This window comes from Staurois parvus, unplaced genomic scaffold, assembly GCF_062004578.1.
Source record: "Staurois parvus isolate SC_StPar_1 unplaced genomic scaffold, SC_StPar_1.0 ptg000009l, whole genome shotgun sequence".
NCBI lineage: Eukaryota > Metazoa > Chordata > Amphibia > Anura > Ranidae > Staurois > Staurois parvus.
In genome coordinates, this window is record NW_028317805.1 from 10,785,159 (window position 1) to 11,073,516 (window position 288,358).

Sequence of the window (288,358 nt, forward strand, 5' to 3'; positions counted from 1 at the left end):
ACTATTATTATTATTACATCGAGTTTATATAGCGCCAAAGGGTTTGCTCAGCGCTGTACAATAGGGGGGGGGGACAATACAAGGCACAGTACAACAATAACAAACAACATACGAGGGGTAAGAGGGCCCTACTCTTTCGAGCTTACAATCTAGGAAAGAGGGTGTAATGGTACAGTAGGAAGTGACTGAGGGGAATGAGGGGTGGGAGGAAAGAGGGAGAATGGCCGTTAGGTGAGGGTGGGGTAGGCTTCCCTGATGAGTTTTGAGGGAGCGCCTGAATGTGAGGAGGGAAGGCGACAGTCTGATGGATTGGGGCAGTGAGTTCTAGACGATGGGGGAGGACCTGGAGAAGTCTTGCAGTCGTGCATGGGAGGAGGAGACCAGGGAGCAGGATAGAAGGAGGTCCTGTGAGGAGCGAAGGGTACGGGTAGGGCGGTACTTGGGGATCAGGTTGGTGAGGTAGACAGGGGCAGTGTTGTGAACGACTTTGTAGGTCAGAGTTACAAGTTTAAATTTGATGCGTTGGGCAATCGGGAGCCAGTGGAGGGAGAGGCAGAGGGGGGTGGCAGAGGTGGAGTGGGTGGTGAGGTGGATGAGTCTAGCCGCTGATTTCAGGATGGTCTGGAGCGGGGAGAGCCTGCACTTGGGTAGGCCGGTGAGAAGAGAATTGCAGTAGTCAAGGCGTGAGATGATGAGGGAGTGTACTAGAAGTTTGGTGGTGTCAGGGGTGAGGAAGGTACGTATCTTGGCAATGTTGCCAAGAATCTATTCTGCAACTGGTTAAAGCAGATTGAGCTATTCACATCAGTTTCTGCCCAGCAAAGCTAAAAGTTCATCGTTTCTATCACAGTAATACAGGCACATACTAGAGTTGGATTGTGGGGGGAAACCAGAGCACCAAGAGAAAACACAAAGGGAGAATCTACAAATTTTCATACAAATAAGATAGTTAACGCATTTCAACCAGTAAGGCTTAAAACTGGCCAAGGATGGGTAGAATTTTGAACAAAAATTCTTAGGAAAAGAATGTTCTAAGAAAGTTTGTTCAATTTTCTAATCATTAGTGCGTCAAATTGACCTTCGTTATTGACTGCAGTGACAAGAGTATTCGAAGGAGCAAAACAAACAAATTTTTTCTCAAACAAACAAATTTCAAACAGTGTATGTGGTTTTCATTTGGTAAAGTCCGTTCATTCCAAAATCAAATCTTAATAGAATAAAACATCTTTCAAACGACATTCGAATGTTCAGAGAACATTCTGAGAATTTTCATACACATTTTCGTAGGACTTTTCCTAAGGATTTGTGTTCAAAATTCTCTCCATCTATGGCCAGCTTTAGTCATAGCTGTCTATTACATGTTTCAAACCACCAATAAATACCTTAAACATTTTGTTCCCTGGGGTGGGAATTGTAGATCATCAGGTGTGTCACATCATAAACAAGAAAATACTTAAACAACATACAACTACTGGTGAGTCTAATTATTCATTAACCCCTTGCCTACTGGGCATTTTTACACCCTTCCTGCCCAGGCCAATTTTCAGCTTTCAGCGCTGTTGTACTTTGAATGACAATTGCGCGGTCGTGCAACACTATTCCAAAACAAAATTTGTATAATTTTTTGAGACGGAGCTTTCTTTTGGTGGTATTTAATCACCACTGGGTTTTTTTTTTTGCTAAACAAGCTAAAAAAGACTGATAATTTTGAAAGAAAATTTTTTTTTCTTAGTTTCTGTTATAAAATTTTGTAAATAAGTAATTTTTCTTCTTCACAGATGTGCGCTAATGCAGTGATGGGCACTGATAGGCTGCACTGATGAGGAGGCACTAATATGTGGCACTGATGGGCATTGACAGGCATCACTGGTGGGCATTGACAGGCATCAGTGGTGGGCATTGACAGGCATCACTGGTGGGCACTGAAAGGCAGCAATCATATATGGCACTGATAGGCAGCACTGACTGGCATTGATACGCGGCACTGATTGGGAACACTGGGCACTGATAGGCAGCTCTGGGCACCGATATGTGGCATTGGTGGGCACTGACAGGTGGCAGTTGTGGACACTGACAGGTGGCACTGATGGGGCTACACTGATCAGCAGGGCACTGATGATCAGTGTACATGTCCTCTCTGAGGAATGCCGCTTAACGTCTCTCCTCTCCTCAAGCACTATCAGCGCGAGGAAAGGACTGCCTATAACCGGCATTTCCTATTTACATGTCATCAGCTGTGATTGGACACGCCATTGGCTCTTTACTGCGATCGGTGATCCTCTGTGTCCCACGGACACAGAGCACCACCAATCACCGCGCTGCGTGTCTCCGGGGACACACATGCGCAGCTAGAATGGGAGGACATCATATGACGTCCTCCCAGAATGAGCGAATGGCCGCCCATCTATCATTTCCTTATATGGCAGGTGGGAGGTGGTTAAACAGGTATCCAACAGACAGTTGATTACAAAAATGCATTAATTAACAAAGAAAACTCCAACTTCCAATTTCATGCTGTCAGCAATGCCACCACATGGAAGAGAAATGTCACAGGGCCTGAGAAAGAAAATAATTTCTTTCCACAAGAAAGTTGAAGGCTACAATAAGATCAGCAAAGCTTTACTTATCAGTCAGAATACTGTAGCAAAAGTGATACAAACATTTTACATAGAAGGAACTAAACCATCTCACAGAGATATTTGGGCCGTCCATGGAAGGTAACCCCTCGTCAGGAGTGTCTTCTGATAAGGGTTGAAGAAAATCACTGTGTAAGTGTTCACTGCATTTAGCTAAAGAAGTAGAAAGCCAAACTGGGGTGATTGTTTCCTGTGACACAATACAGCATACACTGCAGAGGAATGGCATGTATGGGAGTTGTCCACGAAGGAAACCTATCCTAAAGCCCATGCAAAAAAAAGCCCACCTAGAATTTGCCAGGACCCATGCTGAAAAAAAGACTACTGGGACTCTGTACCCTGGAGTGATGAGACCAAGATAACTGTTTTTGGAACTGATGGCTTCAAAACTGTATGGTGTCGCAAAGGTGAGGAGTACAAATAAAAATGTATGGTGCCTACAGTGAAACATGTGTCCTGTGGAACTGCATGAGTGCTGCTGGTGTTGGGGAGCTGCATTTCATTGATGGTATCATGAATTCACAGATGTACTTCTCTATATTGAAAGAGAAGATGCTCCCATCACTCCGTGCCCTTGGTCGTCATGCACTTTTCCAACATGACAATGATCCAAAACACACATCTAAGGCCACTGTTGCATTTCTGAAGAAGAACAGAGTGAAAGTGATTCAGTGGCCAAGTATGTCTCCTGATCTGAACCCAATCGAACCCCTATGGGGAATTCGGAAGAGACAAGTTAAGCATCACTCTCCATCCAGCATCCAGGCTCTAAAAGAGGTCGTTCTTGAAGATTGGAAAAAAAATAATGTTCCAATATGTTGCTAACTTGTTCATTCAATGCCTAGAAGACTTGAAGACCTTAGAAATCATGGAGGTCGTACAAAATACTAGATTTAGTAGCTTTTGTTGTGGGCTGTATTCATTTTTGCATCAACTAATCTGAGTAAAACTGAAGATTTTGTAATCTAAGTTATATTATTAACCTTACTTTCATGTAATGAGCTAAACAAATGTTCTATAAAACTCAGTTTTGTCAAAATTTTAGAAATTGTTCTTGTGTTCATTGAGATGTTGATTAAAATCTTACTTTTCAAAAGGGGTGTACTCATTTATGGGGAGCACTGTATATTACAGTTAAGCACAAATGGACCTACATTATAACAAAAAATATGATTGAAATAAATTCATTATGATGAATATTCTGCAACATATAAACAAAAATATATTGAGAAAATAATTTAAACCCATCATTATTTCAAGACAAGACTGGCATCCCAGTGGTTATTTAGACCCAGTGGTATCCTTGAGCATAATTTAAAAATCAACCATATCTCGCATTCAAGAGGTCTCAGATGCAAATCATTGCCGCTCTCTGTCAGAAAAACAGGCGGTAGTTTGCACTGGAGGCTCCTTGAGTGTGAGGTATGGTGGATTTTTAAATTGAAGTTTGCTGACAGGAGCCTTTGCTGTGCACCGGTGTTCCATTACAAGTTAATTGGGTGGAGGAGGATGAGCAAGTTCACCGCATAAGTACATAAGATAGTTGTTGGAAAATAAAAGATACTCAGAGAATAAAAAAATAATATATTTGAGCATATTAGTCCTCAGATGTAGTGCCTGCATTAATATACTGCAAAATATGATTTTTTTTATTTTTTTTTTTAGAAATACTTTAAACACAGGACCCTTGTTAGCCAGTAAGCAAGCTGTACAAGTATTGAAGCTAAAGTTGGAAAAGCCTTGCCCACAGGAGCTTATAGTGTATCAAATTTAGGATAGGTGACCTAGGAAGAACAGGATACTTCCAGGCTATGGCAACCAAACGGTTTCCAATTAAGCCAAAATCAAACCTCTCCCAAGAAGCAAATGTGTTTTAGTAAGAATTACTGCTTCATGGCCTCACTGGCTTGGAAACCAGTACAAACCCTAAATTTTACATATGCAAGTGAATAACTCAAGAGCAATCAAATTACTATCACAAAGGGAGAGCCTGAAGTCCAGCGGTTTTTGCTGGGCACTGTCTTTAGGTCCCATAACACTCTGAGAGCCCTGTGTTATGAGTGCACACTGTACTACATGTTGATTTGTAATGGTAAAAACACAAATAAAACATACTTTTTAAACCTTATGAAGTGGCACACCTAGAGAATATTTCACCCAAGGCAGATCATTTTGTAACATCCTAGTGAAAAGAATAATTTTCAATATTAATCAGGAAAGAATGATACTAATACTGTCAGAAAAGAAAGGAAGACAGTGATGTTTAAAAGTTGAATATTTATTTTGTACCAGGAACAGGGAAGAAATAAATTGCTTTTCCCCAGAGGTCACCAACCAACAAGAAGCATGCTTTTTTCCAGTGACCAATAGTACTCGGAGCATTTTTCCCAGTGACTGCCAATGTTAGGGTCAGAATTTCCCTTACATTGTTATCGGTGAGAACAAAAGTCCTCACATATGTGGTCAGTGGAAGCAGCAGTCTTTACATTGGTGGTTAGAGAGAGCAATATTCCACACATTGGTGGTCAGTAGAAACAAACACTCCTTACATTGGTGTACAGTGGGACGGATCAATGTGCCTCATCTTGGTGGTCAATGGGACCAGAAATCCTTACATACGTGGTCAATAGAAGCAACGCTCCTTACATTGGCAGTCAGTAGGACCAACACTCTTTACAGTGGTAAGAAGGAAGAAAGAACACATTTATTTACTTTGTAAACAGAAACCATTGACAGGAGGAACATACAAAGGTGGGAACACTCTCAACTGTCAGGTGGATTGGACTGTCCAAGACATATAAAAAGCCAAAGGCTTACTATGCCTACCAGACTTCACTTATAGCTACAATATCACTGTAGGTTAGACACTTTAGGTTGAATATATTTTTGTTATAGTAGACAAAAATGTCACAGTCATAAAGTGGTGAGTATCAGAGTCTGCTGACATAGTAATGTAAGAGAATAAATTTTACAAACTGCAGAAAAATTGTAGAAAACTTTTACACAAGTAGTCAGGGAAGTAGTTGCCTGAAAATATCACAGCAATGCTTCAAGAGCTACAATGACAAGACCAAAACTGCGAAAACATTAAGAATAAAAATATGAAAAAAGAGATAAAAAGAAAGGAAAAAAAAAAGAGAGGAGGAAAGCAGAAAAAGAAGGGAGAGGGGAAGTAGAGAAGGGGTAAAAAGTTGTGATGGCTCTGGATACAGTGCATAAAGCTCTCAAGAGAGTCAACATGGCAAAAAAATTGTGTTTCCCAAAGCTGCAAGGGGTAGCAAAATCACATGGGAGAGGGTCAATGAGTAGTACGTATATTATCGGAGGCCACGAAGGACTTTAGTTTATCAGAAGTGGAATAATGTTCCTAAATCAACCATAAGCTGCGGAACGTCTCCTATGTATCATTTTCCTGAACCACTTGTTCTCCCATCCCCATAATGTCATTGACAATCTGAACCCATTGAATGATGGAGGGGGAAGAAGAGGATTTCCATAAAGAGGCAATCAATTGTTGCGCCTCTGATAAAAAGAAAGGCAACAAACCTGCTTTTTGAGATTTATAGGAACCTGGTAAGATGGACAAAAGCTATGTCAGATGTAGGGGAAAAAGACTCATCAATTATATATGGAGAACATTTTATGCTAAAATGGGTAAAGGTTAAACACTTTAAAGTGAAACAGTGGTGTATTCTTAATAGCTATGGAGTTTTGACAAAATTGTACTTGTAAATTTATTGCAAAAGTGTAGATTTCTGGTTTGCCAGGATCTGTGGCCTGGCTTTATGTACACAAAGGCTTTGTCACCCTTGTCTGTTCTGAGAGAAGGCTTTGTGAAGTACACAAAGCATTCTCACATCCCATCACTATACCTGTTTGTATATAAATGGATCTGGGTTTGTAAATATATCCCTTCACAGAATTCTGCTGCCAAGTGAGTACATAGGTAAATCATCATTGCCTTCATTTGACCCCCAAAATAATTCATTAATGCATCTTTATGCACACACATAGATCATAATGGGCCCTTATACAACTTTGGTTTATTGGTAATACTCATCGCATGAGACTTCATGGAACGGTCTGCATTTTGGTCAGTTTTTATATTGTGGGAATTCCCCTTAATCCTTACATGACCACATGAAAGGGTTTTTTGTTTTTTTTAATAAATCACATCATACGTTATCATGATACACTGTGTTTCCATTAGCAGGCCAGGAGGCTGCCAAGTTGCTACTGGGTAAGGAAGCAAGGGGAGCTGAGTAACCAACTAGAACTAAATTTTAGTTCCTCTGTTATAAATTGTAAGCATGAATTGCTCCACAATCCCTGCAACTACAGAGGTCACTGAATTTGGTTTGTTTGCTTTTTTGTTGTTGTGAAATCTTTATTTTCAGTTTCAATATCCACCAAAAGCAGAAAAGGGAAAGAGATAAGCTAATGTGACAGAGATGGTAAAGGGTGCAAGCTCAGACCTGTAAGCACCCCATGCAACGGTATACAAATTACAAACCCGGGACAGATACAATAGATATATCCAAAAAAGCCCACATCAGTAGCAAATAGCATAGGTAGAGTACTACGCCTATTAGTAAGCCCCGAAAGGGTGCACAGGAGGGCCTACAACTATCCTGAGCCCCCAGAGAGGCCATGCGCCCCAAACCCACTGTAGAATAGCATGGTAACAGAATAAAAATAATTGTTAACCAGAAAATAAAATAAAAGATAAATTAATAGCTATGAAAACCAAGGTTTGTGGGCACAATTCTCCCTGCTTGAAAGCCAGGAAAGGAGTTTGAAGAGCAAAAAAGTAATTTTGTTATGCCACATCAACCAGCCCCTGCCCACCAGATTACTAAAAATAAAGTGCTGTTAACTCAGCGTTTGACATATAAAATCAGAATATCATTGCATCAACTGTTTGTATAAGCCAGAGGTTAAAAATTAAATCCACAAAGCCCAAATGTTGTGATATTTCTGGTAATTATCAGAACATTGATGTGGCCACTCTTCTGAATGTTGGATTTCCTGTACCTTCAGCTGCCACTCTTTAACAGTAGGGACCACTGTTGACTTCCAGTAAATGGATATAAGGCTTTTACCAGCATTCAGAAGATGTGGCACCACTGGAGTTTTGTTTTAACGCTCATTTACTGAATTTGTAAATACTTAAGTGTCCATAGGCTGGACAAACTGTAGGTTCAACTTAAATAATTTTGATTACTTCTCTCTTTGTGTTAGTTTAATAATTATTGTTTTATTGTATTCCTGGAGGTTAACCTGCTCAGTTCTCAGAAGCAACTAAAATGTCTGACTAAAAACTGGGCAGGATAAAGTGTATCTAAGGATATGCGTGTGTACATTTGTAACTGCTGTGATTAGGGGCATATAGACTGAACTAAATAAATGGTTTCATGGTGTTTTATTGGTTGCTTCATTAAAGCTGGAGTTTTATGGGAAGATTCTTTACTGCTTATTCACTTGTTCTATATGGCTGTATCAGAGGTATCATAATCTCTCCCATAAAAGTACTTTCTCTAATTGTGTGTTTTTCTATCATAAGTGGCAATTGTAGTACTTACAAACTATGAAATACAGACCTTCCATGGAAACTTCCTTTGCTCACACGTACTTCTGTTTCATAGAGAATGCATACAAGAGAACACACAAATGTCAGGATCATTTATGTGATGTTGTTTAATCAGGTATTACTAAGGATACACTAACTGTTCAGCAACATAGCAGAAAACACGCTGAGAATGTGTTTAAGCACAAAGGGCTGCATTTATCAATGTCCCTTTAGCAAGTGGGGCCCCCCATTGCTGCTAATTTGTCTATACAAGTGGAGGTAAAGGTTTCTCTTGTATAGTAGTGTAAATAAACCTTGTTTACAACTTTTTTTTCCTTTCTTAAGCTTTCATGATTTAAATGAAGTCAGTCTTTATTTGGCTTGCTATTTGATTGGTATAATAGCAACAAACTGAACATAAAGGTTGAGTAAAAATTAGCATTGTAACAGATATATAGTAAAGCTACCTACAGACATTCAACAGCAGCCAGTTAGTTGACTTTCCTGGCTGGGGCAGTAGAAGTGTGCTATGGTTGGGTAGGCCTCAGGGCCGGATTTACATTTTAGGAGCCTAAAGGCGGAGAGTTCTGAAGCGCCCCCCCCCCCCAAAAAAAAGAAAAACAAATGGACAGAAAGACCGACTTGATAAAAGAGTTTTACAAGAAAAAATGATGCACGCCTAAAACTGGTCTATACAATGGCACTAGACTGACTAGGATAAATAACCGGTAGAATGACACCGTGAAGCCATATGAGATAAAAAAAAAAATGAAAAAGATGACCATAAAGAATGCAGCTGTACAATATTCATACAAAGATTGCTGCTTCAACATGAACTATTAATCAAGTGTCTCAGTAACAGAATGCAATGATAATGGAATAAAAATGGCCTCTACTAAAGTCCTTTACACAGCAGAATAAAGTCCATCCACTGTGGCTGCCTTTTTTCTGGATATGAAGCTTGTTCCAGGATAAAGCATGCAAAAGATAAAAGGAAAAGTTCCTCTGAGTGTAGATTTAAAATGACAAGTTTATTGCAGACAAATTCAAGCACCTTCCAGGAACATGGAATGTGAGGGGCACATCATAGTCTGTCAAGGGGTTAACCGCCACGGTGAGGAGGTCCTCTCACAGCCACTGTTGGTAACAGACCCTCTGTCAGCGTTCCAGACTGGCCAGCAAAACTGGAACGCAGTGGTTAACCCTTTGACAGACTATGATGTGCCCATTGCATTCCATGTTCCTGTCAGGTGCTTGAATTTGTCTGCAATAAACTTGTCATTTTAAATCTACACTTAGAGGAGCTTTTCCTTTTCTATATTTTTATATACATATTTTTATATGTGTAAAGGGGAACACTGCAGACTGTGATGTAAAGGGGAACTCTGATGTAAGGGGTCTCTGGTCACCAGAGCCCCCACTTACACAAGGAGGTGTTCTCCTTTACATCAGAATGTGCAGGGTTCCCCCTTACAGTGCAAGGAGGATTTGTGTGGACCCTGATGTAAAGGGGAACGCTGATGTAAGGGGGACACTGTGGACCGTGATGTAAAGGACTACTTTGATGTAAGGTAGTTTCTGGTCATCAAAGCCCCCCCCCCCCTTACATCATAGTCCATAGCTTTCTCCTTTACATCAGTGTCTGCAGTGTTCTCTCTTACATCAGAGTTCCCCTTTACATCAGGGTCTGCAGTGTTCTCTCTTACATCAGAGTTCCCCTTTACATCAGGGTCTGCAGTGTTCTCTCTTACATCAGAGTTCCCCATTACATCACGGTCTGCAGTGTTCTCTCTTACATCAGAGTTCCCCTTTACATCAGGGTCTGCAGTGTTCTCCCTTACATCAGAGTTCCCCTTACATCAGAGTCTGCAGTGTTCTCTCTTACATCAGAGTTCCCCTTTACATCAGAGTCTGCAGTGTTCTCTCTTACATCAGAGTTCCCCTTTACATCACAGTCTGCAGTGTTCCCTCTTACATCAGAGTTCCCCATTACATCATTGTCTGCATTGTTCCCTCTTACATCAGAGTTCCCTTTTACATCAGGGTCTGCAGTGTTCCCTCTTACATCAGAGTTCCCCTTTACATCAGTGTGCGCAGTGTTCCCTCTTACATCAGAGTTCCCCTTTACATCAGTGTGCGCATTGTTCCCTCTTACATCAGAGTTCCCCTTTACATCAGTGTGCGCATTGTTCCCTCTTACATCAGAGTTCCCCTTTACATCAGTGTCTGCATTGTTCCCTCTTACATCAGAGTTCCCCTTTACATCAGTGTCTGCATTGTTCCCTCTTACATCAGAGTTCCCCTTTACATCAGGGTCTGCACTGTTCCCTTTTACATCAAAGTTCCCCTTTACATCAAGGTCTGCAGTGTTCCCTCTTACATCAGAGTTCCCCTTTACATCAGCGTCTGCAGTGTTCTCTCTTACATCAGAGTTCCCCTTTACATCAGGGTCTGCAGTGTTCCCTCTTACATCAGAGTTCCGCTTTATCAGTGTCTGCATTGTTCCCTCTTACTTCAGAGTTCCCCTTTACATCAGCGTCTGCAGTGTTCTCTCTTACATCAGAGTTCCCCTTTACATCAGGGTCTGCAGTGTTCTCTCTTACATCAGAGTTCCCCTTTACATCAGCGTCTGCAGTGTTCCCTCTTACATCAGAGTTCCCCTTCACATCAGCGTCTGCAGTGTTCTCTCTTACATCAGAGTTCCCCTTTACATCAGGGTCTGCATTTTTCCCTCTTACATCAGAGTTCCCCTTTACATCAGTGTCTGCAGTGTTCCCTCTTACATCAGAGTTCCCCTTTACATCAGTGTCTGCATTGTTCCCTCTTACATCAGAGTTCCCCTTTACATCAGCGTCTGCAGTGTTCTCTCTTACATCAGAGTTCCCCCTTTACATCAGTGTCTGCAGTGTTCCCTCTTACATCAGCGTCTGCAGTGTTCTCTCTTACATCAGAGTTCCCCTTTACATCAGGGTCTGCAGTGTTCCCTCTTACATCAGAGTTCCCCTTTACATCAGTGTCTGCATTGTTCCCTCTTACATCAGAGTTCCCCTTTACATCAGCGTCTGCAGTGTTCTCTCTTACATCAGAGTTCCCCCTTTACATCAGTGTCTGCAGTGTTCCCTCTTACATCAGAGTTCCCCTTTACATCAGTGTCTGCATTGTTCCCTCTTACATCAGAGTTCCCCCTTTACATCAGTGTCTGCAGTGTTCCCTCTTACATCAGCGTCTGCAGTGTTCTCTCTTACATCAGAGTTCCCCTTTACATCAGGGTCTGCAGTGTTCCCTCTTACATCAGCGTCTGCAGTGTTCTCTCTTACATCAGAGTTCCCCCTTTACATCAGTGTCTGCAGTGTTCCCTCTTACATCAGCGTCTGCAGTGTTCTCTCTTACATCAGAGTTCCCCTTTACATCAGGGTCTGCAGTGTTCTCTCTTACATCAGAGTTCCCCTTTACATCAGTGTCTGCATTGTTCCCTCTTACATCAGAGTTCCCCCTTTACATCAGTGTCTGCATTGTTCCCTCTTACTTCAGAGTTCCCCTTTACATCAGCGTCTGCAGTGTTCTCTCTTACATCAGAGTTCCCCTTTACATCAGGGTCTGCAGTGTTCTCTCTTACATCAGAGTTCCCCTTTACATCAGCGTCTGCAGTGTTCCCTCTTACATCAGAGTTCCCCTTCACATCAGCGTCTGCAGTGTTCTCTCTTACATCAGAGTTCCCCTTTACATCAGGGTCTGCATTTTTCCCTCTTACATCAGAGTTCCCCTTTACATCAGTGTCTGCAGTGTTCCCTCTTACATCAGAGTTCCCCTTTACATCAGTGTCTGCAGTGTTCCCTCTTACATCAGCGTCTGCAGTGTTCTCTCTTACATCAGAGTTCCCCTTTACATCAGGGTCTGCAGTGTTCTCTCTTACATCAGAGTTCCCCCTTTACTTCAGCGTCTGCAGTGTTCCCTCTTACATCAGAGTTCCCCTTTATATCAGTGTCTGCAGTGTTCTCTCTTACATCAGAGTTCCCCTTTACATCAGTGTGTGCAGTGTTCCCTCTTACGTCAGAGTTCCCCTTTACATCAGTGTCTGCAGTGTTCCCTCTTACATCAGAGTTCCCCTTTACATCAGTGTCTGCAGTGTTCCCTCTTACATCAGAGTTCCCCTTTACATCAGTGTCTGCAGTGTTCCCTCTTACATCAGAGTTCCCTTTTATCAGTGTCTGCATTGTTCCCTCTTACATCAGAGTTCCCCTTTACATCAGTGTCTGCAGTGTTCTCTCTTACATCAGAGTTCCCCTTTACATCAGGGTCTGCAGTGTTCTCTCTTACATCAGAGTTCCCCTTTACATCAGCGTCTGCAGTGTTCCCTCTTACATCAGAGTTCCCCTTCACATCAGCATCTGCAGTGTTCTCTCTTACATCAGAGTTCCCCTTTACATCAGTGTCTGCAGTGTTCCCTCTTACATCAGAGTTCCCCTTTACATCAGTGTCTGCAGTGTTCTCTCTTACATCAGAGTTCCCCTTTACATCAGGGTCTGCATTTTTCCCTCTTACATCAGAGTTCCCCTTTACATCAGTGTCTGCAGTGTTCCCTCTTACATCAGAGTTCCCCTTTACATCAGTGTCTGCAGTGTTCTCTCTTACATCAGAGTTCCCCCTTTACATCAGCGTCTGCAGTGTTCTCTCTTACATCAGAGTTCCCCCTTTACATCAGTGTCTGCAGTGTTCCCTCTTACATCAGAGTTCCCCTTTACATCAGTGTCTGCATTGTTCCCTCTTACATCAGAGTTCCCCCTTTACATCAGTGTCTGCAGTGTTCCCTCTTACATCAGGGTCTGCAGTGTTCTCTCTTACATCAGAGTTCCCCTTTACATCAGCGTCTGCAGTGTTCTCTCTTACATCAGAGTTCCCCTTTACATCAGCGTCTGCAGTGTTCTCTCTTACATCAGAGTTCCCCTTTACATCAGGGTCTGCAATGTTCTCTCTTACATCAGAGTTCCCCTTTACATCAGTGTCTGCATTGTTCCCTCTTACATCAGAGTTCCCCCTTTACATCAAGGTCTGCACTGTTCTCTCTTACATCAGAGTTCCCCCTTTACTTCAGCGTCTGCAGTGTTCCCTCTTACATCAGAGTTCCCCTTTACATCAGTGTCTGCAGTGTTCTCTCTTACATCAGAGTTCTCCTTTACATCAGTGTGTGCAGTGTTCCCTCTTACATCAGAGTTCCCCTTTACATCAGGGTCTGCAGTGTTCCCTCTTACATCAGAGTTCCCCTTTACATCAGTGTCTGCAGTGTTCTCTCTTACATCAGAGTTCCCCTTTACATCAGTGTCTGCAGTGTTCTCTCTTACATCAGAGTTCCCCTTTACATCAGGGTCTGCATTTTTCCCTCTTACATCAGAGTTCCCCTTTACATCAGTGTCTGCAGTGTTCCCTCTTACATCAGAGTTCCCCCTTTACATCAAGGTCTGCAGTGTTCTCTCTTACATCAGAGTTCCCCCTTTACTTCAGCGTCTGCAGTGTTCCCTCTTACATCAGAGTTCCCCTTTACATCAGGGTCTGCAGTGTTCCCTCTTACATCAGAGTTCCCCTTTACATCAGTGTCTGCAGTGTTCTCCCTTACATCAGAGTTCTCCTTTACATCAGTGTGTGCAGTGTTCCCTCTTACATCAGAGTTCCCCTTTACATCAGGGTCTGCAGTGTTCCCTCTTACATCAGAGTTCCCCTTTACATCAGTGTCTGCAGAGGTTCCCTTGCACTGTGGGGCACTGATGTGAAAGGGTCGTAACATTCATGGGTAACACCCAGGGCATTGCATTGGGGCTCGCACACTTTGCTGTGTATCTCTTTTATTGAATGTACCTTTTCTGAGGATTCTTTGCTACTTGATGACAGGAGGATGGACGGAGGATGCCTCACTCAGTGTACTGCCTGTGTGTTCACTTCACACTGACAGCTGCCTCTGCCCGCTGCATTGTTGATGTAATGTCTGCCATATGCCACCTTCCAACCTGCCGCTGGTTCCCTCTCAGTCTGAGCCCCCCCTTCCCTCAGCACTTCACTGAAAGCGGCAGACAGTGAATTAGTGGCTGTAAGTGATATCACTCCCCCAGCAGGGAACGTGAACCAGATCTATCATTTTTTTTATTAGCAAATGCAGCACCAGAAGCTTGTGTAAATCTGCCCGTGAGCTGATTTAGAAAAAAAAGTTCTTCCATGTCACAGGTCCTGGGACTTTGTGAATGAACTGAAAGGGCCATTGAGACCACTGAGCCACCAGAAGCTCGGTGCCTGCAGTTTATCTCTCTCTCTTTCCTCCAGATGAGCGCCCCTCTAGGAAGCGCGCCTGTAGGCACATGCCTATAGTGCCTATTGGGAAATCTGGCCTTGGTAGCCCTACAGACATATGAACATTACCTGATGTGAAAATTCAACAAACTTGATTTTTTTTGGAGAAATAAGCCACTGATCCTCTTGGGATTTTTGGTGAGATATTTGTGCTAGAGTTCGATATCTGCTGTAGTCACTGGGGGTGGGAGCGCCCACTCTCCCTTGGAATTTTTATTTATTAAATATTATGTGAATTCAACAGGAGGATTAAATATAAAGATAACGACAAAGGGACACAAAAAACTCCCAAGTGGATAGAATTCTGCAGATATGGCTATGGCTATCACAACAATGGCGTGCCAGAGGCAGACAGCCTACCAGGCTGCAGCAATAATTAAGATATCACTTTTAGGCGTACCAATGCTCCATTAGCCACAGTAACTTTCCTGAAAAATATTCTTTCTGTGGAGAAGCAGCATAACTCTTCAGCTCTTCAATCAGCAAGGGGTGTGAGCATTGGTGGTTGCAGAGATGCAGAGGGGCATGCCAGACTACTGTAGAAAGACCACTGCAGCCTCAATCTTTATAGAACTTTCAATGTTTCTATTTCGTTTTAACAGCGTTCCCGGCAAGATGCATTGGCCAAATGATTAGACCGAGGGTATTCTAAATTAACTTTACTAAACAGGTACAGAGCGGGATTGACAATGCAAACAGGGTCATAATGGCAAAAGGGAGTACAACATACATACAGTGCAAAACTGTGTTAAATTATAGAGACAGAGCCTCATAAGAACATTGTAATCAATGTTTTTTTGACAGGGACATTTTTTGGCTGGAAAAAAAACCCCAGGACTAGTGGGTTTCTAGAGGAGATTTTTAGCTGTAAAAACTCTCTAATGCCGAAAACCGTTGTAAAATGCCACAAACCGGCGTTTTTGGACTTTTAATGACTAAAAAAAACGCTAAAAAACCCTAACGTGGAAAAACGCCGGTAAACGCTAATGCAAAACCACTAAAAAAAAAGCTGAAAACCTCACGTTTTTAAAGTGACTTTACACAGCTAACGTTACCAGCGTTATCAAAACACCCCGTGTGCATGGAGCCTTAGGCTACGTTCACACTAGCGTTGTGTGCAGGCGGCAGAGAGGCGTTTGGGAAGCGTTTTTACCGCTTCCCAAATGCCTCTGCCAATTCTGCACATTACAGCACATGGTGCTGTTCTAACGGTAGCGTTTGCGTCACGTTGCGTTGTGGCAAAACGGACGCCTCTGGTCGAGTCAGGAGGCGTTGAAGCCTCCTATTCTCGTCTATGGTGCCGCTCCGCAAACGCCCGGCTGGCGTTTGAGGTGCGGTTGCGACGTGGTTGCGGGGCGTTTGCGGAGCGGTAACACCACTCAAACTGCATTATAGGCATTTGTGGGGCGTTATTAACGCTTGGCAAATGCCTAGCAACCGCCGCTAAACCGCACATGCGACGTTTGCGGAGCGTTTGCCGAGCGTTAAAAAACGCTCCGCAAATGCCGGACCAACGCTTGCAAAACGCTATAGGGGCGTTTGGCAAGCGTTGGTAAAACAGCCAAGTGTGATCGAGCCCTTAAAATACTACATCTGCTTTGTTCCATTAGGAACTAAATAATTAAAAGAAATCGTAATTATTCTTCATTATGTAACCCTCGTGCTTTTGTCCCAAAACAGGCATACTAGATCCTGCTTTTTATTACCATAAAGTCATCATTTACCAATTGAATTAACAGTTTCCATTTACACAGAAATTAAATATAACTTATTTTTGAAATGTAAATGTATCGATATTGTAGTTAAGATATGCAAAGCCTAAGCATTGGTTGTTAGATTAGATCTGGGGAATACCTCCTTGAAGTACTGTATGTACAGGAATTAAGCTTCAAGATTCTCATCTTAACTTTGTTCAGGGAAACAATCCAAGCTAAAGAACCAGGACTTAAATATTAAAGTCAGAGAGATGAAACATTTATACCCAAAGCCTGTGCATGTTCCTTTCAGCAGAAAAAAGGCTTCATGAATCTAATAAAGGAAATTAAAATTTGCTGAGTGAAAGTGTAATTCTGGACAATCATGCTGGGGAAAAAACCAACACATGTCAGGGTTTAGTAATGTTTATGTGACCAGAAGTTAAGGAGGTCTTGTAATAAATAGTTTCAATAGCTTTTGATGGAATCGTAATGATGGGTTGTGAGCTGCATTCATTATTCATGGCTGCAGCGCAGACTCAGCTAAGGGGCAGATCCTGGCATTCCCTGTTACCAATGCAACAAGTCAGTGGCCTAGTCACTGAAGACCTGTAAACACTGCGATGCCTTCCCAGGAGAGGATTCCCATCTTCCTCAATAACTATATGGATCTCGATCTCACCGACTCCAAACAAAGGATAAGCACAGCCAAGACTTTTGTTACTCAGGTGCACCTCCCGGTGTATTATTCCATCAAGAAAGAGGCCTGCTACTTTGGTAAGTAATACCCGACAACTTGAGCTGTCTAGATGAATTCCGTGTTGCATTACCTACCAACAGCCTGCAACAATAATTCTAAGCTGTACCTGATTGCCATGGATGGTCCCAGCAGGCTTTAAAGAATTGTTCCCTGCACATTATTGCCTCTTGTTTTCAAACTATGCAAAAATTTCACTTCTTAGTTGATGTTCATTATATAACATTTAAAAATGCTTTATTTCAGGTGGGAGTAAAGTCCACTTTGTAAGTTGTACCTACAGGTAAGCCCATAATGAGACTTGCCTATAGGTATAATGAATATCTCCTAAACTTGAACCGTTTAGGAGATTTTCATACAGCATGCAGCCAGTGATGTCACCGGGGCATGCGCTCTCAAGGGACGACACAGCATGCCGGACGTTCAGAGCTGTGTGCTGCAGCCAACACGCACAAGAGTGACGTCATCACGGCTTCATACTGACGGAGCCCGTGAACCCGGAAGGAAGACCGGGTGACGATGGCGGGGAGCCGTGACAGTGTGGCACTGGAGTGTTCCGTGTACAGTCAAGTCTGTCGTAATGCACTAGTATGTGGTCCATACTAGTACTTTATGACCTACACCTGCAGGGGGCCCATTATTTTTTTATTTTTTTCAGGCGGTTTACTACCTCTTTAATTTTCATTTTAAGTGTATGTAAAGGTAAAATATTTTTTTTCGTTTTGGATGTGAGAAAATGCTTATATTACAATCAAGCGTTTTGTTTTTTTTAGCTGTCTTTGGGGTTAAGTAAAAAAAAAAAAGGCAAATAGACTATTTGGAAAAGATTTACTAACACCGGAGCACTCCAAATCTGTTGCAGATGTGCACGGTAGCCAATCAGCTTCTAACTCCAGCTTGTTCAATTAAGCTTTGACAATAAAACCTGGAAGATGATTAGTTTCTATGCAGAGTTGCATTAGATTTTTCCCTCTCCAGTCTTAATCCCCCACTTTGCTTTGTAAAGGAAGTTGCACTTTGTGGTGGAATTTCCCCCAAGCTTAGTGATTAAATGAAAGCTCCGCTGACTTCCATCATTCAATCATGTGCAAACAAAAATGCAATTTTTTTTTTTTGCACATGACTGAGTATTCTTTGCAAAGTGAAATATCACCACATTCACTAAGTTCTGGGGAAAATTGCCTTGCACAGCGTAACTTCCCTTGTAAAGTGAACAGCTTTATCTCTTTGTCTCCACTGGATAGATTCAGCCCTCTATATCTGTCCTGGTGATCATTATCTCAAGAAATCCAAAATTTAACAGTTGTCACAGGAAAAGGAAGTGAGAGGAATTCTATCTATGGTGACATCTGCTCTGGTGACAAGGATTCTGCCTCCCTTTGAAAGGATTTCCTCCTAAATCCTGTTGTGCCTTGAGGCCAGGGAGTAAAGGGAAATTTTGCTGAAGAGACTCAGCAAAATCATTGATAGGGGACTTAAAGTGATTCTAAAGGCAAGCTTTTTATTTTTTGAAAATAACAAACATGTTGTACTTACCTGTTCTGTGCATTAATTTTGCACAGAGCAGCTCTGATCCTCCTTTTCTCGGGCCCCCCGCTGTTGCTCCTGGCCCCTCCCCCTCACATGTGCCCCCATTGCAAGCCACGTGCTATGGGGGCACTTGTGTGTGCTTGCTCCCGGGCTGCTTTGTGAAGCATGACTCAGCTTCACACCCCCCACCCCCTGCTCCCTCTGCAGTGACTGCAATTGACAACAGTAGGAGCCAATGGCTTCCGCTACTGTGTCTCAGCCAATGAGGAGAGAGAGAACGGAGAGAGCCTCTGCTCTCATTCATATCGCTGGATCAAGCCCAGGTAAGTATAAGAGGGGGGGGCTTGGGCCTCCTCCAGCCCCATAACAGAAGGTCCATAACTCCATATGGGGCTGGGGGAAGAGTCTGGAGGAGCCTGTGCATTGCACCTATGACGTGCTGATCTTGGTTGCAATACTATGCAGGCTTCAATTCAAACATTCAATAAATGCACATTTATATTTTAACCACTTCCCGCTGGCCATATACATATATGCCACCTCTCAATGGGTGTGCTTTAACGCCGAGCGTCCGCATGTATGCTTTACTGTGCTCCCTAAGCGCTCCCAGCACAGAAACGGCTCCAGTACTGGAAAGCTTCTGATGCATATTTGTGATCGGGAGCTTTCCGAGTGTGTAACTGCCAATCACAGCAGTCACATGATCGGAATGCCCACCACTGCCTCCCGGCATTTAGATCCTATTAACCACTTCCCGTCTGGCCCATGTACATAAACAGCCAGACGGGAGCAGTGCCAAAAACGGCCCCCGCATTCACTCTCTTTGCGCGCTCCCTGGGAGCGAGCAGCACCATGACCTGGTGCCCACTGTGTCCGGAGGACACCGATCGCTGCACGAGACCTGTGTGAGGTCCCAATTCATGTGATCACTGATTGGCCAATCAGTGATCACATTAATAGTAGTAAACAAGATGTCACTTCCTGACATCATTGCTTACTACTTGTAAATGATCACAGAGATCACATGGTACAGGGCTATTCACAACAGCCTTGTACCATGTGACAAGCTGTGACCAATCACAGCTCACACAGTATTTCTCAATGGCTGCATAGAGAAGGAGAAATTATTGATTTTACAGCCTTTATGGGTATAAAAGCAATCAGTGTAAAAAAAAGAAAAAAAAATCTTCATCCCCCCAAGTAGTACAGTGTCACTATGGTACAAACATAAATAATATAAAAAATAAAATAAAAATGTAAAAAAAAATTTGAAAAATTATAATTGGTGGATATGAACTAATTTTATTTTTGTTTTTTTTACTAAAAAGATAGCTGAATAAGTTTTGGCCAAGATTTTTGAAGAAAGACTATGTATTTGCAAAATTTTTTTTAAATGTTTGGCCTTTTTCATTTATATAGCAAAAAAATAAAAATCCCAGTGGTGAATAAATACCACCAAAATAAAGTTTTATCTTTCTAAAAAAAAATGCCAAAAAATTCACATGGGTACAGTGTTGCATGACCGCGCAATTGTCATTCAAAGTGTGATAGCACTGAAAGCCGAAAATTGGCCTGGACAGGAAGGGGGTGAAAGTGTCTGAACTTGAAGTGGTTAAAGGGCTAGAAGGCGGCAGGAAGGAGTTAATAATGTGGATTCATTGATTGAATTATTGCAAAAGTTGAAATGTGACTTTAAACTTCTGAATTAAAAGAGACTTTATAACAGCTTCTATCAATGTTGGGGAGATTTTTCACTATTCCTTTCTTGGTAATAACACAAACAACATAACAGAAGGAAAATCTCCAAAGGGAGCATAAAAGTAAACAAGGTTGTAGGGTCCCCCAATAAGAGGTGTTTTCATTGGTGGTGTGTTTCTGTCCGAGAGATCTCTGATCACTGCCTATTCCTGCTATAGTACTTTCAAGTTGCATAAAGCGAAGGACATTTTTACCAATGCAGTCACAGATCAGAAAAAAAACAAAAAGTCTAACCCTTTTCCATCCAAAGCTAAAAAAATGGAGTTTGGAAAGCAGCTCAAAGCTGGGTAAAACCTTTCATAATGCTGATGCTCTTCACGTTAGCAATTACAACTGATTTGAAACAATGCCCATGTGTATGAGACCTGAATGTTTCCATTATTCTTGCGGTTTAAGGACTATGCCACACTGGTGGCTTTGTAGCAGCCAACTAATGGTCTGTGTTGCTGAAAACCAAGTGATTTGTAATGGTACTGTGCGCTTTACAGATGTTGGATGCGGTCACCCATTAACCCCCACCTGACCAGCTGTCACAGCTGATCCTCAGATCTATTGCATCCCTAGCTTTAATTGTCTCTGTATGGCTTCCCCTAGAATAGTGAGGTCACGAGTAACCTACTTACATTAGAATGCTTTTATACAGTGTGGGAACTGGATAAGTAGAAAAATATTTGACACAAGAATTAAATTAAAACTAATACAAGCAGAAGAGTTCGACTGTATGATTCATAGAATTTTCGGAAACATCTCAAGGTGAAAGACATCCCCTGAGCAAAATGTCTTTGTCACTGTGAACATCTAATGAAAAATCAAAAGGAAAAAAAAAGATTGTAGGTGATTGGGTCATATTGCCAGCGGCATACATCTCAGGTGCAGATGAAGGTGAGGAAACTTTATAACTAGGCTGAAGATTGCCATATAACTAGATTTCTGAGCCAAGCATGAATATCAGTAGAAAGTTTTATCTCATTCTTCTATCAACTCTCCATTATAAATTTCCTCTTCGTTATAGATTTGGGGTTTTTTGTTTTTTCTTTGTTTTTGTTTTACCTCTAAGATTTTTGTCAACATGCTGAAACTTTTTCTACAAACAAGGTCCAAAAAGCTGGATAAGGGTTCATGTACACTGCAGCTCCTAAACTGACGCTCAGGAGCTGTTCAGCGTTTTTTTTTTAGCAGCCCCTGAACTCTCCCTAATGTTTTCCATGTGCACAGTCGTTTACAGGCACTTGAGTTTACAGTTGTTTACAGGCACTTGAGTTTACAGTTGTTTACAGGCAGTTGAGTTTACGTTTTTTTGAATGCACCAAACTTGCGATCAGAAGTAGATTTTACCAGCGTTTCAAACACCAAATGCTTGCAAACGCATGTAAATGCTTGTGAACGTGGTTAACTGCGTTTGTAACCGTTTGCGTTTAGAAGCGTTTTTTAACTGTTCCATATCCAGATGCTGTCCAGAGCCTTTTTTCATCATCAGAAATGCATACAAAGCATTTTCCATGTATTCAAATGGACCCGGTACACCAGCGCAGTTAGTTCCAGGTTTTGCGTGAAGGAAAAAATGGTATAATGTGCTGCATTATGCTCATGATGGGATCCATAGTGAATACAACCAGAAAAGACAGGTCATCTCAACACATACGGCTCTCTCTGCTTCTGCTCTCTCTATTCCTCTCAAAATGTCTGAAATATTTAATTTTTTACTATTTTGCAGTGCATTCTGGGCATTTGGGAAGTCTCCTGAGGTTAAAAACGCTTCTAAACAAATCACACATAAACGCGGTATGCAAACTCGGCTAAACTGACATCTTTTAACCTACATTTTCCAGCAGTCCATTGTTCAGAAGAGTTTTCCAAATGCCCTGTGTACATGAGCCCTAAAAGGAAATGGATTGTTCCATTTGAAAAAACACAAAACTTTTAAGGAGAAGTAGGGCCAAACCTCATTTGGTCCTTCTTCTCGTGTGGGTCACAGGAGTATACTTGGTTCTGCACTCCTGTGACCCATTTTCAGCCAACAGTGGGCTAAAACCTGTGAAGAGGACTGGGGTGCAAGTAAGGGGGGCTGTGAAGGAGATTTGGGTGCAAGTAATTAAAGGGATTTTAAAGGGGACTGGGCTGACTGGAATACAAGGAAAGGGGCTGTGAAGGGGACTGGGATGCAAATAAAGGGGGCTGTAAAGGGGACTGGGGTGCAAGAAAGGTGGGCTGTAAAAGTGACTGGGATGCAAGTAAGGGAGGGGGGCTGTAAACGGGAATAGGGTGCCGGAAAGGGAAGCTGTCAAGGGGACCTGGGTGCAAGTAAGGGGGTTCTGTGAAGGGGATTGGGATACAAGGGGGGGGGGACTGGGGTGCAAGGAAGGGGGCTGTGAGGGGGGCTGAGATTCTAGTAAGGGAGGGCTGTGAAGGAGACTGGAGTGCAAAGAAGGGCGGCTGTGATGTGAAGGGGTGACAGAGGACACTGATGTGAAGGGGAGGGGGACTGTGATGTGAGGAGGGGCTGAGAACACTGATGTAAAAGAGGGAGGTCTATGATGTAAGGCGGGGGACTGTGATGTGAAGGGGGGACAGAGGATATTGAAGTAAAGGAGGGGCTGTGATGTAAAGGGGGGTGCTGTGATGTAAATAAGGTACTGTAGTCTAAAGGAGGGCTGTGTTTTAAAGGGGGGTGCTGTGATGTAAGGGGGGCACATTCATTTAAAGGGGGGTGCTGTGATGTAAATAGGTGGTTCTGCAATGTAAAAGGGGGTGCTGTGGAGTAAAGGGGGACTATGATGTGAAGACTGCTATGATGTAAAGGGGGGAACTGAAGACATTGATGTAAAGGGGAAACTGTAATGTAAAGGGGTTGGGGCTGTGATATGAAGGATCTGAGTCATAGCACAAACATGAGACTCGGACCTCTGCTGGATGAAAATTGTAATTACCGGACCTCCGTGAATTTTAATTCAATACCCCTGCCATACAAAATGAATGGATGTAAATCACACAGGAACACACAGTCCTGTGTGATTCCTAATGTGAACTTAACCCTTGTGACTACAAAAGCAGTTATGTGCACCTCATGGGAGGGTGTGCATGAAGACAGGAAGTGATTGAAAGATGCTTACAAACAAGAGCGTACGTCTGAATAATTCCTTTGCAGCAACAGTCCTTCAATATTGCCACCAATATTTTAGTTTAAGACAGAATAACTTATTGGCAAATGTTCTAACGTGTACACTTGTAAAATAGAGGCATACCTAAATCTTGTGATAGGGCAACCCTAAGGTCATAGTCGGTCTATCTCCAGGGTTAAGTGTTACAACTGCAGGAACCAGATTTTAAAAATCGCTAATTAAGAAGATAAAGCATTATGAAGTGGATTATGAAAGATTTGTTTTTCAAACTAGGTGTCCATATCAGATTAAATGTTAGTCATTTTATCTAATAGAAAGCTAATGAGCCTTTCATTAATCATTATGGCATCAGGTTTATTTTTCATCATCCGAAAAAGGTAAATGGAAGTTTTACCACCGCTTAGCAATCGCTCATCTCAGCACGGAGTGAGATTTAGCCTGGTTGGATGTTTTCTATTTTTAATTTAAATCTCTTTCCAGATACAACCTGTTAAAGCTGAATAGTTGCTTCAAATACAAATCCAGCCAGGTAGGCTAAAAAGGGCTAGAGTGGTATGTCGTATGCCTGCTATACATGGCTCAAATTTTAGCAAATCCCTACTGAATCTGCACATTTTGGGTGGCCCAGTCAGCACCATTGAACTCAACGAAACTTTGAATGAAAAATTGAAGGAGCCAGGAGGAAAATTGTCACCCTAACAGCGACTGCATCCAGTCAGATGCAGTCACTGTTCAGGTATTCAGCATCATATACACAATAGCTGGTGTGGGAAATTCCTGCATCCAAACTGCTTAGCATGGGTGTGGAAACCTCTATGTATAGGTCTAGCTTTACTGTGTATTCTTTTTATAAAATTTCTTCAGCCCCAGCAGAAACCTCCTATTCGTGGAAGGTGGCTGCAGCTAAAGACTGCTGCACTCTGTGTGACACACCCTATGTTGTCTCATAGCTAGATTCATTCATTAAGTGATTCATTTTGTTTCATCATATTCATTATTTTAGAATGATTCGTTTTCAGAATTCGTTTCGTATATTCGTTATTTTCAAATCGATTTGAAATCCACATTTTTGAAAACGTCTATGTTCCTTCTATTTTAATTTATTCAATTCAATTCTATTCTATTTTTTTAATTTCTATTCTATTATTTTATTTTATATTCTATTCTTATATTTTCTATTCTGTTTTACTCAATTTTATTTTGTTTTATTCTAATCTTTTCTATTCTATTTTATTCTATTCCTTTATTTTTTATTCTATTCTTTTATTCAGTTCTATTTTATTCTGTTTTATTCTATTCTCCATTCTGTTATTTTCTATCCTATCCTTTTTATAGGATAGAATGGAGAAGAATAGAAATTCTATTTTTTTCTATAAAGCAGCCTAAGTAGGCATCATGATCTTATTTCTGTTTTATATGTTACTCTATTTATTGCAGTATGTTTCCATTTCAAATTCAAATAATTTGTTTCATTATCATTTATTTTGGATTCGTTGAAATTTGTTACTATTGTGATTTGAAAAATTTCCGAATGACGGAAATTTTGTCCGAATTTCGATTAGTAACGAAACGAATCACACGTCTACTCATACTTACAGTGCTGTAATCGGCAACATTTGTGCTTACTTGTGTGCAGATTTGTATAGGTTTTGAGGAGACTGCACGTGGGCCTTAACCATTTAAAAGATTCAACATCTTGTCACATAATCAGGCATTTCAAACCAAGTATATTTTTGAATTGAGCAGAATATTCCAACCCAGCGGACTTTCCTTGGTCTTCTGATATTATCTGCTGTGTGCTGTGACAAAGAGAACCTGTCATGTGACAATGCCCAAATCATTCAGATTGTGTTTTAATCTCTTTCCATTGTAAAATTTTCCTAAACTTCAAGCCTGTAAGGATACCATACACAATAGATAACTGATTGTAATCATTTTCGTCTGTAAAGATTATGCATGTGCTGCAAACTGTCTAAAAAAGCTCATTTTGTGACCCCAAAATTACACAAATACAGATGAACTAAATTCATGTTCATGCTCTTATCTGTCTTTCTTCATGGTGAGAGCAGATAACATCCATACAGCCTTCAGAGCCACGCTCCAACATGATGAAAGATACTTGCTGTTTATGTGATCGTTCAATGATTGGATCGTTTCCCAACAACCGGCCTTCATCCAGCATATTTGAATGTCTTGTCCGGATCTGGTAATGATTTTTGTTTCCAGAAAAGCACAGTTGTCTTGACTTTCCATGTGAAGTGTCATGATACCCAAAACCTGGTATTGTTTGGTGCAAATGTTGGGTTCTAATCAGGGGCGGACTGACAACTCATGGGGCCCTCGGGCAATAAGGGATCATGGGGCCCCTGTGTGCTCGCCCCCACACCCAAAAATGCCTATGAAAAAGCCAATGAAAGGTACCAGGGGCATCTCATGGGGCCCCCTACTGACCCCGGGCCCTCGGGCAGTGTCTGAGTGCTCAAATGGTCAGTCCACCCCTGGTTTTAATGTTTTAAAAGAGGAAGAACAAATGCCTATATTGGCTACAAGAGTCAATCCATTTCCATTTATTATTTTTTGTGTGGGTTAAAAAAACAAAAGTTGCTGCTTTGCTGCTATGAAGAACAAAAACCTTCTTTCCAGTTTTTAGACACGTACCCAGTATTTGTAAATAAGCTCTTTCAAGTAAAATTCCTAAATATTAAAGAAGAGGGGCACTTTCTTTACATGCAGGGAAATTGGTGAAGATGACACTTTTCACCTTTTTTCTTTCTTCTCGACTCTGAGCTCTTCTGAGTGCAGCCATTCTGCCAGTTCAAATTTCTTGGCCATCTGGCACAAGCATTTGTCAACATGTTAAAATCCAGAAATTAAATCATTCCTCCTGCATCCTGCTAGGAGGACCAATTCACAGTACCCAAAACGAGCAAAGAACATGCCCATATCAAGGAATGCCAAGGAACATCTATCCTCCTGCTTACATCAAGATTTCCTGCTGTCCAACTGTTTAGCGATCACATTCTGTTGTTTCCAAGAATTTTTTTTTATTATAAAATTTCATGTTAGGACTAAAGTCTCCTGAACAGTCATCAAACAGACATATGGGGCAACATAGCTGGTAATCTTTGTTGTTCAGCACAGGGGCGGACTGACAACTCATGGGGCCCCTGGGCAATAGGGGATCATGGGGCCCCTATGTCCTTTCCCAAACTCAAAAAAATCTATGAAAAAGGTACCAGGGGCATCTCATGGGGCCCCTACTGACCCCGGGCCCTCGGGCAGTGCCCGAGTTTCCAAATGGTCAGTGCGCACCTGGTTCAGCACAAGGTATTGGTGGGTGCAGCGTGGTGCAGCAGAAATGAACACACAACTGCAGCTAACAGAACTTGAATTTAAGTCATAGCCCAAGCAAGAGGACACCCGATTGGGAAAACTCACAGTGTAGAACAGTAATGCAGAGCAGAGCAGTTCCAGTGTGTCGACAGCGTCTGTCACTAAGGGTGGAATATGGCCTGGCTGGTCTGTGCCCAATTGGGAGGATTCCTGTTCAGTTCCCGGTCAAACATTCCAACCTAACGAAAGTTCGACTGCAAACTTCAAACTTAATGCAAGTCTATGGGACTCGTACTGGTAAATTCAAAAGTGCCCATTTTGAAGGCTTATATGCAACTTATTGGCCATAAAAGGGATATGTGGACTCGGGTACTACCCTGAGGGACATGAATCAGTGAAAAAAAAAAATCAAAAAGTATAGTTTATAAAGGGGCAGTCATATTTCATTGCTTAAAATAAAGAAAAAAAAAAGAAAAGTTCCCTTAAATATCATGTCTGGGGGGTCCCCTTAAACTTACCTGCAAAGTTGCACATCTGTACAACATATAGAACCTCCTGCAGCAGGACTGTCATTTAAAACAAAAACACAGTGTGGGCCACCTCCCCCAATGCATACCAGAACCTTTAGGTCTGTTAGGAGGGACCCCATAGCAGGTTGGGATCAAGCACAAGCGTAGTCAAGGAACAAGCCAAAGGTCGGTAACCAACGGTTGCAGACTATGATCAAATGGAAGCGTAGTCGAGGAACAAGCCAAGGTTGGTAGTAACTAGTAGTGAAGATACAGATAGCAGCAGGAGAGACAAGAGGCATAATTTGGCAAACATGAAGTGCGAAGGCATAGCTTAAAGCGGAGGTCCAGTCAAAATAAAAAAAGAAAAGGTCAGCCATTAGAAAAACTGTAGCTACTGACTTTTAACAAACAAACACTCATCTGTCCCTCGATACCATGGTGTCCTCACACCAGCTGGGTTCACTGGCCATCCTGTGTCCCCTGCGCCGGCACCTTCAGTATGGGCATCTGGCTGTGACAGCTTGTGGTTGCACAGTCGGATGCCCACTGCACATACGCAAGAAGCGATGCACTTTGTGAATGGCCCCATAGTCTTCTGGGACCTGTCAAGTGTCCCAGAAGACTACAGGGAGGAAGGAAGGGAGGCTTCCGATCGCCTAGGCAATTGCAGCAGAAGTGGGAGCGAGTACCTGTCAAATTCGGGTACCCCCCCTCCCTGCTCCCCAAAGGTGCCAGTCCTTAATGGGGAGCGGGGGATTAAGCTTTAAAGTGGAATTTCCCCTTCTGGGTGGAGCTCCACTTTAAATAGGAAGTTCATGGGAGGAGCAAGGAGTTCAAGATTCACCAGAAACAAAGCACAAGGCAGAATTGTCCAAAGGATCAGAGAGGATGCTGTCCAGCATCTTGGGTGGCTCAGCAAGAAATGCTACTGGAAGACACAGCAGAGGTTGTGGGTTCAGCTCCCGGTCCTGACAATTGTGTTGCCCAAATTACTTTGAAAAACATCCCCCTAGTGTTTGAAGTGACAGCCATTCTTGAGTAAGAGCAGATTATTCATGTAGCATTTACTGTCTGGAATCCATCTGCCATTTGCTCAAGCATGCAGGCAGGAGGGTGTGCTTAGCTGAGAAAGCCCCTCCTTCCTTCCTGAAGACTCCTGCAGTGTATGCCATCATTTTGACTTAGGCCAGAATCCAAAAAGAAACTAAAGAATTGCAAAAAATAGTTTAAAATGAGTAAATATAATATACCTTTCTATCTATTTACTAATGCCAGAAGCACAAGAATTAAAAACAAGAAAAAGATTACTGGACAAAAATTGTATGGCCAAACTAGCAGATTTATGGGCACAGTGAGAGACCACACTATCATATACAAATATCACAGTTTATTGACATAAAATAGTCACAAAAAGATTTATAAAACAAACAATACATACATAACCTCCAAACACAACAAGGGGGAATAAAAAATGAGTACATCGCCTATCCCTTGCATGTGACACATATCACCTATAGCATGAATACTGATTCCAAAAGTAGGGCAGGAGGTCAGAAAATGGTCAACGCGTTTCGCCTATACATATGGCTTCCTCAGGACCATAACTTCTGTATAAGGGAAAGCAGTACTACTATATATATAGAATGTAGAAAAAACAGACAATATAGTCACAAACAATTATACAGTAGCATTTGTATATGATAGTGATGTCTCTCACTGCGCCCATAAAATCCGCTAATTTAGCTGTACAATTTTTGTCCAGCAACCTTTTTCTTGAATTTTTTAAGATGTGGCACTGGGAAGCTTTACGGTATTTTCTAAGGATTAAATACAGTTAATGTTGATTGGGAGAGCTTAGCTCCGTTTTAATGAGGGTCCTAACCTCCTGCAGCTACAGATACATGTAAGGCTCCATGTACACTGCAGCAGATAAACTCACGTTTAGGAGCTTTTCTGCTATTTTTTTTTTTCAGCAGCCCCTGAACTCACCCTAATGTTTTCCTGTGTCCATGTACACTATGTTGTTTACAATCGTTTACATGCAGTTGAGTTTACAGTTGTTTTTTTTGAACGCACCAAACTTGTGTTCAGGAGTAGATTTTATCAGCGTTTCAAATGTTTGTAAACGCAGCTAACCGCGTTTATAAGCATTTGCATTTGGAATTTTTTTTTTAGCTCTTCCATTTCCAGATGCTGCCCAGAGCCTTTTTTTCATCATGAAAAATGCATGCAAAGCATTTTCCTGGTACTCAAATGGACCTGGTACACCATACTTTGAGGTTTCACAGGAAAGAAAATATGTTAGACACTGCTGCAATAATCTCTGCACAGAAATGAGCTGGAACACATCCAAACACCACAAAAAAAAAAAAGACAGCTAATCTCAACAAAAACTGCTCTCTCTGATTCTGCTCTCTCTATTTCTCTCAAAGTGTCTGAAATAGTTAATTTGTTACTGCATTCTGGGCATTTTGGAAGGTCTCCTAAGGTTATCTTTAAAAAACGCTTCTAAACGCAAATACTCATAAACGCTGTATGCAAACGCGGCTAAACAGATGTTTTTTAACCTACGTTTTCCAGCAGTCCGTTTCCATCGTTCAGAAATGTCCCGTGTACATGGAGCCTAAAGCTACGAGAGGCAGTGCTCCAACACATGAAATGTATGTCATGCTCACAGAACTATTATCTCTGCTATTGCTGTGTCAGGCATACATGACTGATAGTTAAGCATGGATGTTGTAATCATAGGGAAAGTTTATTTGCTAATTCCAAAACCATGAAGTTAACCCGGAAAATGATGAAAAACAGCTGATCAAACCATTCTTGTTGTCTTTTCCACATCTCCCCCACATCACTATTTCAGCACATGCATAATAGATGAGGAGACACAATAGCTGTAAACATGTATAACCACGGGGCCTTCTGACGTTACAAGATAAGCGTCTCTTTGTTTTTTAGTTGCCACCATGGAAACTGTTCTATGTGAAACTGAACCAGAGGTACATGCCAAGAAGAAATAACTGTACAAGAAAAGTTAAGGAGGTTCTTAAGATTGTGATGACTAGACATATCAAATTGGTGGTTTTTGGGCTGAATGTGACATGTATTTATTCCTTGCAGCCGTCAGTCTTTTAAAGCAGAACTTCGAGCCAATTTTTCTTTTTTGCTAGGCTTACCATGCAGTGGGGCTGTGCCTGCACTGCATGGGTTAACTGCTTGTTTTCTCTAGGAGTGAACACAGAACCTATAGTCACCCAATCCTTTGATCCTCCACAAAACAGCGCTCAACCACATCCATCAGCAGGGGCGGACTGACCATTCGAGTACTCGGGCACTGCCTGAGGGCCCATGGTCAGTAGGGGGCCCCATGAAATGCCACTGGTATCTTTTTTTTTTTATAGGCTTTTTTGAGTGTGGGCAAGGACACAGGGGCCCCATGATCCCCTATTGCCCGGGGGCCCCATAAGTTGTCAGTCCGCCCCTGTCCAGCAGTGGATTGTTCCTAAAGGTTTTCACATCCATATTGATGTCAGGAACAGTCCACTGCTGGATGTGCTTGAGCTCTGGACCAAATGCGGGCAGAAGCCGGAGGAACTGGTCTTGCAGTGGGAGGATCGGAGGATTAGGTGAGTATATCTCAGCTCTCTGAACCCCTAGACCAAAACGAGCTGATAACCTATGAAGTATGGGCACAGCCCCACTTCATGGTAAACAAAAACAATTGCCTGGACTTCTGCTTTAAATTTAATTTAACCTCTTAGCGCTGGCCACAGGCAAATGTGCAGCCTCCCCGCGTCTGGGTCTTGACGCTGAGTGGCTGCAAATTTGCGTGCAATTAAGAAAAATATATGTGCTGAGAGCTCCCAGCACACGTATCTGGTACTCATGGAAAGGTCCTCTTGCGATCGAGACCTTTCCCGATCATGTGACGGCGAATCACGGCGGTCACATGACCCTAAAACCCCGCCCGCCTCCTGGCTTCTGAAACCCTTAAAGGGCCGGGAAGTGGTGGTGCCAAGGGGTTAAGGAAATGAAGCCACAGATTATTTTAGAGAAAAGTGACTGTACACTGTTTTTAATGCAATTATGCAGTTGAGCAGTTTATAAAGATGTATAGAGAATAAATCTGTGGATTTGGATTTTACAGGCATCCAGACTATTAATTAATAAAAATACAAAATTTTATTGTAACATATAATACTTCTGTTAAAAATGACACAAACAAATGTTAAAATGATCATAAATTGATCATAGCAACAGCTTGGGTATAGTATTCTCATATTCCGACACTCTGGTGAAAGTTTGTAAAAAAAACAAATAGTAAAACATTTTTATAAAATGTACAAAAAAAGTAAAAAAATGGAATTAGAAAAAATATTATTTTTTTAAAATACTGTCACCAGTCAGTGTCACTGATCACCACCACATCAGCCATATGCTGACGATGTACTGCACTGGTGACAGTATGTAAAAAAACAATTGTTTTATCATTTTCAAAAAAATTGTGACAAAAACGTGCCATGCCTCTTACTAAAAGCCTCAGACCATCTGCTTTCCAAAAAGGGGTGATTTTAGAGTGCCTCAAGAAATGAGAGAGACCGTCAGTACATCAGCATTAAATATACTGTATATACCATAGTTTGTAAATGCAAAGACATGTAGCAGAACATATTTTGGCCTAAATTTATAACAAAATTATATTTCAGTGGATGTTTTATGACAGAAAGTAGAAAATATTGTTTTTTTTTTCAAAAATGTCAGTCTTTTTTTTTATATATATCACAAAAAATAAAAAACCCAGTGATGCTCAAATGCCACCAAAAGAATGCTCTATTTGTGTGAATAAAATGATAAATATTAAATTTGTGTACAGTATTGCATGACCGCGCAATTGCCAGTTAACCGCTACTCGACCACCCTATACCAGAAGTACTGTTACAGGGCAGCAGCGATGTGCAATATATATATATACAGTATATATATATACACAGTGTATGCGTGATTTGCAATCCTGGGTAGAGAGCGCGGGCTCCCTACCTGCGCCGCTATTGGCTCCTTGGCATGTCAATCACCGGGTCCCGGATGCCAATTCTCATCGACGGAGCTGACAGGGGAGAGGTCTGTGTGTAAACAACACAGATCTCATCCCTGTCAGCACAGCAGAGCAATACAAAGTAGCATGTTTGCATAGTAAACACACACAGAACACTATGTAAAACACTCCCAGCATACAGTTAACCCTTTGATTGCTCCACATGTTAACCCCTTGCTGTCCAGTGTCATTAGTACAGTGACAGTGATTTTTATTAGCACTAAACACTGTATTAGTGTCACTGGGGATGTCAGTGGCAGTTAGTCAGTTCCCCCCCCAGTGTCAGAATGCCCACCGCAGTCCAGCAATAAGTTGCTGATCGCCGCCATTACTAGTAAAAAAAAAAAAATTCCAGTATATACCGCCATTTGTAGATGCTATAAATTTCACGTAAACCAATTAATTTACATGTATTGGGTTTTTTTTTTTAGCAAAGACATGTAGCAGAATACATTTTGGCCTACATTTATGAAGACATTTTTTACTGGATATGTTTTTAAACAAAAAGTAAAAAATTTTTTTTTTTTCAAAATTGTCAGTCTTTTCTTGGTTTATAGCGCAAAAAATAAAAAATGTGGAGGTGATCAAATACCACCAAAAGAAAGCTCTATTTATAGGGAAAAAAATTACATAAATGTCATTTATGTACAGCATTGCATGACCGTGCAATTGTCAGTTAAAGTAATGCAGTGCCGTATCACAAAAAATGGCCTGGTCAGGAAGGGGGGTAAATCCTCTGGAGGGCAAGTGGTAAAAGTAGCAGAGTGCTGAATAAGAAAAAAAATGCCCTGGTCATTAAGGGGGTAAAACCTTCTGGAGCTCAAATGGATAAATAGCACCAGAGGGGCTTTAAAAAGACCTCATCACCAATTAAAAATGGAAGGTAAAAGCACAAAAATCTAATTTTTAAAATTCTTCCTTGCAGCACTTTTCTTTTCCATACACAAATTTTTATTGACATGCAATGTGCCTATGAACTTGCTAGCAAACTGAACTTCAGAAGAGTATTTTCCCTAGCAGAGCCCCTTTTCCTGCACATCATAGCCCTCTCCTATTCTGGAAGAGTCCAATTATTGTAACTGTAATGTGTATCTTCATTTTCTAAAGCGCTGCACAAACTGTTGGTGCTATCTAAATCCTGTAAAATAATAATAACTGTCTGTGCTGATCCAGCCCCCTGACTCTCCCTACGTAAACGTTATGTAGCTTCGCTAGAGGTGAAAAGGGAAATACTATAGAGTGTCACTTGAATGACAGCTCTGAGTCTGGGGTTTCTAATATCACATTTAGAGGGTACCCAGGGCCAGTCTCTGGGCTTTTGGGAGCTTTTACAGATAATTACCTTCATAAAATAAGTTCATTCTACATATACACTCACCGGCCACTTTATTAGGTACACCTGTTTAATTGCTTGGTAACACAAATCGCTAATCAGCCAATAACATGACAGTAACTAAATGCATTTAGGCATGTAGATGTGGTGACGACAACTGGCTGAAGTTCAAACCGTGCATCAGAATGGGTAAAAAAGGGGATTTAAGTGACTTTGAATGTGGTATGCTTGTTGGTGCCTGTCCACGTGTGTCCCGCTGTCCCTGATCGCTCCCCCCTCCCTTCCCCCTCGCCACATCCTCTCATTCTGCACACAGCCTTGAAGCAGGATGAGGAGAGGGGCCGCCGGGAGGTCTCTGCGCGCCCCCGGTGAGCGCAGCGCGGGCACAGTCTCCCACGCTCTGCGTCCACCAGTGACAAAGGTTGCACTCACGAGAGCGCTGCCCGAGTCAGGGCGCTGGGCCAGCCATTGCCGGGGCAACCCGGAAGCGTCCTGCATGGCTTCAAAAAAACAGCGCAGGATCAGGCCGGTCTCTCTCTTCCTCCTGTGCCGCTGCTGGAGCCACAAGCCGCTGGGAGGCCTGGGTGGGGGCAGCCATCCCCGTTGAGCACTCTGCAGGAGACCCCCCAAAGGTCAAGACTATTATCCGCTGCCACTCTGCAATACCCCAGGGTTGGGAGTCCCCGCTGCCCTCTGCTAAATACCCCAGGGTGGGAGTATCCGCTGCCATCCCCCTCATACTCTGGGGCCCAGTTTACCCGCTGTTCTGTGTGCTAGACTGCTTTGCTGTGGGCCCCATGATACCCTACCTAATACTCTAGGGCCCGGGTTATCCGCTCTGCTGTGTGCTGAGGAGGTTCACCCCCTCCCTTTTGTTCCTGTCGCCTGCTGTGAGCCAGGACCTACCTGCCAGAGCCGTGAGTGTCCGCAAGTCACCTACCTCCTTGGAAGCCACCTGCTGCTGAGCGCCCGCAAGCCACCTACCTCCCTGGAAGCTGCCTGCTGCTGAGCGTCCGTAACTCGCCTACCTCCCTGGAAGCCGCCTGCTGCTGAGCGTCCGCAAGTCGCCTACCTCCCTGGAAGCCGCCTGCTGCTGAGCATCCGCAAGTCGCCTACCTCCCTGGAAGCCGCCTGCTGCTGAGCGTCCACAAGTCCGCTACCCCCCCTGGAAGCCGCCTGCTGCTGAGCATCTATGAGACGCCTATCTTGAGTGTCCCTAGAAGCCATGAACTGCCCCTATTGTGCGCTCAGACCACCCTTGTCATGAACTGTTCCTATTGTGCGCTCAGACCACCCTTGTCGTGAACTGTCCCTATTGTGCGCTCAGACCACCCTTGTCCTGAACTGCCCCTATTGTGCGCTCAGACCACCCTTGTCATGAACTGTCCCTATTGTGCGCTCAGACCACCCTTGTCATGAACTGTCCCTATTGTGCGCTCAGACCACCCTTGTCATGAACTGCCCTATTGTGCGTTCAGACCACCCTTGTCGTGAAATGTCCCTATTGTGCGCTCAGACCACCCTTGTCCTGAACTGCTCCTATTGTGTGCTCAGACCACCCTTGTCATGAACTGTCCCTATTGTGCGTTCAGACCACCCTTGTTGTGAACTGTCCCTATTGTGCGCTCAGACCACCCTTGTCATGAACTGCCCCTATTGTGTGCTCAGACCACCCGTGTCATGAGCTGCCCCTATTGCGCACTCAGACTACCCTTATTTGAACCGCCCCATTGCATGCCCAGAGTATAGCTACCTGGACTGCCCCCCGAGTGCTTGAGCCACCGCTACCCGTTGAATCCCCGTGAGCCTGATGTCCCTAGAAAGCTCGGTGGGAGCTGTGCTGAGGGCAGACCCCCTAGTCAAGGTCCCGTTGAATCCCCATGAGCCTGATGTCCCTAGAAAGCTGGGTGGGAGTTGTGCTGAGGTCAGACCCCTAGTCAAGGTCCCGCTGAGTCCCCGTGAACCTGATGTCCCTAGAAAGCTGTGTGGGAGCTGTGCTGAGGTCAGACCCCATAGTCAATGTCCCGTTGAATCCCCGTGAGCCCACTTACCGTGAGTGTCCCTACAAACCGCATGTTGCGGAGTGCCAAGAGCTGCCCCGATTGAGTGCCTTCCATAGTTCAATAAAGCTTTGTGTGTTGACCATCTTCTTTGTGTGTTCTGTCCTGCCTACGCTTCCGTCATAGTGCCAAAAAAGCTGGTCTGAGTATTTCAAAACCTGCTGGTTTACTGGGATTTTCACGCACAACCATCTTTAGGGTTTACAGAGAATGGTCCAAAAAAGAGGAACTATCCAGTGAGTGGCAGTTGTGTGAAGGAAAATGCCTTGTTGATATCAGAGGCCAGAGGAGAATGGGCGGACTGATTACTACAACTAGAGATGAGCCAAGTATTCAAAAATTCGATTCGGCTGATTCGGCGAATTCGAGGAATAAATTTGATTCGAGTCGAATATATTCGCTGCAAATTTAACTTATAAAAAGGGTGTTTCTAGGCTTCAGAGAGCCTTTATATTAGTGCAGAACACTGTACCTTTAATTTAAATGCCCTTGGAGTCTGCTGGGGAAGAGAAATAATACTGTCAGTCAGTATGACATGCAGATGAGTGCCGTCGATCTTAGAATCACCGCACACTTCACTCATTTGGGCAGTCACGGGGCCAAAACCAGAGTGTGGAGCCACAGTGTGGCGGTGGAGGCAGCAGCAATGGGAGGCCATACAGCACCCTATGACAAAATGGAACTTACCAGCAGTGTGAGGAGACCTGAAAGTGGCACATGGCAGAGTGTGGCGATGGAGACAGCAGCAATGGGAGGCCGTACAGGGACCCATGACACACTCTGGACCTGGCAGCAGCATGAGGAGGCGGTACAGGGGCCCATGACAGATTACGGGCCTGGCAGCAGCAATGGGAGGCCCGTAATCTGCCAGCACCCTATGACAAAATGGAACCCACCAGCAGTGTGAGGAGACCTGAAAGTGGCACATGGCAGAGTGTGGCGATGGAGACAGCAGCAATGGGAGGCCGTACAGGGACCCATGACACACTCTGGACCTGGCAGCAGCATGAGGAGGCGGTACAGGGGCCCATGACAGATTACGGGCCTGGCAGCAGCAATGGGAGGCCCGTAATCTGCCAGCACCCTATGACAAAATGGAACCCACCAGCAGTGTGAGGAGACCTGAAAGTGGCACATGGCAGAGTGTGGCGATGGAGACAGCAGCAATGGGAGGCCGTACAGGGACCCATGACAGATTACGGGCCTGGCAGCAGCATGAGGAGGCGGTACAGGGGCCCATGGCAGATTACGGGCCTGGCAGCAGCAATGGGAGGCCCGTAATCTGCCAGCACCCTATGACAAAATGGAACCCACCAGCAGTGTGAGGAGACCTGAAAGTGGCACATGGCAGAGTGTGGCGATGGAGACAGCAGCAATGGGAGGCCGTACAGGGACCCATGACAGATTACGGGCCTGGCAGCAGCATGAGGAGGCGGTACAGGGGCCCATGGCAGATTACGGGCCTGGCAGCAGCAATGGGAGGCCCGTAATCTGCCAGCACCCTATGACAAAATGGAACCCACCAGCAGTGTGAGGAGACCTGAAAGTGGCACATGGCAGAGTGTGGCGATGGAGACAGCAGCAATGGGAGGCCGTACAGGGACCCATGACAGATTACGGGCCTGGCAGCAGCATGAGGAGGCGGTACAGGGGCCCATGGCAGATTACGGGCCTGGCAGCAGCAATGGGAGGCCCGTAATCTGCCAGCACCCTATGACAAAATGGAACCCACCAGCAGTGTGAGGAGACCTGAAAGTGGCACATGGCAGAGTGTGGCGATGGAGACAGCAGCAATGGGAGGCCGTACAGGGACCCATGACAGATTACGGGCCTGGCAGCAGCATGAGGAGGCGGTACAGGGGCCCATGACAGATTACGGGCCTGGCAGCAGCAATGGGAGGCCCGTAATCTGCCAGCACCCTATGACAAAATGGAACCCACCAGCAGTGTGAGGAGACCTGAAAGTGGCACATGGCAGAGTGTGGCGATGGAGACAGCAGCAATAGGAGGCCGTACAGGGACCCATGAGACACTCTGGACCTGGCAGCAGCATGAGGAGGCGGTACGGGGGCCCATGGCAGATTACGGACCTGGCAGCAGCAATGGGAGGCCCGTAATCTGCCAGCACCCTATGACAAAATGGAACCCACCAGCAGTGTGAGGAGACCTGAAAGTGGCACATGGCAGAGTGTGGCGATGGAGACAGCAGCAATGGGAGGCCGTACAGGGACCCATGACACACTCTGGACCTGGCAGCAGCATGAGGAGGCGGTACAGGGGCCCATGACAGATTACGGGCCTGGCAGCAGCAATGGGAGGCCCGTAATCTGCCAGCACCCTATGACAAAATGGAACCCACCAGCAGTGTGAGGAGACCTGAAAGTGGCACATGGCAGAGTGTGGCGATGGAGACAGCAGCAATGGGAGGCCGTACAGGGACCCATGACAGATTACGGGCCTGGCAGCAGCATGAGGAGGCGGTACAGGGGCCCATGGCAGATTACGGGCCTGGCAGCAGCAATGGGAGGCCCGTAATCTGCCAGCACCCTATGACAAAATGGAACCCACCAGCAGTGTGAGGAGACCTGAAAGTGGCACATGGCAGAGTGTGGCGATGGAGACAGCAGCAATGGGAGGCCGTACAGGGACCCATGACAGATTACGGGCCTGGCAGCAGCATGAGGAGGCGGTACAGGGGCCCATGACAGATTACGGGCCTGGCAGCAGCAATGGGAGGCCCGTAATCTGCCAGCACCCTATGACAAAATGGAACCCACCAGCAGTGTGAGGAGACCTGAAAGTGGCACATGGCAGAGTGTGGCGATGGAGACAGCAGCAATAGGAGGCCGTACAGGGACCCATGAGACACTCTGGACCTGGCAGCAGCATGAGGAGGCGGTACGGGGGCCCATGGCAGATTACGGACCTGGCAGCAGCAATGGGAGGCCCGTAATCTGCCAGCACCCTATGACAAAATGGAACCCACCAGCAGTGTGAGGAGACCTGAAAGTGGCACATGGCAGAGTGTGGCGATGGAGACAGCAGCAATGGGAGGCCGTACAGGGACCCATGACACACTCTGGACCTGGCAGCAGCATGAGGAGGCAGTACAGGGGCCCATGACAGATTAAGGGCCTGGCAGCAGCAATGGGAGGCCCGTAATCTGCCAGCACCCTATGACAAAATGGAACCCACCAGCAGTGTGAGGAGACCTGAAAGTGGCACATGGCAGAGTGTGGCGATGGAGACAGCAGCAATAGGAGGCCGTACAGGGACCCATGAGACACTCTGGACCTGGCAGCAGCATGAGGAGGCGGTACGGGGGCCCATGGCAGATTACGGACCTGGCAGCAGCAATGGGAGGCCCGTAATCTGCCAGCACCCTATGACAAAATGGAACCCACCAGCAGTGTGAGGAGACCTGAAAGTGGCACATGGCAGAGTGTGGCGATGGAGACAGCAGCAATGGGAGGCCGTACAGGGACCCATGAGACACTCTGGACCTGGCAGCAGCATGAGGAGGCGGTACAGGGGCCCATGGCAGATTACGGGCCTGGCAGCAGCAATGGGAGGCCCGTAATCTGCCAGCACCCTATGACAAAATGGAACCCACCAGCAGTGTGAGGAGACCTGAAAGTGGCACATGGCAGAGTGTGGCGATGGAGACAGCAGCAATGGGAGGCCGTACAGGGACCCATGAGACACTCTGGACCTGGCAGCAGCATGAGGAGGCGGTACGGGGGCCCATGGCAGATTACGGGCCTGGCAGCAGCAATGGGAGGCCCGTAATCTGCCAGCACCCTATGACAAAATGGAACCCACCAGCAGTGTGAGGAGACCTGAAAGTGGCACATGGCAGAGTGTGGCGATGGAGACAGCAGCAATGGGAGGCCGTACAGGGACCCATGAGACACTCTGGACCTGGCAGCAGCATGAGGAGGCGGTACAGGGGCCCATGGCAGATTACGGGCCTGGCAGCAGCAATGGGAGGCCCGTAATCTGCCAGCACCCTATGACAAAATGGAACCCACCAGCAGTGTGAGGAGACCTGAAAGTGGCACATGGCAGAGTGTGGCGATGGAGACAGCAGCAATGGGAGGCCGTACAGGGACCCATGACAGATTACGGGCCTGGCAGCAGCATGAGGAGGCGGTACGGGGGCCCATGGCAGATTACGGGCCTGGCAGCAGCAATGGGAGGCCCGTAATCTGCCAGCACCCTATGACAAAATGGAACCCACCAGCAGTGTGAGGAGACCTGAAAGTGGCACATGGCAGAGTGTGGCGATGGAGACAGCAGCAATGGGAGGCCGTACAGGGACCCATGACAGATTACGGGCCTGGCAGCAGCATGAGGAGGCGGTACAGGGGCCCATGGCAGATTACGGGCCTGGCAGCAGCAATGGGAGGCCCGTAATCTGCCAGCACCCTATGACAAAATGGAACCCACCAGCAGTGTGAGGAGACCTGAAAGTGGCACATGGCAGAGTGTGGCGATGGAGACAGCAGCAATGGGAGGCCGTACAGGGACCCATGAGACACTCTGGACCTGGCAGCAGCATGAGGAGGCGGTACAGGGGCCCATGACAGATTACGGGCCTGGCAGCAGCAATGGGAGGCCCGTAATCTGCCAGCACCCTATGACAAAATGGAACCCACCAGCAGTGTGAGGAGACCTGAAAGTGGCACATGGCACAGTGTGGCGATGGAGACAGCAGCAATAGGAGGCCGTACAGGGACCCATGAGACACTCTGGACCTGGCAGCAGCATGAGGAGGCGGTACGGGGGCCCATGGCAGATTACGGACCTGGCAGCAGCAATGGGAGGCCCGTAATCTGCCAGCACCCTATGACAAAATGGAACCCACCAGCAGTGTGAGGAGACCTGAAAGTGGCACATGGCAGAGTGTGGCGATGGAGACAGCAGCAATGGGAGGCCGTACAGGGACCCATGAGACACTCTGGACCTGGCAGCAGCATGAGGAGGCGGTACAGGGGCCCATGGCAGATTACGGGCCTGGCAGCAGCAATGGGAGGCCCGTAATCTGCCAGCACCCTATGACAAAATGGAACCCACCAGCAGTGTGAGGAGACCTGAAAGTGGCACATGGCAGAGTGTGGCGATGGAGACAGCAGCAATGGGAGGCCGTACAGGGACCCATGAGACACTCTGGACCTGGCAGCAGCATGAGGAGGCGGTACGGGGGCCCATGGCAGATTACGGGCCTGGCAGCAGCAATGGGAGGCCCGTAATCTGCCAGCACCCTATGACAAAATGGAACCCACCAGCAGTGTGAGGAGACCTGAAAGTGGCACATGGCAGAGTGTGGCGATGGAGACAGCAGCAATGGGAGTCCGTACAGGGACCCATGAGACACTCTGGACCTGGCAGCAGCATGAGGAGGCGGTACAGGGGCCCATGGCAGATTACGGGCCTGGCAGCAGCAATGGGAGGCCCGTAATCTGCCAGCACCCTATGACAAGATGGAACCCACCAGCAGTGTGAGGAGACCTGAAAGTGGCACATGGCAGAGTGTGGCGATGGAGACAGCAGCAATGGGAGGCCGTACAGGGACCCATGACAGATTACGGGCCTGGCAGCAGCATGAGGAGGCGGTACGGGGGCCCATGGCAGATTACGGGCCTGGCAGCAGCAATGGGAGGCCCGTAATCTGCCAGCACCCTATGACAAAATGGAACCCACCAGCAGTGTGAGGAGACCTGAAAGTGGCACATGGCAGAGTGTGGCGATGGAGACAGCAGCAATGGGAGGCCGTACAGGGACCCATGAGACACTGTGGACCTGGCAGCAGCATGAGGAGGCGGTACAGGGGCCCATGGCAGATTACGGGCCTGGCAGCAGCAATGGGAGGCCCGTAATCTGCCAGCACCCTATGACAAAATGGAACCCACCAGCAGTGTGAGGAGACCTGAAAGTGGCACATGGCACAGTGTTGCGATGGAGACAGCAGCAATGGGAGGCCGTACAGGGACCCATGAGACACTCTGGACCTGGCAGCAGCATGAGGAGGCGGTACGGGGGCCCATGGCAGATTACGGGCCTGGCAGCAGCAATGGGAGGCCCGTAATCTGCCAGCACCCTATGACAAAATGGAACCCACCAGCAGTGTGAGGAGACCTGAAAGTGGCACATGGCACAGTGTGGCGATGGAGACAGCAGCAATAGGAGGCCGTACAGGGACCCATGAGACACTCTGGACCTGGCAGCAGCATGAGGAGGCGGTACGGGGGCCCATGGCAGATTACGGGCCTGGCAGCAGCAATGGGAGACCCGTAATCTGCCAGCACCCTATGACAAAATGGAACCCACCAGCAGTGTGAGGAGACCTGAAAGTGGCACATGGCACAGTGTGGCGATGGAGACAGCAGCAATAGGAGGCCGTACAGGGACCCATGAGACACTCTGGAACTGGCAGCAGCATGAGGAGGCGGTACAGGGGCCCATGGCAGATTACGGGCCTGGCAGCAGCAATGGGAAGCCCGTAATCGGCCAGCACCCTATGACAAAATGGAACCCACCAGCAGTGTGAGGAGACCTGAAAGTGGCACATAGCAGAGTGTGGCGATGGAGACAGCAGCAATGGGAGGCCGTACAGGGACCCATGACAGATTACGGGCCTGGCAGCAGCATGAGTAGGCGGTACAGGGGCCCATGGCAGATTACGGGCCTGGCAGCAGCAATGGGAGGCCCGTAATCTGCCAGCACCCTATGACAAAATGGAACCCACCAGCAGTGTGAGGAGACCTGAAAGTGGCACATGGCAGAGTGTGGCGATGGAGACAGCAGCAATGGGAGGCCGTACAGGGACCCATGAGACACTCTGGACCTGGCAGCAGCATGAGGAGGCGGTACGGGGGCCCATGGCAGATTACGGGCCTGGCAGCAGCAATGGGAGGCCCGTAATCTGCCAGCACCCTATGACAAAATAGAACCCACCAGCAGTGTGAGGAGACCTGAAAGTGGCACATGGCAGAGTGTGGCGATGGAGACAGCAGCAATGGGAGGCCGTACAGGGACCCATGAGACACTCTGGACCTGGCAGCAGCATGAGGAGGCGGTACGGGGGCCCATGGCAGATTACGGGCCTGGCAGCAGCAATGGGAGGCCCGTAATCTGCCAGCACCCTATGACAAAATGGAACCCACCAGCAGTGTGAGGAGACCTGAAAGTGGCACATGGCAGAGTGTGGCGATGGAGACAGCAGCAATGGGAGGCCGTACAGGGACCCATGAGACACTGTGGACCTGGCAGCAGCATGAGGAGGCGGTACGGGGGCCCATGGCAGATTACGGGCCTGGCAGCAGCAATGGGAGGCCCGTAATCTGCCAGCACCCTATGACAAAATGGAACCCACCAGCAGTGTGAGGAGACCTGAAAGTGGCACATGGCAGAGTGTGGCGATGGAGACAGCAGCAATGGGAGGCCGTACAGGGACCCATGAGACACTCTGGACCTGGCAGCAGCATGAGGAGGTGGTACGGGGGCCCATGGCAGATTACGGGCCTGGCAGCAGCAATGGGAGGCCCGTAATCTGCCAGCACCCTATGACAAAATGGAACCCACCAGCAGTGTGAGGAGACCTGAAAGTGGCACATGGCAGAGTGTGGCGATGGAGACAGCAGCAATGGGAGGCCGTACAGGGACCCATGAGACACTCTGGACCTGGCAGCAGCATGAGGAGGCGGTACGGGGGCCCATGGCAGATTACGGGCCTGGCAGCAGCAATGGGAGGCCCGTAATCTGCCAGCACCCTATGACAAAATGGAACCCACCAGCAGTGTGAGGAGACCTGAAAGTGGCACATGGCAGAGTGTGGCGATGGAGACAGCAGCAATGGGAGGCCGTACAGGGACCCATGAGACACTCTGGACCTGGCAGCAGCATGAGGAGGCGGTACGGGGGCCCATGGCAGATTACGGGCCTGGCAGCAGCAATGGGAGGCCCGTAATCTGCCAGCACCCTATGACAAGATGGAACCCACCAGCAGTGTGAGGAGACCTGAAAGTGGCACATGGCAGAGTGTGGCGATGGAGACAGCAGCAATGGGAGGCCGTACAGGGACCCATGACAGATTACGGGCCTGGCAGCAGCATGAGGAGGTGGTACGGGGGCCCATGGCAGATTACGGGCCTGGCAGCAGCAATGGGAGGCCCGTAATCTGCCAGCACCCTATGACAAAATGGAACCCACCAGCAGTGTGAGGAGACCTGAAAGTGGCACATGGCAGAGTGTGGCGATGGAGACAGCAGCAATGGGAGGCCGTACAGGGACCCATGAGACACTGTGGACCTGGCAGCAGCATGAGGAGGCGGTACGGGGGCCCATGGCAGATTACGGGCCTGGCAGCAGCAATGGGAGGCCCGTAATCTGCCAGCACCCTATGACAAAATGGAACCCACCAGCAGTGTGAGGAGACCTGAAAGTGGCACATGGCACAGTGTTGCGATGGAGACAGCAGCAATGGGAGGCCGTACAGGGACCCATGAGACACTCTGGACCTGGCAGCAGCATGAGGAGGCGGTACGGGGGCCCATGGCAGATTACGGGCCTGGCAGCAGCAATGGGAGGCCCGTAATCTGCCAGCACCCTATGACAAAATGGAACCCACCAGCAGTGTGAGGAGACCTGAAAGTGGCACATGGCACAGTGTGGCAATGGAGACAGCAGAAATAGGAGGCCGTACAGGGACCCATGAGACACTCTGGACCTGGCAGCAGCATGAGGAGGCGGTACGGGAGCCCATGGCAGATTACGGGCCTGGCAGCAGCAATGGGAGGCCCGTAATCTGCCAGCACCCTATGACAAAATGGAACCCACCAGCAGTGTGAGGAGACCTGAAAGTGGCACATGGCACAGTGTGGCGATGGAGACAGCAGCAATGGGAGGCCGTACAGGGACCCATGAGACACTCTGGAACTGGCAGTAGCATGAGGAGGCGGTACAGGGGCCCATGGCAGATTACGGGCCTGGCAGCAGCAATGGGAAGCCCGTAATCGGCCAGCACCCTATGACAAAATGGAACCCACCAGCAGTGTGAGGAGACCTGAAAGTGGCACATGGCAGAGTGTGGCGATGGAGACAGCAGCAATGGGAGGCCGTACAGGGACCCATGACAGATTACGGGCCTGGCAGCAGCATGAGGAGGCGGTACAGGGGCCCATGGCAGATTACGGGCCTGGCAGCAGCAATGGGAGGCCCGTAATCTGCCAGCACCCTATGACAAAATGGAACCCACCAGCAGTGTGAGGAGACCTGAAAGTGGCACATGGCAGAGTGTGGCGATGGAGACAGCAGCAATGGGAGGCCGTACAGGGACCCATGAGACACTCTGGACCTGGCAGCAGCATGAGGAGGCGGTACGGGGGCCCATGGCAGATTACGGGCCTGGCAGCAGCAATGGGAGGCCCGTAATCTGCCAGCACCCTATGACAAAATGGAACCCACCAGCAGTGTGAGGAGACCTGAAAGTGGCACATGGCAGAGTGTGGCGATGGAGACAGCAGCAATGGGAGGCCGTACAGGGACCCATGAGACACTCTGGACCTGGCAGCAGCATGAGGAGGCGGTACGGGGGCCCATGGCAGATTACGGGCCTGGCAGCAGCAATGGGAGGCCCGTAATCTGCCAGCACCCTATGACAAAATGGAACCCACCAGCAGTGTGAGGAGACCTGAAAGTGGCACATGGCAGAGTGTGGCGATGGAGACAGCAGCAATGGGAGGCCGTACAGGGACCCATGAGACACTCTGGACCTGGCAGCAGCATGAGGAGGCGGTACGGGGGCCCATGGCAGATTACGGGCCTGGCAGCAGCAATGGGAGGCCCGTAATCTGCCAGCACCCTATGACAAAATGGAACCCACCAGCAGTGTGAGGAGACCTGAAAGTGGCACATGGCAGAGTGTGGCGATGGAGACAGCAGCAATGGGAGGCCGTACAGGGACCCATGACAGATTACGGGCCTGGCAGCAGCATGAGGAGGCGGTACGGGGGCCCATGGCAGATTACGGGCCTGGCAGCAGCAATGGGAGGCCCGTAATCTGCCAGCACCCTATGACAAAATGGAACCCACCAGCAGTGTGAGGAGACCTGAAAGTGGCACATAGCAGAGTGTGGCGATGGAGACAGCAGCAATGGGAGGCCGTACAGGGACCCATGAGACACTCTGGACCTGGCAGCAGCATGAGGAGGCGGTACGGGGGCCCATGGCAGATTACGGGCCTGGCAGCAGCAATGGGAGGACCGTAATCTGCCAGCACCCTATGACAAAATGGAACCCACCAGCAGTGTGAGGAGACCTGAAAGTGGCACATGGCAGAGTGTGGCGATGGAGACAGCAGCAATGGGAGGCCGTACAGGGACCCATGAGACACTCTGGACCTGGCAGCAGCATGAGGAGGCGGTACAGGGGCCCATGGCAGATTACGGGCCTGGCAGCAGCAATGGGAGGCCCGTAATCTGCCAGCACCCTATGACAAAATGGAACCCACCAGCAGTGTGAGGAGACCTGAAAGTGGCACATGGCAGAGTGTGGCGATGGAGACAGCAGCAATGGGAGGCCGTACAGGGACCCATGAGACACTGTGGACCTGGCAGCAGCATGAGGAGGCGGTACGGGGGCCCATGGCAGATTACGGGCCTGGCAGCAGCAATGGGAGGCCCGTAATCTGCCAGCACCCTATGACAAAATGGAACCCACCAGCAGTGTGAGGAGACCTGAAAGTGGCACATGGCACAGTGTTGCGATGGAGACAGCAGCAATGGGAGGCCGTACAGGGACCCATGAGACACTCTGGACCTGGCAGCAGCATGAGGAGGCGGTACGGGGGCCCATGGCAGATTACGGGCCTGGCAGCAGCAATGGGAGGCCCGTAATCTGCCAGCACCCTATGACAAAATGGAACCCACCAGCAGTGTGAGGAGACCTGAAAGTGGCACATGGCACAGTGTGGCGATGGAGACAGCAGCAATAGGAGGCCGTACAGGGACCCATGAGACACTCTGGACCTGGCAGCAGCATGAGGAGGCGGTACGGGAGCCCATGGCAGATTACGGGCCTGGCAGCAGCAATGGGAGGCCCGTAATCTGCCAGCACCCTATGACAAAATGGAACCCACCAGCAGTGTGAGGAGACCTGAAAGTGGCACATGGCAGAGTGTGGCGATGGAGACAGCAGCAATGGGAGGCCGTACAGGGACCCATGAGACACTCTGGAACTGGCAGTAGCATGAGGAGGCGGTACAGGGGCCCATGGCAGATTACGGGCCTGGCAGCAGCAATGGGAAGCCCGTAATCGGCCAGCACCCTATGACAAAATGGAACCCACCAGCAGTGTGAGGAGACCTGAAAGTGGCACATGGCAGAGTGTGGCGATGGAGACAGCAGCAATGGGAGGCGGTACAGGGACCCATGACAGATTACGGGCCTGGCAGCAGCATGAGGAGGCGGTACAGGGGCCCATGGCAGATTACGGGCCTGGCAGCAGCAATGGGAGGCCCGTAATCTGCCAGCACCCTATGACAAAATGGAACCCACCAGCAGTGTGAGGAGACCTGAAAGTGGCACATGGCAGAGTGTGGCGATGGAGACAGCAGCAATGGGAGGCCGTACAGGGACCCATGAGACACTCTGGACCTGGCAGCAGCATGAGGAGGCGGTACGGGGGCCCATGGCAGATTACGGGCCTGGCAGTTGCAATGGGAGGCCCGTAATCTGCCAGCACCCTATGACAAAATGGAACCCACCAGCAGTGTGAGGAGACCTGAAAGTGGCACATGGCAGAGTGTGGCGATGGAGACAGCAGCAATGGGAGGCCGTACAGGGACCCATGAGACACTCTGGACCTGGCAGCAGCATGAGGAGGCGGTACGGGGGCCCATGGCAGATTACGGGCCTGGCAGCAGCAATGGGAGGCCCGTAATCTGCCAGCACCCTATGACAAAATGGAACCCACCAGCAGTGTGAGGAGACCTGAAAGTGGCACATGGCAGAGTGTGGCGATGGAGACAGCAGCAATGGGAGGCCGTACAGGGACCCATGAGACACTCTGGACCTGGCAGCAGCATGAGGAGGCGGTACGGGGGCCCATGGCAGATTACGGGCCTGGCAGCAGCAATGGGAGGCCCGTAATCTGCCAGCACCCTATGACAAAATGGAACCCACCAGCAGTGTGAGGAGACCTGAAAGTGGCACATGGCAGAGTGTGGCGATGGAGACAGCAGCAATGGGAGGCCGTACAGGGACCCATGACAGATTACGGGCCTGGCAGCAGCATGAGGAGGCGGTACGGGGGCCCATGGCAGATTACGGGCCTGGCAGCAGCAATGGGAGGCCCGTAATCTGCCAGCACCCTATGACAAAATGGAACCCACCAGCAGTGTGAGGAGACCTGAAAGTGGCACATAGCAGAGTGTGGCGATGGAGACAGCAGCAATGGGAGGCCGTACAGGGACCCATGAGACACTCTGGACCTGGCAGCAGCATGAGGAGGCGGTACGGGGGCCCATGGCAGATTACGGGCCTGGCAGCAGCAATGGGAGGCCCGTAATCTGCCAGCACCCTATGACAAAATGGAACCCACCACCAGTGTGAGGAGACCTGAAAGTGGCACATGGCAGAGTGTGGCGATGGAGACAGCAGCAATGGGAGGCCGTACAGGGACCCATGAGACACTCTGGACCTGGCAGCAGCATGAGGAGGCGGTACAGGGGCCCATGGCAGATTACGGGCCTGGCAGCAGCAATGGGAGGCCCGTAATCTGCCAGCACCCTATGACAAGATGGAACCCACCAGCAGTGTGAGGAGGCCTGAAAGTGGCACATGGCAGAGTGTGGCGATGGAGACAGCAGCAATGGGAGCCCGTACAGGGACCCATGAGACACTCTGGAACTGGCAGCAGCATGAGGAGGCGGTACAGGGGCCCATGGCAGATTACGGGCCTGGCAGCAGCAATGGGAAGCCCGTAATCGGCCAGCACCCTATGACAAAATGGAACCCACCAGCAGTGTGAGGAGACCTGAAAGTGGCACATGGCAGAGTGTGGCGATGGAGACAGCAGCAATGGGAGGCCGTACAGGGACCCATGACAGATTACGGGCCTGGCAGCAGCATGAGGAGGCGGTACAGGGGCCCATGGCAGATTACGGGCCTGGCAGCAGCAATGGGAGGCCCGTAATCTGCCAGCACCCTATGACAAAATGGAACCCACCAGCAGTGTGAGGAGACCTAAAAGTGGCACATGGCAGAGTGTGGCGATGGAGACAGCAGCAATGGGAGGCCGTACAGGGACCCATGAGACACTCTGGACCTGGCAGCAGCATGAGGAGGCGGTACGGGGGCCCATGGCAGATTACGGGCCTGGCAGCAGCAATGGGAGGCCCGTAATCTGCCAGCACCCTATGACAAAATGGAACCCACCAGCAGTGTGAGGAGACCTGAAAGTGGCACATGGCAGAGTGTGGCGATGGAGACAGCAGCAATGGGAGGCCGTACAGGGACCCATGAGACACTCTGGACCTGGCAGCAGCATGAGGAGGCGGTACGGGGGCCCATGGCAGATTACGGGCCTGGCAGCAGCAATGGGAGGCCCGTAATCTGCCAGCACCCTATGACAAAATGGAACCCACCAGCAGTGTGAGGAGACCTGAAAGTGGCACATGGCAGAGTGTGGCGATGGAGACAGCAGCAATGGGAGGCCGTACAGGGACCCATGAGACACTCTGGACCTGGCAGCAGCATGAGGAGGCGGTACAGGGGCCCATGGCAGATTACGGGCCTGGCAGCAGCAATGGGAGGCCCGTAATCTGCCAGCACCCTATGACAAGATGGAACCCACCAGCAGTGTGAGGAGACCTGAAAGTGGCACATGGCAGAGTGTGGCGATGGAGACAGCAGCAATGGGAGGCCGTACAGGGACCCATGACAGATTACGGGCCTGGCAGCAGCATGAGGAGGCGGTACGGGGGCCCATGGCAGATTACGGGCCTGGCAGCAGCAATGGGAGGCCCGTAATCTGCCAGCACCCTATGACAAAATGGAACCCACCAGCAGTGTGAGGAGACCTGAAAGTGGCACATGGCAGAGTGTGGCGATGGAGACAGCAGCAATGGGAGGCCGTACAGGGACCCATGACAGATTACGGGCCTGGCAGCAGCATGAGGAGGCGGTACAGGGGCCCATGACAGATTACGGGCCTGGCAGCAGCAATGGGAGGCCCGTAATCTGCCAGCACCCTATGACAAAATGGAACCCACCAGCAGTGTGAGGAGACCTGAAAGTGGCACATGGCAGAGTGTGGCAATGGAGACATGGGCCCCCTGCCCACGCTTGACTTTCTGGCCTCATAGTCGACATGCGGCTACGTTTACTTCCTCGGGCGGCTTGACGAAAAATTGCCACACCGCCGAGTAGGAAACTTTGCCCCCGCTACTCCTCACTGGCTGACTGCTACTTCCTCCGTGCACACCGGCACCACTACTGGCCGTGGTGGTAGGCTGCAGTGGAGCTGGTGCTCTACTCCGTGGCCGTTTGTCTCCACTGACACTGCTGCAACCCTGCTGCCTCCTGGGCAACCCACCGACTGTTTTGCTCGCTGCCAAGCTGGCACCCTCTTCTCCTGATGATGCGGAAGCAATGGCCTGATGACGACGAGGCTGCCAAGTGCGATCAGCCTCATCATCATCAATTAGGGTCTCCGCCTCACTACTAGCCCCCTCGGCTGCGTGTGGGTCAGGAGACAGACCTGTCTCTAGACCGGCTACCGAGCCACTCTCCTCGCCAGTACTTCTTCGCCTGGCTGCTGAAGAGGCGGATGTCTCCCCCCGTTCCTGACCGCCCTCTGTTAGCTCTTCCTCACTGTACAGTGGGGCTGAGCCCACAGCATGCGATACTTCGCTTGGTGAGGGAACACCAAAGGACAGGGGCAGGTAGAGGACATGTGATTTCAGTGGGCTTGCTCCCGGGCCATGCCAACTAACGGTTGTGTCTGACGTACCCACCGACCGTTGGCTGTAGGTGTCAGAGGTGACCTGGGAAGAGGAAGACGACCGAGCCAACCAATCGATGACGGCAGGGTTGTCGGTGGAGACACGACCGCTGGATGACACCGGGAGCACTGGCCTCTGGCTGCGACTAGTGCTGCCTCGACCCCTTCCTCTGCTGCCACGTCTGCTCGCTCCTGAAACATTGCCTCCTCTGCCACTCCTCTGCGTGTTGTCTGACATACTCTTTAATTCAACGATTCTGTGTCCCTGAGTAACGATTCTGTGTCCCTGAGTAACAATTCTGTGTCTGTCCCTGAGTAACAATTCTGTGTCCCTCAGTAACAATTCTGTGTCCCTCAGTAACAATTCTGTGTCTGTCCCTGAGTAACAATTCTGTGTCCCTCAGTAACAATTCTGTGTCCCTCAGTAACAATTCTGTGTTCCTCAGTAACAATTCTGTGTCTGTCCCTGAGTAACAATTCTGTGTCCCTGAGTAACAGTTCCGTGTCCCTGAGTAACAATTCTGTGTCCCTGAGTAACAGTTCTGTGTCCCTGAGTAACAATTCTGTGTCCCTCAGTAACAATTCTGTGTCCCTCAGTAACAATTCTGTGTCCCTCAGTAACAATTCTGTGTCTGTCCCTGAGTAACAATTCTGTGTCCCTGAGTAACAGTTCTGTGTCCCTGAGTAACAGTTCTGTGTCCCTGAGTAACAATTCTGTGTCCCTGAGTAACAATTCTGTGTCCCTGAGTAACAATTCTGTGTCCCTCAGTAACAATTCTGTGTCCCTCAGTAACAATTCTGTGTCTGTCCCTGAGTAACAATTCTGTGTCCCTCAGTAACAATTCTGTGTCCCTCAGTAACAATTCTGTGTCTGTCCCTGAGTAACAATTCTGTGTCCCTGAGTAACAGTTCTGTGTCCCTGAGTAACAATTCTGTGTCCCTGAGTAACAGTTCTGTGTCCCTGAGTAACAATTCTGTGTCCCTGAGTAACAATTCTGTGTCCCTCAGTAACAATTCTGTGTCCCTCGGTAACAATTCTGTGTCCCTCAGTAACAATTCTGTGTCTGTCCCTGAGTAACAATTCTGTGTCCCTGAGTAACAGTTCTGTGTCCCTGAGTAACCATTCTGTGTCCCTGAGTAACAGTTCTGTGTCCCTGAGTAACAATTCTGTGTCCCTGAGTAACAATTCTGTGTCCCTGAGTAACAATTCTGTGTCCCTCAGTAACAATTCTGTGTCTGTCCCTGAGTAACAATTCTGTGTCCCTCAGTAACAATTCTGTGTCCCTCAGTAACAATTCTGTGTCCCTCAGTAACAATTCTGTTTCTGTCCCTGAGTAACAATTTTGTGTCCCTGAGTAACAATTCTGTTTCCCTGAGTAACAATTCTGTTTCCCTGAGTAACAGTTCTGTGTCCCTCAGTAACAATTCTGTGTCCCTGAGTAACAATTCTGTGTCCCTCAGTAACAATTCTGTGTCCCTGAGTAACAGTTCTGTGTCCCTGAGTAACAGTTCTGTGTCCCTGAGTAACAATTCTGTGTCCCTGAGTAACAATTCTGTGTCCCTCAGTAACAATTCTGTGTCCCTCAGTAACAATTCTGTGTCCCTCAGGAACAATTCTGTGTCCCTCAGTAACAATTCTGTGTCTGTCCCTGAGTAAGAATTCTGTGTCCCTCAGTAAGAATTCTGTGTCCCTCAGTAACAATTCTGTGTCTGTCCCTGAGTAACAATTCTTTGTCCCTGAGTAACAATTATGTGTCCCTCAGTAACAATTCTGTGTCCCTGAGTAACAGTTCTGTTTCCCTGAGTAACAATTCTGTGTCCCTGAGTAACAATTCTGTGTCCCTCAGTAACAATTCTGTGTCCCTCAGTAACAATTCTGTGTCCCTGAGTAACAATTCTGTGTCCCTCAGTAACAATTCTGTGTCCCTCAGTAACATTTCTGTGTCCCTCAGTAACAATTCTGTGTCTGTCCCTGAGTAACAATTCTGTTTCCCTGAGTAACAGTTCTGTGTCCCTGAGTAAAAATTCTGTGTCCCTGAGTAACAGTTCTGTGTCCCTGAGTAACAATTCTGTGTCCCTCAGTAACAATTCTGTGTCCCTCAGTAACAATTCTGTGTCCCTCAGTAACAATTCTGTGTCTGTCCCTGAGTAACAATTCTGTGTCCCTCAGTAACAATTCTGTGTCCCTCAGTAACAATTCTGTGTCTGTCCCTGAGTAACAATTCTGTGTCCATGAGTAACAGTTTTGTGTCCCTAAGTAACAATTCTGTGTCCCTGAGTAACAATTCTGTGTCCCTCAGTAACAATTCTGTGTCCCTCAGTAACAATTCTGTGTCCCTCAGTAACAATTCTGTGTCCCTCAGTAACAATTCTGTGTCTGTCCCTGAGTAACAATTCTGTGTCCCTCAGTAACAATTCTGTGTCCCTCAGTAACAATTCTGTGTCCCTCAGTAACAATTCTGTGTCTGTCCCTGAGTAACAATTCTGTGTCCCTCAGTAACAATTCTGTGTCCCTCAGTAACAATTCTGTGTCTGTCCCTGAGTAACAATTCTGTGTCCCTGAGTAACAGTTCTGTGTCCCTGAGTAACAATTCTGTGTCCCTGAGTAACAGTTCTGTGTCCCTGAGTAACAATTCTGTGTCCCTGAGTAACAATTCTGTGTCCCTCAGTATCAATTCTGTGTCCCTCAGTAACAATTCTGTGTCCCTCAGTAACAATTCTGTGTCTGTCCCTGAGTAACAATTCTGTGTCCCTCAGTAACAATTCTGTGTCCCTCAGTAACAATTCTGTGTCTGTCCCTGAGTAACAATTCTGTGTCCCTGAGTAACAGTTCTGTGTCCCTGAGTAAGAATTCTGTGTCCCTGAGTAACAATTCTGTGTCCCTAAGTAACGATTCTGTGGCCCTAAAGTCTCTTTGGCCCTAATACAGAGAGGTCTGTCTCTCTTGAATGACCGGAGGCTAATGGAGAATTCTAAGATGGCCGCAATTTATAGGTCGACCATTACACAGTGCTGGCTGGCTGCTGATTGGCTAATGCGATCACATGTCATGAATGAATGCATTATGGGTCAGCGCGCCTTGTCTGCGCGCCTTCCCAGAGATTCCCGCTCCGTCGCCACACATGTCGCCGCCATTTTTGGAAAATTTCGATTCGCGCATCCGAAGTCTGCTAATTTTTTCTAAAATTCGAAATGAATTCCACTTCGCCAAGTTCGATTCGCTCATCTCTAACTACAACATTCAGATGGTAAGGTCAGAATTTGCCATAAACCACATGAAAGCATGGATCCATCTTGCCTTGTATCAATGGTTCAGGCTGGTGGTGGTGGTGTAATGGTGTGGGGGATATTTTCTTGACACCTAGCAAGATGTACCTAATAAATTGGCGAATGTACTTTTATGGGAAAATTGTCTAAATAAATGGACTGTCAACAGGGTCGCATTAAAAACATCTCTTCTCAAGTCAACTGCTGGAACATGACTGGTATAGCTGTTTGAACTGTAAACTTTTCATTTAACTTTTGTGAAATACCTCCAAACTTTCACTGAACTTCAGCGAGCTACTGTAGGTATAATAATGATGTAAAAGCAAGGTCACCACTTTTCACCCAAGCAGTGTCTTTGACTCCGATGAAACATTATTTTGTAGCAAAGCATTCTACATACAGACTCACTTTTTTGATTCTGTACTAGATATAGTGTATAGTTAGATGTCATGTTGGTCTACTCTGCATAGTAAACAGGTGTTCTCAGATCAGCAGATTGCCAGCAGTAAAGACTGGTATAACGCAGCAATGCTTGGAAGTAAAACTGAAGTATTGAGCAGATATTTTGCACTCCCTGTAGACAACTCCAGTCTTAATTTTCAATTTGACTAGAGTGTACTTTTAATTACTTCATTCATTTATTCAATAGGAAACATTGTAACAGCAATCATTATTGAACTGTGCATTTTATAACATCGGAACTACAAACTGGGATTAGCAAACTTTCATTACATGATTTACCAATATTGTGCCTGGAGCTGAACAGAGATTTTCACCTTTTCATGGGAACGAATGTAAAAATATCTGTTCTTTTGCCAGTTAAACATTCATCACATTATTAAGGCATATTTCATGGCACATTCACCCATTTACATCTGTATGTCCAGAGACCCAACACGGGTCTGTTAAGGTCAGGTTGAAAAGAACTGAATGCCACAAACGTTCAACTAAGAGCAGAAGACATGTTCATGGATCCCCTGTTGAGTAGAGCAGAAAGCACCTATGTAAAAGGGCCATAGCTACTTTCCTTATGTTGCATGGATTAAAAAATGGTGATTGATATGTAACACCTGCCTAGATAGGTTGCTATGATGGCTAGGTAAATCTAATTCTTTTTGGCTCCTCTGTAATCAGTGGAGCCGATTTTGATTGCTTTGGGATGTTCTGAATTTCTTTGGCTGCAGGTTTGACTGTATCACCCGTTTTCTGGAGGATTTTGGAATGTAGTGGGTTGGAAAAAGCAAATCAGCCACCTGAATATTTATGTTGACTCAGCCAATTCCTGGGGGAGGGTACCCAGTAGGTGGCTGGGGAATACATAAACAGTCTGAGGTCTGGGGCAGCCCAGTTCTTGTCTAGGATGATACGTTTTCAGCCTGAAAGGCAACTGCCCTTCTTGGCAGCTCAGCTGAAGTTCTACATGTGTTCATGTGTCAGGGCTGGGGGGGCCTGCCTTGCTGAAAATTTCTGAAACTAATTAATGGATTTCACTGAGGATCTGGTCTGCAGAGTTCATGGGAGAAATGTCTGGCTGATGTTGAAAGGAGGCATCCAAGTATCCAGGGGCATTGTGAGTACAGAACTGAGTGTAGGTTCCTAGTGACTGTTGCTGCTACTATCCCTTGTGCATCAGTACCAGAACTTGCTTAGACTGGGATATTTCTTATTGTGCATCAGTGCTGTACGTTCCCTTAGCTTCTGCTAGAGGGACTGTACTAAGAAGTTTTACAAAGTCAAGAGTGTCCTCTAATGGCTCTACAGTGTTGCTGGAATATCCCACATCTCCCTGCACCCTATCCCAGTTTATTCAGCAACAAATCTAAATGGACTGTTCATTGAGCCAGAAAGAGTGACTGAAGCTGTGTGCCTGGCTACTGCTGCACTAACCTGTGAAAAGAGCCTGGGGCAAATCAGCAGATCCTTTCAGGGGTGAATGCTACAGGTATAAGCCAGATATGGTAAATTATGAACCCACACTACTAAACACTGACCTCTGGCAGCATAGCTACCAACCTCACTATAACCCTTTGACTGTCAGAGCATTTCATTTGCTTTGGCATTAAAAGTGAAGATACGTTTTTAAACAGGCTAAGGGCAGCCTTAAGCTTGTTTTAATCCCATAGATGTCATGACATATGGTACACGTCCTAGGCAAGAAAAGGGCAAACTCAATTGCAATAAATGTAATATGTTGCAGCTTACCAGCCCTGAGATGTGGTTGGTTGCATTACTTTTTTTGTTCACTTAGTGATGGTGTTGGTTTTATTGTTTGTCCTAAGTTTAAATCATTCACTTTCTGTACGGTATGTTTAGAGGCGCAGCATTGTCACCTTAGAATAGGAAATGTGTTAGGCAGGGCTTTTTTTTTCTCTGAAAATAGGTTCAACTTCGACCCCCAAAAACTCCCCTCCCTCTCCACACACACCTCCTCCAAACCACATCAAATAGTGGGTGTAGTTGCATTTCACTAACAATGGGAGGACCTTAAAGGGGCATTAAATACTAGGAGTTCATTATGTAACAGAGCGCAGAGTTTGGGGGAGGAGGGGTTACGCATAGAGTATAGAGTCTAGAAGTACGATTCGTGCAGAGTTCTAGAGTGTGCTTCATACACTGCTCCAAAAAATGAAAGGAACACTTTGAAAACACATCAGATCTCAATGGGGAAAAATATCATGCTGGATATCTATACTGATATGGACTGGGAAATGTGTTAGGAACGTAAGGATGCCCCATCGTTTGATGTAAATGAAATTATCAACCTACAGAGGACTGAATTCAAGAACACCCCTAAAATCAAAGTGAAAAAAATGATGCAGCAGGCTACTCTATTTTGCTGAAATTTCATTGCAGCAACTCAAAATGGTACTCAGTAGTTTGTATGGCCCCCCACGTGCTTGTATGCATGCCTGATGTTGGGGCATGCTCCTAATGAGTTGGCGGATGATGTCCTGTGGTATTTCCTCCCAGGTGTGGACCAGGGAATCACTGAGCTCCTGGACAGTCTGAGGTGCAGCCTGGCGGCGTTAGATGGACCAAAACATGATGTTCTAGAGGTGTTCTATTGGATTTAGGACAGGCGAGCGTGGGGGCCATTTGATGGTATCAATACCTTCATCGTCCAAGAACTGTCTGCATACTCTCGCCACATGAGGCAGGGCATTGTCATGCACCAGGAGGAACCCAGGACCCACTGCACGGACGTAGGGTATGAGTCCAATGATTTCATTCTGATACCTAATGGCAGTCAGGGTGCCATTATCTAGCCTGTAGAGGTCTGTGCGTCCCTCCATGGATATGCCTCCCCAGACCATCACTGACCCACCACCAAAATGGTCGTGCTGAACGATGATACATGAAGCATAACGTTCCCCACGGCTTTTCCAGACCCTTTCACGTCTTTTACATGTGCTCAGGATGAACCTACTTTCATCTGTGAAAAGCACAGGGTGCCAGTGGTGGACCTACCAAGTCTGGTGTTCAATGGAAAATGCCAATCAAGTTCTATGGTGCCGGGCAGTGAGCACAGGGCCCTCTAGAGGACATCTGGCCCTCAGGCCACCCTCATGAAGTCTTTTTCTGATTGGTGAGAGACATTTACACCGGTGACCTACTGGAGGTCATTTTGTAGGGCTCCTGGAATCTCCTCCATGCTCTTGAGACTGTGCTGGGAGACACAGCAAACATTCTGACAATGGCACGTATTGATGTGCCATCCTGGAGGAGTTGGACTGACTGTGCAACCTCTGTAGGGTCCAGGTATCGCCTCATGCTACCAGTAATGACACTGAGCCTAGCCAAATGCAAAACTAGTGGAACAGTCAGAAAAGATGAGTAGGGAAAAAAATGTCAGTAACCTCCACCTGTAAAACCATTCCTGTTTTGGGGGTTGTCTCTTTTTTGCCCATCTAGTGCACTTGTTGTTAATTTCATTAACACCAAAGCAACAAAACTGATTAACAACCCCCTCTGCTACTTAACTGACCAGATTAATATCCCAGGAGTTTATTTGACTTGATGCTATACTCTGATTAAAAAGTGTTCCTTTTATTTTCTTTGAGTAGTGTACATAGTGCAGAGTTCAACCTTCTTCCGTAGCTGCTCTGCATCTACCATCCACATCTCAGTTTCACCCATCTTGAGCTCTGACCGCTGCATGTAACCCACCCTCTACTGCCAACATCTTCTCCCCCTCCTTAAAAGCTCCACCATTGCCCACATGACTTTTGTTGCTGTATTAAGCAGAAGCACCCACCTGGCTCTAGTACCTCCATGCACACTGTATGTGGCTCTCACACTTACAGGGAGATCATCCGGGGTGTTGGTATCCACACTGCATCTCCCTTGTCCTCATCCTGCACTCAGTGGGAACCGCTCAGAAAATCAGATCTGTGGGAGCTGTTGGGAGAAGCCGGACTTCTGTGTTTAAAAGGAGAAGGAACAGCAGCACTTTCTCCCACACTCCAAAGACATGCTGGTAAGTTAAATGGAACCTGTCTAAATTGGCCCTAGTATGTGTATGTAATGTAAGATAGGGACTTTAGATTGTACGCCCCTTGAGGGTTAGGGACTGATGTGAATGTACTATATATATATATATATATGTGTGTGTGTATGTATGTATGTATGTATGTGTTATGTGTGTGTGTGTGTGTAAAATTAAGTCCACAGCAGCAAATGGGTTTACAGTTTCAATGGATTACGAGTGCAGTAATCAACACTCTCGTAGTCCATTGACACTTCCTCCAGTTTTCTAACTGTCCATGCAGAGGTATATGCAGAAAGCTAGAGGAAGAGTTTGCAGAAGGTTGGCATTGAGCCTATCGTCTAGTGAACATGGATGCAATGCTTTGCAAGCTGCTGTGGGAAAAAATAATTTTCATTCCAGCAAAAATATGTGCAAAAACCTAGGCCTTAAAGAGGGCAAACAAGAAAAGTTCATAAATACATTTTAACTGCTACAATGTAGCTAATGTATTTTTGCACATTCACCCAGAGAATATTTGCAGCATTATAATGGTAGCAAATGCCAGCAAATATACCCAGATTCCCTGACTTTTTTTAAAGGTGTGTCCCTGGTTACCTTCTTTTAATTGAGCCAAATTTGGCACATAGTCCATTTACATAATATCAAAGATCTTGATTCCCTAACAAAGCAAGAATCTTAAATGTTTTGTTTCTGGTTTTGAATGCCTTTGAACTTTAATGCACACTGCCTGTGAGATAAAACCTTGGTGTTCGGTAACAATAGCACTTTTAGAACATTCAGTTGCTCTTTCCTAAATAGAAAGCAATATTCCAGCACTTTGTTGTAGTTTCAGTCATATGAAATCTTTTGAATGTGATTTGTTTTATATTGATTATATCCATCAAGAAAGTGAAGATTCTCTTGAAATGATGAAAACAATAGTTCCTTTGTTGCATTTTCATTCTTCTTTCCTATTCAACATTCTATGTAAAATCAATATTTTTCAAGGAGCTAAAGCACAATATGTTAAAACCACATCACTATGGAACATCCCTTTGCATCACAGTTGAAGCAAAGCTTGGATGGACTGCCACCATTATTAATATTCTTTAATTTGTATTTTTTTAGGACCTTGGAACAATGACTAACCCCTTGTGTTCCTGAAATCTGTTACACTTTAATATCTAGAGCAGTTTCTATAGTTTGCATACTGCACCGATCTTAAGGCTGCCATTACTTGTACATTCTCAAATATTAAAATGGTTCTAAAGGCAAATGTTTTTTGCCTTAATCCATTCTCAGCATTAAGGCAAAAAACCTTCAATATGCAGCTCCCCCGCCAGACCCCCCTTATACTTACCTCAGCCCGATCTCAATCTAGTGCTGTGCACAAAAGCAGACACTCTTTTTGCTCTCCCTCTCCTCATTGGCTCAGACACAGCAACAGGTGCTATTGGCCCCTGCTGCTGTCAATCACAGTTACTGAGGAGGGAGTCGGGGGGTGGGGTCGAGTTGCACTCTGTGTGTCTTATGGACACACAGACTGCGGCTTGGAAGCAAGTACGCACAAGTGCCCCCATAGCAAGCAGCTTGCTATGGGGGCACTTGGTGGGGGGAGGGGCCAGGAGTGCCACAGGGGATCCGAGAAAAGGAAGGTCGGGTCTGCTGTGTGCAAAACCATTACACAGAGCAGGTAAGCATAGCATGTTTTTTATTTAAAAAAGTAACATTTTACCCTTTGCAATCAATTTAATTGCTATTTTAAAAGCAGAGTGGATGAAAAAAGAGTAATAAAAAGGCTGAAACGCCTTAACCCCTTTGCGCCGGCACCTCCCGGCCCTTTAAGAGGTTTCAGAAGCCAGGGGTGGGGTTTTAGGGTCATGTGACTGCCGTGATTCGCTGTCATGGCGGTCACATGATCAGAAAAGGTCCTGATTGCAAGGGGAGATTGGGACCTTTCTGTGATTCATGGACATATGTGCTGGAAGCGTGCAGGGCGCACGCTCCCAGCACAAATGTTTTTTCAAATGGTACGCAAATATGCGGCCGCTGGGCGTCAAGGCCCAGACGCCGAGAGGCCACATATTTGTGTGCGCTCTGCGTCTAGGGGTTAAGCTAGGGGAAATGATACAACTCTGTTTCCACCACCGTGGCTCTTATGACAATACCTAGGCATTGGGTCACGTGGTTTCTGTTTTAGGAAAGGATCAGAATTAGGATTCGCTAGTCCTAGTGTCATACAGTATATTATACCAGAACAAATCTCTATGCCTGCTTGGCTGTCCTGGGGGTTATGAAAGATACTAAAATGTGCTTACACTGAAATTTTGAAAGTTGAAAGGCACTCCTTCCCACCTCCCTTCATCTTTCTTCTTGGCTCACCACTACTATGGGGGGCCAAACTGACCAATGGTCTGGTTATTACAAAGAAACACAGAAAATGTCCATATGCAAGTCTTTTAAAGGATTGTGATATTAGAATATTATATTTTTAATCTTCTACAGACGTGGTGATATTTGCCATCAGGATTTTCTAAGAAGGTGTAAACACTGTAGTAGTGTGCCCTTTCTGAACTTTACAACACAGTCGCATAGTTTCTAGCATTTCAAAGAAAACCTGTGCTGAAAGACATATGGCTGTCATTCCTTAACTTCTTCTGAAAATGCTAATTGCAAGGCTGTCATTATTATTATTATTAATATTATTATTATACAGGATTTATATAGCGCCAACAGTTTGTTCAGCACTTTACAATATAACGGGAGACAATACAGCAACAATACAGTTCAATACAAGAGGGTTAGGAGGTCCCTGCTCCTTGGAGCTGTCATGTCCTGTGTATTCCATACTTTCTGAATCACAAAGAACAAGACTTCTGGCACAGTGGGGGGATTTACTAAATCAGCTGCACTCATAATCTGTTGAAGCTGTGCATTGTAGCTTCTAACTTCAGCTTGTTTAATGAAGGTAACAGTAAAGTGGCGAGAGAGCGACCAGATAGGATTATTGCACCACATCCCTTAAAATTGCAAATATTTAATAGAGAAGATGGGACTTTTAGGGTGCATGAACATGAATACCAAACATATTAAAAAGTTATATAATTTTTATTTTATATTTTTTTTAAAACAAAAAAAGGAAAACATACAGATCCATAAAAACATGTTAAATTCTTGTTAGGTTATACCTGTATAACCTTCTAAAAACATTTAACAGGTAAAACTGCCTAAGTTAACCTCAACCTAATGATTTATGATTTCTTCCTCATATTTTCTATTAAATTTAATTAATTTCTTGTTTTTTTTATCTCTATCCTATTATGCCTAGATGGATATTTGATGCCCATTATATCCTCTACAACTGTTTTGGACATGTAGGCCAATTAAGATCTTTGATAGATCATTTCCTTTTAGCTCTGTGAGCTTTCACATCCAGGGTGAGTCATTGAGTCCCATATATATATATTTGATTAAATACTTTGTATTTGATATATTAAAGTTGTTTGGTATAATTCTTTTTGATATACCTTTAGACTGCCTCGGTGGTTGAAATCTCTTAAAAAATCTCCCCTGAAGAAGCCTGTGAGGGCAAAACATTTAGGGAGTAGCTACAATTATATAATCAAGTTTGAATCTCAGTTCCACTCTTAGTACTGAAATTGTTTTTATGTTTCTGTATTTTTCTCCCTTTTTTTGTTTTTACAAAAATACAAAATAAAAATTTATATGACTTTTTAATATGTTTGGTATGCATGTTCATGCACCCTGAAAGTCCCATCTTCTCTATTGAATATTGTTTAATTAAGCTTTGACAATAAAACATGGAAGCTGATTTGTATCCACCAGATGCACCAGATTTTGCACCCTGCAGTTTTAGTAAATGACCCCCAGTGTTTATAAACAGTTTGCAGATGCAGGATAGAGAGATACAAGGTGGCAGTGTTATTTTTACCTACAAATAAAGGAGATGAGTTTTGATCTACATGTGATGTCAGTTATCCCCTAATTAACCCTTATTTTGCCCTAATCAGCCCTTTATAACTCCTTCTTCCCTTCTCTCCTTAGCTATTATTTCCCTGATATTTTTTTTTGCTATATTTAATTTGTAAATAACTTTGCAATGCTTTGTATCAGAATAATAATTCTATAGTTAAACGTTATAACATAAACCTTGTATAAATTTTTTTATAATTTTAGAATAAAATGTATATTTCTTTCTAAAATAACACTTTTTTTTAAATAACACTAATCAAAGTATTAAAAAATTGCATATTTTTAGTTTTGTAACCATAGGGAGCATACGAGGGTGAGAGGTGAAGTGGTTCAGTTGATGTGTGGCAACTAAAGCTTAATAAATTGAATACTTCATAAAAAGAGATTGGATTTTCCTAGAAGAAAGTTGCTAAAAAAATTTAATTGATTGAAATTAGATATTTTTGTCTAATTATGTGTGCAGAGAATGATTCATGCTTTGAACATGAAGACATTTTTTTTTCTTAAATTTAATCAGCAGTAGCTGTACAATATCTAGGTGCTTTTTGTTCAATGTGTCAGCAGTGTTACAATCAGCAAAGTGCTACCAGGCTGTAGTAGATCAGATTTGGAACTGCAGGATAGACAAAGCAGTGTCTAGCAAGAGAGGAATGGAAGTGTAGAGAAAAACCCTTGAGAATCACCGCAGTATGCATAATTGTTTATTTTTTTTCTGTACTGGAAGCCAGAGAAACAAGAAGGGAAGCAAGTAAAGAAAAAGAGAAATACAAGTGAGTTACAACCTATTTAAATATACAGTGCTACAAGCCCAGGTTTAAAAAAATGTGGCAGACAGAAAGGCAAATAGGGTATTTACTTTGTAAGGGAATCCCTTTATTAGAGAGTCTTTGCAAAGTGATATTTCACCATATTCACCATGTTCTAGGGAAAATTCCCTTGCAAAGTGAACAGCCTATTTGCCTTTAGTAAATCAACCCCAAGCTGTTATTAAACCCATAAGATATTAAATATAAAGTTACTTAGCCATACACTCTTTAATTTTAATTCAACCAGTGATTCCTCCACAGAAAGTAAATGGACGGCGGAAACTGCCCCACAGCTGTCACTATACAGTACATTGATGAGTGGCTGCAGCCACTTACTGTATTGAGAAACATTTTCTAAATGGGTGTGGGTATTTGTCAATAACTATATTGAGTAGAGCCAGTGCGGGGCATAGTGTCCCAGTGCAGGTGGAAAAGAGCTGGAATGTTTGTCTCCAAAGGGTATGGATTAGGTGGCCCACCTGGCCACAGTTGCACCAGCATAGAGGGGAATAGATGGGCCTTTAGTAAATCAACTCCAAGCTGTTATTAAACCCATAAGATATTAAATATAAAGTGACTTAGCCATACACTGTTAGTTTCTTTTAATTCAACCAGTGATTCCTCCACAGAAATGAGGTGTATGGTGGAAATCGCCCTGCCATCACCCACAGCTGTCGCTATACAGTACATTGATGAGTGGCTGCAGCCACTGATTGAGAAACATTTTATAAATGGGTGTGGGTATTTGTCAATGCCTATATTGAGTAGAGCCAGTGCAGGTGGAAAGGAGCTGGAATGTTTGTCTCCAAAAGTTGGTGAGATTAGGGCATCCCCAAAGGGTATGGATTAGGTGGCCCACCTGGCAACAGTTGCGCCAGCATACAGGGGAATATGTCGGGGGGGGGGGAAATTAGCTAGTCGACAAGGGGTGTAGTACCATCTATTGGTGATTTTTCAATGCCGATTCCCAGTGGTTAAAAGAATGTGATGTGGATATTGAACAAAAGGTGGCTTGCCATTGTTTGGGAGTGAATGTGGAGTGAAGATCTTTCTCCATTTAAGCATCATGTTGGAGTTTCAAAAGATGGTTTTGTCTTCTAAGATATTATAAAAAAGAGAAATTCCTTTCACCTTTTGTTTGTCAGAAGTGCTTTGTGATGAGTAGTGAGTGCAGGGATGGGATGTTTGGACAGGATGTGTATTATATGAGCACATGTGAATAGTGCTGTTCTAGGTGGGTTGTATTCCCCCTCTAGTTCATCTATGTTTTTGGTGGTGCCTAGGGTAAAAAGATCTGAGCCTTTATAGATGCCAAATTTTAGTAGGTGTTAAGCATTCAGCATAAATATCATAGAGTCACAAATATCTATAGGGAATAACACAGTGTTGGATATGTAGTACTGTGCCTGTATTATTGTTGAGGTGAGAAACATTTTCTAACATGTCCCTTTTGATAGAAATTGATCAGAGGATCGGTTTATGGCATTCTGGCAAGTAGGAATGGCCACACACTGATCAAAATTCAGATGGTCACTGATGAACTGTTTCAAACCGTATATGGCCAACTTAACACTTTATATTTATTGTCTTATGGGATTAATAACATTTTAGGGTAATTTTACTAAAGGCAAATAGACTGTTCACTTTGCAAGGGAATTTTCTGTTTTTGTTTCGTCATTATGGGGTACTGAGTGTAGATTAATGTGATAAAAAAAAATTTAAACAACTGTAGCATCATGTTGCAACATAAAAAAATTGAAAAAAGTGAAGGGGGTCTACTTCATGAATGCACTGTGCATATATATTTATACAAAGGGCGTTCAAGTCAAACCGAGATTTTTAATTTTACAGTCATAAAAAGGGATGCTAGCGTGGCGGTACTACACAAAGTTGTAAGTTGCAAGTGTGTCCTACTACTGATAGGCGCACATGTCACGGGCCACTTCAGAGACCATTAATCAAGAGGCAGACAACATTGTTAGTGCATGCATGGAACAACGTGTGGTGATGAAGTTTCTTATAAACGAAGTCATAAAACCTGCCGATATCTACAGAAGACTTTAACCACCTTCCGCCCGCCCTATAGTACAATGACGGGCGCAAGGTGGTTCTCTCATTCTGATAGGACGTCATATGACGTCCTACCATTCTCACTGCGCATGCCGGTCTGCTGTGTCCCTCGGACACAGCGGATCACGGAAAGAGCCAAAGATGTCGGTTTGGTCATGTGATCAGCTGTGTCCAATCACAGCTGATCACATGTAAACACGGAAATGTCGGTTATCGGCATTTCTTTCCTCTCGAGCTGTCACTCTGACAGCTCGAGAGGAGAGGAGAGCCGGTAATCGGCTTTCCGTGGAGGGGACATGTACACTGATCATCAGGGCACTGATGATCAGTGTGCCCTGATGATCAGTGTGGCCCCAGAAGTGCCACCTGTCAGTGCCCATCAGTGCCACGTGCCAGTGCCCATCAGTGCCATGTGCCAGTGCCCATCAGTGCCACATATCAGTGCCTACCAGTGCACATCAATGCCACATATCAGTGCCCATCTGAGCTGCCTTTCAATGTCACCCATCAGTGCCAGTCAGTGCCACCTATCAATGCCAATCAGTGCCACCTATCAGTGCCAGTAAGTGTCGCCTATCTGTGCCAGTCAGTGTCACCTATCAGTGCCAGTCAGTGCTGCCTAACAATGCCGCCTATCAGTGCCATATATCAGTGTCATGTACCAGTGCTGCCTTTCAGTGGCCATCAGTGATGCCTGTCATTTCCCATCAGTGCAACCTACCAGTGCCTCCTCATAAGTGCCACCCATCAGTGTCCATCAGTGCAGCCTATCAGTGCCCATCACTGCAGCCTCATTAGCGCACATGAGTGAAGAAGAAAAATTACTTATTTACAAAATTGTATAACAACTAAGAAAAAACTTTTTTTTTCAAAATTTTCAGTGGTTTTTGGTTTGTTTAAGAAAAAATAAAAATCCCAGAGGTGATTAAATACCACCAAAAGAACGCTCTGTCTCAAAAAAATGATAAAAATTTCATATGGGTACAATGTTGCATGACCGCGCAATTGTCATTCAAATTGTGACAGCGCTGAAAGCTGGAAATTGGCCTGGAAAGTGCCCTGTAGGCTAGTGGTTAAGCACAGAATTATTATTATTATACATTATTTATATAGCGCTAAAAGGTTTGCTCAGCACTGTACATTATAGTGGGGGACAGTACATGAGACAATACAGTAACAAAACAGAACACGAGGGATTCAAGGGCCCTGCTCTTTCGAGCTTACAATCTAGGAGTACGATGATGAGATGCACAACCGCAGTAAGACATCTGAATGGTGTAAACGTTTCAAAGATGGCTGTACGTCCATAAGTGACAATTTTGAACGTGGTGGTTCCCAGCCCACAGCAGTCATTCCTGTGAACATTCAGCATGTGGAACGCCTGATCCTGGATAATCGATGCATAACCTGTTGTGAAATTGCACAAGAGACAAATATTCTGTGGGCACAGTGAACACAATCATGATGAAGTGAAGCAGGCTGTCCTAAGATGGTTCAACTGACAGATCTTTTAATGCTGAAGCTTTCCAGACATTAGTTAAATGCTGGGATAAGTGTATAAATGTAGTAGGGGAATATGCTGCAAAATAAATGCAGTTTGCACTCCTTGAATTTTGTCTTTTTATTATATAAATTATATAATTTATTATATAAACTCACAAAACTCAAAATTCCTGGCTTGACTTGAACACCCCGCCTATCTATCTATCTATCTATCTATCTATCTATCTATCTATCTATCTATCTATCTATCTATCTACAGTATATATGTGAGCTACACTTACATATTGTGCTTGCTGCTGCATTATGTCCTCCTAGAGTCATCTGTTCTGCAGATCAACTGAAAAAGACTTTTTATGCCCTGGAGGCATTTTGCCAAGAGGAATGGGCAGCTATACCACCTGCTAGAATTAACTATTTCAAAAGACTGCACGCTGTCATTGATGCTAAAGGGGGCTATACACAGTATTAAGAACTAAGGGGATGCAGACTTATGAACAGGGGTCATTTCATTTGTTTACTTTTGCCATGTTTTGTTTTATGATTGAGCCATTCTGTTATGACCTACAGTTGAATATGAATCCCATAAAAATGTGTTTTGCCTACTCATTAATGTTTTCTTTAACTTCTTGCCCTCCAGAGGATTTACCCCCCTTCCTGACCAGGCCATTTTTTGCCATACAGTGCTTCGTTAGGCTCTTTGTTACTTTAACTGACAATTGCGCGGTCATGCAATGCTGTACATAAATGACATTTATGTCATTTTTTTCCAACAAATAGAGCATTCTTTTGGTGGTATTTGATCGGTTGTGAGGTTTTTTTTGTGCTATAAACAAAAAAAGACCAACAATTTTTACTTTTTGCTATTAAACATGTCCAGAAAAAAATGTAAAAAAATCTAATTTCGTCATAAAGTTAGGCCAAAATGTATTCTGCTATGTCTTTCCTAGAAAAAATTTCCAATATGTGGAAATTATTTGGTTTACATGAAAGTTTTAGCGTTTACAAATGGCAGCTTATATACTGGAATTTTTTTTTTATCTACTAGTAATGGCAGTGATCAGCGACTTATAGCAGGACTGCATTCTGACACTGGGGTGAACTGATTAACTGACACTTACATCCCCAATGACACTAATACAGTGATCAGTGCTAATAAAAAGCACTGACACTGTACTAATGACACTGGGCAGGAAGGAGTTAACGTCTGGGGTGATCAAAGGGTTAACTGTGTGCCTTTTTACTGTGTGCTGTGTTTTACTAGGGAGGCATGCTGTGCAGAGAGATACAAAACAGCATGTCCATGCTGACAAAAGAGAGACCTCTGTTTACACATAGGTCTCTCCCCTGTCAGCTTTATGATCGCCAAGTGTCAGCTGGGAATCACCAGCCGGGACCCAGTGATTGACATTCCTAGCCGCCAATAGCAGCATGGGGAGGGCAGTGAGCATGTGCCCCCTACCTGGAATACGTGATTTTGCGCAGCCCTGCCACCTTGTAGCAGTACTTCTGCTGTAGGGGAAAGTGGTTAAAAATGGTATTTACTGTATATTACCAATTCTCCAAGGGTATGCAAAGTTTGAGCCCAACTGTATATAAAAAGTCACTACTGTATAGCCAGCATAAGACTATTTCTGAAATGAAAATGTTATTTTTTAAAAAACGACTCTGTTGTCAATATCAACTTGAAAATCTGCTTATTACCTGAAGGTTGTAAATACTGACTTCTCTTGCTGCCCGCACTGTTCTGTTGCTGATAAATCCTCCACCAAAGTTTGCTAGCAAACAGACACTTCCAGGATGTCCCCCACAGTTCTCATAGGTTCCTCTCACCGACCTCGAGGTCACAAGTGTGCTCTGCAGTACATGGAGGCCGGCAGGAAGAACAAGAGAGTGCTGATGGGGACACAGGCTGCTGGAAGCATCTATTTCCCAGTAAGGTTTGGATGATGATTCCTCAGCAGTGGAAAAGAATTTTCCTACTTGGATAGCAGGAGTGGTTAGTTTTTACAAAATGTATTTTAAAGCAATAGGTTTACTTTCAATTTGATATTGGAAACATGGTTGCTTTTAGTAAATTGTTAGCATGCTACTATAACATTTGGAGGCAGCAGGTACTATAGAGCAGCCTTTCTCCATTAGGGTGCCTTGAGATTTCTTCAGGGGTGCCTTGGCAAAATGACTAAAAATTGCTCAAAACTTGTATACAAGCCAATGGGTGGAACAAACCTGCCTTTTATTTACACAAAGCCACAGGTTTTCATTGTGCACCATTATGACCTTCTAGCCACCACCATCCTGAAAACCAATGACATCATCAGTTGATAAGGAGGATGTCAGCTGCCTGCACAGCATCCTAGTTTAACCCTCCCCTGCCCCTCTCCATCAGTGCTGGGGTCACATTAGCTCAGTGATGAAGAAAAACTGAGGGAGAAGAGAAACACTGGAATACTAGTCAGTACCAGCGTGCAAAAGTGTATATGCTTTGGAAGAATAAATCACCTCTAATGTTGGGTGTCCTACATGTGTGGATGTTGCTGCATTATATAAAACTATTAGAATAGTTTTTCACATTTTAGAATGGGGTGCCCTTTTAAAATTACAGACAGTCTAGAGGCACCCTGTTTTAGAATGGGGTGCCTTGGGACTGTCCATAATTTTAAAGGGTGCCTTGGGACTGTCCATAATTTTAAAGGGTGTCTGACTGAACAAAGGTTGAGAAACACTGAATAGAGGATCATTATCACAATTATTATACCAAAACTAATCGGTATATTACATTATATTGCATTATAGACGTTCAAGCAGCCCTAACAGTGCTAATTGGGAGGGTGAGCCTACTATAATTACACAGTCAGTGCAGTTGTAATACTAAGAAAACAAAACTGCTTGAAAAAGCAGCCAGCGAGTCAGCCAATTACACTAATAGGAAATAAAATTGTAGTGGTTGTTCTGCACAATACTAGTGTGATGAATACCCCTGTTGCCATTGTTCTAAGGGGACATTTGAATTCTTAGGATGTTCTTGAAACTATGATTGAAAGTTTAGATAGAAATGAGGAACTACACCGATCAACCATAACTTTATGGCCACCCAGCTAATATTGAATAGGTCCTCCTTTTGCCGTCAAAACAGCCCTGACCCATTGATGCGTAGATGCCACTAGATCTTTGAAGATATGCTGTGCTTTCTGCCACCAAGCTGTCAGTAGCAGATCCTTTAAGTTCTGTAAGTTGTGAGGTGGGGCCTCCATAGATCAGACTTGTTTTTCCAGCACATTCCACAGATGCTCGATTGTATTGAGATCTGGAGAATTTGTAGACCAAGTCAACACCTCAAGCTCATTGTTTGTGTTCCTAAAATTATTCATAAGACATTTTTGAAATATTACAGGGCACATTATTCAACTGAAAGATGCCACTAACATCAGAGAATATCATATCCATGAAGATGTGTACTTGGTCAGCAACAATGTTTAGGTAGGTGGTATGTGTCAAGCAACATTCACGTTAATGTAAAGTGAAGCAAAAAGAGAGCGCACCAACCTTGCGCATTACCTCAGTAAACTGTGATGTTATTGAATAAAAAATATACTCACAAACAAGGAAAAGTGAGGCTGACACGTTTGGGGGACCCTTCTTCGTCGGAGCTCTGATGAAGAAGGGTCCCCCTTCGAAACGCGTTAGCCTCACTTTGAGAGTCTACCCTCATGATGTGACTTGCACTGGTTCTACACTTCCAAGTTCCTTTTGAGGATCTGTAATGCTTGTTATACTTCCTTGTTTGTGAGTATATTTTTTTATTCAATAAAATCTTACTGAGGTAATGCACAGGGTTGGTGAGCTCTCTTTTTGCTTCACTTTACAGTACCGGTCGGGCTTCCCCAGCCTTGCTCTAGAGCTGCACAACCTTACATGCATTGGTGGAATTGTTTCAAGGTTCTCTTCCACTCTTCCACCCTTGTTCTGAGTCCTAGAGTGCAGGTGGTGTCGTTTCTGTTTCACATTCACGTGAATGGCAGGGCCCAAGGTTTCCCAGCAAAACATTGTCCAAATCATCTTTCTGCCTCTGCTGGCTTGGCTTCTTTCCTTGGTGCATTCTGGTGCCATCTCTTCCCCAGGTAAACAATGCACATGCACCCAGCCATCCAAATAACTTAAAAGGAGCTTGATTCATCAGACCAGGCCACCTTCTTCTGTTGCTATTTGGTCCAGTTCTGGTGCTTACGTACTCATTTTAGTTGCTTTTGGCTGTGGACATGGGTCAGCATGAGCACCCTAACTGGTCTGTGGCTACATGGCCCCATAGACAACTAACTGTGATGCCCATTTTTGATGATTTCAACACATCAACGTCTGTAACAACATGTTTACTTGCTGCCTAATGTATCCCACTGACTTTCAGATGCCATTGTAATAAGATAATGTTATATACTTTACCTGCCAGTGGTCCTGAAGTTAAGACTGATCAGTGTATAACAGAAATTCTGTCCCATGACAGCATGTACTTTGTATCTGTAGTCAGGGAAAATCTCTAAGAGGGAAAACAATAAAAAAAAACTCTTTTTGGTAGAGTGGGGAGAGATTAAAACTCAGTCAACTTTTTATTGCTGTCTGTGTCAGCTCTGGATATTTTCTCTCACTTCCTGTCCTGTTGACATATCAATAGGGCAGGAAGTGTGATGAATCACTCCAGGAAGGCATCAGAGAGCAATAAGAATTCAACAGAGGTTTACGCTCTTTTCCACTTCAAATACACACATACAGTTGTGACCAAAATTATTCAACCCCCAATGCTGTAAAGGGGTTTAGGGACTATAGTGTACATTTGGAATTGTATTCAGAATCAAATCCTACAAGGACGTTGTAACTACCCAAATGCAACTAAAATGACATCAATTGTTTATGTAATACAGTAGTAAATGGTTCTTATGTGGTTTCTTCATTGCCACAATTATTCAACCCCTTAAAGACTACCACTCTGAAGAACAGAGGTTCATACAGGTGCTTTCCATCAGGTATTGAAAACACCTGTGGATGTCACCGAGCAGCAATCAAGCATAATAAGCACCAATTAGGCAGCTTTAAAATGACTGTGATACTCAGCTCCTTCTAGACATTTACTGGTGTGGTTACAAACATGGTGAAGGCAAGAGAATGGTCCAGGAAGACAAGAGAAGAGGTGATTTCTCTTCACAGGAAGGGCAATGGCTATAAGAAGATTGCAAAGATGTTAAACATACCAAGAGACACCTTAGGAAGCATCATTCGCAAATTCAAGGCAAAGGGCACTGTTGAAACGCTACCTGGTCGTGGCAGAAAGAAGATGCTGACTTCGACTGCTGTGCGCTACCTGAAGCGTAGAGTGGAGAGAAGTCCCCGTGTGACTGCTGAGGAACTGAGAAAAGATTTGTCAGATGTGGGTACAGAAGTTTCAGCCCAGACAATAAGACGCACACTGCGTAATGAAGGCCTCCGTGCCAGAACTCCCAGGCGTACCCCCTTGCTGTCTCCAAAGAATAAGAAGAGTCGACTGCAGTATGCCAAAAGCCATGTGGACAAACCACAAAAGTTGTGGGATAGTGTTCTGTGGACTGATGAAACAAAATTAGAACTGTTTGGGCCCATGGATCAACGCTATGTTTGGAGGAGGAAGAACAAGGCCTATGATGAAAAGAACACCTTGCCTACTGTGAAGCATGGTGGAGGGTCAATCATGCTTTGGGGCTGTTTTGCTTCTGCAGGTACAGGGAAGCTTCAGCGTGTGCAAGGTACCATGAATTCTCTTCAGTACCAGGAGATATTGGATGGAAACGTGATGCAGTCCGTCACACACCTGAGGCTTGGGAGACGTTGGACCTTTCAACAGGACAATGATCCCAAGCATACCTCCAAGTCCACTAGAGCATGGTTGCAGAGGAAAGGCTGGAACATTTTGGAGTGGCCATCGCAGTCACCAGACTTAAATCCGATTGAGAACCTCTGGTGGGACTTAAAGAAAGCAGTTGCAGTGCGCAAGCCTAAGAATGTGACTGAACTGGAGGCCTTTGCCCATGAAGAATGGGCGAAGATACCCGTAGATCGCTGCAAGACACTTGTGTCAAGCTATGCTTCACGTTTAAAAGCTGTTATAACTGTAAAAGGATGCTGTACTAAGTACTAAGATTGAATGTCACTTGGGGGTTGAATAAAACTGATAATGCTGTGAGCACAGAAAAGACATTTGTGGTTATTTCATTATAACTGTTATGTTATATTTGTCTGACCTACAAGTGCCTCTTTAATGTAAATGTAAGCAAGATGACTGAATGATCAAAAGCAATGTCAAACTGGCCAAAACACTCAATTTCAGTGGGGGTTGAATAATTTTGGTCACAACTGTATATATAGATTTTTTAGGTGAATAGAATTCATGAGGATCTGCAGTTGCAGACTGTAAATTGGTCTCCTCAAGACCAGCAGTAAGTCTTTTCATCCCCATCTTGCTTTCTGCATCCCTTTATCAGTTCCTCTATCCCAGGAGAATAAATTGATCCCTTTCTCCAACAAATAAAGTAACACAAGGCTGGCTTTGGATTGGCAAAGGGTTTTCTTTACCTAATATGTACAGAGGATTCAGATTTCTTTGTTTAGGACAATACAAGCTGGAGAGAAAATCTCAATCTAAAATGCATGGTAGTTGGATTTCCCATTTGCGCTACAACAAAGGGGATGACTAGGTCTATTGTCTTACCAGGTGAAACACCAGAATGTTTAACATGATAAGGTTGACTCAAAATTATGTCCTTTTTTATCATCTCAACAAAGCCGGACTCAACAGCTTTTTGAAATACTTGTATAGGAATAACAGCCAAAGAGTTAGTGGTCGTGCACATATATTTCCCTCATTACAGACTCCTTTTCCAGTACAAAATAAAGGGGATGACATCTAAACTATATCTGTACAATATTTATGTGTATACACAGTTTACTTCAATGCTACAATAATCCATCAATGACCAATGTAAACAACAATCTGATTTCTAAAGCAAAAATTGTTAAACTTCCATTGTATTTATTGTGTGTGGTCTGAGTTGGAAGTACTATGTATAACATTTCTAATATAGAATATTTGCCAGACTTTTTGGGGTAATCTTTTGTAGGTTTAATATCCCCAGTCTTAGTTTTGGATAAACTAGGGAACCTCTGTAAGGTTTTTATGGCTGTTAGTGTGGTATGTACAGCAGGGCTGTTTCTGACCATTTTGGAACTCTGTACCAGACACCTATTGTCTTTCCCCTGTCCCTAATTTTTTTTTCTTTGTAGCTTGACGGTGTGATGCTTTATTGAAACCCCTGTGAACAAAAAAAGTGAACCGTGAAATCACAGCACACAAAAAAGTACACAGAGGGCACAGAATAGTCAATCTTCCAAAGAGAAAGGGCCTTTAACCCTGAACCTTTTGGGGTTCAGAGGCAAGGTACTCCTTGGTCTACCTATGAAGAAGCCAGATGGACCCCACTCCTTACGGACCAACCAAAGGCAGTCCACCATGTCCTTTTTTTTTGAAAATTATTTTTTTTGAATTTCAAATGTTTAAGCACAAAACAGAGCCTATTGGGCATACCCAGGCTCAGCACAACAAGGTATTAAAACATATAACATACTCACAGAACGTTAACAAAAAAAAGAGTACGTTCAACTCCATGTAGGAAGGCTAACTGATAATAAGGATGTTCAGAGAGGGGGGGAGGGGGTACACTCCATATCCATATGGATCTCCTGGACTACCATGAAGAAAACCATAAGTCTTATCTTTCTCAAAGTAATTGAAACTGTGTTTTTGGGGTCAGCAGTGGTGGACAAGGACTCCAGTCATATGTCCCACAGCTTATGACATTTTTATCGGGCACCTCATTGATAAGTATGTGGCCTTATCCAATGGTAAATTCAAATTGACCAGGTGTTTCCAAAAAATTATAGTAGGAACAATTGGAGACTTCCATTTGAGTACAATCTCTTTCCTGGCATAAAACAACAGCAGCCGGTCAGCCAGGTACTTGGTGAGGGGCTCTCCCAAGAGAGGAGGGCAGGCCCTCTGTTGACCTTTCCCCATCTTCATACTAGAGGCAAACAAAATTACATCAGTCCCATAACCCTGCAAGCAGTAAAGCCTATGATTCCTGCTTATTGGAGAGATCTAGTTCTGGGAGTCAAAGTGACTATCATAAGAAAAGTAAGGGGGCTGCCATCTCCTTTGAGAATGGAAAATCATTTGCTGTCATGTTGATGTTTTGGCTTTTGTACTTTCGGAGGCTTTGACCTTGAACAAATATAGAAATAAGGAATTCTGATACCAATTTACAGAATGCTTATTTCAGGCCTATGATGTAATGAAGAGAGACACAGCCAAGCAACTAACATTTTCAATAGAGGATCAGCAATGGCAGTCCCGACACTCTTCTCATAGCAGAGTCACTTCAAAGTTTAAAAAATTACTTTGTAAGAGTACACCATTTACTCGAAGAACAAAATAGTTTGCAGCCACGTCACCATCTTGGATGATGCCCAAAGGACGTCATCCCCAGCATTAGTGGTTGGGAGCAGGGCACCCCTGAATGCCGGTATCAAGGGTAAACATCCATTGGTCAAAGTCCATCATGAACCTACCTGGGCTAAAGCTGTTTGCAGCTGGCAGGCTAAACAAAAAAAAAAGAAAAATCAGATCGTTCCATCCACACAAATGAGATGGATGAAGGAATCCCCCTCTCTGACACAATATATCACAGCTCTCAGAATTCACTGATTACTGGCTGCAGCCACCAATTAACACGTTTTCCAGCATGTCCCTTCAACAGACGTCAATCAAAAAAGTGACTTTGCTTAAACTGGGATGACCACACATTAATCAAAATTTGAAGGGTTCAGCAGAGTATGGCCAGCTTAAAACCATGTACATATTTCCTAATTTAAATGAGAAAACACAATGCAGAACTTTTTTTTTTTTTTGAAAAATAGTTTTTCTACTTTTTATGAAAAAAACATAATTTTTCAAATTATCTTCCAAGTCAAATAGTAGGAAGAGTGTAAGTGTGCATTATAAATAATCCGCATTTCTGAAAACAGCAATATGCCAAGCACAGAAATTGTCAGTTTCCTTACGGTTTAGGTTTTATTAATGTCCTCTACTGACATGTATTAAAATACAGATTCTTTTTAATGGAAAATGTTACACATATTACAATTTGCAAACAAAAAGCACAACACATAATTGTCAGTGGTTTGTAGTTAAACACTTTGATAAATGGTCTACTTAATTAAAAACACAAAATACCAATCCTGCACATATTGTAGGTCTTAGGTCTTAGAGATAGTGTAAAACATTCATGTAGCTGAGTCAGTAAGTGGCTTCAATCTGAGTCTTAATAACACATTACTTGCTGTTTGGCACACCTGCATCATTTCCACGAATACAGTAATCATCTAAACCAACTGCTGCAGCTGACAGAACAGCGGGACGCAGCATGCCCTGCACTCCGCTACTAGCAGATAATGCAAAACATTATCTATGACCTCCATCCAAAAACCACTATAGATTTTATGTGTTGTTAAGCATTGGGCACTAATCAAATGGAAACGTTATATGAAAACACCTTCCCTGATGCTTTGCATGAGCAGACAAAAATATGTTTAAAGTAGAACTTTATTTCAGGTACTTATATAGTGCTGTCAATTTACGCAGCGCTTTACATATACATTGTACATTCACATCAGTCCCTAACCCTCAAGGGGAGTACAATCTAAGGTCCCTAACTCACATTCATACATACACATACTAGGGCCAATTTAGACAGGAACCAATTCGCCTACCAGCATGTCTTTGAAGTGTGGGAGGAAATCTATCTGGCAGTACTAGGGTCGGTGGTTCGAATCTCAACCATGGCACCACCTGCCTGGAGTTTGCATGTTCTCCCTGTGCCTGCGTGGGTTTCCTTCAGGTACTCCGATTTTCTCCCACACTCCAAAGACATGCTGGTAGGTTATTCGGATCCTGTAAAAAGTGGCCCTAGTATGTGTATGATTGTGAGTTAGGGACCTCAGATTGTACGCCCCTTGAGGGTTAGGGACTGATGTGAATGTACAAAATATATATGTAAAGTGCTGCATAAATTGACAGCCCTAAATAAATAAAATAAAATAACCTGAAATAAATAAAAAATAAATAAATTATGTTTTCAGAACTTTTCGTCTTTGAGATGCTTTCTGACCGGATCTGTAGCTCAAGGTTTCTGTTTATGTGCTCTCCCCTTAGCTCTTCTCCTATGATTAGTCCTTCTTCATCTAGCCTTCTTTTTGGGCTGGAGTTCTACGCCAGTGTTTTTCAACCTTTTGTTCAGTCTAAAAAGCAGTCCTGCTAGATTTGAATACCAATACTGATCATATTGAGTGCAGGGATCAAGAAAGTGTTACGTACAGTGCGCAGGGGGTCAGAAGTAAATGTAATGCACAGAGTGTAGGGGTCAAGAAAAAAATATAATGTACAGACATACATACACTACATACACGGGCATGCATATACACACATACATATATACATAAACTCACATATATGCATACATGCATATACACATACATACACACACATGTTTTGGACGTGGTCAATTACAGACCACCTACTGTGATCTACCAGTGAGCCTAATTAATGTAGAAATGCGTGCACGCAGAAGTAAGACACTGACACTGTTTGCAGTTTGTCAAATTCCCAGTTTCTATTTTATTGAGGAACTAAGCATAGCATTTATAGGTCTTATGACGTAAGCAAAGCATATGTGGTGATTGGGTGAAAAGTTTCCTATGTGTTCTTCCATCCGCGTTAATATCTTCCAATCATCATTGAAAATGTGACTCATTCCCTTTTTTGGGGTTGTTTACATTAAAAGGTGCTTTTTCTTCTAATGAGTCATCTTGGGCAAGACTCCGGATGAAGGCGCCATCTTAATCGTCATTGTTCTGTTAACCTATATCTGATTGTTTACCTAAGAGAGTAAGGAATTTAAAAAAAGAGCAGAAGAGCGGAGAGAAGCAAGGCTATAAAATTGTCATTTTACTGATCATCTGACAAAGCACAAATTGTCTATCACAATCCATTACACACACATACATAAATTTACACCCATACACATATACCAGGGGTGTCAAACTGGCGGCCCTCCAGCTGTTGCGAAACTACAAGTCCTATCATGCCTCCGCCTTTGGGAGTCATGCTTGTAATAGTCAATCTTGCAATGCCTCATGGGACTTGTAGTTTGGCAACAACTGGAGGGCCACCAGTTTGACACCCGTGACATATACCCTTTTAAAAAAACACAGGTTTATTGTACCTAGCTGACCCAACCGCCTTTTTCCAGTTGGCTGAGTTTCAAGTTCACGTTCAGCACCTGCTCTGCTGGGTGCCATGTTTGTTTACACAGTATGGTAGAGGTTAGGAAGCAAAGCAGGTTGGGACTCAGGAATCAACCTCCCTTATCCTCTTGTCCCAATTCTGAGTTTGATTGCAGCATTGACCCCCTTGCTGCTGCTGTAGGTACTTTAGAGTTCCTGCACATGGATATTACAAGGCATTTTATATGGCTAGTGTAAACTTTCTAATATTTTCACACACCTGGGATGTCACATACAGCCTGCCACATGCAGGGCGGATGTTAGAAACCATGGGCCCCATACAGCCAACCGGATAGGGCCCACCAAAACAAAACACTGTTTATAATGCTTCAGTTATGAATGAACACAGTGAGTGATCGGTACTGATCAAATACTGTGCAAATCAAGGGGCTGGTAGATGTCACATGTTTACTGGACCCTTTCCCCCCAGTCTCCATCCTGAAGAATCCTATTGTGTGCTTTGCAGCTGCTGGTGGAAAGGAGAAGGGGGGAAGCTGGCAGCATTGTGTGGGTGGTGGCTTGGGCAGCAGGGGGAAATGAATGGTACACAGGGAGGGTGATGCGGTGCCGTGGGGGAATTACTGGAACTGATCCCCTGTATAGCTCTTTCTGCAGCAGCTAAAAACCAGCGGGAGAGAGAGGAGAAGAAGCCAGCTTTTAGCTGATGCAGAGAGAGCCATACAGGGGATCGGTTACAGTAATTGCCCTCCTGCCATTCCAATCACCCTCCCTGCCCAATTCTAATTTACTCAGCTGCCTGGGCCCCGTACAAGAGGACTGGTGGTACCCTGGCCACACAACTTAATGGCTGTATGCAGCCGTACTCTTGTAAACTCTGATGCTTCTTTGCATCAGCATTTACCCACTGATAGTTTCACACTCAAAAAATACATATTGAATAAGCATGAACCCTTAGGCCTCATGCACACTGGTTTATTGTAAATGCTGTTTCTCCTGACATGAGAAAATCAGCGTTAATAATTCACCTAAGCTGTGTTTTTTTTGAAACCAGTAATAAGAGTTTAGCAGCGTTTGGTATTTAGGCATTTATTTCACTGGCAAGAATGTTGTTCGTTTTTTTGGCCATTGAAATAAATATACACTGAAGTGCTATACACATCTAGCAATTAGGCATTTTAGGTGCAATTAAATGCATTTACATGTGTTTAGCAGTGTTAACTTTTTATGTAGTCAAAACCCACTCACCTGAATGCTTTTAGGAATGGTTTTAGGGCATTCCTCTAAACCCCCCTGCTATTGAACTGCTGTAAACATCTATCTGTGTATGGACACATAGGATAACATAGAGTGGAGTTCAGGGGGAGAAAAAAAAGCCAGAACCCAAAAACTCATGAGCTTAGGAGCAGCAGTGTGCATGAGGCCTAAATATTGGCAAGACTGATAGTCCTATAATTGAAAAGCCACACCACTTATGCTGAAGCACACAGTGCGCAGAAGTCACCAACTGTCTGCAGAGTCAATAGCTAAAGACCTCCAAACTTTCTGTGACCTTCAGATTAGTACAACAACAATGCATAGAGAGCTTCATGGAATAGGTTTCCATGGCCAAGCAGCTGCATCCAAGTCTTACATCACCAAGTACAATGCAAAGCATTGGATGCAGTGGTGTAATGCACGCGCCACTGGACTCTAGAGCAGTGGAGACGTGTTCTCTGGAGTGACCAATCACGCTTCTCTGTCTGGCAATCCGATGGACGTGTCTGGGTTTGGTGGTTGCCAGGAGAACGGTACTTGCCTGACTGCATTGTGCTAAGTGTAAAGTTTGGTGGAGGGGGGATTATGGGGTGGAGTTGTTATTCAGGGGTTGGACTTGGCCCCTTAGTTCCAGTGAAGGGAACTCTTAAGGTGTCAGCAATACCAAGACATTTTGGTTAATTTCATGCTCGCAACTTTGGAAGAACAGTTTGGGGATGGCCCATTCCTCTTCCAACATGACTACACACCAATGCAAAAAGCAAGGTCCATAAAGACATGGATGAGTGAGTTTGGGGTGGAGGAACTTGACTGGCCTGCACAGAGTCCTGGCCTCAACCCGATAGAACACCTTTGGGATGATTTAGAGCGGAGGCCGCTAGCCAGACCTTCTCATCCGACATCAGTGACTGCTTCTGGAAGAATGGTCAAACATTCACATAGACACAATCCTTGTGGACGGCCTTCCCAGTTATAACTACAAAGGGTGAGCCAACTCAATATTGATCCCTACGGACTAAGACTGGGATGCCATTAAGTACATGTGTGTGTAAAGGCAGGCATCCCAATACTTTTGGCAATGTAGTATATATTAATAAACCTTCCCAGCCCATGTTTTCCATCTGACTGTATGGCAGAATCTGTTAAAATAATTATCTGTGTAATGCAGGATACACATTGAATAACTGATTCACCATATCATTATTTTCTTGCAAATAAGTAATCCCAGTGAAATGCAATATGAGATAAAGTGAAAAACCTTCCACTAAAAGGGTAAAAATAGTTCAGTGGGTGTATCCTGTGATAATACTAAACTCCCTTAAGTGAAGGTCACTCTTAGGTTGGTGGAAGCATATGCAGTGAGTCATATGCAGTGAACATGTGAAAGTTCAGCAGGCACATCCAAAAGTGGATAGTTGATTTCCTAGCTAGACCAAATGGTGTGCAAGCATAGAATTTCAAAGTGGTTCTTCACCAAGTGTTTTCATTTTAGGCTTTAAACACTAGACATTCTTTAATCTAAGTTGTAAATGGCAGTCTAAAGAGTCAGATTTGGCAAATATTTACATTCAATTTTAGACCTTGGAGCAACTTTCAGCTCCAGTCTGGAAGTGCAGAATACAGGCCCTAAATAAAGTTCTGGCTATAGCTTTAATTTTTTGGGCCTGAGAAGGAAGCCCAAAAAACTTCATTGCAATATGTAGGGCGTATGTAGCATGCTCTGCCCCCCCCCCCCCAAAGAGTGGATGTCTAAACAAAGAGTGGTTGTTTTATTCACTGCTCAAAACAATTTAAGGAACACTTTTTAATCAGAGTATAGTATCAAGTCAATTAAAGTCCTGGGATATTGATCTAGTCAGTTAAGTAGCAGAGGGGGTTGTTAATCAGTTTCAGCTGTTTTGCTGTTAGTGAAATTAACAACAGGTGCTCTAGATGGGCAATAATGAGACAACCCCCAAAACAGAAATGGTTTTACAGGTGGAGGCCACTGACATTTGTTTCCTTACTCATCTTTTCTGACTGTTTTTCACTAGTTTTTCATTTGGCTAGGGTCAGTGTCACTACTGGTAGCATGAGGCCATACCTGGACCCTACAGAGGTTGTACAGGCAGTCCAACTCCTCCAGGATGGAGCCCTACAAAATTACCTCCAGCAGGCCGCTGGTGTGAATGTCTTCATGAGGATGGCCTGAGGGCCCGACGTCCTCTAGTGGGCCCTGTGTTCACTGCCTGGCACCATAGAGCTTAATTGGCATTTGCCATTGAACACCAGAATTGGCAGGTCCACCACTGGCGTCCTGTGATTTTCACAGATGAGAGCAGGTTCACCCTGAGCACATGTGACAGACATGCAAGGATCTGGAGAGGCTGTGGAGAAAGTTATGCTGCCTGTAACATCATTTGGCATGACTGTTTTGGTGGTGGGTCAGTGATGGTCTGGGGAGACATATCCATGGAGGGACACACAGACCTCTACAGGCTAGGCAATGGCATCCTGACTGTAATTAGGTATCAGGGTGAAATCCTTGGACCCATTGTCAGACCCTACACTGGTGCTGTGGCTCCTGGGTTCTTCCTGGTGCACAACAATGCCCGGCCTCATGTGGCGAGAGTATACAGGCAGTTCCTGGATGATGAAGGGCATGATACCACTGAATGGCCCCCATGCTTGCCTGACCTAAATCCAATAGCACCCCTTCGGTGATATCATGTTTCGGTCCATCCGACGATGCCAGGTTGCACCACAGACTGTCTAGGAGCTCAGTGATGCCCTGGTCCAGCTCTGGGTGGAAATACCTCAGGACACCATCCATCATCTCATTAGGAGCATGCCCCAATGTTGGTTGTCAGGCATGCATACAAGCACATGGGGGCCATACAAACTATTGAGTACCATTTTGAGTTGCTGCAATGAAATTTCAGCAAAAGGGACTAGCCTGTGGCATCCTTTTTTTTCACTTTGATTTTCAGAGTGTCTTTGAATTCAGTCCACGGTAGGTTGATAATTTTCATGTCCATCAACACATTACTCAGTCCACATCAGTATAGATATCCAGTATGATATTTTTCCCCATTGAGATCTGATGTGTTTTCGAAGTGTTCCTTTGATTTTTTTGAGCAGTGTATTTTAACCATTTAAAGTGATTGGTCAGGTACTGACAACCCATTTTACAAAATCTATATATTGAGCAAATGAATAGGACTTTAATTTTCAGCTCTTGAAGTGACATTAACTAGTTGCCGACCGCAGATAGCCGAATGACGGCTGCACTGCGGCGATCTCCGTGATCGCTGTGTCCTACGGACACAGCTGATCACGTGATGTGGTAAAAGGCTAATCACAGCGGCCTTTTACCACGTAATCAGTGGTGTCCAATGACACGCTGATCACAGGGAAATGCAAGTGGCGGTTCTCGGCTGCACTTTCCTCACGCTGTCAGATCGTGAGGAAAGTACTGCCGAGAACCGGCAGTTGTCAGAGCGAGGATCGGCACCGATCATCAGGGCACTGATGATCATTGCCTTGATGATCGGTGCCCAGCAGTGCCACCCGCAAGTTCCGCCCACCTGTGCCCAGCAGTGTGCCCACTAGCTCCGCCCACCTGTGCCCAGCAGTGCACCCACCTGTGCCACTCTGCAGTGTCACACACCTGTACCCAGAAGTGCCACCTACCTGTGCCCAGCAGTGCCACCCACCTGTGCCCACCAGTGCCACCCACCTGTGCCCACCCACCAGTGCTGCCCACCAGTGCCACCCACCAGTGCAGCCCAGCAGTGCTGCCAGTCAGTGCCACCAGTCAGTGCCCAGCGGTTGTGCCAATCAGTGCCGCCAGTCAGTGCCCAGCAGTGATGCCAGTCAGTGCCGTCTATCAGTACCCATCATCAGTGTCACCTATCAGTGCCGCCTATCAGTGCTGCATATTAGTGCCGCCTATCCGTGACACCTCATTAGTGCTGTCTATCAGTGCCGCCTATCCGTGACACCTCATTAGTACTGCCTATCAGTGCCCTTTAGTGCTGCCTATCAGTGCCCATCAGTGCTGCCTATCAGTGCCCATCAGTGCTGCCTCATCAACGCACATCAGTGAAGGAGAAAAATTACCTGTTTGAAAAATTTTATAATAGAAACAAAGAAATTTTTTTTTTTTCAAATTTTTTGCATTTTTTTATTTATAGCGCAAAAACTAAAGCGCCCAGTGGCGATTACATACCACCAAAAGAAAGCTCTATTTGTGAGAAAAAAATGATCAAAATTTCATATGGGTACAATGTTGCATGACCGCGCAATTGTCAATCAAAGTGCGGCAGCGCTGAAAGCTGAAAATTGGCCTGGTAAATAAGGGGGTATAAGTGCCTGGTAGGCAAGTGGTTAAAGGTTTATTATCATTATTTTATAACAAACACGTTATACTTACCTGCTCTGTGAAAGGGTTTTGCATTCTCAGGTCACCTGCTGGCACTCTGGGTTCCTCCCCCACCATGTGCCCCCAGAGCAGGACATTTGTGCATGCTTGCTTCCTAACCCCGCTCTGTGTGTCCATAAGACACTAAGAATGGTGCTAGGCCATGCCCCCGCTCCCTCGTCACTGGCTGTGATTAACAAGCAGCAGTAGCCAATGGTTGCCGCTGCTGTCTCGGAGTCAATGAGGAGGCAGAGAGCCAGGACAGCAGCCACTCTCATGCACACAGCTGGATCATGATCAGGCTTGGGAAAGTATTGGGGGCGCTGCTGGGTGAGCTGCATACCTTCAGGCTTTACAACCACTTTAAGACCATATACACAAAAGCCATAACTGTTTATTGACAACATGGTTTCTAAAAACAAAAATGTATGTACAGCTGCCTACTCTAAATAAAAGGATGAGATATCTTTGTGCATTAACAAACAATATACAATCACTGACCATCACAGTTAATACAACTTGTGTAATTGTAAATTGTGTAAAGTCCACTCCAGAATATTCACAATGATGCTGATGCATTTTGGACAACATCTGCTGCTTCAGGACCAAGTCATCAACCATCACTTTACAATCATGGTCAGTTGTCTCTAGCCACTTGTCTGTAAGCGCTGTTTATAAACGCCTGGTAGACTGGGATTTTAAGCACACTCTAGCAGCTGGGAGTTTGGTTACATTTTTAGGGAGGGTGATGGGCTTTCTGGTGGAAGTGATCCCTTCCACAGCTCACCAAAGCTAGCAGTAATGGTAATTTTCTAGGCTATTAGGCAAGAGATTTTCAAACAAAAGGCATGGGCGGCTAAGCACTGTCCTGAGAAACATACCACAGGAAAAAAAAATTAAAAAAAAAGGTGAAACATTAAAAGTACAAAACTCGATTACATGACATGTGTAGAGGGATGCCCTCACCTTACATGTGAAGTGCAGTTTTTCTTTAAATTGACTACTCTTGGTGGGATGTGGTGCCGAAAAAAAAAACTGGCATGAGGTCCCCTTGGGCTGGCCATACATTATACAATTATCTGCAGATTTTTGGTTTAGATTTACCAAAAACCATATAATAGGAGGACAAACCTAAACAACACTTTGTTGTATCCAATTAGGCAGGCCCTTGCACTACATAGTTGAAGGTAAATCTAAAGGAAATTGGGCAGAAAATCTGCAGATAATTGTATAATGTATGGCCAGCCTTACCCTTGGGTCTGGTATGGATTCTAATGAAGAAACCCCATGCAAATATCAACAAAAAAAAGTGAGGTCTTCTAAAAATCCATACAAGACCTTTATCCAAGTATGCAGCCTGAGAGGCAATAAAAGCGGGGGATGAATGTGACCCCCCCCCCCGCCCTCAACCATATCAGGCCACATGCCCTCAACATGGGGGATACCTTGTCAGGGCAGACCACCCTGTTCCACCACCATGTTCATGAGGAAAAGATCCCCTTCCTCACAAGCCTAGCCTGTGGTTGTGGGGTCTGTGGGCAGAGGCTTTTCAGAATCTGTAAGCCACAGTTAAGAATAAGAGGGCCCCCCTATGTGAATGCGTATGGGGTAAATAGTACTCCTACTCATTCCCAAAAAAAGTAAAAAGCAAGAAAACACATAAACACAGTTTTTGACAAGTCCTTGGCCATGGCTATAGTCTTCCCCCATCCCTGCTCCTTTGCTTATGTGGTCAAGGTGTCAGGATCTGGATCACCTGCTGGTGGCAATGTGGTTCCCTTGACAGAGGGTTGTAATTCCAGTTTCCACCAGCGGTAGTCCTCCCTTATTAGTCCCCCTCGCTCCAGTGTTTTGCTGCTGCCTCCAGATTTTGTTTGTGTAGATCCTCCTCTTGTTTCTGTCCTGTACTTTGCTGCCTTGTATTTGTTTCCCCTTGATCCTCATCCTAGTATTGCTTCCCCCTTCCCATCTGCTCCCTGCACCTCCAGTTTCCCCCTGCTTTTGGGTTTTCCCCATTGTGTATGTATTGTACTGTGTATAGTTAGTTCTTAGGCTTTCTGTTTGTTAGGTTATTAGTCACATCAGCAGTTACTAGGTTTTTGGTTCACATTATTTTTTTGTGTGCTGATGTCTGGATGCATTTTATTTCACTGTAAATAAATCTCACAGTCTGGTCTCAGTTTTCTGAGCAGCCATCCTTGCTTCTGATTCCTGAGCCATGTGAGTGAATGGGCTGGGTAACATCTGTAGTTGCTGTTGGACACAGAGGGTTTAGGCACCCACAGCTTCTTTATCAATCATTAATAGCAGGAAGCTGTCATGTTTGTCCATGCTGAATACTCAGCTCATCCCTAGTAATAATAATGTATTTCTGAATTGCTTTTAAGCAGTGTTTTAAAACACTGTTCAGATACTATTGTGCTTAGCATTGGCTCCTACTGTATTACTCTTCATATTCTGGCTTCCATTTTCTATTTATTCAATGGGACTTTTTCTGAATTTTCAGCACAAGACAATACCAATTGTGTGGAATTATAGTGGTATTAAACCTCAAACCAAATATGTATTTATGCTGCAGCTTACCAGTCATTAGATGTGGTGGCTGCATCTTTTCTTTGGCTTTTTCCCCCTCTGAATTCACCTGGTGATCTGGCCACTAGCACACCTCCTGTATTAGTTAGACACCACTTTGGAGGAATGAGCACAGGACACAGCAGACAGCAGCATTGTTAGTCTGGCGTAGATGGGAGTGTTATATCAGCAGATTTTAATACAATAACAAATTGAAGCCAAACTCCAGATCACAGTTTATAATCAGTTTCAGCAAACAGTATTTTTTGTTTTGGGATAAAGGTTTTACATAGATAAATAAAAGCCGATCATTTTATTCACCCCTGTCAGTGGTAAATAGATGGTCTCATGCATGTAAACTGATACATTCTGCTGGAGAGCTTTAACGTCTGAAAAAGCAGACATGCTGGCTGAATCAGCAGATGAAAATAGAGGAAAGAAAGCCTAAAAAAAGAAACTAATGCAGACTTCTTATCTAACAATTGGTAAGCTGCAATATAATAAATGTTTGCTTTGGGTTTTAATACTACTTTCATAAAAAGTGTCTGAGACAAGTTCTATTGTGACTGGTCCTGTTGGCGAATCAATTAGAGCTTCTATATTTAATTTTATCTACCCAGCTTAGAAAATGAAAATTTAACCACCTCCCGCCCGCCATATAGTAATATGATGGACACAAGGCGGTTCTCTCGTTCTGGGAGGACGTCATATGACATCCTCCCATTCTCACCGCGCATGCGCGGTTCAGGGAGCGCGCAGCACGGCGATCGGTGGTGTGCTGTGTCCCTCGGACACAGCGGATCGCCGATCACGGAAAGAGCAGAAGATGTCGGCTTGGTCATGTGATCAGCTGTGTCCAATCACAGCTGATCACATGTAAACAGGGAAATGCCGGTTATCGGCATTTCTCTCCTCTCGAGCTGTCACGCTGACAGCTCGAGAGGAGAGGAGAGCCGGTAATCGGCTTTCCGCGGAGGACATGTACACTGCTCATCAGGGCACTGATGATCAGTGTGCCCTGATGATCAGTGTAGCCCCAGCAGTGCCACTTGTCAGTGTCCATCAGTGCCTCGTGCCAGTGCCACATCAATGACACATATCAGTGCCTACCAGTGCACATCAATGCCACATATCAGTGCCCATCTGAGCTGCCTTTCAGTGTCACCCATCAGTGCCAGTCAGTGCCACCTATCAATGCCAATCAGTGCCGCCTATCAGTGCTGCCAATCAGTGCCACCTATCAGTGCTGCCTATTAGTGCCAGTCAGTGCCGCCTATCAGTGCGCATCAGTGCCGCCGAACAGTGCCAGTCAGTGCCGCCTAACAGTGCCATATATCAGTGCCATGTATCAGTGCTGCCTTTCAGTGCCCATCAGTGATGCCTGTCAATGCCCATCAGTGCCACCTACCAGTGCCTCCTCATCAGTGCCCATCACTGCAGCCTCATTAGCGCACATCAGTGAAGGAGAAAAATCACTTATTTACAAAATTTTATAACAAAAACTAAGAAAAAACATTTTTTTTTCCAAATTTTCAGTGGTTTTTGGTTTGTTTAAGAAAAAAATAAAAAACCCAGAGTTGATTAAATACCACCAATATAAAGCTCTATCTGTCACAAAAATTTATAAAAATTTCATATAGGTACAGTGTTGCATGACCGCGCAATTGTCATTCAAAGTGCGACAGCGCTGAAAGCTGGAAATTGGCCTGGGCAGGAAGGGAGTATAAGTGCCCTGTAGGCTTGTGGTTAAAAGCTGATTGGCTGCATTCAAGTTGAGGTAAAGTTTGTCTTTGTCGCAAATGCTGTTTATTAATTCCCCTATTGTATCATAAAAACCATAAATGTGTTTTTGCTTTTTTTTTTTAAACATTTCTTCATAATCATACATGGCATGTAAAACAATTGTATAAAAGTTCATAAATGTTGGGCCCCATTATCAGAGAAAAAGACCTAGACCAGCACTCATTGTACCAACAACATTTAACAATGACTGATAGGAGTGACATAAAATTGATATGTTCATTTAAACCTGGACTCACAGATGCTTTTAACTGATAAATCAAGTCGATTTCAAATTTGAACCAGGGTGTCCTTTCTTTGTGCTCTGTTGTCTTAAAAGAGAAATATGGGAATTAAAAAAAAGGAACACGCATACTCCCCAGAGGTGGATGCAGCATTGGTCCAATGCTGCAGCTGTCTCCTGCCTGCTCTAAGACCAAGAACTGAGTGATCAAAGACCGAGATCGAAATAAAAGTTCTTGGTCTTCATTGAGCAGAGCTGACTGTCAGTCACCGGCTCTCTGCTCTGCCCCTCCAGGTCTCACAGGAGCACTGGGCTGTGGAAGGGCATGAGCTGCTGACTCAGGCTCTCTGAGAGGCTTAGCATTGCGCTGAGAGCAGGACCGTCTTTAACACAGGGCAAAAGGGGCTGCTGCCCCGGGCCCAGTCATTGTTGCAAGGCCTAAAGCAGCTGAGCTGCCCCTTGAGCTCACGCTTCCCACTAATAAGTTGATAAGTGGATTTGGCTATCACTCAGGGAATAAGGTCAGAATTGAATGTTGAGGGCACTGTTTATTGGTTAAGTGTTATGTCTACAGCCTGTGTGATGATTGGCCAGCTCAGTAAAGTAAACTTTGTCAGGGGAGAGTGCCTGTCAGTTCCAGGCACTCATTCACCATGTCCGTCAAACCGCAGTCCATCGGCCTGCTGAAGAACTTCTTTGCTGGAGGGTTCAGCGGGCTGTGCCTGGTGTTCGCCTGACATCCTCTGGAAACTATCAAAGTGAGACCACTGGGGTTGGGGCAATGCAGGGGTCTGTGGAGGGAAGGCATTGGATCCTGTGTAATGATGGAGGTAGTATAGGGGAGGAGGTCCTGTGCAATGATGAGGGTACTATGGGAAAGGGGCCCTGTGTAATGATGGGGGTGGTATGGGGAAGGGGGTCCTGTGTAATTATGGGAGTAGTATGGGGGAAGGGGTCCTGTGTAATGATGGAGGGGGGTATCCTGTGTAATGATGGGGGTAGTATAAGGGATGGATCCTGTGTAATAATGGGAGCAGTATGTGGGGGGGGTCCTGCATAATGATGGAGGACAAAGGTGTAGTGAGGTGTAGTGACGGGAGTAGTAATAGGGAAGTGGGTCCTGTGTAATTATGGGGGAGGGGGTCCTGTGTAATGATGGAGGGAGGGGTATCCTGTGTAATGATGATGGTAGTATAATGGAGGAGTCCTCTGTAATAATGGGAACGGTATGGGGGAGGGGTCCTGCATAATGATGGAGGAGAAATGTGTAATGACGTGTAGTGATGGGGGTAGTATTGGGGAAGGGGGTCCTGTGAAATGTTAGAGTGAAGATGCATAGGGGAGGGGGGCAAGAAATTGTTTGCCCATGGTCCAATCAATATTAAAGATGGCCCTGGCTGGGAGGCTGAGCTAGCTGCTGGTCAGGAATATGGATGGATCCTGACTTTAAAGTTGAGATCTCTCCAGAGCCTGGACCGGCTGAGTGACATCATCCAATAGTGGACCGGCAGCCATTTTAATGGTGTACAAAGAGCTCTTAATAGAAGACAAGAAACACACAGGCCTCAGGTCTAGCAACACCACTTCTTTTAGGGAAATGGTATAACAACCTAAAATGTGTATTTCCTAATTATAAATTGATAGGTTATTTTTAGAGTTAGGATGCATACCAACAGCTACCAGAGCTGGGGGTGGGTTACCTGCAAGGCCACCTGAGAACATTCACTGCCAAGGGCAATGAAAATGTATTATAAAGAATTGTTGGGGATTATGGGGATGGAAGTTTGGGGGACAATGAGAGCTAAAATTATTGCAGACAATGTAGGATTAAAACTTTAATGCCACAGACTGCACAGAAACATGTATTAGTAATAAGGTTTTCTGTTCTCCTGAATACATTGGCCTTAAAATGCACAAGTTTTAACTCATGAACATGAAAGCCTCAAACATTTTTTTTGAGCATACACGTTTTGCCGTTCTTATCTCTAACTAACCATCATTATATCAACTCTGAATATCCTGGGTCATTTAGTATTTATTTGGAAAGGGAATCTGGGAAAAATAGTATCATCAACCATTATAATTTTCCCTGGTTGAAAAGGGACACAAATATTAACACAAATATTAACATAAATTAAAGGGGATTCAAAATGAGTCTTCTTATACCGATTATTTAATTCTGTTTTGAACGCAGCATTAGCGTGTCTCAAAGGTTTAAGGTTTACATATGGGATAAGCTATAATCATGAATTTGGTGTGTTGCCTAGCAACAGATTTCTCCTTTTCTTGGAAATGCTACAAGTATTCAACTGCACAAAATAATATTGCTTCAATGGATGGATTTTATAGGATCATGAACAGCTGGGACGTGCTCATATTATTTAAACTTAAGTAAGAGTATCAAATCCAACGGCAGTGTATTTTATAACAAAATATATTGTTCTCATCGTAATAAAATTCAAGGGAAAAGCTCTGCTGCTCACAAATGAAAAAAAAACCCTCCAGTTTGATTTTTTTCTTCAATTTGGCAGAGCTATATTTTGTAAAGTGCATATGATACGTAATATGACCATATCATTAAAAAGTTTATTGTTTCATGTTACTTTTAACTCTCTATTTAGGGAAACTGTTTGATCCTTAGGGAACGCTTCACTTGTATCAACTTGTTATTGCTGATAGCAAGAATATGCCAAGCTAAGCACAATATAAACCTAAAAAGGATCTAGAAAGGATATATGCTATAACCTCATTTTAATGTTAGAAAAACTATACTTTTTGTGTGAGAAAAATGCTTTTTATGGTGACCCTGAGCCTCTGGAATTATTTATATGTGCATATTGTGTTAGAATGCATCAATGAATATTCAAAGGTATGCCCCTTTTGTGCCTTTGCTATGCTATTTAATCACATGCATGTCAAATTAGAGGATATTAGTCATTATTTTTCAATAAGGCTCAGTATAATCCAACAGAGAAGCTGCACACTAATGATGTATTCACAGGCAAAACTTTAATTAACCGACAAGCTTAGCACGTGGGCTGCCCCCAGGACCACCCTCTGACATTTTTCCCTCCATGGACAGGAATGAGCTCAGATATGTCAGATATTAGCGTATAAACCCACCAGAGCTATCCTGCCAGGAAGCTGTCACTGCTAACTGCCAATCATAAGTGGCTAAGGCATTCCCCACCCTGCAGCTATACATATACACATCCTTATACATACTGTACATCCTTGTATAATATAGATCTAGACAGAAATCAAAGAGAAGTTCCAGGCTACCCCCAAAAAAATGAAAAGTCAGCAGCTACAAATATTGTAGCTGCTAACGTTTAATTTAACCTCTTTACGCCGGCCTAGACACAGAGCGGCCGCACATTTGTGTGCAATTAAGAAAAACATATGTGCTCAGAGCGCACGCCCTGCGTGCTCCCAGCACACATGTCTGGTACTCATGGAAAGGTCCCGATCTCCTCTTTCGATCGGGACCTTTCCGGATCATGTGACGGCGAATCACGGTGGTCACATGACCCTAAAACCCCGCCCCGCCTCCCGGCTTCTGAAACCCTTAAAGGGCTGGGAGGCGCCGGTGCCAAGGGGTTAAGGACGCTTACCTGTCCAGGGGTTCAGTGCTGTTGTCACCCAGGCTAGTTCTTCACTAGCATCCGGGTTCCCAGCGCCGGTATCTTCAGTAAGGAAAATCAGAAGTGAAGCCTTGCGGCCTTGCGGCTTCACTGCCAGTTTCCTACTGCACATGCGTGAGTCGTGTTGCACCTTGTCTTCTGGGGCCTGTGAAGTGTCTCAGAAGACCTGGGGGGGGGAGGAAGAAGGAGGCCAAACTACCAATGAGTTCGCTTCGGCAAAATGAGCCAGAAGTGGGAGCGGGAACCTGTCAAAACAAGGTACTCGCTCCCCCCCAAAAAGTGCCAAATGTGGCAGTGGAGGCGGGGAGGGTGGAGCTACGCTATTGTGTGTACCTTGGGTATCTTGAGTCAAAGATCCAAAGGGTTCCACAAGGACACAGAACAGTTTGAAAACGAACCGGTACACTTAGCAGTGCATGGATATTGGGGCACCTTTTAGGCCAGATCATATTCATTTAACTCTATACCGACCTTTACTACCTCCCTTCCAAAGCCCAATCACAACCCTTAAATTCTTGCAAGCTGTTAATCCACCAAGAGCTGCCTGCATTTACCTATGTCTCCTCCTAAGGACCCTGGAAGGCTCTGATCTTGGGGCGCTCAGTATACAAATGGCAAATTTGAGTTCTGTAGTTAATACTCCTAAACAAAATTTTTGTAAGGCTCCATGCAAACTGGGTGTTTTGATAACTCTGGTAACGTTCGCTGTTTAAAGTCACGTGAAGAATGTGAGTTTTTCAGCTTTTTTTAGTGTTTTTGCATTAGTGTTTTGCTGCGTTTAGCGGCGTTTCTTGGATTTTTCTGCGGTTGCGTTTTTTTTTTGTATTTTTAGTGGGGGGTTTTTTGTACCAAACATTTTTTTCTTTTTGGTCAAAAAAAGTCTAAAAACACTGGCTTGTGCAGTTTTACCGCGTTTTGCTGCTTTTTTCAGCATTAGAGCATTTTACAGCTAAAAAACTCCTCTAGAAACCCACTAATCCTGGGTTTTTCTCCAGCCAAAAAAGCTGTGGAAAACAAAAACGTCAAAAGTCAAAAAAAGCGTCCAGTGTGCATGAGGACTAAAGATGCCCACTAAGTGTGCTTTGCCTCTGTACTTAAATTCCTTATCAGCTGTCCCAGAATTCACTGCAGGGACCTTGCTGTCTGCCTGGACATGATGTTTTCAACTTGCTCCCCACTACTTTTATATCAGGAGGAATACACTTTTTCTGCATGGGTTGTATTACCCATTGACTCTAATAATAACACTGCATGGCGCTATGATCTATCAGTGTGTTCTCTGCATCAGTCAGTCTCATTCCATGTGTGTTGTTCAGTCAGGAGCATTAACTGTAGCCTACCTTATATCACTTTGCCTTCGAATCACTTCTGGCATCTATTTTGTTTGTTCCTGAGAATGCAGCCAGTCATTTCATTAGGAATCTAGGAATTAGGAGTCCTCACCTCTTTTCCAACATCTCAGGTTCCTGCTGAATCGTTGTGTTCTTTTACACTGTTCAGATATAACTGCTTCTGTGCATTGGCCGCGTGGGTGTACCGATGCATTGAATGTATAGCCAAATCAGCTCTATCTCCATGGCTTAAGCCATGATAACGGAAAAAAAAAAAAATACAAGTACTGGTACATTTATTACACTAAGTGCGCTCTGAATACTTAAGGAGGACCTGTTGATTGTGTAACATTTTATGCATCAGTTTGATGTAAGCTATACTTTCTGATATTCGTTTGCTGTATCTCGGCATTTTCAGCCACCTATTTCTATAGATTAGCATAATATAAGTCAGTAAGCACCCCAGCGCTCGACATGGCTGAACATTCTTGTGTATGTCAAGAGATGGAAAAAATGAGCAGCAGGAGCTAGTAGGATTGCAGAAGGAACATAGCACATGGTTCAGGTTTTTGCATTTGCATTTCCAAATGTCTCCACAATAGGGTTGCCACCCCTTCCCTTTAGACCCGAACACATATTAATTACACAGGTTCTGGGACTAATTTAATGCAGATAAAGCACTGAGTTTAATGACCACCTTAATCAGCCACAGAACCTGTGTAAATAATATATGTTCGGATTAAAAGGGATGAGGTGGCAATCCTACTCTGCAGACAGCAGTTAATTTGCAGGACAAGGAGAATCCCATAGTTTGTCAGCCAATCTGGCCATATCTATGGCTAAAATAACCCTTAGTTTTCAATTTGAAATGTTCATAACAGGTACACTTAGTGGCAGTTCAAATATATGCAGATTGGATGCCATTTGAACTGTATCCAATCTGCATGACATGTGAAATGGCATTGTTTCCTACGGTGCCTATTCACATATGTCCAGTGTACTGGCAGTGCGGATTCAGTGTGGATTCAGTGTAGATTATTAAAGAGTCTTATTTCTGAGCATTGCTGTCTATTCAGGTGCGGATTACAGGCTATTGACTTCTATGGGAACCATTTCTAAACCACACGTCATCAGTTGTGAACAGGATAAAATCCTGACCTGAACCTGATCAAAACCTGTCCTGATCCTGATGTAAAAACAGATACAACACCTCCTGCGCTCAGAGACCCAGATCAGTAGAGGACCTATGGACCAGTGTAAAGTATGATATGTAGAAGACGTTCCTCCAGGACCAATCAAAGGTTGTGCAGCTCTAATATACAGTTGCAAGAAAAAGTATGTGAACCCCTTGGGATTACATGGAGTTTTGCATTAATTGGGCATAAAATGTGCTCTGAATGTCATCTAAGTCACAACAATAGAAGAACACAGTCTGCTGAACATAATACTACACAAACATTAGATGTTGCCATGGTTTAATTGCACATAACATGTAAACATTCACAGTGCAGAGATGTAAAATTTCTGGAAATTTTGAAGCCATGGGAAAAAAGCCCAAATTTTTTCCCTGTTTTTTTTCCTGAAGAAAATGAAATGTTTAAGAAAATTGAAAAAATAAATTCAAGATAGAATAGTTTTACAAATTGAAAGTCTGGGAATGTGAAATACACTGAGAACATGAAATACAGTGTATTTAAAACTATTATGCTTGGAATAAAAATACAACTATATCAGTAAATAAACTAAACTTGCTTTTTAATACTTGTGATGATCCAGAAGCAGCAGAAAGAGTGTTTCTGGAGTGAGAACTGTGGACGGAAAAGCTACTTGTACTTTCATTATAGTCCTCACCATTTAATTCCACAAGGTATTTTTTAATGTCTTTAGAGTACTTCTGGCATGCAAGGATACATTTTGTCATCCTTGTAGCATTTAGAAAATAATATTTCTCCTCACAATATTTGCAATTTGCAGCTTTGCTCTCAGCAGATATTGCACTGTGGAAATGTTTTCATACTCTAGATGTTTGTCTCAGAGAGGAAAATAAAACCTGATATACTGACCAGCTTATAGGTAAACATTATGCTGTGGTGGTGGAGAACAATAATAGGAATCACTTAAAAGATTTGTCTTTTAATTTGTCAGACAAATTTAACCTCTTACCTGTCAACTAAGACCTGAGAGGACAGAAACTATTATCTACCATATACCATCAATCACCCAACTGTAGCTGGTATGAAATGGAGCCCACAAGCAAACTAAGCTGGAGCCTTTCCTCTGCAGTGCCCCTAGTGACAGAAATGCATATTTCTCTTGCATGAGATCTGCTTTGAAATGTAGTGTTACTTGAATTATATTCCAGGATTTCCTTCTCTTCAGCTAAGAGAACTTGCAATCATCTGAGACTTTACATAAAGTCCCAGAAATCTTTTATTAAGGTCTTTGTGTTATGTAGTTTGAATTCAATGTTATAGATATATTATTTATCATTGTAAAAGAACATATTGCACACTTTTGTTTTGTTTTGTTTTTTCCGAAAAAACCCTCAAAAAATGTAAAAAAAAAGCTATTTTTATTCTCAATTTTCCCATCTCTATCCTAAAGTCTCCTGGCTGCTTTTTGGGGAAGGTGGCAGGTTTTGGAGGGGGAAGTTCCATTTTAGAGAGGGAGAAGCAGCAACCTGAGGGGCAACAGACTGCAATTAGATGCAGAACACCATAAAGTATAGTACCACAAGGTATGGTGAATAGTGTGTTCCTGTCTTTGTTTCCATAGTCCATGTCAGGTAAATATATTACCTGACATGGACTATGGAAACAAAGCTACCGGCTTTTTCACCTGCTGACTGCCATCTATACCTGTCTGGATCACATATGAGCTGTATGCCACCAAGTTATACCTGTTAGTGGCAGAAATAAATCCATTTTTTATACAAGGATAAGACACTATGGTCTGCTTTTTCTTCTTTGACCAAACATCCCATGAGCTACTATAAGGAGGAGTGAACGAGGAAACAACCCCAGGAGGGGAACTGGGAGATCCCAAGAGAGCTATTCAGTGTACTCATTGATACACAGGGAGATAAAGGAAAGAACAGGAGGATCCATCCATAGGTATGTCCACCTTATAGGACGGCTGGAGTAAAGGCATCATCCCATTTCATCTATCCTGGAAGGATAAAAAGCGTATTTGCCTGGATTTGTTCAGGCAAATATAGAGGTGAGCATATAAGGAGACCATCTAGCACTTGGAGAAAAGGAACAGAATATTCACTTGCACATTTATTTCAAAGACTTTATTCATTATTTGTGTATTACCAGCACGTGCACATATGTGTTTGCATTAATCATATAGTATGTACACAGCTATATAGAGGTGCAATATGGGTTTACACCATAGCACCCACTAAGGCACTATCACTTTAGGAGTATTCACTGTGCATGTGATTTATATGTAATATATGCAATTAGTGGTATAGTCACTATTCACTATATTGATACACTTTAGTAGTATAAGCTGTATATACTAATATATAGGAGCGCGGCGCATTCGTTTTTCCATCATTAAATATATTATAATTAGGGCTAGTGTTTAGCTTCGCTTTAAAGTGGTTCTAATGGCAGAAGGCTTTGTACCTTAATGCATTCTCTGCATTAAGGTAAAAAAAAACCTTCTGTGCTCAGCCCCCCCCCCCCCCATACTTACCTGAACTCGCTGTTGATTCATTGCTGTGTACAAGAGCCAGTGAGGAGGGAGCAGGGCTAAGCCACATTCTTTGTGTCAATGGACACACAGAGCATGGCTCGGGAGAGAGCCCACATAAGTGTCCCCATAGGAAGCAGCTTGTTGCTGGGGCACTCAGCATAGAAGGGGGGGGCATGAGCACCAGCAGGGTACCTGAGAAGAGGAGGATTGGGGCTTCTCTGTGCAAAACACAGTAATTTGTTGTCATTTTTTTTATTTTCATGAAATACAATATATGGAAAAACACCACACATTGATTTTTAAGAAGCCCCTAATATTGCAACAATGAGATTGCTTTTATGGTATTAAAAAAAGAAACATTATATTATATTATACTCTGGACATTCAGTTACACGTTGTTATGAACCTGTCTAGGCTATCAAGGGCATACGACTGATACAGTTTTGTGTATAGAACTTCAGAACTTTGTGTTTTCTTGATAAAAATCCAATTACTAGTTATGTGCTGTTGAGGCTGCAGATAAAATCAAAATCTACTTAACTTAAAAAAAAAAAAACTGGAAAACATTGAATCCAGTTAGATACACAACTTCAAAAGCTCCTCACTTCATCATCTTATGTAGGAAATAAAACAGAGGTAATGATGAAAATCATATCTTTTAAATGCCTTGTGCCTTTTGTGCATGCTGCTTTAAAACCATTGCTTTAGAGTTCTAAATTTAATAATGTAATTCCAGCCAAACTTATTTTTTCTACAGTATGGAAAGGTTAAAACCCTTGTCTGGTTTCTATTAATATCTGTGACCCATTGGGGAGATCTGACCTCACTATTTGTCCTGGGGACTGTTGCCATCAGGAGAGAAGGTGGAGAGGAAGCCGTGAGTACAGGAGATAACATTAAATGGAGACATGTTATGGTGAAAACTGTCAGGAAAGGAATTCCCTTCATTTTGGGGATGACCCTTTGCGCATTAACCAGAACTAAAAATAATAGATGTTTAGAGTTCTACTTCAAAAGATGATCTAGTAAATGTCTGATAGACCAGAGACACCTTGCTGTAAACATCCAGTTATTTTAAGCGTAAACTAGAGATTTAATGAAACATCTGAGGTCTACTACAAATATTACAAGGATTTTAGTAAACATGCATGCATATTGCTATATCATAAAGTAATTGAACAATATAGTGCTCAAATCACTAGTAGTGCTTTGAAAAACATATAAACAAACAAAAAACGATTATAAAATATATAAAAAAAATAAAGTCCAGTTTGCTGAATGGAAAAAATGTTTTTAAAACAAAGCTTAAGGGCGCAGTGCGTTCAGTCCCAAGAAACTTTGAAGTAATTTTATAAACACAAAGTTAACTTCTGTAGAGAAAAGAAAACACTCTCAATTGTGTACGAAGATCCAAAACTCTATATTTTATTCTATAAAAAGTGAGGCTCACCAGACAAATTCTTGAAACTTAGCATATCACATGTGACATAATTCACATGAACGCTGTATGTACAGTGAATCTGTAAACTCAGAAAGCCGCTAGGATCTCACCACCTTACTTGGCTACTAGTCAGACATCACTTCTGGTACATCACTTCTGCTACATCACTTCCTATTTATGCCCGTCCACATCTCGACATATTTCGTCTTTACTGACTTCTTCCAAGAGAGGTTGATCTCTTGGAAGAGAGAGTGAAGAAGAAGTTGGTAAAGACGAAACATGTAGGGATGTAAATCGGCGTATACATGAAGTGACATAGTGGAAGTGATGTCAGACTTTTTGGTTTTACTGATTCACAATACATTTAGCAGTCATGTTAATTATGTCATGTGTGATATGCTAAGTTTCAAGAATTTCTCTGGTGAGCCTAATTTTATATGGAATAAAATATAGAGTTTTGGATTTTATTACACTATTAGAAGCATTCTTTTCCTTACATGTCATGAGCCTATTATCTAAAGGGTAACACACAATCTCATTCCAGCTTAAGCTACTTGCTTCCTGGAGTTCATCCCTAACTACACACTAAATTTATGATGGGATGACATCTGCACACCTTAATCGTGCTTAGCTTTATTGATGTAAACACAGACCACACAAGCTCATCCCTCTGTTGCATTTCACCCTTAATGAGCTTTTGCAGTTTGTTTTTACATCACTGGAAAGGTGTGCAGCCACCATCTTTATATATCTGAGCAAAAAAGAGTCTTATTGGCTTAGAGTACTTTTTTCTCCTGCTCCCAGGTCTGTAGTTGAGGCTTATAGAAAACACATAAAAAACAGATATGAGGAGTTTATACCAGTGCTATTTCAAACACATTTAATAATTTAAAACATATGTAATTTGTTTAAAGGGGTGTTTTACTTTTATCTGGAGTTTAGCTATAATGTTGCCCTTTTACCATTTTTTACAATCCAGTAGAGCACCTTGCAATAGTCTTAATGTACAATTACTCAGCAAAGACAATTTTAGACTCTCATCCAAGCATAAACTCATTCCATATGCAAATGATCCCTTACTTCATGTAACTTCCCCTAGAACATCATTATCATCAATAATATGTTAGCAATTTTAAGCTTAATTATTCAGTTGTAATATAATTTACTTATTTAATTCAGAAGAATGCCCTGAAGATCTCATTCTTTATGATTGGCGTGGAAAATCCCTCAAATATTCAGGATCTGAATGTTTAGAGATCAGTCCTTATTCTTTTAACTGTATACTGACCATGAGCACAGTTTTTACAGGCTTTAATTTAAACTTGTCACAAACTTGGGCTAATTATGCTGAAATCCACATGCCTAAGCAGCCTCTGATCCAGATTTCTGGCCAGATATAACTATGCAAATGTTGACTTTTCCTGAATAGTGTACTTGGGCTTCACTACTTGTGCCCCTCCAGGGAGTTCTTATTGGTTCTTTAATTTGATGGGCAGCTGCAGTGATGTGTGTGTGTGTGCGCGTGTGTGTGCGCGCGTGTGTGTGTGTGTGTGCGCGCGCTCCAATGGAAAGCAGGGTAAACTTGTGTGGTGGCTATCACTGAAACAATCTCTGTTTATTCATTTCATTCATCATATGCACTCTAAGCTGCCCAGGTTTGTTCATTTTAAAGAGTAAAATCTTTATGGTTTTCCAATATGTTTGAACATTCCTAAAATAATTTGATCAGACTTCTGTCTTCCAAACAACTGACAATGACATGGAAAGGCCGAATTTAGAACTATAGGTAAAACTTTTTTTTCCATTTTAGATAGAGTAAGGAAGGGTTATAATCCCCTTCAGTTTTTTTTTGTTTTTTTGCCATTTATGTCCCATTCTGGTGATTTACCTTCATTTCCTGTCTCATAGCAAAAATAGAAAGTGAGAGGAAATCCCTGCAAATTAGGGGAATTCATTAGGTCCCCCTAGGTCACCAAAACTAGTGTCCCCATTGGAAGATTTCCCCCTCGATTACTGTTGTGGGGACAACACAAAATGTGGTATTTTATTTTACTTTCACTTGATTATAAGATTAAAGTGTTACTAAACCCTGGACCCTGCATTCACTAAATTTGGTCTCCCACAGTACACAGAGCATTGAAATGAAATTATTTTAGTAAATATAAACTGCTAAATACTTTTTCTCATCAGCACTTAGTGCAGTCTTGTGACTTCCGCTGAGCACTGGTTAAAGCTTGTAGGATGAGTTTTCTTTCTACTTTCTGAGGATGTGAAACCCCCTGACCTCTGTCTGGACAGTGCTGATTGGTCCTGTGCTGAATACATGCACTCTCCCAAGAAAAAAAAACCTCTTTCGCAATACACACTAAACTGAGCATGTGCAGAAGGGCTACTTGTTCAGTCTGTCTTATCAGCGTGGACATTTGAACAAGAGAAGCAGCAGAGAAGTCAGGATCAAACAACGTTTTTACACAATGCAGAGGATTAACCCCTAAGGTTCCACAGTGAGTATAACAAGCACACTTTACTGCATATACAGACTGATTTTACTGTTGTGGGTTTAGTAACACTTTAAACAGGACACATAGCAAGGGCAAATCTCTCTAAGGCACGGGTGGCAAACTGGTGGCCCTCCAGCTGTTGCCAAACTACAAGTCCCATGAGGCATTGCAAGATTGACAGTTACAAGCATGACTCCCAAGGGCAGAGGCATGATGGGACTTGCAGTTTCGCCACAGCTGGAGAGCCGCCAGTTTGACATCCCTGCTCTAATGGGAGCAGATGTAGCAATAAAAACCTGAAATCTCCACTTTGTCCAAAGCAAAAATATATATACATATTTGCCTTTGGTTTATATTTTTTTAAAATAACAGGCATCTAAGACTGAGATTAGGCTGTGAGATTCTCACCAGAATGAAGACTTTTGGCCCACTAATCCTCACAGATCGTATTTATATAAAAGTTGTTGTTGAGTTATGAACCAGCTACTTGCATCCCCCAAAAAAATATAAAACCTCACCTGTTGTTCTACTTCACCCCTCCCATCCCCTTTCCCCTCAAATTGTCCACCCTAGCACAAATTCCCTAAATCCCTCTTCCTAGCACAACACCCTGCAAATTACCCTTGCGAGCACAAATCCTTTTCCCTCCTAGCACACATCCTCCGCTCCTAGCACAACCCCTTCCAATCCCCCATCCTAGCACATATCCTCCTCCTCCTTAAATTTTCCACCCTAGCACAATTCCCCTCCCCCAAGCCCCCTCCTAGCACATCCCCCCCAAATTCTTCCTCCTAACACAAATCCACCCAATCCCCCTCTTCTAGCACAAATCCCCCTCAATCACCTCTCCTAACACAAATCCCCCCCCCCCCCGATCCCCATCCTAGCACACAACCCCCCCCCCCAATCCTCCTTTCCCAGCACCAATTCTCTTCCTTAAATCCATTCATCTAGGAAAATTCCCCCAGATCCCTCCTCTAGCTAAACCCCATCCCCAGCATAAAATCCACCCACCTTACCCAAATCCCCCCCCTTTAATTTTAGCACAAATCCCCCCAATACCTCTCTACTACTTCTAGCACATATCACCACATTCCTTCTCCTAGCACAAATCCCCACCCCCACCATGAATCAAACACTGAACATGTCAGTGTATGAGCTATCCTGTTTCATCTGCTTTGTGGAGGATTGTTTTACTGACAGGAGAGGAGAGCACAGCCTGCACCTCCCGACTCTCTCTCTTCATTTCTCTTTTGCAGGCTTCACTGCTCCAAGCTGCTCTCCCCTTGTCCCATCCGTGAGTGTGGGTAAGAGGGAAGGCACTCAGCTGCCAGGCACAGCGTCCATGGAAAAACAAGTCTGAGTTGGCACAACTGAAATCTGGGGGAGGGCGGTGTAGCCCACCCTAGTACCCCCTAGATCCAAACACGATGGACAGTAGGGAAACCAACAGCCTTGGCTGCACCCTAGGCAGCTGTGCACCCTAGGCGGCTGCCTAATTCACCTAGTTGTAGTCCTGGCCCTGTCTATCACTATCAACTTTGCCATACTCTGCTAAACTGTTAGCGTTTGTTCAGATGGAGGCTGAGACACAACCTACTTGCTGAGCCGCTGTCTACTGCATCTGTCTCTACCTGGAACCTGCACACAGGCAGCTATAGAAGTGGATGCAGACACAGTGGCTGCACGGACACAATCACATGCCAAAACTTGACATATGTGCAGAAGCATGTACATGGAAATGAACCCAGACAGTGTGCATTCGATCTGCGCACTGTAAGAATATCACATTTTGACATGTGATTGTATCTATGCAGCCACTGCCTCTGCATTCATTTCTATTGGCTGCCTGCACATAGCTCCGAGGTGGATGCAGACACAAAAGACAGCAGCTCAGCATGCAGGGTGGGTCTCAGCACCCTTTTAAATGAGCCCTAAAGAGTAGCTGGTTTTGAAATCTGTGCGGTTAAAGGATAATAACTTTAAAGATGCTATTCAAACATTGTTGCACAAGGGTTCCTAAACATTTTAAGTCAAGGGAACAAATAGGAAAATTGTTACTATAGCAGGACCCAAGAACAGAATTAAAGTCAGTCCCTGAGTTACAAACATCCAACTCACATACTTCTTGTACATAAGAACTGAGGTAGTGTGACATCACGTTGGTCCTGGAAACCGCCGGGGAGCCATCTTGCTGCTCATCATATGCTGCCACCTACTGTTCAGCAATCCTATAGCATTGTGTTGCCAGTTAACTCTTCCCTATACTATCCAAAATTTACAAATAATTTTTTGGCTTAAAAAATATACCTGTTCCAACTTACATACAAGTTCAACTTAAAAACAAACCAACAAAACCTAACTTGTTCGTAACCTGGAGACTGTATTACCAAAAAGCCGTACACATTAAAATAACAATGGCCATCTATAAAAAAGGCCAAACAGTAAACATATTTGTTTTTATCCAAATATAATTCTCAAATGAACAATAGTAAAACAGACAAGTGAAAAGTTGAGATAGTGTTAAAAGGACACTAATTATATTTTAAATCAGAGAATAGATTTCTAAGTCTCAGTTCAATGAAAATGCTCATAAATAACAATAGAGGGTGTTGGTGTAGAGGGTGGGAATATTTATTATGTTTTCGTCTTATAGAAATTAATACTATCTATCATAAATGAACGGCAATATTTATAGGATTCCTCTCAGACTGCAGTAGTATATGATATAGAACAGAGATAAATAAAGTGTGCTTAATCACTCGACACCGATTTCACACTTGGGCAAAAAAGGCTTTTATTCACACATTCACGTGGTGACCCATCACAAGCATGTTTGTGACCCAAATTGTTTACCCCACTGTGTGCAGTAATAAGGCAGAGGATTGGCTCATGTCATTATAATTCTCTCACATAATTCCTAGAATGTAAAAGCCTTTACCCAGTTGGTACAGAGAGCAGATGCTACTTCATACAGGATCCCTGTGTCATCAGATATATACTAGTATTGTACTTAGAAAGAGGCTCATCCTCCATAGTCATATTGATGTTTGATGAAAACTCTTAGTAAGAAACCCTTACCAACAATGCTACAGAATTTCTTCGATCAGCTATTATAACTTGATTTGCCTTTCTCCTCAAGTGGCAGAAATGTTGATTCTCGTGCACCTTAAATCTGCATCCTCCCTCCTCTACTAAATGGATTTCAGAAATGAAAGTGATCCTCAAAAAGTGCAACAGACTATTATTATTTGGATAAGTTGGGTGCTAGATAGAAAACAGGATTTAAGGTGCTACTTTCAGGAGGCCTCAAATAGCAATTCCCCCTGACCTCCTAGGACAGGTGTTCTTCTTCATCTAGTCAGGGTCTGGACAAGGGGTGGGTAGGAGGGACGGGAGCGCCTTCCTTCTGTAACAAGGCTAACAGGATTAATGACAGCAGCAGTGATTTTGACAAGAAGGTGACTGCTGGGCGTAGGATCCCCTAAGCTTGCACATCATGAATGAGGGGGGGGGGGGGTGCAGTTTGGCATCTTTGCCCTGAGTAATGGACGATCTTGTCCAGACATTGTTTATAAGCATTATTTTAGGTGATAAAAGGATAGGATCACTTTCTCATCCTGACATGCAGTCAAAAACTAAATCAAACCGTGTATACAGTATTTGGCTGCAGTGAAGCTCCATGTCCTTTCCTGAACTACTGCAGTGTTTACAAGCTTCGGTGTTCAGTACCACCTATAGAGGCAAAACCCAGGTTGCAAAATACGAATGATAGCAGGGCCAGGAAGACTTTTAGTTTGAATGAACTAGCCTGCTACATATTTCGGCTCCCTACCTCTACCATAGAGCAGAAGCATGACTCTGTTGGTAATGAGTGGATTGGTACACATTGAGCCTTATTGTTGACAAATATAGTTGTGTTTAGCTTCAGAGTGCAAAGTTTGGGAGTAATTCAAGATCAATGTTGTCTGAAAAAAATTAGCCCTTAGAGTGACCCTATCGCCAATCTTAGCTCCCTGTGAAATTAATGTAAAATATTTACCTCCCCTGCTGCCTAATGCCACTCCACTGAAGAGGAATTTCTATGCTAGGTTAGGTTTCTTCACTGAAACCAACATCTATTGTTCTTGTGTGTCCCCTCAAGAACTCAATAGCGTCTCCCACTGACTTCCCTTTTACTACAGTGTCCATAATGATGTGGAGGTCGGCTGAAAGGAGATCCACTGAGCACTTATTGGAAGTGTGAATTTCACAAGAGACTTCACAGGGCCATTTGTCTTTAGTTAGTGTTTTGTGGCATATTCTTTACAATCAGGTGTTTTATTTGAGATTGGCTATAGGGGTGCATTAAATATGAAGGTTGATATAGGTCCCTTTCACAAGGACGTTCCAATCAGGTCCGCCTGCTCATTTTATCCAGGTGGACCCAATCGGAACCTCTATTCTCCTCTATAGAGCGGCAGGTGTAAACAGACATATGTCTGTTTACACCCGCCGACATCCAATCTAATCCGATCTGCCAAAAGGAGACGGATGGAGATCTGTTCCCCTTCTGTCCGATGGGATGGGATGGCAGTCAGATGGAAACAGACAGGCAGTCCATTTCCAGCCGACCGCCCATAGAGGACAGCGGGCCGTGTCTGTGTCTGCTCTGCAGCAGCGGAGCGGACACTTACCTGTTATCCGCTTCCTCAGTGGATAGATCCCCTGCTGAGCAAGCGGATCTGCTGATGGGTCCACTCCGTGTAAAAAGGGCCTTGCTAAAACTGGAGAGTGCAAAATCTGGTGCAGCTGTGCATGGTAGCCAATCAGCTTCTGAATTCAGCTTGTTCAATTACGCTTTGACAATAAAACCTGGAAGCTGATTGGTTTCTATGCAGAGTTGCACCAGATTTTGCACACTCCAGCTTTAGTAAATCAACCTCATGGTCTTGTTTAATAGTCATAAACTTAAAGTAGAACATTTTTCCATTTTGGATAGAGTAAGGAGGGTTATAACCCCTGTCAGTTTTTTTTTTGCCATCTGTGTCACCTAGAGGAGATTTCTTTTCACTCCCTGTCCCATAGACAAAACAGGAAGTGAGAGGAAAGCCCTCTAAAGTAAGGGAATCCTGGGGTGTCACCAGAACTAGTGTCTCTATCATAAGATTTCCCATTCATTACTGTTCTGGTGTCAACCCAAAATGTATGATTTTCTTTCACTTTCTATAATGGTAAACAGGACAAATAGAAAGGGTGAATCTCCCCAACAGGGACACAGCAATAAACATTTGACAGGTGTCCTAATCCCTCTCCACTCTATCCACTAAAAAAAAAAAGAAACGGTTTTGCCTTCAGTTACATTTTATATATTGTGCACTGATAAGATCCACATAAAATCTAAACATCCATTAGTAATTATTGATTTTTGTTTTATTTGTTTCTTTTTCTTTTATTTTTCCACAGGTCTACAAGAGTGCAATGTGAACTCTGGAAATGTAAAACAAGAACAGAGCCAAACTGAGTATCATAAAAAGGTAAGGACATTTCTCAGTGGAGATCACACTGGAGCAGTAATACTCCATTAGTCCCCAATCACACCGGTGTGCATTGTCATGCGATTTGATTGTTTCAAATTGCATGCCAAGTTGCATTCTATTGTCCGCAATGGAAGTGGTCAAATCGGTCGCACAGATTTTGAAAGTAGTTCATGCACTACTTTTTGCAAGTTCCGGTGCAACTTGCATAGACATCTATACCTGAAGTCGCACAGATGTTTTTCAAGTTGTACCTGAAGTCGCACTGACATCCGACTTTGAAAATGTGCAAATTCAAGTGAAGTCACACGATTTCAACGTCGGATTCAGTGTGACCGAACACTTAATATATGAACAATGAGCTAGTTAGGTAGACTACATTTGTGAGAAGTACCTGGTGGAGGACTTTTAGAATCGGGACTACACAATTTTCTCTGTACAGGTTTTCCTAAAAACCAGCATTTTCATGTTTGACTGGATTGTAGAGACTCAGAAGCATATCATAAGACCATTTCTTTTGGTTTAGTATCATAAAAAGACAGTGCTAGATCTGTTTACTTGATAGAAATGCATTGACATAATTAAAAGGCTTGTCAGAACAGCCTTAAAGATGTATTAAACCCAAAAGCTAACTTTTATTATATTGCAGCTTACCAATTCTGAAATGTGATGGCTGTATTAGCCTCTTTAAGGCTTTCTTTCTTCTAGTTTTATATGGTGATCCAGTCAGCAAGTTTGTTGTTTTTCAACAGAAAAACTCTCTTGCAGTTACAGGGGTGAAACAGACCATTTTACACTGGCAGGGATGCTTAAAATGATCAGCATGTATTTATTTATTTATGTAAAACCTTTATCCCAAAAGGAAAAGAGACTGCTGTAACTGATTATAAAAGTATTAACTGAAGTTTAGCTACAATTTGTTAATGTATTTAAATCTGGTCAATGCAGAAATTAAAATATTTGGGCACGGAAACTTACCATGTGCATTTAAAGTGTTACTAAACCCACTACAGTAAAGTCTGTATATGCAGTAAAGCATGCTTTTTTATACTCACTGTGAAACCTAAGGGGTTAATCCTCCACATTGTGTAAAAAGGCTGTTTGATCCTGTCTTCTCTGATCCTTCCCTTCTTCTACTGCACCCACTCCATTTGCTGATAGCACAAAGCCCTTGAAGTCAATCTGTACATACTCAGTTTGGTATGTATTGCTAGACAGTTTTTTTTTTCTTGGGAGAGTGCATGTGATCAGCACAGAGCCAATCAGCGCTATCCAGACAGAGGGTGGAGGGTCATGCAGCTTCATAGGACAATCAGGGGGGAATGAAAACTTCTCCTACAAGCTTTAACCAGTGTTCTGCTGGACAATGATAGAAGTCACAAGGCTGCTCTAAGTGCTGATGAGAAAAGGCATTTAGAAGTTTATATTTACTAAAATAATTGCATCTCTGTGTTCTGTGTACTGTGAGAGATCAGATATAGTGAATGCAGGGTCCTGGGTTTAGTAACACTTTAAGACCTCAGAAGTGCAGGCTCATTGGCAAGTCTGTGATACTGGGGAAGGGGTGCCAGAAAACAGATACATACACGAAAAGTGATCCTTTTAAAGAAAGGTTTTTGTGTGTTTTCTCCTATGATATGTGTTTAAATGTAGCCTCATTTTTTCCAGCTTTAAATTAGTAAGGTTTTTAGATCAGTGTGGATATTTTGCCTTGAACAAGAGGTGCAAATCACACAGTATCATTTTCTACAATCCACTCCAAATGAAAAACAATGTATTATACAAAATAAAATTGGAATATTTAAAATTTTTTTGCTGACAAAAAATTATTGGGTGCATAATTCTAAGCTGATTTTTATCTGTCTTCGCTTTTCAGATGATTGATGAGACTGATACTGAAGAAGATAGAAGGCTCGATCCTGCACATTGTATGATCATCAAGCCTAGCATCACTTGCCGGCATATAAATACTAATCTCAATTCGGTTAGCTTTAACAGAACGCTCACGCCACTTCCCATCACATTAAAGCATCGAACCTCTTTGGAAAATACTATACATGGAACAGACCTCTATCCTTCCAGGGAAGAGTGCAGCCTGGCTAAGAAGAAAGGATTTTCTTCTATTACAATTACAGCCAGAAGATATATTGCATCTTTAAGCCATGCTCCAAAGGAAATTACCACTGACCCAGCTTCTTCTCTGTGCAGAAGTAATGACTTATTAATGAAGGCTTCTGTTTCATCAGATGAACATGATCAGCAATGTAGATATTTAAATAGTGAAAAGTATAATACTAGGGCTCCTGAGCCTTGTGGATTTTTTCATTCCCAGGAATTGCCACAGCAGCCCAGTACAACTACTCTCAAATATTTAAACGGCATCCACAAGAGGAATTCAAGATTGTTCATCTCTGGTGTTCATATTAAAGTGGCTCAAACGTTTCCAGGAAGCATTTATTACATAGACAGGTCTTTTTTTCTTCCTCTTGGTCAGGTAGCCAACCCTAGAACATATAAATCAACAATGTCTTTTAAAATACAGCCCAAGCCAGGAAGGCAAACTGGAATTAGGAGATGTGAGACTCCGAAATTACCTGCTTATGCTCTCTGCCGCTATTTCTCAATGCCAGGTACTAAGGGAAATAATAAATGTAAAGCAGATCAAACTCAGTCACCAAAACCAGTCCGTGAAATTCAGTGTACACAGTATAAAGAACATCGAGAGAGTCGAGAGGAACAGCAGAATGCTCATGACCATGAAGCACGACGAGATGTGAAAGGTGAGATTCACAGGATTGTAAATAGTAAAGTGACACTGTATGCACAAAACGAGGGTGCCAACTTGTTAGCTTGACCAGTATTCCTTGACATGGTGGCATTGACGAGGCTCGTTCAAGTCAAACCGGGACTTTTAATTTTACAGGTATAAAAAGGGATGCTAGTGGGGCTCCGGCGCCGTATTCCGGAATCCGCTGCCATCCGTGCAGCAGCGGATCTCAGTGGAGCAGCGGAGGGCCCTGGTATCATCCCGGATACCTGGGAGGTAGAATCCGGGCGATATTTCCGCCCTTCGTGGCGGCGGACGTTCGCGGCCTGGTGCGGCCGCGTGGGCCGGGGCTCCGGCACCTCCTATCCGCATCCGCTGCCATCCGGGCTGTGGGGGATCACCCGAGGAAGTCTGCAGCGTCCTCTGTTTCACAGAGGCTGAGAGAGGGACGTCGCTGAGTGTTGCTGCTCCCCGCGGCGGCGGCGACGTTTGCGGCCTACGCCATCTGCCAGAGGCCTCCTTTCACCTGGACACAGTGAGTGGGGGGTACAGGCGGCATCCTGTCATTATGATCTCCCCACAGTGATTTGGGAAGTGGGCCTCACATTAATAACCCCAGAGCCCATCTCCTTCTCTGTCTGTGGCCCTTGCTGGGCTCAGAGGCCTACTGGGGCCTTGATACTGCCCCGGGGGGTGTCTCCCTGCGGGGCCCTGAGCTCAGAATCGGAGGTCCTCTGCTTCCTGCTTCCCACCCATCCCTCCTGTGTCCTGAGCTGGGATCTGATGCTATCATCCTCCCCCAGAGTAAAATTTTTGCTGGTTGCTGTGACTTATGTTCTATCTACCCTTTCAAGGCTTGCTGAATATTTTTACAATATAATGTTATTGCAGATGGGTTTGACAGCATCCATGTAACTACAACCCTGAACCTATTTTGGGCGCTATAGGTCCCCTGGGGTTATAATCTCCACTCACTTTCCAATTTTCAGTTGATCACCCCCGGGAGATTCTTTTGTATGCCGTCCACCAAGAAAAAAAAGGGACAAGCTCAGACGTCCCTCACGACATACCTCCTTAAGGCTCACGAGATTTGCAGCATGTCTCCAGTCAATGCAGAGCAAGCATCCCTGTCCGATCCCTCACGGGATACCACCGTTCCCTTATCGGCCTTGGTCAGCGAAAATACACAGCAACTCACAAAAGGGGACTTGGAGTCCTGCTTGGAATCTATGTACGCCAAACTAGCCGCCAAATTTCAATCAGAATTGCATAAAAGCACCAATGTTCTCTCTCAGGAAATAGCCACGCTGGGCTCTAGGACAGACCGCTTGGAAACCAAACACGATGAACTTAGCCTGGCCTATGGTGAACTTTCCAGAGAGCATGATCATTTACAAACGGCCTTTTCACAACTGCAGGCGCAGGTTGAGGATCTTGATAATCGCAATCGCAGGAATAATCTGCGAATCAGGGGAATCCCGGAGTCTATGTCGGATCTTTCATTAATTATAATCAAGTTATTCAAGTCACTCCTTCCAGATCGTGACCCTGGATCTTTTGCTTGTGACCGTATCCACAGAGCCCTACGCCCTAAACCTCCTGCTGACAAGCCGCCTAGGGATATTGTCTTGTGCATGAAGGATTTTCTGACCAAGGAAAAAATACTCAGAGCTGCTCGCAATACTCCAACGATCTCCTTTGAGGGCTCGGTTTTACAAATCTATCCTGATGTTTCCCCGGCCACGTTGGAGAGGCGTAGAAAAATGAAAGAAGTTACAACTGCCCTGTTCTCTGCTCGTATCCGCTACAAGTGGGGCTTCCCTTTTAAGCTGATAGTTCCACATAATGGGAGCACATATATCGCTACATCCCCTCCCGAAGGTAGAGCAATCTTGGCCAAATTAGGCTTGGCGGATGCCCCATCACCTCAACGCCCACCCTCCACCCCTCGTATCTCTCCCATTTGGCATACCCCTTCCCCACGGAGGGATAGAAGGAGAGTCAGACAAGAACCGGGTTGACAGGCCCATTCTCATTTGCCTAATACTCATTGTCTTGATAATCTATGGTCTGGTCTATTGTTTTTTATGACTTTACTAAGATTTGGGACACAGGGATTTTGCTCTCTATTTCTCACATTGTCAGGTTGTATATTTCTGTGGTTGCTGCTGTGATATTTTTACAATACTGAATATTTTGTATGCCTTGCATTGATAACTGGACGAGTTAAGGTATGACAAGGGTCATTGGACCCTCCTAATTGCGCCCATTAATTCATGGTTGTACTACTCTTTGACACGTTACCCCACCCTGCCTCCTGACATGGCCGGAGGTGTCGCCGCCCGATTGCGGGGTGGCAGCTCTGTTTTCCATGTTCTAAGGAGACAGGGTTTGGGCCCATGTGGCCCCTTAATGTTTGACCTTTTTGTTTTATCAGGTATGACGACTTTTCTGCCTGATCCATGTTCTTCAGTTACCCTTTCAAATATAGAAGATATTAAAGCTTTTTCTCCATTGTTTTTCGTTTTCTCTTCTCTCAAAACTTTAGTGTATGAGGATGGTATTGTGTCGGTCTGTGGACATCACGACCCCTATGTTGGGGTCTGGAGGTCCCCTAGGCTGGATCTGCCACTTGTATGTCTGTCTGATGCAGACCTGCGGGTTTCTATGTCTAATCAAACAACTTTAGGGGATATCTTTGTAATGTGTACTTTTATGATGATAGTAGCAAGCTCTGTTTATTATGGCAATTCAATGTATTTCGCATAATGTCCAGGGTTTCAATTCGCCAAATAAGCGAAAAACAGCCTTTCTTCAATATAAAAGATTAGGAGCAAAAATCATCTTATTACAGGAAACGCATTTTGCAGCCGCAAAACACCCGACCTTTTTTCATAGATCCTATAGGCAGGGGTATTATACCCTACATTCCTCCAAGAGTAGGGGAGTGGCCATTTTTCTACATAACTCATTTCCCTTTGAGGTTCAACATGTGTATCGTGATCCAGACAGTAGGTTTATTATTCTTAAGGGCACCCTTTCAGGTCGAGAACTTACAATTGCTAATGTCTATGCACCAAATTCGGCACAGGCTACTTTTTTTTTTTAATTTTTTGGTGCACTGGATAAATTTTTGTCCCCCCATCTATTGGTGGGTGGGGATTTTAATCTGGTGGCAAATCCTCTTCTGGACCGTAGTTCCGCCTCGCACACTTCCCAAGCTTTCCCAAAATCCCTTACTAAGAAACTAGATGCCCTCCAGTTGGTGGATGCTTGGAGAGCGCACAACACGGGAGCCAGGGATTACACATTTTATTCCCACCCACATGACTCTTATGCTAGACTAGACTATATCTTTTGTACCCCTATATTGCTAGCTAATTCTAGGATAGCTAGTATTCATTTGAGCCCCTGGTCGGATCACAGTATTATGGCCTTATCTATCACGTTTGTGGGATTGGCACCTACTCCCTTTTCGTGGAGACTCAATGATTCTATGCTAACTGATACTGACTCTCGGCAGGAGGTGGTTACATCTCTTAAGGAATACTTTCAATCTAATTCAACCCCTGATATTTCCCCAGCCACACTCTGGGTAGCTCACAAGGCGGTCCTACGGGGCCGACTTATCTCTATGGCTTCGGCCAGAAATAAAAAACGTTGGCAGCAGATACTACTTTTAACCCGAGAATTAGAAGCACACTATAGAAGCCATGTAGCTGATCCATCTTTACTCAATAAACAGCTATTGTCCCAAAAGCGCTTGGAACTAAATGCCCTACTTTCCCAAAAAACTGAAAAGGCCCTCCGCTGGTTGAAGGCCTCGTTCCTCTTACATAGCAACTCAGCATCTACCATGTTTGCAAGGAAATTGAACCATTCTTTGCGCCCGCCACATGTGTATAAATTGCGTACTAATTCAGGTGCTATCTCATCTTTACCTCAGGAAGTTTTGGGTATTTTTGAAAATTTTTATTCTAAACTATTGGCTTCTCCACAGTCGGATTCTGTTTCTCTATCAGATTCATGGCTAGATTCTATACCCCTTCCTGCTCTCACACCTTCTCAGATTGCCTCTCTTAATGCCCCATGTACCTTAGAGGAAATAACATGTGCAATGGGAACGCTGAAACGCTCTACTGCGCCGGGTCCTGATGGATTTACTGCTGGCTATTATAAACATTTTACCTCTATATTGGCTCCATACTTGATAACACTATTTAATGATGTTTTACAGGGGGGTAAGTTCCCCGAGGAGATGTTGTTAGCTAACATGTCTTTAATACCCAAGCCACAGAAAGACCACTGTCTGCCACAAAACTATAGACCAATCTCAGTAATGAATAACGATCTGAAGATATTTAGCCGCATTTTGGCGAACAGGTTGGCTCCTATTATCTCCTCTTTGGTATCTCCAGACCAGTCGGGTTTTATTCCCGACAGATTTATTACTGATAACATTCGTCTCACTCTAAACGTTATTCAAGATGCCAATTTACATTCCAAAGAGGTTCTGTTGATGAGTTTAGACATAAACAAGGCCTTTGACAGTGTTCTTTGGCCCTACTTGTTCTCTTTGCTACAGAAAATGGGCTTCAGTGATGGGTTTTTGGCAGGCATACATGCCCTATACGACTCTCCTAAAACAAGAATAAGGCTTCCTGGCTGTAACTCTGACTTTTTTACATTGGGTAGAGGTACCCGTCAGGGTTGTCCTCTTTCACCCCTTTTGTTTGCGCTGGTGTTGGAACCTTTGGCATTGGCGATCAAATCACATTCGGATATTTCTGGCTATTCGTTATTAGTTTCACATTTTAAGTTGAGCATGTATGCTGATGATGTTATGCTTTTTATTACTAACCCGTTGACTTCTTTGCCTAATTTGTGTGTCGTATTGAATGATTTTGCTAAAGTGTCAGGTCTCACTGTTAATTTTACCAAATCGGTAATTATGCCTGTTAATGTTCCTGACTCCCTAAGTGCATCTCTCCGTAGTTCTTTTCCATTTCGCTGGGTCAAGGACAGGATATCCTATTTGGGGATTAATCTTGCTCCCAGATACTCGGATATGTTTGCGGCTAATTATCCACCATGTGTATCACGTCTCTCTACTCTACTGAAGATTTGGCACGGTTATCATATCTCCTTTCTGGGTAGAGTCACGGCGGTTAAAATGAATATTTTGCCCAAACTGCTTTATCTTTTTAGAGCACTTCCAGTTCCGGTTTCAAAAACGTTTTTGGATCATTTTCAGCGGATTATTAACAATTCTATTTGGGGAAATAAGCATCCACGTTTTGCCTCATCCATTTTGTATCGTTCACAACGGACGGGAGGTCTTGGTCTTCCTAACTTTTGGCTATATTACCTCTCGGCTCGTTTTGCGCAATTATCACAATGGGCTACTATTAACTCTCAAATCCCGTGGATCAAGTTTGAGTCTCAGTCGATACGTCCTTTTTATTTACCGGGAATTTTATGGTCTAAAATCTCCCCCCGATCGCTTACTTTTCATAACTCTATAGTGACCCACTCACTGACACTTTGGTCCAAATACAAGGCTAAGCTGAGTTTAGTCTCTCATATTCCCCCAGGTGTTTCATTTTTTGGTGATCCTACTTTTGTTGTAGCCTTTTCTTCCCCTCACATGTTTCGTTGGTGGTATGATCGATCCTTTGTCAGATTATCTGATTTCCAAAGAGGAGGATCTTATATTACCTTCGATATGCTGCGCGTGCTATTTGATGTTCCTCTTCGTGAGTACCTTCGTTATAGACAGATTAGGCACTTTTTTAATGCGCACTTTGGCCTTACCCCGTCTTCTCCGATCTCTTTTTTTGAACGTATCAGCCGTGACTCTCCTAGAGGTAGGGGTCTTATTTCAGATCTTTATCACCAATTTTTGATCTGTCTTTTTCATACTCCCCCTATGTACAGGCAGAGGTGGGAGGAGGATTGTGGTATCACTTTTTCGGATGAGGATTGGGACTCCATGGTGGATAATATATGCAAGAGCTCTAGATCTCTTTCGGTTCGTGAGACGGCCCTTAAAGTTTTAACCAGATGGTATTATACTCCGTCCAGACTACATACAATGTTTCCACAAACATCCCCTTTATGTTTCCGGGGCTGTGGCCGCACAGGCACTTTGGTCCATATGTTTTGGGATTGCCCGAACGTATCTTTGATCTGGCGTAAGATATCTGAGGTGGCTACCTCACTATCGGGCAACCCGATGCAGTTGTCCATACAGACCTGTTTATTGGGGGTTCATATCCCAGGGGTCCCTGATGCCACTTTGAGATTGCTACATACATTATGTATTGCCACTTTATGGTCCATTGCCCTGCATTGGCGGTCTAATGTTGTACCCTTGGACTCCGTTTTACACAGAATTGACGATGTAATGCTTATGGAACGTATTCATTATACACTACTGGATAAGATGCACTTATACGATAAAAAATGGGAGTCATGGAAGGATTGTAGACATTTATTGCATGATTGACAACATCCCCGGTAAGGAATGTCTGACATATATTGTTGATAAATGTATCACTCAATCTATTTTATCATTTATGTATCTCATGCACTCATAAATTTCTTTCTTCCTCTATCTTCTTTTTTCTGTTAATATACTTTTATGTATTGTACATTTCAAATGTGCCATATTTTTGTTGACAATATCACTTTCATACTGTGCTGTTGTTTTACTGTCTACTTATGTACAATAAAATCGTTTGTAAACAAAAAAAAAAAGGGATGCTAGCATGGTGGTACTGCACACAGTAGTAAGTGGCAAGTGTGTCCTATTACCAATAGGCAAGAGAGAATGTCACCATCACACTGAGGATCACCAATATGGGTCCAAACGTTTTAATGAACGATCACATACTTACAGCAACGCCTTGTAATTATGTGATCGTTCAGTTAAACTTTTGGACCTATATTGGTGATCCTCGGTGTGCTGGTGACATTCTCCCTTGCTGATTCTGTTCGGTTCCAGCCGACGTTTGCTGCAGCACCTCCTTATACACAGCCATTTTTAATGTAGGAATGTGTGTGCTTGGATTGTACACTTGCATTCTATTACTGATAGGCAACGCACATGCCGTGGGCCAGTCCAGAGACCATTAATCAAGATAGCAGACAACAGTGTTAGTGCGTGCATGGAACAGCGTGTGGTGATGAAGTTTCTTGTGAACGAAGGCGTAAAGCATGCGGATATCTACAGAAGACTTCAAGCACAATATGGTGATGAGACGCTCAGCTGCAGTAAGACATTTGAATGGTGTAAACATTTCAAAGATGGCCGTACGTCCTTCAGTTACGATCCCGGCCGTGGTGGTTCCCAGCCCACAGCAGTCATTCCTGTGAACATTCAGTACATGAAACACCTGATCTCAGATAATCAACATATAACCTGTCAGGAAATTGCACAAGAGATTAATCTTTCTGTGGGAACGGTGAACACAATGATGACGAAGTGAAGCAGGCTGTCCTAAGATGGTTCTGGCGTACTGACAAATCTTTCTAAGCCAAAGCTTTCCAGGCATTAGTTAAACACTGGGATAAGTATATAAATGCAGCAGAGGAGTATGTAAAAAAATAAATGCAGTTTTTACTCCTTGAAATTTGTCTTTTTATTATATAAACTCAAAAGTCCCGGTTTGACTTGAACGCCCCTGTGTTTTAACCCTGACCCAAACCTTTATAATCTGCGTTATATGTAAAATGTAAATTTGTTTTCTTTTCAAGTGCTGGATGTAATTTTTTTACTCAGAAAAAAACAGTAGAAATTCAATTGTCTCTATAATGCCGTTGCTGGATCCACACGTTGACTGAGTTGTAGCAGGTTCACAATGGTGAATGCACACATATCACACCCCCTTGAGACATCCATTGATGTGAACATTAAAAAAAATGTTAGGCTGGCCATATATTATACAATTTTCTTGCTCAATTTCCTTTAGATTTTCCTATGTAGTGCAAGGGCCTGCCTGATCGCATACAAATTGAAAGTGTTTAGGTTTGACCTCATATTACAGTATATGGTTTTGGTAAATCTAAAAGAAAATTGTATAATGTATGGTGAGGCTTAGACTTATTCTGGTATTGCTATCTATTTTCAAGACATGTCCTGTAACAATAAATGGATCAGAAAGGAGGAATGGAAGATGAGAGTATACAGGATTAGCTCTCAATCACTTTCATTATCCTCTGGATAATAATCTGAGCAGTTGCCCATCATCTGGTCTGCTCATAGCTGTCAGATTATGCCATCACTGTGGATGGCCAGATCTACTGCAGATTCAGCCGTCTACCACCATAGCCAGAAGCCCTGCATGGTACAGCAGCCAATTTATTTGAAACCATGAGAAAAAGTTCCTGACTCTTTTTTTCAAAATTCGGCTGTATGGAACCTCATGGTACTGCAGCATTTAAGCACTTAAAAATGCTCCACGTTTTCTGCTGCGTGGGGGTGCCACTAAGACTCAATGGCACCCTTGTGTGTCTGCTAAAGAACAGCACGCTTTGACTGCACGTTGAGGAATGTGTACAATTAGCACTTATTTCTCGACCTGCATAAGTGTGAACAGGGCCAGGACAAGGGTTGGGTGGGAGGGGCGGTTGCCCTGGGCACAATGGTTTACTGTAGGGATGGGGACGCCTTCCTTCTGTTACAAGGCTGACAGAAGTAGTGACAGTGGCTGTGATTTTGCCAAGCGAGTGACTGCTGGGCATAGGATCCCCTAAGCATGCGCATTGTGAGCTGGGGAGGGGGACACAGTTTAGAATCTTTGCCCTTGGCACTGGATCACATTGTTCCAGCACTGTGTATGAACCTAGCATAAATGTAAGCTGCAGTCTGAGTTTTTTTTTGACGTATTCAGATTCGATCCGCTTAATTTAAATCATGCAATGTATATAAATATTATAAAAATGTGTTTATGTTTAAAAACCTTGTTTCTAGGAGTAGGGTGCAGCCATATGTGTGTATTATTTATGCAGGATGTCCTTCCAGACCTGATAATTCAAAGCAACGCACTGTATAGTGTCACGGATCCACGGTCGCCGCCACCAACATGCAACAATCACACGATCGCGACTAACAGTAATACGTCACGCCCACGGCGTCAGACCCCAGACCTTCTCACCAAAAAGGACCGGCCGATCTAAAACCGCTGTGTGACGCGAGTAACAAGGCCACACCCAGCTGCACCCTGCACAGCGATTGTCCAGCTAATGGGCTACAATCGGTGCCTGCAGCCTGAATGCGCTTGTTACTGGGTCAGGTTAATTACGCAACTAACCCTTCTACTGCCACCACCGTCTTGAAATGTACAGAGAAGACGGACTCTGTCAGAAATACACTATAATGATTGAAAAGTCACCTATCCAATATGGTCAATTGGGCAGGGCGTAAACAAACACAGTAGCGTCTCTTCAAAAGGCAGGAATTCGTGAATTGCAGGTAAGCGCTTAAAAACAGTTTAACACTTTCAGAAAGAAAGATTTATTACTAAAAGAGTCAAACAGGTGCAATAAAATATTTACAAAGAGATGCCAGGAAAATATATATATATATATGTATATAAATATATATAAAGATACAGCAAAGAGATGATAGGGAGGAAATTAAAAAGTTAAGTTACTTGCCAATATGTCTTGGTTTCTAAGCAGATCCAAGTGCAGAGCAGGAAGGTTCTTTGATCTCCTCTGTTACGATGTTACACTCAGGAGATGTGTGTTAAGCTCTAACTATTAGGCTTGCAGCCTGTCCCTTTTTAAAATCCCCCCCCCCCTGGCGAGGGGGGGGTGGCTTTGCATCTGCCCAATACAATATGTTGGGCAGAATGTCAGTGAACTCTCAGTTAAAACTAACAGCTTCATAATCCATGACATGAAACACACAGTTGACCTGAGGAATGTTCAATTAATTGCTGGTCAGTTTTATGATGTGTGGGCCTACACAGTTTTGGGTGACGAAGGTTACCCTTCAGCAGACTGCCTAGCACCTGGACTCAGGATGTCTTAACCTGGTTGACCCACACCATCTGTCAGGAGATAACATTTGCCTCTCAGGACTGCAGGGGGGTAGGGAATGAGGCTGAGGAATGAGAAATATCTCAAATAAAAAGAGAAAAAAGGGAAAAGGAGAACTCCGCTTCAACTCTGATGAGCTAGTTTGCTACATATAGGATCAACTGAACTTCATCATATAGATAAAGTTCAAGCATATACAGATAAGTAAAAAGTAGAAATACATATAGACTGGTAACACTCATCAGCCTGTCTCTGAGCTTGGCCAGTGGTGTATTTAGGTTTTGCGCTGCCCTGGGCAACACACAAATCGTCTGCCCCCACGGACACCGACCAACACAACCCCCCCTTCCCCCTTCCATGGACAGAGCTTGACATTGACCAACAACACCCCTGCCCCCCACCCCTCAGGGCCTTCCACTACCCCCCTTCCCAGCGATAGAGAGACACTCATCTTCACAGCTCCAGATGTCCCCGGGAATGAGAGCCAGGCTCTACATACACCTTCAAGCAGCCCGCAGCCTATCTTGGATTCCACCTGGTTCCCATGGTGCACGTGCCCTTTCTTTCATCCCTTTTTTTGGGGGGACGTGCTGCCCCCCTGAAAAATGCTGCCCTTGCCTTGTGGAAAATACGCCCCTGATCTTGGCACCCCTGTCAGAAAACACAGCCAGAACCTTGACCTGCACTGCACTGTGACCAGCAGAACTCATTCATCCTGGGTAACTTCTAGTGTTGGCCCTACCTCTTCTAATTTAAATACTTCTTTACATTTACAGGGTGCTGATATAAAGACAGGTAAAGGGACCTATGTAGTCTGCATTTAAAAAGATTTAATTTTTTATTAACTTATTTATTTTTTATGAATATGTAGCAATACCCCCTTAGGAGTTGTTGAAGATTTGGTTCCCCCTATAGTCCTGCACAGCCAGGAAATATGCATTTTCCATTGAGACTTGTACCAGCATACAACAGCCAGTCCTTGAGCTTTGTTTTGAAGTTTTATTAGGGGTTTAGAACTTGGGTGGGGTAAGGGGTGTATGGGACGCCCAAGGAAATGGCAACGGAGGACAAACTTTCTGAACTATATTATAAGTCCCAAAGTCAGAACTTCTCTTCTAGGAGAGATCTCCAGCCTCTCCTGGTGTACCACCCCAGACCCCAGATAAATCCTCTTCACACCATTGCACAGAGCAGGTAAGTATGATGTGTTTATTATTTTAAAGAAAAATATCTGAACCTTTAAAACCACTTTAATCTGATATAAAGATGATGAAATGGGCATTTATAAACATGTATGTGAAACTGTCATTGAAATACGGAACAGCAGACAAGTAAAAATATAAAACTCAAAAAAAATCAGGTGAATGTGCTCTATAGTTTGCAGTCTAAGGTTCTGTTTTTCAATAAGGCTAAAACATGGTTGTACAATGGATAATATGGATGCTCAGTTTGGATGCAGTTGTGGTTTTGGGAACCTGTGGGCATTAGACCTCATCTGCTTATATCTTGTCATGGGAGACATACTTACTTACGAAACAAAAGATAGCTTTAACGAAAGTCCAATATGATTCACTAAAGCTACAATCTTATCTTGTTATGATGTCTTCAGCAAATGTAAACGTATGCACGCTCATTGAAGTCCGTCAATTTCTTACTGCAATTTTTTCAGCGCCGTGTACATAGTTATATCAGCTAGACTGAAAACCGACAGATGACCATCAATTACATCCAGCAGTTTTGCTTCAGAAGAACATAAAAAGAAAACGCCTGGCAGATGTTGGAAATCTTTCCTCCCAGATGGAAACATCCTTCCTGGCCTCATTAATGGAGGATGGATTACTTTTCCTGGGTCAAAACAATTCCATACTACTCCTTTATATTTAGAAGAGTGCATATGGTTGCAAGGAAGAAATACAGTTCCTTTTAAAAATCCATGATCGATTTTACCATGACTATTTTTGGGTAGTGTATTCCATACTGTATGTTAAAGCCCCCCATATTGTGAAGTGTAAGTGCTGCTCTATGCAATATTCCCTATGAGCCCAGGAAGTGTGCTGAGGCACCTCCAGGGACAACCTGGGCTTACAGAAAGTGGGATGATGTGGGAACCCAGAGGAGCAGCAGCAAGAAGTCATCAACCCAGAGGAGCAGCAGCAAGAAGTCATCAACCCAGAGGAGCAGCAGCAAAAAGTCAGCAATCCAGAGGAGCAGCAGCAAGAAGTCAGCAACCCAGAGGAGCAGCAGCAAGAAGTCAGCAACCCAGAGGAGCAGCAGCAAGAAGTCAGCAACCCAGAGGAGCAGCAGCAAGAAGTCAGCAACCCAGAGGAGCAGCAGCAAGACGTCAGCAACCCAGAGGAGCAGCAGCAAGAAGTCAGCAACCCAGAGGAGCAGCAGCAAGAAGTCAGCAACCCAGAGGAGCAGCAGCAAGAAGTCAGCAACCCAGAGGAGCAGCAGCAAGAAGTCAGCAACCCAGAGGAGCAGCAGCAAGAAGTCAGCAACCCAGAGGAGCAGCAGCAAGAAGTCAGCAACCCAGAGGAGCAGCAGCAAGAAGTCAGCAACCCAGAGGAGCAGCAACAAGAAGTCAGCAACCCAGAGGAGCAGCAGCAAGAAGTCAGAGTTGGGTGTCTACAGGGGAAAGAGTCTGGGGAAGGTGAGTACTGCAGTGAAAATTGTATTTTATATTTTTGCATGTGTTATCCAAATACATTTTTGCTTATATTTTAACCACTTGACCTCCGGGCGGATTTACCCTCTTCATGATCAAGGCATTTTTTGCTATTCAGCACTGTGCTACTTTAGCTGGCAATTGTGTAGTCAACACTGTTCCCAAATTAATTTGATATCCTTTTTTTTCACACAAATAGAGCTTTCTTTTGGTGGTATTTAATAGCCACTGTTTTTTTTTTTTTTGCTATATAAATTTTGATAAAAAACATTTTTTCTTAGAGTCTGTTCTAAAAAAACAAACTGTCCCCCCTGCAGGCTCATGTTATAATGTATCAATCACATAGGGTCAGCAACAAGATGAGAGTAAAACTGTAGAAACTTTAATGTAAATGCAGAGTTTAAAGCATTACAGGAGAGAAGCAACATTAACACGTTTCAGTCAAACAAGACCATACACGACTATGAGTAAGGTCTTGTTTGACTAAAATGTGTTAGTTTTGCTTGTCTCCTGGAATGCTTTAAACTCTGCATTTACATAAAAGTTTCTACAGTTTTACTCTCGTCTTGTTGCCGACCCTATGTGATTGATATATCCAAGTTGAATGGATGGAGACCGCGGGAATGGCACGGTGAGAGTTATACTCATTGAATACTAGCACATTATGATAGACTGTCAGTAGCCGACTGGCTGTAGCCTCTAGTGGCCCACTGGCCGGGATTCCCCATGGTGCGGAGTCTAAGCCTCAGTCTGCTGGTTCACCAGAGCCCCTGATGGCGGGGATGGACTTGAAGCGGCCTGAGACCAGGTCGCGACCCCTGAGACACACCAGCTGTGGTAGAGGCAGGTGCCAATGGCGTGGTGCAGGTGAGAGCCAGATGTGAAGAGGTATGCGTGGTCAGACGGGCCGGGTTGGCAACAGCGGAGCAGACAGCACTGAGCAATAGGCAGAAGAATAACAGGTCACAAGTCGGGTTCAGTAACCAGAGGTCAGGCAATCAGGATCAGACAGAGAATAGTCAGGACGAGCCAGGGCAGGAGAAGACAGCAGTATCAGGAGCAGGCTGGGTCAGCAACAAGGAAACCAGGAACACATGATCAGCAGGAACACAGGTACAGGGAACAAGACCATCAGGCAATTTGAAGATGCACAGGGCAGGTTTAAATAGGGCGCCCTGTGCTCTCATTGGTGCGGCTGCAATCGCTAGTGCGCATGCGTGGCCGGCGCCGCGATCGCCGCGATCGCCGAGAACTCCGTGCTCGCCGGCTAGGACGAGTCAGCGATCTGCGCATGCACGCACCACTGAGCGGCCGGGATCCCTGACATAGACATACCTAAAAAACAGATCCCTCCAGCGGCACACTGTTACCGCTGACAGGGATCCCATCTTCACCTGGTCTTCCCTCCGGGTTTGCAGGTTCCAGACGTTTGACTGACTGAGCCGCGATGATATCACTACAGGTATTTTTATTATTATTTAGGATTTATGTAGCACCTACAGTTTGCGCAGCGCTTTACAACTTGAGGACAGACAGTACAGTTACAATACAAATCAATACAGAAGCTCCTTAGAGCTTACAATCTAAAAGAATTATTGGCTTATCTGTAGGTACAAGATAAAGTGTAGGTTACTACGGCTTTAAGCAACAGCTGTCTACTTGTTTCCTAAGTCACCTAATACACCAAATAGTTTTTTTTTTCTGTAGATTTTTACCGCTTTTAGTCAAATTTCCTACCAACAAAACAGCTTTACAAAAAAATACTTCTTAGCCTAAGTTCACACTATAGCGGGTGCGGGAATGAGTGTAAATTGCAGTTTCCAGCACCCATAGCCAAAATGCTCTACTCTTATGCAGATGCACAGCGTGCTATTAATTCTTAATGGAACCCCTATGCATCAGAAAATACAGTGCGCTTTTGGGTGCATGAAATCGCGTGATGCCAAAGCACCATGTAGTTTCTTGTAGCTTCATTTTTAAAAAAAGTGTCAGGGACTTTTTCCTGCAGGAAACGCAGGTGTAACAGTCCATCTAAGGCTACGTTCACACCAATGCATTTTTAGTGCTTTTTGCAAAAACACACTGCAGACCATGTAACATGGTTTCCTGTGAAACATGTTCACATCTCGACTTTGAGCCGCTGCGCTTTCGGAAAGGGTCAGGGACTTTTTTAAAAGCAAAAAGCAACGTTTTTGCTACAAAAGAGTTCAATAGAGAATCTGCTGAAATGCATGCGTTTTTGCCGTGTTTTTGCCATGTTTTGCGTTTTTATTCTGCCCAGCAAAAAACAAATTCCACTTAAATTAAAAAAAAAAACGCAGTAAAAATGCATCAAAAATGTGTGTAGAAAAATGTAAAACGAACTGCAAAAAGCACTGCAAAACAGACAAAAAAGCAAACTACATAGGTGTGAATGGAGCTTGAATGAATGGGCTGATGTGCTTGGGCAAATGCAAGCCGCACCACCCGCAATAGTGTGAACCTAGCCTTAAGGTGGGAATGCACGATCAGAAAATCGACCGATCGGTCATCCGACGACTGAGAGGCGTTTGTTCGTTGGTCAAAATCGTGGCCCACATTAACCAATCTAAAAAAATCGTTCCTTGGGCAATACGCAGTGTTGAAGGCTTCCGTACAAGTGGAAGTGATGCAGTGTGCGTGTGACCTTGTGGCCACGCCCTTCCGGCCAGAACGAGCGATATGCACAACAATTACCAGCAATGAGTATAATATCGTTTATTACATGACCTATATACATAAATAGTGATACATAAAATATAATCTGCAGAATTCTGGTTTCATTATCTCATTAGGCCAATCTACTTTTAACATTTGGATTTTTCGTTCGTGTTTACGAAGATTCCTTGGACATAAACATCTGGGTCATCTGTTTTCGCTCATGCGTGATATTATTATTGTTATTATAATACAGGATTTATATCGCGCCAACAGTTTGTGCAGCGCTTTACAAAATGAAGGTAGACATTACAGTTACAATACAATTTTGAGGAAAGAGGAAACAGAGAGCCCGGCTCATTAGAGTTTACAATCTAGGAGGAAGGGTTGAGAGATACAAAGGGGGGGGATGAGCTGATGGAGGAAATAAATGGCGGTTTACTAGGTAGAAGCAGGATAGACTTCTTTAAAGAGAAAGGTTTTCAGGGATCGTCTAAAGGTGGATAGATTAGGAGACAGCTAGACAGATTGGGGTAGAGAATTCCATAGGATGGGAGAAGCTCGGGAGAAGTCCTGGAGGTGAGCATGGGAGGAGGTGACACGGGAACTAGAGAGCATAAGGTCTTGGGAGGATCAAAGAGAGGTTTGGTTGATATTTTGAGACCAGGTGGTGATGTAGCTGGGGGCAGAGTTGTGGATGGCTTTGCAATAGCGCTTGATAGATTTTTTTCGTACGACCGTTATACCACTACTGTTAAAAAAACAGTTCAGAAAAAGAGAATTTGTAATTATTTGACAAAATGTCTGCAGTATATGTATATAGTACATTTATTTTGGGTCTCTTTTTATTCAAAGCCAGAGATTCCCTTTAATATATGGAGAAAATGAACACTATGGCCTAGATGTGTAATCTTACATTTAAAAACATGAAATGGGTGGTTGGGTTGGTTACTATGGGCCATCCATTTTTATCATTAGGATTCCTACGGTTTCCCTGTAGTATACAGATATTTAGCTTCAATAGCACATATGAGATAAGGTTCATTACCGGCAGATTTTTAATCCAGTAATAATGGTCATTTTTATGTTCTGGAACATTTGTAGTCAAATCTGCCAATGAATGTTATCCCTGTAGTCCTGCATGAGTAATTAAACATTCATAAAGGGAACAGGTGCGTTCCACAGCATACACATTTTAGCATGGATAAATATTTTTTCAGATAATCTTTTACAGTAGTGAGCCTATTTCATACAGCACGATGATTACATGCAATACATTTCCAATGCTTACAGCACGCAAAGCCTGTATCGTAGTGCAACTTCCAGTCTACTGATTAAAGGGTAACTCTACTGCATTTTCAGAAAGTATTGTAACTTTTTATCTTACTCTATATATTTTTCATACTGGCTTTTCTGTATGTTGAGGAGTATGGCCTCATGCACATGGCTGTGAAAAAAAATGGATCTGAATACAGGTGTATTGTTTTCAATAGGGAAATGCACGTAAATATGCACTGTGTTCAGATCCGTAACCCAAAATCGATATAATTGTGTCTGAGGAAACACAATTGTCTTTTTTAGTTGGAATACAGTATTCATGTATTTTTGTGCAACCACTACATTAGTATTCAGTAGCGATATATTCTTCAACCAGTAGATGGCAGTGTTTATAGGTTTGTAGCTGCATCTATGAACTTAATGGTCTTTTGTCTAAAACAACATTTCCCGTTTCCTGGTTGCAGTGAATCAGAAAAACACATGTGTATCATGTACTGTCTGTTCTGTAGGGCTGTATGCAGAATCTCTAACAGTTTTACATGTGTACGCGTGTATACATACATGAAAAAAGTGCTTTTATTGGGAAAAATATGTGTGCATTAAAAAATATAAAGGCAAGCATTTCACTGATCACTTACGTAAAAAGTTTTTCCTAGAAAACCCTTGCCCATATGATCAGTAAAATTTTTTTGACAATATGCATGTATCCTATTTCTAGAGGTGGTCTGTACATAAAACACAGAGGGGGGCTTCCTCACTAGTATAGGCAATAGAAGTAACCTTTTAGGCCTCATTTAAGCAGGTCATACATAGGTCGAATTCCGAACGATCGAAACATTGTTCATTCTGTAATCCGATGGTACCACCAATAATTTCGAAAATAAGTTGTTTTTTCACGAACATTCCAGCGTGAATGATAAACGAAATGGGAAGGAACCACGAAAATCGTCCGGTGCCATTGCCCCACTAATAAAGCGAAAATCGGCCGATTATTCTTAGGTCCGATTTTTGAACGAAAAATTGTTTGGAAATCGACCCATGTATGGCCAGCCTTACACTTGCGATTGAGGGGCGGTAGAGCCAAGTTTTTACTGCCCTCAACCACTCCCAACTGTTGCCGTTGAGGCAGCGGCCAAGGGTGTGCACAGTAACCCCTCTGTTAAACGCAGCAGATGGTACCCCCTGCCGAGTGCAACCTATGCTGTGCTGCAGCTGCCCTGCAACCAAACAATGCATGCTATTGCCCAGTAATTTGGGGGTTAAACAGGTAGTGAGGAGGTGAAACAACTCCTGCCAGTCTATTGTTGTCTGAAGTGCAATCCAAATGCAGATCGCGCTTCAGACAGCAAAACAAGTCTAAATGGGGCCTTAATGTCTGAGAAGGAAGGATATTTACCTTATAAATGTAAATTGGAGCGGGGGATCACTTTAAGAATGCACCTGGCAGGTTAATTTAAATAAACAACTGCCAACATATTTTTCACTTGTATTTTTTTTTTCTAGGACCTCTTTTTATTCTTTTGAATGAAGGGCCCATTTAGACCTTTGATGTGCATTACTGCTTGCATGTTATAGTAAGGTATCCTGAGCATTGCAGTAGAGCAGCTCATTCAATGTATATAGACTCCCTTCAGACCACAACACAATTTATAACGCACCTGCATGTTTCTAACCGCAGCACGCCAATGTAAATAGTTCACAACTGTGCATTGTGGTATGCTAAAACACAACGGGCACCGGATCGTGCAGATAAAACACCCTTTAATAGGAAAAAACAAAATAAATTGCACTTATAAAACAGTGACTTGATCAGAACATGTAACCGGATAACTCAATGCCTGTCAGATGTCAGATTTTTCCCATCAAAGGTTTATGTGAACAATTTGGTTGAGCCGTTTTCTCTCTCTCCTAGTTAGGAATGATGAAACGTGTAGGGTGGGGTTTGTTAATCATTCTGCATGCTGGATACAAGTGTACTGCTGGGTTCTGTTCTAAAGATTGCCATCCTATCGATTATTGTTAATAACACGCTGTGATTGTTTAGTGCAACTTATGTACTTGCTAAACACGAGTCTGCTGTTTTGTTTGTTTTCTTATTTGGCCTAATAAAGTGGTATTATACGGATATGTACTTTGTCTGATATCTAGGGTTGCGTTAGACCAGTGGTTCTCAACCTTCCTAATGCCGTGACCCTTTAATACAGTTCCTCATGTTGTGGTGACCCCCAGTCATAAAATTATTTACCCAGTAATTATAATTCATGAGTGTCGTTTTACCTTCAATACTGCTGCTTTCAACACAGCAGCTGCTTTTAACAGAGTAGCTGCTTTCTACACATTAGCTGCTCTTTACACATCGGAAATATGTGTTTTTCCAATGGTCTTAGGCGACCCCTGTGAAAGGGTCATTCGACCCCCAAAGGGGTCACAACCCACAGGTTGAGAACCACTGCGTTAGACACTAGTTTGAACGTATGCTGGGGATCATTATGAAAAGTGTTTTCTGATCTACCTATAATTTGGGGGTCTTCATTTCTGGTGATTCTTCCTACCGGTTAAAGCTAAATTCAAGGAATTCAGCCACTTTGTACAATGTGCTGGATTAGTAGGGGGTTAAATCCAACAAGGCGCATGCCACCTCATGGACTTATCTCTTTAATTTACTATTTGAATTGTTATTGAGGGCTGTGAACATAACTATCATTATAGTTCCAATGCTGGACCTTCTCGTCTCAGCTAATGCAGGTGCAGAGTCACGTGCAACACCTGTGGCCACCCATCACCTCCTCCTACCCAATCAAAGAGTGCAAAGGCCTCTAAATGAGCAGTGGAGTGGATGGGATACAGTTGCCGCTGTATGAGAGAGCAGTGTCTCTCCTGTCAGAGCTCGAGGAGTGTAGCGATAGCTGTACTCCCGAAGTTCCATAAAACTTTCAGCTGTAAATAAAAGGGATACGTCCACAAGGTGGCATGCACCTTGCTGGACTTAACTCATAGCATTCCAGCACATTTTACAAAATGGCTGAACTCCAGAAGTTCAGCTTTAAGGGTCGCACTGGTGATGTGTGGATGTCCCAATACAGGATTCCGGACCACAGGTGGTGTTCACCTGCTGGGGCTTATTGCTAGCACAGATTCATTCATGGACATATAGGGACTTTACTATATTGCATTTAATGTTGTGTTTATGCACTTTATTTCAGTGCTGTCTTGGGATGTATTTGCATTCATAATTTATTAGTGTTATGTGTGTTTTTGGATATATGTGCAGCTTGCAGGGAAGAACAGATTGCCTTAGGTGCAAAAAATGTTAGCTAAATGTTATCTAAAACGCATATGCATTGATGTGTGTTGGCTTATTGGTATTGAGCAGCACCATATGTTGCATTATTGAGCAGTACTTCAATGCACAGATTTAAGTGCAGCCTAAAGTCTGATGTGTAGCCTTGGCCTATGTTCCTAGGCTCCTGAACAGTCAGAATAAAGCTACAGTCCACACAGTACAAAAAACAATAATAAGATCCTGAAATCCAACCCATTGTCCCTCAGAAAGCTCTTCTCAATGTGACTGCAAGAGATCATGGGGAAATTATACAAAATGTCAATTAACAGTGCACATATAGCCAGTCATGTGAACCCAAAGCATAGTCATACCCAGGCTTGGACTAGTACAAAAAATAGGCCGGGCCAATGTAGACTGAGCAGCCAATTTTTCCTAGGACCCGGAGGGGTGCGGTGGTATGTGTTGGGGGGCAGTTGGTAATGGGATAGTCACAAAGTTTGTCCTCCACACTGTAATGTAAAAGGGCACTATGATATAAAGGGGACTGCACAGTAAAGGGGCACTGTAATGATTACAGTGCCCTTTACAGTGCAATCCCCTTTATATCACAGTGCCCCTAGCTATGACAGCCCCCTCACCTCAGTGCCCCTTGCAGTCATGCCCCCCCTTTTCTCTCTAATGACTGTGCCCCCTTTTACTCTCTGCCTTCCTTGCACAATCCTACCTTCGGCCTGTCTGTCCTCTCCAGGGTCTCCAGGGCCGAAGATATCATCCTATCAACAGGGCAGAGGGTGGGAGGAGCTGCAGATCTGGATCATATTAACAAGTGGCGGATTACCCGCTTGTTATTATGAAAAGACTCCCGCTCTCTGTGCAGATCTCCAGCCCCTCCTGCCCCCTTCTTGGCTGATAGGATGACATTGTTGTCCGCGATTGCCACTTACTTCCCGCTGAGCGGCCTGGTCATCAACAGGCCACAGACTGGTACCGTTCTGTGGCCCGGGGGTTGGGGACCCCAGCATTAGCCATTGGCCAGTCTGGGCCTGGTCATACCAAATAAAATCAAGCTATCTATGTGTCCTTCATTGTGGGAAAAAAAAATACAATGCTAATTATATACAAATACTGACCATTATAGAGTTGCCCCGTGGCTATAGACTTTTATTATGACTGTCCACCACCCTCCCTTCACTTTGGTAATCACTTGCTTGGGAATTGGGAATTGTCATGTGGCCCCTGCCCACATAGCTTTTCACACCCAATACAAAATCATATGTGCAGTTATTGGGAGCTGTCATATGACCCCTACACACAGCTTTCTTCCCTAATGCACAGGAACTGGGAGTTGCCATGTCATGCTCATTCTGAGGGACCAAGATGGCGACTCCTGTAGCAGTACCTTATGGATGGTCCTAAACAGATAATTATACAGTATTAACCATAGGCCCTGATGAGTAAACCAAGGCATGCTGTATACATTTAATATGCTCTACAACCAGGTACAGGTTTGCTTTCAGTTAAATCAAATAGCTTTTGAATTATTAGCACAGCGGCATTGGGCAGAACTAGCCTGCTTACTGATCCTGGAGAAATAAAGGTTAACAATGGGTTACTGCACTGTGCCTTTTATTTGGAATAAGCCTGTTTGTGTAAAGAATGATGCTTTCCCCATACTGTAACATATTAAAGGGAAAAAAGCTGTAAGCTAAAGGCTATACATTTTATTGACAAGCAAGAAGGTTCTTCTGACTGTGAGTAATAGAATAATGTGAAGTGCTGCACTTGCACCTGCTCCTCTTGTACTTGCCACAGAATGAACACACACAAGATTGACAGCCACTCCCGGGATGCACCTTCCTTGTTCAACAAGCTAAGATTTCTCTTTTAATCTGTGATCACAGTTGATGGTTATGCACAACTCCATCATCCATCATTCATGGGTAAAAAAACAAACTTTCTTGGTACACCATACCATGTCGCAAAATAAGATACCTATATGAGAAACCTTAAACAGAAACTGATTTTCCATGAAGTTTAGGCTGCATGCTAGCTCTCTGGTGATAGAACTATACCTCCATTTAACTCAATCTAGAATGTAGCCTAGGAGTCTAAAACTTCCTATACAAGCATTTTCTTTCATGCCAGATTGCTTTTTAAAATATATGTAAACCCTCACCTTAAGCAACCCATTCAGTTTAAAATCGAAATGAAAGGCAAAACGTGTGTGTGTATACATATAAAAAACATTATAAATACCTTTTTTTTTCCTTTTTTTTATAAGTGATCACATACCCTCTGTTCTTAGTTGGGGAGGAGAAACAGCAGAACACTGGTCTTCCCAGTGAATGGCTGTGCAGGGAGGGTGTGTCAACACAAGTCTAATCATTGGTTGAGAGAAAGTTGAGTTCCCAGCACAGCCAGAAACCTGACCACAATGTGCTCTCATGCCTAGTGTGGTCAGGTTTTAATTGGAAAGCAGAGGGACTGGCAGGAAAATCAGGTATTTCACACAAAGGAAGCAATGCAAAGATAACAGGATACTTTTTCATACAAGTACATGGTACAGAAGGCACATACCAAGAATATGAAATGTTTGTTGGGTAGGTGCAGTGTGGTGCAGCGCCAGCAAATACACAGAGGCCCGGAATGCAGTAACCAAATATTGCAGAACTTGTAACAGTAAAAGAGCGCAGCAGGGAAGGCCACCTGGCCAGGAATGGAGCTCTCCTCCAGAACAACTCCCTGCCTCTAGTGACAGACGGGTATGATCATCCTACACTAGCCGCTTCACAAATGCATGCCAAAACCTTGTGGCAGGGACTCCAGAAGACTGCGTGACCTAAGATGGCCACCACGCACAACTGGATGCAGCGTAGCAAACGCTGCTTCAGGGGACCATGGAAATCATGGATAAACCCAGTTTCTCTTGAGGTCCCACTGCAGCTGCACTGCTGCTCTGGATGAAAGCCACCTACAGTGGAGAAACTAGACTGCACCTGCCTACATGTTGGAGTAACATATTCTTTAGGTGCAACCAGGGGTGGATTGACAACTCATGGGCTCCCCCGGGCAATAGGGGATCATGGGGCCCCGTGTCCTTGCCCAAACTCAAAAGCCTATGAAAAAGGTACCAGGGGCATCTCATGGGGCAGTGCCCCTCGGGCAGTGCCCGAATTTCCAAATGGTCAGTCCGCCCCTGGGTGCAACTCAGGTTAAAGTTATTTTCAGAGTTTTGGATATCGTGAGGAGGTACTTGGACCTCTTTCAGGTTTTTATTGCTGTCTGTGTTCCAGTTGGGTACTTTACCCTCACTTTCTGTTCAAGTGACTATACGGGAAATAAGGGGGTATCTCAGTGGTAGAGTACAGACCACAGTAAAAAAAAACTGACAGAGGTTCTAATTTTTTTAAGTGCTGTCTGTGACTCTTTTAGAGAGATTCTACTCATTTCCTGTCCCAGTATCCATGCAGGAAGTAAGCAAAAATCTTCATAGCAGGCACGAAGGAAGCAGTAAAAACCTCACAGAAGTTGGAAACCTTTCCTACTCTGATCAGTTTCCTCTGGCATCAAGGTCCTCTCTGTGCTGCATGATTTCACTGTGGAGCCTGCATGCTTTTGGTGCAGTGTGTATGCGTAGAACCCTTCTAGTCAGGCTGCTAGGCAGATTTTGTTTTTTTTTTATTTAGCTCCTCCGTACACAGTAGAGCAGTTGTTGATTGCTTTTGGCTGTTCTGGATCTCACCAGCTGCAGGCTTGATTGCTCTCCCATGTCTTCCAGAGGCTTCTGGAACATAGAGGGTTGGGCAAGAGAAATCCCTGCTAGAATAGGAAGGTGTGCCCAGAAGATGGCCGGAGAGGCATATAAATAGTCTGAGATTTAGAGCAGCAGGGCTCTTCCTCTTCCCCTTGTTGTATGGAATCCACCCGTCTATGTGGGGGTGGGAAGGGGTTACTACCCCCACCTGGAGCTGGTATTCTGATTTCAGCAGCCATTCATCAAGGTCCCAGCTCTAGCAGAGCTGGGAGACCCATTTCTTAGAATCCCTTTTGGAGCTAGTCAAGGGATTCCTCGCTTGGGAACCTGGTCTGGGGAGCTCACTGAAGAGTGCCTGGTGGAAGTTAGAAGGAGTTTCACTGTCCTGTGGCATTGCAAGCATTGACCTCTCTCTCCCTTACTAAAGAGTGTCTGTTGGATACTAGAAGGAGGCATCTGGTGATCCTGTGACATTATGAGTACTGAGCTGAGCTCACGGTCCTAGTGACTGGCTGCTGTATCCCCTGGGTTGATAAAACAGTAGTATTGCTGCATGGGATAGCTTCTAAGAAGGGGCTCAATCTCTTCCAGCCCTGCTTGTTCCTGTATAAAGACTGCTCAGACAGATTTGGTAAAATGTGTCCTCCTATAAATATTTAGTGAATCTGTTGTATGTCATACTACCCTACACCCCATCCAATTTCCTCAACAGTAAAACACCTAAAAGACATCCCCTAGGTTGAATATTGAGCCAGAGTGAATAGATTGTCACTGTGTGCCTGGCTGCCTCTGCACTGACTTTGGGGAAGTATTAGTAAATTTACAGCGGCCCCCATGGGGGTAGCATTACATTTGCATTAAAATTTGGAATTTTGACAGGCCAATAAGATATCAACCACACAAGAGGTGCACTGTGCTTAACAAGTCAGCAGACTCATAGACCAGATTATCATCTGTGAATGGCGGTAATACAAAAAAATTACTCTGGTGCATTGCAGTGCCATTCATTTTAGATGGCACCTCAAAGCTCCTAGTGTTTGCACCACAAAGCGTTGTAGTGTTTTGCTTTAAAATGAAAGGTGCAAAACATGGTAAAGCAATGTGAAATCCTGAATCCGACCAAATAATTACTTTGTAACCAGCAGCAGTAAAGCCCATCCATTGTATAGCAGGAAGCACAGTCTGTGTATATATAATATATACTGTATAATGACTTTTTCAAAAAGTGAGACATTTATTGATAACCGTTTAGAACTATGAGATTTTATAATTACCCTTTACAAAAATATATACGCCTGGAAGTCCCCGCCCCTCCCGTTGTGCTCTGTCACGTGGTTTACAGGCGCCGACGATCTGCATCTACCATTTCTGGGGTACCTGGAACCAGGAGGGGGACCCCTGCCTGCCTATCTTTTGGAACGAAAGGGCTCTATATACCTGGAGGTACTGCACCCAAGGCCGATGTCAGTATTTGAGAGGGATGGTCCATGTGTCCTTAGGATCTGCATGTCTGGCTGGTCATCTGCATAAGAGTGCACAAAGGCGCATTTAAAATGTGCGGTCGGTGAGTGCGCATTTTTTCTATCAGATACCAGTCACCTTTATAAGGAGGAAGACCTTCATACACCTATGGTCACTTAATTGTGGAAGGACTTTATGAACTATTTTATTTGTATTCATTTTAGCATGTTCTTTTTTTAATTAATACACCAGCGCTGCACTATATATTATTATATACGCAATTATATACAGTATAAACACATGCATATATGCACATAGGTAGTAAACACTGTACATTCTCTCCAGAGTCCATTTATAAGGTCCATGCACACCTATGCAGTTTGCTTTTTGTCCATTTTGCAGTGCTTTTCGCGGTTTGTTTTGTGGTTTTCTACACACGTTTGATGTGTTTTTACTGCATTTTTTTCAGCCCCTTTTTTTTTAAATGGAATTTTTTTTGCTGGGCAGAATACAAATGCAGCAAAAATGCACTACCATACATTTCAGCAGATTCTCCATTGAACTCTATTGTAGCAAAAACACTGCTTTTGCTTTTAAAAAAAAGTCCTTGATCATTTCCAAAAATGCAGCAGCTCAAAAAAGCATAGATGTGAACATGTTCCATAGGAAACCATGTTAAATGGACTGTAGTGTGTTTCTGCAAAAAGCATTGGTGTGAACGGAGCCTTAGACTACTGTATTGCACAAATTACCGCAACATGTGCAACACACAGCTTTATGTGTGGTGTATCTGCAACACACTGCTATGTGTATGGTGCTGTGTTGTGTCTTGTATTCTGAAAGGCAATCCAACACACAGTACATTAATGGCTAATGCTCAACTAAGTTCATAATGTTCTTTGTGGTGCATTGCACTAGGGAAAAAAAGGCCATGAATGTTTTGTGGTCCGCCGTAGTACATTAGCAGCCCATTCATAAAGAATGTTGTTTCCAGGCACATGCTGCTATATGCAAATTGTACACAAGTACAAAAGCAGCCATAAAAGTGGTGATTTCTATTTTACAGCATGCTGTATATGTAACGCTTTTGTGGTAATTTGTGAAAATTGTGCCATATGGCCGAGCTTTGTAAATCCCAGGACTGGATGGACAAATATAAATTCTTTAACAGGTAAAATAGCTCCCATATGTGTATTTTATATGAATATTTAGCTGTTTGCTTAGAGTTAAGCTACCATTCACCTGGCATTCATAGGGTCAAATCTCCAAAAACTCTGAAAATAAGGGAGAATTGGCAGGTGTGTCGGTATGTCTTTTTGTAGTGCCATCTCCTTGATAGCTAATCACAGCCTTTGTGAGATTGATTACATGTGTCCTGCACTATTAAAATGTTTAATCTAAACAAGTGACAATCCATCTGCATAGTCCCTATACAGGTTAGCATAGTAACAGTCACAGGCACAAGAATTATTCACACAGGACTGACAAACTTGTCTTTTCTACTGATCACAAATCTCAAAGAACTGCAAAACACAATAAAACAGAAACAAAATTAGGTGGATAAATCCAAGAGATAACTTGGGCTGAAACATGTTGGCTAGTAAAACAGCAGCAAATGGTAATACAGGCATAGCAAATTATAGCCATTGAAATGGTACAATATACAGTATATGGTCATGCTAAACCTTTCTAAATCACATGGAGGTTTATACAAGCAGTTAATGTTAGTCAAAGGTTTGTGTGTGATATATATATATATATATATATATATATACAGTTGCAAGAAAAAGTATGGCTGCAACAGCACAGAATACGCCTTCTGGAGTGGCCCTGTCAGAGTCCTGACCTCAACCCGATTGAAATGCTGTGGCATGACCTTAAGAGAGCGATTCACACCAGACATCCCAAGAATATTGCTACACTGAAACAGTTTTGTGAAGAGGAGTGGTCCAAAATTACTCCGGATCGTTGTGCAGGTCTGATCTGCAACTACAGGAAACGTTTGGTTGAGGTTATTGCTGCCAAAGGAGGGTCAACCAATTATGAAGTCCAAAGGTTCACATACTTTTTCCTCCCTGCACTGTGAATGTTTACATATTATGTGCAATTAAACCATGGCAACATCTAATGTTTGTGTAGTATTATGTTCAGCAGACTGTGTTCTTCTATTGTTGTGACTTAGATGACGTTCAGAGCACATTTTATGCCCAATTCATGCAAAACTCCACGTAATCCCAAGGGGTTCACATACTTTTTCTTGCAACTGTATATATATATATATATATATATATATATATATATATATATAAAACTATATACACTCACCAGCCACTTTATTAGGTACACCTGTTCAAGTGCTTGGTAACACAAATTGCTAGTCAGCCAATCACATGGAAAAAACTCAATGCATTTAGGCATCTAGACATGATGAGGACAACTTTCTGAAGTTCAAACCAAGCATCAGAATGAAGAAAGAGGATTTAAGTGACTTTGTACATGGCATGGTTGTTGGTGCCAGACAACCTGGTCTGAGTATTTCAAAAACTGCTGATCTACTGGGATTTTCACACACAACCATCTCTAGGGTTTACGGAGAATGGTCTGAAAAAGAGAAAATATCCAGTAAGCAGCAATTGTGTGGACAAAAATGCCTTGTTGATGTCAGAGGTTTGAGGAGAATTGGCAGATTGGTTGCTGTGACATTCAAATGGGAGGGTCAGAATTTGGCGTAAAAAACCCTAAAATTGCGCCTGTGTCCATATATATTTGGACACGGCACAATATTAGTTTTTTTCAGGTATTTACCAAAACATATTCAAGCTATAGTTATATAATGGATATGGGCTGAAAGTGCACACTTACAGCTCTTATCCATTACAGCTCTTAAGAATAGCCATCTCCCCTTTTTCAAGGGACCAAAAGTAATTGGACAATTGAATCAAAAGCTATTTCATGGCCAGGTGTGGGCTACGCACTCATTATTTCTTCATCAATTAAGCAGGTAAAAGGTCTGGAGTTAATTCAAAGTGTGGTATTTGCATTTGGAATCTATTGTTGTGAACCTCCATCATGCGTTCAAAGGAGCTGTCTATGCAAGTGAAACAGGCCATTGTAAGGCTTCAAAAATGAAACAAATTCATCAAAGAGATAGCAGCAACATTAGGAGTGGTCAAATGAACAGTTTGGTACATTATGAGGAAAGAAGAGCGCACTGGTGAGCTCAGCAACATAAAAAGACATGGATGTCCATGGAAGACAACAGTGGTGAATGATCGCAGGATCCTCTCTTTGGTAAATAAAAACCCATTCACAACATCCAGACAAATGAAGGACACTCTCCAGGAGGTGGGTGTATCATTGTCAAAGTCTACAATCAAGAGAAGACTTCATGAGAGCAAATACAGAAGGTTCACTACAAGGTGAAAACCATTTATAAGCCTGAATAATAGAAAAGCCAGATTAGGCTTTGCCAAAAAGATCTAAAAAAGCCAGACCAGTTCTGGAAAAGCATTCTTTGGATGGATGAAACTAAGATTAATCTGTACCAGAATGACGGAAATAAAAAAGTGTGGAGAAGGCTTGGAACAGCTCATGATCCAAAGTACACAACATCATCTGTAAAACAGGGTGGAGGCAGGGTGATGTCATGGGCATGCATAGCTTCCAGTGGCACTGGGTCATTGGTGTTTATTGATGATGTGACAGAACACAGAAGCAGCTGGATGAATTCTCCAGTGTTTAGAGATATACTGTCAGCCAACATTCAGCCAAATGCAGCAAAGCTGATTGGACGGCGCTTCACAGTACAGATGGACAATGATCCAAAACACACTGCAAAAGCAACCCAGGAGCTTTTGAAGAAAAAGAAGTGGAATATTCTGCAATGGCCGAGTCAATCACCTGATCTCAACCCAATTGAGCATGCATTTCACTTGCTGAAAGCAAAACTAAAGGCAGACTGACCCACAAACAAAGAATAACTGAAGACAGATGCAGTTAGAGCCTGGCAAAGCATCAGAAAGGAAGAAACCCAGTCTTTGGTAATGTTCATGGGTTCCAGACTCCAGGCAGTCATTACCAGTAAAGGATTCTCAGCAAAATATTACAAATTAACATTTTATTTATAATTATATTCATTTGTCCAATTACATTTGAGCCCCTGAAAATGGAGGAACTGTGTATAAAAATTGTTGCAGTTCCTAAAATTTGTACTTGATATTTATGTTCAACCCCTTGAATTAAAGCTGAAAGTCTGCACTTCAAATTCATTTGGATTGTTTTGTTTTAATTTTGTCTGGTGGCTTCCAGAGCCAAAAGTATGAAAATTGTGCCTGTGTCCAAATATATATGGACCTAACTGTATACTATATTGCCAAAAGTGTTGGGACACCCCTCAAAATCATTGTGTTCCAATCACCTCCATGGCCACAGGCGTGTAAAATCAAGCACCTAGGCATGCAGACTGTTTCTTAAAACATTTGTGAAAGAATGGGTTGCTCTCAGGAGCTCAGTGAATTCAAGCGTGGTACTGTGATAGGTTGCGTCCAGTGCAATAAGTCCATCCATTAAATTTCCTTGCTACGGTCAACTGTTAGTGGTATTATAACAAAGTGGAAGCAACTGGGAACAACAGCAACTCAGCCACCATGTGGTAGGCCATGTAAAATGACAGAGCGGGGTCAGTGCATGCTGAAGCACACAGTGCGCAGAAGTCAATAGCTAAAGACCTCAAAACTTTGCGTGACCTTCAGATTAGCACAACAGTGCATAGAAAGCTTCATGGAATCAGATTACATGGCTGAGCAGCTGCATCAAAGCCTTACATCACCAAGTGCATTGCAAAACGTCAGATGCAGTGGTTTAAAGCATGCCGCCACTGGACTCTAGAGCGGTGGAGATGTGTTCTCTGGATTGATGAATCACGTTCCTCTGGCAATCCAATGGACGTGTCTGGGTTTGCCGGTTTCCAGGAGAATGGTATTTGTCTGACTGCATTGTGTCAAGCGTAAAGTTTGGTTGAGGTGGGATTATGGTGTGGGGTTGTTATTCAGCGGTTGGGCTTGGCCCCCTAGTTCCAGTGAAGGGAACTCTTTAGGTGTCAACATACCAAGACATTTTGGACAATTTCATGCTCCCAACTTTGTGTGAAGAGTTTGGGGATGACCCTTCCTGTTCCAACATCACTGCACACCAGTGCACAAAGCAAAGTTCATAGAGACATGGATAAGCAAGTTTGGGGTGGAGGAACTTGAGTCCTGACCTCAACCTGATAAAACACTTTTAGGATGAATTAGAGCAGAGACAGAGAGCCAGGCCTTCTTGTCCGGCATCAGTGCCTGACCTCACAAATGCACTTCTGCAAGAATGGTCAAACATTCCCATAGACACCCTCCTAAACCTTGTGGACAGCCTTCCCAGGAAAGTTGAAGCTGTTATAGCTGCAAAGGGTGGGACAACTCAATATTGAATCCTACGGACTAAGACTGGGATGCCATTAAAGTTCATGTGTGTGTAAAGGCAGGCCGACCAATACTTTTGGCAACATAGTGTGTGTGTGTGTATGTATGTATGTGTGTATATACAGTCAGGTCCATAAATATTGGGACATCAACACAATTCTAACATTTATGGTTCTATATACCACCACAATGGATTTGAAATGAAACAAACAAGATGTGCTTTAACTGCAGACTGTCAGCTTTAATTTGAGGGTATTTACATCCAAATCAGGAGAACGGTGTAGGAATTACAACAGTTTGCATATGTGCCTCCCACTTGTTAAGGGACCAAAAGTAATGGGACAGAATAATAATCATAAATCAAACTTTCACTTTTTAATACTCGGTTGCAAATCCTTTGCAGTCAATTACAGCCTGAAGTCTGGAACGCATAGACATCACCAGACGCTGGGTTTCATCTCTGGTGATGCTCTGCCAGGCCTCTACTGCAACTGTCTTCAGTTTCTGCTTGTTCTTGGGGCATTTTCCCTTCAGTTTTGTCTTCAGCAAGTGAAATGCATGCTCAATCGGATTCAGGTCAGGTGATTGACTTGGCCATTGCATAACATTCCACTTCTTTCCCTTAAAAAACTCTTTGGTTGCTTTTGCAGTCTGCTTTGGGTCATTGTGCATCTGCACTGTGAAGTGGCGTCCAATGAGTTCTGAAGCATTTGGCTGAATATGAGCAGATAATATTGCCCGAAACACTTCAGAATTCATCCTGCTGCTTTTGTCAGCAGTCACATCATCAATAAATACAAGAGAACCAGTTCCATTGGCAGCCATACATGCCCACGCCATGACACTACCACCACCATGCTTCACTGATGAGGTGGTATGCTTAGGATCATGAGCAGTTTCTTTCCTTCTCCATACTCTTCTCTTCCCATCACTCTGGTACAAGTTGATCTTGGTCTCATCTGTCCATAGAATGTTGTTCCAGAACTGTGAAGGCTTTTTTAGATGTCGTTTAGCAAACTCTAATCTGGCCTTCCTGTTTTTGAGGCTGATCAATGGTTTACATCTTGTGGTGAACCCTCTGTATTCACTCTGGTGAAGTCTTCTCTTGATTGTTGACTTTGACACACATACACCTACCTCCTGGAGAGTGTTCTTGATCTGGCCAACTGTTGTGAAGGGTGTTTTCTTCACCAGGGAAAGAATTCTTCGGTCATCCACCACAGTTGTTTTCCATGGTCTTCCGGGTCTTTTGGTGTTGCTGAGCTCACCGGTGCGTTCCTTCTTTTTAAGAATGTTCAAACAGTTGTTTTGGCCACGCCTAATGTTTTTGCTATCTCTCTGATGGGTTTGTTTTGTTTTTTTAGCCTAATGATGGCTTGCTTCACTGATAGTGACAGCTCTTTGGATCTCATCTTGAGAGTTGACAGCAACAGATTCCAAATGCAAATAGCACACTTGAAATGAACTCTGGATCTTTTATCTGCACATTGTAATTGGGATAATGAGGGAATAACACACACCTGGCCATGGAACAGCTGAGAAGCCAATTGTCCCATTACTTTTGGTCCCTTAACAAGTGGGAGGCACATATGCAAACTGTTGTAATTCCTACACCGTTCACCTGATTTGGATGTAAACAGCCTCGAATTAAAGCTGACAGTCTGCAGTTAAAGCACATCTTGTTTGTTTCATTTCAAATCCATTGTGGTGGTGTATAGAGCCAAAAATGTTAGAATTGTGTCGGTGTCCCAATATTTATGAACCTGACTGTATATATATTTTTATTTTTTTTTAAATAACCAGTTCAGTGGAGAGCATCCAAGATATATACATCTCTATCAGAAGACATGGAGGACTGTCTCTGAATGATCAGGTCTATTTTTACCACAACAGCTGCCATCTAATACTTCACAGACACCTTTGTTTTGCTAATAGCTGAACCTGCTGGCTGCAAGTGGGAAATATAAAATATTAATGTAACTTACTCTATAATAATAAGGAAAATATTTTCAGAAGGAAAAACCTTTTAGATAAGCCTTATGCAGGCCATAGATGGGGAGAAAAACGGCCGATTTTTCGTCCGAAAATAAAACCGGCCGATTATCTTATCGTTAGTGGACGATTTTGTCGGCCGTTTTTCGTGTATTTTGGACTTTCAGATTATCGGTGATGTTGGAAAATTTTCGAAAAACGCCCGACTTTATCCTCATTGATGGTCAAAAACGAACGATCGTTTTCCGAAAAAGGATCACAAAGGTCACAAAATGACATCATTTCCCGTTATAGGTTACTCATTAATCGGCCGATTTTCGTAATAATTGGTGGTCAGGTAAGTTTTTTAGACCGACCGATAGTTCGTTAATCGGCCGAAAATCTGCCGTTTTTCTCCCCATCTATGGCCTGCATTAGTGACTTGGAGAGTTTATACCCTAAAGCATTATGTTTTAACTGATTTTTATTGGGCTGCCAGTAGCTAATTAGGAGAACTGAGTTTACCATATTTTCACCTATGTAGGCATGTGTGTATGCAGTGAAATTGTATCTATGGTAAAAAAAAACCTAAAATCATATATACATTTCCACCCTGTGTTTCATTTAATTCTAGAAATCACAAACCATTTGGGTGCTGGTGACCATAATAAGGCATTGTGGCTTGTTGAGGCTATGTCCACAGCTGCTCGATTAACCTTAGGAGACGTGTGAAAGAAGTAATGACTGATAATGAGCTCTATTGGTGTAAATCCAGAATCAGATGTAATCATGACCGGTAGAACTAAACGGAATGGAACTAATAGTAACAATCACTTTTTTGTATCTTGGACAACTTTGTTACTATTAGTGCCATTCTGTTTGGTTCTACCCGTCACAATTACATCTGATTCTGGCTTTACACCAATAGAGCTCATTATCAGTCATTGTTTTTTGCTCACTCCTATTAATTTGAATGGTCTTGGAAGTCTGTAAATTTTCTTTGTGGAGATCCTCACACATTTACTTCCTTCAGTTCTGTGACACGTAGTCACTATGTCCTGTGAGTAGGCACTGCTGTGTCACACATTTCACAGAGCCTGCCTTCTGAACTACAGGAAATGCTGAGATGAGGGGATTTAGGAGGTGGAGTCAGCACACTTGGAGACAGCAAGGACAACTTGATTAGCAAAAATAACTATTGTTTGTTTTGTTATGACAATACCAATGTTTAAAAATAAATGTGTATGCTGTGACCATAGATCTCCTTTAAATTGACTCTGTGATTAGAGAAATTTTGGAGTTGCCATTGCTTAGAAAAATGCTTGTTGGCTTGTTGCATGGCTGTGCTTGGCATTGATACATTTTGATTCACAAACCCCAAAAAGTATCCTAGTACTTGAGTGTCTTGAAAATATCAGAATTGATTATCTCTATACTTGTCTGAGATTGGGGAATAAGAATACTTTGCAGATAATGCACCAGCATGTCAGCCAACTAACATTGTCAGAAGGAATGGTCAGCAATGGCAACCTCCGTGATTCTCTACTAACAAGTTTCCTTTAATCAAAAATGTCCAAGCTCCTACTATTCATATACTAATTTTAGCAATAATAACCATTTTAGAGTACTAAATCTTTCATAGTTTTGTGTATTGTTTGAATACTGCAATCTTTTGCACCAGTGGATTGCACACAAAGCTAAAAAACACACAGTACACCTACACACCATGTACATTACCTAATGGTACAGCCGGAGTGTGGTGTGAATTCTGTTCAACAGAGCCTTCTCCAATAGCTACGTTAATGTGGAATGGTAAGTGGAGCTGTTCCAAATTCACACATAATTTATTGCCCCCTAAAGTCTGGTACACAATTTAGTTTTTTTTTTTCCTTTCAACCCAGTGGACTGATCGGATGCTGGTTTTCCAGCATGTCCTTTCGACAAAAGCCAGTCCTTAGACCAGCTTCTGTCAGAAGGACAGCTGTATACTTAGTCTTAATGCTGATCCTGTCGATATTCAGACCGTGTGTACCCAGCTTAAGGCATGCTAAACTTTTTTCTTTCTTTCTTTCTTTCTTTCTTTCTTTCTTTCTTTCTTTCTTTCTTTCTTTCTTTCTTTCTTTCTTTCTTTCTTTCTTTCTTTCTTTCTTTCCTTTCTTTCTTTCTTTCTTTCTTTCTTTCTTCAAAAAGTATTGTGCACACAAGTGTCAAATTGGGACACAGATTTCCCATGTCTTTCAAATGGATCCAGATACTTAGTGTGGATACGGGATGAGCCAAATGACCATTCAGTGAAGTATTAACTTTACTAGAAGCTAAACATGTTAAAATGGCAAAACACTGCAACATTTGTGGGAGCTAACACCACTGTCCTCATCCCTTGGTACTGACACAGGTGGGTGACCCTTCAGGTGCTGTGTGTACATAAAGAAAACCTGATTAGTCTAGTCTATATCAACACAATTCGTACCCTCATCTACTAATATGATTTATATCTGACTTGAAAGCCTATCTCAGATTGATGGTTCTGGGGAAATAACACCAGTTTTAAGAATAGAACACTGGTGATTCCGTCTTTGGTGACTCCTCAAGAATGACAAAATCTCTAAGGTGCAGCTAACACTTTACCTAAGAAGTAGCAACGTGACATCCTGCTGGTCCAACCAGCAAGGGGTGACAACCACAGATTAATGGCAACAACTTGGTTGGTGTTGACCACATATTAATAAACCTTATAGGGGTGGTGACAGGGATAGATTCTTACTCCGACATGAAGCCTTTTACATTCACATGTTACAGACTGTGAGGATCCAAGGGTACTAAACACCAATTTGCCACTAACATGTTTTTTTTTACCTGATTGATAGGGCCTCCACTTTCAGCTATTTCCTTCCATTTGCTTTATATTGTATGAAAATATGTTTTGCTTATAGGTTCATGCAGTCTGCAGTCTAGCTATGCTAAATTGTTTTATCTCCTTCTCTATATTAGTTATAGATAGAGCCTGGTGGGAAAAGTCAGCCACCAATTTAGTATGAGAATGTTCTAAGCATTCATGAACATCACAAATAGTCAGAGATAAAACTGCTCCTGTGTAGGATCCAGAAACCCACAATGTACTATTGACACAATCAATGCCTGTGGCACAGAGCTGGTACACTGATACACATCATCTGATTTCAAGAAAAAAAACAATTCACTCACTGTATAGTATTTACACAGAAGATGCGCTAAATACTGTATTCCTCCAGTGTGATAATAAGTGCAGATTCATATCTCTGCACATATAAAAACACTGTTTCTTTTACAGCCTCACTAAGACTAACCATAAACTTTTATTTCTTCAGCCTTTGGTTTGTCGCAGACACTCAAGCAAGATTCTCAGCCAGTTCCTGAGATTTATTTGCAAAAGAACTGCCCGCCAAAGGACGCCAGTAACCTTGGGCCAGACAGGCTAACCGTAACAACATTTAACTTCATATTTGGAAAACAAATTACAAACCTAGAGCACAATAAACAGAACTTGCACAAGGAAAAGATCCTGGTTAAAGGTAAGATGCTAAATGATATTTTGGTATTAAAGGAAATCTGCACTAAGAGTAATATAAGAAATGGTCCTAATGTGGCTTCAATGCTTTGTGTCCATGACATGGAATAAGTTAGCAGCAATAGTGAAATGCAGACAGCCTGACTTGTGTAGCACCCTCCTAGTTAGCTAGGGGAAGCTCTAGTTCAATTTTCAGCAAGGAGGACTGAGTAGAAGCCTGGGTGTGATGGCTACCAGGGTCAAATTGCGGTCAGAGCTGAGAGGTTCTACAGACCAGCTTTCTGGAACTTCCCCCTGCACTAGAACTTTGGAGAAAGATCTAGAAACAGTGAGCACAGGTGAGGAGTGGTTGGTCTTTACTCTTAGAGGATCCTGGCCAATCCCCAACAGTAGGCTTGGCAAAGGGCCAGGACAGCCTTTAAGAGTAACTGAGTCTATTCAACACCATGAGAGTTCGGGTGGAAGATGGAGAGGAAGTGAGGTTGGAGAGCAGAAGCCTGGGAGGGGGCCCATATGGGAGAGGGGCTCAACTACAGGCAGAGGTCTTAGAAGGAGGAAAGCTCTGGACTTTACCGGCCCCAGAGAGAGGACCACTTGTGCAGCAGGGAAGGAGTGGCCAAGCTAGAAGGCCTGGTAGTAGCCACCAACCCAACAGCAGCACAGGTGAAGGACTGAGTGAGTAAACCTGCACCCTCTGGGCCAGTAAGGGGAAAGAGGCACTGTGGTAGGAAACTGGATTAGCTTTCTACCTGGGACTGTTCACACTGAAGTGGCAGGAACTGGATCCCCTGCCCAGGGAAACACCCAGCACAGCTGAATGAGGACAGGATTCATCTGGGATCAGGGGTGGTACTACAGGAGATGCTGTAAAGACTTGGACATTGCTAAGGAGTTTGTCCTCTATGGCCATTACCCTTGGGTCCCATACACCCCTTACCCCATCCAAGTTCAATTCCTCTAATAAAACTTCAAAACAAGCTCAAGGTCTGGTTGAAGGACCAGTGTGAAGGAAATGCGTGTTGTCTGGCTATGTAGGACTATAGGGGAACCCAAATCTTTAGCGACTCCTAAGGGAGTAGTGCTACACCTGCATACTTGTTCTTATTTAGTAATTCAGAAAAGATTTAAGACAGAAGATCAGCATGACATACAGAAAACTAGCGTTTATTTTTCAAAAAACAAAGTAGTTAGTGGCAGCCCATCTATTTTCGTAATACAGGGTTCTCAGTACCATTATACCCTAAACCAGTAAAATTGCTTTGTGTTTATGTTATTGGTGATCACCATTGAAAGCTCTGAAGATTTAGCTTACAACAGTCTGCGACACACTGAAATCAGCCATTTATTAAAAAAGAAGACCCTGTTGATTTTATGTGGAAGAAATAACCTTTACATTTGCAGCTCCTTTATATGTACAGTTGTGTTCAAAATAATAGCCGTGTGTTGAAAAAAGTTAATAAAGCTCAAAATCCTTCTAATAGCTTTTATTTCCATACACACAAATGCATTGGGAACACTACACATTCTATTCCAAATCAAAACATGAAGAAAATATATCAAATTTGTGTTGTTTCTCTAAAAAAATTGCAGGAAAGTGAATATTAGATTAAACTGAAAAATGTTTGAAGATTTTGCTTTCCTTTGAGTCAATTAATATTTAGTTGTATAAGCACTGTTTCTGAGAACTGCTGTACATCTTTGTTGCATGGAGTCACCCAACGTCTGGCACCTGTGAACAGGTATTTCAGCCCAGGATGATTGGACTACATTCCACAGTTCTCTATTTCTTGGTTTTGCCTCAGAAACTGCATTTTTGATGTCACCCCACAAGTTTTCTATTGGATTAAGATCCGGGGATTGGGCTGGCCACTCCGTAATGTCAATCTTGATGGTCTGGAACCAAGATGTTGCACGTTTACTGGTGTGTTTGGGGTCGTTGTCTTGTTGGAACACCCATTTCAAGGGCATTTCCTCTTCAGCATAAGGCAGCATGACCTCTTCAAGTATTCTGATGTATTCAAACTGATCCATGATCCCTGGTATACGATAAATAGGCCCAACACCGTAGTATGAGAAACATCCCCATATCATGATGCTTGCGCAACCATGCTTCACTGTCTTCACAGTGTACTGTGGCTTGAATTCAGTGTTTGGGGGTCGTCTGAAAAACTGTCTCCGGCCACTAGACCCAAAAAGAACAATCTTACTTTCATCAGTCCACAAAATGTTGCGCCATTTCCCTTTAGGCCAGTCAATGTGCTCTTTGGCAAATTGTAACCTCTTCAGCACGTGTCTTTTTTTCAACAGTGGGACTTTGCGGGGGCTTCTTGCAGATAGCTTGGCTTCACATAGGCGTCTTCTAATTGTAACAGTACTCACAGGTAACTTTAGACCTTCTTTGATCTTCCTGGAGCTCATTGTTGGCTGGGTCCTTGCCATATTCTATCCATTCGAATGGTAGTTTTTCGCTTTCTTCCACGTCTTTGAGGTTTTGGTTGCCATTTTAAAGTATTTGCGATCATTTTATCTGAGCAGCCTATCATTTTCTGCACTTCTTTATATGTTTTCCCCTCTCCAATCAACTTTTTAATCAAGGTACGCTGTTCTTCTGAACAATGTCTGGAACGACCCATTTTCCTCAGAATTTCAGAGAGAAATGCACTGTAATCAGCATGTACAACATTTGCTGCCTTCCTTCCTTAAATAAGGGCAATAATTGCCACCTGTTTTTCAAAGAATGAATGACCTCACTAATAGAACTCCACACTGCTATTATTTTAACATGCCCCTTTCAATTAGTGATTCAATTACACAGAATCAGCAGCATGCATGTCATGACTGTTGGGTCTGTTGGGTTTTTATTACTCTACTACACCTGCTAGTAAATTATTTGCCATGTAGAAATATTATTTCTACCAAAAACAGTGATTGATCCGGTTAGTGATGTCTGACTGCTATTATTTTGAACACAACTGTATATGTCTGTGCAGAAAGTGTTTGTATATGCTCAAGTCTGTAAGGAATTGACATTTATGCCATGCGTTGCTCTAAGCTGCAACTAAAGACAAAAGGAGGCACTTAAATGACAGGTGATGGTTTTCGTCTCTGGAATTATTGGAGAAAAAGTCTGCTGTGTTAAGAAAAAAACAGTGTATATTACAAATAGCTATGCCACATTAATGTGTTTACATAACCAAACAATAAACTTCTCTTTACTCTCATTTGGTCTGCCAAATATGTTTTTAAAGTATATGTGAAGCCCCATCTTGTAAAACAACCCATTCAGCTAAAAAGATAAATGAAAGGCAAAATATTTGTGTATAGATATAACAAACATTATAAATACCTTTTCCTAATTACATACCCTCTGCTGTCAGCTACATAAGGATCTTGGAGATCTAGGGGAGGAGAAGCAGCAGCACACTGATATTCCCAGTGAATGACTGTTCAGGGGGGGGAGGCATGCCAGCACAAGTCTGATCATTGGAGGAGAGCAGGCTGAGTTCCCAGCCCAGCTAGAGAACTGGCCATGCTGTGCTCTCATGCCTAGTGTGGTCAGTTTTTAATAGGAAAGCAGAGGAACTTTAAGGAAAACCAGGGATTTCACACAAAGTAAGCAATACAAAGAGAACAGGATACTTTTCATACACGTACAAGGTACAGCAGGCACACATCAGGAATATGAAATGTTGGGTTTACATATTCTTTAAAAGCATTGTTAATTCTGTTTGATAAGTGCACAAAAATAGCAGATGTTCCTGTCAGAAAAGGTGTGAGCCGAAAACCTCCCGAGCTTTGCCTCCCTTCACTGTTTTCAGCATTATTTTCAGTTCTCTCCTCTCCACTCTATGTTATGAATAAGAGGCGAGGGGCAGGTTCTCTGGAGTCCTAACACTGCCCAGCATTTTTGTCTCTGGTTGAAAATGCTGAACCTCTATATATATATATATATATATATATATATATATACACATATAAGTACAGTGATTAAGCAATGTCACTTTGGGACAGGAAGAATCACCAGGTGAAAATAAAGGAAATAAAACCTGAAAAAATCTAATTAAAGCAGGCACCACATCTAAGGATTGATTTGCTATTTAAAACTTTTTGATTCTAGGGTTATGATACACTTTAATTTTCATTATTTTCTAATTCTGACATGTTTCTGAGATTTCAAAGTATATCTTATACCAAAAAATGCCAAAAGTTTTATTTCAAATTTATATCAAATGGTTAGAACCCATGTCAGGTTTCTTTTTTAGTTCTATTGAGATTTCTGTACAGGGAACATAAATGAGCAGGAAGTCTCCCCAAAGTGAGGGAACAGGTGTCACTACAGGTAACACCATTGGAAGACTTCTCTTTCCTGCCTGTTCCTGTGACAGCTGTAATTTTGTCTTCACACATTCTTTCCTGGTGACGGACCACCGCCAAAAATGAAGACAATTACCCCTCCCGTAGAGACAATAAAAAGCTGATGTGGGGTTCTGCCTGTTCCCAACTCTTTTTAGAAAAGTTGGCTGTAGATACATTAAGTTTTCAGAATTACCTGAGACGTGTGAATTGTGAACTACACTTAAAACCCAGTTTATTGAAGTTTGTACAGAATGTCTTTTTTAGAGATGAGCGAATCAAAGTATCCGAAGTGGAATTCGAGTCGAATATCGGAAAAATTTCGATTCGTGCCGAATCCGAAAAATAGCCTAATTCGGACGCGCGAATCGAAATTTTTCAGAAAATGGCGGCTGACATGTGCGGCGACGGAGCGGGGATGTCTGGGAAGGCGCGCAGACAAGGCGCGCTGACCCATAATGCATTCCTCAACTACATGTGATCGCATCAGCCAATCAGCAGCCAGCCAGCCAGCACTGTGTAATGGTCGAGCTATAAATAGCGGCCATTTTGGAATTCTTCATTTGCCTGCAGTTATTGAACAGAGGCAGACCGCTCTGTACTAGGGACAGGGACAGAGTTAGGGCCACAGAAACGATAATTGGGGACAGAGAAAAGTTACTTAGGGACAGAGAACCATTACTCAGGGACACAGACTTGTTAATGAGGGCCACAGAATCGTTATTTAGGGACAAAGAAACGCTAGTTAGGGCCACAGAATTCATAATCAGGGACAGACAGAATTGTTACTCAGTGCCAGAGAATTGTTACTTAGGGCCACAGAAACGTTATTAGGGCCACAGAATTTTTACTCAGGGACAGACAGAATTGTTACTGAGTGCCAGAGAATTGTTACTCAGGGACAGACAGAATTGTTACTGAGTGCCAGAGAATTGTTACTTAGGGCCACAGAAACTTTAATTAGGGCCACAGATTTTTTACTCAGGGACAGACAGAATTGTTACTGAGTGCCAGAGAATTGTTACTCAGGGACAGACAGAATTGTTACTGAGTGCCAGAGAATTGTTACTTAGGGCCACAGAAACTTTACTTAGGGCCACAGAATTTTTACTCAGGGACAGACAGAATTGTTACTGAGTGCCAGAGAATTGTTACTCAGGGACAGACAGAATTGTTACTGAGTGCCAGAGAATTGTTACTCAGGGCCCCAGAAACTTTACTTAGGGCCACAGAATTTTTACTCAGGGACAGACAGAATTGTTACTGAGTGCCAGAGAATTGTTACTCAGGGACAGACAGAATTGTTACTGAGTGCCAGAGAATTGTTACTTAGGGCCACAGAAACTTTACTTAGGGCCACAGAATTGTTACTCGCACAGACACAGAATTGTTACTGAAGGCCACAGAACTGTTACTTAGGGCCACAGAATTGTTACTCGCACAGACACAGAATTGTTACTCGCACAGACACAGAACTGTTACTGAGGGCCACAGAACTGTTACTTAGGGCCACAGAATTGTTACTCGCACAGACACAGAATTGTTACTCAGGGCCACAGAACTGTTACTTAGGGACAAAGAAACGCTAGTTAGGGCCACAGAATTCATACTCAGGGACAGACAGAATTGTTACGGAGTGCAAGAGAATTGTTACTCAGGGCCACAGAAACTTTACTTAGGGCCACAGAATTTTTACTCAGGGACAGACAGAATTGTTACTGAGTGCCAGAGAATTGTTACTCAGGGACAGACAGAATTGTTACGGAGTGCCAGAGAATTGTTACTCAGGGACAGACAGAATTGTTACGGAGTGCCAGAGAATTGTTACTCAGGGCCACAGAAACTTTACTTAGGGCCACAGAATTTTTACTCAGGGACAGACAGAATTGTTACTGAGTGCCAGAGAATTGTTACTCAGGGACAGACAGAATTGTTACTGAGTGCCAGAGAATTGTTACTTAGGGCCACAGAAACTTTACTTAGGGCCACAGAATTGTTACTCGCACAGACACAGAATTGTTACTCGCACAGACACAGAACTGTTACTGAGGGCCACAGAAACTTTACTTAGGGCCACAGAATTGTTACTCGCACAGACACAGAATTGTTACTCGCACAGACACAGAACTGTTACTGAGGGCCACAGAACTGTTACTTAGGGCCACAGAATTGTTACTCGCACAGACACAGAATTGTTACTCAGGGCCACAGAACTGTTACTTAGGGACAAAGAAACGCTAGTTAGGGCCACAGAATTCATACTCAGGGACAGACAGAATTGTTACGGAGTGCAAGAGAATTGTTACTCAGGGCCACAGAAACTTTACTTAGGGCCACAGAATTTTTACTCAGGGACAGACAGAATTGTTACTGAGTGCCAGAGAATTGTTACTCAGGGACAGACAGAATTGTTACGGAGTGCCAGAGAATTGTTACTCAGGGACAGACAGAATTGTTACGGAGTGCCAGAGAATTGTTACTCAGGGCCACAGAAACTTTACTTAGGGCCACAGAATTTTTACTCAGGGACAGACAGAATTGTTACTGAGTGCCAGAGAATTGTTACTCAGGGACAGACAGAATTGTTACGGAGTGCCAGAGAATTGTTACTCACGGCCACAGAAACTTTACTTAGGGCCACAGAATTTTTACTCAGGGACAGACAGAATTGTTACTGAGTGCCAGAGAATTGTTACTCAGGGACAGACAGAATTGTTACTGAGTGCCAGATAATTGTTACTTAGGGCCACAGAAACGTTATTAGGGCCACAGAATTATTACTCAGGGACAGACAGAATTGTTACTGAGTGCCAGAGAATTGTTACTTAGGGCCACAGAATTGTTACTCGCACAGACACAGAATTGTTACACAGGGACACAGAACTGTTACTGAGGGCCACAGAACCGTTACTTAGGGCCACAGAATTGTTACTCGCACAGACACAGAATTGTTACTCGCACAGACACAGAATTGTTACTCGCACAGACACAGAATTGTTACTGAGGGCCACAGAACTGTTACTTGGGGCCACAGAAACGTTAATCAGGGACACAGAATTGTTACTGAGGGCCACAGAACTGTTACTTAGGGCCACAGAATTGTTACTCGCACAGACACAGAATTGTTACACAGGGACACAGAACTGTTACTGAGGGCCACAGAACCGTTACTTAGGGCCACAGAATTGTTACTCGCACAGACAGAATTGTTACTCGCACAGACACAGAATTGTTACTCGCACAGACACAGAATTGCTACTCAGGGACACAGAACTGTTACTGAGGGCCACAGAACTGTTACTTAGGGCCACAGAATTGTTTCTCGCACAGACACAGAATTGTTACTCGCACAGACACAGAATTGTTACTGAGGGCCACAGAACTGTTACTTGGGGCCACAGAAACGTTAATCAGGGACACAGAATTGTTACTGAGGGCCACAGAACTGTTACTTAGGGCCACAGAATTGTTACTCGCACAGACACAGAATTGTTACTCAGGGCCACAGAACTGTTACTTAGGGACAAAGAAACGCTAGTTAGGGCCACAGAATTCATACTCAGGGACAGACAGAATTGTTACGGAGTGCCAGAGAATTGTTACTCAGGGCCACAGAAACTTTACTTAGGGCCACAGAATTTTTACTCAGGGACAGACAGAATTGTTACTGAGTGCCAGAGAATTGTTACTCAGGGACAGACAGAATTGTTACGGAGTGCCAGAGAATTGTTACTCAGGGCCACAGAAACTTTACTTAGGGCCACAGAATTTTTACTCAGGGACAGACAGAATTGTTACTGAGTGCCAGAGAATTGTTACTCAGGGACAGACAGAATTGTTACTGAGTGCCAGAGAATTGTTACTTAGGGCCACAGAAACTTTACTTAGGGCCACAGAATTGTTACTCGCACAGACACAGAATTGTTACTCGCACAGACACAGAACTGTTACTGAGGGCCACAGAAACTTTACTTAGGGCCACAGAATTGTTACTCGCACAGACACAGAATTGTTACTCGCACAGACACAGAACTGTTACTGAGGGCCACAGAACTGTTACTTAGGGCTACAGAATTGTTACTCGCACAGACACAGAATTGTTACTCAGGGCCACAGAACTGTTACTTAGGGACAAAGAAACGCTAGTTAGGGCCACAGAATTCATACTCAGGGACAGACAGAATTGTTACGGAGTGCAAGAGAATTGTTACTCAGGGCCACAGAAACTTTACTTAGGGCCACAGAATTTTTACTCAGGGACAGACAGAATTGTTACTGAGTGCCAGAGAATTGTTACTCAGGGACAGACAGAATTGTTACGGAGTGCCAGAGAATTGTTACTCAGGGACAGACAGAATTGTTACGGAGTGCCAGAGAATTGTTACTCAGGGCCACAGAAACTTTACTTAGGGCCACAGAATTTTTACTCAGGGACAGACAGAATTGTTACTGAGTGCCAGAGAATTGTTACTCAGGGACAGACAGAATTGTTACGGAGTGCCAGAGAATTGTTACTCACGGCCACAGAAACTTTACTTAGGGCCACAGAATTTTTACTCAGGGACAGACAGAATTGTTACTGAGTGCCAGAGAATTGTTACTCAGGGACAGACAGAATTGTTACTGAGTGCCAGATAATTGTTACTTAGGGCCACAGAAACGTTATTAGGGCCACAGAATTGTTACTCAGGGACAGACAGAATTGTTACTGAGTGCCAGAGAATTGTTACTTAGGGCCACAGAAACTTTAGTTAGGGCCACAGAATTGTTACTCAGGGACAGACACAGAATTGTTACTGAGGGCCACAGAACTGTTACTTAGGGCCACAGAATTGTTACTCGCACAGACACAGAATTGTTACTGAGGACCACAGAACTGTTACTTAGGGCCACAGAATTGTTACTCGCACAGACACAGAATTGTTACACAGGGACACAGAACTGTTACTGAGGGCCACAGAACCGTTACTTAGGGCCACAGAATTGTTACTCGCACAGACACAGAATTGTTACTCGCACAGACACAGAATTGTTACTCGCACAGACACAGAATTGTTACTGAGGGCCACAGAACTGTTACTTGGGGCCACAGAAACGTTAATCAGGGACACAGAATTGTTACTGAGGGCCACAGAACTGTTACTTAGGGCCACAGAATTGTTACTCGCACAGACACAGAATTGTTACACAGGGACACAGAACTGTTACTGAGGGCCACAGAACCGTTACTTAGGGCCACAGAATTGTTACTCGCACAGACAGAATTGTTACTCGCACAGACACAGAATTGTTACTCGCACAGACACAGAATTGCTACTCAGGGACACAGAACTGTTACTGAGGGCCACAGAACTGTTACTTAGGGCCACAGAATTGTTTCTCGCACAGACACAGAATTGTTACTCGCACAGACACAGAATTGTTACTGAGGGCCACAGAACTGTTACTTGGGGCCACAGAAACGTTAATCAGGGACACAGAATTGTTACTGAGGGCCACAGAACTGTTACTTAGGGCCACAGAATTGTTACTCGCACAGACACAGAATTGTTACTCAGGGACACAGAATTGTTACTCAGGGACACATAATCGTTTAATTAAAGAGTATGTCAGACAACATGCAGAGGAGTGGCAGAGGAGGCAATGTTTTAGGAGCGAGCAGACGTGGCAGCAGAGGAATGGGTCGAGGCAGCACTATTCGCAGCCAGAGGCCAGTGCTCCCGGTGTCATCCAGCGGTCGTGTCTCCACCGACAACCCTGCCGTCATCGATTGGTTGGCTCGGTCGTCTTCCTCTTCCCAGGTCACCTCTGACACCTACAGCCAACGGTCGGTGGGTACATCAGACACAACCGTTAGTTGGCATGGCCCGGGACCAAGCCCACTGAAATCACGTGTCCTCTTGGCAGTGAGCGAAACAGTCGGTGGGTTGCCCAGGAGACAGCAGCAGGGTCGCAGCAGTGTCAGTGGAAGCAGTGTCAGTGGAGCCAAACGGCCACGGAGTAGAGCACCAGCTCCACTGCAGCCTACCACCACGGCCAGTAGTGGTGCCGGTGTGCACGGAGGAAGCAGCAGTCAGCCAGTGAGGAGTATCGGGGGCAAAGTTTCCTACTCGGCGGTGTGGCAATTTTTCGTCAAGCCGCCCGAGGAAGTAAACGTAGCCGTATGTCGACTATGTGGCCAGAAAGTCAAGCGTGGCCAGGGGGCCCATGTTGGGACTATTTGGGCCATGTTGGGACAATGGGAGACCTCCCATTGCTGCTGTCTCCATCGCCACACTCTGCCATGTGCCACTTTCAGGTCTCCTCACACACTGCTGGTGTGTTGAATTTTTTGACATAGGGTGCTGGCAGATTACGGGCCTCCTATAGCTGCTGCCAGGCCCCTAATCTGCCATAGGCCCCTATATACCGCCTCCTCATGCTGCTGCCAGGTCCAGAGTCTCTCATGGGTCCCTGTACGGCCTCCCATTGCTGCTGTCTCCATCGCCACACTCTGCCATGTGCCACTTTCAGGTCTCCTCACACTGCTGGTGTGTATAATTTTTTGACATAGGGTGCTGGCAGATTACGGGCCTCCTATAGCTGCTGCCAGGCCCCTAATCTGCCATAGGCCCCTATATACCGCCTCCTCATGCTGCTGCCAGGTCCAGAGTCTCTCATGGGTCCCTGTACGGCCTCCCATTGCTGCTGTCTCCATCGCCACACTCTGCCATGTGCCACTTTCAGGTCTCCTCACACTGCTGGTGTGTAGAATTTTTTGACATAGGGTGCTGGCAGATTACGGACCTCCCATAGCTGCTGCCAGGCCCCTAATCTGCCATAGGCCCCTATATACCGCCTCCTCATGCTGCTGCCAAGTCCAGAGTGTGTCATGGGTCCCTGTACGGCCTCCCATTGCTGCTGTCTCCATAGCCACACTCTGCCATGTGCCACTTTCAGGTCTCCTCACACACTGCTGGTGTGTAGAATTTTTTGACATAGGGTGCTGGCAGATTACGGGCCTCCCATAGCTGCTGCCAGGCCCCTAATCTGCCATAGGCCCCTATATACCGCCTCCTCATGCTGCTGCCAGGTCCAGAGTCTCTCATGGGTCCCTGTACGGCCTCCCATTGCTGCTGTCTCCATCGCCACACTCTGCCATGTGCCACTTTCAGGTCTCCTCACACTGCTGGTGTGTAGAATTTTTTGACATAGGGTGCTGGCAGATTACGGGCCTCCCATAGCTGCTGCCAGGCCCCTAATCTGCCATAGGCCCCTATATACCGCCTCCTCATGCTGCTGCCAAGTCCAGAGTGTGTCATGGGTCCCTGTACGGCCTCCCATTGCTGCTGTCTCCATAGCCACACTCTGCCATGTGCCACTTTCAGGTCTCCTCACACACTGCTGGTGTGTAGAATTTTTTGACATAGGGTGCTGGCAGATTACGGGCCTCCCATAGCTGCTGCCAGGCCCCTAATCTGCCATAGGCCCCTATATACCGCCTCCTCATGCTGCTGCCAGGTCCAGAGTCTCTCATGGGTCCCTGTACGGCCTCCCATTGCTGCTGTCTCCATCGCCACACTCTGCCATGTGCCACTTTCAGGTCTCCTCACACTGCTGGTGTATTCCATTTTTTGTCATAGGGTGCTGGCAGATTACGGGCCTCCCATAGCTGCTGCCAGGCCCCTAATCTGCCATGGGCCCCTTTACCGCCTCCTCATGCTGCTGCCAGGTCCAGAGTCTCTCATGGGTCCCTGTACGGCCTCCCATTGCTGCTGTCTCCATCGCCACACTCTGCCATGTGCCACTTTCAGGTCTCCTCACACTGCTGGTGGGTTCCATTTTTTGTCATAGGGTGCTGGCAGATTACGGGCCTCCCATAGCTGCTGCCAGGCCCCTAATCTGCCATGGGCCCCCGTACCGACTCCTCATGCTGCTGCCAGGCCCGTAATCTGTCATGGGCCCCTGTTGTCGCTTGTTGGCATATTCCGCTCGTTCAGATGCTCCTTCTCCTGCTACTCCTCTTCACGGATTCCGTCAGCAGTCTTTCTTGGAATCCGTTTCCAAGAGACAACAGTTTGCGAGCACGCACCAGACGGTGCAGAAACTGAACGTCCTCCTGTCCAAGTTGCTGCTGCCAGGCTCGTAATCTGTCATGCGCCCCTGTACCGCCTCCTCATGCTGCTGCCAGGTCCAGAGTGTGTCATGGGCCCCCGTACCGACTCCAAATGCTGCTGCCAGGCCCGTAATCTGTCATGGGCCCCTGTACCGCCTCCCCATGCTGCTGCCAGGTCCAGATTGTGTCATGGGTCCCTGTACGGCCTCCCATTGCTGCTGCCAGGCCTGTAATCTGCCATGGGCCCCCGTACCGACTCCTCATGCTGCTGCCAGGCCCGTAATCTGCCATGGGCCCCTGTACCGCCTCCTCATGCTGCTGCCACGTCCAGAGTGTGTCATGGGTCCCTGTACGGCCTCCCATTGCTGCTGTCTCTATCGCCACACTCTGCCATGTGCCACTTTCAGGTCTCCTCACACTGCTGGTGGTTTCCATTTTTGTCATAGGGTGCTGTATGGCCTCCCATTGCTGCTGCCTCCACCGCCACACTGTGGCTCCACACTCTGGTTTTGGCCCCGTGACTGGCCAAATGAGTGAAGTGTGCGGTGATTCTAAGATCGACGGCACTCATCTGCATGTCATACTGCCTGACAGTATTATTTCTCTTCCCCAGCAGACTCCAAGGGCATTTAAATTAAAGGTACAGTGTTCAGCACTAATATTAAGTCTCTCTGAAGCCTAGAAACACCCTTTTTTAAGTTAAATTCACAGCGAATATATTCGACTCGAATCGAAATTTTTCCACGAATTCGCCGAATCAGTCGAATCGAATTTTTGAATACTTCGCTCATCTCTAGTCTTTTTGCATCTTTTTTGCAGAATGCATTTTTATCTTATTAAAGGTTAAAATATAAAAAAATAAATATTTTTAAATTAGGCAAATTTTAAATATTATATTTGTATATTTTCACTATTACATTTTAACGCCAGCAGATTAATTTTAATATATTTACTGAGCTAAAGTTATAAAGAAAAAAAATCAGAGCTGGATAAGTTGAAGTTCACACAGCTGAATTACAGAAGTGATTCATCCCTCTTTTTCTTTCATGGCTGCTCTGTATGTCTGAGAATTTCAGCTAGAAACACACAGGGGTTGATTTACTAAATCTGGAGCACTCAGAATCTGGTGCAGCTGTGCATGGTGGCCAATCAGCTTCTAACTTCAGTTGGTTCAATTAAGCTTTGCCAATAAAACCTGGAAGCTGATTGGTTTCTAGGCAGAGCTGCACCAGATTTTGCACTCTCCAGGTTTAGTAAATAACCCCCACAGTCTGAAAAAGAAAAGGTTACAGCAAAATGTGTGTCATTAATGTACCCTGTATTAAGTTTCTTTTGTAAAATACAAATACTATATATACAATACAGGATCATATAAACGTTGGTTTAAACCGTGAATCTAAAAATAAAAATTACCCGAAAACCACTTGGTTTCCTGGTGGTTATGTGGTTGTTACCCATGTGGGGCAATGCTAAGTGAGCATTACAGTGCAATTTTAATACAGAAGAAAGCCATACACCTATGGAATTTTGTTTTAACCTCTTGGCACTGGCCGAACGCAAATCTGCGGCCTCCCGGCGTCTAGGCCTAGACGCCAAGCGGCTGCACATTTGTGTTCTATTAAAAAAAGACATGTGCTGAGAGCGTGGCCTGCGCACTCCCAGCACACATGTCCAGTACTCACGGAAAGGTCCGGATCTCCTCTTTCGATCGGGACCTTTCCCGATCATGTGACTGTCGTGTCACGGCGGTCACATGAATCTAAACCCTGCCCCGCCTCCCGGCTTCTGAAACCCTTAAAGGGCCGGGAGGCGCCGGCGCCAAGGGGTTAATGTAGAAATTCAGAAAAATTATTTGTCAGAGTCACAGTATTATTATTGATTTGACAAATTTTTGTATGAATAACCTGTAAAATTCTCAGAATCTGTGAAAATTAGGAATCAATTCTCCACTTTCATTTTGACCACAGGAGTACCACAGGCCTGTGTACCCAGTCCAGTCCTGTTTACAAAAATGCATTCATGCCTCTAATACAGCAGTGAAGGTCACAGATGATACTTCTCTAGTCGGACTTATACATGACAATGATGAGACAGCCTATAGAGGGGATACAGTACATACTCTATTAAAAAGCTTTGTGGGATTCGTAGGCTGATTGCAGTGTAAGCCGTGTACCGGGGTGGGCTCTCCAGGATACAGTGAAGTCACGAACGAGGAAAACAACCCCAACACCAGCTTTTGTCAAAACAGAATTTTACTTAGATGTGGCAAATAAACAAAACCACAAATGCTGGAATATACAATAAATTTACATACACTCAGCCCAAAGGCTGAGACCCTTGTGCTGCACAGCACAGTGCCTTCTGATGGATGAAGGTAGAAAGTGTAGTAATTTACCTACTGGCGGGCACAACTAAGCTGCCTCACCTTACCTGTTATTACCCTAAAAGAGCAGGAATCAGTGTATGGGTGTATGGTATGGGCTAGCCTGCGGTGCAGCACAACAGCTTACAATCTTACACAAATCTCCAGTATTCCCTTTCCCATAACTGGTCCTGTAGCACGTGCCTGAGTATTCCTTCTGAGCAAAACGCCAGTCTGGCTTGAGTTTGTAGGATTTTATCAGTTCTCCAATGTGAAATGTCACTTTAAGTTGTGGAGTCCTTCCAATAATCAGTAACAACACTTGTGGCCTAACACAAACAGAGACCCTAACTAACTAACTATAGGCCTGTCTCAGTCTTATAGGTGCCAACACTGAAAGGAGGTGCGTGCACAATTCTTACTGACCCGGGTCTGTATTGCAGGCGCTGATGACTCTGAACAGAACAAAAGTCTCTCCACTAATCATGCGATACTATCAGCAATGTACGTTGCTTTGCTCCTCTGTCCTCATCAGCTTCCTGGCAGCAAATCTTCCCCTCTTTGAACAGGATTAGCGTCTTGAACACCATCAGCTTCACTCACTGGGATTTCTGAATACGGAGGGCAGTCTTCACAGCTGGCAACGGATTCTCAGATCTCTCAGCCTTCTTCTCTCTCTCCAGTATGGCTGCTCTCCTCTCCTTTTCCTGTTACTCTCCCAGTGTAAAACCCCACCCCATCATGAATATAGAAATCTCTATGCAGTCTGAGGCTGTGTTAGAAAAAACAGTGACATCTTGTGGCTAAACTGCAGGATGTCAGTCAGAACGTTTTTAATTTACTTCAGTCAGTGTTCAAACAATGAGAGCTGTTTCCCCATCTCACAGCAGGACTTCAGTGTCTAACATAAAGTCAACAAACTACATTTCCCAGAGAAGCTGGTGGAAGGGCGGGGGAAAGATAAATACAGCAGCCGGGAACTTGTGGACAGGAAGTGGACAGAAAGAGCTGGCCAGCAGGTGTAAGGAGAAGACTGTGCGGAACACCTGAGGTCCAAGCTGGGCCAGGCTGCAAAGAGTGGAGGAGAGAGGAGGAATTGCAGACCGCCGACACCGCTGACATACCTGGTGGACAGCCCTGCAAGCAGGCGAGCTGGAGTGCTGCTGTCCAAAGTGATCTGTGAAGGAGGAACCATGAGGCAACGGGGATCCCCATCTACAGAGAGACCATCCACCACCTGGGGAGACAGCTCCCTTTCTTTTTGTTCACCCTCTATTAAGAAACTTGACTCAAGAAAGATTTGAATCCTTATGTGCACCACCTAGGGCCCCATCAAGCTTGCAGAAGATCAGAAGGTGCAGTTAAATTGACATTGGCCTAAGCTGGGTGGTGGGGTATTGTCGTTCGCAGGTGTGGGTAGCCAGTGTTTATGGTGGTACCTGGTGGCTGGTACAGTTACTTTGTGCTCACATCCTGAAAGACTGACTAAAGTGTTTTGAACATTTTATGGAATTAAATTCTACTGGCCTATGGCCATATTAAGTCTGCCATCTACAGTATACATCTAGAGTGTTTGCTGTCTTCATCATTATCACTGCTAGGGAAATGAATCCAAAAATCTGTTATGACACTGCATGGACATTTTTATAAAAGACGTAAACATTAGCTAAACAGAACTAAAATTTGCTCTGTTGATTTCACAATAAACACTGGAACAATTAGTGGCAGAAATTATTTTCTGGATTGAAATATTGGACAAATTAAAAACTAGAATCTAGCTAGATCACTGCTTTATCCAAAGAAATTAAAAACATGTTTATTGCATATTAAAGTATTCCAAACAGCTAAAACAAACAATGGAAGCCTTTAAAAATAATTGCACAGCATTCTGTATAACCCAAGCATATCTCCTGCACTCTCAAAAAGTCCCTACATCCCAAAACAGAACTTTTATTACATGCAATATGTAATTCATATCTTTCTATCTGCCAGAAGACAAGCAAGGTAAAGGAATAAATTGTTTATGTTTTTTTTTTTTTTTTGTGAATGTGCCTCATAAGTCATATGGTGCTAAGCTTCTGGATTCAGTGAACCCATATTCTCTCAAGTCCTGTATAAGCGGAGGAGTGCAGAGGGTATGTCAAGGGAGATATATACAGGAGAGGAGTGTGAAGGGTATGACAGCAGTCAGTATGTGCAGGAGAGGAATGTGAAGGGCCTGACAGTGGGTAGTACACTCATCGGCCACTTTATTAGGTACACCTGTTCAATTACTTGGCAACACAAATTGCTAATCAGCCAATCACATGGCAGCCATTCAATGCATTTAGGAATCTAGATGTGGTGAAGACGACTTGCTGAAGTTCAAACCAAGCATCAGAATGGGGAAGAAAAGGATTTAAGTGACTTTGAACATGGCATGGTTGTTGGTACCAGACGTGCTGGTCTGAGTATTTCAAAAACATAGAAAAGTGATGGCAGAAATAGACCGAGTGGTCCACCGATTCTGCCTATTTTTTGTTTTTATTTTGGGAGGGAGTTTTTTTTTTTGTGAACTTTTTTGTCTGAGTATAGATCTATGCTTGTCCCACACATGTTTAAAGCTATTTACTGTTGATTGGCTCGCTACCTCTGTTGGATGTTTATTCCAAGCATCAACTACTCTTTTAGTAAAATAGTATTTTCTGAGATTAGTTTTGATCTTTCCACTAGTTAGTTTAAGGTGATGTCCTTGTGTTCTTGATTTTGTTTTCATGATGAAAATTCTACCCTCCTGAACCTTATTCACCCCCTTGATGTATTTAAAGGTTTCAATCATGTCTCCCCTTTCCTTTCTTTCCTCCAGACTGTACATGTTAAGTTCCTGAAGTCACTCTTGATATATTTTATCCCCCAGACCTTTCACCGTTTTTGTTACCCGTCTCTGGACTCGTTCCATCTTATCAATTTCTTTTTGTCTGAGGTCTCCAGAACTGGACACAGTATTCTAAATGAGATCTAACTAAAGATTTCCAAAGGAAACAAACACCAGTGCTCTAATCTTCATGCTCCACATGTAAAACGGTATCTGTCACTCGGTGAGGTGCAGCCCTCTAAAGATGGGGGACTCTTGATACTAGCAAAAGAAAAACACAAAAGGGCGCACTCTCCTCATGCATTACCATGGTTACAAATGAATTTATTAAAAAAGTAACAAATAGATACTTACAAAACAAATGTAAAAAATTAACAGGAAGCCAAATGGGTCAATGTCACACTACTGGAGTCCTGTGATGATGGTGCTAACTAAAGATTTATATAGGGGAATCAGGACCTTCTTCTTCCTGCTGGAGATCCCTCTAGTGATGCATCCTAGAATTATTTTCACTTTCATGACCGCCTGGCCACACTCTTTACTGATTTTGCAGTCATCTGAAATAAGTACCTCAAGTCCTTTTCCTCTGAAGCTGCTGATCTACTGGGATTTTCACGCACAACCATCTCTAGGGTTTACAGAGAATGGTCTGAAAAAGGAAAGGTATCCAGTGAGCTGCAGTTGTGTGGATGAAAATGCCTTGTTGATGTCAGAGGTCAGAGGAGAATGGGCAGACTGGTTAGAGATGATAAAAAGGCAACAGTAACTCAAAAAAAAAACCCTCATTACAACCAAGCTATGCAGAATACTATTGCTGACAACGCATCGAACCTTGAAGCAGCAGAAGAACACACTGGGTGCCACTCCTGTCAGCTAAGAACAGGAAATGGAGGCTAGAATTTGCACAGGCTCACCAAAATTGGATAAATGAAGATTGGAAAAACGTTGCCTGGTCTGATGAGTCTCAATTTCAGCTGTCACATTCAGATGGCAGGGTTGGAATTTGTCACAAACAACATGAAAGCATGGATCCATCTCGCCTTGTATCAACAGTTCATGGATTTACAGCCAACATATCTGCAGCAACTGCGTGATACTATCATGTCAATATAGACCACAATCTCTGAGGAATGTTTCCAACACCTTGTTGAATCTATGACATGAAGAATTAAGGCAGTTCTAAAGGCTAAAGGAGGTCCAACCCAGTACTAGCATGGTGTACCTAATAAAGTGGCCAGTGAGTGTATGTGCCAAAGAAGACTGTGAAGAGTATTACTGCAATCAGAAGATGTGTATGCAGGGTATGATGGAAGCAATATGTGCAAGAGAGTTGTGGTAGAGTATGACAACCAGCAGAACAGTTCATCTTTTGATTCACAAATAGTGGTTAAGGAGCTTTCCATAATAAGTGATAAAATCATTAAAGTGGTTCTAAAGTTTTTTTTTACCTAATGCTTTCTCTGCATTAAGGTAAAACCTTCTGTGAGCAGGATCCACCCACAGCCACCCCCCCAATACTTACAAGCCTGATCTCAATCCAGCACTGTGTTGGAGAGCGAGAGTATTTTAGGTGGGTCACAGAAATGTGGAAAAGGGGCAACATTGCCTCTTTAACCTCCCTAGCGGTATTCCCGAGTGTAGTAAAATGTCAGTACCAAAAGTGGTAACCCCGAGCTACACTCGGGCTTACCATGTGGTGCTGCATAAGGATTCCCTGCAGAGCTTACCTTGTCCTTCGCTCCTGCGATGTGTCCCCTGCAGCGTTCCCCGGCATCTCCTCCAGCTGATGCCGGCATCCGGCTTCTGTGTTCCGGTCCCTGTGACGTCGGGACGTACGGGCGCCGCCAGCGGTGGGAAATTTGAAAATTTTAAAAAATGTCACTTTTTCCAAACAAATTTTACATGGTAAAACATTGCTGTTTCAACCCATTTCACATACATTTTGTCCCGAGTGCTTTGTCCTGTGCCCTGCCTGCATTTTGTCTGTTCTTTCTGCCTGGAAACTGAGAAAAATCCATGGCGTCCAAAAAGTGTCCCTTTAGGTCAAAAGCGGGTTTAGATCAGCTAGAGATCAGCGATAGTAAATTAGAACCACTTGCAGAATTGAGTGATAATGATTCGTGGGGAAATTCATCATCAGACACTGAAAGCGATTTTGCGACTTGTGCGAACTTGGCACTCTATTTTAAATGTCAGTGTTTTTGGTTTGATTATATTATTGAATTAAATGTATTATTATTATATTATTATTTTTTATGATTATTTATTAAATTATAATTTATGATTTCGTGTTTCAAATTTTATCATACCCGGGATGTTTAATAGACTCTTGTTCGGACAGATTTCAGGGAGTTATTCCTAAAAATTACAGCCTACAATAAAAAAACTACATATTTCAATGCAAAATAATGGTACCGCTTTCAGCACCAAAAATCTGAAATAACCATACCGCTAGGGAGGTTAAAAAGACCCAATGCTTGTTTGTGTTGGTTTTAAATTGATCAGTGTATATAATGAGCATCCACCTGACCACCACCATCTCCACAATTAGGTCCATCTGGCAAAAATGTGTCAGAAAGTGGGGTAGTTCCTGGGAAAGGACAGGCTGCTGGTGTACGTAGTTGATTAAAGTTTTATCTTGATGTGATTTCATCAGTGTTGTAGTCTTAGATCTACTGAAGTCACAGTATGAGGAACAAGGATGGGCTTCCTAGACTGCAATTCTGTGGAGGACCAGGGGCATTTAGCAGTAGTGCTCTCTTTGGATCGTCTGACACGCTTTCAATGTTATATTTAACAGACCAAAAAAAAAGAAGTTTGTTGTTATTTTGTACAGTGTACACTTTATAGTGACCTTGCATAAGACCAGGCAATTACACAGTCATAGAGTGCCACTAGGGTATTACGTTTATAACTAAGCTTTCCATCACAGTTGGATTCATTACCATCCATCTAGTTATTTAGGATTTAGGGGAATTCTGCTCATAAATATGTATTTCCTCCTAATTACATTCTTTATTTGTACATTAACACCCTCCTTTTTTCGAAGTCCCCCGTTGGCACTCATGGCTCCTCTTATCAGTGTGCAACCATAGGAAGCCGCTTCTTATTGTGGCATAGGATTTTACTGACAGCAATGGGAGCCTTTGGCTCCTGTTGCCTCAGCAAAGCCTGTGTGAGTGATGAGAGCCACTACAGACAGGCACACTATTGGATCGAGTGAGGGCTCAGGTAAGTATAAGGGGGGTCATGTTACTACCTAAACATTTTTACTTTAATGCAGAGAATGCATTAAGGTAAAAAATGTTCAGCCTATAGAACCACTTTAATATATGACCATTATATAGAATGACACGTGAACAGGAGTTTTCAGTGAATCGACAACCAGACAACCCGGCACCATATTGTGACTCATTGACCTTCCTAAGAAGTGTCACTACAACTTTGTAAAGGAGTAAAAGAGAAAATATTGCCAGTGAAATAAAATGGTTCACTGATCCATTTTTCTAGCATTTTGACGTTCACATTGAGCAGCACTGTGTAGAAATGTGTTATGCTGTGTATGAGACGGATTACCAACTTGTTGAAAGCAGTGTCTAGCTCTGATGGATCACCTTTATCCAAGTCCTGTTTGCCGAATATGAATTTTATCTCTTTCTACCTCCAGAATTCTCAGTTCTTTTGGATTTCTGGTATTAAAAAATACACAAATATAGTATGTGCTATATTTAAAGGGGATGTTATGCATTTAAATTAGTTCAAACCCCTCTAGGACCTCAAAAATCTTTAAGTAAAACTATTACTGTATGTCTTGAAGAATGGATGTTATGCTGTTGCTCTTTACCACCTCTCAATGTTTGTTTTTCTTTCTTATATAGCTGAAGAAGAGCACCCATAGCCATAAAATGCTGCTCTTTTGCAGACATGCGGGGTGCTATTAACTCCTACTGGCACCCCAACATGTCTTTCAAAAAAAAGTGCATTTTTGGGTGTGTGAAATGTCTGAAACTGCATGGTGCAAAAGCACCATGCAACTCCATGCAACTGTGTTTTTAAAAAAGGATCAGGAACTTTCTCCTTGTGAAATAGGCAGATACAGCAGCCCATTCCAATGAATGTCCGCGCACACACAAGCACATCACCCACATGATGTGAAGACTTAAAATGTATCTAGACCAAAAACAAAAAATATACATGTATTTTGCAGTCTTTAGATGAGATCACTTCATTGATTTTCCTATTTTGTTCAGTTTTTCTTTTATTTTCACCTGGTTATTATGCAAAAAATGCACTCTTCTTGGATTTAACAATCCTCAAAATCAACCCTGTTGCCTGCTACACTCATTGGTTCCATCCACCAACTACTATGTTCTGTAGTGACATGGAGGTCAGCAGCAGCAACCACTAAACACAGCAAGGACCAGGAGATTGACACTCCCCAAAGTCACAGTTTTTGAAGAAACTTCAGTACATGATATCTTTCCAACAGAGCAGAATTCAGTGGTGCAAGCAATGTCTATGGTGAGTATTAACTATCCTCTTTTGCAGGGACATATTTTTGGCCAATTGCAGTTTTGCAACAGGGTCACTTTAAATCTTTTACTGCTGCCAATATAAATATTATATCAATGGTAGTACCGGTATGTTAACAAACTCCCAGTCACCATAGCAGTTTACCGTTTCTATGCAGTCTAGTAGAAGTGATTGGGGTGGCTCTCTTTTACACTGTGCAGGAGATCAGCATCAGGTGTGCATTTGTATGAAAACAACAACTGCATCACACATGTTAGATCTCAACATGCTTGCCAGAGTGAGAGCAATCATTCTCGGGCCACCATTCTCTGTTAAAGTGTCATTAAACTCAAATCTTTTTCAGTGTTTTTTTTGTTTTAAATTAGGTAACGATAACCATATACACTGGCTGAAAATTCGTTTGATCGAGAAAAGGTTTCCTTCCTTCCTTTCCTTCGAATTTTTCTGTCACTCCTGTCAAAAACAAACATCAATCTGACCCCACTAGCGATTAGAAAATCAAATGAATGTTCTTGAAACGAATATTCCCAGCTGAAAATCTACACGTGTATGGCCAGCCTTAGGGTAGGTTCACATTTGATCGCACTTGAGCAGGTGGTTACGGGTGCTGAATCTGTAGCTTTTCCTGCACCTGCAGCCAAATCTCACTGCTTTGTAGAAACGCACGGGGCTTCCATTCCTTCTTAATGGCACCCCCAAGCATCTGAACCCAGAGCGCGTTTTCAGGTTGCAAAAACACCATGCAATTTCCCGAGGCCTAGTTTTTCAAAAAAGGTGCAAACACCTTTTTTTGGCATGAAATGCAACCACGGCAGCCCATTCAAATGAATGGGCTGCCGTGCCCACGCACATGCGGGCCGCAAACCCGCACAGGTGTGAACCTGGGGTCATACAAGAGTGAAGAAAGATGCCTCCACTTATGGGCTTCTAATGATACTTGCTGAATCCGCCACTTCTGATTGGCTGTAAGTAATGACAGCTTCCTGGCAGGATAGCTCAGGCAGGTTTGGAGTGACATTCCTGAGCTCTTCCCTAGTCATTAGCAACTAAACTTTGAAGTTTTGATTCAGGATAGGAGTGAACGACTCTAAACTGTAAAGTGTTTTGTTGTTCTTTGAAGTCTCTTTGCATATATATATACAGTATATCACATTATGAGAGCTTTGGCACACATACTGTGTGAAACTAGTATGGCATAAGCTGGTATTCCATCACTAGTGTGACAAAATGTAAATGGTAATAGTAGGCAGTGAAATGATACATTTTGTAAATAGTATTCATGAACTATTTTGTTTTATTATTCCTGTAAAGGCTTTCAAATTACCCACTGTAAGCAGGAGCTCATATATTTTTCATTGCAGTGGGATTGCATCTAGCAAAATGTGAACACTGCCGATTTCAAAAGAATTTATAAAAGAAATGGCAGAAAGTAAATATTTACAAAGTTGAAAACTTTACTGCTCTTTTGGATTTATATTTTTAATGGATTTTGAATTTACATAAAATATTTCTTATTAATAAGGCACCAATGTTTTATGCAGCTCTACACACTACAATCACCAGACAAAAGAAGGTAAAATTCCCACGCAGGGCATACGGGACAGGCACACTTGAGATTACAATATAAAGGGAGCACAGCAGCAGGAATGATTGATTGGGGGCAAAGAGGAAAATAGGTGGAGGAATTTGTAGAAGTAGGTTTTACAAGAGTTGTATAAAAGCTGAAGCTGGGTCAAGGATAAATAAGAACATTCCAGAGGGCTGAGGCTCCTCTAGAGAAATTGCAGCCTGTACATTGTAGATCTATTCACCTAATGCAGCTGTTTTTTTTTAGCTTTACTTTCTATACATCTACTCTACACTGGGCTTCTGTGTAGCTCTGCTCTTCTGTTTTAAGTATATTCCTGTAATTTTTTGTTTCAAAAAGTACAGCATTAAAACAGTATTAAACCCAAAATCAATGTGAACCCCTTGGGATTACGTGGAGTTTTGCATGAATTGGGCATAAAACGTGCTCTGAACGTCATCTAAGTCACAACAATAGAAGAACACAGTCTGCTGAACATAATACTACACAAACATTAGATGTTGCCATGGTTTAATTGCACATAACATGTAAACATTCACAGTGCAGGGAGGAAGAAGTATGTGAGGCCCTAGCTTAATGACTTCTCCCAGAGCTAATTGGAGCCAGGAGTGAGCCAACCTTGACTCCAATCAGTGTGATGATATTGGATGTGTTGCTGACAGCTGTCCTGCCCTTAAAAAGCACACACCTGTTTTGAGTTTACTAGTTTCAAGAAGCACTGTCTGATGTGAACCATGCCTCGCAGAAAAGAGCTCTCAGAAGACCTACGATCAAGAATTGTTGACTTGCATGAAGCTGGAAAGGGTTACAAAAGTATCTCCAAAAGCCTTGATGTTCATGTGTCCACGTAAGACAGACTGTCTACAAATGGAGAAAGTTTAGCACTGTTGCTACTCTCCCTAGGCGTGGTCGTCCTGTGAAAATGACTGCAAGAGCACAGCGCAGAATGCTGCATGAGGTAAAGAAGAATCCCAGAGTGTCAGCTAAAGACCTACAGAAATCTCTGGCACATGCTAACATTTTTGTTGACACATCTACAATAAGGAAAACATTAAACAAGAATGGAGTACATGGGAGGACACCACGGAGGAAGCCATTGCTGTCCAAAAAGAATATTGCAGCACGTTTGAAGTTTGCAAAAGAGCACCTGGATTTTCCACAGCACTACTGGCAAAATATACTGTGGACAGATGAAACCAAGATTGAGTTGTTTGGGAAGAACACACAACACTATGTGTGGAGAAAAAAAGGCACAGCACACCAACATCAAAACCTCATCCCCACTGTAAAACATGGCGGAGGAAGCATCATGGTTTGGGGTTGCTTTGCTACCTCAGGGCCTGGACGGATTGTTGTCATTGATGGGAAAATGAATTCCAGAGTTTATCAAGACATTTTGCAGGAAAACGTACGGCCATCTGTCCGCCAATTGAAGCTCCGCAGAGGATGGGTGATGCAACAGGACAATGACCCAAAGCATACAAGTAATTCAACAAAACAATGGCTGCAACAGCACAGAATACGCCTTCTGGAGTGGCCCAGTTAGAGTCCTGACCTCAACCCGATTGAAATGCTGTGGCATGAGCTTAAGAGAGTGATTCACACCAGACATCCCAAGAATATTGCTACACTGAAACAGTTTTGTGAAGAGGAGTGGTCCAAAATTACTCCAGATCGTTGTGCAGGTCTGATCTGCAACTACAGGAAACATTTGGTTGAGGTTATTGCTGTCAAAGGAGGGTCAACCAGTTATTAAGTCCAAAGGTGCACATACTTTTTCCTCCCTGCACTGTGAATGTTTACATGTTATGTGCAATTAAACCATGGCAACATCTAATGTTTGTGTAGTATTATGTTCAGCAGACTGTGTTCTTCTATTGTTGTGACTTAGATGACGTTCAGAGCACGTTTTATGCCCAATTCATGCAAAACTCCACGTAATCCCAAGGGGTTCACATACTTTTTCTTGCAACTGTATGCTTAGATGTGATGGCTGCATTCGTTTTTTTTTTAGTCTTTTTTTCTTCTATTTTTATCTAGTGGTCCAGCGCGTAAGTCTGTTGTTTTTCAAAAGCACAAGCTCTCTTCCAGATGTATCAGTTTACAAAGATAAGACAAACCATTTAACACTGGCAGGGGTGCCTACAATGATCAGCTTTTATTTATTCAAGTAAAACATTTATCCCAAAAGGGAACAAAAAATGTTTGCTTTAAAGTGTTACTACACCCACAACAGTAAAATCAGCCTGTATATGCATTAAGCATGCTTGTTATACTCACTGTGGAACCTAAGGGGTTAATCCTCAGCATTGTGTAAAAAGGCTGTTTTGATCCTTTCTTCTCTGCCCCTCCTCTTGTTGAAATGACCACCTGATACAGACTGAACCCGTAGTCACATACACATGCTCAGTTTGGTGTGTATTGATAGAGAGGTTTTTTTTTTCTTTGGAGAGTACATGTGACCAGCACAGGGCCAATCAGCACTGCCCAGACAGAGGGTCAGGGGGTTTTACATCCTCCTAGAGCAGAAAGAAAACTCCTCCTACAAACTTTAACCAGTGCTCTGCTGAAGTCATAAGACTTATATTATTATATTTACAAATTTTTAAATATTTATACTAAATATTTATAATTGCATTTTCATGTTGTGCGTACTGTGGGAGACCAGTTATAGTGAATGCAGGGTCCGGGGAGACCAGATATAGGGAATGCAGGGTCCTGGGAGACCGAATATAGTAAATGCAGGGTCCGGGGAGACCAGATATAGTGAATGCAGGGTCCGGGGAGACCAGATATAGTGAATGCAGGGCCCGGGGAGACCAGATATAGTGAATGCAGGGTCCGGGGAGACCAGATATAGGGAATGCAGGGTCCTGGGAGACCGAATATAGTAAATGCAGGGTCCGGGGAGACCAGATATAGTGAATGCAGGGTCCGGGGAGGCCAGATATAGTGAATGCAGGGCCCGGGGAGACCAGATATAGTGAATGCAGGGTCCGGGGAGACCAGATATCGGGAATGCAGGGTCCTGGGAGACCGAATATAGTAAATGCAGGGTCCGGGGAGACCAGATATAGTGAATGCAGGGTCCTGGGAGACCGAATTTAGTAAATGCAGGGTCCTGGGAGACCGAATATAGTAAATGCAGGGTCATGGGAGACCAGATATAGTGAATTCAGGGTCCAGGGAGATCAGATATAGTGAATGCAGAGTTCTAGATTTAGTAACTGATTATAAAGTGTGAGGTGGACTTTGACTTAAATTTGTTAGTGTATTGAAATCTGCTAGTACATCTAACCTTCTCCTACATCCAGACTGACAATGCTACTGTCCAAAAGGTGCTCTGTGCTCTTGCATCCTGAGTGGGAGGCACTCTAATACAGGAGGTGTGTTGCTGGCCAGATCATCAAGTGAACATAGAGCGATCTGCTGATTGCTGGTGCAATGCTTTACAGGTTTCTGCAGCCAAAAATAATAAATGCACATTTTTTTTGTACCTGCAAAAAATGTGCAATTATTGTTTTTCGTGCAAAAGGTGAACTTATTCTTTACATACTCTAAGACCTTGAGTTATACATAAAAATCCTAACAAGTAAAGGTCAATCCTGAGAGTTCTCATGTATACTTACATAAACTATATGATGTCAGCAGTATGTGCGGACATCTGACAGCAATGCACGGTTTTTATGGTAGTATAAACAGCAGACAGAGGGTATTAATATGGCCCTTAGTAATAATTTCATTCTGTTTGCTGCCATATAACAGTTACAGCACACCAAATTTACAGCGAAGACAGGCCATCTATATTCCCCGCCCCATCCAATTCAGGTGCTGACTGTATAAAGCATTTTCTCACCACCGACAATTAGAACTGTTGCTACTGTATGGCAATACATGGAAGAAACCAAGAGTGGCTACTGGACAGCTTTTTACGCTGATAACTGTGGTTAAACATTTATAGAATATAATTCTAGGCCATTTTGCATAGTATAATACTAGCTTTTACAACGTACACTAAGTCCATTATGCAAGAATGTAGCTAATGTGCATGATAAACAGCCCAGAGAATTGTAAATGTGCCTTTGGCAACAGGAAGAAAATATAAATTGTTAAACTGAGCTTGCTGAGTGATTCCTAAAATTTGCCCTGATGAACAAATATTGGGAAGAGTAATAAACATTAAAAAGAAAACACTGTGAAAGCTTATTTGGCTTTAATGGATGTATATTGTTTAATAAGCAGCTACTGTATGTTTTTACTGTACAGAATAGGGCATAGGTCTGGCATTTCATTATTGCAAGGCATGGGTTTACACTGGGGCTGAGGTGCACACAGATTTCACCAGAAGGTTTTGGGTTATTGTATAGCACCTACAAGGCACAATTTTCAAGTCTGTCCCATTGGTGACCGATAATGGGCAGAACAGGGGCGGACTGACCATTTGGAAACTCGAGCACTGCCCGAGGGCCCAGAGTCAGAAGGGGGCCCCATGAGATGCCCCTGGTACCTTTTTTCATAGGCTTTTGGCAAGGACACAAGGGCCCCATGATCCCCTATTGCCCGGGGGCCCCATGAGTTGTCAGTCCGACCCTGGGGCAGAATGGCAACTTTTTTCAAACAATAGGGCATTATAGTCGCTAAGTGGTTAGTATTTCCACCTGGCAGCACTAGGGTTGTCGGTTTGATTCCCAACCATGGCACTAATCCTGAACTTCTGCACAGTATTTGCATGTTCTCCCTGTGCCTACGTGGGTTTCCTCTGGGTACTCCGGTTTCCACCCACACTTCAAGACATGCTGGTAGGTTCTATGGCTGCTGTCTAGATTGGCCCTAGTATATGCATATATGAAGGTGAGTTAGGGACCTTAGATTGTAAGCTCCTTGAGGGCAGGGACTGATGTGAATGTGTATCTCTTAGATTGTAAGCTCCAAGGAGCAGGACCCTCCTAACCCTCTTGTATTGAACTATATCGTTGCTGTATTGTCTCCCGTTATATTGTAAAGTGCTGAGCAAACTGCTCTATTGTATAGCGCTCAGCGCTATATAAATCCTGTATAATAATAATAATAATGTGCTGTGTAAATTGGCATTGCTATGTAAGTACCTTAAAGCAGAGTTCCAGCCGTTTTTGTGTTTATTAAAAGTCAGCAGCTACAAAAACTGTAGCTGCTGGCTTTTAAAAACCACTCACTCACCTGTCCTGAAGTCCAGCAACGTTCTCACCCACGCCGTCCCTTCTCTCCTTCTCTCCTCCACAGCACCGGCATCTTTACTGTGGGCACCAGGCTGTGACAGCTTGCGGCTTCACAGCCTGGTGCCCACTGTGCATGCGCGAGTCCCACTGCGCCTTCTAATTGGTCCAGCAGTCTTCTGGGACCTGTGAAAGTTCCCAGGAGACTGCAGGAGGGAGGAGGGGGCTAAACTTCCGACTCAGTTCTCTACACTGCGTTACTTAAACTGACAATTGCACCCAAATGGCATTTATGTCCTTTTTTCCTACAAATGGAGCTTTCTTTCAGTGGTATTTGATTACCTGTGCTTTTTTTATTTTTTGTGTTATAAACAAAAAAAACCTACAATTTTGAAAAAAAACCTTTATTTTGGACTTTTTGCTATTAAACATGTCCAGTAAAAAAATTGTAAAAAATCAAATTTCATCATAAATTTAGGCCAAAATGTATTCTGCTACATGTCTTTGCTATAAAAATCCCAATACATGTAAATTAATTGGTTTACCTGAAAGTTATAGCATTTACAAATGGCAATATAGATAATGGAATAAAAAAAAAATGTATACTAGTAATGGCGGTGATCAGCAACTTATAGCTGGACTGCAACAGGCATTCTGACACTGGGGGGGAACTGACTGTCACTGACATCCCCAGTGACACTAATACAGTGATCAAAGCTAATAAAAAGCCCTGACACTGTACTAATGACACTGGGCAGGAAAGGGTTAACATCTGGGGTGATCAAAGGGTTAACTGTGTGTTGTGTGTTTCATTATGTAAGCATGCTGCTTTATATTGCTGTGCTATGCAGAGCAATACAAAGCAGCATGCTGCTGCTGACAGGGGAGAGATCTGTGTTGTTTACATACAGACCTCTCCCCTGTCAGTGTTCCTTGGCGATTGCCGGGTGTCGGCGGAGAATCTCCGGCTGGGACCTGGTGATCGACAGCTGTAGCTGCCAATGGCCAATGGAAATCGACAGCTGTAGCCTACCCGAAAATCAGAATCATGTATATATACGTGATTTTGTGTACCCTGCTGCCCTGTAGTTCTGCTATAGGGGACGCAGGGAAGTGGTTAATACCCTTTCACACAATCTTGATTGTTGCCATAAACCAAACACAAACCTTTAAGAGACACAATGTTACTTGTTCTCAAAATAGCCACCAGGAAAAATGAAGTATACATATGCACAGTTTGAAAGAAAAGATTAAAAAATTGTTTACTCTGCAATTATTTTTTTCTCACTTAGAATTATGATTTCACAACAGCAAACATAGGCAACTGCCTGTGAAAACTAATAAAAGTCATTTTCTCTGAAGTGGTACCAGAAGCTGTCCGTAAATTACCCCGACTTCTGGGGTATGGGAAAAACAGGCACTTTTTCTCCTGCTTCCTGCAATGTAACAAGGCTTTTGCGGCAATAGCTGTAATGCTTCTAGCATCCTTTAGCAACCTATGGTGCCTTTTTTACAGGGGCACTTTATACTCATTTTGTTCAATGCATATGTAAAGTAAGGTTGCTGTGCACATAGTGCTCTTTATTTATAAAACACACATCTACTGTTTTGTCCATTCTACTGAATCATTCATTACTAACTATAAGGCAGGACCAGCCACAGTCTGTTTAGCTGTCTGAATTGATAGTATTATGATCAGTAGATGTGGCTAGCCTTTAAGCCTAAAAATCTGGTGCTAAAATATGTCCCTAACTTCATACCTTGGCCTGAGATTGAGGGTGGGACCAAGACAGAATATTAAAGGGTATGTAGCGCTACCTTTGTGAGGGTCGCTGTGGTTCTAGGTACCCCTACGCTCTGCCCAGACAGGCAAAACACATTTTCCACACTTGCATCCATAGTCAGTGAACAGTCCTTGAACTTGGTTTTTGTTATTTTATTTGGGGAAATAACTTGGATAGGGTAAAAGACTGTTCTTTTCCTTGAAAGCTGTCAGTCTTTGTGGATCAGTAGCAACTTACGGGCGTGGAACTCGCAGTCCCTCCGAAAAATCAGCTCAACGTGTCAACTACATGCAGAGATGTCTCCTCTCCCCGGTAGAGCTGCTCCCAGCTCCACAGCCTGCAGACATTACCATCCCTCCTGGCTGCTCTGGAGATCTCCCAGGACAAGAATAAAGAATTAATCGCAACACTCTCCTTTGAAAACTTGTTACATGTGGCAGTCTCTTCCCTTGTGAATCCCTGGGTGTGCTGATGTACTCACTCTGTCCTCCTTGCTCCCACTGCTCTCAGGCCTTGATCCTGTTCATACTGTACTGCTAAATAGACTCTCCTGAGCCAGCCTGGAGGCCAGCCCTCCCCTAGATGTAGGGGACCCTTCTCAGGCCACCGACATTCTCCTCAGCTCTTCATCTTCCACCCAACTCCCCCAGCCGGCCTGACTATCCCATATTTATAGGCTGGTCCACCACTCTACCAGGGCCTCCAAACCTAGGATTGGTTAGACTCCCATAAACAGGCAGATTAGGTCTCCACTTCTTCTGTCTGCTGGCTTCTGGAATGTTCCAGTGTTACTCCAGAACCAGGTGGAGGCAATAGAGTCCCAACCTGTTAAGTCATCCAGCTTCACCTGCAGTAACCCAACCTTAATCACAGACTCACACAGTTACCATGAGTCATACATAATACATTTGCCTACACTATTCTAGTAGCATGCTATAGGGTGCTACGGGTATAATAGCACCGCACTGCTCAGGGAGACAAGCACTCTTGATTAAAGCACTGTTTAGGGGACAAGTTGGAACACTGCATTCTGTGTTGAGCAGTGGTCTGGATCTTCAGTGTGCTGCCAGGACAGAGAGTTTTAAGCTTAGCTACAGCACAACAGTACATTAAAAAGAAAAAAAAAAAAAGATGCCCACATCTATTACAGTTAATGCATGCTGACTGCATTATAGGAATAAAAAAAACTTGGGCTTTAACACACAACCTTAACCATAATACTCAGCATTTAATCACTGAAAACATAACACTAACCTTACCTGTAACCCAAATCCATGACCTTCATACCTACATTTTTATTACCAATTGTATCTGGCAATTCTGTGTTAGGATTGTTGCCAGAATCTCCTGGTCCTTATGCCAAAAACCAGCAGATGCAGGTGCTCAGAGTTAAAAGGCCTTTCCTGATACTCTCTGATTTCTATATATTATTTTGCAGTCATGGAAGGATTTGCTGTCAGAAAAAACTATGATACTATATAGCAATTTAGACATGTGATACACAACAATTACAATTTCCTATGGTATTTTAATATGCTAATATGCGCCTTTTCTTTCAGCAGGATACAGGTGGCATAAATCGTGCGGTAACAGTGGAAGTTCTGATAAAGAAAACATGCCGTTGCCAGAAATAAGTGAAAACAACAAAAGCAAGGAATTTTCTCAAGAAATGATGAGTCTGCAGGTAAATAATACCATTTTTTATTTATGAAGATACTCAACCTTCCAAAAATGCTGCACTTCTTCAAACAGTAAGCATGACTAATTTCATCAAAAATGCAGCAATCCTTATACTCATGACCTGAAACCAGGTACTGGATTATTAAGCCCTGCAGCTAAATTTATCATATTGTATTCTTTATCTGCATATTGTTTACCAAGCCAAGACTTAGATTACCTACTCCTGAAAGAACACGTAAATCACAAATGGGACCTGATTTATGAACAATGGACCAGGGAAACTACATTAAATATGAAGTGGTTGCCCTTAGCAATTAGCCTGTGTACATAAAATGAAAAACAGAATGTAAACTAGAGTTAAAATCAAGCTGTGGACAATAACGCTTCAAATGACTTAACTTTTGGGATAGTTTTTAATACTGCACAACAGGGCAATAAATCGAAGTGTAAAATAATCATGCATAAATGTATTTTGTATGCAGTTGCCTTTTTTGTCTAAGTTCCCTATGACCTATGGCCATGGCTACTTTATTTGGGTTTTAAAACAGAATATGAATAACCTTGAGCTTTTAATTTTATCAGACCTTTAACACTGAACATAAAGACCAATACCACTGTTAAAACTTTCACCAAACCACCTACTCAGTCCTTCTCGATTCAGGCACCAAATATGTGTACCAGCCACCAGGTCAGGGGCGGACTGACCATTTGGAAACTTGGGCACTGCTCGAGGGCCCGGGGGCAGTAGAGGGCCCCATGAGATGCCCCTGGTACATTTTTGATAGACTTTTTTTGGGTTTGGGCAAGGACACAGGGGTCCCATGATCCCCTATTGCCCGGCGGCCCCATGAGTTGTCAGTCCGCCCCTGCACCAGGTAGCACCATAAACACTGTCCACCCAAACCTGTTGGGTGACATGCCCCCCCTGCAGATGTTGGCATCTATAAAGGAAAATACTTCATCCCCATTCGTTGCTTGCTTTACTTTCAAATTTTGCTTCTAAGCATTTTTTGTTTAATTGCCCTGGATTAAAGTAGAGATGATCTTCTTGCAATAGTTGTCTTCTGTGCCATTTTATCAGTAACCAGGAGGTGAGGTGGGGGGCAGGGGGGAGAGTTCCAGAACCTGAAAAGATAAACAGAGAAAGCCAGCAGAAAAATTCTGTACCTTTTTATTGTGCTAAGCCAATTAAATTTGTGAACCATGGAAGAGTTAACAGGAAGAAAAGGAGGGGTTGGTTGTAGGGGGTGACAAGTCCCATGGGAACACTTAGCCCGTGTCCCTAACATGGGACTGTACAACCCCACAAAAGACAACCCTGATTCCAACCACACCTTAACTGTCTGATCAGTCATGATAATAAAGAGAACCAGGACACTGAAGTGTGAAAAATTATGGCCGCGGAACCTTTATTTGGATTTTAAAACAGAAACCACCTGCTCAGTCTTTCACATTTACGGCTTTTGCTGATTGCCTAGAGTTCAATTTTAAAGTAAAATTATTAGTTGCCCGTTATTATCAGGAGTTTTTTAAAATGTATGTCAAAACTTAAAAAAAATGTTGTAGATCTCTGCAATACATGCATATTTTCCTGTTTTTATCCTTTTAAAGACTCAAGTTCAGGAAAATACCTGTTCATCTGCCAAAAATGCACTCAGCTCCCAAGTCCTGTTGTGGGCTGACAGCACATAGTATTTTTGTGAACTAAGTGGTGTCAGCCCTGCTCAGTTGTCTTTTGCTAAGCTACTCAAGCCCACCCTCTATCCTATTTTCCATAGTATAAAGACTAATAATTCAGTAGTCCCAAGATACTAACTAGAAGGACTAATTAGACTCCTTAATATAACACAAGAAAGGGCACTGGATACAAGATGGCTCTAAATTTCTGATATGATCGGTAGATATTTTGTACTTATCGAAGAAATTTAACAAAACACTTTCAATGGCCAATATAACACCAAAAGGTAGCAAGTAAGAAAAGTGAATTGTTATGGTTTGCTTGCACTTTAGCAGTGGTGTGGTGTGATATACTAATTACATCATGAAAGGCCTTGGCCAGGTGTGCTCTATCCTCATATGTACAGTAGTTCGTCTAAATTGTTATATTTGCCTGGAGTGAACATTTCAGAAACACCCTGCCGCTTCCTTTGTAGCTTTGCACATTTTAAAATGGAAATGTACACATCAAAAGGAAAATTCAAGCAGGTCTTGATAATCAGGTGGATGTATGCATCGATTATATTTTAACAGGAGGCTCTAGAACACCACAGACCAGACTTTATCTGTAATTCCCAAGAACGCATACACAAACTGGAGCTCATGGCACGACAGAGAAGAACACAGGTGGAAGAAGCACCAGGGCCAAGACTTCAAGCAAAACCGATTCACCTGAGAAAGAAAGTGTTCACTGTTCCCCATCCTCTGAGTGGTTAGTACATTAGATATTTCTGCTTTATGTATATTCACAGGTTTACCCAGGGCCGTGCATAACAGGGTACCACCAGTCCTCCTGTACGGGGCCCAGGCCAGCCTGGGCAAATGTGATGTGGGCAGGGAGGGTGATCAGCATGGCGGGGGGGGGGGGGGGCAATTACTAGAACCGATCCCCTGTATGGCTTTCTCTGCAGCAGCAGAAAGCTTGCTTCTTCTCCCTCCTGGATTTCAGCTGCTACAGAGAACCATACAGGGGATCGGTTTCAGTAATTGCCCCCAGCCGCACTCATCACCCTCCCATATGTTTCCCCCTGCTTCCAAGGCCCCTCCTGTGTGCCCCCACCCCCACAGTGCTGCCAGCTTCCCTCCTTTCCTTTCCACTGGCAGCTGCAATCATACAATAGGATCGTTCAGGATGGAGTGTAAGGGAAAGGTCTGGTAAATGTTACATTTACCATCCCCTTCTCCCCTTCCTTTCCTGAATGAACACAATGAGTGATCTGAACCAATCGCTCACTGTGTTCATTCATAACTGAAGCCTAGTAAACTGTTTTTTTTTTGCGGGGGGGGGGGGGGTGCCAGGTTGGCCGTATGGGTCCCCGTGGTTTCTAACAGCAGCCCTGGGCTTATCCAACTACTAGTAGTATAGGCTAGGTTATTGACTCCATGGGTACATTGGCTTTATGACATTAAGTACTCTTTTACAGATTCAACAGTCATCGGAAAGGAAGACAATGTGTCACAGGAAAAACATTTACAAATGTCCCCTTCATTTCTGTTCCATTGGTTCAGAATGTTGAATTTACCCTTACTTTTATTCTCTGTGACATTGGTGATCTGGACATTTACATGAAGCAAATCTAAAAAGGACACATACAGCAATAAAAACCTGTCAGTGGTTAAGTCCATCACACTGCTCTATCTGAATATAAAAAAGTAAGTTTTGTCCTTAGTTTATCATTAAAAGAGATGTATGGACTTTAAAAAAAAAACATTTATACTCACCTAGGTGGATGCAGCATTGATCTGATGCTGCATTTGTCTCCGGCCAGCTCTGTAGTGAGAACTGAGCGATCAAAGACCACTGATTGCTCAGTTCTCCACTCCCTTCTGAGCAGAGTGCTGCGACTGACAGTCTCTGGCTCTCTGCTCTGCCTCCCGAGCGCTCACTGGAGCGCTGTGCTGTGGAGGAGGCGGGAGTGGCTGGCTCATGGCAGGTTTGTTGAAAGGCTGAGTCAGGTGCCAGTCCAGACTTCTGAGTGGATCATATGGGATATGGGATCTTTTCAGAGCCTGGACTGGCTGAGTGAAATCAGCTGACAGCGGACTTTAGCCCATTTTTGGCAGCAAATGGGTCACAAGAGTGCAGTAAGAACTGCACTCCTGTGACCTACAGGGGAAGTATAACCAAAATAGCTTTGGCAATGAAGACACTTTGAAGCACCACTAAAGCGACATGGGGTATCATTTCTGAAGCAAAGCAAATACAACATGTAAACAGGACTGTAAGTGTACCATTATATTTAGTGGCAGATGCTTTGATTGAGTGTTTTAACCACCTCCCGCCCGCCCACCCGCCATATAGTAATATGACGGACGCAAGGTGGTTCTCTCGTTCTGGGAGGACGTCATATGACGCAGCACGGCTATCAGCGGTGCTCTGTGTCCCTCGGACACAGCGAATCACCGATCACGGAAAGAGCTGAAGATGTTGGCTCGGTCATGTGATCAGCTGTGTCCAATCACATGTAAACAGGGAAATGCCGGTTATCGGCATTTCTCTCCTCTCGAGCTGTCACGCTGACAGCTTGTGAGGAGAGGAGAGCCGGTAATCTGCTTTCCACGGAGGGGACATGTACACTGATCATCAGGGCACTGATGATCAGTGTGCCCTGATGATCAGTGTAGACCCAGCAGTGCTACCTGTCAGTGCTCATCAGTGCCTCGTGCCAGTGCCCATCAGTGCCACATCAATGCCACATATCACTGCCTACCAGTGCACATCAATGCCACATATCAGTGCCCATCTGAGCTGTCTTTCAGTGTCACCCATCAGTGCCAGTCAGTGCCACCTATCAGTGCTGCCAATCAGTGCCACCTATCAGTGCTAGTCAGTGCCACCTATCAGTGCCAGTCAGTGCCACCTATCAGTCTGCATCAGTGCTGTCTATCAGTGGCCATCAGTGCTGCCTATCAGTGCCGCTTAACAGTGCCAGTCAGTGCCACCTAACAGTGCCAGTCAGTGCCGCCTAACAGTGCCAGTCAGTACCGCCTAACAGTGCCAGTCAGTGTCACCTAACAGTGCCAGTCAGTGCCGCCTATCTGTGCCATATATCAGTGATGCCTTTCAGTGCCCATCAGTGATGCCTACCAGTGCCTCCTCCTCAGTGCCTCCTCATCAGTGCCACCTATCAGTGTCCATCAGTGCAGCCTATCAGTGCCCATCACTGCAGCCTCATTAGCGCACATCAGTGAAGGAGAAAAATCACTTATTTACAAAATGTTATAACAAAAACTAAGATTTAAAATTTTTTAGTGGTTTTTGGTTTGTTTAAGAAAAAACAAAAAACCCAGAGGTGATTAAATACCACCAAAATAAAGCTCTATCTGTCACAAAAAAATGATAAAAATTTCATATGGGTACAATGTTGCATGACCGCGCAATTGTCACTCAAAGTGCGACAGCGCTGAAAGCTGGAAATTGGCCTGGGTAGGAAGGGGGTATAAGTGCCCTGTAGGCTTGTGGTTAAAAAAGCTTGTCCAATGCCACATTTTGAGGATAGTGTAAACAAGCCTTAACAAGTGCCAAAGATCTAAGGGCTTGTTCACACTTGACTCAAAATGCTAACAACTCTTAACAAATGCTAACTCTTAACGAATGTTAATGCGCGTTAATAGGTGTGTTTGACTCATGTTTAAAAAGGATCCCAAATACCCTATGTGCATTTTTGGTGGGTTTGACGCATGTTATAGGCACGTTAAAACTGAACCACAAACGCCTATAATAAACCGTAATGTTAATGTGCTGCAACCGCACCGCCACTGCCTTGCAAATACCTGCCAGCGCATTTGCAGAGCATTACCATAGACTTGAATGGAAGGCATTGAAAGGCTTCAAACCCCTCTAGACTCGACAGGCTTTAATTTTGAAGCAAAGTGAAGCGACGCGACGCTAAAGCTTCATGTTTTGATAATGTGAACAGCACTGTGGGCTGTTTATAGTATTATCTGTATTTTGTTAAAAACGCCCCTCAAATGCCTGCTTTCAATGCCATTGTGAATTTATTTTAAAAATGTAAGAAGTGGCATTATAAATGGAAACCAAAGAAAGCTGACTAGCATAACACTATATCACAAAAGGCTAGAGCCTCTCCCCCATTCAGCTTTTCTCTCCCTTTTTATTTGTTCAAAGAGTCATCAAAAACCTGTTGTGCAAAAATGAAAGGAATCTGACAATAGTGTAACACCTGTTTTAGAGCTCAAATTCAATTTCTTTGGCTAAAATTAAAGTGGTTGTAAACCCGTACATATACCCAGCGAAGTGACTGGCCTCAGGTGATACACATGAAACAAATCCTCCTACATAAGTTGTACCTGTCCACCTGTCTATCTGCAGTTTTTTCTTCTCTACATTCATTCCAGAGTTTATAAATCTTGTGTGAGCTGTCAGAAAACGGGATGGAGAGCTGAAATTAGACAGTGCAGAGCTCAGTGAGGAGAGCTCTGAGAGCTGATTGGAGGGAAGAGACACACCCCCTTCACACAGCTCACAGGAACAGAGTTGAGGCTGTAAATCAATGACTGTGTGCTGGAGCTCCCTCTCAATCACCTTTTTTTCTTGGTCTCAGGAAAACTTGTCAGAAGTGATTTATGCAGATAGCAGAGGAACGAAGCAGCAGACAGAGAATAACACTCAGTGCTCTGGATAGAGAAAAGTACGCACTGTAGAGAGATATGCTTTTTCATATTTCATGTCTGAAGCTTACAACCACTTTAAACAATTAAAGTGATACTAAAAGGTAAAATGTTATAGAAAAATAAGTGTATATAACTTGTGAGCCAAAAACAGAGCAAGGGGTGGACTGACGTGGGGCCGGGTTTGGTTGCAAAGTGTACCATAATAAGGCTGCTGAAGCTGGTCTGTGGTCAGGAACGGGGCTGAAGGGAGAAGAGGCCGGAAGAAAGGTTGCATTTGAGGTTTAGAGATTGGGAGGAGTATGCAAGGGATTTTTTGAGCAGCTGAAGGAGGGAGAAATCCCTGTAGGGATATCCAGCGCACAAAGGGGAAAGCATTGTGGTATCTATAGGAAGTACCCTACATCCATCCTACAATGCAGCAATTGTGGCAGGTTCCAGGATATGTGAACCAAAAGTGTATCAAGCCTATTTATTAGGCATAGAAGGAGGTGAGCATACATCTTAATTGATTGAAGGATTCACGGAAAGTCACTATTTGATGTTTTTGATCACTTCATCACTATTATTAGACTATTATTTGAATAATGGGACTATTATTTTGATTCTTCTTTTTTAAATCACGATCACACAATTTGTATTTAATTATCTGTCAATATTTATTCTGAATAATTAGTTTTTGATTGTAGTCACTCATTATATATTTTATCTTGGTAGTTGGGAGTGCAACATTTACTGATATATGAACAAACATGTTATACTTTCCTGCTATGTGCAGTGGTTTTGCTCAGAGAAGCTCGGATCCTCCTCTTCTCAGGTTCCCCACAGGCTATCCTGGCTCCTCCCTCCTGATGGGTGCCCCTACAGAAAGCAGCTTGCTATGGGGGCACCCACTGCTCCGTGTGTCCATTCACACATTGAGCTGTGGCTTGGTGCTGCCCTTCTCTCTTCTCATTGGTCACTGGCTCTGATTGACAGCAGGGAGCCATTGGCTAATGGCTCAGCCAGTGAAGAGAGGGAATCCTGGGATAGTCGAGGCTCCAGTGCACATTGCTGGATTGAGAGGTGGCTTAGGGGAGTATTAGGGGGGGCTGAGGGGGATGCTGCACAGAGAAGGCTATTTATTTATTTCAGGTACTTATCGCGCTGTAAATTTACGCAGCACTTTACATATATATTGTGCATTCACATCAGTCCTAACTATTAGGGGCATACAATCTAAGGTCCCTAACTTACATCCATACACATACTAGGGCCAATTTAGACAGGATTCAATTACCTACCAGCATGTCTTTGGAGTGTGGAAGGAAACTGGAATACCTGGAGGAAACCCACGCAGGCACAGAGAGAACATGCAAACTCCAGGCAGGTGGCGCAGTGGTTGGGATTCGAACAAACAAACCTTGTACTGCCAGGCGGAAGTGCTAACCATTCAGCCACTGTGCTGCCCGTAAGTTTTGTATCTTCATGCATAAATGCATGAAGGTAAAAAACCTTGAGCCTTTACAACCATTTTAAAACTGTGTGTTCATTGAAGCCGGAGGAAATGCAGCATTTTACGTACAAGAGATCACATCTTCTGGACCCGAGGCCAAGTGACTCAAGTGATACCACTAGTTTATGGTGGATCGGACAGATAACTGAATTCTGTTTTTACTTTGAAATAAGAATACAGAAAAAAACCTTCAAGGCCTCATTAAGCAAGTATATAATAAACATTTTCTCCTGGATATTGTGCTGACAATACAGCAAAAATGCAGATGTGATCTCTCTGTGCTGAGTCAACATACTACCCCTTCCCTCTATAGGCATTGTCTCAGGAATTTCCAGCAAAGGATAAAAGCATTAGACAAAACTGCTAATGTGCTCAGAGAGGCAGAACACACAGTGTAGGTGTGAGGTATGGGGAAAGTCGTTTCATATTGCTGCAGGCTAATGACTCTCCTCTTATTTTATATCTCTTTTGCAGAAATAATTGTCTAGGAATTAAGTTTTGTTTTTTAGACTAGGCTGCAGTTTCAGCAAGTGGCTTTCACAAAAACCTTGAGTAATGTAATACATCTGGCATTGGTCTCAAAACCCCTAGAACAATGTGGAACTTTTAGACATCTTTGTGTCCCAGTAATAAGCAATTTTTTTTATGAAGAAGAACAATTGTATTTGTTTGGAATGGCCATCTGTAATCAATAAAATGCATTGTGCCTCTGCATATTTTACAATGTAACAGTGACAGAATTTCCACATTGTAAAGTTTCTGTTGCTGTGCACACTGGCACCATGTGTGGCTCCTTGTCCACGTCACGTGTCGCCCTTTAAGGGTGGTGCACAACCACTTACAATGTTGGAGAGCTGCTTACAGATCATGCTATTAAATCTGTCATGAAAGTCTCTATAGCAAAGCTATGCTGAAAATGCTGGTCGGCTGGCTGCCACTCTGGACCTCTTGCTTCAGTACCTTAAATCACTGAACCAGAGCAAGCATTCACATGCAGAGAAGGACCTTTGAATTAGTAGATTTATATACTCTTACCAGGTCAGGGATTCAGGAACACGTGAAGGTAACAGGTTAGCATAACAGTTAGTCAACTTGAATTTTCAGAAAGGGCCAGAAATGAAAAGCGCCACATTTATTTCTGTATTTCTGTTAGTTACATAATCATTAATATATCATGAAATCTTATTTTTTAAAGTAATTTGTTTTGGTATCAGCTTCTTGCTGCCTCTCTACAGCAGAGCTCACATGGTGAGAGTAAGAAGCAGCATAACCTGCGCTACAACACAAGGAGCATGCTAATAGGGGGAGAGAGTAGAGTGATAGGGAGATGAGCCTATCAGTTTCCTTCTTCTCTTTTCACTGTCAAGTCACAGGCTGAAGAGGGAATCTGTAAGTAAAAGTGAAAAGATTGTAAACCTCAGACATGAAATACTGTATGAACAAAGCATGTCCCTCTGTAGTGTGTACTATATGTAATACCGTATGAACAAAGCATGTCCCTCTGTAGTGTGTACTATATGTAATACCGTATGAACAAAGCATGTCCCTCTGTAGTGTGTACTATATGTAATTCCGTATGAACAAAGCATGTCCCTCTGTAGTGTGTACTATATGTAATACCGTATGAACAAAGCATGTCCCTCTGTAGTGTGTACTATATGTAATTCCGTATGAACAAAGCATGTCCCTCTGTAGTGTGTACTATATGTAATACCGTATGAACAAAGCATGTCCCTCTGTAGTGTGTACTATATGTAATACCGTATGAACAAAGCATGTCCCTCTGTAGTGTGTACTATATGTAATTCCGTATGAACAAAGCATGTCCCTCTGTAGTGTGTACTATATGTAATACCGTATGAACAAAGCATGTCCCTCTGTAGTGTGTACTATATGTAATACCGTATGAACAAAGCATGTCCCTCTGTAGTGTGTACTATATGTAATACCGTATGAACAAAGCATGTCCCTCTATAGTGTGTACTATATGTAAAACCGTATGAACAAAGCATGTCCCTCTGTAGTGTGTACTATATGTAATACCGTATGAACAAAGCATGTCCCGCTATAGTGTGTACTGTATGTGTGTGTCTCTATTAAGAGCACTAAGTGTCATTTCTGTCTGCTGCTTAATTTCTCTACTATCAGCATGAATCTCTTCTGACAAGTTTTCCTGACACCAAGAGAAAAATGGTGACAGGGAGGGAGCTCTGAGGGGGTCTGTGATTGACAGCCTCAGCTCTATTCCTGTGAGCTGTGTGAAGGGGATGAGTTTCTTCCCTCCAATCAGCTCTCAGAGCTCTCCTCACTGATCTCTGCAGTGTGTATTTTCAGCTCTCCACCCCCTGTTTTCTGAAAGCTCAGACAAGCTGTATAAATTCTTTAAAAGATGTAGAGAAGAGAAGACTCAAGATAAACCGGTAAAACTTATGTAGGAAGATTTGTTACATCACTGTGCATCACCTGAAACCAGTCACTTCACTGGGTATATGTAAGGGTTTACAACCACCAGGGGTGGACTAACCATTTGGAAACTCGGGCACTGCCCGAGGGCCTGGGGTCAGTAGGGGGCCCCATGAGATGCCACTGGTACCTTTTTCATAGGCTTTTTTGAGTTTGGGCAAGGACACAGGGGCCCCATGATCCCCTATTGCCTGGGGGCCCCATGAGTTGTCAGTCCGCCCCTGACAACCACTTTAATTTTAGCCAAAGAAACTGAATATGAGCTCTACAATTTAATACTGGCCCAGTGCTGGGACAAGGTCATCTAGCGCCCAGGGCAAAGATGCCAAAGGCGGGGGGCATTCTGGGCATTTGGGAAGGTCTCCTGAGGTTATCTTTTAAAAATGCTTCTAAACGCAAACACGCATAAACACACATAAACGCGGTATGCAAATGCAGGTAAACTGATGTTTTTTAACCTATGTTTTCCAGCAGTCAGTTTCCATCGTTCAGAAGAGTTTTCCAAATGCCCCGTGTACATGAGCCCTAAGTTTAATCAGAAAGGCTGAGAGATTCAGGAACATAGGGTTTTGGGGACCATGTTAGAAGCCTGCTAATTGCTTATCAGATATCCTTAAATGATTTTAGAAATACAAAAAAAAAAAAATCTTCTCGGGGAAAAGAAACCTCTAACTGCCATCAACGCATGCAGAAAGTCAGGTTTTTGTCCTTGCATGTGCCACTCCTCAGTACGTCATTGCTAATCCAGAAAAAATGAACCTAATGTATGTTGGTTATGTGTTAGAGAAGACACTAGTGGCTTGTGATGAGGCAGAACTTGGTTTACTTGTGTGGCTTAAGTTGCAAACATACAAAACATTTCAGCAAACTGTAACAGCAAATATCTTAGTTATGAAGAGAGCGAGAAGAAGAGAGAGAACCAACAAGTTTTACAGATATGCACAACTGGTAACCTTAGTGTACAGTGCCATCTACTGGTCAAGTGATAGTCACACAATACTGTATATAGTACATGCTTTACTGGAAATGTTGTTGCATCCCCAACAATGCAGAGGAAGTAACGTACACAGTGGGTGGCTTCCTATTACCAGAAAAGAGGTAAAGAAAAGTACTATATTGCTTTCTATAGCTCTTAAATGCAATATGCTGCTCTTCAGTTAGGATACGTTTTCCAGTAAAGCAGTACAAAAAAGCAATGCAAATGAATAAAGTGCAGTAAATCATTGCAGCCAATTAAATCTCTGTGTACAGTAAATAATAATTCTTCCTTGTTACTGTATTGGAATAAAGACATTTGCAGGTCCTCAATGCTCTAGTAATCCAGCCCCAAAGTATGATTGTAGTGTAGCAATATTCACTGTAATTTGTATGAAACAATTGACAGCTCTTCCTGCAGGCCAGGCACATTGTTGTCACCATCCACGGACACTGTCCAAATAGGATATGTCATGCAAGCCTCCACAAAATGGAGCAGTTCCATTAAAACAGCAATTGTAATAAGATTTACAAACTAATCAAGTCACAAACATTTTCACACGATTTAATCTATGCTAATGATACAATCACATAGGAAGCAAACAGCGGAGGCTATTCACCTAGTTGTTTTCTTAACGTTTTTCAATTACTCTGTTAAAAGCCAAGTCCAACATAACAACATTTATTGATGTGACAGTAAACTTGCCAATTTAGCTGCAGCCCACAGCCAACAGGTTTAAGTAGAAGATTTAAGATGTAAAAACCCCCACAGAATACAAATGTCAGCTGCAAGAGACCCGCGGGCATTTAAGGTGTTTAGACAATGGAGATGTATACATATGTTTTGGGCCTCAGACTCACAGGGTGGTCTTACACATGTAGCGCTTACCCCCATAAGAGCCGCTGCTTGAATTTTGCCCTGGTCTTCCCTATCTTCGCCCCGCAGCCAGGCATAAGGTATTTCCCGCATCCAGGTGCACACACACTTTTGCTCGATGTCTTCAATGACCAGTCTAGGGGATGTTTGTTTTTGTTGTTTTATTGGAGAACTTGGATAAGGATGGGGAATTTAGTAGGATACTCCAAGAATAGAACTAATTACAGCAAGGACTTTATCTGATCTCTAAGTCTAGGTTCACACCTTAGCGTTTTGTGGTGTGTTTTGCATTTTGCAGAAACACTACAGTCCATTTAACATGATTTCCTATGGAACACGTTCACATCTCTGCGTTTTCACCCAGTGCGTTTTTTGGAAAGGGTCAGGAACTTTTTAAATGCAAAATGTTGCGTTTTGGTTCAATAGCCTTCAATAGAGACGCTGCAGAAATGAATGTAGTGCATTTTTATTACATTTTTTATGCATTTTTTATGTGTTTTGCGTATTAATCTGCCCAGCAACAGGTTGGCAAACAAAACCCCCATAAAAATGCAAAACACATCAAAAGCGCATATGCAAAAACACAACACGCACCGCAAAAAGCACTGCAGAAACTAATCAAACGCAAACTGCATAGCTGTGAACCTAGCCTAAGTCAAGCTTTAGGTAAAGTCCTTGCTGAAGCAGATAAAAGACTTCTCCTTTGCAGTAACAGTAGCAAAGTCCCTTGCAGCAAAGAGTAAATAGACAAAACTCTTCAGGACACCATCCCCTTTTCCAGACCCACGCTGACTATAAAGCATCAGAGGGGTACCCAAGCACACAGTGTCACCAAAATCACTCAGTGTCTGTATTCACAAGGATCAAGGACAGAATGGTAGCCTCCTTTGAAATTTCCAAGCGATGCAGTGGTACCAGATAGATCTTTGGCAGACAGCTCCCCTCAGTTAGCTTACTGAAAAAACCAGGGTCACTCTCTCTCCTACTTCAGATCCTCAGGTTGCCCACCTGAGGCCGAATGGCAGCAGGTGCCAGGGGAGGCAGCATGCACTCCCCTGGCTTGGTGCAATCCCCTTCCGGAAAGACATAAGGCTCAATATGCCCAAAGAATAAATACCTTCTCCCAGTATTCCTCAGGGCTGCATTCCCTGTGATTGGCTGGAGTTGAATTAATATTCATGCTGTGTTCTGCATGAGTTCCACCTATACATCCAGAACCTTCCCAGGTTGTTTGGATACAGAAGAAAACACTAACAGCACTTGAACACACTGAGCAGCCACTACTAAATAATTGCAGCTTTCTGTTAACCCCTTGGTGTCGGCACCTCTTGGCCCTTAAAGAGGTGGGGTTTAGGGTCATGTGATCACCATGATCGGAATGCTCCCAACTGCAAGTAGCAATCGGGACCGTTCCGTGAGGCAGCAGTAAATGTGCCATCACACATGACACATCTTTTCTTTACATTGGGTACGCAAATATGCGGCCTCTCAGTGCCAAGGCCCAGCCGCCGAGAGGTCACATATCTGCGTGCGCTCGGTGCCAGGGAGTTAAGCAGAAAGCCTAATTAGATTTTCCTAACAGGTCTCCTGTTAAGCAGAGAAACACAGTTATACTATCCTAACTGTACAAATCCTAGCACCTATATAGGAGGGTGCTACACACAGACTAACACTACTACTTCTGCAGCTTCATCCAAGATCATCAGTCAATAAGTGCAGTAGCTCAGTGGTTAGCATTCTTGTCGTGCCGTGCTTGTGACCTAGATCTGTTTCCCTCCAGCAACACTATTTACATGAAGTTTGTATGTTTGGGGCTATCAGTGCATGAAACTCCCAGTAGATCAGCAGTTTTTGAAATACTCAGACCAGCCCACCTGGCACCAACAACCATGCCACATTCAAAGTCACTTAAATCCCCTCTCTTTCCCCATTCTGTTCGATTTGGACTTCAGCAAGTCGTCATCGCCATGTCTAGATTCCTAAATGCATTGAGTTGCAGCCATGTGATTGGCTGATTAGCAATTTGTGTGTATATATATATATATATACAAAAAATAAATAAGAATTTCACCCAAAATGAATCCCTAGGTTGCAGCAATGATGTTGAATGATGTGAATGACATTTGCCTTTAATGCGCATGCATCAAATGCTCACTCAAATGAACGCAATGTCATTTAAATTTTTAGCAATCACAAACCTGTGAAAATGTCACCATCATGCTAATTTGTGGCCTTGTCAACCTAACTAAATTCTATCTTAAAGGTATGCTAGAAATTTATGCAAGCCCTTTTTACTTCCCCTCTGGATGTGTCGCAATGTAGCCTTAAAAGGGGAATGAAGGCCTTGTAAAGTAAAATGCATACATTTTCTTTGAGCTTTACCACTCCTCTGCATTACATAAAAGTCACACCAATGTGATATCAGTTTAATCACAGGAATTTGATTATTATATTTTGCTGTAAATGTATGACAAATTACATAAAGGTTACATTGTAGAAAAATTACATTTTCTTTTTTTCTTACTTTGTATTATTTTTTCCCAATAGTAAACCAGGAAGCATGTATCCAAATATACTATCACATTGCCCTCTCTGTCCTGAAAAAAAAAAAACTATTTATATGTTAGGGTAGACCACACAACCTAAAATATATAATGTGCAGAACTGAGACATTGCAGAAACAAAAAAGGCTGTTGGACTCAGGATCCCAGCTCTGTTCTTCCCCTCCATTGCTCACTGGAGAGCTGGGCTGTGAAGGGGGTGGTAGCGGCTGGCTCAGTCTCTCATCGATGTTCTGAGGGCCTGAGCCAGCTGGCCCGGCATCTGGGAGGATCCTGGAATTAAAATTGGGATCTCTCCATTGGTATCTGACTGTCATGTCAGCCATCAGCAGACTTTAGCCCACTGTCAGCTGAATACAGTATGAGTCACAGAGGTACAGAACGAAATGCACTCCTATGACCTACAGAAGATGTAAGGCCACTGTTAGCAACCGCCTGGCGGTACCTCTAGCAGCCCACAGGACAGGATTCCCCAGAGCGCGGAGTCTAAGCCCCAGCCTGCTTGTTCACCAGGGCCCCTGATGGTGGGGATGGACTTGGAGCAGACTGGAACCAGGTCGCGGCCTCTGAGTACACCCGTCTGCGGTAGAGGAGTCCGCCGGGGGTCTGTGCAGGTGGAGAGCCTGACGTGAAGAGGCAGAAGGCGGAAGCAGGGATGGCTGGATCCGTGCCAGATGGATGGACGGATGAGCGTGGTCAGACGGGCCAGCGTAGTACAAGGCAGCAGGCAGAATAATAGTCAGGTCACTCGCCGGGGTCGGTACCAGTAGTTCAGAGCTGGTAGGGGTATCCACAAGAGAGGTCAAACTTAGCCAGGGGTCAGAGCAGGAGAAGTCAGCAGAGGTCAGGTCCAGGCAGGTCAGCAACGAATCTTCAACAACAGGATACAGGTACACAGGGATAAGACCATACGGCAATGTGTGTAGGTGCAGGGCAGGTTTAAATAGTGCGCCCTGCCCTGCCATTGGTGCCAGGTGAGCGGCCGCGATCGCGAGTGCGCATGCACGGCCGCCGCCGTCCAGGTCCTAGTGTCCGCCGGCTAGAATGGATCGGCGCTCTGCGCATGCGCGGAGCCATTCGTAGCCGCGATCCCTGAGAGCCACAAGAGCTCTGGCCCTACTTCTCCTTTAAGTGCTTTAGCTAAGACAGGAAAAAAAGCAATCTAACAGGTTCTTATTAAGACCATATGAAAGCTTCACAGGTCCTTATTGAATCTGCGGGAAGGTGTTCCGGACTGATTTCTGCTTTCCTGAAACCGTTTGGCTTGGCTTTGCAGTGTTTTTTTTTCTATCAAGTTCAGAGAATTTGCACTGTACCCACTGATAGCCTTATTGCTCTGCCAATAAAATAGATTGGTGTCCTTCTCTCAGAAAGCTGCCAACCTCTCCCTTGTCACAAGAAGGATAAAAGGGAGTCATATAGCCTTCCGATAAAACATCTGCTCTGTGTTTACATATCAGCAAGGCCACAAAACAATTCCCCGGCATCCATCTGATGTGCACAGTTTGAGGAAGACCAGCACATCGGCGTAATCAGTTCTGCATAAAAGTAAATAGAAAGAACAACCGTTTCAAACCGTTCTTGTAGCATCAGCAAGCAACCTCCAGAATTATACACTAACCTGCAAATCATATTAAATTTATATTTATATTTATGGTAGGTAGTATAAATCAGCAGCCGGCTGTGATGCCACAACGCAGCAAGTATATTGATTTATGGATGGCCTTGTTTTCCAATAAGCTGTGCAAGAGAAATGACTAAAGATATACGCATGATAACTGGTCAATACCAGTCTCAACCTTAGATTATTCATTCTAGATTCACATTCTGCTTTTACCTTGGCACAGGGAATTGCATTTGTCATGTGCTAGCTGTAAGTTAGCACCATATTTTACATCTAAATTAAAGCCCTTATATTGTGATCATGTGGCCTGTAAATGATTTTCATTTTACATCTTGAACTGAAAGAATGATATTTAGGATCAAAATTCCTAGGCCCTTTCCTATCCCTGATCATTCTTCTGGCATTTCTGACAAAAAACAGAAAGGGACCTTAGGGACAAAAGATAAGTTTACTTTCATTCACAATAGAGCCTTCTTAAATCACAATGGGAGAGATGTACTAAAACTGGAGCATTCAGAACCTGGTGCAGCTGTGTATGGTGGCCATTCAGCTTCTAACTTCAGCTTGTTCAATTAAGCTTTGACAAAATAACCTGGAAGTTGATTGGTTCTATGAAGAGCTTCACCAGATTTTGCACCTTACAATTTAAGTAAATCAATCCCAAAGTGTCTACATGTCTTACTTTCATCAAACATAACGAACACGTTCCTCATTTTAGGAGAGTGAGTGGACCCATGAAAATCTTTCCATTCTGTCCCTTTTACCAACTAAACTTCCTGGAACTGCTGGTTCATGGCAAAAATGCAGCCTTGTATTAGAGAGCTGTTTATTCCAGGCTGCCTACAGCTATTTTTGTGTGTTGGTCATCATCACTTCAGTGTATCGAAGCAATGACTTCTAATGGGTAGGACCTGGGGAGCAACTAGACTAGGTAGACCCCAACAGGTTATAATGAAGTGGCCCAAAGGAAGCCAAAAAGCCCTCAAAGCCCCACTCTATGCAAAATATGATCCACTTCCCACACCCCCCTAACCAATCCTGCAAGTTTTTTTTTCTTTATACCTAATGAAGCAAGTTATGCCTGCTTAAGTCCCCCATCCAAGGTCCTTCATTGATTCTGTTTCCAGGTACAGGGGACCACAAATCTTCCACTGCAAATGCTCCCTTGCTGTGCTGTTCAAGACAGTGCTTTTGTGAATACATTATTCTTCTTCTGGATCTTGTGAGGACTCCAACACTGGACAGTCAATATGAAGTTACATAGTTAGTCTGGCTGAAAAAAGACAAAAGTCCATCCAGTTCAACCATAAAAAAAAAAGTTCTAATCCTATACCTACAGTTGTTCCAGAGGAAGGCAAAAAAAACCCCAGCAAAGCATGATTTAATTTGCTCCTGCAGGGAAATAAAATCCCTTCCTGATCCCCCGAGAGGCAATTGGATATTTCCTGGATCAACTTTACCTATACCTGTTAGTATCCAGTTATATGTATCTAAGAAAGAATCCAAGCCTTTTTTTAAAGAAATCCACTGAGCTGTCCAGAACCAACTCTTGAGGGAGTCTATTCCTAATTTTCACAGCTCTCACTGTGAAGAAACCTTTCTGTGTTTGGAGATTAAATTTCTTTTCCTCCAGACATAAAGAGTGCCCCCTTGGAAGTATCCACGTCATGCAGACAGTGAAATGTACATATGAAGCAGGACCCTATAAACAGAAAAAGAGCCTTTTAAGGAAGATTTTTTTAAGGTTTTCTTTTATTAAGTGATTGTTTAGAGATGGTTTCGATGGGGGTTACCTTTATCCTGGAGATGGGCCTTAAACCTGTACCAAAAAAGTTAAGTTTTCCTAAGGCTGAGGGTATCTACATATATGGCTCCACCCACTGTCCTACATTGAGGTATAGGCCACTTGTTTGTGGCATTTGTGAAGCAAAACAAGTACATACCGTACCTTTGTTTTAAGAAGACCTTTTGTTTTTTACTATCGTTTGGCCCACCTAACCATATCCTGTCTAGTTTTACCATCTATTTACTGACACCTACAATGGGTTTGCACAGGACAGAATAATGTGATATGAGGCTGCATAGCAAAAATCCCTGTGGCTGTCTTGGGTTATTTACATTATTGAAATTGCAAGGTACTTTTTTTTAATAAAAGGCAATACACATGCATACATTATAATTACATAGGAACAAGGTTTTTAAATGTCAGCACATATTTATAAGATTTTTTACAGTTGATCTCACCTCCTTCATATGTATATCTAGACAACGATTAAAGATTATACATTGCCTTAAGAAATCATATCAGATGGAATTTCTGGCTAGCATTAGTATCATATGTGATGAAATGCATTGGACGGAGCCAGAAAACACGCTAACCACACATGCGTGACCTCCCATGGCCATCTTGGATTCTGACATATGGAAACCCTGCTTGTATAGAAGCACTGCACCGTTCCCCTCAGTTTGTAAGTGCATAGACTGAATAAATACCCTTGACCAGGGGACTAAAGATGGCTTGTAAAGTCCTACTAAACCAATACCTACCCCCCATCCATAACCTAAGTAACCACACTGACAACAAAATGGAGTTAATGGCCCAAAAACGACCTTTTATTACAACCATCAATAAATTAACATTTTAAATAACAGAAAACACAGCATAAAGATACGTTTTTTCAAGGTCCCAATAGGCATCAAGAAAACGAATACCTGCATTCTGCTTAACTAGGCCTCCAGCAGCAACATCACTGACTCGGAGACACCACCGCAGATACCCCCACCAGAACAACTGGAAGCCATCCTACAAAGTGCCTTTTCTTGTGCCCACATTAACCAATGAGGACCTTGCACCCCACCGGACGTCCCCCAGCACCAATAGGGCACAACCACCACCAAAACAAACCATAAAACAACGGGCGGGCGGGAAGTTTGCCTTGTGAAAACTCTCTTCAGACTGAAAACCCCCTGCCACACCCTGTCAGACCACCCCTCGTAGTTCCCCTTACTCCTTCCTTAAAACTATTTAGACTCCCCCTTATGCTAACGGAAATCTGCCTCTCCCAACCCCCTTTAACTCCTGTCATACTGGCCCTTCGTTCAGGTCTTCTTTCTTCTTACTCCGGGTCTTCCTTTCTTTTAACTGATTTTCACTATGGAAAGCCTCTTTTCTTTTCTGTCCTCTGTTATTATGTTTATACATTGATCCTGGCTACATTTATGAGCGCAATCTATTGTGGGAGTGAGAGTCTCTGAAGACATTGCTTTATGTGCCTGGAAACCTGGATAGCCATCAAGGTGATGTGGACCTAGGAGGATTGAATTAAGCGCTGCTTGACCACTCTATGCTGGGGGTTATTCTTCTCTGGTAAACCTCTAACTGCCTCACATGGGTGGTGTGCTGTGTTTACTATCTTGGAGTGAAAGGTTTTCTGTGATCAACACCTGCTGCTTTTTGGAGGGTCACTTATCTCTTCGTCAGTCTTCACTGAGACTTATTGTGTTTTCACTAATGTGGTTGTTATAACACCTTTATGAAAATTATTCATTTCTGGTCGTTTTGATTTAATTATTTTTTTTTGTTTTTGCAGATTTACATATTTTTGAAACATTATTTATTCATTTGCACTATGTTATATTGATATGTAATTTTGTCATAGGTATTCTCTGTGGTTTGTTGAATGGTTAAATTCACTTTTTAATGTTTGCACTTGATTTGTTTGATTTTAGTTAGTGTACACACGATCACTTATTTGGTTTTCTGTTATTTTTGCATTGCACTCTTTTTGGTTCTGATATTGTGGTACTTTGTATCTGAGTACAGTGGCAGCTGTTTATAGAGTGTCTTAGTTTAGGCCCTAGCATAGTTTTTCCTTTTGTTTTTTTTAGCATTAGCAGGTCACTAGTAATAGTAATGAATGGTGGCATGAAGTTTCTTCTTCAAAGCTGCTTTCCGGTCATGCCAAAAAAAAAAATGAAGTTAGCATCCCAAATTTAATGTTAGATTGCTTCTTCATGCAGCGACTGATTCTTTTAGTTAACTAACACTGTTCAACAGGTAAAAAGTTTTGGGCATAAAATTAGCTAATCTTACATAATTTTGGGGTGCTGAAAACGAAAATGACCCTAAAAAATGTTGATTGGCTCTAGTTTCCATGATATATTCACCCATCTAATGACGTAAGCCATTCAAAATTATGATGCAACTTCAGCTGCATATTGCGCAATTGATACTGGTGACCAATAGAAAATTGCATGTATACTGAGATGATGCAATATTAGCCTTTAATTGCATCACTTCACTGCATAAAAGCTGCAGTATCTGTAGCTGATTGTAGTTGGACAGCGTCTTTACATTTCGTTTTATGCTTATATAGGCTACTCAGTAATGCCTCAAACTTGTGTGAATAAAGCAGATAATTTCTGCTATATCTGCGGTGAAATAACTTTTATCTCACAAAAAAGGAGGATAACAGGAATGATTAAGAAAGCCTACAACTTGTATTTTGGCTGCAAGATAGGAGACCAGGACAAGAGCTGGGCACCACATATATGCTGCAATTCTTGTGGGACGGCACTGGAGCAATGGTTGAATGGAAAAAAGGCATCTATGCCTTTCGCTGTGCCAATGATTTGGAGAGAGCCAACAGATCATGTTAGTAATTGTTACTTTTGTATGGTGCCTCCAATTGTAAAAGGGCTAAATAAGAACAAAAAGTTATCTGTGCACTATCCAAATATTCCATCGGCAATACGTCCAGTTCCTCATGGAGAGGGGCTACCAATTCCTAAAGCACCAGAATCCTTCGTGGTTGAGTCAAGTGAGGAAGAACCTGAAGCGTGTAGTCACTTGCAGTTGTAAGAGATAGCCCTTTCTCGAATACAAGAGAAAAGCCAAGAGAAGCAAAACCGACACAAACTGAAGACAAAACTAGTGAGAATCCTAAGTATTAAAATGATTCAACTTAGCTTATGGCTATAATTTTTCTTGGTAATCCTATGCAATATATTATGCCATTTAGGCTTTGTTATGTAGTCAATATCACTTGCTTTATATTTGTGGAAAGACATCTATGTATATAATTATTGTGCATTATGTAGTCATTACGCGTATAGTAGAAAACTTTCCGTTTACAGAAAAACTAGAGCCAATTGACAAATTTCATTGTTATATTTGAACTCAGAATGTGAAATTCATTAAGAAATGGATCCTTTTGTTTCCAAAACTGGCAAAAAATAAAAATTTGTTGAACAGTGTAATCAGGAAAATGTGGCCTACTAGCTGTTTTACCGACAGCATTTCCTGTTGAGGAGACCAGTCACCCGAGCTGCTAAACTGTGCCCTGGGTGACTGGTCTTCTTCTCCCCTTCTCTGAAAAGCATGCCTACATTGTGTAGATGCTGCTGGAAGATGCCTTCACCTGGTCTTAAACAAGAGATTTCTACAGACATACGTTTAAATAAACAGTGGGGGGTCATATGGGTTGGGGGGCTGTCTCATCAAAAATGTAGGCTTGCCTGGAGATTGGCTTTGTTATTATTACATGTGCATTAATTCCATACTGGGACTGTTAGTTCAAAAGATGCAATGATGTCCGAACTGTACTGTTCTGGTTGGGGTTCTGCAATGCCCTGCAGCTCCTTTCCTCCATACTAGATACACTAGACACAAAGCTTCTTATACATATCATTAATTTTCCAGCTCCTGTTATTTAACGATACCATCTTCTTTATTCGACTGGGACTCTTCCTTCTGTTACAGAACTTGGCAGCACCTTTCACAATGCTTGACATTTTCCTGCTTATGCTTCCTCAGCAGATTTGTGTCCAGTGTTATTATTGTTTTACCAGATTGGTTTGAAAATAAGTGGTATCAATTTATGAAGTAATTAAATGAAACCTCAAATTTAAAGTTGTGATATAATAGAGGTGGCAGGGGGTGTAGCTGCTTTTCTAATCGGTAAATATGTACTAGGATACTCTCTAAAGTATAGTGGATTTGTTTTACAACATTTTTTGTGAAAATATCCATGTGGTTTTGCAATCTTTCACCTCTGATCCCTGAATACACTAGGACTACTTAACAATGTACTTCCCAGCTGTTTTTGGTATTAAGTGCTAAAATAGATTTAAAGGGAAACTACAATCATTTAAAAGTTAAAGGGATACCTATAGTTAAACGTAATGGATAAATTAAGTGCAATTATGCTTGGAAGCAACCCATTCCTCCTTTCTACCATTATGTTTCCTGTAAACTATGGGAGGAAACTGGAGCACCCAGAGAAAACTCACACATGCATGGAGGACATATGAACTGCATGCAGGTAGTGTCCCTAATAGAAACTGTATCAATCAGTACAGCAAAGGTAGAGCACAGAGCTAGCCATTAAATATGTTCTTTAAGCAGTATTAAAGTATAATATATATATATATATATATATATATATACACTGCTCAAAAAAATTAAAGGGTGGTACATTGTTTTGGGAGTCCATTGTTGCTGGAGGAATTTATTGTATTGTTGCTGGGGGGGGGGTCTAATGCTGCTGGCCGAGTGGCTGAGGAGGATCTATTTTTTTACTTTTCTTGTTATCATTATCAAATTCCATGCAAATTATTTAGTACTACAAAATGATACTTGGCTCTGATTTTCCTAAATGGAGTGGCACTGGGAGGTGGGTAGGAGGTGGAACCAAGAACCGTGCTCGGAGGTGGGTAGGGGCGGAGACAAGAAGTGACTCAGAAGGGGGGGGGGGTTCCTGCCTTTTTTTTTTAGCAGATACTGGTCCTGCTGATGGGTTAAGGACCTTCTACTGCCCTGTCCAGCTCTTCTAGATTAACTGCCTGTCTCCTGGAATCTCCTCCATGCTCTGGAGACTGTGCTGGGAGACACAGCAAACCTTCTGGCAATGGCACATATTGATGTGCCATCCTGGAGGAGTTGGACTACCTGTGCAACCTCTGTAGTGTCCAGGTATCGCCTCATGCTACCAGTAGTAACTCTGACCTAGCCAAATGCAAAACTAATGAAAAGCAGTCAGAAAAGATGAGTAGGAAAAAATGTCAGTGGGCTCACCTGTAAAGCCATTCCTGTTTTGGGGGACGTCTCATTGTTGCCCATCTAGTGCACCGGTTGATAATTTCATTAACACAAAAGTAGCTGAAACTGATTAACAACCCCCTCTGCTACTTAACTGGCCAGATCAATATCCCAGGAGTTTAATTGACTTGATACTATACTCTGATTTAAAAGTGTTCCTTTAAATTTTTGAGTAGTGTGTGTGTGTATGTATATATATACAGATATACAGTATATATACACACAATACATATGGTCTCCCAAAGGTTAGTGTCATAATGTGCTAGTATGCATCACATACTATCACATACACACTAGCACATTATGACAGATTTACCTGTGAACAGATCCCTACAGTGGCGTGCTGTCATTGCTGCCAAGGCTTCCACCTTAACCTGGTCTTCCTTCTGGATTTGCATGCTCCAGCTGTTTGAAGAGCTGAGCCATGATGATGTCACTCCCATGCATGCGTACAGGAGTCACGACCATGGCACAACACTTTTACTGTACAGCTGTCCATTCAGAGCACAGTGTGCATGCGCTGGTGATATCTCTGGCTGCTAAAAATGTGAATATCTCTTAAATGATGCAGGTTTAGGAGATATGCACTGTACCTATAGGTAAGCCTTATTAAAGCGACTTTACTACCACTTTAATCTAAGACATCCTTCTACAAATCTAGCCAGACAAATTCTGAACAAACAACAAATGTATGTATCTGAGGGCTGTCTCTGACCTCTCCAGTCTTTCCCTGGCCAAACCTTCTTGGAGAGAACCAATTAGCTGAGTTTAATGTCCCTGGTTGACCACTACCGCAGTGATGATTCAAGCATACGTGTTTATGAAATGAAGTTTTGGCAGTCAGATCATGTCTGCTCATTTGACTTCTTTTGATGTCTGCAGTGACCTTGAGGCATTAAAAAAATGATAAATATATTTTGGCTTCCCATGTTAAAGTATTGGCAATGTGTGCTTTTATATGTTTTGCATGATACAAATGCTGTAGTTTTTGTGTGCTTTGCAAGACCTGCGTGTATGTCTGCCCTTGTAGCGATTTTCTAGTTTTTTCTTCTCTGGGAGATGGAGTGTCTCATATTTATTCAGGGTTATAAATTCTTTTTTTCTTTTTTTGATCTGAAGGGGAATGCAGTGTAGCTGAGAAGAAGTACGGCTCTGTAGGTCTTCCTACACCCAGATTCTATGCTGGATGCTGTTAGTTGAGAATATCAGGCACAACAGCTTCTTTACTGCACTATTTCCATCTAAATACCTCTGCGTGCTTCCTTCTCACCTTCATCAAAACAAGATTCTCACATCTCAATGATAATTCACCAACGGAATACTGAGTAGTAGACTAGATCGATGGAACAGTTTACTCAGAAAACAATTCATTTTACAGGAGAGCTTATCGCAGATAAATAACCAAACTGTAGTTACTTGAAAAGATTCTACATGACTAATTTAAAGACGTTATCATAGAGAACTGCTGCTTAAAAGTACATCTAAGCCCAATCAATAAAATCTCATAGAAACTTTAGCACGTTTGTGTCATTTTAAAAGTTGTTTTCAATCTTTTTAAACCTGCAGCTTTCACTTAAAATAAAAATTGATGATGCTATCCTGAAGGCTATTGCTCAAGCTCCTCCTGTTAGGCTTCATGCACACAGGGCATTTGCTTTCCTCCTCTGAATGCCAGAACTCCGGGCAGGAGAAAAGCTGCTTAACAACTTCATGCTGGCGCCTTTCGCCCCTTTAAGGGGTTTCTGATGCCGGGAGATGGGGCGGGGTTAAGGGTCACGTAATCGCTACGATTGGCTGTCACGGCAGTCACATGATCGGAAAGGTCCCGAACGCAAGGAGAGATCGGGACCTTTCCATGGGTCCCGATCTCTCCTTGCGATTTGTTTACAAATGGTATGCAAATATACGGCCACACGGCGTCAAGGCCCAGCCTCCGAGAGGCCGCATATTTGCATACTGTCGGCGTGAAGAGGCTAAATACACATCTACAGCCGTGTATTGCACACACGTTTAGGAGCATTTAAGCATGTCAAGCGATTGATCGATAATGCATTCCTTTGGCCAGAATATTAATTTATTCTGGCCATTGGAATGTTCAAATGTGCCTAAACTTGCTTAGCATTTAGGTGCATTTAGATGCGTTTACACACATTTAGGCATGTTCAGAATGTTTTTGCTCTTCAGATCCTCCCTCAAATTTGTTTTTGTAAACACTCCTCTTCCAGTACTCCTGTAAATCCCTGCGTGTGCATGGGCAAATAGGCTAACAGAGGTGAGTTAACAGACTGAAAAAAAATCTAATTCCTGCAATAGTTGTGTTTTTTAGTTCGAACTAAATTTATTAGGTTTCATAGTCATGTAATACAGAGAAGAAAAGATAAAAACTACACTGCATCTGAGCACCACAATTCAAAAATATGATTTAATTCATGTTTAATATTCCAAGTAAACTCACTCATTCATCCATGTCTCTATGCTTCATTTTGCTGAGAATTCAATTTGAAAAACACCCCCCTAGCATTTCTGGCTATCTTAAGTAGTCAAAGATGGAAGTTCAAGGAGGATGCATTTTAAACCTAATAAATCATATCTCTACATTGCTAATTTTATGATTATTCTGAATACATGAATTCAGATTGGTCCTGAAAATTTCTGTATTGTGATTGCCGAGATGCATAAAGCTGAAGGTTAATCTGCTTATATTTTGCCATCCCTGGTTCTGCCTTTCCCCCTCATCAACATGCCTATTACATTGCCTCTGTTATAATTTTTTTTTTTTAAATAATATCTTTTATTAAGTTTTATTTCAATGCATACATATAATTTATCAAAACACATACAATCCAGATAACTTCTTTACCCCTATTTCCACCCCCCCCCCCCCTTATCTCTCTCTCCCCAATAAATTTCCCCTGTCGAAGTAATTGTTTCCATTTCTTCCCTACCCTGTTTATCCATCTAAGTCTAAACCCCATATCCTCTCTTCACTTTTTGACTGTCCATTTATTCAGTTTAATTCTCCAACTCAACTACCGGGGCACCCATCACTTCAAGATATTTTTCAGATGTCTTAAAATCGTACCGCTTACTCTAATCCTTTCTAAATGTTTCCATTCTGTCTTCATCTATATGGTATAACTCCTCCATCTTATTTACAGTATATACTTGATCTTGTCTATCCAGTCCCTCATTGTTGGAGGGTCCTGTGCCTGCCAAAATTTGTAAATGAAACCTTTTGCAGCTCTGATTAGATGGTATAATATGCTATTTTTATATTGTTTTACTGACATCTCTGACTTATAGAATAGGCACAGCCATGGGTCCTTTTGAATAGTTATCCCCAGTATCTCCTGTATATATTGAATTATGTTTTGCCAAAACCCCTGTATTTTTGAACACTCCCACAATATGTGAGCCATTGCCTCCCTTACCCCACATCCCCTCCAGCATAGTGGTGAAATTTCTTCTCTTTGTTTATGTGCCACACTCGGTGTGAAATACCATTTAGTTAAACATTTATAGTTAATTTCTACTGTGTTCATATTCACCACCCCGTGCATCAACTTAAACATTTTATTCTTCTGTTACTCATTTATTTTTATACCCAATTCTCTTTCCCATTTCTCTAAGAATAATGGAGGTTCAGATCCTGTCCATTCAATAAGGATCTATATCCTAGAGATTACATGTTTATGTACTATCCTAGAACTCAACAAGCCTCTGTTATCATGATATGCCTTATTTTAAGCCCAGTGATGTCATAAATCAGTTCCTGTGCTTCTCAATGCATTGCAAGCAGATCATGGCCGCAGGATGCTGGACAGGGCTTTTTTTTTACTCAGAATAGGTGCAGGTACTCTCCTCTTCTGAGTTACCCCTCGTCTCCGCCCCCACCTACCTCACAGCACCATTCCTTGTTTCCTCCCCCTACCCACCTCCCAGTATTTTCACTTTAGGGAATACAGAACCAAGTATCATTTTGTGGTGCTAAGTATTTTGTATGAATTTGTTAATGAAAACAAGAAAAAAAGTAAAATAGATCCTCTGCAGCCAGCAGCAATAGAACACAACGATAATAGACCCTCCAGCAACAAAGTACCCCTGAGCAACGATAGGTTCCCCTACCAGCAACAATAGATCCCCGGCAACTATAGATCCCCAAGCAGCAATAGACACCCTTCAGCAACAATAGAACTCCCAGAAGCCAGTATCAATAAACCTTCTAGCAACCAGCAACGATAGACACCCTCCCAGTATCCCTCCCAGCAACAACTGACCCCACAGCAACAATAGACCTCCCTAGCAACAATAGATCCCCAGCAGCCAGTAACAATAGCCCCTCCAGCACCATTACCTACATTCAGTGCTGGAGGTGCTGGAACTGCGTTGCCCCATGTTCCTGCTAAATAAAAAAACGCTGATGCTGGGATACTTCTGGAAGCAAGGTACAGCACCCTGCCTCAGTACTCCTCTCAAAAGCCCTCAGCCCTGATGCAAGCAGTGGCCTGGCTCTTTGGAGGAGCTGTGCAAATATCAAAATCAATGGATGTCAGTCTGGAGTGTTCCTAGGTAAACTGCATTTGCATGCAATCCTCTCTAGGTGATGTCCACATGTGACACTGAGCCTCCATGATTGAAAGAACTGAAATTTAATACACATTGTGAGAAGCTCAGTGTGTGGTGAAATCAGAGCAAGCAATTACAAAGTCTTTACAACTGTGCAAGACTGAAGGTGACACTGGAGCTTGGCTTTAATTTCATGATTCTCTGCAGTTCTGCATGCAGATGTAGCACCCTAGTTAGCTCCTCTGTAATCAGTGAAGCAGGGGTTGATTGTTTAGGCCTGCTCAGTGTCTCACTGCCTGATGCTCTGATTACTACTTGTATTCTAGAGGATTCCAAAATTATAAAGGAAGGAAGAACAGAGTGGGCAGCCTGAATATTTAAAGGATTCCAGCCAATCTATGGGGAGGCATGCCCAGTAGGTGTTGCGAGAGCCCATAAATAGCCTGAACAGAAGGGTGCAGAGCTCCTGGATCCAGTCCTTCTAGAGGAAACCCCTGTACAGGGGCTCTGCCCCCTGGAGCAGATTTCTAAAAGAAGCTGTTAGGAAGACACCAAGGTCCCTGCTAGGCTTAGCCTGGGGGCCTAGTCGCAAGCTTGCTTGAGTCCAAGGATCAAGATGGGTCTTGAGAAGCTCACTGGAGAGAACCAAGATGAAGTTGGTGGGAAAGAGTCCAGCTGTCCTATGGTGGCATGAGTCTACATCTCCCTCACTAGGAAGAGCCTGGTGGATATCGGCAGTGGCCAACCCTGTGAGTAAGTGACCCCGGTGCTGAAGATTTAGTGACTGTGAGTAGCTTTTAAACTTTGGATAGAGTATAGGTCACTATCAGCATTGAGATCCCATTGGACATTCCTTTTTGTACTGTGCAGCCAGAAAGTTGAGGAGTCTTCAAGTTATTCAGTTCTACATTTTATTGGGGTATCTCATGCTCCCTCTCCCAATCCAAGTTCATTGTTTCCAATAAAAAAAAGAAGCCCCTAGACTGTTGTTTGTAGCCAGTGGAAGAGTGAGGAAAACATTGAGTGCCTGACTGTGCTCTAAGTGGTGAAATAGGACTGCATTCACCAGCAGCTCCTACACAGATGTGCTACACAAATATTAAAATATTGAATATCAAATAGTGCGGAAGCTGAAATTCATTCCTAAAACAGCCACTACTTATGTCATTAATAATGGTGAATATTTTATAAGATCTGCTAGAAGTCGAAAAAAAGAATGCAGAGTTATACACATTGAAACCCTCTTCCAGTCACTTCTCACAGGTTAGCAGCAGTAATATAATCATAGTAACACCAAACAAATCTCGAGGATTGTATAGAGATCTGGATTAACCGTGGACAAATACTATAGAGTATTAGCAATAAATGATACACAGGTACCATTTTAAAGTATGGTGCCATACAATAAAGCTTGCTGATATATCTTTCTTTCCGGAACGGTGTAAAATGTGCAGTAGAGTGCAACATGATGGATCAATTTTAAGATGGCAAACTATAACAGAGCTTTCTAATGTCCAGCAACTCTCACCGGAGTGATACACTGAAACTTGCTCGTTTGTGACATCCCTTTGTCACCTAGCAACCAAGAGGTTTTATTTTCCCAGTGACCACTAAATTCTCGACTTCCAGACTCTCTCATATATTTTGCAGTCAAGGCCTTTAGGCATTGAAGCAGTGCTGCAACACACAACAATCTCCTCATGGCATATTTACTACACTGGGTTAGAAATTACATTTTTTATTTTAAAGGCACTTTTCATGTTAGCATAAAAATTCAAGTTTACGTGTTAAGAAGTTATGGGGGACCTTGCAATGCAATGCAAGGTCTGAGTATACTGTCCAGGCTCCTTCCTCATGTATAAAGTGTCTTCAGCTAGTAGGTCTTAAAGTTTCCTGTAAAGCAAAAAGTTTGATTTTTTTACTTGCCTTACCCTTATCCTTCCAAAAAGATCCTGGGGAACACCAAGCAGCCCAAATCCTGCAAAAGCACTCTTGCAATAGACTGCATCTTCTAGCAAGATCAGACCTGTTCTACATTCTCTAGGAATCTTCCCAGAAGGATGGTGACATGTGATGCAGAAGATGGGGTAAGGCAAGTATAAAATCGAACTATTATTTGTACCTACTGTTTGCAGGCAATTTCTACAGGTGGAAGATTCTCAGACTGTATATGACCTTGTACTACACTGAAAAGTATGCTTTATTACTTAAATGTATTATTTTAGGTAAAAAACAACAGGGATTTAACAAACAAGGTTGATCGGTGAGATCTGGAAAATAAAAATGTATGCATATATTACACATGTTCACAATGCATAAATATAGAATAAACACACAATAGTATATAATTGTAAAACAACATATAATAAGTGAATAAGAAGTGACAATATGAAAAATCCCATCCAAAACGTGCCAACAAGTGAAGAATCGTATCCTCCTGATATCAAGTGCCACCACTAGACACCATCACCTAAAGTGATAACGGGGTACACGCTTACCAGCTTTCCATGCCCCTCTTAAATCAAGAGTGATCATAAAGTGCTTATACAGTCTCGGCATTGACCAGGGACACTGTCAGTTGAATACACAACTCGACTCATTGCATAGTAATCCATGTAAGGAAAGAGAAAAAGAGCCTTTCCATTGTGTAAAAACGTTTAAAATAATTTATTATATAAAGAGATACACTCACATAGAATTAAACAACATGAGCATGGAAAATATAATCACTGATCCAGCATAGACATCTAATTCCTAGAATGTGATGACGTCAGTGCAAGGCTCTGAGCAACGCGTTTCATCGTCAAGACATCTTCCGGGGCAAGGTGAGATTTGCAAAGACACCTTATCCAGCTCCGCAGAGGATGGGTGATGCAACAGGACAATGACCCAAAGCATACAAGTAATTCAATAAAACAATGACTGCAACAGCACAGAATACACCTTCTGGAGTGGCCCAGTCAGAGTCCTGACCTCAACCCGATTGAAATTCTGTGGCATGACCTTAAGAGAGCGATTCACACCAGACATCCCAAGAATGTTGCTACACTGAAACAGTTTTGTGAAGAAGAGTGGTCCAAACTTACTCCAGATCGTTGTGCAGGTCTGATCTGCAACTACAGGAAGGTTATTGCTGCCAAAGGAGGGTCAACCAGTTATTAAGTCCAAAGGTTCACATACTTTTTCCTCCCTGCACTGTGAATGTTTACATGTTATGTGCAATTAAACCATGGCAACATCTAATGTTTGTGTAGTATTATGTTCAGCAGACTGTGTTCTTCTATTGTTGTGACTTAGATGACGTTCAGAGCACATTTTATGCCCAATTCATGCAAAACTCCATGTAATCCCAAGGGGTTCACATACTTTTTCTTGCAACTGTATATGTAAATGCATGTATGTGGAGGCTTTAAAAATGTTTGTATTTTTTATTGTTATTACGGTAATGTTAGAAAATGTTTTTGTTGCACATAACCTTATCACCATCACTAGGGAGACTAATATTCCCCTATGCAGTGTTAGATCTTAAATGTGTGCAGTGTGTGCCAGACAAAAGGTCCCCAAGGGGGATGGGGCCCACTGTGCTCTCACACAGTGCGCATATTGAGAATTCTTGGGGCTGCCTGCATTTTCTGCAGTCTCCGCCACAGGTTACCCCCCCCCCCCGCCACTGCCTTCTTTGCCATCATTGGTTGCTAGGACTGTCGGTGTCCTAGCAACCAATGACATGCTTCCCCTGCACACACAGTAGGACAGAACTTCTATGCAGAGCTGCTCTGCCTCTTGAGTCCCTGTTCCTGACTCCTTACTTCAACTCCGTATGGTAAGAAGGTCTTGAATCTAAAGCAGGACTTTTATTTAAAAGGGGACTCTGATATAAGGGGGAAACTGACTGTAAGGGAAACCCTGATCTAAAGGTGGACTCCTGTTAAGAAGAGATTCTGATCTAAGAAGGTACTTCTGATCTAAAGGGGGACTTCTAATCTAAGGGGGGACTCTGATCTAAAGGGAGTACTTTAATCTATGAGGGGACTCTGATCTAAGGGAGAATTCTGATTTAAGGAAGGGCTCCTGATTTACGGGGGGGGGGGGGGGTTTCTTATGAAAGGGGGGGGATTCCTGATCTAAGAGAAGACTCAGGTCTCAGGGGGGAATCCTAAACTAAACTAAGGTGGGACTGATAGTTTAGGGAGAGACTTCCTATAACAGGGAGATTGATGATCTAAGGGGAGATTCTGTTCTAAGGGGGGACTCTTGCTCTAAGGGGGACTCTGATCTGTGGGGGAACTTTTGATATCAGGGACATTTTGATGTAAGGGGCAAATCTGATCCAGGGGGGGGGGAATATTGATCATGGAGTGACCATGATCCATGGGGGGGACTTCTTATTTAAGGCGTGACTCTTGACCCAGGGGATCATTCTGATATAAAAGCAGACTCTGATCTAAGAGGACCCTCCCACTGTTAGTGCAGACTGGCCACACTCAGAATTCAGTGCAGCAAATTATTATTACTATAATATTAATAATTATTATTACTGAGGATTGTATGGGGAGGTGTTAAAATGTACATGTAAAGGTGGCTGCAGTGTGGAATGGCTTTCCCTTGTTGCAGGTCCACATTGGGGCCCAAATTATCTTCTTGCACACAGTATTCAGAAAATCTCCTTACTCCTATGTTATACCATAGTAAGAATCAAAGGTCCTTTTTAATCACTTTTCCATCAGGGCCATTTTCTTCAGGTTTTACACACAATTGCACATTTTAGAACTGAAAATTAGTTAAGACCTCCAAACAGTATATTATCTTCTGAAAGCAAAGATCCTGGAGAATAAAATGGTGGTAATTGTAACTTTTTATTTCACATGATATTAGTGCTCTGTGACCAAGCCCCCTATGGGCGGAGTGAAACACATCAGAGGGCATGGCCAGAGTAACAGCTGAGGCCATCCTACCACATCCTATTCTTCTCTGACTCCTGGGGTTTGGTTTGAGCAGAATCCATCCTCATCTGTACCTCTAAGTGTCTGGGGTTACTTGGGATGCTGCTCCCATCTTTTCTCCTTTGCTGGCGGGGTGATTTTTGTTCTTTGTCAGTCTTGAGCGGTGCCAGAAGTACATTCATGATTTACGGAATTTTATATAGTTGGATTAGTCCAGCATGGAACAATGTAACTATGCTTATACCATACCTATGGGATCCCTCTAAATGTTGGAAATTACTATAGTAGACACTACTACTAGAGTGATCTCCACCAGCTTCTGAGTCCCGGGCCAACTGGCTGTGCAGCTGCATCGGTTGCTCTGCATGGGCACCATTCAGATAACGTTTTGTATTTTCCCAATAAATGCAAAGCATTCTCTATTTGGATAAGCTGGAGAGTGTGGCTACACCACCCAGCCTCACCACCTTGTCCAATCAGAGAACCCTTGGCATTCACTGAGAAAATGTAAAGCATTCTTGAAATGGCACTTGTGCCAAGTTGCTGACTTTCTGTGTTCACAATGCAGCAGAGCAGCCACTTGGCATAGGACCTGGAAGCTATGGAGGTCACTGTAGTAATTTCCAGGTTCTACAGGGATCACATGGGTATGGTATATGCATAGCTGCATTGGTCCAAGTTGGACCAGTGTAACCAAGTAAAAATATTCATACCCGGAATTCTTCTTTAAAGCTCTTTTACTGCTTTGTTAAGAATATGTAAATACTTTGATGCCGTTAGTCTTGCCTTAGGTACACTGGGAATAAGCACTAGTACTTGTGGTTATTGTGAGAAAAGAGAAATTGCTGGCTCTGGCTCTATTGATTGTCCAAAAGCAGGCACCTTTGGGAGGGAGATCATGCTCCAGGGGCATCTTTGTCTGAAAATGTTTGTTAGGTAGGTGCAGCATGGTGCGGCAGCAGAAAGCACATAGAGTCCCGATTTGCAGAAAATTATGTATTCCAAAATTTGAAAACAATATAACAGATTCAGTGGGGAGGCTCACCTATCTGGGGCACTTACTATAGTTCAGACGGAGAATCAGCAGTGTGTAGACCTGAGCTGAAGACAGCATAAAGCGGAATATGACCTGGTTGGTCCAACCTTAAAGGGCAGCCTCCTGAAGATGCAGATGTAGGCCCTATGCTTTCCCTACTCCTCTGGAATTCTAACTACCGCTAGTGCAGTCCCTGACAGGCAAGAGTCCTGTTCCTACATTAGCCACTCCCAAAATGCACCAAAACCTGGGACAGGGATTTAAAAAGACTGTGTGACCCAAGATGGCCACCAGGATCACCCAGATCGAACATAACCAATCAGATTGCTGCTCCAGGGAACCGAGAAAACCATAGAGAAACCCATTTTCTCTTGATTTCCTTCTCCAGCTGCACCACTGCTACAGAAGAGCAACTCCTGCAGTGGAGACTGTAGACTGCACCTGCCTACATGTTAGTTTACTGGCCACCATACCAATCCAAAGGCTTCATTATTTTCTGAGGATCTTACTTTCTGATCTGCATGCAGGTTCAGGGCCAGTGCCTGACCTATTCTTTACCAATGGGGGTTTGACTTTTTTCGTCAATTTCAATTTGGAAGTAGATTGTAAATTAATATGTTTTTGTTTTGTATGGGTTACTTTAGCAGAAATAGCCCAAAAAATGTAAAACATTCTTGTACTTATCCTTAACCTACTTTTACATAATTAGAGCAATCCCAGTAATTTATATCATAATGTAAAAAGGCGAATTGTCTAGAGTCCAGGAATATCACATAAGAGTACTTTTTTATATGTGCCAGAGACCCCTGGGGTTAAAAGTCTTCTTTTCAAATTAACAGTGCTTTTCAAGTCTTAAAATATACCAATGCTGAACAAAATGTAAAGGATCCATGTGCACTGGATGAGCCATGATGGTGGCGTGTTTTCATGCAACAAAATCACGTTACCACAACAGTTTTTCAGATGTCTGTTTCTCTGTGTAGAGTCAGTGATATGGTATTTGTGCATTCATGCATACTTGTGACAAGCCTGCAATAAGCATCAATGTCAAAGTGAGCAATATTTGCAAAAACTTCTTAGGAAGCAGATAAAATATTTAGCTTTTACTGTCAGTTTTCATTTATTTTAATTTTCTTTCATTTATGTATATACAGCCTAACATACATTCACGTCACAACAGATTACTCATTGTGGTGATCCATAGCTTGCAGACAACAGCATGCAATAAACAGCTGTTTTGAGATCTGTTTTCGAACAGATACCGTAAAAGGATAGCCAGAACAGCTCTGCTATGCATCAGCCTGGGTCCTCTGAGTGTTAGAGGAAAAAACAGTGATGTCACAGTGATGATGTAAGCATTTCCACAGCAACCCATCCTCATTTCCATGTCTGATCAGAGGCTAGCTAATTACATTGTAGGAGCTGACGACCGATAAAGAATCAGTTTCCTAGATGTCAGCCCTTTGCATGGGAAAATGAGTTCTGATACTAAGGCAGGTGTTGCAAAAATGTGTTATGTGTACAATTAGACATATAGGAAACCGACAGCAGAAAAAAATCAAGTGGTTCATCCACTATCAATTTAACTCTTTACACATTTTTGTCCAAAGTTTGACTTTTGTTTATCCAGGTATATAAAGCTGCTCATTGAGCTGCCTTTCCTGCCTCCAACACCTCTGCATGTAATTGAAGAGTTAAGCTGCCTGTGGATGCTGCCAAGTCAGCAGGTGACCATACTGTCAAGCTAGACTGGGTCTAAGAAAATATATCAATGCATAAAGCAGCATTTGAAACAGAACTGGGTGGGAGGGAATTTATATTGTGCCTGAAGATGGCCTTTAAATTCATCAACAGTTTTGTTTGACTCATTACAAATGATCTCCACTCTGTTAGCAAAATATTAATCTCTAACATTAATCTTGAACTTTTCTTCCCCTAGTTTGAGGTAATGGTCCTTTGTTCTTGATCTTCTTCATATTGAAAATACTGCCCTCCTGAACTTTATTTGCAGATGTGTCCAGTCATGCCCTCTTTTCCCTTCTTTGCCCAAGGTCGTACACATTAAAGTGTTATTAAACCAATATATGAAAACTACCATCACACGTAACTGTATGCTTCTTTAACAATCCATATTGCGTCCACTGTCATCTATTCATGAAAGGATCAGTGTTTCTTTATAGTTGCAACTACTCCCATTTTCATGGCGGCTCATATTACTAGAACTCTCTCAATGGAACCACTGCTTCATGTGCACCGCCCCCTCAGGTACTATAGTGTGCATCCTACCGCTCAGTGTGGCAACGGGCAAAGGCAATTCACAGGGGTGCTGGACCTTTCGTCTGTCTATCTCCCCACACTCTGACTGCGATTAACATTTTTTAACACTGCCAATACAGATTGCTTAAATAAGTGTCATTGTTTTCATTTAAGAACACATTCCAAGCTAGGAAGGCTATACTACTGAACTGGAAAGGTCCTAAGCACCCCAATGCTATCACAAGTATTCCACATGATCAGCACAGATATCCCCAACTTTAAACTGATCTGCACCAGCATAATCTGCCCCAATAAATTCCATAATGTCTGGAATTCATGGATTGATTCCCCTGTAGCACAAGGACCTCATGTAGCTACCTTAAATATGATTTCTTAAGCAGGCCACAGACAATGTGAAAACTGAACGAAAATTTAAAAATGTTAATTTTTCACATTATTAGTGTGCCAGTTGTGACACGCAATTTTCGAGCTGCATAAGTGTCCAATATGATGGAATTTTATTAGAAAAATAAAACAATTATGACACAATTATATGAGATATTTTTGTTTTTCTTTCACAACTATGGCCAAGCATTAATGTTGGGTGATTGCGTATGGTAAATTTACCCACATCTGGTGTTCACTTGCTATGAGGTAGTATCAAAAAGATTTGAGACTAGTTTTGTAACTAGTTTTGCAACAGATGTCAGCACAAGGCTGCACACACAATCACAGGGAGCACCGACCTTCATAAGTCAGTTTGCCAGAAGATATCGTCCTGTGTACATCGGGAACTGTGCAACTTGTGCTATTCTGACCAAAGAGAAAACTTGGAATTCTGTGTGAAACTCATACACCCAAGTTTCATTGGTAATGATCCTCGACATGAAAGATGGGTCATCCATGGCACACTGATGGAGTTCTTGGCAGACTTCATCACAGTGTTCCTTCTGCTCCTGGGTCAGCAGCCTGGGGACGAACCTGGCAGCAACACAGAACATGTTAAAATCACACGTGAGGATTGCCTGGACTGTTCCATATGACACACTGATGATCATCATGCACAAGTTGCCAAATGGTTTTGCCATTTTTGGGGGTTTAGCTCTTTCAAGGTCTTCTTGATCTCTCATCATCTGCTAGTGATGTTCTTCCACTCTTGAAGCATGCGTACCACTAAAAACACCTGGAATAACTCATTGCAGCATTGCCGTAAACATGCTGAATCATGTCAAATGTCTCGGTGGCAGATTTGCCCAGTTTCAAGCAGAATTCCACACTTGTTTGTTCTAACATGCTGTCCATGATGAAATAGCAGATGTGGTAACGCACATGGTCAGAATAGCACCAGTTGCAATGCTCCCGATGTACACAGGACAATGTTATTTGGCACACTGACTTATGAAGGTCCGTGGTCCCTGTGACTGTGCATGCAGCCTTGTGGTGCCATCTGTTGGCGTGTTACAAAACTTTTTGATACCACCTCGTATAAGGTCTTGTGTGACCCTGACCTTCTTTCTTTTCCTATATGTTGAGCCACTTATTTATTCCTTTGTAAACTTTACTCAAACAAAAAATAAATTAAAATAAAAAAAAACAAAATTCACTCACATTTCTGCTGATCCTCCCTGGTGGTAATAATAGGGTGGAGAGACCAGCAGAAATGCTTCCCCTTTTATTGTGAATGTGCATTAGTTACGGTGCTGAGACAGGGTAAGTGCTCCCCACCCAGAAGCTAGGGAAAAGTGCAGCACAGGGTAGCAAGAGTAGAGGAAAGTTAAAAAAGTAAAACAAAGGCTTAGAAAGTATAAATGGAAAAGTATTGCAATTATTGGGGATAAGAAATACATTTAAAAGGAGAAATATTATTATCAGCAAGAGTTTACTACTACTATAAGCACCACTTCATAATTGGAAACGGTTATTGAATAGTTTTCCTGTTCTGGTTGCAAGCAGGTGGTGATGAGAAAAAAGGGCATGATAAAAGTGGCCTGATGAACATCACATTTAAATCCTTTTCATTTGTGTGGAATCTCTATGGTTTGAAAGATGCTACAGTGAGATGTTTTATGCAAAAGAAAAAAAAATGTCAACATGGCCATTTGCCAGCATGTTGGCAGATCTAGTTTGTCAAGATGTAGCACATTTTCTTTATTAAAAACGTCTATTGACAAAACATGCAAATGCTATAAGCAATTGTCTTCCATCACTCTTATTCTGCATGTGATATGAGTTTAGTATGCCTGCGTTATGGGATTAGGTCTGCTGCTGCTTTAACCTGCAGCGTTCCAGTGAGGGTAAATACAGAAAAATGTGCATTTTGAGGTTCAATGTTCTTTTACCCTCCTGCCCAATGCAGTGGCCCATTATTGCCTATTGCAGTGTAAGACCTACAATACAGGACACATCTTCCCATACATTGTCTGTGCCAGGTGACAACAACACACTGCTTACATGATATAATCTTATTTGTTTTAATGGATTCCTCTGTAATTTAATATTTTAGCCTGTATAAAGGGGTCTAAGGACAAGAGTGTTTTTATTGTATTCAGGAAATACATCCATTCTTTATGTAGAGATTCAAGCTGATCTTTAATGCAGGACACTTGTGGGGAAATCAATTTTGCAGAACTGCATTGGAAGGAGAACGTACTATACATTATTCATGTGTCCTGCGTTAAAGGCAAAGTGCGGTCATTAGACATAAATTATCCCATATAGACCGGGACACCCAGGGACAAATTAGATCTGCTTCTATAGCTGGAAGAGAGGGCAGAAGAAACTCACAACCAATTCAGGTTAAGAAAGGGAATTAAGCAACACCTGTTAAGGCTAAATATATGTATAACATATTTAAATATATACAGTAGGACATAACTATAGGAGGTGCAGGCCGGAAGCCTTTTTGGGAGGCTGGAGGAGTATTTAAACTAGGATTGAAGGAGGAGGGAGAATTAGATTATAATGGGGTAGACAGATCAGACAGGGGTCAGTACTTATTTGTGGGTGGAATGGGGAAAGATGGGGGAAGGGCTATGGCAGATGATAAGAAGGTTCCCATGCAGGGGCGGACTGACCATTTGGAAACTCTTTCATTGCCTGAAGGCCTGGGGTCAGTAGGGGGCCCCATGAGATACCCCTGGTACCTTTTTCATAGGCTTTTTTGAGCTTGGGCAAGGACACAAGGGCCCCATGATCCCCTATTGCCCGGGGGCCCCATGAGTTGTCAGTCCGCCCCTGTTCCCATGTTACAAACAACCAGTGGAATTGTTACCATTTGTATGAAAATAAAAAATATGCAAAATACATGTGCACAAGGTGTAAATGTAATAAAAGTGTTTGTTCACCAATGCCAGAAGTCTGCCAAGCAAACTAGGCGAGTTGGAAGCTTTGGTGCATGAACAAAACTATAATTTAATTGGTATTGCTGAATATTGGCTTCATACTTCACATGACTGGGCCATTAATATTCCTGGCTAGGCTCACTTTCAGAGAGACAGGGTAAATAGGAAAGGTGGTGGTGTCAGTCTCTATATGAGAAGTGATCTCAGAGCGAATGTGAAAGAGGACCTAGTTGAGTGTGATGAGGCTGAAGCATTATGGGTGGAACTGCACTAGGGGATGCGTACTACAAAGATAATTATTGTAGTTTGTTATAGGGCCTCCCAGTGTTAATGAGAAGGTGGAAACTCAGCTCCTTGCACAGATCGAAAGGGCTGCAAGGGCTGGGACAGTGATGACAATAATGGGGGATTTTAACTACCCGGAAATTGACTGGAATAATGGTACTGCAGGTACAATTAAAGGGCAAACATTTTTAAACCTACTACAGGACAATTTTATGGTACAGTTCATAGAGGTCCCAACTAGGAATGATGCTCTGCTGGACCTGGTAATCTCAAACCTATGTAACTATGAAGCACGAGAGGTCCTATCTTGACAACTACTCCTGCTTACATATTGGGTCCTGGCTCCCCATTCGACAAATAATAAAGCATCACTTTTTGCACTGGGGTCACATTAGCTGAGAGGGAGAAGAGAAACAATGGAATACTAGTTAGTACCAGTGTGCAAAGGAGTATTGGCTTTGGAAGAATAAATCACCTCTAACATTGGGTGTCCTACATTTGCACATGTTGCTGCATTCTGTAAAACTATTTGTTTAGTTTTTTACATTTGTAATGGGTGCCTCAAGAATTTCAAAGGGTGCCTTGACAGAATAAAGCTTGAGAAACACTGATCTACAGTATATCTAAGCTGTTTGTTAACAAACATAAAAAGAAAACTAAAAACAACTCCCTCCCACATGGTGCTAGGCACCATCTAGTAAAAACCCCTGTCCCAGTTTATTATCCTGGCAAAATCTTCCCCAATGGGAAGCCAAAACTAAAAAAATAATATTGTGCTGGAGTTGGGAAGTTTGAGACCATGCTGCACTACAGGACTTCTTAAGGGGTTTTGTAAGTAAAATGCCTTAAAATGAAGAACCACATAAGTTTTGACAGAGATGGAGTAAGGAAGAATGGTGCCCCAGGCAAAGTTGCAGTTTTGGCTTCCCCATACTTTTGATTGATATCGTTAGGGTTTGCAAGTGGCATACAGAAGCTGCCCCATTTCTATTGTCAGTCCTGGCATAGCCCCAGCAGACATCAAATGCCTACAAGTACAAGGGTCAGGTTTATGCTTTTTCCATTTTATTCCAGAAGTATCTTGCCTCACAGGTTTCTGCTTTATCTGTTTTATTCCCGAAAAATCTTGCCTCGTAATCCCTCAACAAGACTTTTTTTCATGGAGGTGCCTATATAAATCCCCCAATTCAAATAATTGTGTTACCCTGGGATCTCAGCTTGGTGCTCTCTATACTTTGGAGAACCTTGTAAGGTTGCCTTCCTGCTAGCCATTAGATATGTCCCTTCTTTTTTTTAAACAACGACAAATTAGTTTTGTGACCCAAACCTTCTTTCCTACCTAAGGTGGTCTCTTCTTTCCACCTCATTGAGGACATTGTTCTTTCTTCCCTCTGTCCTGACCCAAAACATGAAAAAGAAATCACCCTACATTGCCTAGATGTGGTGAGAGCGGTCAGGGTCTGCCACAAGGGCTATCGGCACCTATGCACAAGACTCCTTTTAGGTCCCACCTGTGGGACATCACAGAGAGCATCTTGCTTTCCATTCCACCAGTGTCAGGTGGATCAAGCAACTCATTTCCACATCATATGCCCTCACGGACAGAGTTCTTTCCTTCTCCAAAAGAGCCCATTCTACAAGGGTTATTGGTGTCTCTTAGTATTTTCAGCATAAGGAATCTGCATCAAAGATTTGCAAGTTCACCACCAGGTAAATGTTCAGGCCTCGGCTAATGTGAGCTTTGGTGCAAAAAGCTTCAAGCTGTCCCCTAAGCATTCCATTAGAATTTTTTAACCCTTGTTTTCCTCTGCACCTGTTGGCAGTTCTGTATCCTACATAGCGTTGGCCACCCCTCAGTTTATTGCTTGGGTATGTCCCATGGTCTAAGATTACAAGTCCTATGTCCTGTACTGTATGACAATAATGCGGTAATAGGAATTTTGACATACCTGTATACTCCTTATTTTGGAGTACAGTACAGGGCAGTGGTCCCTTCCTCTTTGTGTCTTGATCACTCTTTATTGCTTGCTAAAAATCTTGATTCTCAGAGTGGGTGGGGTTTATATGATGATCTCTAGTTGCGGCCATAGCATGTTTTTGCCAGTGTCCAATCACCTGAAGATAACTGCATATAATCAATGGTCTAATAATACAAGTCCTGTACATATTAAACATACTTCTTATGAGATTCAATTGGAGATTGTGTAAATCATGGGTGAAAGTAGTGGGAATCGTGTGTGAGAACATTTATACATAGACTTCTTAATGCTTATGTGGATCTGACTCTGAGAGAGTTGAAGATTAAGTGTTTAGCACTTTGGGTTCAGTGTGAGATTATACCCATCAGGGACAGTTATTCTGCATAGTGGACCGAGGTGTCAGAACTTTACATAACATCAGGTAAACTTTGGATACATTTTCTAAAGTTAGAACACATTCACAGATCTTCAACTGTGCTTCACTTTGTGAAGAATGATAAAACAATTAGGTTCCCATATGATCGTTTCATTTTGTAGAACCGTGCAAAACTTGTTATGCATTTCAAAATATTTCAGATTTCATGAATGCCTCTAATGTAAATGTTTCTACTATACTTGCATCTATTGACAACCTACACTTGGTGTGTTTGTTATTTATGCATTGAGCATATCCAGATTCAATAATAATGATCTTATTGTCAGTTGTAGATTATCAAATAGTACATTTACCAGAAAAGAAAATGTTGGCTTCCTGTAATAGATTTTATTTTTTCAATTAGGTTTTAGGATTGCTCATGGAAAGTCTCATGGTCAATGCCATAGGTTCTCATATGCACTAAAAGGATGTTTTAATTTCAAAAGTTCATAACATAAGGAGTCCGGATTTGGCTGATGTACTAAAGCATTTGAGAATCTTCACACAATAAATCTGTGAAAATATTCTTCTTTACTTATTTTATCTGCACGCAATCTGATAGTTGAAGTAAATATTCAGATAATTTATGTGAAGATTCTCAACTCAACTTCATTCTCTCCAACTCAGCCCAATTATGTCCCATGGAAACTTGTGTCATTGTCCTTTTTAGAATTTTAAATTAAAATTCTAGGTTAATCAGATTATTTAGATAATTTTAGATAATTCACATTAGATTTATATGAGAGTGTTAAGAAAATAATATTAATGCATAATCTTGAATATATTCAGAAAGCACAAACAAATTGCTGATGTTACATTTTTTACATTTTTTGCTGTCATATTTTTTTGCTTTTTCACACTGGGAGCCAAGAAGTCAAGCCAAGCAATTATGTTTTTCTTCATTCTTAAAGTGGACCTTCAACCCCTGGATGCAGTGGACATCATTGCTCCCCCCTCCCCCACAATCTAAAACAATTTTTTTTTCTCATTTACATTTATTACCATCCTCACTGCTCTGCAGCCTCCTGGGATATGTAAGTCTCATATCCCAGGACACTTTATTTTCCATCTACAGTGGCTAAAGGAAGATGGGCCTGGCCCACACCAGAGGTGGGGTTGCCTAAACCAGGAAGAGATGCCTGATACTTGACATCAGGAACAAAAATGCTGGCATGGGACAGGTCATGTGGCAGTGGCACTGGGGATCACAACCTGACGACACTGGATCAGCTGGGAAGATATGTAAATTGAGGACAATCCTGTATAACAAATGAGGGGGAAGTGAAGTTTCTCTTTATATAAGTTACGTGCCATGATCTTTTATGCAGACCTCAGACGCTGCATGCCATGTCAATGACTAGCTAGAATTAACTTCCTATTGAAGTTAAAAAGGAACATCACCTGCTGGACCTGCCAATGAGTTTTAGCTGGTTCATGCAACTTTTAATGTCTAAATGGGGGAGAAAAAAGGCATGTCAAGGTGTTGTCAGGCATATTGTAACTGGGTCTTTTTGTGGCATTGTCGCAGTAAAGGCTCCTACCTGGCAACTCGATCATGCAGCTCATTTTTGTTGCTCCTTGTGCTCCTGGAATCAACCACACCATCATTTTCCAGAAAAGCCTGTATTTCTCCTGAGGTTACTTGTGGGTTTTTCTTTGTATCCCAAACAATTCTTCTGGCAGTTTTGACTGCAATCTTTCTTGCTCTACCTGACCTTGGTTTAGTATCAAGAGATCCCCAAAATTTCCACTTTTTTAATAGGTGATTGAACAGGCATATTGAAGGCTTTGGATATCTTTTTAAATAATTTTCCATCTTTATAAAGTTTCACAACCTTGTTAAACAGGTCTTTTGACAGTTATCTGCTCCCCATGGCTCAGTATCTAGCCTGCTCAGTGCATCCACATGAGAGCTAACAAACACATTGACTATTAATCCACGGTCACTAATTACAATTTAAAAAGTCAAAGATGTGGAAAAATTAACCTTTAATTTACATTTTTCCTGTGCGTGTCACTTTGTGTGTCAGTACCAAGACCAAACATTCCGGAGTATGTAAACTGTTGGTCAGGGCCATTTGGGGAATTCTGTTATCATTATGATTTAAAATAAATGGCTTCATATGATCGCTCTCCTTAAATAAAAGGTAGTTTTTTGGTATGATCAGTCATTTTTTCAATATCAATGCCAAAATGTCATGATTTCTGCCAGGGCATGCAAACTTTTGTGTACAACTGTATCTCATCCCAACTTTTCCATCCACCTTCTGATTTGTGTAGGTCCAGCCACAAGGAGAGTCGTAATATGAGCTTTAAAAAGTTGGAAACGGAAGCTAATGTGCATTTTATCCCATTTTCAATAATTGAGTTAGTTGGATGTTTATTGTCCTTGCTAATTCACCCAAAATGTTTATGTGTTGCCTTATCTAGCTGTAACTGCTTCTGGCTGAAACTGATACCCAGTAATAAAGGAAAACTATAACTATGCAAAGTGACCTCAATTTACACTCAGGGCAGGTTTTTACATAATATGAGCAACTAGCAAAATAGGAGCAAGCACTGTTCACTGGCTTTTTAGCATATGAGTTATCATGATCCTGTCACCCTGAAGGCATATGTCTATTTCTGTGTATTTGCTAATATTCTGAGCTTCATACATCATTTCATTAACTGAACCCAGGTACCTTCTGTCAGAAAATAGACTGCATACATAAAACAGTCCATGGGAAATGGGTCAGGAGTTATATTAGTGAAGATGGTATAAATATAAGTGTATTGGTTAAGTACCCATGCTGTAAATTATTAGCACATGTGGATTCACAGAAGAGCTCAGTGATTATGTAGTGGCAGAGGTGAAGCCCAACAGATTCTAATAGTTTGTTACAATGGCTCTATAACTGGAGCATCCAGCTTCCCATCTGATGGGAAGTTGGTAGGAGATAATGGATACAGACAGACTCTGCTGCCATTGCTTTTCCCAGTCTTTGTAGGAGCAATGAACCTTATAGAAATTCGTTATAACGTGATGGGTGGTTTGTGGACCTAGAGGCAGCTCACCAGCTAAAGTTTAAAAAGGATGGGAGCACCACCCCCGCTTGTATAGTCCATTGAGATATTTTATTTTGCAACAGCCTTTTCCCACGGAAAATGGGTAATTGTGAAAGAATTTCTAACACTGTTTCCTCAAACTGTAGCCAGCTGGAAGGGTTGGCAGCCTACCATACTTGCTCAGCTAAACTTACAATGACCAACTGGGGAATCCCCCCATCTCATATCTATAAGTAGCTGTAGGACCCCATTCACACCACTGTGCTGAAGTAACACACACTGGTCTGTCATATACAGTTGGCAATCTTCTTATAGCCTAGGCCATCTTTATGTAGAGCAACAATTCTTTTTTCAGATCCTCAGAGAGTTCTTTGCCATGAGGTGCCACGTTGAACTTCCATTGGCCAGTATGAGAGAGTGAGAGTGATAACACCAAATGTAACACACCTGCTCCCCATTCACACCTGAGACCTTGTAACACTAACGAGTCACAGGACAACGGGGAGGGAAAATGGCTAATTGGGCCCACTTTTGTTGCCAGCGGTTTAGACATTAATGGCTGTGTGTTGAGTTATTTTGATTGGACAGCAAATTTACAGTTATACAAGCTGTACACTCACTACTTTACATTGTAGCAAAGTCTCATTTCTTCAGTGTTGTCACATGAAAAGATAGAATAAAATATTTACACAAATGTGAGGGGTGGACTCACTTCTGGGAGATACTGTATTTTGAATACCACCCCAATGCACCTATATTGCACCACTGAAAAAAAAGTGCAGGTAAGTTTTTTCATTTGCTCTGTTAAAGCAATATTAGCACAGCACTCTAGAGTGGACAGGTTTGAAGCCAGCTTTAAACTTTAAAGGGGAAATATAATTGAAATTCTGTGGAAGAGACACACTTAAACAGTGATACAAATGTGTGTTAAAACCCAACTCAAGGAAACCTGATTACTCCTTTTTGCAGTGGGGCTGTGCCCACATTGCAAGAGTTATCTACTTGTTCAGCTCTGGGGGACATGAAAAAGATTATTTATTTATCCAATCCTCCTCACTGTTAAACTGGTCCCCACAGCATCCAGTATAATCCAGTGGTTTAGGGTCCTGACATCATCAAGGCCGATACCGGGTCCTGCATTGGATGTGATGACCCCACGGGGCAGTCCACCGCAGGAGCATAGGAGAGTGCTATCTACTATGGAGCAGAGGGTTGGGTAAGTAAAATCCTTTTACTCTCCCCTAGACCCAAATGAGCAGTTAACACTTGCAGGGGGGGGGGGGCACTCCACTGCAAGGAGAAACTTTCTGATTTCTCGGTTTTCAGTATTATTGTTTTCTGTGTGCAGACAGGCATCCATTTTTATCATCTTCCCTCACTACTGATTAAATACAATAGACTCTGCATTCTGTGTCATAAATGTTTAATGACCTAGCCAATCAGCAGGCTTGGTGGGCCAGCTGATGCATACCAGGAAAATCTAATTAGTTGTGACACTTCTTGTTCTGTCTCTTCCCTTATGGGTTGCTGTCCTGTGAAGGTGTCACTGTAAAAGATCTGTCTCTCTCCTAAGTAGATGTGCAAAACAAAAAAATTTGTTTTAGTTTTGTTTCAAAATCAACAAATTTCGTGTCGTTGGATTCGGTCAATTCGTTCAATTCGTTTTCGGGGTTCATTTCGGTAATTCATATTCGAATTCAATTCGAAAACATTTCAACCAAATTCAAAAAAGTAATTTGGATTCTAATTCAAACCGAATTCAAATAAAAAAATTAAAAAATGAGGAGTGGGGGACCAGTCCTTAAAGCGGAACTTCCCCTTTTGGGTGGAGCTTCGCTTTAAATTTGTTTTTGAATGTTTGTTCGATTTTGTTTCTTGAATTTGTTTCGATTTTGTTTTCGAATTTGTTTTCTAATCGAATTTCAGCCGAATTTCGTTTTGTTATTTTGGATTAGTTTAAATTCGTAGTTTTTGTAATTCATTATACGGGACATCCGAATCTCCGAATAACAAAACAATTTGTCCAAAATGTGATTCAGAATAAAACAAACCACACATATCTACTCCCAAGACCTTTGGGCCTGGGAGCTGAAAGGAAGCAGGGATATCCCCTTCTAGAAGGTACTCCTAAAGAAGCTGGTTGCTAGAGGCTAGAGATGTGCATGACGGTAAAATTCTTTTTTTTTATTTTGTTTTAGATTCATTCATTAAGATAATAATTTCATTTCATCATATCCATTATGTTAAAGTGATTTGTTTTCAAAATTATTTTCTTATATTCGGATTTGTTTCTTATATTTGTTATTTTCAAAATGGTTCAAACTTCGAAATTTCAAAATTTGAATTTGAGAAGATGGCTATATTCATTCTAGTCTATTTTTTATATTCTTTTCTTTTATATTCTACTCTATTCTATTCTTTTATTTTCTATTTTATTCTTTTCTATTCTATTAACTTCTGTTTTATTCTATTCTATTCCTTGATTTTCAATTCTATTATATTCTTTTATTGTCTGGTCTATTGTTTTGTTCTATTCTATTCCTTTATATTCTCTTCCATTCTATTCTATTCTATAAAGCAACCTAAACAGGAATCATCATCTTATTTCACTTTTATACCTTACAGTATTTAATGCAATATGTTTCTATTTCAATTTCATTTTCAGATGATTGGTTTTGTTATCATTTATTTTGGATTCATTGAAATTAGTTACTATTATTATTCGAAAATTTGGATATATTTGTATTTACAAAAAATGAAAATTTTGTCCGAATAGCACATGTCTACTAGAGGCTAAAGAGGGGTCTGGAGGAAATGAAGTGGAACATATACACAGGAACCTTTTTTTTAATATAATCTTTATTTAAGTATAACGTAATAAGACAAAGGCATTCAAGAGATGCAAAGAAGATTGGAAACAGCAAACAAAGATATGATGAGGCAATACAGAACACAATCTCCCACGCATAAGTCCTGGTTCAGTGTAAAAGTGGATGGTCACACATGGCTTTGCATGATGAGGCAATGCATGACATCTTAGCTCACATTCAATAACAATACTAGAAATGATAAAGAGCTGGATATATTGTTGGAAAAAAGACAATAATGCAAGAAAGTGGCCTCTTTACAAATGAAAGTGTTCTTTGTCTCTTTGTGGAAATGGGGTAATAGGCCGCTTCAAACACATGAACATAGCAGGTAGAGGGTGTAGTGAACGTCATACGTACATATAGCTGTAATTCCACGGGAAGAAAGGCGTCACAGTTCACACAGCAACCTTTTGATGATGTGCTGTCTTAGAACATAAAGATTGAGACACCTTTTGAACCTTAATGATTGCCATAGAGCCAGACCTCTCTGGGTATCCAGCCAGCATAGTATGTGTTCAGAAGATAAAGAGACTTTGTCAGCAATGAGAGATGAAGAAGAGATTAGCGCCTAGTCTGGTGTTTGAGATCATCCATTTTTCTGATTTCACACCTCACACTCTTCCCCACATTGTACTGTGCAATAAACCAGGTCTTGTTTTCAGCTCACTGGGGAGACTGGCGCCTATATACTTTATACTGAGAAAAGACCATACTGAGACTGAATAGGCCAGGTATCCTCCTGCCATGATGAAATATTTATCCCATGCATCCCATGTATGCCTCATCCCTATCCAAGTTATCAACCCCTTAATAAAATCACAAAGAAAAAAAACAGTTCAAGGGCTGTTTACTGTGTCTGGAATGAACAGCTGGAAGTAAATGCGTGTTGCCTGGCTGTGCAGGACTATAAGGGAACCCAAATCTCTAGCGACTCCTAAGGAGGTAGTGGTACATCTATAAGGCCTGGTTCACAACTATACATGTTGCAATCAGAAAAGAAGTCCCTGGCCCTCTCTAAAATGCAGCTACTGAAAACACATGTGAATGTGTAACATAGGAAACCATGTTAAATAGACTGTAGTGAGTTTCTGCAAAACGCAAAATGCACTAAAAAATGCATAGATATGAACCAAGCCTGAGTATTGAAATCCGTAAAAAAAAGTGCTACACTTGCCAGCCCCCCGAAAATCAGCTTCTTGATCCACTACGTTTCCCCTCCTATACAGATGTGTTAAATGCGCACACCCATCATATGCTGTCCTTCCAAGCTAACTTCATCATTAATAGAAGTTCAGGGCATAAGCAGAATGCACAGCTATCAAGTGAAAAAAAAACAGCTTAATGTATTCCACATTTAAATAATTTGCACATAGAATTGCAATTCAGAACTTAAGATGTCATCTTATCAAGTAATAATTCTTCAGTAATCAGAACTTAAATCTTTAACTACCTGAACTGCCTCTAAATAGAATCACTTATCATAATTACACCCTTCTACTTCATTGTGATCCAAAAAAATGAAAAATAGATCCCACCTGTATAGTAGAAATCGCGTAACTCGCGTGATTAAGTACAGCACCTCTGATTACAGCGAGATTTTATTAAGTGCTATTGCTGCAGGTTGAGCGATGAGTAGTATTTAATACAGCTGTCAGTATGGAATGTACTTTTATGTGTTCTTATCTTTCAGCAACACTCAGCTTTGCATTTACTGATTGATCTGCCAGTCCAGATTAATACAATAAAGGGGTTTTCTAGGTTACTTTAAGATTTATCCAATCCCCTCTTGAACCCCTCAATAATGAACAGATAAAGTCACTTTGTGAAGCTAGATATAGTATATTGTTGTGTCCTTCACTGTAACATCTGTAAGATCACTGTAAGATATCTTTACATTTGTCCTGTGTATCATTGGGAGGGAAACTCAGTGCGGTATCTCTACGGAATTCTGAGACAACAACTAAGCAGCACTGGTACCGAAAGGTTGCGCAAAAAAAAAAAATACTGCATCGAGGAGGAATACCAGCTCTTTCAATTCTTGGCCAGCTTAGCTATGTGATACTACAGTGAGAGCATTTGTTTTTACTTTACCCTTCGTTCACATCTGTGCGGGTGGTGCCACTGCGGGACCCATACAAATGTCTGCAGCTGCACCACCCACACAGAGGAATGCGGGACCCGCTATTAATTTTAATGGCATGCCGCCCATACTGGAATTCGCAACCGTACTGGGAACCTCGGTTCCTGTGCTGGCTGCGATTTCCAAAGTAGTACAGTGACTTATTCCCTCCGTGTTCTGGGGCATGTGACTACATTCAAATGAATGGGCTCTCATGCCCGTGCAAATTGCAGCCCGCATGACCGCACATATGTGAACCAGGCCTTAAAGAGGTTTGTCAAGAAAGTGTTAATGGTTTTCATGTACAAAGGAAACTATTCATGCTGTGGCGTAACTAGAACCTTCAGGGTCCCAGGTGCCTGGGCCATTCCCTCCGACCATGGTGTTGGAACGCCAGGAACTGGTCCCAAGTGCAACCTTTGTGACCCTGGTAGTTCTGGCACTGGTGTCAGTTTTTTTTTTTGTTTGTTTTATTGGTTTTTTTTTTACAATTTTGTTTATTTTTTTTTACAATATTATTTTTTTATTTTTACAATTTTTTCAGTAGCGCTGTTGGGGGGCTTTGGTGAAATATCAGGGGTCTAAACAGACCTCTGATGTTCCATCTTTGGGACAGAGAAAGGAGATTGAGGACACAGCCCTCAAGCTCCTGCTCTGCATCCTCTGCTACACAAAATGAACGGACAGTGATAGCTCTGCACAAAGCTTCCTGTCCATTCATAAACTGAAGCATAACAAACACAGTTTACTATGCTTCAGTTATGAATGGACAGAGAGCATGGGGGGGGGCTGAGGAGCATGGGGGCGGAAAGCAGGATGGGCCAGAGAGCATGGGGGCGAGGGTGGCTGAATATAGCAATCAATCTCTCCCTTTTCCTCCTGTAACTGCAAAAAACCTGCGAGAGGGAGAGGAGGCGGCTGCAGGTGGAACATGGAGAGATTGATTCCTCTATATCCTCAATTGCTACTGATGGAAATAACCATTTGCTGGCAGTCCACTTTTTAGGCTACTTAGGAAACGTTTAGTAAATCACTTGTGCTACTAAATTCATTAGTGATTAACTGCTAAAACATTCAAATGGTCACTAAACATATAAAATTATAAATGGTTCTCTATAGAGCCAGCCATAGATGGATGAAACCTCGGCCAGTTCAGTAGAGATTCGATCCATCTATGGGCAAGCTGGCTGTACTGAAGTCAATCCATTGATCAACTTCAGTACAACCAGCCAGTCAGATTTTTTTTCATGCTATAGCCGCCAGCAGTGGTCAATATATTCTGCTGCCAAGGAAGGCTCCCCGCTGCAGGAAGGATTACCCCATCAACACAGCCAGAATGTCACATGCCCCCCCACCCTTGTCAGGGGGTCATATGGGGTAAAACCAGCCAAGCTGAGACAAAACGCTGTAAGTAGCACTAACAACTTTGCTATTTAGGTCAGGCTGGAGAGCTCTACAGGTCAGACCTCTAGTACCTCCAACCTGGTTCTGGAATCTTCCAAAATATTCTAGAAGCTAGTTGGTGGAGACCAAGAGGCTGTGATCTGCATGTTTATGGGAATCTGACCAATCCCCAGGCAGGAGGCCTGGCAAGGTGAATAGATCAGCCCATAAATATTGAGAAGCCTGACCAGTGAGTAGTCTAGTCTGGTGCTCGGGTGGAAGATGGAGTACTGGGGATTGCGAGGCCTGGGAGGGGACCCCGGGGAAGTCACAGCTCTCAGTGGGTGGGGGTTGATGCCGAGAGGCCATATATTTGCATACCCAAATGTACAGTTGTGTTCAAAATAATAGCAGTGTGTTGAAAAAAGTGAATAAAGCTCAAAATCCTTCTAATAGCTTTTATTTCCATACACACAAATTCATTGGGAACACTACACATTGTATTCCAACTCAAAACATGAAGAAAAATATATCAAATTTGTGTTGTTCCTCTAAAAAATTAAGGAAAAGTGAATATTAGACTGTTCAAAAAAATAGCAGTGTTTGTGTTCTTCTTTACAAACTCAAACATTCACTATATAAACTGAAAAATGTTTGAAGATTTTGCTTTCCCTTGAATCACTTAATTAATATTTAGTTGTATAAGCACTGTTTCTGAGAACTGCTGTACATCTGTGTTGCATGGAGTCAACCAACTTCTGGCCCCTGTGAACAGGTATTCCAGCCCAGGATGATTGGACTACATTCCACAGTTCTTCTCTATTTCTTGGTTTTGCCTCAGAAACTGCATTTTTGATGTCACCCCACAAGTTTTCTATTGGATTAAGATCCGGGGATTGGGCTGGCCACTCCATAACATCAATCTTGTTGGTCTGGAACCAAGATGTTGCACGTTTACTGGTGCGATAAATAGGCCCAACACCGTAGTATGAGAAACATCCCCATATCATGATGCTTGCGCAACCATGCTTCACTGTCTTCACAGTGTACTGTGGCTTGAATTCAGTGTTTGGGGGTCATCTGACAAACTGTCTCCGGCCACTAGACCCAAAAAGAACAATCTTACTTTCATCAGTCCACAAAATGTTGCGCCATTTCTCTTTAGGCCAGTCAATGTGCTCTTTGGCAAATTGTAACCTCTTCAGCACGTGTCTTTTTTTCAACAGTGGGACTTTGTGGGGCTTCTTGCAGATAGCTTGGCTTCACATAGGCGTCTTCTAATTGTAACAGTACTCACAGGTAACTTTAGACCTTCTTTGAACTTCCTGGAGCTGATTGTTGGCTGAGTCCTTGCCATTTTGGTTATTCTACTATTTATTCGAATGGTAGTTTTTCACTTTCTTCCACGTGTTTCAGGTTTTGGTTGCCATTTTAAAGCATTTGTGATCATTTTAGCTGAGCAGCCTATCATTTTCTGCACTTCTTTATATGTTTTCCCCTCTCCAATCAACTTTTTAGCAAGGTACGCTGTTCTTCTGAACAATGTCTGGAACGACCCATTTTCTTCAGAATTTCAGAGAGAAATGCACTGTAACCAGCATGTACAACATTTGCTGCCTTCCATCCTTAAATAAGGGCAATAATTGCCACCTGTTTTTCAAAGAATGAATGCCCTTACTAATAGATCTCCACACTGCTATTATTTTGAACATGCCCCTTTCAATTAGTGATTCAATTACACAGAATCAGCAGCATGCATGTCATGACTGTTGGGTCTGTTGGATCTCTGTTACTCTACTACACCTGCTAGTAAATTATTTGCCATGTAGAGATATCATTTATACCAAAAACAGTGATTGATGCGGTTAGTGATGTCTGACTGCTATTATTTTGAACACAACTGTAAATAAACCTGCGCCAAGAGCATGCACCATGCACGCTCCCGACAAAGTTACTGGCGCCTAACGGAAAGCTCCCGATCATGATTGGGAGCTTTCCGATCATGTGACTGCTGTGACAGCCATGATCATAAACCCTGCCCTACCCCACCTTCCACCATCAGAAACCACTTAAAGGGTCATGAGGCACAGCATTAAAGGGTTAAAGTAAAATGGCTACTGATCCTTAAAGGGACTGGAGTAACATCCAGGATCCATTTTTCTTGTACATAGTGTAAGACGTTGTTTCACCAAGTCAAATTGGGCATCCCATAATCCCCAATCCCTGTCCAAGTTGTTGGCCAACAAACAAAACAACAAACACAACAACAAAACACAAGGACTGGTCATTGTCTCTGCAAGAAAGTTGGAAATGCGTGTTGCCTGGCAGTGCAGAAATAGAGGGACCCAAAAACTCAGCGGCTCTTTAGGATGTATTACTACAAATGTATTGCAATGTTGTGCTTTTGTCACTTTTTTGTTTTAATTGATTCAGGGCATTGACTGATTCAGGGCCCATTTACATCTTTACAAATGAATAGACTGTCAATGCACCAAAATTGTGGTGCACAGCAACTCATGCCAGTGTATTGTCATGTTTTACCCTGCAACACACTTCTCTCAGTAAGGTGCGACGGAGTGCCATTCAGAATGAATAGCACCACATTGCACCACCACATGTAACGTGTTGCCAAGCAAAATCACAACTCAAAGATGTAGATGGAAACATGGAGCATCCCAGCTGGTTCCACAACCCTTGTAATAACATATCACTGTTTGTAGGTGCACTGTTTATATCAGGAAAACAGTGGCAGCATACTGATGGGTACCCAAAGCAGCTGAGAGAAAACTAAATAAAAATGGGCTAAATAAAAGGCATATTGGTTGTTATTGGTGGCAGAGTGTGGAAATATTAAAATAAAACTTGGCCTGATTGTTTTATTTTACTGCTGAACAAAAAAGAACAAAACCTTCCCAAGTCTGAAAATATAACTGAATATATTTAATTTTTCACTTACATTAAACACTGGATTTGTGATGCACGCAAATTGTGTCTCATGAATTATTCAGATGGTCCATGTCTATTTTTTCTCTTTTAGATAACTTATTCAAACCAAAGGAAAGAGCTATTTCGGAAAGAGAAATGCAGCAAAGATCAAGAAGGTAAGAGACATCTTGACACCCCATCCAATAATCAAATAAGTGTGCTCACAGCAGAATTACACTGGCACTCAGCTTCTTGTAGAGCTCCTTAAAAAGTTACTGTGTCCTTTCTGTTGTCCCACTTTTTATTTGATTACTTGAGCAAACCTCAATTTCATACTCTACATAAGGAGATTATCTGGATTCTTGACTAGTTTTTTTTATAGATGTTTCTGTCACATTGATGTATGACGTTTAATAGTTATTAAGAGACAGGTTGTTAAAGATCCTTTTTAGAGAACAGGAAATCAAATAGGCTATCCATTTTACGTCTCCCAGTTTTTCATTAAAAGATAGAACAGGACTTTCAGAAGACCTCTAGGCAGGACTGCAGCTTCTGGTCATTCGTTCTGTGAAAATCTTTTCCCCCAGATCTACAAATCGCTACACACTGTATAATGCTTAAAGGAGATGTAAAGGTTGAACGAAAAAACAAACAGCACAGTGGCTAAATGGTTATCACTTCTGCCTGGCAGTACTAGGGTTGTTGGTTCGGATCCCAACCACAGGACCACCACCCTGGAGTTTACATGTTCTTCCTGTGCCTGCGTGGGTTTCCTCCCGCACTCCAAAGACATACTGGTAGGTTAATTGGATCCTGTCTAAATTGGCCCTAGTATGTGTATGTATGAATGTGAGTTAGGGACCTTAGATTGTACCAGGGGTGGACTGACAACTCATGGGGCCCCCGGGCAATAGGGGATCATGGGGCCCCTGTGTCCTCACTCACACTGAAAAAAAGCCTATGAAAGGTACCAGGGGCATCTCATGGGGCCCCTACTAACCCCCAGACCCTCGGGCAGTGCCCGAGTACCAGAATGGTCAGTCTGCCCCTGGATTGTATGCTCCTTGAGGGTTAGGGACTGATGAGAATGTACAATATACATTATATGTAAAGTGATACATAAATTGATGGTGCTATATAAGTACCTGTAATAAATACATACTCCCCTCAATGCTCCAGCATCAGTATGATGCTGCTACTGCCCCATGTCAGCCTTAAGACCAAGAACTGACTGCTGATTGCTCAGTTCTCAGAGCAAAGAGACTTAAAGTGGTTCTAAAGTAAAAACATTTTTTACCTTAATGCATTCTCTGCTTTAAGGTAAAAATAAAAACCTTTCTGTCCTCCCCCCACCTCCCTATATATTTACCTGAATCATCAGTCAATCTAGCACTGTGCATGGCTGCATCTCTTCTCTCCTCTCTTCCTCTTTACACAGACACTCAGGAAGCCATTGGTTCCTGCTGCTGTCAATCAAATGCTGTGAGGAGGAAGTGAGGCAGAGTTAAGCTGCTCTTTGTGTGTCTAAGGAAGGCGGCTCCATAGACACCCACAGCTGGGGAGCGGGCATTCATTGTGTGCCCCAAGCCACTTACAGGCATACAGAGAAGAGGAGGAGCCAAGAGGAGGAGCCAAGATCACTGGTGGCTTTTGGGTGGAGCTCCGCTTTAGGCTTGAAGGGTAGGCTGTCAGTACCTCCTTCATGTTCCCCTCCTCGTTGGGTCACATAGCAAGACTACCCAAGGGTGGGTTCTTCTGGGCTACACTAGGCACCTGTAACAGCATCACTCTACCAAACATATGAAGTACCTTTACTCTTATGCCGCTTTAATAAAAACCCTGGGACAAGGCTGAGGTTGCCTCAGGGAAGTGCAAACATTACAGAGTCCCAGAGGTGAAAGCAGTCTCTTCCTAGATCCCTAATCCCCACTTTTACATGGGCTATGTGCTGCCCCGTCATACCTGCAAAGGTAGAGTCCATGTGTTAAAAGCTCCATCAGTGGCATTCTCCAGCAGCTGGTATCTTCAGGGTGAACTCCATATCGGTGGGTTTCACATTTCTCTCTCCTCACGGGGTAGATAGACCAACAGCAAAGCTCTCAGACTTTCTCCAGGGAACTATCTGTCCTCGGACCATTGTCCTTTTTTATATTCACAGGAGCAGTGGGTTTATCCAAAAAGAAAAACCCGTGAGCTAAGTTAACCCTAGCCCTCCCATCTGGGGCAGTCCCTAACTAGCTACATTTCACCTGCCTACTAGCACAGTTTCGATATTCTTTTACTCTGCATGTTAAGTGTTATTGAGACTGGAAGGTCATGAATGAAAGGAAGTGCCCAGGAAAGGGTGGCAAATGGGTTTATCAAACTTGATATTGCTTGCAGTAAGACCCATGCCTTCTACAGACTGCAGTGGAAAAAAAAAACCTGTCACCAGTATACTGTGGGTATGTCATTATGGTTTACAAGTGGGCTTTTTTTTAAGTGTTTTTACAGGCTAGGGTGTATTGCATGTTGTTTTGTAACTGTACAAATAAACTTTCGATAATTGATGTGCAGCAGATTGGTTTAGGGGTGTTTCTCTCTTTTGTGGCTGTATAAAGTTGTTGTAAAATTTTACAACAAAATGTAAAACTGAATTTAAAAAAAAGCACATCAAAACTGCTGAAAACTGTTGCCAAAAGAACTTTTCATACGTTGCTTGAAGAAGTCTAGGAGTGTTTTGCATTAGGTGTAGTGGAAATGGTGCTCCAAGGACACCTTTCACTGTAATCTGCAATTTTTAATTATCAGAGTGAAAAGACCACTGGATAAAAAGACAGCTATGTGTAGCCCTGGGGGATCTGAACTTGATTACACAAATCTGTATGACTTGCTCTTTTGTAAAATAAAGCTACACATTTTAATTTACTAAAAACAGATTTTTCAAGATGTACCTCGATATATGAAAAAATACTTAAAAAATATTTATCTTTGTTTGCTTACCCCAGAGCCTAAGCATTTGTTGAAGAAAAAAAATACACATACTGCTAGATTTCTTCATCCAATATGTATAGAAAAAAATATGTCCCTTCCCTTTTCACTTCCATTATAGATTGACGGGGTTGTTTTGACCTCAGAGAAGAACTGGTTGATTTTCTAGTTATATATTGCAGAAACAAGGTCCATTTTTCAAATCAACAGACACATTTTACCTGAAGTGACTTTTCTGTGATGTTATAGCCATGTCAAGCTAATAAGTCTGTGATAGGCTTGGGGGATCTGTGCACTGGCCATTTGTCTTCCTTCTGATACTTTTATGATCAGCTACACAGTCTTGTTTAAATCTTGTGTTAACCAGGCTGTACAAAGACGTTAAAACCTGTCCATGAATCAAACACACCTTGTGTAAACAAAATGATATATTCTCACACAACGATGGCTTTATTAAGGGAACATGTAAGGGCTCTTTCACATGGACGTTCCAATCAGGTCCACCTGCCCGTTTTTCATGCAAACCCAATCGGAACCTCCATTCTCCTCTATGGAGCGGCGGGTGTAAACGGTCATGTGTCCGTTTACACCCACCGATCAACCAAAGGAACAGATGGGGATCCAATTCCCCTTCCGTCAGTCGGATCGGGTTGGATGAAAACAGAGAGCGAGAGAGGAGAGCGAGCAGCTCTGTGGCTGCTCTGCAGCAGCGGAGCGGACACAGAGTTGTCATCTGCTTGCTCAGCAGGAATCAGTGGAGAGATCTCGCTGAGCAAGCAGATCCGCTAAACGGGTCTGCTCCATGTTAAAAGACCCTAAGCGATAAGTTCCCTGAAAATTCATTTTTACTACCCCTGCCTGGGCACTTTCTTTCACCTATGTCCTTTTAGAAGTCATGTCAGTGAAGTAGATTCAGAGGTGAGTGGGGGGAGGGAGTGCTAAGAGTACCCTGTGTGCGTTTGGGGATGGACCATCAGCAATGGGGGTTAGTAGAAGGTCCATGTGGAGGTGGTGTCCAAGTCCATCTCTAGTAAGGGGCTTATAGTAGTATGGACTTGTCCGAGGAGGCAGCCGGCTGTAAGAGCTTGTAGGTAGAGAAGAGAGACAGCAGCGCCACTCTAACTGCAGAAGGTTAAAATCAGGCAGATTTGATGGTAAAATTACACTCACATACTGTAGGTAGGTAACAGGTAGGCATGTCAAGTAATGGAGGTCCAGTGGGAGCATCAGGTCCTTTGGCCACGCTCTAGGTGTTTTCCCCGCACTCCGGTGGTGTCCAGGGCTCGGAGAGTAGCAGAGGGGTGCAGGAAGGCTCACAGGGATGATGTCACCGCATGGACTGGGTTTCCAAGATGGTGCGCACTCGGAGCATGCTCACTCCTTCATCAGGCTCAGCGAAGTAGCACTAACTGTACTGTATCTATAGAGGAGCAGTACTGTCACCCTAAGACAGGAACTGTGTTAGTACAACAGATTGCTTTTTCTCATCTCCGTAACATTGAGGGGAGGTGTTCTGTAGTTCAAAGAGGTAAGCGGGGCAGGGCTTATAACACTGCTTGAGATAACACTACGGAGTACAAAGAAGTTACAAGCTCACTGGATTTCTAGCTGGATTAACAAGTATGTTATGCACTAATGAAAGAGATATAACAAAATAGAATATTTAATAGACCAAATGGCAGTTCAATGTCAGGGTTTTCATACACGTTAAGCCTTGGTTCACACCAATGCGTTTTTAGTGCATTTTTCAGAAACGCACTACAGTCCATTTGACATGATTTTCTATGGATTTAACTCACATCTGTGCATTTTGAACCAGTGCGATTTTTTTGGAAAAGGTTAGGGACTTTTTTTCCTGCAGCAGATTGTGTTTTGTATGTAAGTGTTTTTGTGTTTTTATGTGTTTTGCGTTTTTTTTTGGCTAATAGGACAGTATGACAGTTCTGTTCATCTGTTCATGTGGTGTGACTTTGATGTGACTTTACATCCTCTGCTACTCAATTAGCATCAAAGTAGTGCAGGAACCTTTATTTTTCCAAAGTCACATTTTTTTTGGATGATAGGAAACTATGAAAGTTCTGTTGATATAGCACAACTTTGATACTACTTTGATGCTACTTGAGTGACAGAGAGTGTAAAGTTGCATCAAAGTCACACCATATGAACAGAACTGTCATACTTTCCTAGGGGGGTTATTCTTCAGGGGGAGCGGTGCTGCCCCCTGGAAGAAGGGAAACATGCAGCCCAGGTGGGATCTGAGAGAGGCAGCAGCTCTCTCTTGACTCGCGTTCCCGGAGATATCCAGAGCTGTGGAGGTGTCTTTCTCTCTCTTACTGGGCAGCGGGAGGGGGGTGGTGGCGGGTGTATGGGAAGGGGTAAAAGTGGAAGGCTCTCTCGACTGGGGGGGGTGTTAGTGGAAAATTCCCTTGGCTGGCAGGGGGAGGGGGGCTTTTGGCGTGTGTTAGTGGAAGGCTCTCTCGGCAGGGGGGGATGTTAATGGAAGGTTCCCTCGGCTGGCAGGGGGAGGGGGGCTTTTGGTGGGTGTTAGTGGAAGGCTCTCCTGGCTTGGGGGGGTGTTAGTGGAAGGTTCTCTCGGCCGGCGGGGGGGGGCTTTTGGTGAGTGTTAGTGGAAGGCTTTCAGCTGGGGGGGATAATAGTGGAAAATTCTCTTGGCTGGCATGGGAGGCTTTTGGCGAGTGTTAGTGGAAGGCTCTCTTGTCTCAGCTGGGGGAGGTGTTAGTGGAAGGTTCTCTTGGCTGGCGGGGGTGCGGCTTTTGGTGGGTGTTAGTGGAAGGCTCTCTCGGCTGGGGGGTATTAGTGGAAGATTCTCTTGGCTGGCAGGGGGAAGGGGGGCTTTTGTCGAGTATTAGTGGAAGGCTAACCCGGCTGGGGGGGTGTTAGTGGAAGATTCTTTTGGCTGGCATGGGGGAGGGTCTTTTGGCGAGTGTTAGTGGAAGGCTCTCTCAGCTGGGGGGGTGGTGTTAGTGGAAGGTTCTCTCGGCCGGCGAGGGGGCTTTTGGTGGGTGTTAGTGGAAGGTTCTCTCGGCTGGGGGGGGGGGGGTGTTAGTGGAAGGTTCTCTTGGCTGGCAGGGGGAGGGGGGCTTTTGGCAAGTGTTAGTGGAAGGCTCTCTCGGGTGGGGGCGAGATGGAAGGATCTCTCGGCCGGTGGGGAGGGGGGCTTCTTGTGGGTGTTAGTGGAAGGCTCTCTTGGCTAAATACACCAGGACTTGCAGGCAGTAAAGAGCTTGCACATTATCAGTATTCTTACATTAGACATTTAAGGCAGGGCGGGTTAATTTTAAGTCCCTCTAAAAATAAAGCTATAATAAGACGCAGTGGACCTCTGTGTTTTGTTATATATAGCTATGTTAATAACTGTAATACTCCATTAGGCTGACCTTCCCCTGAATTGACTAATACCTGGTATTATCCTATTATCTCTGCAGTTGAAGAGCTTTAAGCATGAGCTCATATAATAACATTGCATCATTTTCTGACTTGTTTCAGGATATATAACAGCTTGCCTGAAGTGAGAAAGAAAAAAGAGGAAGAAGAGAAGAGAATGATAACCCAGAGTAACAGACTCCGAGCCCAGATTTTCAAAAAGGTAACTGATGAATGAGGTACTGGGAGAGGAAATCTATAGCTTTGCGTGTTAACATTGTACTTTGTCGTTTTTTTTTCTAGAAACTCCTGGATCAGATTCTGCAGCGAAGTTCAGACTAATGAAAGAATTGTATGCATTTAAATGTAATTAGTTGCACAGTCTTGGTTGGTGTATTACTCTCCTTTATTAAAGTGGACCTGTATTTTGCTTATACTAGGTAAAGCAACATGTTCACGGTCATAAGTGGCCAGTTCTCACCTTTCCCACACTCTACAGTTTCACAAAAGATATTCCCAGTAGTTAAAGTGTATCTAAACAGAAGAAAAAAAATCCACATTTTGCGGCTTATCAGTCCTTGAATGTGGTTGCTGTATTCTGCAGGATTTCTTTTCCTTTGTATTTTTTTCTTTATTTGTTTTGCAACTATCCAACACAAATAACAAAACACCTTTAATGGTATATTCAACAGCCCAAAAGGGAGAATTTAAGAAAAATTCTTTGTTTGGGTCCACAGATACTTAAAGGGGACATATGATACTTTCATTGCCTCCCCAACGTAGAGCTTGGTGATTGAGCAACCAATAATAAAAGCATAAAAAAGCCAAAACTTACACAGGAATTTGAAGTGATATTAACCTCTTGGCACCGGCCGAACGCGAATGCATCTGGGCCTAGACGTCGAGCGGCCGCACATTTGTGTTCTATTAAAAAAAAACATATGTGCTCCCAGCACACATGTCTGGTACTCCCAGAAAGGTCCCAATCTCCTCTTTCGATCAGGACCTTTCCAGATCATGTGACCGCTGTGACGGCATGTCAAGGTCACATGATATACAGAGTGATCTATATACAGAGCGATCTATAGGACGCGGTGTATATATATATATCTGAGGATGGCCAAACCACGCTTTAACAATCCCTATTTTTGGCCTCCACCTCCAGCGATGCCCAGCCAGTGAGTCACTTATCACCTATAGAGCCACCCAAAAGGGAGACCGTGGATTGTCAGCAACATCCAGCGGGGGGGAGGAATATCTGGCCTGACCTGACCTTTAGGAGCTACCAGTGGATCCAGTAGGAAAAGTTCATCTTTAAATGCGCAGTTACAATGTGCATCTGGTGAGTGCACAGCCTTACCCTTCTCACTATCACCGTGTGGAAGAAGCACTTTTGAAGGAGAGGGATTGTCACTAAGACTGTTTATTTTGCACTACATGTTACTCTGCTCGTGACATAATGTTTGTGATCACATTAGTCACCTAATCACTATATATCTTGGACATTTTTGCATAATTATAGTTGTGATATAGCGCCGCATCCTTTATATTACATGACCCTAAACCCTGCCCCGCCTCATGACTTTTGAAACCCTTAAAGGGCCGGGAGGAGCTGGCGCCAAGGGGTTAAAGGTTCCATTTTTTGTAATAACAAACATGTCATAATTACCTGCTCTGTGCAATGGTTTTGCACAGAGCATCCCCAATCCTCTTCTTCTTCGGTCACCCACTGGCGCTCCTGGCTCCTCCCCCTTGACCAGTGCCCCCAATAGCAAATCACTTGCTATGGGGGCACTGGTGCGTGCTCACTGCTGAGCTCTGCTCTGTGCCTCCATAAGACACATACAGCCACAACTCAGCCCCCCCCCACTCTCTCCTTATTGGCTCACTGGCTGTGATTGACAGCAGTGGGAGCCAATGGCTTCTGCTACTGTGTCTCAACCAATGAGGAGAGAGACCAAGGACAGCCAAGGCTCCCGTGCACATTGCTGGATCGAGAGGGGGCTCAGATGAGTACTAGGGGGACTGTGGGGGGAGCGGTACACAGAAGGTTTTTTTTACCTACATGTATAGAACACATGAAAGTAAAAAGCCTTCAGCCTTTACTACCACTTAGTCTTAGTAGTTTGAGGTAAGTATGGGAAAGCTAAGAAGCTGCGGCTTTTGGTCCAGTACTGCTAAATGATCCCACTACTTAGCCTAGTATGGTCAAGCAACAGATCCACTTTACGTTTTGCTTTGTACAAAATCCAGTTAAATACAGACCAAAGCCGAATACATTTTTACTCATTTCTATCAATTTGCCAGAATCCATTTTACAGTGGTTTTATATTTGTCTATCTGTTCTGAAGGTTAAAAGGTAGTATTTTATAAAAAAGAGGCATTGATTCACAGCTTCGGTTTTATTATAAAATGTGTCCATTTGATGCACCCCTTTCCCCTTGTAGTGTTTTATTTTGATTAAACATTATATTATTTGATTATTTGTTGTTGGCAAGATAAAGTATTTGTTTTTATTAACAGAAGTCTATTCTAGAAAAATACCATTATTTAATTTAGCTATTTTCTAAGAAAATACGTAGAGCAGCAAAGGCTTAAATCTGGGTTCACACTGAGGTGGTGCGGCACATCGCATGTGATTCACACAGGAACTACACCACATTCCTGTGCAAATCACATGTGATTTCTGTGCGGTGCAATTTGAGCCATACATAATGTATGGCTCACATCGCACCACATCCGCACCAAAAAAAGTGCAGGACCCTTTTTTTGTCTGCACCAGAATCGGATCGCATGGGTGTTCAGACCCATGCGATCCAATTCTGCACATCGCACCACAATTTGCGAACTGATTTTGGGTGTCGTTAACTTAAAATACACACCCGCAGTGGTTTGTATGAATGGGGCGTGATTATGATGCAGTGTGGAAATTGCACAGAAACCGATGTGAATTCCGCACCGCATCAGTATGAACCCGGGCTAAAGAAGACAATGCCTCCTTGCACATCCAGGGCACAGTGTCGCTGTTCTTCCCCCCCATTGCAGCCATCACTAAAATCAGTGACGTTAGCAACCCGGGGCAGGGCCGGGACAAGGGGTGGGCAGGAGGGGCAGCTGCCCAGCAGTGTATGGATGGATGGGGGCGCTGTATGGTGAGCTCATTCTGCTTACAAGGCTGACCTGAGTAGTGATAGAGGCATCACCACTTCTGTCAGCCCAGCAATGGAAGCTGCGAAGAGAAGAGGAGGGAACAGGGAGACTGTGCGGGCTGTACCCTCACTCACTCTCCTCCTTCCTGCCAGTGCAGTGCTCCTTTGTCATCTTTGCCCTGGGCGCTGGATATTCTTGTCCCAGCACTGCCTGGGGGTGCAGTGATGTCATTCCCTTGAGTGTAACAGTGTTGGGCCTAGCAGTCATGTGCAGCTCATCACATGCTCCCCCATATCCAAAGGCACCAGACAGTGTCATTGCAACAGAGGAAGCGCAGGCATGGAGCGTATATGAGGGCCAGGGGGTAGAGACAGTGGAAGGAATTAAAAAAAGGTGTCTGAGACAAACCCTATCTCAACTGGTGCCCTACACATAACAACCCGTCAGCTTCTATCTTTCAAGTTTTCCCCACACAGCTTGAGAAGTTTGTCTTAGATACATTTTATTAGTTCAACCTAATGTCACTTTGTTCTGCATGGGCAAGGTCACAGTATCTTTTTAATATGAAAAAGGGATGTAACAGGTAAGTGAGTGTTAATAATAAAAGAAGAACATAGGACATATACAGTGAAGGAAATAAGTATTTGATCCCCTGCTGATTTTGAATGTTTGCCCACTCACAAAAATTGTGGCTGCCTTATTACACATTAACAAACAAAAGGATTAACTTTAATGTATGGAAATTGTCATCTACTAACAAAAAAAAAATGTTTTACTTACTAAAAAAGCACCTGGAGACTATTTAAATCAGGACTTTACAGCAGAGGAAAATTCTTGATGCGCTTTACGCTACAGCACGTAGTCATAAGGCCTTATGCTGGTAGTGTGAAATGCGTCAAGGCTTTTCTTCTGCTGTAGGAAGAAAACTACGTAACTACATGTAACCCCTCACAAATCCCATAAAAGGGTGAAGAAAGGACGAAAAATTGGGATTCTAATTGTACCAACTAGAGATAGTGATCATATAAAGAATAAAACAAAGATTTATTACAAAAGTTAAAACACCAATTTACATAGATGTAGCGTGACCAGTCATCAAATATATTCAAAAGAGCATAATAAATCTGTTCACAGCATATATTATTGTTGTATAGCCTCTTTAGATCAACACATTTCAATATTTATTTACTTCCTCAGGATCCAGGCCACCATCTGCTTCTGTCTCAATAATGGTCCACTCTGGAGAATAAATTATGTCAGTAAATACCAAAGAAAAAAAGAATATATAGTACTGAAAAAGAGGAAAACAACAAAATAATGATGTAGAAATCATGGACGCCTTTGAGATAGGTGCACTATTTATTGATATATTTAGCACTTTTGCAATTGTTCTTGTGGCTAGTGATGCTTCCGCTCTGCCCCCCCAAAGACTGAATGGGGTCCTGCATTGGAAGGGGTCCTATGCCTAGACTGGAGCTGGGGAGATTAGGGGGTTTGTGTGTGTATTATTCTTTGCTCTTCCTGCATGTTTTCTGATTTTAGGAGACAGGTTTCTTCTTTTCTTTTTTTTTTTGGTCATGTTGTCATTTGTTATTTTTCTCTTTTTCGGTAATAGATATTTTTTTATTGTTTGGTATATACTGACATACAAGGTAATCTATTCAATAGAGTGGACCATCATTGATACAGACGCAGAGGATGGTGTGAATCCCGAGGAAGTGAATAAATTATGAAACATGTTGATCAAAAGACACCATACAACCATAATATATTTTGTGAGCTGATTTATTATGCTCCTATGAAATATATTTGATGGATGGTCATACTCCGTCTATGTAGTAAGCTGTTTTACTTTATAATAAAACTTTGTTTTTTTTCTTTAGATCAGGGTTTCTCAATCTTTTTCCAGTCAAGGTACCATTTAAATTAATGCTCAATCTCAAGGCACCCCATTATAAAAAAGGAAAAAAACTACACTTAGTTTTCCCTAATGCAGCAGCATCTACCCATGTAGGACATCCAACATTAGAGGTAACTTTATACAAAGCAATATACCTTTAAACACTGGTACTGACTAGTATTCTTTCGCCCTTCAGTTTCTCTCCCTCATTCAACTAACATGACCCCAGTGCTGATGGAATGGGGGAGGGGAGGAGAAAACAAGGACATCCTCAGGTGCCCAATGTCTTCCTTATCAACCTATGATGGCATCAGTTGTTAGGAAGCCAGCAGCTGGCCTGCATGGTGCCTGAGGTTGTGATGCTGCACAATAAAATCCTGTAGCTTTGTGTAATAAAACAAGGAAGACTTGATCCTCCTGCCAGCTTGTTTTTGGCAATTTGGGGCAATTTTTAGGCATTTTGCCAAGGCACCCCTGAAGAATCCAAAAGGTACTCTGGTTGAAAAAGGCTTCTTTAGATGATTGCTAGCTGATACAAATATTCCCAATTTTCCTCCCTCTCGTCACCCCTTTTTGGAATGAGCGAGGGTTTATGTAGTTATAGCTTGGATAAAGGGATGGTACCAATAGAGCATATGATGTATACAAAATGAACCTGCCCTCTGGCTTTCTTTATTCAGAGAGGGTGACTATCCCTAATGGGGCACAAACAGCAATGAAAGACCTGACAGGTGTTCTAATCCCTCTCCAAGCTATCCAAAACTTTAGTTCTACTTAACTTTTGTAAGCAGTTACAGAATAGTCTATATTTAATTACAAGACATTGTTTTACATATTCTTGAAACAGCAATAAGATGATATTTGGATCCTTTTGTTTTATGTGGCTTGTTCTAATTAAATAATTTCAGTGCCTTGAAATGTTTTCTGTTTATGTTTTTTTTTGCTGAATCTTGGCTTTAAAATGTTATTGAATGAATGTAAGTTGCATATTGAGCTGCCAAGTTTAGACAAGAAATCATTTCTGGTAAAGTGCACTATATTTTATGTCAGGGGAAACCGCGTACCCATCCATATTACACAGTAGGCAAGTCCTTAGTAGTGTACCTGCCAATACTCACAGATGGAATTTCAGACCAAAGCAGGTCACGTCCAACGCAGCTGCAGAGTCCAAACCACTCCCTTTTGTTGGAGCCCAGTAACTACTCATCTTTTGGCCACTGAGCTATAAAAACCTGGGCATCTTTTAAGTAGTGACAGAATGAGACTGTAGTAAGAGTCATTTAAAATATGAGTCCACCCCAAACTGACTGGGTTGATGCTTGATGAATGACCCCACCCTTTGGTTTCTCCTAGCCTCCTGAGACTGTGGTAAGACTGCCAGCTTTGCCCATCTACTTAGGATCTCACTTTTTCCACTGGATCTTTGTTTTACAGCACAGAGAATGCAGTAATTATAACAGGACTCGTGCTGCAGAAAGCAACTGAGATTCTGTGAAAATTACCAGCAACTCCAGTGAGATTAGTCAGCAGGTAATGCAGTTCATTGGTGTCTGCTTATAAGCAAAATAATCAATTTTAGGAGAATTTACATCAAATTATTAGAATCATCTAAATCAGGTTAAGGCTATGCCTTGGTAACTAAAGCATGTCTGCCAGGTTTATGATAAAAAAGTTGAGTGTTTTCTTAACCCCTTCACGCCTAAGCATAAAACAAATCTTAAAGCCTAAGTAAAATTTTACAACTTTGAAATGTGTTAGTAAAACTGTACATATCATCACAACTACTTTGTACATCCAGGTGGATTATACCTTGTTTTTTTTTCAGGACAAATCAGGCTTTTATTTGATGGTAAATTATATTTTTATTATCAAAGGAAAACTGGCCCAAAATAGTAAAAGAAATATTTTAGTTTTTAATTTAGCTGTGTGCTTCTTGTTACTACCATAACCTACCACCAAAGAACAATCCAAAATAAATTTTCCAGCTCTTGACGATTGCAGCGATACCATATATGTGTATGTTATTTGTTGTTTGTACCTGTACTCAGCCCAGAAACAATAATGCTCATTCCGTTTTTTGTTTTTTTTTACCTAAAACACACTGACACTGACACTAACTGATACCAATTTAAAAAAATAAATACATAAATAAATAAATACAAATCCTGACCATTGACCCTAACACTGACCCTGGCACTGAAATAGAGCAAACCTTGATCTAGGTATTTTTTCTTTATTTATTTATTTTACTTTTTAATATTTATTAATTTCTTTCTTTTTTTTTTACAAACAGTTCTTTATTTTTTCCTCTCTCTGCAAGGAGAGAGAGATACAATGTATCCCTCTCCTCCATTTAGAGAGGAAATAAAACAAGGGGGGCGGGATTCACAGTGACGGATCACTGTGATAGCCAATCAGAGGCTATCACAGCGATCATGTGACCTGGAATCAGGAGTCCCGAGTCCCGGTCATTAGAACGGGACCCGGCGCTCTCATTGACACTCTGGTCTTTGTGCTGGGAGCACGCTGTGCAGTGCGCTCCCAGCACAAGGACAGATACGTAAATATGCAGCCCCATGGACAAAAGCCTAGTTCTGTGAGGCTGCATATTTGGGTGACATCAGCGTGAAGGGGTTTATATACCTGTGATTTTGAAGATCAACTAAAAAAATGGTTTTAGCTTATTTTACTTTAGACTAAAAAAGTATAGTATTAAAATGTACAGCATATACAGTGTGTATATATATATATATATATATATATATATATATGTACACACACTCAGCTGCCTCTTTATTAGGTACACTTGTTCAATTGCTTGGTATTACAAACTGCTAATCAGCCAATCACATGCCAGCAACTCAATGCATTTTAGGCATGTAGACGTGGTAAAGACAACTTGCTGAAGTTCAAACTGGGCATCAGAATGGGGAAGGAAGGGGATTTCAGTGACTTTGAACGTGGTATGCTTGTTGATGCCAAAAAAGCTGGTCTGAGTATTTAAAAAATGACTAATCTACTGGGATTTTCATGCACATCCATCTCATTTTCATGTACAATCATTTTGGCAGAAGATAACTGGCAAAAACGCACTGTTGTGCACTTGCAAGACAACCCGGCAGCCTGCCTGCTGCTTCTGTCAGGTAGACCTATCAAAAAATAAAAGGCCTGGCTGACCATTCAGTTGCTGAACGCGACTAAGGCCTACATCCCACTCCACTGGAAGACATTAATCCTCCTACACCTTTTCCAAGGTGAACAAACTCAGGGACATGGAGGACCTCACAGCCACTTTGTGCAGTATGGAGGAGACTATCCGGGACACATGGAAGCCTTGGTAATATTTTGTGTACATGGATGCCTACTTTAACAACCTCACTCCCCCTTAGTGAGTAAATTTTTTGCTGGTCCTTCTCCTTCTCCCTGGGAGAGAGTGCTCTGTCCCCTCTGTACATCTGCTCCTTTCTCCTGCTACTCTTCTCTTTCAGACCCCTTTTTTCCTATCTCTCTGGCTCCAGTCCCTTGACCTTAGTCTTTTCTTCTTCCCCCATTCCTTCCCTCCCCTCCCTCCTCCCCCTTTTTCCTCTGCCCCTATGTTGTGCACTGCCTTGCCCTATCACCAGACCATTTCCTATATATCTTTCCCCTGGAAGAGCGGATGGCAATGTTCCCCTTGCTGTGTCCCAGTTTGCTTCATCCCTCTATACCTTCAGGTTCCTCCCTATTTACGTAACCCACCTATATTGTTTTAGACATTCTAAGAAATTTAGATCATACCCTCTTCAAATTTAGATCATACCATCTTTTTTTTTTTAAATCATACCTATGTGGATGCAGCATTGCTCTGATCAGGGGAGGACTGACCATTTGGAAACTCGGGCACTGTGCGAGGGCCCGGGGTCAGTAGGGGGCCCCATGAGATGCCCCTGGTACCTTTTTTTCATAGGCTTTTTTGAGTTTGGTCAAGGACACAGGGGCCCCATGATCCCCTATTGCCCGGGGGCCCCATGAGTTGTCAGTCTGCCCCTGGCTCTGATGCTGCATCTGTCCCCTGCCAGGTCTGAGAACTCAGTGATCACAATACTGCTGATCACTGAATTCTCACAGCCACTCTGAACAGACAGCGAGGACTGTCAGTCACCACTCTCTGCTTTGCCCCTCCCATTCCGTGCTCACTGGATCGCTGGGCTGTAGAGGAGGAGGGAGAGACTGGCTCAGGTTCTCACCAGGGGCGGACTAACCACTCGGGCACTGCCCGAGGGCCCAGGGTCAGTAGGGGGCCCCATGAGATGCCCCTGGTACCTTTCATAGGCTTTTTTGGGTGTGGTTTGAGTGTGGGCGAGGACACAGGGGCCCAATGATCCCCTATTGCCCAGGGGTCCCATGAGTTGTCAGTCTGCCCCTGGTTCTCACTACAGACTCTGGAGTGAACCCAGACTTTGAAGTCAGGATCTTTCCCCAGCCTGGACTGGCTGAGAGATGTCAGCCAGCAACTGGCTTTAGCCCACTGTCAGCTGAAAATGGGTCACAGAAGGAACTGCACATCTACGATCCACAGAAGTACAGTCAAAAGAGCTTTGACTGTACTTCTCCTTTAAAAGGTTAAAAACAGCAACTCGAAAAAGCCCATCAATGTACTGCATGAAATTACTCACAGTTGATGAGTGATGTAAAATTCATTTCAATTAGTGTTTCTTGTGCTCCCTGAAATGGCTGCACTAGACACGTATGACAATGTTAATGCAAGGTCCATGCATTTCTGTCAAGAGGTCTTCAGAGGCCTGCTCTGACAGCGAAGAACATTAGACAAATCAAATGCAAAATATTCAAAAGTGAATAATGTGATGATAATTTCACATTCTACCTCCCAGGTAGTAAAGGGATAGCTTCATGTGCAATAAATTTACATCGGCAAGGACACAGCTCTTCCTGCAGGGTGGAATCAATAGCAGATTTGTATCTTTCAAGTTAGTTTTCAGCAGGAGAAATACAAACAACTAGATTGTATCAGTGATGATAAAGTATATACATCTTCGGTAATTAGAGTTAAAAGGAATCTTATTATAGATGCTAACTGCACACAAAACTGATACTACAGGGAGAGCCTAGTATTCTGTGTGTGCAGGAGTTTCATTTTTTTAAATCATACTTAGTATACAGTTTTAAAAATGTTACTTTTTTAATTACTAGTATATTTTTTTAGTAATCAGAACAGTTCCCTAAGGTCTCACACGCATGAGGACGTTTTTACAACTGCTTCTAGGGCAGTGGTTCTCAACCTGTGGGTCGCGACCCCTTTGGGGGTCGAATGACCCTTTCACAGGGGTCCCCTAAGACCATCAGAAAACACATATTTCCGATGTGTAAAGAGCAGCTACTGTGTAGAAAGCAGCTGCTGTGTTGAAAGCAGCTACTCTGTTAAAAGCAGCTACTGTGTTGAAAGCAGCAGTATTGGAGGTAAAACGACACTTCATGAATTATAATTACTGGATAAATAATTTTATGGTTGGGGGTCACCACAACATGAGGGACTGTATTAAAGGGTCACGGCATTAGGAAGGTTGAGAACCACTGTTCTAGGTGCTTCTGGTGGGGTTTTTTTACTGCCTCTAAACTCCCTTGCATGTTTGCCTGGGTGTCCATGCACACAGAGATTTACTAAAACTGAAGAGTGCAAAATCTGGTGCAGCTGTGAATGGTAGCCAATCAGCTTCTAACGTCAGCTTGTTCAATTAAGCTATGAAAAAAAAAACTGGAAGCTGATTGGTTTTTACGCACAACTGAACCTGATTTTGCACTCTCCAGTTATAGTAAATACCCCCACAGACTTTCAGCCCGGGTTCACATATATGCAGTGCATTGCATTGCATGTAATTTGCGCAGGAACCGCACCGCATTCCTGTGCACATCACATGTGATTTGTGTGCGGTGCGATTGGAGCCATACATTTTGTATGGCTCTAATCGTACCTCACATGCACCAAAAAGCTGCAGGAACCTTTCTTTGGTCCGCACTAGAATCGGATCGCATGGATATTCTACACATCGCACCGCATTTTGCGGACCGATTTTGGGGTGTTGTTAACATACACACCTGCAGCGGTTCGCATGAACGGGGTGCGATTCTGATGCGGTGCGGAAGTCACACAGAAAACGCTGAGAATTCTGCCCCGCATTAGTGTGAACCCAGGCTCAGAGGAGTTTGAAGACAGAGGCATTTAGAGGCAGCATGCACTGACGCGCATTAATGTGCATGGACACTCATAAATGATTTTGAAAAACGCAGCTAAAAGCAAGTTTTTTTCCTGACACTAGCATTTAGGGGAGTTTTTTAAACGTCTAGTGTGCATGAGGCCTTCATCTTGTAAAAGAATACATAATACGTTGGCTGTATATAAATACACAAAATAAATGTCAAAAGCAGACACCCACCCATGAGGGGCTATGGGGAAAAGATCCATTTTGTGTAAAAGCCTTAACATGTTAGGTGAGCCATCTCTAGGAGGCTGCTCCTTCCTCTTCCATGCTCTTTTCAATTGAACAACCACATTGAGCATTCATTAGAGAACTGGTGACCTGCACACCGAGCCCTCCTCTTCAGTTCATGGCTACTTTTCTTCCTCCTGCTGCATCAGTGGAATTGTCACGTCTCCTTCTGCTTTCTAAAAAATGTGGACTGAAAATAAAAGGGACAGTGTGTAAAATTTATCAAGGAAAGTACAACATAATGAAGCACAAATTTAGGATGGCTGTCATTTGGCAAATAATGTGCCTGGAATCCTGAGCAACTGAATGAGACAGATTTACACAGGTCTGAGACAGATTTAGCAATGAAGATGAGACTTTGTGAATGAAGATGAGATTTTCTCTCTACACAGATGCACAATTAAGAAATGGCCAGGGGCAGGTTTAAGGGTGAATTTAAATGCCTGTGACCACAAGAACACACAGAAAACAATTGCTTTCTGTGTGCCACATTCACACTGCAATGCAGCCTGGAGCTGCGCTTCAGTGTGCTGTGATAAAATGTAGACAAGCTGCATTTAATCGCAGCGCACTGTACAGAACCGCATGGTACTGTATAGCAGCGCATGCGCATCGCATCGCACTGCTGTACAGCACCATGAGTGAAGTGTATTTTTGCACCACACTGCCCCCTACTGCAGTTGGGAATAAACAGCTTCACCCTTACTCCTCATGCGCACTTGACATTTTTACAGCGGCTGTTTTTGGCTTTTGACATTTTTTTCTACAGCCAGTAAACCCCCCCAGCATGTTATGCTATGTGTCCATGCACACAACGTTTTTTGGCTGGAATGTTTTTTGGCTGGAAAAAACCCCAGGACTAGTGGGCTTCTAGAGGAGTTTTTTAGCTGTAAAAACGCTCTAATGCTGAAAAATGCGGTAAAACGCTGCAAACTGGCATTTTTGGGACTTTTTTGTACGAAAAAAAAATTTTCTTGGTAAAAAACACGAACGCAGAAAAATGCAGCTAATCGCAGCAAAACGCTGCTAAACGCTAATGCAAAAACGCTAAAAAAAGTTGAAAGACTCACGTTTTTAATGTGACTTTACACAGCTAACGTTACCAGTAGAGATGAGCGAATCGAACATGACGAAGTGGAATTCGTTCCGAAGATTTGGAAAAATTCTATTCGCGACGAATCCGAAGATTAGCAAACTTCGGATGCACGAATCGAAATTTCCCAAAAATGGCCGCGACATGTGCGGCCACGGAGAAAATGGACAGAGAAGATGGGGCGGGGATCTCTGGGAAGGCGCGCAGACAAGGCGCGCTGACCCATAATGCATTCATGACATGTGATCGCATTAGCCAATCAGCAGCCAGCCAGCACTATAAATCGCGGCCATCTTAGAATTCTCCATTAGCCTCCGGTCATTCAAGAGAGACAGACCTGTCTGTATTAAGGGACAGAGTTAGGGCCACAGAATCGTTACTCAGGGACACAGAATCGTTACTCAGGGACACAGAATCGTTACTTAGGGCCACAGCTATCAAAGAATCGAAAATTTAAAGTGACATACACCCTTTTTTTTTTTGGTAGCTGTCGTGCACAGTTGGTGCTGCAGTTTGCCGATTGTGCAAAATAAACTGACTTTCTGCTTCACAACCACTATTGTACGTTCAAAGAGTTAAATCCATTTACACGCCGGCTGGCGGTAATATTTTTTGGGTGATTAGTGCATTCCAGTGACACAAACGTACAGTTTACAGCCAACGGCAAGCTGCAATTGACCGATTGTGTACAATAAACTGACTTTCTGCTTCACAACCACTATTGTACGTTCAAAGAGTTAAATCCATTTACACGCCGGCTGGCGGTAGTATTTTTTGGGTGATTAGTGCATTCCAGTGACCTAAACGTACAGTTTCCAGCCAACGGCAAGCTGCAATTGACCGATTGTGTACAATAAACTGACTTTCTGCTTCACAACCACTATTGTACATTCAAAGAGTTAAATCCATATACACGCCGGGTGGCGGTAATATTTTTTGGGTGATTAGTGCATTCCAGTGACATAAACGTACAGTTTCCAGCCAACGGCAAGCTGCAATTGACCGATTGTGCTAAATAAACTGACTTTCTGCTTCACAACCACTATTGTACGTTCAAAGAGTTAGATCCATTTACACGCCGGGTGGCGGTAATATTTTTTGGGTGATTAGTGCATTCCAGTGACCTAAACGTACAGTTTCCAGCCAACTGCAAGCTGCAATTGACCGATTGTGCTAAATAAACTGACTTCTGCTTCACAACCACTATTGTACGTTCAAAGAGTTAAATCCATATACACGCCGGGTGGCGGTAATATTTTTTGGGTGATTAGTGCATTCCAGTGACATAAACGTACAGTTTCCAGCCAACGGCAAGCTGCAATTGACCGATTGTGCTAAATAAACTGACTTTCTGCTTCACAACCACTATTGTACGTTCAAAGAGTTAAATCCGTTTTTATTTTTGGGGTGCTTATTGAATTAAAGAGTATGTCAGACAACACGCAGAGGAGTGGCAGAGGATGCAATGTTTCAGGAGCGAGCAGACGTGGCAGCAGAGGAAGGGGTCGAGGCAGCACTAGTCGCAGCCAGAGGCCAGTGCTCCCGGTGTCATCCAGCGGTCGTGTCTCCACCGACAACCCTGCCGTCATCGATTGGTTGACTCGGTCGTCTTCCTCTTCCCAGGTCACCTCTGACACCTACAGCCAACGGTCGGTGGGTACGTCAGACACAACCGTTAGTTGGCATGGCCCGGGAGCAAGCCCACTGAAATCACGTGTCCTCGACCTGCCCCTGTCCTTTGGTGTTCCCTCACCAAGCGAAGTATCGCATGCTGTGGGCTCAGCCCCACTGTACAGTGAGGAAGAGCTAACAGAGGGCGGTCAGGAATGGGGGGAGACATCCGCCTCTTCAGCAGCCAGGCGAAGAAGTACTGGCGAGGAGAGTGGCTCGGTAGCCGGTCTAGAGACAGGTCTGTCTCCTGACCCACACGCAGCCGAGGGGGCTAGTAGTGACGCGGAGACCCTAATTGATGATGATGAGGCTGATCGCACTTGGCAGCCTCGTCGTCATCAGGCTATTGCTTCCGCATCATCAGGAGAAGAGGGTGCCAGCTTGCCAGCGAGCAAAACAGTCGGTGGGTTGCCCAGGAGGCAGCAGGGTCGCAGCAGTGTCAGTGGAGCCAAACGGCCACGGAGTAGAGCACCAGCTCCACTGCAGCCTACCACCACGGCCAGTAGTGGTGCCGGTGTGCACGGAGGAAGTAGCAGTCAGCCAGTGAGGAGTAGCGGGGGCAAAGTTTCCTACTCGGCGGTGTGGCAATTTTTCGTCAAGCCGCCCGAGGAAGTAAACGTAGCCGTATGTCGACTATGTGGCCAGAAAGTCAAGCATGGCCAGGGGGCCAATGTTGGGACTACAGCGTTGCGTCAGCATATGCAGCGTCGCCATTCGGTGGCCTGGGAAAACCGTGATAAAGATACGGCGGTTCTGCCTGCCCCCGCTCCATCACCCGCTCCGTTACTTGCTCCGTCACCCGACGTCAATCGCCCTCTATCAGCCAGTCAAGGCTCCAACACCTCTGCTGAGGGGAGTTGTCGCTCGTTGGCATCTTCCGCTCGTTCAGATGCTCCTTCTCCTGCTACTCCTCTTCACGGATTCCGTCAGCAGTCTTTCTTGGAATCCGTTTCCAAGAGACAACAGTTTGCGAGCACGCACCCGACGGTGCAGAAGCTGAACGTCCTCCTGTCCAAGTTGCTGGTGCTGCAGTCCCTCCCTTTCCAAGTGGTGGACTCAGCACCTTTCCGAGAAATGATGGCTTGTGCCGAGCTGCGGTGGAGAGTGCCAAGCCGGCATTTCTTCGCCAAAAAGGCAGTGCCAGCCCTGCATTCACATGTAGAAGAGATGGTGGGCCAGTCTTTGAGCATGTCGGTCTCTGCCAAAGTGCACGGCAGCGCCGACGTGTGGAGCTGTAACTACGGTCAGGGACAGTACATGTCATTTACGGCCCACTGGGTGAACGTGGTGCCGTCACAGCCGCACCAGCAACTTGGACAGGTCACGCCGCTTTTGCCTCCACGTTTGCACGTCCTTGGTCCAGCAAAGATGTCCGCCTCTACCACCTCTTCTTCCGCCGTGTCCTCAGCCGCCACCCCCGTGCCAAGTCCCATTACCCGACCGGCATATCACATGTGCAGGGCGCAACGGTGTCACGCTGTGCTGCACCTGGTATGCCTTGGCGAACGTAGTCACACAGGGGAGGAACTTCTGAGTGTAATGAACAGAGAAATCGACAGATGGCTGTCTCCGCGCAAACTGAAAATCGGAACCATGTTGACCGACAACGGAAAGAACATGGTGTCTGCTCTGCGTCAAGGAAGGTTGTGCCATGCGCCATGCATGGCTCACGTGTTCAATCTGGTTGTCAAGCGGTTCCTAAAATCCACCATCCCACTGCAAGACATCCTTAAAATGTCACGTAAACTTTGCATGCATTTCAGCCATTCCTACACCGCAAAGCACACCCTCCTTGAGCTGCAGCGGCAGAACGGAATTCCACAGCATCGCCTGATCTGCGACGTTGCAACAAGGTGGAATTCAACCCTACATATGTTAGACTGCCTTTACGAACAGCGAAAGGCCATCACCGATTTCCTGATGTTACAAGCGGATAAAGGTACTCCCCTGTGTAACTTAGATGTCAGCCATTGGCAGCTCATGCGTGACACCTGCCGCTTGCTCAGGCCCTTTGAGGAGGCCACGCTATTCGTGAGTCGGCAGGACTATGGGATGAACGACGTCATTCCTCTGTTGCACGTCCTGGAACAAATGCTGTTAACAATGGCTGGTCAGGGTGCGGTAGACGTGGCGCACAGATCTTAACGCCACATGAGCCCTGTGGGGGCAGGACAGGAAGAAGAGGAGGAGGTAGAGGAGGACATTGGTGCTCAGGAATTATTGAGTGAAATGGGTGGTTTTTCCACTCAGCGGACAGGAGTGGAGGAGCAGGAGCATCTGGTAGAGGAGGAGGAGGAGACAGAGGACCCAGACGCACCGTGGCAGTATGCTGTGGAGATGGAGGCAGGGAGTCCCTCGCATTCCTTGGCACAAATGGCCCATAGCATGCTCGGTTGCTTGCGTAGCGACAGCCGAATAATAACCATCAGACAGAGGGATGACTTTTGGCTGTCCACGTTGTTGGACCCTCGCTACCGTTCAAAAATGGTGGCCTTTTTCACACCTGCTGAGAGGGAGGCCAAAATAAAGTACTATAAAAACCACCTATGTAGTCAGTTGGTCTCTGCCTTTCTGCGCCAACGTCCATCCTCAGACACTGTGGGCCCTGTGCGCTCGCGGGAATTGCTTTGTATATCTGTCGCCTTAGGGGCCGCTGTCTGGCGACATAATTTTTTGTCACTGTGTAGACATCTATTTATAGGCCGATGTTTGGCCACAAAAATATATTTAGTAATAACCTAGCCGTTCAGGCCGCTCCCTGAACACCTCGGGAATTGCTTTGTATATCTGTCGCCTTAGAGGCCGTTGTCTGAACAGCTCATGAATTGCTTTCTATATGTGTCGCCTTTGAGGCCGCTGGCTGGACAGCTGATGAATTGATTTGTATATATGTACTTATTGTCCGCTGTCCGGACAGCTCATGAATTACTTTTTGTATATAGCCTTCCAAACCACTCTCAGAATAAGTCATGATATTCATGCTGTGTATAGCCTTATAGGCCAATGGTCAATCAAGTCATGATTGTTATAGTGTGCATAGCCTTATAGGCCGCTGTCTTTACAACTTTATAATTCCATGCAGTATATAGCCCTATCGGACACTTTCTGGCATCCAGTTGCTGTAGCCCCCATCACCACACTGTGCCACGGGCCCCTGTACCGCCTTCTCATACTGCTGCCAGATCCATCCTCTGCCATGTGCGTCTTTGTCGTCTGCTCACGCTGCTGGGTTCCAGTTTTAAACCTAGGCCTGTGTATGGCTTCCGAATACTGCTGCCTCCACCGCCACCCTGCGCCATGTGCCTCTGTCGTCTGCTCACGCTGCTGACGGCTTCCGCTTTTTAACCTAGGCCTGTGTATGGCTTCCGAATACTGCTGCCTCCACCGCCACCCTGCGCCATGTGCCTCTGTCGTCTGCTCACGCTGCTGACGGCTTCCGCTTTTTAAACTAGTCCTGTGTATGTCTTCCGAATACTGCTGCCTCCACCGCCACCCTGCGCCATGTGCCACTTTCGGGTCTCCTCACACTGCTGCCAGGTCCATACTGATTCATGGCCCCCTGTACCGGCTCCTCATGAACGTGGTTCAGCGGGTTTGCATCACTTAACGGCAAATCGTTGACAAATGCTGGGACGTTCAGTGCTGTGCGCATTAAGCCAGACACCAAAGGGCAGCACAGACCTGTTATTACTCGCTCAAGCATGGCTGAACAAAACCAGTCTCTACCACAAATTGGACCCAGACCTGCCCAGGGTCTCGTAACTAGATTGCACGGAGGAGTAGAGGCCGTTATCGGAATTAAATAGACAAAACGCCACACCAAAAAGAGTGGCCATTTCCAACACTTATTCCAGAAAGAGGAACAACCCGTTTCATATACGGCCTGTAGACGTTTCACGTCTGCCACATTCAGTCGATTTAAGACGCAAGCTCCACTTCCTGTGGTCTCTGACCGTCGATATACCTTTAAGTGTCAGCTTTGAAGCTATATTCCCTCCGGAGCACTAACACTGGTGCCCTTCCGTCAACATGCCTTTAAGTTTCAGTTTTCAACCATATTCTCCACAGAAGCCAAACTCTTGGGTATCCCAGAAGCTGCTCAGCGGGTCAGGGCAATAAAGCTCCCGGTTCGCAGGTTGTTCCGTCTTATGGATGGAAGTACGACGGTATATGATCTTCTTCGCACCCACGGCATTACCTCATAAAATTTCTGCATTGCATCTGCAATCACAACGCTGACTTCCTGGATCGCCACTCAGCCATTGGACTCTTGATAGTCGTCTCCCCACACTGCTGCTGGGGGGACTTTTAGACCTAGGCCTGTGTATGGCCTTCAATTGAAGCTGCTTCCGCTCCGCCACTCTGCCATTGGACTCTTGATAGTCGTCTCCCCACGCTGCTGCTGGGGGGACTTTTTAACATAGGCCTCTGTATGGCCTTTAATTGAAGCTGCTTACGCTCCGCCACTCTGCCATGGGCCTCTTGGGTATCCCAGAAGCTGCTCAGCGGGTCAGGGCAATAAAGCTCCCGGTTCGCAGGTTGTTCCGTCTTATGGATGGAAGTACGACGGTATATGATCTTCTTCGCACCCACGGCATCACCTCATAGAATCTCTGCATTGCATCTGCAATCACAACGCTGACTTCCCGGATCGCCACTCAGCCATTGGACTCTTGATAGTCGTCTCCCCACACTGCTGCTGGGGGGACTTTTTAACCTAGGCCTGTGTATGGCCTTCAATTGAAGCTGCTTCCGCTCCGCCACTCAGCCATTGGACTCTTGATAGTCATCTCCCCACGCTGCTGCTGGGGGGACTTTTTAACCTAGGCCTGTGTATGGCCTTCAATTGAAGCTGCTTCTGCTCCGCCACTCTGCCATTGGACTCTTGATAGTCGTCTCCCCACACTGCTGCTGGGGGGACTTTTTAACATAGGCCTCTGTATGGCCTTCAATTTAAGCTGCTTACGCTTCGCCACTCTGCCATGGGCCCCTGTACCGCCTCCTCTTGCTGCTGCCAGGTCCAGAGTGTGTCATGGGTCCCTGTACGGCCTCCCATTGCTGCTGACTTCATCGCCAGACTCTGCCATGTGCCACTTTCAGGTCTCCTTACACTGTTGGTGGGTTCCATTTTGTGATAGGGTGCTGTATGGCCTTCCATTGCTGCTGCCTCCACCGCCACCCTGCGCCATGTGCCTCTGTCGTCTGCTCACGCTGCTGACGGCTTCCGCTTTTTAACCGAGGCCTGTGTTTGGCTTCCGAATACTGCTGCATCCACCGCCACCCTGCGCCATGTGTCTCTGTCGTCTGCTCACGCTGCTGACGGCTTCCGCTTTTTAACCTAGGCCTGTGTATGGCTTCAGAATAATGCTGCCTACACCGCCACCCTGCGCCATGTGCCTCTGTCGTCTGCTCACGCTGCTGCCAGGTCCATACTGATTCATGGCCCCCTGTACCGGCTCCTCATGAACGTGGTTCAGCGGGTTTGCATCACTTAACGGCAAATCGTTGACAAACGCTGGGACGTTCAGTGTTGTGCGCATTAAGCCAGACACCAAAGGGCAGCACAGACCTGTTATTACTCGCTCAAGCATGGCTGAACAAACCAGTCTCTACCACAAATTGGACCCAGACCTGCCCAGGGTCTCGTAAGTAGATTGCACGGAGGAGTAGAGTTCGTTATTGGAATTAACTGTGAGGGACTTTTAAACCTAGGCCTGTGTATGGCCTTCAATTGAAGCTGCTTCTGCTCCGCCACTCTGCCATTGGACTCTTGATAGTCGTCTCCCCACGCTGCTGCTGGGGGGACTTTTTAACATAGGCCTCTGTATGGCCTTCGATTTTAGCTGCTTACGCTCCGCCACTCTGCCATGGGCCCCTGTACCGCCTCCTCATGCTGCTGCCAGGCCCGTAATCTGCCATGGGCCCCCGTACCGACTCCTCATGCTGCTGCCAGGCCCGTAATCTGTCATGGGCCCCTGTACCGCCTCCTCATGCTGCTGCCAGGTCCAGAGTGTGTCATGGGTCCCTGTACGGCCTCCCATTGCTGCTGTCTCCATCGCCACACTCTGCCATGTGCCACTTTCAGGTCTCCTCACACTGCTGGTGGGTTCCATTTTGTCATAGGGTGCTGTATGGCCTCCCATTGCTGCTGCCTCCACCGCCACACTGTGGCTCCACACTCTGGTTTTGGCCCCGTGACTGCCCAAATGAGTGAAGTGTGCGGTGATTCTAAGATCGACGGCACTCATCTGCATGTCATACTGACTGACAGTATTATTTCTCTTCCCCAGCAGACTCCAAGGGCATTTAAATTAAAGGTACAGTGTTCTGCACTAATATAAAGGCTCTCTGAAGCCTAGAAACACCCTTTTTATAAGTTAAATTCGCAGCGAATATATTCGGCTCGAAGCGAATTTATTCGGCGAATTCGGCGAATCAGCCGAACCGAATTTTTGAATAATTCGCTCATCTCTAGTTACCAGCATTATCAAAACTCCCATTGTGCATGGAGCCTTAATCTGATTCAGTGCTACTTTAGAGCCATAAGGGGAGGGATATTTTAACTGGTCTCATGCTTCTGGAAAGCAATGCTGTGCTATGCGACAGAATTGAAAAATTTCTCTCAGTTAGTGTGAGACCTCTATGGGCACAGCCAGGGGCGGACTGACAACTCATGGGGCCCCCGTGTCCTTGACCAAACTCATAAAAGCCTATGAAAAAAGTACCAGGGGCATCTCATGGGGCCCCCTACTGACCCCGGGCCCTCAGGCAGTGCCTGAGTTTCCAAATAGTCAGTCCGCCCCTGGGTACAGCACATTCACTCATGGAGTTCCCTAGGTAAATAGGCAGCCAGTGAATGACTTCATTTTCAAACTACAAAGTAAGTTAAGAGGTCCCGTTTCTGTTTGGAAAAAAATGTAATGCCATAATTATCTCTGCATAATAATTACATCAATCACACACTGTAAGTTTATGTTAAGGAAAACACATAACTATAGTAAAATTCTTTGATAATTGGGGTGCTATATTTAGAGGGGTGCAGTTTTAGATCCCTGTGTTCTTTAAAACAGATTTTTGATATGATATTGTTTACCATCAGCCATTCAGTGCAGTACAATGGTGGCAGTAATCAGCCCTCTATATAGAACTCCTGCACATTCCTCTCTCTGCTACATAATTGCTATGTGTGCTAGGGATAAGAGGAGGAAAGACACAAAGGAATGGCTTTACCCATTGATTAGGCATGCAACTAATCCAGAAATCTTTAGATTTAGCTGGAGAATGCACATTGATGCACAATTCAAACATCAAAGAGGATAATGGCAGACCCAGTGAACTATTTAATTGTAAAAATAGAACAAACCAGCGCCAAGAGGGAGGAAGTACGTGGGGAACGATGGAGTGCCAGATTATTCTGTATATTTTTAGACAGTGTACTTAACCTGAGCTTATCTGAGGCCTAATATGGTTTTTATTGCTTCACACCTAGTTACTGTTTAATAAAAGTAATTGATCAGATATTGGAGCTGCTCTTGCTGACGTGTTTCTGAAGATACTGGCTTCAGGGCTGTCAACCTGATCACTCATTCACTCCACACACATTGACCAGAAAAAGTATTCAGGCACTGTAGTTTTTCAGAAACCAACACTTCCTGGTCCTCTGCTGTGGTCGGTGGTTCCTCTGCCAACCCTTACATCACTACTGTGTCCTATCACGACAGGGGGCCTGTGATTCTTTCTGCTTCACTGCAACAAGGAGACAGGAACCTTTTTTCAGAGAAAAGACATAGAGTATACCATAGATGCAGCTACAAGCTTATAAACACTGCCATCTACTGGTTGAAGAATATATCTTTACTCAATACTGATGTTGTTATTGTGCAAAAAACATGACATGAACAAAGTATTCCAACAGGATCAGTGTGAGGAACCACTGAGCTCTGCAGGGGAAACAAGATCAACACTCCCAGAAGTGTTGGTTTCTGAAGAGACTGCTTTGGATGAATTCTCTAACTTAAAGTGGTTGTAAACCCTTACATATACCCAGTGAAGTGACTGGCCTCAGGTGATACACAGAGATGAAACAAATCCTCCTACATAAGTTGTACATGTTTATCTGCAGCACTCTATCCACTGCAGTCCTCTATCCACTGCAGTCACCTGAAATGCACATTTTACACAGGACCTCTCAGCAGCAGAAAGCAGGCAGCGGGGATCTGATTTGACACACACTGCAGAGCTAGGGGACAAATCTCTGTTAAATCTGATAGTTGATTGACGGAAAGTGACACAATACCCTCCTCACAGGCTCCGAAAAACATAGAGCTGAGGGCATGAGTCACCTGCTGTGTGTGCTGAAGGGTGTGTGTGTGTGTGTGGGGGGGGGGGGGGTTCAGGCTGTCTCCTGGGAGGCTGGGGTGTCAGCTTAGTCCAGGGTTTCTCAACCTTTTATACCTTGAAGGAACCCTTGGCAAAATGTCTGAGATCTCAGGGAACCCATGAAATAATTGGTGTGATCAGCGAGTTGTTGATATAACAACAATTATTTTTAGAAATACCATTAAATAATAGAATATTGTAAATATATATAGAATAATCAATAAACAAATAACAATAAATATACAGAGAATAATCAATATTAAAATGTACCTATTTAATGTAAAACCTGTGCTTGCTTTTTTCTGTAGAGATGCTCAATTCTGGGTCGAACTTGAGTTAAGCAGTGTACAGGGGGTCAGGAGGGCACAGTACTTGGGGGACAGTAGGGCAGGGTGCAGGGGTCCAGAGGGCACAGTACATGGGGGCAGCAGGGCACATTACATGAGAGCATGGTATATTATATGGGAGCAGAGCAGATTACATTGGAACAGGGCACATTTTTAAAGGAACCTTCTGCCAAATGGGTGGTACTTACAGTTGTGTCCAAAATTATTCAACCCCCACTGAAATTGAGTGTTTTGGCCAGTTTGACATTGCTTTTGATCATTCAGTCATCTTGCTTACATTTACATTAAAGAGGCACTTGTAGGTCAGACAAATATAACATAACAGTTATAATGAAATAACCACAAATGTCTTTTCTGTGCTCACAGCATTATCAGTTTTATTCAACCCCCAAGTGACATTCAATCTTAGTACTTAGTACAGCATCCTTTTACAGTTATAACAGCTTTTAAACGTGAAGCATAGCTTGACACAAGTGTCTTGCAGCGATCTACGGGTATCTTCGCCCATTCTTCATGGGCAAAGGCCTCCAGTTCAGTCACATTCTTAGGCTTGCGCACTGCAACTGCTTTCTTTAAGTCCCACCAGAGGTTCTCAATCGGATTTAAGTCTGGTGACTGCGATGGCCACTCCAAAATGTTCCAGCCTTTCCTCTGCAACCATGCTCTAGTGGACTTGGAGGTATGCTTGGGATCATTGTCCTGTTGAAAGGTCCAACGTCTCCCAAGCCTCAGGTGTGTGACGGACTGCATCACGTTTCCATCCAATATCTCCTGGTACTGAAGAGAATTCATGGTACCTTGCACACGCTGAAGCTTCCCTGTACCTGTAGAAGCAAAACAGCCCCAAAGCATGATTGACCCTCCACCATGCTTCACAGTAGGCAAGGTGTTCTTTTCATCATAGGCCTTGTTCTTCCTCCTCCAAACATAGCGTTGATCCATGGGCCCAAACAGTTCTAATTTTGTTTCATCAGTCCACAGAACACTATCCCACAACTTTTGTGGTTTGTCCACATGGCTTTTGGCATACTGCAGTCGACTCTTCTTATTCTTTGGAGACAGCAAGGGGGTACGCCTGGGAGTTCTGGCACGGAGGCCTTCATTACGCAGTGTGCGTCTTATTGTCTGGGCTGAAACTTCTGTACCCACATCTGACAAATCTTTTCTCAGTTCCTCAGCAGTCACACGGGGACTTCTCTCCACTCTACGCTTCAGGTAGCGCACAGCAGTCGAAGTCAGCATCTTCTTTCTGCCACGACCAGGTAGCGTTTCAACAGTGCCCTTTGCCTTGAATTTGCGAATGATGCTTCCTAAGGTGTCTCTTGGTATGTTTAACATCTTTGCAATCTTCTTATAGCCATTGCCCTTCCTGTGAAGAGAAATCACCTCTTCTCTTGTCTTCCTGGACCATTCTCTTGCCTTCACCATGTTTGTAACCACACCAGTAAATGTCTAGAAGGAGCTGAGTATCACAGTCATTTTAAAGCTGCCTAATTGGTGCTTATTATGCTTGATTGCTGCTCGGTGACATCCACAGGTGTTTTCAATACCTGATGGAAAGCACCTGTATGAACCTCTGTTCTTCAGAGTGGTAGTCTTTAAGGGGTTGAATAATTGTGGCAATGAAGAAACCACATAAGAACCATTTACTACTGTATTACATAAACAATTGATGTCATTTTAGTTGCATTTGGGTAGTTACAACGTCCTTGTAGGATTTGATTCTGAATACAATTCCAAATGTACACTATAGTCCCTAAACCCCTTTACAGCATTGGGGGTTGAATAATTTTGGACACAACTGTAGATTAATTTGGGTGGAGTTTAAGAGCTTGATAAAATCCCTAAAACATTTATTGCTCCCTTGTCACCTCCTCCCATGCTCACCTCCAGGACTTCTCCAGAGCCTCTCCCATCATATGAAACTCCTTACCCCAATCTATCTGACTATCTCCTAATTTATCCATCTTTAGGCAATCCTTGAAAACCCGTCTCTGTAGAGAAGCCTATCCTGCTTCTAATAACTGTCTTTTTACTTTCACCATCAGCTCATCCCCACAGTTATTACCTTTTGTATGACTTGACCCTTCCTTCTTGGTTTGTAAGCTCTAATGAGCAGGGCCCTCTGATTCCTCTTGTATTGGATTGGATTGTAACTGTACTGTCTGCCTTCATTTTGTAAGGCACTGTACAAACAATTGGTGCTATATAACTGCTGTAATATAAAAATAATAACTACAAAAACAATCTAAGTACCTCTCGACCTCACCAATCTCATTTACTGCCTATAATGGTAAGAATAAAGTGAAAATACAATGGTTTTGCTCAATTTCATTTTTTTTGTTTATAACATTATAAGCCTATTTTATATATGTTTTATCATTTTGTATTAACTCCATTTCACAAATGTTTGCAAAGCAGGGTGGGCTTTCTGAGAAGCCCAGCGCTGCTTTTTCACTTGATCACTGCCTCTGTTCAAAAAACAGATTTGGATTCATTCATTTAGATGTGTTTGTTGTAAATAGGACTAAATGATAGCAATAGCTAATGACAGCACAACAGTAAATTCATCCCCCCAAAAAATGGGCTTAGAACCTCTGGTGGCTACAAGTGATAACTATACAAAATGCAATGTTTCATCCTAACCAGTTTACAAAACAATATTGTCACTCTTTTATTCCTCTGGAACATATTAAAGAAAACAAATATAAAAACACTACACGGGTATTGCAAAGTGACAATGTAATGGGCGCTTTTATAAAAACTTCATCTCATGCACCAATACACGACTTAATTAGAACAATGCCTCATAGGGGTTTTTATTTTTGTTTTACAAAAAGTGTTATATACAATACAGGTTACAAAGAATGCAGTAGGGGAGCATTGGATCATCACTATGAAGTAGTGCATGCTACTTTAGGATTACTACAGGCCACGGGTAAGTAGAAAAACATTTATGAGGTTTTTTTTTGCAGTAGCACACTGCAAGTTTTACTAAAATGTCAACACAGTGCACAATGACACTTCAAAACCACCCGCCACATTCCACAAACCCCTGTCATCCTGTATCCCCAATTCTTCAAAAGACTTCAGATATGTGTTTGGTACAAAGTGGCTACTGTCAGGACAGTATACCTAGGCCCCTTTCACACTGACTGTCCGGTTGGGTCTTCCTGTCAGTTTTTCAGGCGGACCGTATCAAACCATCCATAGACCTCTATGGACTGGCGAGTGTCAGCAGACATGTGTCCGTTGGGACACCCACTGGCATCCAATCCTGTTCGCCGAAAACAGACAGATGGGGATCTGTTCCCCATCTGTCCGGTGGATCGGATCACATGACAGTCAGGTGGAAATGGACAGGTGGTTCATTTCCATCCCACCACCCCATAGGAAAAAGCAGGCTGTGTCTGCTTTCTCAGTGGGGCTCAGCGGATCCGCTGGCAGGTCCGCCGCATCTGAAAGGGGCCTAACACTTAAAAGGCAGCAGATAAAAAGAAACAATGGTGGTTTTATCTTAAAATAGTTTGTCCAGACCCTTTGTGTTGCAACCCCTCCCCTTTATAATCTAGAGGAAATGTCCTGGCCTTGGTTGCTCCGAAGTGGGAGATTCCCATCTGCAGTTTATTGATTTGTTTTGCCTGCAAGTGCTGCTAATGCACTCTTTTCCTCAGCTTCTACTGCTAATACCATCATAGCCCTGCAAACCGGCTCTGAGGAGTTGATGGAAATAGAGGCCATTGCTATCCCCACAGAACTCTGCAGTGGGGACCTTTTTTAAGATATCTGCTGTTGGAGTAAAAGAAAAAATGTTCTCAAATTCCCTTCATACCATGTCAGCTTGGCAAAACTGCTGACTTTGAAGTTGCACCCATTCCAGCTTGTGAAATCATCCCTTTATGCATGTTTGTGGCCTTTGCTATACCACAGTGGTAGGTACTCGACTGCCATTATTTTGCCCAAGAGCCTATGCCCCAGCTACCCTTGAAGTACTTATGGTAAGAAGGGGGAGAAAACGGGGAAGGCTTCATATAATTACATAGTTACATAGTTAGTCTGGCTGAAAAAAGATAAAAGTCCATCAAGTTCAACCATTAAAAAAAAAAGTTATAATCCTACACCCACAGTTGATCCAGAGGAAGGAAAAAAAAACAGCAAAGCATGATCCAATTTTCTCCTGCAGGGAAAAAAATTCCTTTCTGATTCCCCAAGAGGCATTCAGATATTCCCTGGATCAACTTTACCTATAAATGTTAGTATCCATTAATATTTATTTATTTTATTATAATCAAAGCACTGGTGGCATAGCTGCAGGGGAAAAAAACTACGGCCATAGACTGCACACCCTTCCATAATCCAGGGTGAAGGACAGGCACCAGCAAATGGAGGGGGGAAGGACAGTTAAGTGTAGAATCCTACAGTCATAGGCTGCCTGCCATTCCTATTTATTTAGGTTTCAGTGTTTTTTTTATGCAAGTTTAACAAGAATGGTTATTTATAGCTTGATATAATATAACAGATAATGACAGTTTAAAGGATAAGTTCACTTTTTGTAATATGTTACATGTTACTATGCAGCAGCCAATCCTGAGTCCTGGGAATGAATGTCCACTGCAGCAGACGGCTTAGTTCTCAATGGACTACAAGAGAGCTGATGAGCACCCAGGTAGGTTGTTGACTCTTCCTGATGCTCATTAACTGTACTGAGGGTCTGCAGGAGTCTGACATTGTACTCGTGACCTTGGGTGCAATGCTTTGCAGACTGCAGTGTAAAAAAAAAATTAACATTTTTTATCTGCAAAATCACACAAATTTTTTTTCTTAAGACAAACTTAGTTTGTAAACATATACATCTTATCTTCAAAAAAAGAGCAGACAAGTGGCGCAAACACCTAGTGCAGTGGTCGGCAAGCCGCGGCTCGCGAGCCACATGCGGCTCTTTACAAGCTTAAATGCGGCTCTTCTGTGTGCCGGGCGCCCGCTCCCCTCCCTCCCCTCCCTCCTCTCCCTCCCCTCCCTCCTCTCGGATGGGCGTGTGCCGCCCCAAAAGTCAGGACTCTGCAGCTGTCAGGATGTAGGCGGGGCAGCCAGGATGTAGGCGGGGCAGCGTGACGAACTCCTCTCCTCTCACAGTCCGCCCTGAAGACCAGAACGGCGCGGGAAGCACGACGAGAGGAACGCGCGGAGCAAAGGTAAGTGAATTGACACAGGGGGGACTTACTATATGGGGGATGAATTACTATATGGGGGACTTACTATATGGGGGGGACTTACTATATGGGGGATGAATTACTATATGGGGGGGGACTTACTATATGGGGGGGGACTTACTATATGGGGGGGGACTTACTATATGGGGGACTTACTATATGGGGGATGAATTACTATATGGGAGATGAATTACTATATGGGAGAGGAATTACTATATGGGGGATGAATTACTATATGGGGGATGAATTACTATATGGGGGATGAATTACTATGGGGGATGAATTACTATATGGGGGATGAATTACTATATGGGGGATGAATTACTATGGGGGGGATGAATTACTATGGGGGGATGAATTACTATATGGGGGATGAATTACTATGGGGGATGAATTACTATGGGGGGATGAATTACTATGGGGGATGAATTAATATGGGGGATGAATTAATATGGGGGATGAATTGCTATGGGGGATGAATTGCTATGGGGGATGAATTACTATGGGGGATGAATTACTATATGGGGGATGAATTACTATATGGGGGATGAATTACTATGGGGGATGAATTACTATATGGGAGATGTATTTTCAGTTTTAAAAATGTGGCTCTCAAAATAAATTTCAATCGTGGTTTTGGCGAGATTTGGCTCAGTTGAAAAAAAAGGTTGCCCACCACTGACCTAGTGCATTATCCAAGATTTATTAAAAGGTGTAAAAGACAAAAACATACAGAGATAGCATGTATAAAAAAGCTTTTGCATAATGGAGATGACCGCAACAACGGGCAAGGTGTTCCAACTGTCAGTTTGGTAAAATGGCTGACGCATTTCTTGGACGAGTCCCTTTCCTCACAGCTACTCTAGCTCTGAGGAAAGGGACTCGTCCCCGAAACGTGTCAACCATTTGACCACACTGACAGTTGGAACACCTTGCCCGTTGTTGCGGCCATCTCCATTATGCAAAAGCTTTTTTATACATGCTATCTCTGTGAGTATGTTTTTGTCTTTTACACCTTTGAATAAATCTTGGATAATGCACTAGGTGTTTGCGCCACCTGTCTGCTCTTTTTCCAGTGGTTGATTTCCCCTTTCTGAGGAGGGCTGCATCCCTGAAGCATTATCTTTAGGCTACTCCTGCCCTGGTTCCCTTGGTCTCCCTTTGGCAATTCATTTCCTGGAGCGCTGGAGAGCACACACGGTTACATCTTATCTTCAGTCCAGTAATTTATATCTAAACAATATGTTTATGGTCAGTAATTAAACATTGGTATAGACTATGCAACTATAACTGGTGATTGCCAACAAGGCGACAAAACCATTCGAGCATTAGTGTTGAATGAAGATAACTGTATGACAAAATTGGTTAAACATTATTCAGGCGTTCTACAATACTAGTGGGTCATTGCTGGCAATTACAATTCTAGGTGTTTATCTTTTAGCGCTATAAACAACAGATCAAATCATTCGCCAATTTTTTTTATGTTTTTCATTCCATAAACCAACAAAACTACAGAAAAAGAGGGGAAGAAGAGGGAAAAAAGAAGAAAAAGGAAGATAAAAAGCGGTAAAAAACAAAAAAGGGGTCATAGATCCCTTTTTTCAATAATCCTCTTTTCCGGTAACTTGATAAAATTTTATTGTATCCAGAATTGCTACGTTATTTTGAATTTAGCCTGAGCATCATTTAGGATACTTGCTAATTTGTCCAAATTTTCCTTTAAAGGTCAAACATATGACAGAGCCAGTCTGGAGGCTGGACCCTATACAACTTTCATAACATATATCACCAGCACACTACAGATCTTTAAAATAGCGTACACAAAAACAGTTATGAAAGCGATCACATCACAGTAGTAAATTGGTATTTGTTGGGTCATGCATGGCCCCGAAATGTCACAATTTACTACTGTGTTGTAATTGCTTTATTACATTTTTGGACACTACTTTGAGGATCTATGGTGTGCTACCAAAATATATTATGACTTGTGTTGATGCCGTTTTCCAGCTGGTAGCTGCTACAGCACCCACTTGCTTCAAGCCATCTCCACGAACATGTGAGATGGGAATATACTATTTGTATGCAATTTTTTTACCCATTTTTCATTTTTTTCATACTTTGTATTTATATTTTAATTGATTTGTTCTTATAAGGCTGTCCCTGCTCTGGTCAAGCAACCACAGGCAGGGACAGCAATGCAAGCTATTACCTTAGGTAATGCAGGGTTCATGTAGTGGCGAACCAGAACCTCATCCCTACTGATAAGTGTAGCACTACTCCCTTAGGAGTTGCTGAAGATTTGGCTCTCCCTATAGTCCTGCACAGCCAGGCAACATGCATTTTCCACACAGACTTGCATCCAGGAGTCAGTAACCAGTCCTTGAGTTGGCTTTTATTTCATTAGGGGAATAGAACTTGGATGGGGTGTATGAGATGCCCAAGGGAATGGCAACTGAGGACAAACTTCCTGGAACTGTGTACAAGTCTCTTTAACAGCTAAATTCCTCTTCTTGGAGAGCTCTCCAACATATACAGATGTACCCCCAGACCCCAGATAATCCATTTCTATCCAGCTGTCTGAAATAATCCCTGGATAAGGAGTCCAGTGCCTGTCACTTTAAATATAAGAGTTCCAGAGAGCAAGCTAATCAAGTTTCCCTCTAGAGTGCTCCTTACCCTTTTTGGCCCAGGGGTGTAGGTCTGCTCACTCAGTTTTCTGTCTGTGAGCTGATGGGTCGGTGGCTGCTCTCAGGCCTTCTGCTGGGCTTCTCCTTCCCAGATGGTCCTCCCTCTGGAGGCCAATGAGGTCCTGAGCTTTCCTCCTTTACAGCGCCACTGTATGTAGGGCCTCTTCCCAACTGGGCCACCTCCCAGGCTCCTGCTTTTCAGCCTCTCATGCCATCTTCCACTGAGCAGGCTCAGTCACTCTTAAGGGCTGTCCTAACTCCATGTCAAGCCTCCTCTTAGGGATTGGCCAGGATCCCTCAAGAGTGCATATCAGTTCCTCCTCACCCCCACCCACTGAGTTCTACAGACTCCTCCAAATCTCTAGATCAAGGGGTGGTAGCAGTGAGCTGATCTGCAGAGCTTCTCAGCCCTGACCCAAATTTGAACCCTGTTGACTATTTCTCCAGGCTGCCACTCAGCCCCCCAGCTATCTAGGAGGCTGCTACATAAGTATACTAGCCTGCCCTCAGAACTGCAACGTGATTGCTACTTATCCTAAGAATAGCTGGCTAGACTTAGACATTAGTGACAAAATAGAGACATCTCCAATGTAAATTGCAGGCATAAAAATATGTACAACAGACTCAGTGATGTGAAGCCCAGTTTTCCTTTGCTGTACATTCTGCAATCCATGTTTCACTTTTGATTTTCAAGTGTAATTCATGTTAATCTTCTCTCTGTGGTTGGCTAAGAAAATGTTACCAAAAATGACAAGGATCCCCCAAGCAGAACCTCTCTGTCACCCTCGTTTTTTTCATGTGTCTTTTCCTCTGTTTGTTCTTGGATCATATTTCTGCCTCTCCTTTAAATTGCTAGCAGTCACAAAACCCACAGAAAAGAGGACATTTGCTTTTCAAAGCTGAAAAACATTGCAGGATAAACTGGTATAAAAAGCTTTTTCCTCCCTAAGCTCCCATCCATTCATTTCACTCTTAAGATCTGTGAGTGTGTCACAAATCAGAGGTGTTGAGGAATGTATCACCAGCTTGCTGCAGAATGAATACCAAGCAGCTGAAAAAATATGAATAATAAACGTGATGAGGCACAAAGTAGAACTTCTCTCACAGCAGAATTTTAGGTCAATGTCTATTGTAGTGTAAACTTATTAGGTGGCAAACGCAGAGGATTGCCACAATCTCTGTGATTATCTTTTTTTGTGAGGAATGCTCTTCTAATCTGATATTATGGCTTTCTTTAGATATGGTATTTTCTAATTGTGGATGTCATTGTAAAGTCTATCCAGTTCAGCTGACAATTAAAGACAATGGCTGAATGATACAAATCTTTCTTTTTTAATGTGATCAAAGAGAATCTATTGTACAGGATTAATAATGGAATATTTAGATTTGCGCTTTATTTCGCTTTCTCTAACCTTGGTATTTCAGCTTGAGGAGCAAGCGTCAAAGTGAAGTTTGACAGTTCCTGCCCTCTTAACGGGCTGACCTAACATACCGTCTTGTAATGTATAAGAATGCATAATAATAATTATTATTATTATACAGGATTTTTATAGCGCCAACAGTTTGCGCAGCGCTTTACAATATAAGGGAGACAGTACAATTACAATACATTTCAGTAGAGAAGGAATAGGAGGGTCCGGCTCGTGGAGCTTACAATCTAAAGGAAGGGGGAGGTGATACAAAAGGTGATAGCTGTGGGGGATGATCTGGCGGAGGTGATTCAAGTACAGTTCTTAGATGGAGGTGGGGTAGGCTTCCCTCAAGAAGTTAGTTTTCAAAGATCGCCTAAAGGCAGACAGGGTGGGGGCTGACCAGACATGCTGTGGTAGGGAGTTCCAGAGGATGGGAGAGGCTCTGGAGAAGTCCTGGAGGCGAGCGTGGGAGGAGGGGATGAGGGAGCTAGAGAGGAGGATATCATGGGAGGAGCGGAGTGGGCGATTTGGGCGGTATCTGTGGATGAGGTTGGTGATTTAGCTAGGGGTAGTGTTGTGGATGGCTTTGTAAGTTGTGGTTAGTATTTTGAATTTTATACGTTGGGTTAGTGGAAGCCAGTGGAGGGATTGGCAGAGAGGGGCAGCAGTCGCTGATCAATTGGTAAGGTGTATGAGTCTAACAGCAGCATTCATAATACACTGAAGGGGGGATAGCCTGTGTAACGGTAGACCAGTGAGGAGGGAGTTGCAGTAATCGAGGCGGGATATAACCAAGGTGTGGATAAGTTGTTTTGTGGTGTCATTGGTCAGGAAGGGGCGAATTTTGGAAATGTTCCGGAGGTTGAGGTGGCAGGATTTAGCCAGTGAGTGGATGTGGGGCCCAAAGGAGAGGTCAGAGTCTAGGATTACGCCTAGTAAGGCAAAGCAATGTAGACAGTGATATTGTCAGAACCTGTTGTAGTGAGCTCTTACTAATCATCAACTAGGGGTTCCCCAGGGCACGGAGTCTAAGCTCCAGCCTGCTTCTTCACCAGAGCCCGATGGTGGGGGTGGACTTGCAGCAAGCTGGGACCAGGTCGCGGCACCACAGGTACGCCCAGCTGAGGTAGAGGAGACCACTCGCGGGAGCAGAGTATAATGGGAGGAGACTAACGGAATCCAATAGGCAAGGTCAGGACAGGCGGAAAACAAGCAAGGTCAGAGAACGAAGGCGGGGTCGGTACATGAGTATGCAATGTAGGATTCAGACAGCAGTAACACACGGGCGCTCTAAAAACTAGGACGTTGCTCAGGCAAAGTGGCCTAGTCTGAGCACGTCTTATATAGGCAAACAAGGAGGTGGGACAGGAAGTGATGGAAAGGAAGGAAATAAAACCCAGAGGACAGCAGACAACCAGCCCAATTCTGCTCCACCCACCCAAGTCTGTAGGTAAAACATTGCATGAACTTATTATATAAAGTCCACCTGAGAAGGGGAGAGTTTATCTCTTAGGAATGGAGCAGAATCGACCAGCAAGGATGCTGGAAAGAAGAAATATTTTCAGATATGATTTTATAATAAAACATTTTTATTAGAAATCTTTTTTAAAAAATAGCTACCGTGTTATATGTACAGCGTTTCTTGCAACCTACAGCTGCTGTATCTTTCAAAAGCCTCACTGGGTGAGGACAATGCGGATCTCTTAGCTATGGGTGGCACTGCTGAGCTCTGTACATTTTATCTTCTGGCAAGATGAATGGCGTCATTAATGGAGTGCGTCATGCTAAGGATTAACCTAAAGAGTTGTGTGGGCACAGCGGGATATTCACTCTTTTAGCCCTTGTAACATATGTGCCCATCTGGTTTGGACTCTTGGTGGTTGTATATCCTCTTGTTGCACATTTCAGAAAGGTACCCACAGTATTTATGGCGGTGCATTGTATATTCAGTACTGATTAAGGGCTCATTCATACCATATTGTTGTGCCCAAGCATGCATGTTCCCACGTGGTTTTTTTTTGACAGCTCAACAATTTCAATGGGCTGCCAAAAGAATACAGCAGTACTGGCGGCTGTGAACCCTCCGGCGTTTGTTAGATGTGTGGGGGTGCCATTAAAAATGAATGGCACCTGTGTACATTTGCTTATGGCAGCTCCATACGGTGCACCACTATTGGTGTGAACCGGCCCTAATTGGGTTTTTTTCATAACTGTTTTTAATTACCTGAATATATAATATATGGCTCCTAACTGTCCCTGATTTTGAGGGACTGTCCCTCATTTGGAACAAAGCCCCTCTGTCCCTCTTTCCTCCTCATTTGTCTCTCATTTTGGTCTGATGTATACAGTATATACCTGTATTAAAAATGCACTATTTATCAAAAAGTGGTTTACAGTGTTAAACCTTTAATCCAATGTCTAAATTCTTGCATATGTACATTTCAAAAGCCAATATAAAGAAATAGTAGTGGTAAAAAAGCACTTTTGGGTATAACCAATCATTTTTTATGCGTATTAATTCTCCTTGTGAGAGGGCATGACGGGTGTATGTCCTATGAATACATATTTTTGCTTATAGGTGTTCCTCATTCCCATCTCAGAAAGTTGGGAGGTATGTATTATATATTCATGCCATTAAAAAAAAATTGTGGAGGGTGGCAAAAAAATGATCAGACCCGGGTGTCAGATAGTCTAGGTATGCCACTGACGCAAAATGTATATCATTGTGGCTGCTTATGGTTCCCATTAGGGGTGCATGCAACAGGGTATCAATGCAGGAGCACAACTGGAAGACACTTGTCACCCCCAAACAGGAAATGTCTGAACAAGGACCTTCAAGGCAGGATCACAAGTATACGAGGGGCAACTGAAAAGTTCTCAGCCTACCCATGAAGCATTTGTCTTAGCCCAATTATATTTTTGCTACTCATAGTACATATCTTTGCAAGGTTCCATACCAAATTTCTCACTAGTGGTTTTTTCTTTGTTTCAGTTATTGAAGTCTGAAGCGCAGAAGGTCATCATTGTCTGAAAGATGGAGAAAGTGAGCAAACGTGCTGTTATCTAATACCTGCTGTCTGTTGCATTTGTTTTCAACAGTCAACATTCTCGGGACCCACCGACTTGACACCTTGTGCATGTCCAGTACTGCTGTTAAAATGTGTCCAACACGTTCCTGGGATTTGCTCACTTTCTCTGTGATGAAACGTTCTGTCACACACCTGTCTGCAAATACAAGATCCTGGATTGCTGTGATGTTTTCTTCCGTACAGGCAGTTGCTGGCCTTCCACTGCGAGGGGCATCTTGGACAGAGGGGTACCCCCTCTTGAATTCCGCCACCCACTTTTCAATGATGGAATAGGAAGGGGAATCCTCCCCTAATGTTTCCATCATGTCCTTGTGGATGTCCTATCCACTCATTCCCTTTTTCAGCAGGTAATGGATAACAGCACATTTGCTCACTTTCTCCATCTTTCAGACAATGATGACCTTCTGCGCTTCAGTCTTCAATAACTGAAACAAAGAAAAAGCTTTTCGTGAGAAACTTGGTATGGAACCTTGCAAAGATATGTACTATGAGTAGCAAAAATAAAATTGGGCTAAGACAAATGCTTCATGGATAGGCTGAGAACTTTTCAGTCGCCCCTCATATATTATATGAATATAAAGGATGCGGCGCTGTATCGCAATTATAATTATACTGAATCACAGTTATGGTTATATTGAAATATCCAAGGTATGTGTGATGATTGGTGACTACTAAGAAACCATAAATATCCTGTCACAAACAGAGTGACATGCAGTGCAAAACAGTCTTTGGTGACAATCCTTCAAAAAGTGCTTCTTCCACACGGTGATAGTGAAAAGATATAGCTGTGCACTCACCAGATGCACAGTTTAACTGCGCATTTAAAGATGAACTCTTTTCCAAATCCACCGACTGTTTCTAAAGGTCATGTCAGGCCAGATATTCATTCCCCTGTTGTATAGCTGACAATCCACGGTCTCTCCCTTAGGTGGCTCTATAGGTGATAAGTGACTCACCAAGGGCCACAAGAAAAGGGAGACCAATAGCGTGATACCGTTTCAAAAAGTTTGGACTTTATTCCACACAGTATACAGATAAAAGGGAAAAAAAAAAACACACACTGACCATGAGGTGAATTTAAAAGATGGCCACCGGGACCTCCATTGTGCCGGTGACAGAGAGATAGTGACGCTGTAGCTCCTTCCCTGACGCGTTTCGTGCTAGTCGCACATCATCAAAGGGGAAAGCTTCAGCGTCTGTTTCTGACAGCGTCCATTAAGTATCGTAAATGGCGCATGCGCAGTGCGGATGCGCCATTTTTCATTAGAGATATGTCCCCGTATCAGGCGCCATTTTGTCAAAGACCAATCGCATCTCACATGCGCGGGCGCCATATTTAAGTTACAAGTGAGTGTCACTAAATCACCAGGGGAACTAAATGTAAATATACAAAAGAAGCGTCCCCAAATACAAAAATTCTTTAGTGAGGAGCACCCAGGACCGAATATATTGTAAACCCACTGATTTAAATTGGGTTTTACAAATACCGCCGCAGACCAACCACTGCGCATGTGCGGGATCCCATTATAAAAATACAAAGGTTATTATAGATAGTAGCTCTGCATAAACACATAAAAACCTCATTAATGGTAAACTGGATGATATTGGTGGCACCCACATTATTATGAAATCAAATTAATATAAATTAATACATAGTTTCAATACTATAAAAACGCATGTCAGAATAAATATCCATTCTTAAAACATGTCATATTATGCATAGTAAAATACACAAATATTTAATATAAAATATGCTAATATGTCATAAAACATTTTTCATTCTCAAATAGTTATTAACCTAAAAATTATGTACTTATAAAAATCGCAATGACCAAAACGCATCCAAGCCCAATTAAAAAATATATATATATGTAAGCATTTTAAAGGTATATCAAGAATTGGGGATGAGTTATAAACGGCACAAAAAAGTGTAAAATTTAAGTATAGCATGTGAATAAAGGAATAATAGTAAGGCTAAAAAACGGATTCAAAACCTCAACTATTATCTATGAAACAGTTGATATCTATATCAACGTTCAATCCTCTAGGATACATAGATCCCATCTCAAATATCCACTTTGTCTCAAGCTGAGAGACCGCCTTTTTCTTATGCCCGTGCTCTAAACAGTATATAGGCCGTACCACAAGGAGGCTGAGGGACCGCCTACGGGAACACGTGTACAATATTAAACGTGGATTCAAAGAGCATTCTCTTTCGAAACATTACAGACTTTGTCATAATAGAGATTCGACATCCCTCAAATTCACGGCCATAGACGTTGTACACCAGCACTGGAGAGGTATTAATAAGAAAAAGGCGGTCTCTCAGCTTGAGACAAAGTGGATATTTGAGATGGGATCTATGTATCCTAGAGGATTGAACGTTGATATAGATATCAACTGTTTCATAGATAATAGTTGAGGTTTTGAATCCGTTTTTTAGCCTTACTATTATTCCTTTATTCACATGCTATACTTAAATTTTACACTTTTTTGTGCCGTTTATAACTCATCCCCAATTCTTGATATACCTTTAAAATGCTTACATATATATATATTTTTTAATTGGGCTTGGATGCGTTTTGGTCATTGCGATTTTTATAAGTACATAATTTTTAGGTTAATAACTATTTGAGAATGAAAAATGTTTTATGACATATTAGCATATTTTATATTAAATATTTGTGTATTTTACTATGCATAATATGACATGTTTTAAGAATGGATATTTATTCTGACATGCGTTTTTATAGTATTGAAACTATGTATTAATTTATATTAATTTGATTTCATAATAATGTGGGTGCCACCAATATCATCCAGTTTACCATTAATGAGGTTTTTATGTGTTTATGCGGAGCTACTATCTATAATAACCTTTGTATTTTTATAATGGGATCCCGCACATGCGCAGTGGTTGGTCTGCGGCGGTATTTGTAAAACCCAATTTAAATCAGTGGGTTTACAATATATTCGGTCCTGGGTGCTCCTCACTAAAGAATTTTTGTATTTGGGGACGCTTCTTTTGTATATTTACATTTAGTTCCCCTGGTGATTTAGTGACACTCACTTGTAACTTAAATATGGCGCCCGCGCATGTGAGATGCGATTGGTCTTTGACAAAATGGCGCCTGATACGGGGACATATCTCTAATGAAAAATGGCGCATCCGCACTGCGCATGCGCCATTTACGATACTTAATGGACGCTGTCAGAAACAGACGCTGAAGCTTTCCCCTTTGATGATGTGCGACTAGCACGAAACGCGTCAGGGAAGGAGCTACAGCGTCACTATCTCTCTGTCACCGGCACAATGGAGGTCCCGGTGGCCATCTTTTAAATTCACCTCATGGTCAGTGTGTGTTTTTTTTTTTCCCTTTTATCTGTATACTGTGTGGAATAAAGTCCAAACTTTTTGAAACGGTATCACGCTATTGGTCTCCCTTTTCTTGTGGCCCTTGGTGAGTCACTTATCACCTATAGAGCCACCTAAGGGAGAGACCGTGGATTGTCAGCTATACAACAGGGGAATGAATATCTGGCCTGACATGACCTTTAGAAACAGTCGGTGGATTTGGAAAAGAGTTCATCTTTAAATGCGCAGTTAAACTGTGCATCTGGTGAGTGCACAGCTATATCTTTTCACTATCACCGTGTGGAAGAAGCACTTTTTGAAGGATTGTCACCAAAGACTGTTTTGCACTGCATGTCACTCTGTTTGTGACAGGATATTTATGGTTTCTTAGTAGTCACCAATCATCACACATACCTTGGATATTTCAATATAACCATAACTGTGATTCAGTATAATTATAATTGCGATACAGCGCCGCATCCTTTATATTCATATGATTGCGAGGTTTTTTTGGTTTACTTTTTGATGCTTGGCTGCTTTATTTCACTTTGAGCGCTCGCAAATTTCTTTTAAGCTTGTTTTGTATCTATACCATTTATATTGTTGAGCAGCTTGAATTATCATTATTGTTTGTCATTTTTATCATTACTATGGCGGATATTTTTGAGATTCGATCCATGAGAAAAATCATATCTGATGATGTGTTTGTTATTGATCATGATACAGAGGACCTTAGGGGCCTATTTTTACATTTACATAACCTAACGTCAGCAGAAATTAGGACACTTTGGGACATCTCTTTCCTTGAAAGATACATTAAGGAACAGATGGTCCCACGCTCACTCAGATGGGAAGTGTCCCCAGAGACTGACGATGTCAATGGCATTTTAGAGTGGTATCAATTTTTTAATGCCACTGGGTTGGATCTACTCAAATTTTTAATTTTAAGGAAAAAGAAAAAATTAATCCATCTTGATACAGAGATTAATAAAGTACGAGAAAAATTGTTACCATACAAAGATAAGGAGGAGTACAAGACTGAATCCAATAAACTTAAAACGTTTATGGATAACTTAGATAAGGAACAAAAAACTAAGAAATGCAAAAAATATGCAAGGGATCACAAGGATTATTCAGAAAACCATGTTTTCAAATGGCAAATCAAAAAAGAGGAAATGTCTAGCAATTTACAACATGGCAACACTATTCCTCCAAGAACTCCCAGACCTTATAACACCAACCAATCTTTTCTACAACAGGGTCAATATAGAACACCAAAGAGGCCAAACAATAATCAAGGTTATAATATACCTACTAATAATAGATACACGCCTCTCCAGTCTCTACCTGATGCCAACATTGGGCATAGGGATTATGGATGGTACCCCAAACAGGGGAATGGAGGTAAAAAGCATAAGGGTTCTAAAAAACACTCACGTGATTTTCAAAATAGACCACACCAGAATCATCCTACTAATTATCACAGACCCAATGGTCAGTATTACCAACAAAAGAATAATGATAGGACACCACAAGGACCCAATAATAATTGGAGGAACCCTGGTTATAGATCTTATGGCCAACAATATGGGAATACCAATTATGGCCAACAATATGAAAATATTAACTATACACAACCTCCCCCAAATGATCCCAATTACCATCATACGGGATGGAGGGATGATAACTATACACCGGTTCATTTTTTAGAAGAGGGCAGGGTACGCAAAAGAAGTACCCAACCAGAGGAAAGAGAGGAGGTAAGAGGGTTAATAAACCCAAAAAAACGGAAAATGTAAAAGGAAAGGGGATTTTTAATTTGAGTAACACCACATTATTACCCCAAGAATTGAACTTACTTGATAGAGGTTTGAAATTCGCACCTGAGAACAAACTCAACAAATTTCAAACTTATATCGATGTGCAAAAGTTTGTGAGGCAGGTATCTCTCAAAAAATATTTTTTGAATAATCCTATAGAGCGTAATTATTCAAAGGGGGCACATAATTCTAATTTAAGGAATGCCTCATTATACAACCCTCCCCCACAGTCTCAAAACTATGTCAACACCTTTAAGGAAATGGTGTTGAAGGATCTTGCTGCAATTAAAATTAAGGATAATTATAAGTATGACTATACAAGAATGGCTATTAATTCCCTTTTGAAGAAAAAGGATTTAGTCATACGTCCAGCCGACAAGGGGGGAGGTGTAGTAATATTGAATAAAAATGACTATATGCAAGAGGTATATAATATACTAAATGATAAGAATACTTATCATCTACTACAGAAGGACCCTCTAAAACAATATAAAAAATCGCTTAAATCTCTTATTAATCGAGGTTATGATGACCACATCTTAAATAAGAAAGAGAAAGATTTTTTATGCCCCACTTGTCCGAAACTGCCGATTATGTATATACTTCCTAAAATACATAAAAATCCCATTCATCCTCCAGGGAGACCGATCATTAGTGGGTTAGGTTCTTTATGTTCTAAGGTAGGACAATATATAGACCATTTTTTACAGCCTCTAGTCATTAAAACTCCGTCCTACCTTAGAGACACCAAGCAGGTTCTTCAGGATATTAAGAACCTAACTGTAGAGCCTTCCACATTTTTAGTAACGGCGGATGTAGCATCATTATACACGAATATTAAGCATGATGATGGTATACAAGCAGTTGAATTTTATTTGAATGATTATAGTGAAATGCCTGCCTCACAGAAAGTTTTTATCTTGGATCTTTTACAATTCGCAATGACCAGAAATTACTTTTGGTTTGACGGTAAATTTTATCTACAGACCACGGGTGTCGCAATGGGAGCAAAGTTTGCTCCCAGCCTGGCCAATCTATTTATGGCCAGGTGGGAGGAAGATATCATTTATTCTCGTGACTGGCCCGAATTGTATTTTTACAAAAGGTATATCGATGACATTTTATTGATTTGGAAAGGGGACGAGCAGGCACTTATTAATTTTTTTATTACTTTGAATAATAACACTCAAAATATCTCATTAACATATGAGTATAGCACAGTGAATATTAATTTTTTAGATTTAACACTAATGAATTACGAGGGAACCATTACTACCAAATCCTTTTTTAAGGAAACAGATCGCAATGGTTATATTCCGGTTAACAGCTGCCACCATCCGGCATGGCTCTCTAACATTCCTAAGGGCCAGTTTTTGAGGATCCGTCGTAATTGCACTGATCTGGACACATATTTTGCTCAAGCTGATATACTAAAGGAGAGATTCATCGAAAAAGGTTATGATGAATCCTCACTCTTATGCACTTTAACATCGATTGCCAATATGGACAGGGACAAGATGCTTAATAATAATATAGAATCAAAACCTTCTAAGATTTGTCCTTTTGTCACGACTTTTTCATCTCAATATAAAAGTGTTACAAAGATTATTAAGAACAATTGGAAAATTCTTATGGCGGATTCCACTCTTACTAAAATTTTACCGAGTAAACCGGAAATTACATTTAGAAGAGCTATTCCTTTAAGGAATAAAATAGCTCCAAATGTAGTTAACCCTCCTCCTAAGATTCAGTTTTTTAATAGTCTAATGGGCTTTTTTCCGTGTAACAAATGTGTTATCTGTACTTGTAGCAATTATAGAAAGAGGAGAATTGATCAATTTGTCTCCACTTCCACTAATAAACAATATGATATTAAAAGTTTTATAACATGTAATACTAAACACGTGGTATATTTACTCCAATGCCCGTGCTCTAAACAGTATATAGGCCGTACCACAAGGAGGCTGAGGGACCGCCTACGGGAACACGTGTACAATATTAAACGTGGATTCAAAGAGCATTCTCTTTCGAAACATTACAGACTTTGTCATAATAGAGATCCGACATCCCTCAAATTCACGGCCATAGACGTTGTACACCAGCACTGGAGAGGTATTAATAAGAAAAAGGCGGTCTCTCAGCTTGAGACAAAGTGGATATTTGAGATGGGATCTATGTATCCTAGAGGATTGAACGTTGATATAGATATCAACTGTTTCATAGATAATAGTTGAGGTTTTGAATCCGTTTTTTAGCCTTACTATTATTCCTTTATTCACATGCTATACTTAAATTTTACACTTTTTTGTGCCGTTTATAACTCATCCCCAATTCTTGATATACCTTTAAAATGCTTACATATATATATATTTTTTAATTGGGCTTGGATGCGTTTTGGTCATTGCGATTTTTATAAGTACATAATTTTTAGGTTAATAACTATTTGAGAATGAAAAATGTTTTATGACATATTAGCATATTTTATATTAAATATTTGTGTATTTTACTATGCATAATATGACATGTTTTAAGAATGGATATTTATTCTGACATGCGTTTTTATAGTATTGAAACTATGTATTAATTTATATTAATTTGATTTCATAATAATGTGGGTGCCACCAATATCATCCAGTTTACCATTAATGAGGTTTTTATGTGTTTATGCGGAGCTACTATCTATAATAACCTTTGTATTTTTATAATGGGATCCCGCACATGCGCAGTGGTTGGTCTGCGGCGGTATTTGTAAAACCCAATTTAAATCAGTGGGTTTACAATATATTCGGTCCTGGGTGCTCCTCACTAAAGAATTTTTGTATTTGGGGACGCTTCTTTTGTATATTTACATTTAGTTCCCCTGGTGATTTAGTGACACTCACTTGTAACTTAAATATGGCGCCCGCGCATGTGAGATGCGATTGGTCTTTGACAAAATGGCGCCTGATACGGGGACATATCTCTAATGAAAAATGGCGCATCCGCACTGCGCATGCGCCATTTACGATACTTAATGGACGCTGTCAGAAACAGACGCTGAAGCTTTCCCCTTTGATGATGTGCGACTAGCACGAAACGCGTCAGGGAAGGAGCTACAGCGTCACTATCTCTCTGTCACCGGCACAATGGAGGTCCCGGTGGCCATCTTTTAAATTCACCTCATGGTCAGTGTGTGTTTTTTTTTTTTTTTTTCCCTTTTATCTGTATACTGTGTGGAATAAAGTCCAAACTTTTTGAAACGGTATCACGCTATTGGTCTCCCTTTTCTTGTGGCCCTTGGTGAGTCACTTATCACCTATAGAGCCACCTAAGGGAGAGACCGTGGATTGTCAGCTATACAACAGGGGAATGAATATCTGGCCTGACATGACCTTTAGAAACAGTCGGTGGATTTGGAAAAGAGTTCATCTTTAAATGCGCAGTTAAACTGTGCATCTGGTGAGTGCACAGCTATATCTTTTCACTATCACCGTGTGGAAGAAGCACTTTTTGAAGGATTGTCACCAAAGACTGTTTTGCACTGCATGTCACTCTGTTTGTGACAGGATATTTATGGTTTCTTAGTAGTCACCAATCATCACACATACCTTGGATATTTCAATATAACCATAACTGTGATTCAGTATAATTATAATTGCGATACAGCGCCGCATCCTTTATATTCATATGATTGCGAGGTTTTTTTGGTTTACTTTTTGATGCTTGGCTGCTTTATTTCACTTTGAGCGCTCGCAAATTTCTTTTAAGCCCCTCATATATTAACAAAGCTGCAGATATAAAAAGACTGAAAATAATATTTGCAATTACATTCATTTTATACAGCTGAAATTAGATTTTAGTGGTTGGGTTTACATCAGCTTTAGGCTTTTATACTGTGAATACATGGATGGTGCATCTGAAGGGGTGGGCAGCTGTCAGAGGAAGGCAACCAGTAAATCATTTAGACAAAACAGGATAAAGTGTTCTTAAGTTGCTCTCTATATACAAGCTCTGAAATGACAATGATTACAAGCCAGTGGTGCCTTGTAGGAACCTTATCAGACATTAGTACATGTCAGTCAGTGAATCTCAGTCTGCAGAAAAATGTCTATCATGATAAAAGTCTGTTCACATCACTGGAGACTTTGGGTAGATAAAGTGACAGCTGTTTGCACTGTCTGTAGTTCTAAAATGTTGTCTTCAAACATTGTGGGTCATTCCCTAGCCAGAAAAATCACACAGCTCATAATGTGAATTAGGAATAATTTGAATCTATGTCTGTAGGTTCACAGGCTTAACTTTTATTTCCAATAAAATGTCACTTCCTTCTGGTATGAATGCTGGAAAAGAATACATACTGTAAATGAGCCCATACACAGGCTACTTATTATAACAATTTAATCTGTGTTATACCTCAACTGAACGCAGAAAATTTGCTCCAGCAACCAGGCTCCATTTTTTTTAGATAGTGACTAGACATGGTGAAAATTCTATTTGATCTTTCTTTCTGTTGAAGTCATAGTCACCTTATTTGCAATGAATTTGTAAAAGGCTGATGCAGCAGCCTGCAAGTTGCCAACGAAATTCATTTGTGCAGTAAGTTCAAACTAGACAAATTCTTACCAGCGCGGTGTGCTCCGACTAAATAAAATATAGTAAATTCCTGTATTCCCATATGCAAATTATTAAACAAATTATTAAATAATATCCATATCCATCCATATTGCTGGGGGCAGGTCAGGAAGTGACGTCATCCCGTACAGTACACCTGGAAGTGCCAAAGTACACCTGGAATGGAACCATTTTGAATGACATGGGGAGGATAGCCGGTATGTGACTATATCTACATGTGAACATACCTCAGTACTGGGTGAAGCACTATATTTGTGAGTAGACTTTCACTGTTTTTAACACACAATAAAAGTACCTTAACCACTTGCCTACTGGGTACTTTTACCCCCTTCCTGCCCAGGCCAATTTTCAGCTTTCAGCGCTCTCACACTTTACACTGCACCCAAACAAAAATTTATCATTTTTTTGAGACAGACAGAGCTTTCTTTTGGTGCTATTTAATCACCACTGGGTTGTTTATTTTTTGCTAAACAAACTAAAAAAGACTGATAATTTTGAAAAAATACGTTTTTTCTTAGCTTTTGTTATAAAATGTTGTAAATAAGTAATTTTTCTCCTTCACTGATGTTGGCTAATGAGGCTGCAGTGATGAGCACTGATAGGTGGCACTGATAGGCGCACTGATGGGCATTGACAGGCATCACTGGTGGGCATTAACAGGCATCACAGATGGGCACTGCAAGGCAGCACTCTTATATGGCACTGATAGGTGGCACTGATGGGCACTGATAGGTGGCACTGATAGGCGGCACTTGCTGGCACTGATAGGCAGCGCTGATTGAAACTGGTAGGCAGCATTGATGGGCACTGATAAGTGTCACTGACTGGCACTGATAGGCAGCACTGACTGGCACTGATAGATGGCACTGAAAGGCAGCTCTGATGGGCACTGATATGTAGCATTGATATTTGGTATTGATGTGCACTGACAAGTGGCAATTATGGGCACTGATAGGTGGCACTGATGGGGTTACACTGATCATCAGGGCACTGATGATCAGTTCCCTGATGATCAGTGCAGATGTCCTCTCTGCAGAATGCTGCTTACCGGCTCTCCTCTCCTCACGCGCTGTAAGCGTGAGGAGAGGACTGCCGATAACCGTCATTTCCTATTTACATGCGATCAGCTGTGATTGGACACAGCTGATCACATGATAGAGCCTGTGTCATCAGCTCTTTACTGTGATTGGTGATGTGCTGTGTCCCAGGGACACAGCACACGACCAATTGCCACGCCAAGTGCCCCCGGGGGAGCGCATGCGCAACTAGAGTGGGAGGAAGTCATATGATGTCCTCCCAGAACAAGAGAGCTGCCGCCCTCCCGTCATTTCCTTATATGGAGTGTCGGAGGCGGTTAAGGTTTTACACTATGGCGGTCTTCTTATACCTCTTTTATATGGTTTGATATGTGTGTCTAGAGATTAAGTGGAAGATCAACATTAACAAGGGGTTAATGGTGCCATACAAATAAAACAAGCGCATTATGACTTACCTGTAGTGGGTGGTCAAATGTGTTGGTGGAGGAGGAGCACTGGAATATTACACAAAGTGGTGAGCACTGAAGACAGCATGGAAATACAATTGATTTTCACTGACTTATCTATGATAACCATGAGGTGGCAACAGAATATATAATATTGCTGGAATTTTTGTTGGCATTTTGATATTGTTTAATAATTTGTTTCATAATTTGCATATGGATATACAGGAATTCACTATATTTTGTTTAGTTGGAGCGCACAGCGCTGTAAAGAATTTGTCTAGTTTGGATTTATAGAGTGTAAAACCACTATTAATTACAGCTGCTTTTTGTGCATATGGTCATCCATCCTAGTGCAGGTGTATGATAGAATTTACTTGTGCAGTAAGGCTCCATGCACACTAGTGTTTTTTTGGTAATAGCATTTTTAGCCGCGTTTTAGTAGCAGTTTAGAAGCGTTTAGGAGCATCAGTGTTTATATAGTGTTTTTACAGTACATGTAGGAAATAAAAGCTAGAAAAAAGCTGCAAGGAACATTTCAGTAACATTTAGCGTTTTTTTTCTGCTGGAAAAATGCTCCAAAAACTCTACTTTTCTGCTCCTAGAAGCTGAAGCTCAAAAAACGTGCATAGCCTAAAGTAGTGTGCATGAACACATAGGATAACACTACTTAGCTTCTAGGAGCAGAAACAAAATGTTAATAACAGCTTCTAGGAGCTTAAAAAAACACTAGTGTATATGGAGCCTATGTTAAAAAAGGCAAATCTGCCAACGGTAGCTCCCCTATAATGCTGAAAATGTGTTCATACACAATGTGAGCACCAGAAGATATAAATGTTTTAATTTTCATTTTTATAACACATTTCTTTTTAAAAGTCTTCTTCTGCGTGCAGCTTCTCCTCCCACAACCCCCCCCCCCCCCCCATAATTACCTAAGCCTGATCTAGAACCATAGCTGTGAACAAGAGCAGAGGCTTTCTCCACTTTCTCCTTCCTCACTGGCTCAGATGCAACAGTGGAAGCCATTGTCTCCTACTGCTGTCAGTCACTGCCAGTGAGGAGGGAGTGGGGACGGATCTGAGCTGCACTCTGTGTGTCAATGAACACACAAAGCATGGCTTGGGAGCGAGCCTCATAGCAAGCGGCTTGGAAGCAGGAGGGTGGAGCCAGGACTACAGAAGAGGAGGATTGGGGCTGCTGTGTGCAAGTAGGACATGCTTGTCAATAAAATTTAAAAAATTAAATTGACCCTTTACACTCACTTGAAGGCATATGGGCTGTTATTCCATTAGCAAGGAAATAGCAAGCATGCTGCCCTCTGTTATACTAATACAAACCTGCATGCCCTTTAGCATTGCAGAAGGGGTCCTTTGAGGGGAGTTCCAAAAAAAAAAGAGCACCCACTCCTAATGCAATCAGCTTTGCCACCTCCATTGCCCAGGAAGGCATGCCATCAAGGGGTGTTCATTTACTGTCTACATGCCCCTGAGGCCCCTAACCTGCAGTGGTTAAGAAAAAGTAGATGGATGAGAATGGGCCCCCCATACCCAATGCTATTTCAGCCATTTTGCTAAAATGGTGTTGGTGTTTTTATTTATTTTTCTTACCCACATGTGCATTGAACTGATTAGCATTCCAAGAGATCCCTAAAATCCAGTTCACCAGGGAGGGAATGATTCACCAAGGTGCCCCCTATGGGAGAGAGTAGATGATGTATAAGCCTCCCTTGCTGACGTCTCCCTCCTTGGCATCGGGAATAATGAAAAACACTCTCTAGAAAAACATTATTTATTAGTAGACCAAGCAATGATTTAGTAGACCAAGCAATGACTTGCATTTATTAGTAGACCAAGCAATGACTTGCATTTATTAGTAGACCAAGCAATGACTTGCATTTATTAGTAGACCAAGCAATGACTTGGCAAAACTCAATCCTGCAAATTATAGTGAAAAATAGATTGAGGCAATGACAGGTGAATGTGCAGAAAAGTTAACAATCACCCTGTTCTAACAATGGGTGATGAGTTGAGGGAATGCCAGGTGCTGCTGATGTTGTCAGGAAGTGTAATTTTTACAGGGGAAATCTAGGGTGAATTTCCAATTTGAATTTAAGAATTTTGGGTGAATGCCAGGCCAATTGCCCATAAAATCTTGCTAAATAGATACAAAGTCTAACTTCTGGTTACATAGTTACATAGTTACATAGTTAGTCTGCCTGAAAAAAGGCAAAAGCCCATCCAGTTCAACCATAAAAAAAAAAAAGTTATAATCCTAATCCCACAGTTGATCCAGATACATGTAATAAATATAAAATATATACACAAACATTTCAATATATACAATACATATACACAAAAAGTATGTATTCCTTTTAAAATGCAATCTATTTCACCCTTTCTTGCATTACTGAATAGAAGAGATAATGTAATGTACACCATTGTATGCTAGAGCTGAGTTGTAAATATTTTAATAAACCAAATCTCATATGTCTTTACACAGTAATCAGATTTGAAAAACAGACATTTACATATTACCCTAACCAGGCACTAACAGAGAAAAATAATACATCACAATTAATTATGGGTCTCACGCTTCACTAAAGGTCCTGCTCAAAACATTACAAAAGTTCTAAGTGTATTTTGCTGTAATGTATTAAGGCTTTTGTTAGTTCTGCTTGTCTTGTTTTATTATTGACTTCATATTAGTGTGCAAGATACAAAGCAATTTTAAATACATGAAAGGTGGCATTTGT

At 43.1% G+C, this 288,358-nt stretch overlaps 1 protein-coding gene across 2 annotated transcripts; it reads left to right on the forward strand.

Moving 5' to 3' along the window:
- Nucleotides 1-16,798: 16,798 nt before the first annotated feature.
- CUNH10orf90 (chromosome unknown C10orf90 homolog) lies at nt 16,799-243,160 on the forward strand. Of its 2 annotated transcripts, none has more exons than XM_089669589.1 (9): nt 16,799-17,012; nt 106,536-106,606; nt 108,483-109,386; nt 145,315-145,518; nt 177,835-177,959; nt 180,206-180,383; nt 232,676-232,739; nt 239,041-239,140; nt 239,221-243,160. In XM_089669589.1, the coding sequence occupies exons 1-9, from the start codon at nt 16,859-16,861 to the stop codon at nt 239,257-239,259; spliced, it is 1,839 nt and encodes a 612-aa protein (XP_089525715.1). In that variant the 5' UTR covers nt 16,799-16,858; the 3' UTR covers nt 239,260-243,160. The 2 variants fall into 2 exon arrangements, with proteins under 2 accessions (XP_089525715.1, XP_089525725.1); XM_089669599.1 differs by having other exon boundaries at nt 177,838-177,959.
- The last annotated feature ends 45,198 nt before the right edge of the window (nt 243,161-288,358 follow it).

Coding starts and splice junctions, on each gene's coding strand:
- CUNH10orf90 (XM_089669589.1), top strand. CDS start 16,859: ATGCCTTCCCAGGAGAGGATTCCCATCTTCCTCAATAACTATATGGAT. Junction 177,960..180,205: donor AAGAAATGATGAGTCTGCAG/GTAAATAATACC, acceptor ATATTTTAACAG/GAGGCTCTAGAACACCACAG. Junction 180,384..232,675: donor TGTTCCCCATCCTCTGAGTG/GTTAGTACATTA, acceptor TTTCTCTTTTAG/ATAACTTATTCAAACCAAAG.